Source organism: Arvicola amphibius, chromosome 13, assembly GCF_903992535.2.
Source record: "Arvicola amphibius chromosome 13, mArvAmp1.2, whole genome shotgun sequence".
Classification (NCBI taxonomy): Eukaryota; Metazoa; Chordata; class Mammalia; order Rodentia; family Cricetidae; genus Arvicola; species Arvicola amphibius.
Window position 1 is genome coordinate 47,324,693 of NC_052059.1, and position 246,866 is coordinate 47,571,558.

The 246,866-nt window shown below is 47.2% G+C and overlaps 2 protein-coding genes, 1 non-coding gene and 1 pseudogene across 4 annotated transcripts; 1 reads left to right on the forward strand and 3 right to left on the reverse strand.

The window, feature by feature from the left end:
- Positions 1-29,160: 29,160 nt before the first annotated feature.
- Positions 29,161-29,278, reverse strand: LOC119800568. The gene has a single exon (XR_005283058.1). It is a non-coding gene; the product is annotated as a small nucleolar RNA SNORA17 (small nucleolar RNA).
- A 33,090-nt stretch (positions 29,279-62,368) lies between these two features.
- On the reverse strand, positions 62,369-63,463 carry Pnma2 (PNMA family member 2). Its single transcript, XM_038309644.1, has one exon. The coding sequence runs from the start codon at positions 63,461-63,463 to the stop codon at positions 62,369-62,371; it is 1,095 nt and encodes a 364-aa protein (XP_038165572.1).
- Positions 63,464-68,807: 5,344 nt separating this feature from the next.
- Positions 68,808-172,054, forward strand: Dpysl2 (dihydropyrimidinase like 2). 2 transcript variants are annotated; one of them, XM_038309919.1, is made up of 14 exons: positions 68,808-69,149; positions 109,653-109,741; positions 112,116-112,300; positions 141,420-141,584; positions 145,256-145,317; positions 145,767-145,847; positions 146,507-146,575; positions 151,286-151,406; positions 160,081-160,237; positions 160,575-160,716; positions 162,379-162,549; positions 168,569-168,748; positions 169,657-169,822; positions 171,547-172,054. In XM_038309919.1, exons 1-14 carry the CDS (start codon positions 68,808-68,810, stop codon positions 171,636-171,638), a joined length of 2,022 nt encoding a protein of 673 aa, XP_038165847.1. In that variant the 3' UTR covers positions 171,639-172,054. The 2 variants fall into 2 exon arrangements, with proteins under 2 accessions (XP_038165847.1, XP_038165848.1); XM_038309920.1 differs by lacking the exon at positions 68,808-69,149 and adding an exon at positions 106,235-106,548.
- Positions 85,442-89,873, reverse strand: LOC119800285 (annotated as a pseudogene).
- Positions 172,055-246,866: the final 74,812 nt, after the last annotated feature.

A 246,866-nucleotide genomic window follows, 5' to 3' on the forward strand; every position in this document is an offset into this window, starting at 1 on the left:
GCCTACTTGAGCTATTTATTGCCCCCCCCCTTCCTGCCCTCTTCTGCCTTTCCTTCAGAACTGCCATAATCTCTCAGCTCCTCTAGGTTCTTTTTTCTTTTTCTTTTTTCTTTTTTTTTTTTTTTTTTTTTGGTTTTTCGAGACAGGGTTTCTCTGCAGCTTTTTTAGAGCCTGTCCTGGAACTAGCTCTTGTAGACCAGGCTGGCCTCGAACTCACAGAGATCCGCCTGCCTCTGCCTCCCGAGTGCTGGGATTAAAGGCGTGCGCCACCACCGCCTGGCACTCCTCTAGGTTCTTATGGCTTTTGGGACTCCATTCCCCAGTCCTTTGCTCCCTAGCTCGGTTTTTATTGTAGCCTCTGTCCTCTAGCAAGCCCTGGTACCAGGTGCTGAGTCTTCCCTCTGGCTTAGCCAGGCTAAGCCCCTGACTCATGTTGCATCTGGTGATGACCCATAAACAACTTGGTTCTCATTGGGTCCTTCTTGAGTCCTGGGGAGACCTTTGACTACAGGCTGCAGTGACATTTTTCTTCCCTCTCATCCATGGGAACGGTGTCGTCCGTGCCCTCCCATTTCCCCTTGGGATGCCTTTAGAAAACTTTCAGCCCCTCCACCTAGCACCCGACCTGAAGGGTCTTAAATTTATTCACCTTTCCAATCAAATTTAGCCTCAGTACACCTTAGGTAGTCAATCCAAATGGCCACCTAATGGCATACTAGATCCTAATATTATTTGGGACCTTTATAAGTACTGTGAACGATTGGAGAAATGGAAAGATTCCCCATTGCCTCCATACCAGCTTTCTCTTATCCCTGCTCCAAGCCCTCTCTCTCTCTGTTCTTTCTGTCCCCCCACCTAACTTCCTAGTTATGACATCCAAACTACTACTTCCAATCCAGCTAGTGAGCCTCCCTGCTATTGGCTTTAACCCGCAGCTTTCTCCTCTGGCTCCTCCAGTCTCCCTTTCTCCCTATTCAGTGACAGGCTACCCTAGTCAAATCTCCCAAACTCCAGCCCACTGGCAGCCCTTGGTCCTCCCACTACTCGTTCCCACTCCACCGTGGGATCTCCTCTTTACCTACCTCTTCCTCCTATGTGGCCTAATCCAGCCCAAGTTCTTTCTTTGTGGGAGATTATTGGCGTGGATGACTTGGTCAGGGTACCTATCCCTTTCTTATTAAGTGATCTGCTATCTCTCAGATCACTTTCATTAATGAGTCCCAGAATATCTCCCAATCTTATAATCTCATCTCACCTGCCATGACATTTACACGATTCTCAACAGTAACCTCCCTGAGAAGTGCCAGCGAGTCTGGGACCAGGCTAGGACACATGCAGATGAAATCCACCAGACTAATGCTGTCCTCCCAGTTGGGGCCGAGGTGGTCCTGACCAGGACCTTGAATGGAATTACAGTATTGCTGAGGGCATTCTAGCTAGAACCCAACTTATAATTTGCCTCCTGGACAGTCTCCACAAGGCTGCCCTTAAAGTGCTAATTATGAAAAAATCCAAGAGATAGGACAAACGTGAACGACCAACTCAGTTCCTAGATCGCCTTATGAAGGGCCTCTTAAAATATTCCAGTCTGGATCCCAAGACCCCAAATGGCTCATGACCTGCTACTTTTCCCAAAGTTTCCCTGGTATTATTGTCAAACCTAAATGTCTAAAGAAAGGACCCCTCACTCCACAGGTAGAAGTCTTAGCCATCGTCTTTGAAGTGTATAATAGGAGAAATTAAAAAGCCCTAAAGCAAAAATGTCTGAAGTTAGCGAGGGCCTTTCGACTGGCCATAGCAGCTGCCCAGGCTTCTTTTCCTTCCAAAACCCGAGAGCCTCTGGGTCCCTGTTTTGAATGGAGTCAGAGGGGTCACTGGCCCTGGGCCTATTCAGACCCCTGCAAATCACCTGAACCATGTCCAGGGTGCCATCAAGAAGGGCATTGGGGTGTTGACTGCCTCCGTCCCTTGTATGAAGATAGCAAGCCCAGATTGTCCTTCAGCTGACTTTCTTGGTCTGGCCACAGATGACAGGGTGCCTGGGTTCTCTTGGCCCAACCACAGCTGTCTGTGGAAGCCTCAGGTAAATACCACAGTATCAGGGGAATCTATCCCCTTCCTTCTGGACACTGGGGCCACCTGCTCGTCCTGACAGTTTTAGGGATGCACCTCTTCTTGTTCCCCTATTGTCAGGGTAGGGGGACAGCCTTACCAACCTCACTAAACCCTTCCACTTATTTGTATCTTTAGGGATATCTTACCTACTCCTTCCTAGTAGTGCCAACCTGTCCTGTCCCCTTGCTGGGAAGGGACCTCTTAGCCAAAGTGGGAGCTTCTATTTCTTTCACTCCCCATTCTACTTGACCCCAGGCTTGCTGACCCTTCTTCCCCTCCTCTTCCTCCAAGTCACACAACCCAACATACCTTTTCCTTTGCTGGTCTTCCAGGTGCATCCCTGAGTATGAGGTACCCAACTCCCCACCACCACCACCAATAGACACAAAGTCCTCATCATCCAACTACAAAATCTTTTCACTCCCATCCTGTACAAAAGCAGACACCACCCACCCACCTGGTCCTAGTTGTTTGGAAAGTTTTGTCTTTCTGTGTGTGCAAATAGTTTGTGTTTTCTAGTGTATCTGTAAGTCTTGCAGCAAACAGCAGAGATGGAAATGGGTCCCACTCAGCTGAATGCATGAGGATGGTGGCCACTGAATGTTTTCTGACTGGTCTCCTTTGAGTGTGTGGGCTTTCTATATTCTGTATATTATTGGTTTTGTTTTTGCTTTCTCTGACGCTGATAGCTGCTAGCCATCACTGCTAATGCTACTTGCCATGGCTGCTTTGAGGTTCAGGGCTTAGAATTTATCTCTGGGCTTTCTGGTCACTGGATTCAGTTTAGCAGGGATTCAAATGTCTTTTGAGTATAGGCAATATTAAAACTGTTCTGCTTTGTTGGAAAGTTAATTCTGGAGTTGGGGTATGACTCCCCCTCCTCTAGACCCAAGCAAGTTTGTTTAAAGGTTTCCTGCAAAATCTCTGTCTCGCGCCAAGTGGGCCACCTCACTGTGGCAGAGAGAGGAGAGCAAAACAAAAGAAAAGGGTTTACAGGAACTTGATTTACAATGAGTGTCCTCAGTAATAACTACTCATCTCTCAGGTAAATGGTTGGATGGAGAATGTGAAAACTTAAGTCAACCACGAGGGTTGAAAGTGATAGGAAGGTCTGAGACAGGGTTTCTCTGTAGCTTTGGAGCCTGTCCTAGAACTAGCTCTTGTAGACCAGGCTGGCCTGCCTCTGCCTCCTGAGTGCTCAGATTAAAGGCATGTACCTCCACTGCCCGGCTTGAAAACTAGTGTTTTAAGGTGTGCACATTGTAAAAGTCTCAGGAAGTCATCTAAGGTGATGAAAAATGTTTCAGATTTCTTTCCCCCTCTATGCTATTGTTATATTAATTTCAAAGGTTTAGGAAACCTATATTTAATGGCTCAACCAGACCACATGCATGGTAGGATCTGGAGTCTGCTCACCGGCAAGTTGCCAAAAGGAGATATTTGTCCCTATAACATCTACTTTAATTTCTAAAACACCTGTCCCCTATGCTTGCTTTCTCTATGATCCAACTAGAGATTACTGTTGACGTTGGCCAGTAGAGACTAATGGAGGCTTCCCTTATTAGTTCTGTAGGAGACATGATGCATATTCCAGAAGGCCTTCTACCATTTATGACGAATGGAGAGCTTTTTATAGCCTAATTAAGGTCCCATGAACACCGCAGACGGGAGATGGAGGTCTTTAATAAACTTTACTACAGCATTTATCTCGGCCGCCCATCAGGCATAACCAAAATACAGGGGATACACACCCCACTTTCAACCCCAAAGTATAGACACGGCAGAAGAAGTAGTGTAAAGCTCCTCGATGGTCCTTATACCCTTAACAGTATCCCTCTTAGACGATTTTGATCCCACCTCCCTGCTGCACCATCTCTTGCTTCAGACCTTAACCCATGAGTGTCACCTGTTGAATAGCACGCTGCCTGGTCATTTTGGAGAATGTTGGTTGTGTGTCTCTCCAGGGTCAAACTCAGAACCATTTGTGGCCTTGCCAAAAGTCTTTCTTACAACACATGTCTTATTAGACTCTGTCACCTCGGCACTCAGTCATTGTTGTCAGCCAACAAGCACTACCATCCCTTACCTCTCCCACATCTCTTTCTCCGGTATCACAGATATCCCCGACTGCTCTAACTCCTCAGGAACACGCTTACAGGGCACACTGGGTTCCACAGACTGCAGTAATACCGTAATGCTTCGGACCCAGCTCCTATGCCCAAACATTCACAATGCCTTGACTCTGTGGCACTCAGTTTACCACCACCTGCCCGCAGGGTGGTCTGGGACCTGTGCCCTGCTGTGTGCCCTGCTGTTCCTTTTTCCAAAACTAGGGGAGGTACCTGGTGAAGAACCCTTGCTGAATCCCATCAGGGTTTATAGCAGCACGGCGTGGACAAACGAGCGGCTCAGGTCGTACCCTTTCTAGTAGTTCTGGGTATGACTGCTGGTGTCGTTGCTGGAACTGACTAGTTCCCTAGCTATACTGTTAAATTTCCTCTCAGTTCATCCAGGTTCTCCAACGCGTGGCTCAGACCATCCTTACCCTCCAGGGCCAAGTAGACTCGCTGGCCGTAGAGCTATAAAGTCAATGAGGATTAAGTTTGCTTACAGCAGAAAGAGAGCATTGCTTCTGTGTTAACCAGTGGGGTGTAGTAAAGGGGAAGATCTGACGACTCCAGATGGAGCTCCGAAAAAATAAGAAACAGCTCGATGCCTCTGGCCAGTGGACCCATTGACAGTCAGCAGTCCAGTATGGGATTGGATGCTACTCTTCTTACCCCTCGCTTCTCCTTTTCCTAATCCTACCAGTCTCACCCTGCCCCGTAAGCTTCTTGTCTAAGTTTCTTTAACAACACATCCAAAATAGTTTTTCTTTTCTTTTTCCTTTCCTCCCCCCCCCCGTCTTTGTTTTTTTTTTTTGTTTGTTTTGTTTTTTTGTTTGTTTTTTTTTTTTGAGAGAAGGTTTTTCAGTGTAACTGCCCTTGTTGTCCTGGAAGCTTTGTAGACCAGTCTAGGCAGACTTTTCATCACTTACTATTAGGAGCCAGAGGCCTGCAATACCCTGTTATAACCTGATGGTGAAGACCAAGCTTGCTGACGGACTTCAATGCCCCCATTCAACAAGAGGTAGTCTAATGATAACATTGCCCCCTTTTCTGACCCCTGGCTGTTTATCAGTAGTAAACAGAAAAGCAGGGAATGCTGGTTGTTCACGGGATGGCTGGGACAGCCCTCCCTGCCAGAGGCCAGGCCTGACCTTCAAGGTACATGAGCAGTCACCCCCCCCCCCCACCTCCTGAGGAGTTCCAACAACCGGTCCTCGCGCCCTAGACTTCTCTAAGTGGGAGTGTGGCCAGGCCCTACCCTACAGGAAAAAAAAAATCCCACCAATCCCTGAGCTTGCCCTAAGATCAGGCCACATAATCTTTCCAAACCAGGCCACCCTAGAAAGCTCCACCCCATCCCCCAAGAAACCCTATGTAAAGCCTCTCTTCTGCTCAGTTCTCTGCTGCTTCTCAGCTAAGCAGAGGCAGCCACCCTCTTGGGTTTCCCTCTCCCAGTAAATCTCTGGTGTGAGGTCTGTTGTACGGTGTGACTCTGAAGTCCTTGGCTCCCAACTGCCAGGATACTGTTTCCAGCCCCCTTGCTGAGCCGTGACACTCATTCCGTTGCCGACTAGGAGGCTGGACACCAGTACACTAGAGCCTTCGAGCTTCAAGGTATTCGTTGGGGCGACATTAGGTTCATCATGAATAAATGTGGGGAGAAGCCAACATCATCTGTTTCTCCAGGTTGATCTTCATTTCCTTTGCTAAGTGATGTACTGTTTCTGCCAAAAGAGATAGCCTTCGGGGGAAGTCAAGGTAGGAAGTCAGAGGAAATGGCTCCTGGCTTCTTACACATTGACGCTAGGTGTTCGAGGGTACTGAGCTGGCTCCATTTTGAGAGAGGAGAGGGGCAGAGTAAGTTCAGAAACCAAGAGGGAGTGTTCACCGTGAGCCAGACACAGCTTTTCCTTCATGATTTACTAATTTAGGAGTACATATGTGTGAGACGTGAGCCTGGAGGGGAGACGGCGTAAGTGGCCTCTGTCACTCCACATAATCTTTTGGGGCAGGGTCTCTCCCTGAACCTAGAATGCATTTAATTGGCTAGGCCAGAAGCCAGCAAATACCCAGAAACCTTGCCTCTGCCTTTAGAGCTGTGCTGACAGACGTGTGCTAGACGCCTGGCTAGTTATATGGTGGCTGCGCGCTGAATTCTGGTCCTCACGATTGCACAGCAAGCTCGCCTCCCTTGAGCCATTTCTTCTGCCTCTTTCCATCTTTAACCACTACAATAGCCCAAAGTCATCTAACAGTTTTTCAGTAAAATTCAAATCAGCAACTCAGACAGCAGTTTTTTAAAAATCTAACATCCTGGGCTGGAGAAATGGCTCAGAGGTTAAGAGCATTGGTGCTTCTTCCGGAGGTCCTGAGTTCAATTCCCAGCAACCACATGGTGGCTCACACCCATCCATAATGAGATCTGGTGCCCTCTTCTGGCTTGCAGGCAGAACACTGTGTACATAATAAATAAATCAATTTTTTAAAAAAAATAAAACTAACATCCTAAAGCTGCAACAGAGGTAACACTAATTTGATACTAATGATAAGGAATGGTGGTAGGAGATTGTTGGAAGTCTTTGTTTCCATAGAGCACTTTGTATGTATAGTTAACCCCTTGCAGTTTATATCATACAGTAGTCTCGAGTCTGAGCTAAGTGCTTCAGGCAGCGTTTGCTGTCATGCAGCTGTGGCACAACACCACCGTGTGCACAATGCATGTGCTGTGCAGTCAGAACCACGGCTTAGCTGGAGTTGTACAAAGCAGCACAGGGGCACAGCCAGAGATGTCTCAGATTCATCGTATGTTTGATTTTGAATTAAGTTAATTCAGAAACCTGTTAGTGTTTACCAGATATTTTTCTTTGTTTGTGTTTTGTTTTTGTTTTTCAAGACAGAGTTTCTCTGTAGCTTTGAAACCTTTCCTGAAACTAGCTCTTGTAGACCTGGCTAGTCTCGAACTCACAGAGATCCCCCTGCCTCTGCCTCCCGAGTGCTGGGATTAAAGGTGTGCACCACTGCCGCCACCACTGCCCGGCAATGTTTACAAGATTTTGACAGCCCCCATGTTCAGTTTATACTCCCATGAGTGAATGGGTCTTCCTGACCGTCCACATCTCGACCAGCATTTGTGGTCATCTGTTTAGCCAATCTGACTTGGTGGAGATGGAGTCCAGGTAAATTTAATTTTGCTCTACTCCAGTGGTGAAGGATTTTGGCCACGTCTTCAAATGTTTCTTGGCTACCTGTGTTTCTTCCCTTAAAGACTGTCTGCTCAGCTCATTTGTTGGTTGGGTGGTGGGGTTAATTTTTTGGGTGTCCTTAATATATTTTTGACTTCAACCCCTCTTCCTGTGTATAGCTGGCGTAGGTTGTCTCCCATTCTGCCAGCCGTCTTCACTCTTCCAGACATTTTCTTTGCTGGGTAGAAGCTCTTTATTTTGTGCAGTCCCGTTTTTCAGTTCTTGAGATTCCTTCCTGTGTTGTTGGAGTCCTCTGTGGCACGTTCTTGCCTGTGCCTGTGTTTTACGTGTGCTTCCTCAAGCAGTTTTCACATCTCACAGTAAGGCCTTGCTCACCATTTGGACGTAATATTTGTGCTCTGTGAGAGATACATATTTAGTTTCATTTTTGCTTGTGTGAATATCTAGCTTTACCAGCACCGTTGGTTGAAGAGGCGCCCCACAACCCCCTGCTTGGCTTTCGACACCTTGCTAAAGATTAAGTGACTACAGTTAGGTGTGGTTGTGTGTTTGTTGAAACTTATATTGTGGACTGTTTTAGAATGTTCTGTAGACTGTTTGTGAATATGTATCCCAAATCTGTTGGATAGGACATAGGACATCTTGTGGCTCTGTTGAGTCCATGTGACCTGTGGTACAATTTAACTCTGAGGTCTTTGTTGATTTTTACTTTGCATGACCTATCCAGTAGGTGGACCTTGGTTTTCAATCCAGTCAGCGTCTGTGTCTCTTGGCAAGTTGAGCTATTTACACGTAAGGTTATTGTTGAGAAATGTTAACTAGTTGCTTGAATGTCCTTGTTTGTTTTTCTGGTTGGTTAGGCTTGCTTAGTTTGTTTGTTTGTCTTTCTCTCTCCCCTGGTAGTATTAGGGGTTTGCTGGTTTGCTGCGGTAGTCATGATGGATTCCTTATGTAGTGCTCCTCTGTGTATATTGTTCCTTTATGTATCCTCTGAAGTGTAGGCCTGGTGGCCGTGAACTGCCACCGTTTGTGCTTGCCTTGACATGTCCCTACTTTTCTGTCAGGGAAAAGATAATTGCCCTCTGGGCACAGTAGGCAGAGTGCCAGTCTCATGACGTTAAACAGTAGCTTTGCTGGACATTCAGCCGTGGTTGAGAGCTGCTGACTTCCCAGGCTTTTGTTTTTGAACCATTGTTGCGTGCTCTCCTGATTTATAGCATTGCTGATTAGAAATCTTAGATTATATTTTCTTTTGTCAGTGATTTGATGTTTTCCTCTTACAGCTTTTAATATTGTTGGAGCAGGTTTCTGGGCCCTCGGAAATTGGAGACTGCCAGTTAGATACTCAGGGAGGGGAAGGAAGTTGTATAGGCTCTGGCCTTTCCCCGATCTGTGTTAGTGCTGCACCTTCACTGGCCTGGCCTCTCATCAGACGCTAGAGCTGCCTTCACTGGCCTGGCATCTCATCAGACGCTAGAGCGGTCTTCACTTTGGTAGCTTCCTTTCTCTATCAGATTTTGTCCCGAAACTCTAGATCCTACTATCTGAGTTCTGATGTCACAACTGAAGGGTTCTTTCAAGGTTTTTAGAGGGAGGAAGTAGCCAGAATGTTGTAATGTGTACAAGTGGAGGGCCTCACTTCCTATATCCAAACGTCCTAAATGTCACCCTTCCTGCTGGAGGGGTCAGCTGCAGGTGCCAAGTGTTCCCCTGTGGCTTCCAAGTTGTCAGGCTCCAGAGGTTGATCCTGCTGGCCTTGGGTTCAGACCCCAGAGTTCTTCTCAGTTGACGGAGTCTGCTCCCAGGCACTAAGATCAAGGCCCCCTTTTCTTCCTTCTGGCCCGAGCTGAGTCTCCTGCCACCTGCACTGTTGACTTGCTGGTGTCTAGCCCTCCAATCTCCACACAGCTGCCTCCCGGGGCTGCTTGCCCCAAACACTCTAACCAGCTGTGACAGGTTAGAGTCCATCTGCCTGGCCTGTGGTGGTTCCTTGTTCCAGGCCCCCAGGATAGCTTGGTTTTAAATAGGCTCTCTCTCAAAGTGGCTGCTGCCCATAGGATGGGATCCATTAGCTCGAGGAATTACTGCCTCACCAAAGCTCACAGTAGGACCTGGGGTTTGTAGGGCTGGGCTGTCCCGAGGGTGGACTGCCAGCCTCTATCAGGGTTGCCTGGCTTTCCTTTTGAATGAGGTTTCTGCTTCTCCCCTGCCAGGGAGCCATGTCTGGAGTTGTGCGTGGCTGGCTTCCTATCGTTTGGTTTACCACCTTTCTTTCTTCTCTGCGCTTCTCAGCTGTGCTGGCACTGCCTGTGGGATTTTCCCCAAGTCCCACCTTTTGTTTTAACTCATTGTGACTTTCCCCTCGGCCCAGCCTGCTGTTTTACCTTTCTCTGTGGTGTGTGTGTGTGTGTGTGTGTGTGCGTGCGTGCGCGTGTGGAGGTCAGGGTCCTTCTACCATGTGGGTCTCAGCTAGAACTCAGGTTGTCGGGCTTGGTGGCAAGTGCCTCTCCCTGCTCAGCCATCTTACTGGCCATGTGTAGGGTTTCTGATCCAGATTGAAGATGTTCCATCAGTGAAATCCCTGAAAGTATTTCCAGATCCCAAACACTGCATCTGAGACATTCTTTGTCCTAGGTTTTGTGGATGAAGGGTAGTGAGCTCTTTATCTGGTAGTGACTTCAGTGTCCACTCTGGTTTTGCAGAGACTGTGGCTGTGCTGAGATCCTGCTTGTAGTTCCTCTGAGTATCCACTCAGCCACAGTATTCTTGGTCCTGGGTCATACAGCAGTTCTGCCTCACTTTCTCCCGACTGTTTGTCATAGTGGGTCCTCTGTTTTACTTTTTCCCTAGCAGTGCAGTGTATGGAGTTCAACTTCTGTGTATCCTCACTGCGATATCTCTCTCTCTCTCTCTCTCTCTCTCTCTCTCTCTCTCTCTCTCTCTCTCTCTCTCTCTCTCTCTCTGTGTGTGTGTGTGTGTGTGTGTGTGTGTGTGTGTGTGTGTGCGCAACCTGAGAGAGTCAGTTCGTTCCTTCTACCATGTGTTTTCTGGGAACTGGACTTGGGTCAGCAGGCCCAGCAGCAGTACCTGTACCTGTGGAGCCATCTTACCAGCCAGGGTGTGTGTTTAATAAAGAAAGTGCAAATGTAGCTGTTTCGGGTAGTACGCAGCAGGATCCCCATAGTGATGCTAAATGTAATTTTGTAATGTGATCGTTAGATATGTTTGCAGTTTCCAGAGTATTCTTTCTCTCGTCTCTCTCCCTGACTTCCTCCTCCTGTCCCTCGTACGGCTTCTTACTCCTCTCCAGAGTCACCCTGATGTGTCATAGGTGAGTACAGTAGGCTGGAGATCTGGCTCAGGATAGCGTCTGCTTAGCATGTGTGAGGCTAGGATCGATCCCTGATCCCACTGGGGCTGGGAGAAAAGAACAGATTAAGAAGGAAGAGAAAGAGGGAGAAAGATGTAAAGGTATTTATTGGGAGGGGAAGGAAGCATAGAGAAAACGAGCCGTGGGAGTAAATACTGGTCCCTCATTACGAGTCTTATAAAAACTGAACGTGTGTACACTCGCGCTAGACTTCCAGGGAGCACCAGGAGCAGGGCACTGCATGCTTCTGGGCCCTTCGTTTCCAAACCACTCTTCACAGCTGCCCCATGAGCTCCTGCAGCTGCTGGAGCTGAGCAGTGAAGATGGATGGATGGGTGGAGTGGTGTCCTGGGTGACAGGATAAGAAAGCCAAGTAGACAGATGTCCAAGTCTGAGTAGAGCCTGGCCCTGGTACCTAGGGTTGGGCATCAGTCCTTTTCAGGCTAGATCTGCAGCGAGACTGGAAGTTTCAACCTGGCAATACCTCAGAATTACTGGTTTTTTTTTTTTTTTTTTTTTTTTTAAGATTATTCTGGATTGAAGCTAGGGCCTCCTACAGGCTTGGCAAGCACCCGCTTGTAACTCTACAGAGCTCTGTTAGGGATGCTTCACCAAAAAAGAGGTTGTACTTAACAGTTGTAACAAAATGGACAGACTCACTTGGTGCTGTGCCTCTCAGGGAAATAAAACCATAGAATCCACAAACTTGTATTAGCAAGTCTGTTGCCTATAGGAAGTATCTGTCTGTCTTTTATGTCTGTCTGTCTATCTATCTGTCTGTCTATCTGTCTGTCTGTCTATCTGTCTGTCTGTCTGTCTGTCTATCTATCTATCTACCAGTCATTTGTCTGTCTGTTTGTGTGTCCGGAAGATTTAACCCTGGGTCTCACATCCTATGCAGGGACTCTAAACAATATCCCAGGTAACATCATATCCCTTGCTGTTTCTGTTTGTTGTTTTAGGAAAAGGCTGGCCTGTAACTTGATGTGTAGCCCTGGCTTGCCTGAACTCCAGATCCTCTTGCCTAAACTTGAATACTATAATTACAGCCCCGAACTACCACACTTAACTAGGATTCCAGCGTTATTGGCCTCATGATGCTGGGCTGCATTCAGGTAGGACCACAGCCGGAAACATTGGCTCTGGCTAGGCCCCGTATCCATGCACACAGCAGGGCCCAAAGGCACGAAGTTGTCTGTTGGATTTGGTGACACGTTGACTGCACTGAGTCACTGGAGCGTCGAGGATGCCTTGGTAAGTCAGCTCCTTGACTCAACCTCTCCACATGTAAATAAGGACATTGGCTGTTTGTCGTTCCTTAGGGCAGGTGCAGCCTAAAATAACTGCTCCCGAGTTGAAGAGTTGATAGGTGGGGGTGTTCTTCATTTCTGTGTCCTGTAAGGAGCACGCATCCCCACCCTGCCCCTAGGCACTGCGGAAATGACAGGAAGAACCAGGAAGCTGTCAGGGGACCAGGCACCCTCAAAGGGAGTGGAGGAGAAGAGCTGGGGAAACATAGCTTCCCAGAGAGCTTTCCTGACATGGATCTTCCCCAAGAGCAGCGTGACCTGGCAAGAACATTGGCCAAGTGATGCCTCATATGGGGCTGAGCATGAACTATGCACAGAAGCCAGTAAGTCACCTGCTTGATGGAACTGTCAGTACGAAGCCACGGTCTCCTAAACCAAGTGTCAGCAAAGCCCTTCTAGACCAGGCCCCACCTGATCCCTGCTTCTCGTGGGCCCTACTTTGGTAACAGACACATTTCCCTAGAGGTCCTGTGCTTTCTCTAGAGCTTTACCCAAGCAGGCCTTGCTAGTGTTGGCTCTGAGGTCACTGACCCGTCCCCAGGATGGGTGAGATAAGTGACGGTGGAGTCTCCCCACCCCGGTCCCACACTTCGTCCTCTCCACGACCACACTAAGGGACCCCCACCCTAATAATTCCTTCCCATTGTCAGTGTCCTGCTCCAGCCCTACTCCCATCTTATTCCTTCCCAAATACCCCAAGCATGTCTGCATGAGCCACAGAGCTTCCAGTCACCCCGTGACTTACACACGGTCTTGAGTGGGCCCTCATTGTTACAGATTTATGGATCTTATCTGGAGACTCTTGTTTCCTGGTGGCAGGGGTACCAAGTGCCATCTTCCTACTCCTGAAGTACCCCAAGTGATGTTAGGTAGGTCCATAACTTAGAACGATAATGATGGTGGGTGAGATTCATTCTCTTCCGCCACCTCTCCAAGTCTGGCTGAGGGTCTTCACCCCTTCCTCATGTCCTGGCCTCTGCCCTGTAAGGATCACAAGTCATTTTATGGGGTAGAAAAGGCTTGAGACACTAAGTAGAGGATACTGATAGCTCATTAGAGCTGGCTAGACAGAAGGATCAGTTTTAATAAATACTATCTTCAATCTGCTAACCCCACCCCCAAATCTGATGACTCCACCCCTTTTGGTCACATAGCTGGTGTCAGGGTCCTTTTGCTGCTACTCTGTCTGATGGGAACTCTGCAGGGGAAGACAGTAGATTCCGGTCCTCAACTGAAGCCCCCAGCACTCATCCACAGGTCCTCCTAATCCTCCTCAGATACCATCAGCTTCCCTCAGCATGACTGCAGAAAGCCAGACACCACGAGGCCTCTTATTGCCAGGGATTTACACAAGGTTCTGACTACTGCGTCCATTAAGTCAGTGGTCTCAGCCCACAGGTTGCAACCCCTTTGGGGCGTTGAACAACCCTTTTACAGGGGTCACTTAAGACTATCAGAAAACACAGATATTTACAATTCATAACAGTAGTGAAATTACAGTTACAAAGTAGCAATGAAAGTAATTTTATGGGGGTCACCACAACATGAGGAGCTGTATTAAAGGGTCACAGCATCAGCAAGGCTGAGAACCACTGTACTAAGTTAAACAAGCCACGGGACCAACCAAGACTTTATCTTGATGATATCCAGTCATTCTGAAAGAAGGTGTGTGGGTGGGAAGGGCTGCTGAGGTTGATTGTGAACCCGAGCTACTTCAAAAGAAATACACTGCTTAGGTATGTCCCTGTGGGTTTGACGATGCATCACAATGGCAGGACTTGGCTAGCATGGAGGAGGCCATGGGCTCCATCCTCAGCACTGGGGTGGTGGCGATGGTGGTGGCGAGGGTACCGCGGTGGGCTACTGGGGTTTTGTCCTGTTTACAGAGCCCTTGCAGAAGAGCTGCACTTAAAGTTGCAGAGGAAACAGCCTGTGTCTCTCTGTCCTGTGTCAACCACTGTGTGGGGTGGTCTTCCCCACTGTGACCCATTCTTCAGTGCCAGCCGGGCAACTTGTGATGGAAATCAGCTCTGTACTAGGGACAGTTGACACGGATCCCAACAGTCTGCCCCTAGCTTCACAGCTCAGTTTCACCTCCTGGCTGACTGGCTACAAATAAGAGGTTCCCAGAATGCCCCCAGAACTCAGAAAAGCCTGCCTCCCCCTCTCTGTGCTTCTTTCACCGCCTCTCTCTCTACCTCTTTCTCATACCCTATCTCGGGGAGGGGATGCCAGTGAGATTGCTTATCAGGGAAAGTGCCTGCTAACCAGCCTGAGTTTGGCCTGAGACCCATATGGTTGAAGGAGAGACCCAGCTCTCACGAGTTGTCTTCTGACTGCCACGAATATGTGTGTACACAATGGAAAACTGTTTTTCAGAAAGGTCCGGAAATTAGCATTTCAGCCATAAGATGATCACGTAGCATTTGAGGGACACAGCACTGCCTCTCCTCTGGGGTCCCATCTGTTCATCTCTGTGGAAGCTGAACCTCTCCTTTAGGGAGACTTAAGCCCTGGGCATGAGTCATGAGCTTCTGGGCCCCTGGAAGTTGACTCAAACGGCCTGCCTCCACCTCCCCAGTCATGGGTGGGGCTGGACCTTCCAGCCTTCTGGTCACACTTTGGTTCCCAGGACCCAGGTCCTTCCTCCTCAGAGTCAGCTCATTAGCATGCCCTGGGGTGGAAAGGGCTTATTAGGGGACAATTTAGAGAATTCCAAGCATGGATGAGCTCTGTGCTGGGAATGGCGTGGTGGATGTGTCACCGTAAATCACAGTATCACAGAGTGGCTGCTCAGGGTTCTCAGGAAGTGGCTGTCATTGTGATGCCCATCTCTGGGCCCTGCCGCTGATGCACACTCGGTCCTTCTCTGCTTGTGTCCTGATTCCGGGGATCTTCACACTGCCCTGTACTCGGCCTGGGTCCTGACACCCAGAAGGGAGCCGTGCCTTCTCTCTCTGTGTGTAAACATACTTTTTACCCTCTTGAGGTCAGGAGAGGCTTTGGCATCCACTCCAGAGCCCTCTGGATTCCTGCTTCTCTAGGACTTGGCCAGTGGCTTGGATGGAGACACTGAGGTCAGGTCAGAGAAGACTGACATCACATGGTGGCTTCACTGGAGGGCAGTGGCAGTGAGAACTGCACAAGTAATGTAGCGCTTCCTCAGTGTCCCCACTGCCACGACGAGTGGCATTCATATTCTTGGGATCAGGAGTATAGAAAAGACATGGATGTGGGCCAGGGCTGTAGGCAGATCAGAGGCAATGTCAGTCTCTCATTCTTTTTTTTTTTTTTTTTTTTTTTTTTTTTTAGAAAGGTCTCATGTAGCCCTGGCAGGCCTGGAACTCATGGTCCCCTTCCCTCGGCCTTCTCAGTACTAACAGTGTACACCACCCTTCTTCCCTCTCCTTTTCCTCCTCCTCCTCTTTGTTTTTGTTCTTGTTTGGGGACAGAGTCTCATTGTGTAGCTCAGGCTGGCCTAGAACCTATGATCCTCCTGCCTCAGCTTCTTGAATGTTGGGGGTCACATGATTCCTCCAGCATATCCATGATGGCTCTCAATTAAGAAAGCTGCCATCTGGCCTGTGGTGGTGGCGTACGCCTTTAGTCCCAGCACTCAAAACAGGCGAATCACTGGTTCAGGGCCAGCCTGGTCTACAGAGTGAGTTCCAGGCTGGCCAGGACTACATGGAGAAACCCTGTCTTAAAACAAAACAAGCAAACAAACAAACAAAAAAAGGAAACAGCTGTCTCTCACTGTACCAAGTTGAATATGTAAGGATGGAGCAGCAGCTGATGAAAGCGTTGTAGTTCTGGTAGCGTGGCTCTTCTGTGGGGATTGTGTGATGTGAAAGGCTTATCCAAGGCCACCCACTGTCATCTCAGCCCCAGGAGGCCGAAGGAGAGTCCAGAATTTGGGTCAGTCTGGGCTACACAGTGAGACCCTGTAGACGGAGACCACTTCTGTTTCCCGACAGCTCAGACCCAAATAATCACACAGAAACTATAGTAATTAAAACACTGCTTGGCCAATAGCTTGGGCTTCTTATTGGCTAGTTCTTATATCTTAAATAACCCATTTCTATTGTTCTGTGTATTGCCACGAGGCTGTGGCTTACTGGTTAAGGTCCCATCAACCGTTTCCTTTGGCAGCTACGTGGCGTCTATTTGACTCTGCCTACTCTATCTCTGTTCTGATTTCCCGTCTGGCTTTACTCTGCTAAGCCCAAACAGCTTTATTCATCAACCAATAAAAGCAGCACACATACGGGACATCCCACATCAAGGCCCCCCCCCAAAAGCAGATATTCACAAGCAGCAGACACGTCCCAATGCTGCTCAGGGGTTACCTGGCAGAGTCAGCTGACTGGCAGCTGATGGTGGCATTGCTGCAGGATGGTCTGGCATGCAATGAGTGGGCCTCACGTGTCCCTGAGGAAGGAATTCCTCAGCTACACCTCCCAGGGTTACTGTTTGGTTACTCACCCAGGAATGGCAGGGCCCGGCCTCCCATGATATAGCAGGCTGAGGCAAGGGTAGCAAACCCGTGTTAGGGGAGTGTCTGGTTTCCTCAGGTCCAGACAGATCAGCTCGTCCCCGACTCACCAGCCTGGCTAGGAGCCCAGCTTCCAGAGGACGGGTGTAGAGCTGTTGAGGTTGTGCCCGGGTGTGGGCTCACGCCTTCATTCATACAGTTCAGACCACTAATTTCACATGCGCTTTTTAAAAATTAAGTGCCTAATGTATGAGGTGCTGCTATATGCGATGAGATGTAGTCGCTAAAAGACAATTAATAAAAACCCTGACGCAGCCCAGTATGGCAGCCCATCCCTGCCTTCCTGCCAGACAGAAGCAGAGTATGATGTGATACAAGCTGAATTTGATGGATGTGAGGGGAGGAGACACCTCTGCTGTTCCGCATGGCTGTGCCTGCAGCTCAGGTCGGGTGGGGTTGCTTGCAGGTTGCTAGGTCAGAGTAGGGAATCTCCATGACCCAAACCAAGACCAAGGAGTCAAGGAGTCCCAGTCTGTTGAACATTCTCTGCACTTTTCTGACTTCCTTACTAACAGATTTTCTTTTTTAGGATTACTTTTTATTTGTGTGTGTGTGTGTGTGTGTGTGTGTGTGTGAGAGAGAGAGAGAGAGAGAGAGAGAGAGGAGAGAGAGAGAGAGAGAGAGAGAGAGAGAGAAAGAGCGAGCTTCTTAATCCATTCACTAGGCAGATTGGCTGAGTCCATTCGTCTTAGCTGTTAGGATGCACCAGAGATCAACATGGGTGTATGATCACTGTAGGAAAAATCTTGGAGTCCTTTGGGTATATGCCCAGGAGTGGTATAACTAGGTCGTATGTTTTGAATTTTTTTAAAGACCTTTCATGGTGGCCAGAGTAGTTTACCTTCCATCAGCATTTGTATATGGGTTCCTTCTGTATATCCTACCCTTGCTAGAATTTATCATTTGTTTATTTTTGTTGTTATGAGTTGTTTTAATCCAATGGGAAAGCTCTTGTTCCTGTGGTCTTTCCAGGCACTAGCAGGTGGGCCAGAGGCCATGACACAGTTGCTGAGGTGCTGGTGTCAAGACTTTGTATCTTGAGTCTCCCACCCCTGAGCCAACTACTCAGCGCAGTGAGAAGCTGTTCCATGATGCGCTGGTCAGCTTCTCCAGTTTCACTTTTTGTGCTGGTCATGTTGTCCATTCCTCGGCCCTGTGCTGTCCATAAACGTCTTCTGTAAGTCTGTGAGGACAGTGCCCAGCGCTGGAAGGAGGCACCCAGCGAGCCTGGTGCCAGCAGCCAGGATACAAATGAGGCTGTGGGAAGGAATATGTGTTAAAAGCACAGAGTTGACCGTGCCGACCTTTGATCCCAGCTCTAGGGATGCAGAAGCAGGCGGAGCTCACTGAGTTTGAAGACAGCCAGACCATGCTCAGAGAAACCCTGTCTCAAGAAACAGACAAACAAATCACCGGATTTCGGCAGGGACAGGAGTGGACATTCCAAACACAGGGAAAAGCTTTTGACTATCCCTGTAGTATCAATGGCCAGGGCATGGGCAGTCCACAGTCACCTAGTACAGGGACTTCTTTTGTTTTATGACAGTTAATCTGACTGGGTTAAACTGGAATCTTGGTGTAGTTTTGGCTTGCTTCTTCCTGTGAAAAGTTGGGGTCAAGGAGACCACAGAGACCAACACGAGGAACAGCAAAGAACTCAGCTTATTCTAGAAGTGGGGTGTGGAGTGTTTATTCTTAGCTATCTTACACTGCTGCAGCTTTAATTACAAAATGCATAGCATGTAAGAACCAGTCTGTAATGTTTGATCTTTTCTTACTGGAAAAAAGTCACCTTTTGTTTTGTTTTGTTTTATTTTTGAGACGGTTTCTCTGTAGCTTTGGAGCCTATTCTAGAACTAGCTCTTGTAGACCAGCCTGGCCTCCAACTCACAGAGATCCATCTGCCTCTGCATCCTGAGTGCTGGGATTAAAGGTGTGCGCCACCCCTGCCCGGCAAAAATCAGCTTTTTTATGTTACTAATTGAACTTTTTTTTTTTTCCAAAAAGATAAATGTGAAGCTACCTGACTAAGGAAATACATGGTGGAGTGTATTCTGCCATAACTCTCCAAACATCCTCTTGTTTTCAAGGGACATCTGGCACGTGCATTGTCCTGACCTCACAGCAGTTTAGCAAATCTTCATTTTTTAGTCGACTAAAAGTTGTGAGCATCCTTCTTTGTTTTGCATGTCTTCTGAAAAGTGGTCAGGCCATTGTCCATTTGTTGATTAGATTACTTGTTATTTTACTGTCTTTTTTAAACACTAAAAAATAGTAATAGGGGGTAGACAAGATGGCTCAGTGGTTAAGAGCACTGGCTACTTTTTCAGAGGACCTGGGTTGGGTTCCCAGCACCCAAATGGTGGCTCATGACCAGCTGTAACTCAAGTATACACTTATTCTTTTTTTCTTTTTTTTTCTTTTTTGTTGCAGTTCCAGATATTACCTAGGGCATCCTGAATGTAAGGCTAGCACTCCACCAACGAACTGCAGGCCCAGCCCCAGCCCCAACCCCAGCCCCAAGTGTATACTTTATATATATTAGTATATGCCTGTTATATACTAAATAAAGCCAAAATTAAAAGTATAATTTGAATACGTGTGCACACAAAGCTGCACTTAACAGGGAAGTGCATTCTGTTGAGTTGGGTCATAAAGGAGTGCTGTGTGCAGAATTGGCGTGGGCAGACAGTGTTTCAAGAGGGGACAAGTAGGCCTTGCAGCTGGAGGCTGGGTGTGGATGGTTCCTAAGGAGGAATGGATGCTGCACAGGTTAGCACACTGGAGAAAGCCCTGGATGAGACCTCCTGGGGCTGGACCAAAGCAGCCAGGAAGTAGTTCCCAGGGTGGATGGATCTTTGAAGGAGTATCCTGCCCTTTGCCTTCCTGCCCTCTGCTTCCTGTCTGCCCTGAGGCGAGCGGTTTTCCTCTGAAGTGTTTCTGCTCTGCCACAGGCTTAAAAGCAGTAGCGCCCAGGTGGCCTTGTTTATCCATCTCGAAACTCTTCAACAGACTGACCCATTGATGAAGTTACAGCCCTCTCAAAAGACACCAGTTAGCAACAATCCCTTAACAAACTAGACTTTGTAGACAATTCTTTTTTTTTTTTTTTTTTTGACTCAAATAGTAACAATACCTCTGATGGTTAATCTTGGCTGTCAGCTTGTTGGGTTTTAGAATCACCTAGGTGACTGATTGCTGACTGTGTCTCTGAGAGAGTTTCTAGTTAATGGAGGTGGGAAGACCCACCCTAAGTGTGGGCGGCATCATTCCCTAGGCTGGGGGCTCCCTGGACTGGATGAAAAGGAGAAAGGGAGCTGAGCCCCAGCATTCATCTCTACTTCCTGACTGTGGGTGTCATGTGACCAGCTGCCTCACACCCCGCTGCTATGATTTCTCCACAGTAAGGATGTGTATGCTCCAATTGTGAGCCAAAACAAGCCATTTCTTACATCGATGTGTATCAGGTGCCTTGTCCCAGCAATGAGAAAAGTGATATGACATCCCATAAACTTTATCAGCCAATGGGGTCTACTCCTTGTGTACTCTGTCTAGAAAGATGCTTGGATTGCAAGCTGGGAAATGAATTGGGGGAGAAATGGAATCCACTGGAACAGAGTGTCTGGAAAAACAGGGCAGGGATGTGATGTGGGGTGTGGCTGTAGGCTCCAGAGATGAGGGCCCTTCCCCTCCTCATTCCACCATCCTGGTGGCTTAGGAAATATGCCATCAGCCCACAGGGAAGAGAGAGCCACTCAGCTCTGTTACGTCACCTCCACAGCTGCTGAAGCCAGCTGGGTGACCTATCCTACGGGTTCTGAGTTCCAAGTCCATGCCCACGAGCTCCCTCTAGTCCAAACAAAGTCACCTGGACATGCCACCCTTGGCTGAAAGCCTCATCCTCACGGGTGTTTGTCCCATGACTGTCTTCCTTAGGGAGGAGGCTGCTACTCTGGAAAGTCAGGAAATGTGGGTGGAGCCCTGTTGGGGTACACGGAAATCTCCCCTTTATCCTCTGACAGTCTGAAGGAATGAATAAGGGGAGCAGCTGCGGAGGAGGAAAGGTGTACACGTTTATGAGTGTCAACCAGGGAGAGATGCCAGGCCCTGGGTTAGGTCCACAGCACCACAGGCAGAACAAAACAGACAAGAGTCGCCAAACACAGGAAAATCACAGAGGTGTATCGCATCCTCTAACCCAGCAGACTCCAAAGCTCACACCAGCCTTTTCTATAGGAGAGGGAAGAGTGCAGGTCCGGGCATGAGACCACAGGAAGCCAGTGAGCGCAGCACCTGAGCTGCAGAGTCACTGACCTGAGGAGACACAGAGGCCAGAGGCTGACACCAGGGTGACAACTTAGAGAGGAGAATGGGTGGGCGGGAGGCCAGTGTAGTGCAGTGACTCTGTTAGTTTGATGATGACATCCTGCCTGCCAGGCATGCAGTGGCCTGTTGCAGTTACCATGGAAACGGACTGCAGACCCAGAAGGCCCAAGTCTAACCAAAGGCCAAAGATTGCTGTCTTTGCTAACACCGCCTGAAAACCTTCCTTTTGGAATGTTGCAGTAGAGCATACAGAATATAATATTTCACGTTTGCATTTTAACTGTTTTATTTTCTTTAGTTTTTTTTTGTTTGGTTTGGTTTGGTTTTTAGTAGACTCTTGTGGGCTGGCTAGATGGCTCGACAGGTAAAGGCACTTGCTGCCAAAACTGCTGACCTGAGTTCAATTCCTGGGACCCACGTGGTAGAAGGAGAAGCCTCCAAAGTTGTTCTCTGACCTTCACACATGCACTGAACAGATAAGTGCCTTGCAAATCTAAAGGTAGGATGTCGTTATGTATCCCAGGCTAGGATCACAATGAGACCACACTCAGCCATTTTAACCATTTTAATCTAAAGGTAGGATGTCGTTATGTATCCCAGGCTAGGATCACAATGAGACCACACTCAGCCATTTTAACCATTTTAATCTAAAGGTAGGATGTTGTTATATAGCTCAGGCTAGGATCACAATGAGACCACACTCAGCCATTTTAACCATTTTAATCTAAAGGTAGGATGTCGTTATGTAGCCCAGGCTAGGATCACAATGAGACCACACTCAGCCATATTAACTATTTTAATCTAAAGGTAGGATGTTGTTATATAGCTCAGGCTAGGATCACAATGAGACCACACTCAGCCATTTTAACCATTTTAATCTAAAGGTAGGATGTTGTTATATAGCTCAGGCTAGGATCACAATGAGACCACACTCAGCCATTTTAACCATTTTAATCTAAAGGTAGGATGTCGTTATGTAGCCCAGGCTAGGATCACAATGAGACCACACTCAGCCATATTAACTATTTTAATCTAAAGGTAGGATGTTGTTATATAGCTCAGGCTAGGATCACAATGAGACCACACTCAGCCATTTTAACCATTTTAATCTAAAGGTAGGATTTGTTATATAGCCCAGGCTAGGATCACAGATGAGACCACACTCAGCCATATTAACTATTTTAATCTAAAGGTAGGATGTTATTATGTAGCCCAGGCTAGGATCACAGATGAGACCACACTCAGCCATTTTAACCATTTTTACAATCGCCCTCAGGTCGCTGTGTGAGCTTCCCTGCCATCCCTTCCCATCATTCAGAACTGATGCCTGACACCATTAAACAACTTTCGTTCAGGCCCGGCACCCTCCACTCTCCGTTCTGCTTAGGAATCTGACGCCTCAGGAGCCTGAGGGAGGCGGAGTTCTCCAGGGTCTGTTCATTGTGGCTCCCTCCTTTCAGTTAGCATAAAGTTCTCAGGGTCCACTCACGCGGCGGCAGGAAGCGATCCCCTTCCTGGCGAAGGCCGCCGGATGACCTGGGGGACAATATTTTCCTGAGCCGCTCACTGGCGGAGTTGCTTCCAGCGGTGCTGCTGTGAACCCGTGTGCTGGAAACGGCCTCCAAGCCACCATCTGCTAGTGCCCAGCGGAGGGGGAAGATCTCTGCTGACGCTCTTTCTTCATTGTCATGTATGTGCACATCTGTGCGAGCGTGCAGTGGAGGTCAGGTCTCTCCTGCCACCTTGTGGGATCCCAGGACAAGACTCAGGGTGTCAGGTTGGCGTGAGTACTCTCCACCAGCTGAGTCATCCCTCGGGCGGAGGAAGGAGGATGCTACCTCTGTCTTCGTACCCAGGGCTTTCAGGACTAACATGGTCCGGGGCCCATTTCCCTCTGCTCTGTTCTGACGAGGCTAAGACAGCTATGTTTCTAGCTGGAGCAGGCTCAGGCGGGTAGAGCAGATCCATGGCCTTTCTTATCTCTAACTGGATACCTGAGAGGAAGCAACTTAAGGGAAGAAGGGGGTATTTGGCTCACAGATTGAGGAGGGCTCCTGTCCATCATGCAGAGAAGGTGGTGGCAGAAGTGGGAGGCGGCTGGTCACACTGCCTCTGCAGCAGGGAAGCAGAGAGAGACCGAAGATGGAGGAGGGTTTAGGACCTCAAGGCTCGCCCCACCCCAGTGACCCAAGTTCGAAAGTTTCCACCATTTGGAGGACACGATAGTGAGGCACAGAACTACCCATGGTGCTTCTCCTGGAAGTCCTCGAGCTTCTGGAACCACTGACGCCCGCTCTGCCGGCCATTTATAGGAACCGGACCCCACGATGCTCCCATGGCGGTAGGAATGTCCCTCTCTAGTGGGTACTGCCTGCCACTGAGTAGAACTGTCATGTAGCCCAAGGCAGTTCTCATGTCGGGGTAAACCCCCTACTTCTCACCTCCTCACCAGGCTTTCCAGGCAACCTCACCCCTGGTCACTGTGACCAGATATTGTCCTCTCACCTCTGTATTTGTGCCCAACACCCTTTCTTTCCTCTTGGCCTATGCTAACTGCTGCCTCAAGCCCCAGCACCAGCCTCACCCTGCTCTGGTATCTGTAGACATTCTGTGCTTCCTGACCCGCCTCGGGTGCCACCTGTTATTTATTTCTGTCCTTAAGGCACAGCCTGCTCGAGGGGGAGTGTTTGTTTGCATTCCTTCCTGGGATCCCCACCGACCCGAGGGTGGAGACAGGGTATCTGATCCTGTAGCCCTCTGCAGCTTAGTCCAAGAATAAGCAAGCCATGGCTGCTTTGAGATGGGGTGTGGGGCCTCTACTGTTTCCCTCTGGGACTCATTCCTCTTCGTTGGGTCTTATGAGTGATCTTCTCGAAGGTCAAAGCCCAAGGTTTAATGTTTGCAAGTTGCAGGGTCCCTTGCCCCATGCTGGGCACGGGGGTGACCTGCAGTGATGGTTACAAAATGGCTTAGAACGCACATCCTCTCCAGAGTGTAGCCATCTTGGGAGGGATGAAGATATTCTAAAAAGAATGCTGTGCTGCTCCCCTTTGGCTATCAGATGATTGAACAATGAGCCCCAAGAAATTAGAATTTCACAAGAAATCTCCTGTGGGGAGAGGAATGCTGGCCAGAAGGGAGCTTGTCTCCAGGAAGGAGAGTTCACACCACCTGCTGGGGAGACAGGGCTGCACGGTGTGACAATGGGTGGGACCAAACCTTGACCAGGATTGCTTAATTATGCATACCTCTTGCCTTCTATTTAAACCTAAACCTCACGTCAGGGTCCCAAAGGTGGGCTTTTGTTTGGGTGTCACTGAGTCTTTGTTCATTTTGTTGATTTTAAAAAATATAAAAAAAATGTGTTTTCTCTAAAAAAGCTGCAGAGAAACCCTGTCTCGAAAAAACCAAAAAAAAAAAAATGTGTTTTTATTCATGTATGTGTGTGTGTCTATGTGAGCGTATGCAGTGTGTGTGTGTGTGTGTATGGTGTGTGCATGTGTTTGTGTGTGTATACTCACGTGAGGAAGCTGGGAGAGGAATTTGGATCCCCCGGAGCTGAAGTTAAGGTGGTTGTAGGCGGCCGATGTGGGTGCTGGGAAACTGGACCCCTCTGGAAGAGCAGCCCGCACTCTTGATCACTGAGCCATCTCTCCAGCCTCTTGCTGACTGGGTCATGTTGAATTCTTCTCATTTCTCTGCTTTTTACTGTTGACCTGTTGATGACAGATGGCAGAGCCTTGCTTGTTAGAGCTACCAGGCCCAGGCTCCAACCGTCATAACTCTGGCAACATGACAGGAAGCCCAGAAGGCATGAATGGTACCCTTCTTGCTCCTGCCCTCCATGAGTCTCTGCCGTCCTAGGCTTCAGAGTGTCTTCACACTGAAGTACAGCTGCCGAGAGGGAGGGACAGTGGCAGCTCAGGCATTCAGAAGATGCCACTTGTTGTTTTCAGTGAGGTCAGATGCTGGCTCTCAAACAGCCTTGGCTTCCTGTCACCGTGAACTCTGTTTAATGTCTCAGCTGGACTTGGCTGAGGAGGAGGCTGCAAGGGCCATGCTCTCTGCTGGCCTGTGTGTGGCCCTTCTGCAGGCCTGGCAGCCTCTTCTTTGCTTCTTCTGGAAGCTCTCAGCAGGGGGAGCTGGCTCAGTCAGCTGCAGAGTGAGAAGCGGGTGTGAGCGCATGGAGGAGCAGCCAGCTGGACTTTTCAGAACTAGCTCAGCTCTTTGTTATTTCCTTCGTCAAAATGGAGATGGGCTGCTAACTGTGACTGTTTCGTGGGATAGAAGTTGCCCATCTGTGTGAGGTTTTCCGTGTACATTCACTAGTTAGAAACACCTTCTGCAGACATTTGTTCTTGTCTGACTATGGCACACGACTTGGAAGCGGAGAGGCAGGGCAGCATCCCTGCTGGGATGTGGTTCTGGACAAAAGATGGCAGAGGGCAAGTTTGGTCCTTTGTGGGCTGTTGTGTGTGTGTGTGTGTGTGTGTGTGTGTGTGTGTGTGTGTGATGCATCTGTGTGTGGATGCCCCTCTATATGCGTGTGATCTGATAGGATGACCAAAGGTCAACCTCAGGGATCATAACTCAGAACTTATCCATTTTGTGTTTTAACAGGGTCTATCACTGGGTGGAGGCTCACTATTTAGCCCAGGTTGGCTGGCCAGTGACCATGGGGATCCAGTTGTCTTTGCTTCTCTGGAACTGGAATCTCTCTCTCTCTCTCTCTCTCTCTCTCTCTCTCTCTCTCTTTCTCTCTCTCTCTTTCACACACACACACACATGTGCACACACATATACATAAATAAAACCAAATCTTTTCTTAAAGATAATAGCCAACAGATAACAGAGAAAATTTTAATTCCAAAATGCAGGATGATCACAATAAAACGACAGCAAGAGTAAATAATAATAATAATGCAAATGTCAGAGTAATTTATGAATAAACCTATCGGCATCTGCAGTGATTACTTCTTGGAAAAAGAGTTGTAGATAAGCATGAAATTTTTATATTTCGCCACATGAATGAGATATTTGCTTGATTTTTTTATTGTTGAATATATAATTTTGAGTTGTTTAACAAGTATATAAAACAGCAAATAATATCAGATTAAGCTCCTTCCAGTTGTCAAGAAGAAAGCCCTAGAGCTGATTACTTAGAAATAAAGTCACAACAGTTGTTCCATATCAAGACCTCGGTTTAAGGCAAAGCAGTAGCCAGGGAACACGTGTAGCCTGGGATGCCCAGTGCAGGAAGCAGCCAAGCTGGCTAAAATGTAAAGAAAGGACGATCCTGAGCCAAGGTCCAAACAGCAGTGAAATTAAACGAAACTTGTTTGCTGCTGCCGCGAGCATCCAAAAGAACCTGCCGACCACCAATGATCCAGTCAGTAAGAATGAAGCAGGTTGATGTAAGCTTGCTCCGCATCCAGACAGGAGTTAGCGCCTCCTGCTGGTGGGGATGTTTGGGGGCAAGGCCTTTGCTTTACATTGTGGGGGAAGTAAACTGCTTCATCACAGAAAGCACCTGTCAGGTTAGACCTTTGTCCATGCACAAGGAGCCGCACCGACAGCTCCCCTAGAGCAAGATTTTCATAGATGCCTTGTTCTGAATCACAGCGTGCTGGAAGCCATCCCTGAGGGAGCTAGGTACGGGGAGGAGTTAGGCAGAGAAAGAACAGATGCTGCTCTAGCTGGGGAGATGTGTAAGTATGAAGACTTGAGTTTAGATCCCCAGCACACACATAAAGCAGGGCACCGTAGCGCAGTTCCAGAACCCCAAGACAGGATGGGAGGCAGCCACAAGAGAATCCCTGGAAGGGTGAGGGTTGTCTAGTCAGCAGCAAACAGGCATTGTGTCTCACACAATGTGGAAGGTGTGACCCAACTCCCGTGGCTGTTCTCTGACCTCCACGATGCACTGTAGCACATACGTGCACACCCACACATGAGCATGCGTGCACACATACACGTGTGCATACACAGATTAAAAAAAAATGAGACTCCATTCCAAAGGGAGAACAAGAAAGTGCTTTGGGAATTATCATAGGTAGTAAAGGAATAGCAGGGACGTGCTTTGGGAAATACATACAGAAGTTGATCAAGAAAAGGAGAGTGGGGTAACCCACTGAAAAGAAGCTAGGCCGAAAGCCTGGGGCCAGGAGGCACAGAGAAGATCTTAGTAAACGGAGAAAACTCTGTGCCTCCTGAGCCAGAAGTTAGCAGGTGGGTGAACCTCTGGAGCCACCCTTGTGCAATATAATACTCTACAGTACAGCTGCTCTCACCCCAGGGAGATCAGCACTTGGGGAGTTAGGCACTGTGAGAATCTCTGCCTACTTAAGCATAGCTCAGCACAGTGGTTGCTCTCCCGCTGTAGTGCACCTGGGAGACACCCCACAGCTAGGACGGTAGCCACCCCAGGGGCTGTAATCCAGGGAGTCTGGGAGCCCCGTGGCCTGCACAGCTCACACGCTGCAAAGCTAAGTGCAGCCAGCAGAGGCCGCTAGTACACAAAGAAGGGAAGCCATAAAGAGGAGGCGACTCCAGGAGCCATCAGGCACCTGCTGGGTAGAGCCTCGGTAGGAGCGTGGATTACAGGAAGGGCAGGCGCCAGTTCAACCCACACTCCTAACTCCTCCTCTTCTCCCATTTTGTTTTTACTATTTTTAGTAGCTGTCTCATTTTATTGTGGTAAGAACAATGAAAGGCTTTTATGTTTTTATTCTTTATGCCCTTTTCTAGATTATTTTTGTTACTGCATTTTCTCCTTTTTCTTTCTTTTTTTTTGACTTTTATTGAGCTCTACATTGTTTTTTCTGCTCCCCTTCCAGCTTCTCCCCTCCCCTTAAACCCCTCTCCCAAGGTCCCCAGGCTCCCAGTTTACTGAGGAGATCTTATCTTTTTATACTTCCCCTGTAGATTAGATCCATGTATGCCTCTCTTAGTGTCCTCATTGTTGTCTAGGTTCTCTGGGTTGTTTCCTTTGCTTTATGTTTAAAAACCATTTATGAGTGAGTACATGTGATAATTATCTTTCTGGGTCTGGATTACCTCACTCAAAATGATGTTTTCTAGCTCCATCCATTTGCCTGAAAAATTCAAGATGTTGTTATTTTTTTCTGCTGTGTAGTACTCAATTGTGTAAATGTACCACATTTTTCTTATCCATTCTTTGGTCAAGGGTCTCCTTTTTCACATTAAAAATATCCTTTTTATTTCATGTGTATGGATGTTTTGCTTGCATGTATGTCTGTGGACCACACCCAGGCCTGTTGACTCTGGAGGCCAGAGAGAATGTCAGATTTTCTGCAACTGGAGTTACAGACAGTTGTGAGCTGCCATGTTGTTCCTGGAAACCGAACCCAGGTCCTCTGGGAGAGCAGCAAGTGGTCTTAACCACCGAGCCATCTATCCAGTCCTCTTGCATTTTTTTCTTGTTATGGGTCAATTTTTTTCTTTTTTTCCTATCCCCTCAATTACTTCTTGAATAAAGAAGTTTATTTGGCTCCCTTGCTGCAACATCTGCAGTTGGCTTCTGCCTCTGACACGGTTCTCACTTCTGAGACCGCATGCACATGTTGAACGGAATCTTGGAGGGCCCATCAATCCCTTGGTACCTAAATGACACACATTCTGTTGGTTATTGAGGCCTCCTTACACTACTCTCGGATAGAACAGTCAAACCCAAGCCAGCTCAAATGTGCTTCACCTTTAGGACCCAGGCTGCGAGGATGAAAAGCGTGGTACAGCCCACAGTCTGGGCCTCCAAGGGAAGACTCTTGCGTGAATGGTTCAGCAGGTCTGTGGTAGGGTAACAGTAGCCCTTCCCGTGAGACCCATGGCCAGGGATTGGATCTGCAGCTGTCTGGGCCAGCCATGGGGCACAAGCTGGGCCCTGTTCTTCTGGCTTCTGGATCTCACCTGGGCTGTGGCTGGCCACACTGTGAGCAGCCTCAGTCACACCTCTTCCTGATGTCTCCTCTTCTATGTCCTGTTGAGTATGAGTAGGGCTCAGGTGGGCGGTGATGGCTCACATCTTTAGGAGGCAGAGGAAAGCGGGTGCCTGAGTTCGAGGCCAGCCTGGTCTACAGAGTCCGTGCAGGGCTGTTAAATGGCTTAGGCCAGACAGCAACTGTAAGAAGGGATACCCCGAAATTAGGCTTCAGGGAGTGTCAAGCTACTGATCATTCCGATGTTCACAGGGCAGGACACAGGCATACAGGCTCTCTTCTCCCTGCTGGCCGCTGCCACCCAGCAGCCACATCTGCAGTGCCGCTAAGGGCAATACTTTGTCAAAACATTTTGCTTCTTTTGTGTCTCTACTTTTGAAAAGTTTGTTTGCATTTGTTTTGTGTGTGTTGTTGCCTAAGTGTGGAGGTCAGAGGACTCCCTTCAGAAGACAAAGCTCTCCTCTATTCTGTGGGTTCCAGGAATTGAACTCACACCTTCTGGCCTTCCCACTGAGCCACCTTAATAGTCCTCCCTTTTACTCAGTTTTACTGCCATTTTGACTTACCTTATTAGTTTTAATTTTTAAAAGGAATCTAGCATTTTTACTTTTTTATAGACAGTTTTGAGCTCCCATGTGGGTGCTGGGAATTAAACCCAGATCCTCTGGAAGAATAGTCAGTGCTCCTAACCACCGAGCTATCTCTCCAGCCCCATTTTTACTTTTTATTTCCCTTCTTTACATTAATATAACTTTGTTTTTTAAACTTCTATTATTACTGAGAAATCTTTGTTGGTATTTGCTTTTTCTGTTTTTTTCTTTCTAATCTCTTGCTTTTTTCCCTTCCTTTTTATAGCATTTCTCTCCTTCTTCCCCTTCCCTCCTCCAACTTGCCTTTCCTGTTGTCCCCACTTCCTTCTCTCTGTGTCTTTTCTTCTGGTTTACTGTCTTCACATTTATTCTAAATTTCTAGATTTTCACATTCTGCATTCATTTGGACATTTCTGGCGTAGGTCAGTGTTGGCATGGGAGTGGCTTTCACTGGTTTTCAGTCAGTTCTCTATGTTGTAGGCTTTCTGCTGTTTTTGTTACAATGGTTTGCTTTCTTCTCTCTGAACTGTGTTGGGGATTGAGCCCTCTAGACTAGACTACTCACAGGAAGACCCTTCCCTCCCCAAAAATCCTGAAGAGAGGTTCCACTAACAAATGCCCAAACCGCAACACAGAAATGTGGAAGAGCCAGGCAACATGACCATGACCTAACTCACCAGATGGTGGTGGTGTGTGCTTTTAATTCCAGCACTCAGGAGTTAGAGGTCAGCCGGCTCTGCAGAGTGAGTTCCAGAGAGGGGGGGGGGGAAAGAGCCTAACTCCACAGCCACTGATTTTTGAAGACACCAAGGCAGGCAAGATACAGAAAGACTCAGAAGTTTACTAGTAAAGCTGATCAGTGACTCCAGATGATGATACAGTAATAGATGGATTTACTCCAGGACCCAGAGAAGATGGTCAGCCATACAGAGGAAAATGTCAGCAAAATGGATGAGACAGTCACCCGCATGGGTACAGACATCAACAGCATGACAGGAAAATTCAACAAGGAACTTGAGATTTTGAAAACAAAATAGAAACATCGGAAATGAAAAACTTAAAAAAAAAATAATAAAGCCAAAGCTCAAACAAAACAAACCCACTCATGGTAGGAAATATCTCCAACACACTGAACCAAGCAGAAGAAAGAGTACCAGGAATGGAAGACAAAGTTGAGGAAATACGGAATTCATGTGTCAATACAGAAAAGAAATTGAGACGCCATGAAGAAACCAAAGAAAGAAACCAGCTGACAGGAGCTGTGCTTAAATCCGAGACCAGAATCTGTTGGGTAAAGTTAGAACAGGTAACTTTCCAGGCTAGACAACAAGTGGATGCCCAAATAGAGGCGTTCAGAACCCAGATCTCACCAGAGAGCTGCTCCATGACACACCAGAGTCCAGATGCCAGAGTGCAGAGCAGTTACACTATGCAGAGTCGCAGAGGGAAACACCAGCTCCCCTGTAAAAGCCCGGAAGGCAGGCCAGTGCGAAGCTCAGTCCCTAGTACTTGCAGGAGGAGAGACCTGACATTGGAAAGCTATCCTCTGACCTCCCATTGTGTGCCATGGTATGGTGTGTACGCTACACACACGCACACACAATGACAACGAGAGAGAACGAATCCTTTCCCCCGCCTGGCACCGTTATCCACTGAGCTATCTTGCCGGACATTTTTTTTCTTTCTGTTAACAGAACAGAGTCTCACTCTGTTGCTCGGGCTCGATTTGAACTTCTGAGCACCACTGATCTTCCTGACTCCTCAGAGACTGGGAATCTGCACAAAAGTCCGTCTCCTTGGCCTTTCACTAACATCTTGTACCTTGTTTTCCATTTCTGGGCCAGTATCAACCTACTGTTATTTGAAGTGTGTGGTTTACATGAGATTCCCACTGTGCTGTGAAAGTTCTCTGGATCTTGACCAGCGTTACCCTTGCAGCGTCATACAGAGTTGTTCCACTGCCCCGAAAACCCTCCCATGCACTTGGCATGTCAGCCTCCCCAGCTCAAGGCCCTGCCAAGCACGCATTCTGTATTGTTCCATTATTTTGTCTTTCTGGAATGTCCTATGATGATGGGACTTGCACATTGTGGGGGTTTACCCATCTGCTTCCCACTTTCGTTGATTACAAACCTCTGTAAACATCTGTGTGCAACTTTTTGGCATGGACATGGTTTCCAGCAGACGTATCCGAGGGCAACCCCCGAGTCGTGCGGTCAGACCGGGTTTAGCTTTGCACGGAACTGTGGAACTGCAGAGCTGTTTGAGGCCATTCTTCATTCCTAGAGCTCCTGCAGCCCTCCCTCATTTGTGACCGTCAGATTCTTGGATGTCAGCCATTCTAAGGGGTGTGCCACGGTCCCTGCGGTGGCTTCCATCTGTGGCTCCTTAGTGACACATGATGTCTCACACCTGCTCCTGTACACGTTTGCCATCTGCCACTCTGCATAAGATGTGTAGCCCAGGTGACAGCTGGGGGCTTCTGGTCCCAGAAGTCAGATAAGATTCATTGAGCCCCCATTCCAAGCCCATGAACACACTAATGCCTCCTTGAGGTAAGCGGAGGCAAGATTAGACTAGGAGAAGCTTCTAGAGGTGGAGGCCTCCACCACACCTTCTGTTTCCACGAGGCCTCCCCAGCCCTCCCTCACGTGATCTCGGCAAGGGCCAATCTCCAGTGGGCGGGGCAGGTACTGTTGACTATTATACTTGAAGAACGAAAGTGCAGAGATAAATTGTTCCAACTTACAAGCTCAGGTGGCAGAGTAAGACATGAGCTCCGGCCACGCACAACTCAGCCCTAAGAGTCTTGTGGTGGCAGAATTTTTCTATTCCCTGAACTCTGGTGAAGCTGGTAAGCACCCTCACCACCTTTTTAAAATTTATTAAACATTTATTTGTTTATTTATCTTGTATGGGGGTGGGGTTGTGAGCGCTAATGGAGACCAGAGGGCAACTTTTGGGAGCCACCTCCCTCCTTCCGCCATGTGGCTTCTGGGGCCCAAACCCAGGTGATGAGCCTCGGTGGCAGCTGCCCTGACCTGCTGACCATTTTGTCCTCCCTTCCTCGTTTTTATTTTCTTTTGAGACAAGATCTTGCTGTGGGGCCCAGGTTCTCCTTACACTCTCTAGTCTCCTGCTGCAGCCTCCTGCATGTTGGTTTTACAGGCTCAGGCGCCATACCTGGTTGTATCGTGAAGGCCGTTAACATGTCTACGTCTCTATAGTCAGGAAATAGAAGCGGGGTTCCACTGTGTCTAGGAGCTTGGTCTCAGATGGAGCTAGAGTCTGGGATCTCACTAGTCTCTCCTGGTGGGACTCTGGAAACAGGAAGCTTCCCAGCAGTTATGGAAGGCCCATCATCCCTTGCGGGCTGTATGTGGGTGTCAGTCGCCGAGCCAGTGAATAAAGCAGACTTTAACTTTCGATGCTTTGACAACTTGCTTGGGTCCTTGGTGCCCTCTGTGTGCTGTCTAGCTGCCATAAGATAATAAAGAACCCCCTTAGGAGCGTGCCCTTCACATATGCTCCAGCCACACCTGCCATTTCCTTTGCAGGACTCTCACACTTGAGGCTGCTATTCTCCTAATCCCAGCCACTCACAAACAAGTGCTGAGCATGCCCATCTTGGCAGGCTTTATGCCTGCCTGTCTGCCTCTCTCCATGTTTCCCTTCTGCTCCCTTACCTACGTCATGGCTACTCTGCATGGCAGTGGGGTGCACCTTCCTGCTGGGGACTGCGAGTAGCAGCCAGAGCCACATCTGGCCAGTTCCTTTGTTTTTTTTTTAAGAGCTCATGTAGTCTAGGTTAGCCTCAAACTTGTGGTCTAGCAGAAGATGACTTTGAACTTCTGATCCTTCCGTTTCCACCTCCAAGTGCTTAGGATTATACGCATGCAATACCATGTCTATTTTATGTGCTGCTGGGGTTCAAACCCTGGGCCTTGTCTGCTAGGCAGTACCCTACCACTGAGCTGCATCCTAGCCCAAGCCGATGCATTTGAAAACGGTGAGTGTGGTGTATTGAACTCTACCCAGGAAAGCAATTTCCAGAAATATGACAAAGTGGCCTTTACTAGAGGCTGTGACCTGGAGCATGCCCTGGGCCACTGTGCAGGAGAGACAGGGTGGGAGTAGCAGAAGATGAGCATCCTGAAAGACAATTTTTGATGTGAAACTCCGTAGAGAATTCATACCACTTTGTGCGGTGCTTGGCAGTTGTGAAGATATCCCCGCAATTGACCTAAAACTGGGTCCAGACAGAGCTTGAATTCTGAACCAAAATTGCCCTTGGAGCAATCAATCTAGGAGCATCTAGGGAAGGGAATTAAGACAAAAAGATACCATCGTCTGCATGGTGGGAGGAGCTGAGGGTGCTCAGTTTCCCTGGCCTTGCAGGGAAGCGCTAGGGCAGTCCTCCAGTGGACGAGAGTTAGCCATGGAGTGTGGATAGAGAGCAGCCAGGTTTAGCTTGGCCTCCACAGTAAATTCATCGTTGACAATACAACCTTCTCCCTCCAAGCTTTTTTCCAACTGAGACCTCCAAGGACAGAATGTGGTGCTGTGTTAGCCTGTGTGTCTGTGTTTTCTTTGACAAATCTTTGGTCCTTTATTACCCTTTCATACCTCTTGCTTTTACGGGGTCCTTACATCTGGTCTGCTTAATGCTGCAAATGTAACGGTGTTTAGTCTCCTGACAGTACTAACACTGCAGCCCATGTCGGTTCCAGTCTCTATAGCAACAGTCTAGCTCTGCCACCCCAGCAGACACCACTGTGGACAACACATCTACACTAAGCAGCCCTGGTCCAATAAGACTTTATAAGGCACTGAAGTTTAGCTCAATGGTAGGGCACTTACCCAGCATAAGATAAGAAGACTCTCAAGTTCAGTGCTTAGTGCCACAAAATAAATAAGCAAAGCTTTGCTTATGGACATTGAAAGCCAAACTTCATAAAATTTCCACAGACCCCCCAAATGTTATCTTGATTGTGTTTTAGCAATTCAGAAATGTGGAAAGCATCCTTAGCTCATGGGACGGACAAGATGGACAGCAGGCTGGACTGGATCCCTGAGCTGCCTTGGACTGAGCACTGAGCCCTGGACTTCATGCCAACTCTGTGGTTTCTTTCCCCCTCCTTCTTTGCTCTCTTCTCCCCTCCCCTGCTCTTCAAGAGCTGATCTAGCTGAGGAGATAGATTCAAGCAACTCAGAAAGCCAGTGCTCCCATGGGGTGGGAGCTGCAGGTTCAATGAAGTCCAGTAGAACAAGACTTGAAGTAGAGGCCAGCAAGGGCGGTTCCACGTGCTGCAGTGGTGACAGGTGTCCTTGGTGTTCATGTGGCTGAGCTGGAGGGACCTGCAGGCCTCCACTTGTTCTGCTTTCCTTCTTAGGACCTGGCCTTTGCTTTCTGACTAGTTTTCCTGGAAGTGCTTTATAATAAATCACTTAAAAACATCCTTTGCCACATGATCTGTTTGTTCTACATGTGCAGTATTCCCGATAGGCTCGTGTGCTCGGATACTTGGTCCTTGGCTGGCTTTGGAAGGTTGCGGAACCTCACTGCAGGAAGTGGGGCACCTGCAGGCTTTAATAGCTGGGGCTCACTTTCTGTCCTGTTTTCTGATGGTGACAAGATGTGACCGGTTGCCTCAAGCTCTTGCCATCATGCCTTTCCTACAGTGTGTCTCTAATTTTTGAGCCAAGGTGCTGGAGAAAATGACTCGGTGGCCGTGACCATGTGCAGCTCTGGAAGAGGACTCAAGTTCAGTTCCCAGCACCGGCACTTGGCCGCTGCCAGCTGCCTGTAACTCTAGCTCCAGGGCGATCTGACACCTCTGACCTCGGTGGACACCTACATTTATGTGCACACATACACGATGAAAAATAAATCTATAAAAATCATTAAAGTAGATCTTGAAATAGTAAGCCAAGATATCCCCCTTTTAGCGTTTGTGCCGCAGCAACAAGAAAGGGAACTAATATAGTCCCCTGGTGGGGAGTCTAACATGACACAGATTTGGAGGAGTGACCCTGTCTCTGGAGCATGGCAGTTACAGTGTCCTTCTGGCACATGAGACACCCCTGGTTCCTGCTGGGGTGAAACGCTGGGACTTACCTATGTGAGTTAGGGTGGCAAGAGCAGTCTAAGAGGCTGCATTCGAGAATGGTCCTTTGGGAGGAGGCAGAGCGGGAACAGCCAATGCAAAGGTGCTGAAATAGTCAGGGTCCTTCAGAACCAACAAAGTATCTGAATATGGCATAAAAGGTGGCTTACTGGGTTGGCTTATGTCAGCAGCATTTCCAATCCTGTGCTGAAGGCCTGGAAGTTCTCTAGGGAGCTGGTGCTATGACTCTGTGGTGAAATGCTGGAGAAGCAGGAGGCGACTGTTGCTCCAGCAGTCATTCCTACGCTGGCTCGGAAGACAGGGCTGGCAGGCTCCATGTGGACACTGCCTGCCTCCCATCCTTCAGGATGCCAGCCTGCTGAAGGATGCCACTCACAACTGGGTGGGGGCTTTTCTTCCAGTCACTGTGCCACGTGTCAGTTCTCTCTGGAAACACCCCTGTAGACATACAGAGACAACTGACCATAGTTGTGGATATTTCTTAATCCAGTCAAGCTGTCAAACAAGACCAACCATCGCAGGCCCCAAGGAGCATCAGGGACAGAGTGGCGATGGAGAGGAAGAGCGGTCCCAGAGGCTCTGTCAGCAATTCCTGGGTGTTTGGGTGTCTGGGTGATGCGGGAGCCCCGGACCAGAGGAGTGTGAAACTGGATGGGGGCACGGAAGGCTTTCTTGACTACGGTAATGGGAACAAACATTGAGCAGAGGTAAAGCGGGGAGGAGACTGCCTGGATGGATACTGCAGTAATATATGTGAAAGGTGGTACGGCAGAGATGGACGTGTCTCAGGAAAGGGCATGGGAGGTGGGCAGATGCTGCACAGAAAGAGAAGGCAGGGGCTCCTGGAAGGGATAGGGAACATGAATGACAAAAGAGAGGAATCACGGGTGACAAAAATGACCTGTGTGGTGATGATTCATTTTATGTACAGATCTGACTGGGTTATAAGGCATTCAGGTAGCTGGTCAGACGCTATTTCTGGAAGCATCTGTGAAGTTATTTGAATCAGTAGGCCATAACGATTCAAGTCACCTGTGGCAGGTCCGCGAAGCTGAGGGACCTGAATAGAACGCAAATGTAAGGGAAGGATTTACTCCCTGCTGGTGTTGAGATACTCATTTCCTCTCGTCCTCTGACTTCTGGGGACCGACTTATGCCACTGGCTTTTCTGATTCTGTCTTGCAGGAGTCCTTCATGCCCCATAGGTTACATTTGGACGGTAGGACCTTGTCTCAGGGTTGGCATGTGTATCGCAGCTTCTGAATAAGGTGTCCCCCAAACAGCTCGTGCTGAGCCCCCCAGTGATGGTGCCGCTAAAAGGTGGTTGGATCGTGAAGAGCTAAGTTCAGAGCAAAATGGGCTCCTAGAAGGTTGAAAGAAAACGGCCCCCTAAGGGAGTGGCACTACTAGGAGGTGTGGCCTTATGGAGTAGGTGTGGTGTGGGAGATCCTTCTGTTTGTGTGTTGCTTTCATTGGTTAATGAATAAAGAAACTGCCTTGGCCTAGTTAATAGGGCAGAACTTAGGTAGGCGGAGAAAACAGAACTGAATGCTGGGAGGAAGAAGGGCAGAGTCAGAGAAGCCATGGATCCTCCACCTGAGATGGATTGGACACTGGCTAGAATCTCTGGTAAGCCACTGCCACGTGGGGATACACAGATTAATGGAGATGGGTTAAACTAATATGTAAGAGTTAGCCAATAAGAAGTTAGAGCTAATGGCCAAGCAGTGTTTTAATTAATACAGTTTCTGTGTGGTTATTCCAGGTGTAAGCTAGCCAGGTAGCCTGGACAAACAAGGGGCCCTCTCCTTACAACATAGGTGTGATCTCGTTGGAGGAAGTGTGTCACTGTAGAGGCAGGCTTTGAGGTCACATGTATGCGCAAGATATGGCCCAGTGTCTCAGAACCTTCCTGTTGCCTACAAAATGTAGGACTCCCAGCTACTTCTCCAGCACCATGTCTGTCTCCTTGTCTTAGTTAGGGTTTCTATTGCTGTGAAGAGACACCATGACCATGGCAATTCTTACAAAGGAAAACATTTAATTGGTGTTGGCTTACAGTTTCAGGGGTTTAGTTCATAATTGTCATGTCAGGAAGCATGGTGGCATGCAGGTGGACATGGTGCTGGAGAGGTAACTTGAGAGTTCTATGTCTGGATCAGCAGGCATTAGAGTGAGCCTTCCCCTTTCTTCTGTGTCCTGTAGAATGTCTGGAAGACTCTTTCATGAAGCAGGAGCCCTGAAGGACTATTTCACCTTCTTTAGGCAAGTTTAGCAGTCATTTTTCTGTGGGTTCTGCTTGTCCCGTTCATAAAGCATACCATCAAGTAGCCCAGGCAAGAGCAGATTCTTGCCCAAATGGCTAGTCTTGTCACATTGAAGGCAAATTCCATAATGAGTTTCTTTGAAGCCCATCAACCTCTCTGAAGTAATTGATGCTGCCAGAAGCAGACATGTCTCATTGTTAAGAAAAGTCTAAGTTTTTAAAACTTTTTTAAATGCCATATTTTATAGGTCTTTGAAATATTGAAGATTATCTATCTAATTCAAATATATTTCTGTATATCTAGAAAACCCCACCAACATGGCTACAAGTTTGACTTTTATAAATGACTATCTATGAATCTGTAATTTTTAATTATATAGCTTTAAATGAGCTGTATAAACATAATGCTCTATATAAGAGTATAAATATACATATAGAAAAATTGACCTTAAATTTGTATCAATAAACCAAAGTCCATACCAATATAAAATATTCATTTCTATATCACATCCCCTTTTTCTCTTTAGAAAGATTTTGACTGTGACAATTCATCATTTATAATCAACCCCCTTTAAATGAAAGCAAACATTTATAAACAATAATTTTGGAAATTTGGTCATTGTTTTCTCAAGACTGCTTCCTGCTGTTTGTTGGACGAAGTATTTTTAGGGTTCACAGAGACTTTTCAGGGGATCTTGTTCCATCAAACCACATTAGCCTGGAAGGAATCCACAGGTTCCCATCCTCTGTGGAAACAAAAACAGAACCTCTTTTCCAAAGTAACATATCCTTAAACTCAAATTTTGAAGTCAAAATACCTTTATGTTTGTTTAGCTTAGCAGCCCCCACAATCAAATGTCTCTCTGCAGCTAGCTCATTAACAGTCAAAAAATTCAAAGAAAACACAATAATATACATAATCCAGACTCTCTGTATTTCATCTTTATGTGGCTTTTTTACTCTATTATCTTTTAATATTTATTTTATTATTTTTACTCTTTTAACCTATGACTGCCTGCACTCATTTATATTACTTGTACTTTCCCTTTAAAGATTTGGTTTTATTTTTTAAAAACTATTTCTTTCTATAACTGCCTATACCCATTGTCTTTTTTTTTCTTAAACCTATGTACATTTTTTAAAAAACACACTGTAGCCCATTCAGAGGTTTATTTTTGTCTTAATCTGTCTTTATTGCGTATCTGTAATTCTTTCTTGATTACTGCTTTAAACTGTTAAGCAGGCATGGCTAAGATCAGCTGCTTTGGCTGTTGATCTCACCCTGCTTGACTTTCCAACATGGCAGAGGTCCGTTTACTGCCAGCTCTGGGAGCCATGTTTACCACCCCAGCTCTCTGAAGCAGTTGACCCAGGCTGCCACCAAGTAACTCGCAGCACACTGCCCACAATCCCCATTCAAGTGCTCCATAAGAGGACCTCACAAAAGAGCCAGAGCCATTTGTGCTGCCAGCATGAACCAGGAAGCTGTCTCTTAAAGGGGCTGTGCAGTTTTTGCTGCTAATGCTGAGTCAGGAAGCCTCGTTTCTTGCATGGCTACATGACATCTCTCTGACTCCACCATCTTTCCTCCCCTCTCTCTGCTTGAATTTTCTGCCCTGTTATATTCTGCCCTGCCATAGGCCAAAGTAGCTTCTTTATTAACCAATGGTAATAAAAACATATTCACAGCATACAGAGGGAAAGAACCTTATGTAGCAGATTTTATGATCTTCATTCACTAGATAAGGAAACAGCTCAGAGAGCTCCCACATCACTGACAGACAGGGGCTACAGTGGTGGCTGGGGCTACCTGTGGGGGCACAGATGACAGCTACACTGCCCCCTGCCTTCAAATCCTACCTGCAGACAATGGGTGGGCAACGGCAGTGATAGCCATTGTCTCCCTGGCCACGAAAGCAGCAGCAGCAGCAGCAGCAGCAGCAGCAGCAGCAGCAGCAGCAGCAGCAGCAGCAGCAGCAGCAGCAGCAGCAGCAGCATGTGTTCTGCCTGATCTAAGCCTGCTTACCATGTGTCCACACTGCAAAACGCATTAAAGATGTTGCCCACCCCTGTGGAAAATCCCTTCTGCGCCCTCAGCCCTGTCTCATTTCCTCCTGTGACATGACAGGGTAAAATTAACATTGTAACCTTCCTAGGTAGATGTCTATCTCACCCATCACCGAGGACAGGGAAGTCTATGCTCAGGGTGACAGGGGTGGGGTGGGGGGGCTGGCACATTTCCCAGGAAGGGGATGTGTCAGGCTAATGGAGTGCAGGGAGAAGGAAGGTGTATTTTTCTGGCTGTGAGGCAGCAGATGTTTTGTGCCCCTGCCCTTTCCTTATTTGCAGCCTCCTACTTTGGGTACCACATTGTCTCAGGAGCCACGGCTGGCGGATGGTGCTAGAAGCTGCCCTTCTGTATGCATAGCACACACATGGTTTCCATGGGAACATCTCAAAAGAAGGTTGCTGCATTTCCAGCTCTTGGTGGCCTTGGATAAACAATGGTGTCGGATGTTGCTGAGAAGTCCAGAACCTTCCTTCTGCCCCCTCTGATGCTATCTCTAAGCACCCCCTCAACCATGCAAAAATCAGATGAAATGAAAAATTGGGTCCATTAAGCTTTTACTCTGTAGGACAAAACTTCATGTTTATTTAATAAGTTCACCTCCCCTTTCCTCTGTGTGTGTGTGTGTGTGTGTGTGTAACCGTGTCTATCAAGCTGCCTTAGAAGTAGAAAGGATCTGAGGAGAGCATTCTGCTGAGGGACTGCTGAGGTTTCTGTAGATATCTGGGGGTCTTTTGCTGCAGCGCTGTTCATGCCAGAGCTTGAACAGTTTGGTCCTCAGATCGCTCGCTCACTCACTCACACACTCACTCACTACTTACTTGCTCACTCGCTCACTCACACTCGCTTGCTCACTCACTCATAGCCACTTAGAGTCACACACTCACTACTTGATCACTCGCTACTCGCTCTCAGTCGCTCACTCGCTCGCTCACTCACTCGCTCGCTCGCTCACGGTCACTCACACGGTCCCCCTATCCCTGAGGCACACCTGGTCTACGCGGGGTCCTTCTCCACCACCTGGGAACACAGAGGACACACATGGGCAAGTTATGTCTGCCCTGTCGTTCTGTGCGGTCAGCCCAGGACAGCCAGCTGAAAGCCTGGATCTGGAGGTCGAAGAGGGAGAAGGGAGGTTGTGGGTGCAGGATGGACGCGTTTCCAATGCAGGGAAACTATTTAGACCAGGTGAGACCCTTGGGGCCTCAGGCCGGGGTTAGTGGCCCATGCTCCATGGAAGCCGTTCACAAAGAACATGAGGCCAGGGCATTGCTTACTTCTCCTGGGACAAAGTTTCTGACAAGAGACTGCTTTGGCTCACAGTTCGAGGGGACACAATCCATCATGGAGGGGACATCATGGCAGCTGGGGTCGAGCAGCTGCTCACATTGTCTTGGTAGAGGAAGCAGACAGACAGATTACTGTTCAGTCTAACTGCTCAGCGTCACTCAGCAGTGGGGCTGCTGGATGAATTGTGCGCTTATTTGTTTTGATATTAGGGGTAGAACTCAGGCCTTGTGCATGCTAGGCAAGTTCTCCGCCAGTAAGCCGTGGAGTTCTGTTGTCAGTGTCTTGAGGACCCTCCAGTCTGTTCACCAGGACGACTATAGAAGTCTCCATTCCCACCCACAGTGTCCCGTTGGAATAAGTCATGGGTTTTCTCCACGTTCTTACCCTTACTGTCTTTTGGATGATAGCCACCCTAATAGCTATAAGCCAATAGTTCAATGTGGTTTCTCTTAGATTTATTTTTATTTTTCACTGTGTGTACAAGCGAGTGCAGGTGAACTTCTGGAGTTTGAAGAGGGCATCAGATCCCGGAGGGCTGGAGTTACAGGTGGCAGTGAGCTCCCCTGCACGGGTGCTGGGAAGTGGGCAAGGGTTCTCTGGAAGAGCAGGTCATGCTCTTAAGTGCCCAGCCAATTGTCAACCCTGGACCAGCCTAGTCCTTTCTCAAAGGGATGCATGAAGGATGGGTCCCCACATCTGTCTGTCCTAACCTGACCCCAGGTAAAGTCATGATGAACGCCTGGGGTCTCAGAGCCTGTTCATTTAGGGCACAGGCATACACCTCAGAGATCTTCCGTGTGGAGCCCAGCCAACACTGCAAGCTGCCTTCTGTGGTCTTTCATTTCCTGAGGACTGGCCCTGCTTCCCCACTCAGCTTGCTGGCCCTCCAAAGCTATAGACCTTGTCTGACTTCAGCATAGCAACAGAGCCTGGTGTGGGGCTGAGAACGGAGGCGGGTCTTGGGGACATTTTCTGATTTAGCCAGGAGGTTTCTCTCTGCCCTTTGATCCTGTGTGCTCTGTGTCCCCCCAATTCCCTGAGCACTGCAGTTGGAAGCCCCCAGCTCACTCTGGGCGGGGGGGTGAACTTCCAGCAGACGAGAGCCTTCCTCCCCTCCCCCGACACCATTCACTGTTCATGTCACCAACCGAAGACAAAGCCACGTTTAGCAAATCCCGCAGTCCCACTCTTGACACCTCCCGCACCGAAAAGCATTTGACAACTGGTTCCTATGGCAACGGATTTCCTTTGAAATAATTTCTTGTTCGCCCTGCCAGCCCCCTACCTTGCTCTCCTTGAGAGTAAATGGCCAGCGTTGAAAATGAGAGGAGGAAAGAGTATTCCGCCCGCAAAGCCCAGGGTGGGGGTGGAGGGGCTCTGACTGGCCTAGAGAGAGAGTTCGTACAGGTTATTGTCCTCAGAGCTGTACTGATGCTCAGCAGTGGGTTAAGTCTACCAAAAGTGAAGTCTCCAGAAAGCTGACAACAGCATTTACAGGCACTATTTAGAGCAACACGGAAGTGTGGTGCTCTCTAATTTTGGAAACAAGCCATCTTCGCACATTCTGAGCAACAGTGTCCTGGAAGCTGCAGGCTCCCTCTTCCTGTTCCTTGTGAGCCTGGACACATAGGCAAGGTTCTTTTCTTCAGAGGGGAGCTGACCTTGCCCCCTCATCTTTGTCCCCCATGGTGCCAAGCAGCAGAAAACCAATCCTAAATTCTGCTATGGACTGGTGGAGTTAACCCCAAATTCCTGTGTTCAAATCCTGGCCTCATAGTACAACTGCATATGACTGTAGATGGAAATAGGGAGTTTGAAGAGGTGATTAAAATATACAGACTCTTAGGGTGAGCCCCAATCTGGTGTGACTGAAGACCTCAGAAGCAAAGATCAGAACATCCAGAGACACTGGGGATATGTATGCACAGAGAACACCAAGTGTGTGCACAGGGGAAGACAGCTGTCTTAGGAGAGATGGTGGAACAGAGTGTTTCAGGCAGGGTTGCAGCTCAGTTGCTAGAGTGCTGATCTAGCATGCCCAAAGCAGGTGTGGGAGTGCTTGCCAGCAATCTCAGCCCTTGGAAGATACAGGCAGGAGGATCAGGGTTCAAGGTCATCCTAGGCTATATAGCAAGTTAGAGGCCAGTGTGGGCTGCAAGAGACGCTGTCTAAAAACATTTTTTAAGCTGGATGGTCACAAACCACAGGCATTGATTTCTCAAACTTACAGGCTTTAAAAGTCCAAGATCAAGGTGCTGACTGAGTCAGTGCTCAGTGAGGATCAGATGCACTTTCTGGCTCGCAGATGGCATCTTCTCACTGTGTTCCCAGATGGCAGAAGGGCTAAGAGTGCTGCTCTCTGGGGTTTCTTTTATAAAGGACACTAATCCAATTCATGATGGCTCTACCTTCATGACTTTGTCATCTCCCATGGGCCCCAAATGCAAATAAATGCCCTCACACTGAAGGTTAGAATGAATGAATGAGGAACGAATGAATGAATTTTCCTTCTTTCCCCCTCCTCTCCCTCCTCCTCTTCTTCTTTTGAGACATGGTCTCAAGTAGTGTAGGCTCTCCTTGAACTTGATACATATCTTAGGCTCATCTTGAATTCTTGATCCTTCTTCCTCCATCTCCCAGTGTTGAGATACCAGGCGTGTGCCACCATCCTGATCTTTAGAATTTCAACATGGGAGTCTGGGGACAGGTAAGGCGAGGAGAGCAGAAACCAGCCCTGTTGGCACTTTACCTTGGGCTGCCCACCTCCAGAATTGTGGGAAATAAATGCCTGATGTGGAAGCCCCTCTGTCTGCAGCGTTTTGTTACATCCGTCCAAACTCATGAATGTAACTTTCCCGGGAGCTAGTCTCCATTTGTCAGACCAGCGTTTGGGACCATTCTGTGCTCATTCTACTTTTGGGTCCTTCTCAGGAATGGGCGGTCCACCAGGCACTGGGAAAACGCACAGACTTCGCCTTCTGATGGATGATGCTCTGTGGCTTGATGTGCCCGAAGGTCTTGAGTCATGGAATCCTCATAGTGTTCAATGAAGCCACTGGCAGATGCCCAGCCAGCTGCCGGTACAACTGCATGATGCCTCTTAGTGACAAGGGACCATGTGCTTGAACTCCTGCCCACCCACCTCAACCATGTTCGTCACATTATCCCATGATGGGCTCCCCTGAGCCTGGGAGCCATCTTGGTTTTCTTTGTGTCTCAGCCATTGGCCAGATGCTGAATAAATATTTCTGGCTAAATCAACATATTTCAACTAAGGTTTCGGGGGACTTTTTGACTCAAAGAGAAGCTAGTTGGTCTTTTGTTCCTGAGGAGAAGACAAAGGCCAAGGCCAAGAGAGGTAAAAGCTGGGATGGGAGCCAGGCTCCATGATGCTACATAAGGGCTCCCTCCCTCCCTCCCTCCCTCCCTCCTTCCCTCCCTTCCTCCCTGCCTCCCTTCCTCTCTCCCTCCCTTCCTCCCTTTCTTTTTTCCTCCCTTTCTTTCTTCTTTCCTTCCTTTTTGGGTTTTTCGAGACAGGGTTTCTTTAGCTTTGGAGCCTGACCTGCAACTCTCTCTGTAGGTCAGAATGGCCTCAAACTCACAGAGATCCACCTGCCTCTGCCTCCTGGGTGCTGGGATTAAAGGTGTGCACCACCACCGCCCAGCTGCATGGAGTTTTATACTCCACCTTTCAACAAAAGAACTTACAAGCTGGGGTGTGTGAGCCCACGCTGGGAGAAAATTGCTAGCACCCACCTGTCGTCTAGGCACATTCTTTCGTGGACAGAAACCAAAGGTGAATTTCTTTGTGTTTCAGGGGATGTCACATCCCACAGCTAGCTCATTTACAAATATTTGCCTCTTTCATCCCTTCATTCTCTTGACGAGAGATTCTTGCGGCTCCCAATGTCTGCAGTTTTGAGCTCAGAGTCTACATATTCTCAGCGTTCAGCCCATTTTTAGAAGTGAATTAATGAATAAATGAAAGCAGAAGCCGGTCTTAATTCCCGCTTCTGGCACGCAAAGCCTTCCGCAATCTGGTCCCTCATCTCCACACTCTGAGATATAACCCTTTACTGCTCATCTCGAATGTGCTTGCAAAGACGCGCACAGTTTGGACTCAGATTGGGCTGTACCCGCCATTGTGTGTGTGCTGTTGATGAAGCCAGAGCCTCAAGCATACTGGGTGCCCACTCTGCCTCTGAGCCCCACTGCAGTCCATTCCTCTCCACCCTCCTCCCAACCCCACATTGCCCATCATCTTTGAGCCTAATCAAGCCCTCCCTCTTTTGAGGCTGGAAGCGGTAAGGAACAGAAGAGAGCGGACAGGGCCTCCCAGAATGGGCTTCTGTTAGGAAGAAAACCCAGAGGGGCAGGAGAGAGAGGTGCCGCCTTTGTCAAGCAGTGTGGCCACGACTTCAGACAAACCCTGCAGCTGAAATCCCTTCAGTTTTGTGCTGGGGGTTTAGAGTGGATGGTAAGTTGCTTTTCAAACCTCACTAACACGGAACATACATCAGCTCAAGGTCTGCTGGCAGTCTGTGTAGAATACTCAACCCCTCTTTGTTCCTTCTGGTGCAGAGAAGAGGGAAATCTTCCTGCCAAAGACCATGTGTGCTCAGAACCACAGTTCCCCCTTTGCACCTTCTGTTCTTCCTCTCCAACGTGTCTTACTCATCAGCATTTAATGTGCTGATTGATTGATTTAGAGGCAGGGTCTCATTTATCCCAGGCTGACCTTGAATTCACGGAGTAGCTAGGCTGACAGGGAGCTTCTGAGCTCCCTGCTTCTGTCTTCAAAGTCTTGGGGTCCCAGGCTTGTGCACTGCGATCAGTTTCTGTGTTGCTAGGGACCAAGCCCAGGGTTCCAGCATGCTAGGCAAGCTCTCAACCAGCAGAATGCCATCTCCAGCCCTGTGCTGATTTTGTATTTTCAAACCAGAAAGATGGACTTCCACATGGTCTATCATGGAATATCTCGAGCCAGAATCATCTTACTTCTTTAGACTGGACAAAAGGCAGGGGGAGACATTTTTTTCTGTCCCAAGACAGCAGGTGGTATTGGACTGTGACTTCTGACAGAAAGGACCATATGTCTCATCTGGGTTGTCACTGCTGCCTGGAGTCCCCTTCCTGACTATGGTGAAGCTGGCAGTATCTCGGTAGAGATGGTAGTGTTTCTGACTGGGGGAGGGGGCGCCTAGGATACTGGATTTCCCAGGAGAATGTAGGGGAACAGGAAACAGAGCTCTGAGTATCCACTCAGGGGCTGTTCACTTCTGCAAACTGTTGTTCCTGCATGGAATAGAACCCTCTTCACCGGTCAAAGGCAGCTAAGGAGGGCTCCCCTCTGAAAGATGAGCATGAGACTGGAGCTCACACGGACTGGATGTTTGAGCTATGACAGGGACACAAGAGCGAGGCCTCTTTGAACACCCTCATTGCTCAGTCGAGATGATACGAGGCTCATGTGTTAGTAGTAAGACTAAATTGATTCCTATTCGGCTCTTTCTGATTCACTTTAAAAAACAAAGCCAGGTGATGGTGGTGGTGGTGCACGCCTTTAATCCCAGCTCTTGAGTCAGAGGCAGGCAGATCTTTGCAAGTTCAAGGCCAGCCTGGTCTACAGAACAAGTTCTAGGACAGCCTGGGTTATACAAAGAAGCCCTGTCTCGAAAAACAAAAATCCCAAACCTCAAAAGGTTTAAACTGTTTCACCAGTAATGTAACTGCCTGCTCAAACTAACTTAAATATGCCTTAAAGGAAGAAAACAAAATCCAGACACTTAGTAACCTGGCATTTACAACAACCAAGGTCACTTCCAGGCCAGTCAGGGTTCAAACATAGAAGTACATATAAAACGAGAAATGGCTTATGTAAACTTGAGAAGTTCGTTAAACTTGAAGTCTGGAGGGCAAATAGCCATGACTAGGTCATGCATGTGCTGCAGAAGGAGATGTGAAAAGGAATTTCAAATGCACCTGCGCTTTGGAGTCTGAGCTCAGGAAAGGTCTGAGTTCTCTTTTTCCTTTTCCTTTCCTTTCCCTTCCTCCCTTCCTCCCCCTCCATCTCCTTCCCTTCCTCCCTTCCTCCCTCCCTCCCTCCCTCCCTTCCTCCCTCCCTCCCTCCCTCCATCTTTCTCTTTTCTTTTTTGTTTTTGTTTGTTTGTTTTTGAAACAGTATCTCACTATGTATCCCTGGCTGGCCCTGAACTCACAGATGTCCTGCTTCCCAAGTGCCAAATCCTCTTTTAAATACTTTCAGCTGGGGCTGGATAGATAGTAAGCCAAATGGCTAAGGGTGTGTACTGCTCTTCTAACTGACCCCAGTTCAGTTCCTAGCACCCATATGGGGCACTTCACAACAGCCTGTTACTCCAGATCTAGAGATCTGGTGCCCTCTTCTGGCCCCTGAGGTCATTGCACTCATGTGCATGTACCCATACATAAGCATTCATATACACATCATTAAAAATAAGCAATTAAAATCTCTGGAGAGACTGCCAGTTGATTAAGTCAGATATACTTTAAATAAATTTCATTTCAGAAACTTGAAAACTGACATGTATGAGGTTCTGGAATGATCCCAGCACTGTAAAAACAATCAAACTAGAATGAACCTAACTGAGAGCAATGAAATGTGGTCTTGAATTACACTTAAAAAGCTCTCTAAATCAACACATCAGCTCGCATTTGTTCAGTATTTGGAAGAATGCAGAATGGCTTCCACCTCCCTCTTGTATCTAACTCTCAGAGAGAGTATCTTTTGTACTTCACCCAAACCAGAAACAAACTAGATAGGGAATTATGGGCTGTGGTGGAGCTCAGTGGTACAGCAATTGCCTGGGCACACCTGAGGCCCCAGGTTTGACCCAAAGATTGTGTGGACAAAATAGAAAAGGAACTCTAGGTCCACGGTTAGTACATCGCCAAGTCAGTACATCCCATGTCTCATAGAAGAACATGGTGAGACACTAAACAGAGTGGATAGACCCAGATTTTAGAGAGACAACTGGGTTAGCAGGGAAGGACTTTAAAAGGGTATCAGAGTATGTTCTAAAATTCCAAGGAAAATTTGGAGATAATCAGGTGGTAAATGGGGGCACAAAGAGGAACTGAAAGGGATGTTGGAGCTGAAACAGAAAGCTGGACCAAAAATTTACTGAAAAGCTTAACTTCAGATTAGTTCCACATCATAACGATACCACCAACAAAGTCAGGACCCAGCAATACAACTCTCCAGGGTGACACATGAAGAGAAGGAAAGAAAGGAAAGAACATTGTCCCAAGGAAAGAGAACAACAAGAAGCTGCAGGAAATGTGCATGATGCAATCTCCCAGAAGGGTGGCGCTTGACAGTCACTTGAAGAGGAAAACACTGTCCAAATTGGATGAGAACTATAATTTTGATATTCAAGAAGCCAGTGAACAGCAAGCAGGATTTTTTAAAAATTACATCAAAGCCTTTCTAACTTGTTTTCAACAAGTTAGAAGAAGAAATTCTAAAAAAAAATTTCAACTAGATAAAGACACATGGTGTACTAAAGGACAGAAATTAGAACCACAAATATTTCTCAGAAATAGTACAAGCCAGAGGATGAAGCAATCTTTGATGTTCAGAATTTTTAAAATTTTTAATTGTATCTTTTATTAACTTATTATTTATTTTGTTGGAAGAGGCACGTGTTTGCCTTAGCATGTGTGTGGCAGCCAGAAGACGACTTGCAGGAATCGGTTCGCCAACCTGGAACTCTATATTTAAGGAAAATATCCTTAAACAATGGAGAGAAAAACCAAAGCATACTCCCTACAAACAGGCTGTGGTAATTCCTTGCCACAGTCTGTGAGAAGTTATTGAAAGAGTTTCCTGGCTGAGGGAATAGGAAAAATAAGAATAAATATGAAGCACATTTGCTCTCATTGTTCAGTCTCTTTGGAAAAAGTTGAAGCCAGAAGACTCCCATTCCCCGCTAAGATGGAGTACGATACATTGAATTTACAGACACACATATGAGTGTGTCTTAGCTAGGGTTTTTCTTGCTCTGAAGAGGCACCATGACCTTGGCAACTCCCATAAAGGAAAATATTTAATTGGGGTGGCTTGCTTACAGTTTCAGAGGTTCAGTTTATTAACATCATGGTGGGGAGCATGGTGGCATGCAAGCAACATGGCACTGGCTACATCTTGATCAGCAGGTAACACCAAGTGTCTGTCTCGATGGGTGTGACTTGAACATATATGAACCCTCAAAGCCCACGTCATTGTGACACACTTCTTCCAACAAAACCACACCTCCTAAAAGTGCCACTCTCTTTGGAGGCCATTTTCTTTCAAACCACCACAGGCTGAGTATAAGAAAAATATTTTAAATAACAGTTTGAAGATATTAAATAATAGGCAACAAGACTGGGCAATTAAGTCAAGTGCCCTCCACAATTACTCTGGATTACTGACTGGAAGGTACTGTAACCTCAGTGCAGGGATGTTAGCACATGCCACTAATCCCAGCTCTTGGGGGGTTGAGACAGGATAAGAAGAAAGTACATGGAGGGCAGAGTTGATTTTTCCAAAGCACTTAAGATATTTCTAAAAAATAAAACACTGAAATATTAATAATATTTCCACTTGGGGCTGGAGAGATGGCTCAGAGGTTAAGAGCATTGGCTGCTCTTCCAAACGTCCTGAGTTCAATTCCCAGCAACCACATGGTGGCTCACAGCCATCTGTAATGGGGTCTGGTGCCCTCTTCTGGTCTGCAAACATACACACAGACAGAATATTGTATACATAATAAATAAATAAATATGTAAAAATATATTTCCACTTGCCAGATCCTGTCTCAAAAAATAAAAGCATCCATTATATTGCAATTACTTAGAAATATCTTAAAACAAAAAGATGCTGATACTACTCTGTTCCTCCATCAAACAAATTATTGAATAAAAAAGACTAAAATATTTAATGGAGCCGGGCGGTGGTGGCGCACGCCTTTAATCCCAGCACTCGGGAGGCAGAGGCAGGCGGATCTCTGTGAGTTCGAGACCAGCCTGGTCTACAAGAGCTAGTTCCAGGACAGGCTCCAAAGCCCCAGAGAAACCCTGTCTCGAAAAACCAAAAAAAAAAAAAATATTTAATGGGCCAGAGTGATGGCTTAGTAGTCAAGAGGATTTGAAGCTTTTGCAAAGGACTCAAGTTCAGTTCCCAGCACCCACACTGAGAGACTCATAGCCATCTGTAGCTCCAGCTCCAGGTTGTCTGATGCTCTCTTTTGGTCTCTGTGGGCAATGAACTCATGTGCAGGTGCCTGCCACATAGACACAAACAGAAACAAAAACGAACAAGAATTTAAAAATGCAAACACACACCACACACACACATACAATGTACACATATATTTGCATACACACATACAATAGAGAGGCTAGGGCTGTAGCTCAGTGATACAGTACTTGCCTAGCATGTGTGTTGTCCTAGGATCAATCTCTAGTATTGCAAAAAAAAGTAAGATATAAAAAACCTGGTACTTGGACATACATTTTAATGCTTAAATACATTTGTGAAAGACAGATAACAAAGACCAGAAATGGGAGATAGCTCAGTGATGTGAAACCCTAGGTCTTTTATACCTAGCACTAGAAAAAAATAAAAAGATAAAAATCTCAGATGAAAGAAAAGACATGATAAAGCTAAGGTTGGAAGTTAATGCAATGAAGATGAAGATGGTAAGACAGAGCTGATTCTCCGCAAAGCATCATCAAAGTAGCTAAATTTATGAACACACATACACACACAGATAGATGATAGATAGATGGTAGATATTGCTTCTGTCTGTGTGTTGCTTTTATTGGTTAATGAATAAAGAGACTGGCTTGGTCTATAGCAAGGTAGAACTTGGTTAGGCAGGGAAAGCTAGGCTGAATGTTGGGAGAAAGAGGGTAAAATCAGAAAGAAGCCCTGTAGCACTGCCAGAGACAGACACTGGACAGAGCTTTACCTGGTAAACCACTGTGATATGGCATATACAGATTAATGGACATGGGTTAAATTAATATGCAAGAGTTAGCCAATAAGAAGCTAGAGCTAATGGGCCAAGCAGTAATTTAATTAATGCAGTTTCTGTGTGGTTATTTCAGGCTTGAGCTGTTGAGTGGCTGGAATGACCAAGTGGCCTTCCTATAACAAATTGGTGCCAATGTGGTCAACTAAAATCCACTTAAAACCTGAGAGAGTTTGGGAAGGAATTATAGGCAACCCCCCCCCAAAAAAACAAACAAACAACAACAACAAAAACAGAGTTAAGTACGGTTTAACATCATGTCATTTAAGAGAGACCTTACTGATTCAGGGGTGGCAAAAAAAAAAAGCTGCACAGTTTTGAAACTTCAGCTTTCTGGGCCTTGTTGCCAGCATAAACTCTGACTCTTTCAGGATACTGAGCATTTGAATGGGGTTTGTGGGTAGTGTGCTGCCACACATGCATGGGCCAACTGGTTATCAGAGTTGAGGTGGTGAGGACGGCTCCTACCTGGCAGTCTCAGAGGCATTGAACAGACTTTCACCATGTCAGACTGGGCAGAGCAAGCAGACAGCACCATATTTCCCTTAGCAATGTCACAGCTTAGGTTCTTAAGAAGCAGTTAGGTTTTTAAGAAGTTGTCCTGGTCATAAAAGGATTATAAATACACAATAAAGACAAATTTAGATGGAAAGGACCTCTAAATGGGTCACAGTGTTGGATAAATGTATGTAGGATTGGGAGAAAAAAGAAAAAGAATATGGACAGTTATAAACAGAAGTAAATGACTTAATAAAGGGTAAAGTCTTTAAAGAGATAGAGTAAGACAGTAATAGATTAAAAGAAGAAAGAATTAGCTACAAAAAGATGGAATAAATACAGTAAGTCTGAATTATTTATACTATTGTGTTTTTTTTTTAAAATTTTTGACTGTGAAGGAGCTAAGTACAGAGACATTTCATTATATAGGCTGCTAAGCTAAACCTATATAAATATTTTAAAAGTATCTTGATACCAAAATTTGGGTCTAAGGATTTGTTGCTTTGGAAAAGAGATTCTGCTTTTGTTTCCACAGAGAATGAGAACCTGTGGATTCATTCCAGGCTAATGTGGTTTGATGGACCAAGATCCTCTGAAAAGTCACCGTGAACACTCCCCAAAATACTTTGCCCAACAAAAAGCAGGAATAAGTTTGGAGAGAACTATGCGCAAATTTCCTAAATAATTGTTTATTAATGTTTGTTTTCATTTGAAGGGGGATATGCTATAAAGATTTGCTTTGGTATGGATCTTGGTTTATTGATGCAAATTTAAGGTCAATCTTGTTATATGTATATTTCTGCTCTTGATTAAGGTATTGTAACTGTATAGTTCATTTAAAAATGTAATGTATTATTAAGAAATACAGGTTAATAGATAGTCATCTTTAATTTCAAGCTTGTAGTCATGTTAGTTAGATTTTCTAGATGTACAAAGATGTATTTCAGATAGATAGGCATTCTTCAAACCTTTCAAAGACTACAGAATATGGCATCTAAAATGTTTAAAAACTTATGACTTTTATGACAGTTAGACACTTCTGCTCCCGGCAGCACCAGTCTAATTCAAAGAGGCTCCTTATGGAGTTTGCTTGCCATTTGGGCAAGAAACAGCTCTTGCCTGGACTGCTTGATGGTATGCTGTGTGAGTGGACATGCAGGACCTACAGAGAAATGACTGCTGAACTTGCCTAAAGGTGAGACTGTCCTTTGGGGTTCCTTCTTCATTAAAGAGTCTGTGAGACATTCTGCAGGACACAGAAAAAAGTGACTGACAAACTGCCAATAGAGGCAAAACAGTCCTTAAAATTTCTTGCTTCATGGAAAATCTGTTGAATACTATGGGCCTGTAGGCTAAAGATGGATGCCCCAACAGTACAGAAGGACTTTGGGTGACTGACTGTCCATGCAGTGAGACGTCTCTGTCAATTCTAGAGTTTTGGAAGTTGCATACAATGCACTTCCTGTTTACTTAGGTAATATATTCTTCTGGAGTCTTTGATGGAGTTGAAGAATTGATAGTTATAGTTTTTCTTAGTTATTATAAAAGATAAAGTAGGGCTGGAGAGATGGCTTAGAGGTTAAGAGCATTGCCTGCTCTTCCAAAGGTCCTGAGTTCAATTCCCAGCAACCACATGGTGGCTCACAGCCATCTGTAATGGGGTCTGGTGCCCTCTTCTGGCCTGCAGGCATACACACAGACAGAATAATGTATACATAATAAATAAATAAATATTTGAAAAAAGCCCTCATTTTAAAAAGAGATAAAGTAGATATAAATATTGTAACTATAATCCATGCTTGATACCTGTTTTGTTATATGTAATTTTACTATGTTGAAGTTAAAGCCTTCCTTTTTGTTTAAACAGAAAAGGGGAAATTGTGTGGGAGATCCTTCTGTCTATGTGTTGCTTTTATTGGTTAATGAATAAAGAAACTGGCTTGTCCTATAGCAAGATAGAACTTAGTTAGGCGGGGAAAGCTAAGCTGAATGCTGGGAGAAAGAAGGCAGAGTCAGAAGCCATGTAGCCCTGCCAGAGACAGACACTGGATGGAACTTTACCCAATAAGCCACTGCCATGTGGTGATACACAGATTAATGGAGATGGGTTAAATTAATATGTGAGAGTTAGCCAATAAGAAGCTAGAACTAATGGGCCAAGCAGTGATTTAATTAATACAGTTTCTGTGTGGTTAATTTGGGAGTTTGGGCAGCCAGGAAACAAATAAGCAGTCTCATACAACAAGACAGAGATAGGTAGATGATAGATAGATAGATAGATAGATAGATAGATAGATAGATAGATAGGCAGATAGGCAGATAGATAGGCAGATAGATGATAGATGGATAGATAGAGAGAAGATAAATGGATAGATAGATAGATTGACAGACAGACAGACAGACAGATAGAGATATATGGATAACTGATAGATTGATTCAGAAGGGAAAGGAAGCCATAACCACAAAATAATAATTTAAAGCAAGAAAGATTGACAAATTTGTGTTTTTTCATTCGAAAACCTGTAAAAATTGAAAAACAGAGAATCTTAATGATTAAAATTGATTCCAGAGGAACTTAGACATCCCGAGTGGCTCAATAGCCATTGAAGAAACCCATTCTGTAGGCAGGCTTCCTCTCATTGCCCAGGTCCCTTCTCTGGCAAGCACCTCCATGTCTCTCCCAGCTTCGAAGGACACTGGAGGCAGTTTGTACTGAACCCTGACTGAGCTTCTAGTCCTTATCTAGTGGCACAATAGCTTATTGTCTGTCTATCTTCATTTGTCTATGCAAGTATCATTTCCTTATAGCTCGTTCTTTATTTGTGTATGTGGGTGAATGGGTGAGGACAGATTTAAAAGAAATCCCACATTAGCTCAGAATTGAGTATAATAGAGCGTTATTTATTTAGGGGTAGACTTACACAGATTACAGTCCTCTGCACAAACGGGGAACAGGAACCGAATCATGCCACCCGAAGAGAGGCCAGATACACGCTTTACATTGGCATATATAGTGTAAGAGGCCACACCCAAGTGGGCGGGTAACTTAAAGGCTACTGGCAGCAGGAATTCCTACAGCAAATGGGTGAGTGCCACAGCATGCTCATGGACATTGGAAGGCAGCTTGCAGAAGTAAACTCTCTCCCTCTGCCATGTGGGTTCTGGGGATTGAACTCAGGTCATCTGGCTTGTTGGCAAGCCCGTTCCCTGCTGAACCATCTCACCAACCCCACCCTTACCTTTTATTGCCATCCATTTCTAAATCAGTCTTTTGTTTCTGATGTCAATGGCAAATACCAGGGGTACTCTGTGTGTTGGGGTGGGTGGTAGATGTGGTCTCTGCCTCTCTTCCTATAAGAAAAATTATTTTGATATGTTATTATGGCATGTGCATGATGTGTGTAGGGGTACTCACGCCACAGTGCATGTGTGGGGTTCAGAGGAAAACTCTGTGGAGTCGGTTCTCTTTCCATCATGAGTTCTAGAGATTGAGCTCAGCTTGTCAAGTTTGTAAGGTGGTCACTTGATCCACTGAGACATCTCAGTGGCCCCTGCTTTTCCTCTTATTCTCCACTGCATAGCAATTCCTATCACTGTCCATGGCCCTGGGTGCTTTTTCCATCTCAAGGTGCCCAGCCAAGGTATACACAACCTACTCACTCCAAAACAACAGTCGGTTGCCCTGTCCTGGTGAGGAGAAAACAGCTGTGCCAACTTTCCTCCTGGAATAGAAATGTCTAAATTGGACCAAAATACATCCAACAGAATACATTTTAATTTATTTTGAAATATTTATTTGTTTTTATTTTATATGTCTGGATACTTTCCTGCATGTGTGTGTATGTACCAGGTGTGTGTGTGCAGTGACCTCCAAGGCCAGAAGATGGCATCAGATCCCCTGGAGGTGGAGTTACAGGTGGTTGTGAGCCACCAAATGTGTGCTGAGTCCTCTGTAAGTATAGCCAGTCCTCTTGACTGCTGAACCATGTCTCCAACCCCTGACATACATTTTAGATTATACCGTCAATAACTTTGAAGTATAAAGGACTTGTGGACAGGCTGAAATCCTATGGTTCCTCAATCTGGTTTTCATTGTCTTTTGCTCTATAACAGTATAAAGCTGACTCTTGTGACAACTATTTGTTCTAGAAAGCTTTTGTTTTGGTAATTAAGTTTGTTGGGAAAGACTTATGGAGACTGGGAGAGACCTGCACAGGGCAGGCTGTGTGGAGGAGGGCCAGGTCTGGGCAGGACAGAGTGGGGGAACATCTTCCCTTTCTATGGAGCCTTTCACAGTGGCCCCCAGCACAGCTCACTGCACAGTTCTTAGTAACTGCCACCTCTCCTCTTTGGTAAGTGCTTCCTTTTAAGGAGAGGTGTAGACAGAAGTTTCTGTCCTGCCTGGTCTCACAGCCATTCAGTCCCAACAAAAAGCACAGAGGCTTATATTAATTATAAACTAGTTGGCCTATTGGCTCAGGCTTATTATTAACTAGCTCTTACAACTTAAATTAACCCATAATTCTTATCTATGTTTAGCTATGTCACTTGGTACCTTACTCAGTGAGGCATTCTCATCTTGCTTCCTCTGCATCTGGCTGGTGACTGCAGACTGAGCCTTTCCTCTTCCCAGAATTCTCTTAGTCCAGGTTGCTCCACCTATACTTCCTGTCTGGCTACTGGCCACTCAGCATTTTATTAAGCCAATATAAGTGACCAATCTTTACAAGATTTGTAAAGTACAAATAGTACAAGAGCATTATCCCATAGCAGGGAGGCAGGGTCTGGGAAAGCCTCAGCTGCTGCTGACAAAAGCCCTGACAACTAATGGGCAGTCCCAGCTGGTATCTTGAAAGCAAGATGGAAACCCCACACCTTTCCTTACAGGGACATTGATTGGGGTTTGTGCTCCTAGAGTTTCACTGATATTTATAAGGATGTTCTTATAGGATGTCAAGGAGCACATGGGCACAGAGAGAAGCAGTGTCAGGTCTGGACCAGGACAATTTCCTGCTTTGATAAGTGAGATGTCTGCTTTCTCTCTCTCTCTCTCTCTCTCTCTCTCTCTCTCTCTCTCTCTCTCTCTCTCTCTCTCTCTCTCTCTCTGTGTGTGTGTGTGTGTGTATGTGTGCGTGTATGTGTTTGTATGTGTGTGCCCACATGTATATGCCAGCCATGTCATACATATGGAGGTCAGAGGACAACTTGCAGGGGTAGGTTTTTTTCCTTCCACCATGTGCATTCTGGGGATTGAACATTCTGGGGGTTATCAGGCTTGTTGGAAAATTCCTTTAGCCATCTCTCCAAGCCCTGGCTCTAGGTCTTAGACTACCAAAGACTCTGCTGGCAGAAAGCAGTATTGCCTACCTGACAATATTTGTTTGTGTTGGATCCTCTTTCTTCACTCTGTCTCAGGCTCTGTCCCTTCTTGGCAGACCCTTGACTTCCGACCCTCCTGTCTTGGACACAGATTACAGTCCTTATTCTTTTTGCTATTTTTCCCTTTGGATAACACCCACCCTGATTAGTTTTAAGTGGACAGTGGGTGGTGGGGCAGAGGGATGAACACACACCAGAAAGAAATGGATGCCTTCTTGAGTGGAACCTAGGTGGTGCAGAGCCTGAAGGAACGCTACTTCCACTTCCCAGTCTTTTCTGGGGTAGAGGGGACACAGCAGCTTTTACTGAGGTGTTGAAAGCTGCAGAACCCTGGGAGCAAGACTAGTGTTCAGTTAAAGATATGGGTGACAGGCGTTCAATCAAGACTGTAGCCAGATTTTTTTAGGGACACCAGCTCACAAAAAAAACATCACAGAGATTTATTATTAATTATGAAAGCTCAACCTATAGCTTAGGCTTGTCCCACTAGCCCTTATAATTTTAATTAACCCATTTATATTAATCTACATTTTATATTAATCATGACTTTTTACCTGCCCTTCATCTTGCACCTCCTGTTTCCTCTCTTTGTCCTCTAGTGACTCCCCCCCTTCTTCTGAGAGCTCTCTCTGTCCGGGAGTCCCACCTCTACCTCTTGCCTAGATATTTATTAATTAGCTTTTTATTAAACCAATCACAGTGACACACCTTCACACAATGTAAAGGAATATTCCACAACACAAGACTCTGCTGGCTTTGGCCATTTGTCTAGCCAACCATGGGATGTCCAGAAGCTCTGCTGAATGTCATGGACATTTGGTAAAACTGATGACAACTGTGCATTTAGTTTGGGAAGCAGCAGTCTGTAGGATGCACAAGCCTGAGCAGCTGATGCAGTTGTGGACATCAGATGACATTAGTGCCCTGAAACATGCAAGATGCTGATGGCCTGGCTTGCAGTTTCCACCAGGGACACCTACTGAAAAGGAAAGTGATCTTCAGCAATGGTTCAGGAATCTTGAGATTTATTTTTTTCCTAAGGAGATGGGATATGAGGTGAGAGCCCTTCCTAGGGGGTTTTTGCTCACATGATGGGGATGTGGAGCAGGGCATCCCTTGGGGTGCTCACCCCTATTGGACTGGTCACAGTGTGTCTAGCACACTATGAAATGCTCTCCCAGTACACTCCAAAGAGATGAAACAAGTCCAAGGCTTCCGAAGGCAAGAGGCGATTCCCCCATCTAGATCTACACAGGAGAGCTGACATAAGCCCTGAGTTCAGAGTCCACCTCTGGTCCTCTCACCCTCGGCATAATCCAGGCTGGAGGACCGATCTGGGCTTTTATTTTCCTGAGCAAGTGAGTTGGTAATCTGCATTTAGCAGGAAAATTCATGATAGGTGTGCTAAGTGCTGTCTTGGCCTGGAAGACACCACCCAAGTAGTTATTGTAGTCCTCTGCTGACAGGTTTTCTTGCCTAGGAAAGTTCAAGGCCTTTGGCTCTAGTTCGACTTTCTTTTTCTTAAGTATTTATTTATTTATTTTTATTTATTATTTTTATGTGTGTGTGAATACGCTATGTGTGTTGGTACCCTCAGAGGCCAGAAGAGGGTGTTAGGTCCCCTGGAGCTGGAGCTACAGGCACCTATGAGCCACCAGATGTGGGTGCTGGAAATTGAACTCAGGTCCCCTGGAAGATCAGCAAGGGCTCTTAACCACTGAACTGTCTCTCCGGTGCCTTTAGTTTAGTTCTGTTTTTAGTAATGAAACTCCTTCAAGCAGTCACTCAGATTTATAGGAAACAGGAAACAACTCAGGAATTCACTAACTCTGAAACTTTATTTCACAACTTCACAGAGGTAACATTTAATTTTGCAGTCTGTTAATAATAATGGTGAGGCCATTCCCAGGAACAGAAAGCCACATGAAGTCAGGATACAATGGTCAGCTGTGACAATCACATCACTATGCTTGGGCACTGTTGAGATGCATATTTCAGAAAGAGAAATCGTCACAGATGATGACTTAAAAATGCTTTTCTTACTTCAGAAGAGCGGGTTATCACTTCGAAATCAAGTCAACTCACGGTCACCAACCAGTTCTGGAATATTAGCACAGATGTGGGAGACAGCCCATGTGAAAGAGCTAGAAACGCTTCCCGACGGCGGGAGCGTCATGACTGGAAGTGTGTCACATCTTTACTCCACACCGTTAGGACAGTCGGGAGAGCATGCATTGAGCTGACAACAACTATCACGAAAACACCAAGGTTCCTCAGTGTATCGAGGGGTTTCTAAGTTCCAAACGTCACTTGAAGCGCTTAAAAGGCATTGTGCCATTTGATCCTAATGGCCGCCCGTTTTTAGATAAAGAAACTGATGTGCAGAGAAACTAAGCAACTTGCTTACACTACACAAGGATCTACCACGAGGTTGTGCATGAACTGTGCCAGAGCTCCGCCGGGCTCGTAACTACGTGGTGTTTGTTTATGGTGTCCCAGTGCACTCAACCTGGCACACACACACACACACACACACACACACACACAAAGACGTCGCAGCTTCTGAGTCTATGTACAATCACAGAGAGTTTGAAGTATGTACACTGAAGCCCGCAAATGGGTCAGTCTGGAAACAAGAGCAGACTTGATGAACACTGATGTGCTAAGCCTTGGTCCTCAGCACACTTGAAACTCCCTGCCCTGTGTTTGAGATTTAAGGAGTTTAAAACACACTTGCCTAAAGTCAGTCTTCTACAGAACTAAGAAAACATGTTTGAGTGTCACATAGCTAGTGGAGGGGGGCGGTTCCCAAGATCCGTTCTGGGCTTCTGTCTAGGTATCTCTTCTGAGCATTTTGGTGCTGAGACCATTTAACCCATTAGACCTCTGCTTCTAAAGAGTAACACAGCCCCCACCCCACGAATGCACACAACACCCTACATGGAATAGACTGCTGCACACATGAAGTGGGATTTATGTGAAATCCCTCAGTAGGTTGTGAGGTCACTTCCGCCAGTTAAAGTCTTCATAGTTCAACAGATCGGAGTGATAGTCATAGCCATGCTGTACATATCCAGTTCTGTGCGTGTCTTTGAAAGTCCATCTTTTGCTCAAAAATATCTCTCTATAGCTGTGTACCTCTTGGTAACAGACCGGGTCAGTCATCCATAGGTTGAGAGACTGACCCTGCAGCTGGTTCTGAAACCATCCACATGAAGTAGAAGGAGGTGTGTGCAGAGGGAGACACACTTCCGGTGACATTAGAAACCTAAGGGCACGATAGTCCTAATTCATCTGGTGGAGGAAGGCCTGCCTCCCAGCTCCCCAGATCCCCAGCGCAAGGCCTGTGACTGCTCAGCTATAGAGGACAGCTGGAGGAAGGTTCCAGAGTCTCACAGAATTTGCTAATTTGAGACAGGAAATGTCCTGACAAGCCACTCCACCTCATCTTTCAAACCTGTTTTTTTTTTTTATAAGGTCAATTCATTCTTCTATGGTATGAGTCAACATTGTTCTACTTGGTGTGGTTTAAGACAGTACATGTATTTGCGTACATCTGTGAGTGCGCGTGTGCATGTGCATCGTGCGTGTGTGTGTGTTTGTGTGTGCGTGTGTGTGTGTGCGTATGTGTGATGATGATGATGGCTTGCAGGAGTTGCTTCTCTCCTTCCACCATGAGGGTTCTGGGGATCAAATCTTCCTGAAGAGGGACATAGAAGAGAAAGCCATGCTTTTTTTTTTTTTTTTTTTTTTTGAATTAGGTAGAGGTTTAGCATGGAAAGAGCAAAAAAAGCCCAAAGTACTAGAGAAAACTTACTTAGGCTTGGGCCCCAGGCAAAAGAACAAGTGGAAGTTACATTTTGTGGTGGCTCTGGAGTGACTGTGCAGATCCCAGGGATTCTGGGAAAGAAAAGCACATGATCTCATTAAGGGGATAATTATTCTTCCCATCTCTTTAGCATGGAGTTGGATGAATCTGCCTTCCTAATGGGTAGTCCATTAGTTAGGTGATGGGCCTGCCCAGCTGGATGAACTCTTACATTTTGGTTAGTTTGGAATGTTAGGTCTCCACTTAGGCAAAAGGTGCGTAGATTCCACTCTTCTGATCAGAAGGCAATGGTTTTCTCTTAATGAGACTCGGAAAAGCCCCGATCAAGGCCACTATAAAATTCCCTCCTCTGAAGAGATAACCCTAAAATCATTTAGGGGATGGGCTAAAATTGGGGAGCAGATATAAGTCGTTTTTATCATGAAAATCTAGAGATCCACTTCTAAAACTATTTACAAAGCGATTAGTGTCTGGCTGAGGTCCCAGTCCCACCCTAGAGTGTAACCTCCATGAAGCTGACAATAAGAAATCAGAGCTCCTTCGTGACATTCATGGATCAGAGAACCAGGGACACTCTTGGAATGCCCCTAAACTGCCTAGCCAGTTTCTTTTCTAAAGATTTATTTTACAGGTGTGCACTGCACATATGAATGTGTACTACATGTGTGCAGCGCCCACAGAGACCAGGAGAAGGTGTTGGAGACCCTGAAACTGGAGTTATGGATGGTTGTGAGTCACCATGTGGGTGCTGGGTTCTGAATTCCTCTGTAAGGGTAGCAAATGCGCTTTAACCACCGAGTCTTTTCTCCAGCTCCTGCCTGGCCAGTTTCTATTTCCTGTTCACATCATTACCCCCATCTGAAGAGGTTGCCTAGCAACCTTATCAACTGAGCTACCTGGCTGACCCTGGTGAGCTTAAAGGACACCGAAGTACAGAAGTTTTAGGTATTTTAGGAACTTAGTCTTGCATTTACTAACAATCTACTTGAGTCCACCAAACCACTCTACTCAGAGTCCAGGCGTTTTTGTTGTTGTTGTTGTTGTTGTTGTTGTTTTTCCTCAGAAAGAAAGATTGAAATGGGGCACTAATAGTGGTACACTCCTCTAATCCCAGAACTCAGCTTGGGAGGCTTTGATGCAGGAAGAGTGCAAACTCAAGGCCAGCCTGGGCTATAAAGTGAGACCCTGTCAATATATATACTTGCTTCTAATGCTTGACTTCAACCCTGTATATTAGAGAAAAACCCACTGTAATAAGATTAGCCTTGTCAAGCACTGTCCCTGTGTCCACCAGGTGGTGAAGGGGGGCGGGGAAGTCTCTCAGTTATTCCTTGCGTTGTCCCAGCGGCCATAGCCCTCTCTTTCCCCTGGCTCCTCCCTGCTCTCATGCTCAAAGTAGGCCTCTTCTTCTTCTTCCTCCCGGATCACCTTCATCAGCTCCAAAAAGGAGGGTAGTGGGCCCTCATCCTTCAGCTCCCGCAGCCGGCACCAGAGAACATTGTTAAGGTTGGCTCCGGCCATGACCTGCTCCAGACGTACCTGGTCAGCAATGTTCCGGGGAATAGCCCGTTTTTCCACAGCTCTCCGGAGCAGAGTTTCCAGCCGGAGCACGTAGGCTGAGATTTTCTCCCCTTCTCGCTGATACGTCTTTAGGTATTTTACCTGCGCGGACCTACGGCTCTCCAGGCTCCCAAACACCTGCTTAAAGGCCTCCAGACACTCTTCTACACTGATGGAAGCATTGTCTGCCTGGACAATGTGCATGAGGTCCAGGGCGGGGCCACGAAGACTCTCCATCACCCACCTTTTCTTTTCGGCCTCAGGGATGGGCCACTCTTTGGCTATCTCAGTGGCCTGTTCCAACCAGACCTCGAAAGACTCCTCCTCCGGGGCAGGGTCTGGGCTCCCAGAGAACACTCGGAGCTTACAGTACTTCACAGGCAGCAGGGGCCTTGGAGCGTGAACCATTGCCTGCCCCACCAAGTGGGCCAGTAACTCAGGGGATGTGCAGGCTGTGGTAGCCGGAGACACTCCCTGCTGCTTAAGGGCTCGGAACATCCCGGCTACCGTCTGCCCTTCTTTTTCTAGAAACAGGTTCAGTCTCTGGAGAAACTCAGTGTCCTGGTTAGGGGTCTTAAAGATCACTTTCCAGACGCCCCCCTTTCCCTGCACCTCACTGGGGACCACAGACATATCTGTGTCCTCCGTGAGTTCCAGTAAGACAGCGTTGGTGTTGTCTTGCTTCTGGAATAGCTTCCCTAGCAGGCGGTAGTTGCCCACACACTTTAGCGCCTCCTGCAGGACCGCCTGGATCTCTTGCTCATCACAGTCCACTGGTATGCCTGTCACCATCAATGCCTTCTGCTCATCTACACTCATGATCTCGCACCAACCCTCCAGCAGGGCCACTGCCATCGTCCCAGGCTATGCTTTTACACTTAGGCCTGGCCCGACTCACTCCCCCGAGCAGCTCAAAGCCTTGTGGATCAACGCTTTGTCCTTTGACTTAGTCTCAAGAACCAGGCGCTTCCGTGTGTCTTCAGACCCACGGCAAGTTTGATGGGCACTAACTACAGTTACCAGTCCTGTGGCTCTGCAGTGGGTTCGCTGCTTGTTCTTTCTGAGAGCCGGGGGCAGCTGAGTGGCGCTGATTCTTGTCACTGTGAGGCACCCGGAACAACTGCTTTTCTCATCATCTCCTGCTTACTGTCACTTTGGTTCTCTCCAGTCAGTGGGGAGGTGGCTTCCACTCTAGCTCAAACCTCTGGAGAGTCACACAGCAAGATGGTGAGGATGCCTAGGGAAACAGAGGTTCATTTTTACTACACAGACCTCTACTTCCCAGGACACACCCACATTCTAGTTTGGAATGGAACTAGGGTGGACTAAAGGCTATGACTCCCACTGCACCTGTGTCTACCCACTCTCTTGAACAGTCTTCTTTGCTTATGTACCCTTTCCCTGTGTGGACCAGGGTAGAACTTAAGTCCTGTCTCTCCATCCTAAAGCCCCATCAGTGGGTGGGATTCAAGACCTTTACCAGTTGAAAGATAAGATTATTAGGAGACATAGTTAAATACCTGTTTATGTTCCTCAAGAATCAAGGAGCCATGTATTCAGTTTCCAGCTCAGGAAAATGTCTCCCACTTCTATATAGTAGTCTGTATGTGTCTTCACTTCAGCCAAATCGAGCTGTCCTGTTATACACAAACATGAATAATGCGTTTTTAGGCCTAAAATCTAGTAATAATTATTAATGCATATATTAAAAATATAACAGTTCAGTAAAGCATGGAAAAACATGACAGACCTGCACAATTTGATGGAACATCCTAAATAAGACAGTTGCTATATTTTAGCGAAGAAAAACCCCATCTAGTTCTGGGGTTGCTCCTCAGTCCAAAGAGTACTTGCCTAGTGTACATGCAGGAAGCCGGGAGTTCAATTTCCAGCACCACGTAAACGGGGCTTGGTGGTACATGCCTGTAATCCCAGCACGTGAGAGGTGGAGGCAGGAGTATCGGGAATTTAAGATCATTCTTGACCACATATGGAGTTTGAGGCCAGCCTGGGCTACATGAGAACCATCTTTAAAAACAACTTCAACTGCACCGTGTGTGGTGGCACCCCCAGCATTTGCGGAGATGAGGCAGGAGGATTGCAAATTTGTAGTCAGTCTGGGCCTCATAGGGAAATCTTGGCTCAAAAGGAGAAGAAAAAGATATAAACAGAACTAAATGGAATCATTCAAACATTTAAAAATAATTTTTAATGGGTATAACAGAGAAAAGTCAAATCTCAGAAAAATAAGTGTACTTTGGAGTTAGGAATCAGTCCTCTTTTGCTGTGTCTAGCATGGCTTTTAAGTGTTACACTGGTAAGTTACCAACCCAAGTCTTCCTGTGGTGCTTTTAGTGAAAATGGGCCCCATAGCTCATGTCTTCAAATGCTTGGTCCTTAGTTGGTGTAAGTGTCTAGGAAGGAATTTGGAGATGTGTCACTGGGGGGTAGGAGCTGAAATTTCAAAATCCCACACCAATCCCACTGTCAATCTCTGCGCCTTGTGTTTGTGGATCAGATGCGAGCTCTCAGCCACTGCTCCAGCACGATGCCTGCATGCCCGCTGCCATGCTCCCAGCCATGGTGGCCATGATCTTGCTCTCTGAGGCTGTGAGCTCCCATTCAATGCTTTCTTCTATAAGTTGCCTTGGTCATGGTACTTTGCCACAGAGGTTGAAAAGTAACTAAGACACTTCCTGCATTTAAATTTGACTGGGTCATTGAGAGAAAGGCAAAAAGCAAAAAACATACCCACTACCAAGTGGAGTGTCCACAGGCAACTTGCTCTGCAGGGAAAGGGGGACCTATGGATGTAAAGGAGTGGTCCCTGTGACAGCATGGTCACTTACTCACGGGGATGCCTTCCCAACAGGCTGGACATCACAGAGTGCACTTATGCAAGCTAAGATATCCACAGTGTCACCAGACCACATGTATTCTTTTTTTAAAATAATTTTATGTGCATTGGTATTTTGCTTGCATATATGTCTGTGTGAGGGTGTTGAATCCTGTGGAAATGGAGTTACAGACAGTTAGGAGACGCCATGTGGGTGCTGGGGAAATGAACCTGGGACCTCTGGAAGAGCAGTCAGTGCTCTTAACCACTGAGCCATCTCTCCAGCCCCAGGCTGTGCATTCTTATGAAGTCACTGTGGCACGCCAGCTGCGGTATTGAAATGTGATCCTTGGTGGTGCCTCCTAGAGACCTTTGTGGAGTGTACATTAGGATACCACAGCCATTTCTCCCTTTAGCCTGAACGTTTCCCATCAGCCTGAGGGAGGCCCTATGCCGCAGATGCTGGCCATAACTAAGGCAGGAGCTGCCTCACTCAGAAGCAGCTTCAGTCTTTCTGGGAGGGGCTAAAAGTGCCAGAAGCCGGAGGACAAGATGCTGCCTTGCCCTGTGCCTGGGAGCATAGGGACCTGGAACTCCAGACCAACCCAGGCCTGAGATCTTCTTGTAAAATAGGGAGTGAACTTCCTTCTCTTGGTGTATTTGGAGGAATCAGAAGTGTAAAGGGCACCGGAGGGGCTAAGAGTGACACTCTAGTTGGTAGAGCGCTTGCCACCATGCATGAGACCTTGAGTTAGATAAGCCAGGCCAAGTGGCACGTGCCCATTATCCCAACACTTAAGAGCTGAAGGCAGGAGGACCAGAAGTTCAAGAGCATCCTTGGCTACTTAGGGAGTTTGAGGTCAACCTGGGGTTACATACAGGACCTTGTCTCAAAAACAACAAAAACAGCCAAACAAAGGCACCAAATGCCTAGGTCCCCAGAAAAATTGTCGTGCTAAAGTTGGCTAGCTTTTGAGGCCTTTTACCTACAAGAGATGGCCTTAAAACAAAAACAGAAAACCCCAAGTGTCTGGAGAGATTGCTCTGTGGTCAAAGCACAGGTTTGGTTCCTAGCACCCATATGGTGGCTCACAACCTCCTGCAACTTTAGTTCCAGGGGATCTGACACTTTCTTCTGGCCTACAAGGGCGCAGGCATGCATGTGATGCATGTACATATATTCAGGCAAAACACACACACACACACACAAATAATGAAAATTACCCCCCCCCCCCAATTTAAGACCCCCAAGTGAAACACCCTTGATGTACAAGGGCCATGAAGGAAATGTTTAGATGTGGAAGAACACAAGCTTTTTGTATTTTTCTCATACAAAGGGGTGCCACAAGAGCCAGGCTCCAGGGATCAAAGACCCTGCTTGAATCCAACCTGACATATGACCTTAGGCATAGCCCCTCGTCCTAACTTGGAAGGCCAGAAGGACCAAATGCTTTGGTGAAGCATTGGAAATTTTAGTGGAAGCTTTTGTTAAAATTCCAAATGCATCGGGTGCTAATGTTCAAAGGGTCACATATGGTGCTCTCAGCTCCTACATAAGTTCGGGGTGGGGTGTGTGTGTGTGTGTGTGTGTGTGTGTGTGTTTATGAACTGTGATTCTCCATCCATCAAGGTATCTCCGGCAACTGGGGGCGTTGGTATCCACATACAATCCTTCCCTAAGCAAAGGCTGACAATGGAACTGATTTCTTGGTCACACCACCCTGTGAGAATACACTGCAGCGAACTGTCTCTCATAGACCAAACCCTTTTTCCTTAGTGAGCATGCTCAGATCTCCCTCCAGGGTCCCTAAAGGATGGGCAACACTTCTGCTGGTTTCAACCACTCTGGAAAAACAGAGGGGGCTTAAATCCACCAGAAACAGGACCACAGGTTGGGAATAAGCGAGGAAGGACCCAAGATTAGAGTGCGGGCTGGAAAAGCCTCCAAGCTGGGGACCGTGACTGGACCGCGCGTGCACACACGCGCGCGCGCACACGCGCAAGCACACACACGTACACACATGCTCAAATCTTTACACACTTTGGCTGCGCATAATTCACAGCATGTGATCCTCCCCTAAACCGTGATCGAGCTCTACCCTTAGCGCAAAGCGCTGCCGCCCTAGAGAAACAGCATCTGGCAGCCGCGGGGCTCTGGCGCAGTGTGCAACAGGGGCGGGGGAGCTAGGCGGGACGCCCTGAAAACAAGATGTGTCTGGAGTGGGCTCAGTTTGCTCAGTTCCCAACCATTTTGGATGGTGGTGGTGGTAACTAGGTGTGTGTGTGTGTGTGTGTGTGTGTGTGTGTGTGTGTGTTGGGAGATGCCAAATCCGGACCCTCCTGGGCCTTTTCTGGGGCTTTCAGATAATGTTGAGGGTCCTCAGTCTCTATGTTGAGGCGCAGTGCTGCGATCCGCAACCTGCATTCTCCTCTAGGCCCCCAAGCACCACAGGCCTACATCTTTCTCCGGGTCATTCCTCCCTCTCGCTACGCCCCTCTGCTTTCTTCGTCCCCGCCATGTTGTGAGCCCCACCTTCTAACCGCAGCAGCTGCAAGCAGCAAGAATATCCTCCTTTTTCCTCTGCTCCTTGAAATCTTCCCCCTGACAACCCCCGCCCCCCATCCAGGTCGTGGGTAAACTGAAGCTTTGGTGTCAGGTACTTGCGTGTCTGGGACCAGCCCTTGCTGTTTCCAGGATCACCCCTCCCCAGGGCCTGCAGGCTTGACCCTAGGTTCCCCCAACCCTCAGCCCTCACCCAGGGACAGGGGAGCTCCAGAGCCACCTAAGCAATGCAGCGAGGCAGGTGGAGGAGAGGGACTCAGGGTTAGGTTCTGCACCCTCCAATCCTCGCCCAGCTGTAGCTGTTCGACACTCACCCTGGCGCCGAGAGCGGTCTGCCGGGCGGCCGCTGCGCATCCATTAGCGGGTGGAGTGACCGCTTCACTTCCGGAGCGCGGGCTCCGGGTGTCCCCCACCCCCTTGTACCCTCCCTTCTTCGTCCCCTCCTTCCCTCTCCCCTCCCTCCTGATCGCGCGTTCAGCCCGCCCCGCCCCGCCCCGCGTTGCCGGGAACTGGCATCCTCTGCCGCAGCGACCGCCCGCCCAGATCCAACTTTGCCGCTCGCTCGGAGGTGGCGCGGCGGCGCCGGGGGGCGTGGGCAGGGAGGGAGAAAGCAGGGTCAGGAGGAGGGACCGGGAGGGGTGGGTCGCCGGCTCGCCAGCCCTCCATCCTTTCTGTGCACCTTGCGGTAGGCAGGGAGCGGCAGCAGCGGCGGCGGCGACGAGGGGCTACTGCACACCCAGCCAGGGAGACTTAGGGAACCACGGACGGACGGAGAGGACCCTCCCCAGCGCCCCCGAGTCATGGCCGAGAGAAAGCAATCTGGGAAGGCTGCAGAGGACGAAGAGGTCCCTGCCTTTTTTAAAAACCTGGGCTCGGGCAGTCCCAAGCCCCGGCAGAAATTCTGCGGCATGTTCTGCCCGGTGGAAGGGTCCTCGGAGAACAAGACCATCGATTTCGATTCGCTTTCGGTGGGCCGGGGCTCGGGGCAGGTGGTGGCTCAGCAGCGGGATGTCGCCCACTTGGGCCCGGACCCGCACCGGCAGAGCCGGCGTGCCAGCGGGGAGCCATCTGTTGAATCGGGCCGGAAGGTGGAGATCCGGCGGGCCTCGGGCAAGGAAGCCCTGCAGAACATCTACGATCAGGTTGGTATGGGAGGGTGGGGACGGAAAGTGGGGCTGAACCCTGGCATCTCGCGGAGGACCGAGCATCCCCGCGTGGTGGCCGGCACGCGGCGCTTGGAGCTCTGCCTCCCGCATCTGCACGCGCACCGCGCCCTGCCCGCCCCTTCACCGCTCAGGGTGCGGCGAGGCACGGGTTCGCCGGTGGGCGTCTCAGCGCCCACAAAGGCTGCCCTCGCCTCCTTATGCCTGGGAGGTGGGGAACCCGCGTCAGGGACCAGCTGATCCCTGAGCTAGAGGCGACGAGTGGCGATTGGGGTGGACCACTGTGCTGTTCTTAAATCCTCCCGGGCGGCATCCGATTGCAGCTGTGGCTCAGTGCCCCACCCTTTTTTGATGCAGCTCAAAGAGCGCAGTGGAGGGCTGCAGTGAAGGCCAGAGGACTTCCCTGGTGTTGAAGGGGGAAGAGGCTCACAGGACTCCTCAGAGTGGCAAGGTCTCCGCCTTGGGAGCGCTTCTCACCAGGGTCCTGTGCTCTGAGGTCAGGACCACGGCCAGCGCCCTGAGCCTGTCACCAGTGCCTGGACTGGGTTCACAACCAGTAAAGAGTCAGGGAGGCCGTGATGTCACCAAGAAAAGCTAGATAGCCCATGTGCAGAACAAAGTTCTGCTAAGTGTCTCGGCAAGGGCTTCCCAGAGTGCTTCCCCAGCGCTGTTTGGGAGGCACTTTGGGAATGGGGAGAGACTACGTGGGTTATATTCAAAGAGCCAAAAAGGAAAGGGAAAAGAGGATGGGAGGGGAAGACTTGCATTTGAAGACAAGACTCCCTGATTGTGTTAGTGTTGAGACAAAGAAGGCTAGTTTGGTTAGTTATCCGCGGTCATAGAAAATGTTTAACATGGTCCAGTAAATTCCCGCAGTGCACATTTCAAATCCACCCGTCTTTCCACACACATTTTCCTTCGTTACAGGGCAACATTTATGCTCGTGTATTTTTTCACAGCTTTAATGTCTCAATTGATCATTTACAGTGCACAGTGCCTTAATACTCGATTGCTGTTTCTCTCCCATGCCCGCGGTGAAGATAAGAAACCAGCCTATGAATGACTTTATACTGAATTCCCACGTGCCTTCCCTTCCAGGGCGGAAGGTTAGTCCTAAAGGTGCTTCCATTCAGACAGCCACTGGAGAAATTGGGGGCAGTTTGTGACTCACTGCGGGGCTTGCCTAGAATTCTGGTTGTATGCTACAGAGAAAGCCTCAGAGAGCATCTCTGGGGGCAATGGTTGGGGTCCGTTTCCCAACACAGCAGAGTGTTCGAGTTTTTGACTTTCCTAGAATCACTTCTAGCAAAAAAAAAAAAAATTACTTAATTTACACTCACCCACCCATCCTCTGGTTGTTAAATTTATATTACACTAAGAGGCAACTGGAATCTAAATCCAAAAAGCTTGTTTTGTTCCAAGTGATCAATTGAACTAAAAAGTTTCTTCTTTCTTTTCTTTCCTTTTTGCTCTTTTTTTGCTCTTTCTTCTTTCCTTTTCCTTTCTTTCCTTCTTTTTTGAGACAGAATCTCTCTCTGTAGTTGAGACTGGACTTGTACTCAGACAATCCCAGTGCCTCCTGGGTGCTGGGATTACAGATGTGAGTCACCATGATCAACAGCTCCATCTATCTTCTATCTATCTATCTATCTATCTATCTATCTATCTATCTATCTATCTATCTATCCTTTCTTTCTTTTGTGGTGCTGGAGCCTGAACCCAGGGACTAGTGTGTGCTAAACAATTGTTCCATTACTGAGGTACATCCCTAACCCAAATGTTTCAATATTGTACCTTATGCTGAAAACAGGGTAAGTATAAAATGAGTCCTTATGGGAGTATGTTGGTGAAAGTCAAGACCACATAGCACAGGGGTTGAGCAAGCACTCTCAAGTCAGACATATTATAATGGGTCATTCCAACAGCCTGGAGGGAACAGAACCACATCTGGAGAGTCCATAAGCAAACACGTAAAGATGGCAGATGAGATGACCCCTGTGTAACAAAGGCAGCTTCACTGGCTGGGTGATCAGGGGTGATTGTGGGAACACACCCTAAATTGAACAGAAACTCTAAATTGCAAATCTAGGGAACATGATGGAGGAGGCAATTTGAAGATGAAAATTAGGGCCAAATCCCTAATTTTAACCCCTACAAACCCATCTCTGCCTCACTTTCCTGGTTGTTAGCTTTAGAGGTTCATTCTGGCTCAGCCTTTCTGCAGTCCTCTGTCGTTCATTTATCACAAAAGAGGCATTCCTGCGGGATTTTGTCATTTATAACTAGGGACAGTTACCCAGCTTGGTGCTTACAATGTATGAATTTTTCATGGTTCACAAGAGGATGTGCATATATGTATAACGATGGTGACAGAAAGCACAGTTAGTTGGCTCATTGTTTTGACAGAATCAGTGGTCATTATTTAGGGTCATTACACTCATGAGGGAGAGTGTCTCCAGGCTTTCAGGGAATTCTTCTAGAAGCTCTGGCACAGAGGAGGGTGGGTGGGTTGGGTTATGCTCCATTCTCCTCCCTTGAATCTTTGTTTGTAAGGGGTCTTAAGAATGGTCAGAGTTGCCAGGCATGACGGCACACACTAATCCAGCATTGTGGAGGCAGAGGAAGGTGGACCTCAGTGCATTCAAGGGCAGTCTGGGCTACATCGTGAGTTCTAGGTCAGCCAGGGCTGCTTAGCAAGGTCCTGGGGAGAGAGAGAGAGAGAGAGAGAGAGAGAGAGAGAGAGAGAGAGAGAGAGAGAGAGAGAGAGAAAGAGAGAGAGAGAGAGAGAATCTAATCTCTTTGAGGGCACACACACAATGACATTGGGAGTCCCTATCAAACCATACATCATAAAGATCTACCTCCCTGAGGATCCAGGCTTCACATACAAACCTTTGGAGGACACTCAGTGCTTAGCCATGGTGGTTGCCGACTTGCCAGTCTTCGAGCCCCACCGTTTCTCCTGGGATCCTTCTCTTCCACTGGAGATACGGTTAGGTCAGAAACGTTCTCTCATCCTGGGATGCTGGATGCTGAATCCTTTTCAAAGAACTTCCAGGCCCATTTGTGCAGACCTCAGAGGTAGGGAAGTAACTGTCCTCAGGTCCAGGGCAAATGCCAGTGAGTGGGCTCTGTAGACCTCTGCTAAGCTTGACTCAAACATATCCCCTGAGATACTTGCTGGAAACTTACTTCTCCGTGCAGTCCTATGCTGGGAAGTGAGGCCGGCGGGAGTAGCCTCCTCTTATGCTGTCAGCACTGATGACACAAGAGCCCGAGACTCTTTGAGTTGCGTCGCTTTTCCTCTTTTGCCAATGTGACGCTTTCTACCATGTCACATGGCAATGGTGTACAACCTCAGTCTTAGACTTCCCAGCTTCTAGATTCCATCACCAAATGGAATTCTTGTCTAGGACTGGGGAGATGGCTCAGTCAGTAAAGGGCTTGATGTACAAGCCTGAGGCCTGAGTGAATCCCCAGTGCCAGCATAGACACCTGGGTATGGGCTGGGCATGGTGAACTGCACTTGGGAGAGTCGGGCAAACCTCTGTGAGTTCAAGGCCAGGCTATTCTATGTAATATATTCCAGATCAGCCTTGGCTACACAGTAAGATGCTGTCACAAATCAAAGCAGTGTTTTGTGGCGGTGTGTGTTGGTAATCTCAGAACTGGGGAGAAACAGTTGGGAAGATCCCTGTGGCTTACAGCCAGCTGCCCCAGTCAAAGCAGCAAGCCCTAGGGCTCAGTAGGAGGCTTGTCTCAATAAACAATATAGATGCCTCCTGAAAGGATGCCTGAGGCCAACCTCTGGCTTCCACACACATGTGCATACACATACAGTCACAATATATGATCATGCATGCATATCTGAACACATACATGTAAATAAATACATAATAAGATAAAAATAAAGAACAAGGAAAATGTCTTTGTTATAAGTTACCCAATTCAGGCATTCTGTTACAGTAACACATAAAATGGATCCAGACAGTCACCACGTCTATACAATGCTTTCTCATATTTCTTTCCATCTTAGATCCATATCCCCTCTCCCCGAATTGACTATTCCCCAGCCCTAGGTTCCCAGTGTTCCACAACACCATCCCTACCCCATCCTCCTAGGGTGCCCCTTCTTCCTCCAAAGGGCACCATGTTCTAAATTCCCTCTCTTCCCCCTTGTCCTCCCCTCTTCCATTCAACCTTCCCAAATCTTACCTACAGAGAAATCCTGATGGTTACATTTTCCACACCTGTGTAAGTGGCGAATAACCAAGCTGTCCTTTGAGATTCTTGTGCGATGACAGATGTGTAGTGGAGGTTTGTCTGGGAACCTAGAACTAGGCCAATAACTTGATGCTCTTAGTGGTCCTCCTGCCTCAGCCTCCCCAGTGCTGGGATTTTGTCTCTACTTTCAGCTTTCACCTGGGTTCTGCGGGTCGGTTTGCAAGCTTCCATAAGCTAGCTGCCTTGCCATGGCGTCTCTTCACAACAACAAAACAGCAAATAAGAGAGTCACATGATCTCCAGCTCTTAGCCAACTGAGCCATCTCCCCAGTCTTCTTCCTAAAGGTTTTTATAATTCTTTAAATTATAACAAATCATTAGTAACTTAAAGATCCTTGTTCAGCTGGTAGAGGTGCAATGAACAAATTAATTGCAGGAGGCGGGGCAAAGGAGCGAAAGGTCGAGCTCAGATGAGACAAGATTCCCCAGCCTTTTGCCTAAGTTGAGTGAAAGTCTGCTGGCTAACAGGCTGTAGCCATCTCTACAGTAGCTCAAAAGGAAGGTAATGGCCATTGCTTTACCACAGGCAAGATCCACCCCCAACTGTTTGGAAGTTAAAGTCCATGGTTCCATGCTGGGCTGAACTACTGTTGTAGACCTGACAACAGCAGGCAGCTCTTCTTAGGTGGCCTTTGGTACCAGAGTCCCTTTCTACTTCCTTGAGAAAGGAGGGAGAGTCCAAATTGACCATGGCTTGAATGTTACCTGTGTTGTGTCTTTACCTTGATTGCCAGAGCTCAAAGGAGACCTTAGTCATTTGAGCCCCAAAGAAAGGACGCCACCCCTCGACCTAAGGTGGCAGTCCTGTGACTCAGGTTCCACTTCTCTTGATTCCCCTCTAACCCTAGCCTTGGTACTATCCAGGTATGTTGGCACATGCCTGCAATTCCAGGGCTGGGGAAGTAGAGGCAGGAGAATGAGGAGTTTGCGGTCAGCCTTGGCCATGTGGTATATAAGTCTAACTTGGAATTATGAGACCCTGTTTCAGACCAGCGAGATGTCTCAGTGGGGAATGGTACTTGCTGTCAAGCCTGACAGCCTCAGTTTGATCCCTAGAACCCACACGGTGGAAGAGAGAAGCAGCTCCTGCAAGTTGTCCTCTGGCTTCCATGTTTGCCATGGCTCACACATCTATTCATATACACAATAAATGAATGTAATTGAAAAAGTTTTGAAAAGAGACCCTATCTCTATGACTCACGATATTGTCGCATGTCCAACTAGGAATGTGCTCCAAATAGGGAAATGTATAACCTTCTAAAGAAAAGCTAACAAGCAAGCAAGCAAACCCAAACAGACCAAAAACTCATCCCATGACTTAGAAATCACCTCCTGACTCTCAGCTGCCACTTTCCATGCTAGAGTCTCCGTTGCAGGGCATGCAGCCGCCTCGCTTGGAAGCCTTCCCTTTGACAGATGTGCCGTCACCTTCCTGAAACCAAAGCCGTGGAGATCCACTGCTGTTTACTGACCTGACTGCGGAGGCCTTGTTAGTCTGGGAAGCTCATGGATGCGGCTTCGGATGGAGATGTCCTAATGTGCCCTGCGTTTCTTCTAAATTGTTTTGCAGCTCGGGGCCATAGTGTGTTGTGAACTTCAAGGTGTGATTCACTTCTGCTGGTGGAGTAACTTCCATCTCACCGAACACCATAGCTTTATGGGGCACGCCTGGCAGCAATGTTTGTGTGCTCTATTTTATTAATCCGACGTTGACTATGAAATCTATGCTACTGTGACCCTTACCTTGCTAAGGAAGTTAAAAGCAACGTTCTAACGAAGAGTCAAGGGTGGGGTTTGAACCCAGAACTAGGCAGCTGAGAACTTCTTAATCACTAAGATGTACTGAATTGCTCCCTGCCCCCAGTTATTTGAGACAGGGTCTCATTCTGTAGAAAGCTGGCCTGGGGCTCACTGCATAGACTAGGCTACTTTTGAACTCCTGGCAATCCTCCTGCCTCTACTTCAGAAGTACTAGGAGTAAGGCTGTATACCGTCAGGCGTGGCTCTGAGTTACTTTTCATATTCACCATTTCTTACCCATTTCTGAAAGAACAATGATTGCAAGCATGCTCTGAGTGACACGTATTTGTTACTATGCACGCTTCAATGTCATTCATCAAATGGACCATTGATTAGTCTTTATGAATGTGCCCATAACGAATGAAATCCTGTCCATTGATTTTTAAACACAGGAAGCATCTCCGGCTACCACCGGGACACAGGCCAAGCCTGAACAGCCTGGACGATGCCCTTCCTAAGATCAGAGCTCTGTGAAGACAGGGTATCCTTTCCGATCGCTGTCAGTCATTGTCTAAGGCAGCTGGGACAGCTGGGACAGATGACAATAGACTAAGCTGCTGGAACTCCAGGCTTTCGTTCTCACAGCCCTTATCTGGGGAGGAAGAAATGCTTCATACTCCTGCTGTGGTGGAGGGAGCAGGCTCTCTGTCACAAGGACACTCATCTCACCACGCAGTTCCCCCTTTACGATCTCGCGTCTTCCAGAAGTCTCACCTTGTGATGCAGTCTTGGGGATTAGGGTTTTTAACCTATGGATAGTTGAGAGGACACCTGCATGGAATCCTCAACAGTCACATTAGCAGAGAGGGAGGTCTTGTAAAAGCAGTGACAGGTGGCTGCCAGACACTTAAGCTGTTTGCAGGAAGAAGCTTGGTGGCCTAGGCCCCAAACCCCACACAGGTGGTTCCTTACACGGGTCAGAGCTTCTCAGTTGAGGGAGAGAACCTGACCTTGAAGAGCCAAAATCTGGCCTTAAGTAGAGGACTTTATCTTGAAGGTGCTTCTGGGTGTGCTTTTGAACAAACACATGGCACACGTGGGCTGGGATTCCTGGAGAACTGTCTGGTAGCGAGAAGGCTGCGGAAGGAGACAGGAAGACCTCAGGGCTGTGTGACCTGGGCAGCCCTTTGATCTTGAGCTGCCATTGAGTGAGCCCATCCCTCAAGGCTTCCTTCCTCATGTCCACTGAAGGATCAGAAAGGAAAGCCACCCTGCTCCTAGATGTTTTTTTTATAGCATAAAAGTTGCACTTTTTACAATTTGGTGCATGCCACCATATCTGCCTAATTCCAAACACTTTCATCACCCTCAGACTAAACCTTGTGCCCAGTAAGTAGACACTTCTGTTAGACCCTCTGCCAAACATGCATCTGTGTTTATGTCTGTGTGGATTTGCCTTTTCTGAACGTTTCTTGTCCAGAGTCAAACGATATGTGGCCATTTGTTTCTTCCTTATCTTAACGAGTGCGTATTGTTGAGATTCACACTGTAGTGTGTGCGCGCGCGCGCGCGTGTGTGTGTGTGTGTGTGTGTGTGTGTGTGTGTGTTCCTTTTACTGGCTGAGTAATATGCCCCATTTTGTATGCTTTTCCATTTGTCCCTTAATGGGCACTGGGGACATTTCCAGATTTTGGCAATTCGGAGTAATTTGGTGATTCACAGTCATCTCAAGAGAGAACCATGTTCTCCATTTTCTTGGATTCCACCTAGGAGTGGAGTTCCTGGGCTCTGTGGTAATTCTAGGTTCGGCCATTTTAGACCCAACCACACTCCTTTACATTTTCTGTCCTGCAGAGTGTAAGGGTCTCCACTTCTGCACAGTCTTTCCAAGACTGATTATCTCTCTTTCTGTGAGTTTGTGGGCTCTCTTGGTGGCTTTATCCCCATTCCCAGTAACATACCGCTGTGCTTGCTGGGTGTTCATGCATCTGTCTAAGCATCTGTCTGTTTTTAAGTTTGTTTCCTTGTCTTGTTGTTGAATGATAAGAATTCTTTATATAGCATTGATTCTGCCTCTTTATCGGATGGATAACGATTTTTTATTGCTAGTTCTGGGTATCAAACCTAGGACTTCGCATGACAGCCAATCTCTCCGTCCCTCAGCTGTCCTTTCAGCTCTGGTAGATGGTTTCCGATAATATTTTCTCCCTTTTTTTGGTTATTTCTCACTTTTTCAAAGATTTGGTTTTATTTTTATTTACGATCATGTGTGTGTGTCTGTGTCTCTCTGTATGCATCACCTGTGATGTGTCTGTGCCTCTCTGTGTGTGCATCACGTGTGCCTGTGACCTCAGAGCTCAGGAGAGGATGCCAGATCTCCTGGAACTGGCATTACAACTGCTGGTTATGAGCTGCCCTCATGGTTGCTGGGAACCAAACCTTGGTCCTCTGGAAGAGCAGCTGGTGTTCAAATAGGATGTAGAAATATAATAAGTTTATTTGCTTAGCCATCTTAACCTCAGAGCCATCTCTCCAGCCCCGTTTTTGTTTTTTTTTGTTTGTTTGTTTTTATGTTTTTAAAATAGTATTCTTGGAGGAACAAAGTTTCTAATTTTAATTAAGTTCAACTTACCTCTCCTTTTCTGCTTCTGTTTTTGTTGCACCATTCCTCACTGTGCTTAGGACTACAGAACTGTCTGAAATCTATGCTGGAGCTTAGGGCGCCCTCCTGTGGTTACAGTCATATTACCAAGTCCCCAGGGAGCCTTGAAATTCATTTACAATAGCTAGCTGGGTGGCCCCCAGAGTTTTTTTTTTGCTCAGAATAATGAGCCTTCCATTTTCTGATCCTGTTCATATAAAAAAGACTCATTCATTTTTCCTGCAATAAAGGCATATCTAATTATATAATTATGAAAATATTTAATATATACAGTAGATTTAATAGAATCGAAATTTTAACGTGTGCATATAAACTTCTACTTAAGAATGTGGAAAAGCTGCTTTCCAAGCAAACTGCTTTGGAATGCCAGGGGTGGCACTGAGGAACAGTGACCAACGAGTGGAATTTAAAACTATGGAATTTGGAAAACTGCATTCACTGATTTTTTTTTTCCCTGTTGGAGCAAAACACAAATAACACAAATTTCGCCATCTTAACGACGTAGGTGTGCAGTTCAGAGATAAGTGTAAACATCTGTTTGCTCGTTCATCCGAACTCTTTGCAGTTGGCAGAGCTGAAGCTTTGTCCTCACCACGCTACCGTTCTCCTGCACAACCCCGACCCCCAGGACTTGGCAGCCCTAGTTCTGGTCTCTAAAATCTCAGCACTGTAGGTGTGTCCTTTCTGCACTGTTTCTTTCCTGTGATGACCGGCTGCTTTCATTCACCGCGACAATTTCAGGGAACACCTATGTTACAGCATGGGCAGAACTGCCTTCTTTTGGCTGATGCTATTTCATTGCTAAAATACAATGCTTCTTCTCATGCTGCTGGGATCAAAGCCAGGCCCTTGCATGAGCTAGGTAAGCACCTTCCACAGAGCTATACCCCAGCCTCCACATTCTGTACGTCCGTTCATTCACCTGTGGACATGCTGAGTTGTTATGAATGTGGTATCGAAAATGCCTCTTTGAGCTCCTGATTTCAGTTCTTCTGAGTATCTACCCAGAGGTGGAGTTGCTGCTTTGATAACACTGCTTTACCTAAATTTTTTATTTCTTATAAGACAGGGTCTCGTATAGTCCATAGAGAGCTTTGAACTCACTATGTAGCTGAAGATGACCTTGAATTTTGGGACCCTCCTGCCTCTGCATCCTGAGTGCTAAAATCATGGACATTCAATGTATGCAGCTGGGGATGGAACCCAAGACTTCCTTTGGAAGAGCAGTCAATGCTCTGAATGGCTGAACCATCTCCGGGCCTTTGCTTTTTATGTGTATATCTCTGTGTGTCTCTGTATGTGTGTACTAGTGCATTGCCCAAGGAGAGCAGAGGCAAAGGATCCCCTGAGAGCTTGAGTTTCAGGTGGAGTCACTCAATGTCGGTGCTAGGGGATAGAATTTAGGTTCTCTGCAAAAGCAGTATGTGCTCTTAACTGTTGAACCATCTAATTAGCCCCTCCTTAATTTCTTGAGAGACCACACAATGGTTTCCACAGTAGGTATGCTGTTTTATCAGCAGAGCAAAAGGCTTCTATTTTCCCACTTCTTGTACCTTTTAAAATCTTCTCCCTCCCTCTCTCCCTCCCTCCCTCCCTCTGTCCCTCCCTCCCTCCCTCCCTCCCTCTGTCCCTTCCTCCCTCCCTCCTTCCCTCCCTCTCTTCTCCCTCCCTCCCTCCTTCCCTCCCTCCCTCCCTCTCTTCTTCCTCCCTTCCTCTCTTCTCCCTCCCTCCCTCCCTCCCTCCCTCCCTCCCTTCTTCCCTCCCTCTTCTTCTTCCTCACATCTCTTCTTCCTCCTGCTCCACCTCTTCATCCTCCTCATTTGAAATGAAGTCTCACTGTGTTGTAAACTCTGTCCCCAAACACTTGGGCCCAAGTGATTCTCTTGCCTCTGCCTCCCAAGCAGGAGGCAGTACAGGTGTATACCAATATGCCTTGCTGTTTTTGCTTTTGTTTTGATAGTTGCTGTCTTAGTGGGTGTGAAGTGGTATCTGGTTGTAGATTTGATTGGCATTTCCCTAATGGCATGCCTGGTGGGATTGTTATGTTCCTGCTTCCTGGCCCTTTGTATGTGTTCTCTAGAGAAATATCTGTTCTCACCCTTGACTGCTTTTTTTGAGTTGGATGGAACAATTACTGTGTGATAGGATATGTCCATGTACTGTTAGTAAGCACAGACACATGATTTACCAATATTTTCACCCTTCTATAGCTTTCTTCTTCACTGTATTGCTTATGTTCTTTGGTACAGGGAAGTTATAAAGTCAATTTTGGTTTTGGCAGCCACATGACAAGATGACCTTAGATGACTGATAGAGGCGACGTTTGGAGTAGAACGTGAACGTACCACCACCTAGAATCTCTGAGGAAGAGAGCCCTCACGGGGAATCATTTAGATGAGGCTGGCTTGTGAGCATGGCTGTGGGGGAGCGTCTTGACTGTTCATTGATGTTGGAAGATCCAGTCCATTAGGTGGCACCATTCCCTTTGCAGAGGGGTTCCCGTTCTCTTTTACTCCCACACTCCCTCCAAGGTCTCAAACAACCCAAGCTGGCCTCGAGCCAGCTATGTAGTTGAAGATAATCCTGAACTCCTGATCTTACTGCTTCCACTTCCCAAGCGCATCACCATGCCTGGCTTGTAGTTTTCATCTCAGCGTAGTGTTAAAACCAGGATTGGTGCAATGGATTCCATTCTCTGGTTTCTGTTTTAGAACAATCCTTTGTCTTTCTCTGTAAGTCACAGTCCATCCCATCCACCCTTCCTCATCTCCCGACCCATCTTTCTTCAAGGCCCAAATGAGATTTCCAGGCAGGATCTGCTTTACCTCCTGACCTTGGGCTTGTCCACCAGCAGAGAGCTCCACCATCAATGCACAGCCGCCACCACTGAGGATCAGTTGCAGCACACCAGCAAAGGTATCTTTATAATAGCAATAACTTACAATAACAATTCTCACAATAACCTCTAATTGCTCGGTGATATTTTTAGTTACATCCCAGTTGAGTATAGTCTGAGTTATCATGGAGCATTTAATCATCAATCGCCGAATGGAATTATTCAGGTTTAGAACCGTCCAGAGCAATATGGAACTATAAAGCTTCCTAGGCTGTCTTAGGGTTTCTAGTGCTATAATGAAACACCATAACCAAAAAGCAAGCTGTGGAGGAAGGGGTATTGGGCTTACACTTCCACACTGTGGTCCATCACTAAAGGAGGACAGGGCAGGAACCTGGAGGCAGGAGCTGGTGCAGAGCCATGGAGGGGTGCTGCTTACTGGCTTTCTCCACATGGCTTGCTCAGCCTGCTTTCTTAAAGGACCCAGGACCACCTGTCCGGGGATAGCACCACCCATAATGGTCTGGGACCTCTCCTATCAATCACTAATTAAGAAAATTATCTAGCCGGGTGATGGTGGCGCACGCCTTTAATCCCAGCAGAGGCAGAGGCAGAGGCAGGCAGATCTCTGTGAGTTCGAGACCAGCCTGGTCTACAAGAGCTAGTTCCAGGACAGGCTCTAAAGCCACAGAGAAACCCTGTCTCGAAAAACCAAAAAAAAAAAAAAAAAAAAAAAAAAGAAAGAAAGAAAGAAAGAAAGAAAGAAAGAAAATTATCTATAGGCAGACCCATAGCCCAGTATCATGGAGATATTTTCTCATTTGAGGTTTCCTCTTCTCAGATGACTATAGTTTGTGTCAAGTTGACATAATCTAACCAGCATACAGGACAAATAAGTTTCTGGGCACTCCTTCCCCAACTTTTTAAACTCAGTCTTTAACTAGTGGGTTCCTTCATGACATTGTCATTCATGTGTACCATTGCACCTTGCTTATATTTATATTTTCTCCCCCTCTTTCTGGTTTCTGGATGGTTTTAGGTTAGTTAGGATGTAAATAATATAACATTGTTTTTATTGGAAGTCGGTTGAATCCATAGGGTGGAACCTACTGAGTCAGAAAGCCACGCTCTGAGTCCCAGGACAAGGACATTTAACATTATTCTAGGTATTATCCGGGAGGCCCTCACATGTGACTGTGCATTTAAAACTTTTTATTCTCTATGTGAGCCCACGTGTATGATCACTTATACCAAGGCATATAAATATGAGGGTCAGAAACCAACTTGCTGGAGTTGGTTCTCTCCTCCTATTATGTGGGTCCTGGGTAGCTAGACTTGATGGAAGTCACTTTTAGCCTGCTGAACCATCTCATTGGCCCTAGGACCATTTATTTTAGACTCCCATCAGCTATTCCTGAGTGCATCCATTCCCATGACTTTACCATTGCCTGATAGTAAACTTTAAGTACCTGCCAGTAATGTGAGTTATGGAACTCCTGGAATTTTCTTTCCCCCATTGGGTTTTCAAGACAGGGTTTCTTTTGTGTAACAGCCCTAGCTGTCCTGGAACTAGTTCTGTAGAACAGGTTGGCCTCGAACTCAAGTAGATCCACCTGCCTCTGCCTTCCAAGTGCTGGAATTAAAGGCATGTGCCATCACCACCTGGCTCTTTCCTTGTATAAAAAAGACTTATTTTAGTGATGTGTGTGTGTGGCGTGTGTGTGTGTGTGTGTGTGTGTGTGTGTGTGTGTGTGTATGTGCGTGTATGTACAGAGATCCCTCGGAGCTGGAGTTATAGGTGTTTGTGAGACGGGAGTGCTGGGGTCTGAATTCAGATCCTCTGACAGAGCAGTATGCACTTCTAACTGCTGAACCAGGGCTCCAGGATCTCTCATAATTATTGTTTGCCTTTTCCCTGCTGCTTGGGAGTTGAGCATCTTTTCATATGGTGCCTGGTTATTCATGGCCTTTCTCTGGTGAACTGAGTATTTATAATCTGTTCCCATTTTCCTGTGGGGAGGAGGCTTGTCTTTTTACTGTTGCTCTGTGAGCGTTGTGTATGTATTTTGGATACCACGGCTCACTCTTCAGCCTACTCCGCTGTGGCTTGTGTCTCTGCCCTAACTTGTCAAGGTCACGGCACTCCCACGCGGTGAATTCAGCAGACCCACCCCACTGTTGTCACATTGGATAGCCCAGCATTGTGTGACCATGCTGTATCTGTTCATTTTCTCTTTGCCGTGACAAAAATCCCTGACAGAGCAATTTAAGGAAGGAAAGGCTTGTTTTGGCTCACAGTTTCAAGGGCACAGTCCGTGCTGGTGGGGCAGGCCCAGCAGCAGGAGCTTGTGGTAACTGGTCACTTTGTATCCACAGGCAGTAAGCAAAAAGAGTCTCCCTTTTACTCAGCCAGGGATCCCAGTGAATGGAAAACCCCACTCACATTCAGGAAGGGCCTTCCTTCCCCAGCTAAACCTTTGTGGAAATGCCCTCATAGACAGACCCCTTCTGCCATGGGGATGGGAAACAAAGAAACATTACTAAGACTTAATAGTAGCAATGGTGGGTTTTCTTTGGGGGGTATTTTGAGAAAATGCCTGAGATAGGAAGTTTCTCATACCTGGAGACTGGACAGAGAGAAGGGTGGTCCACCACCCCATAGAGGTTAGGGGACGTCATCTGGGGTGGGATGAAGACACATGTTTCTGAGTTAGAGAACTTTGAGAGAGTTTCTGAGTTAGCAAACTTTGGACGGTGACCGCAGCTGGGGTCGAGTATGGTGACTTGACTCATTCTGGATGGTGACAGCAGCAGGGACTTCTATGGCAGCTTGGCTTAGCCATCATTTAGCTCCAACCAGCAGATGCTGGGTGTGGTTTCGCAGAGGGAGACAGAGGCCTGGGATGCTTTAGGTTACTTATTGAGGTGATGTAAGGTGATTGGATGGGTAAAGTTTTGAGTTTGGTGCCTGCAAGTTTGGAGCCAGAAGTTCTAGTCTGTGTGAAGAGGAGGAGGACACAGGGACCAGTGTGCAGGTTCATCGACACTCATTTTATACCTTTAGGAAACATGTTCCAGGCTGGAGAAATGGCTCAGAGGTTAAGAACTCTGGCTGCTCTTCCAGAGGTACTGAGTTCAGTTCCCAGCAACCACATGGTGACTCACAACCAGAGGCAGAACACTGTGCACATCATAAATAAATCTTTTAAAAAATGTGAAAGAGAGAGACATGTTCTGACTTCCACCAAGCTACATACTTGGTCCTCTGCCAGCTCCATCTCTTCTGTTGCCTTGCCTGCTAGCCTTTCATACCTTCAGGTCTCAGGGTTTTTTTTTTTTTTATGTCTTTAAAAATTGCTGAGGGCTTGTCTACGTGGACTTGTGTCCACATTTCAGGTTAGAAAGTAAGGCTAGGAACTAAGAAAGCATTCTTATTAATTTATTAAAAATAATCATAGGCTTAATAAGAAGAGTAAATCCATTAAAATAAATAATAAGCCCAATAATAAATTGAATTATTTAAATAATAATTGAGACTATTTGAAAAACAAAAATAAGCTGGGCGGTGGTGGTGCACACTTTGATATCAGCACTTGGGAGGCAGAGGCAGATGGATCTTTGTGAGTTTGAGGCCAGCCTGGTCTACAAAACAAGTTCCAGGACTGTCAGGGCTACACAGAGAAATCTTGTCTTAAAAAACAAAGCAAAATAAACAAACAAAAAAGAGAAGAAAAAGAAACAAAAATAGCTACAAGCTCCTACCATTGAGGCAGAGCTTGCAGGCGTCTAGAGACAGATGTTGTAGCCATCATGGACAACAGATCGGTGGGTTCTCAAAACACCCACAATAGAACTACCAGAGGGAATGGGGTATGGTCTGGGAGGATCCCCCATCCAGAAGGTCCAAGTTGTAGGAAGACTTGGAGGAGTTGGCTAGGAGGCTCCAGAGAGGAGTTCTAGGCAGAAGACAATCTCAATGAAGGGTTATTTAGAACACGTGAGCTCAGACGGGTTGTATGTCTGCAGTACCGAGTCAGGGGGAATGGTTGCAGGAATGGCATGGTCTCAGCAGGGTTTTGTCAGCCGTCCTGAAATGCAGGCACTGAACTTCTGAAGGTGGAGACTCAGTGCAGGAGAGTAGCGTGGTAGACCTGAGCTTCTCAAAGGACCCCTGTGGACAATGGTGGAAGCGAAGACCTGCAGGAGGTTCTGTGACAAGTCACACATGAGATGGCAATGACCAGGGCCTGTGGGAGGGAGGGAGCGGGCTCCGAAGGCAGGAGCTGGTGGGAGATCCTGGTGGGGAAGGCTGTGAGAGAGAGTGGATGTGGCCGTCTCTCTGCTCCTCCTTTGGCTAAAGTGAGATTCCCAGCCTCAGGGAGCAGGAGGGGAGGGGTGGCCGGAAGAGAGCAGATGACTTTGCCACAGGCGTTCTGAGCACGTGGTACCTGAGGGACATTTATGTGGGTGTCACATACTGGCTTTGAGTGAGGGAAGGTGACTTTAAAGCCAAAGATAGCTCCAGATTGAGAGCAGTCAAATATCAAATTCAATGTGTCTGTCAAGAAATGAAGAAAAAGAAGTTTTCTGAGCACCAAGATTAAAATGCCAAGGCTGAGCGTAAGTAAAGGGGCTGTCAGAACCAGCTTCCAGGCCCATGTCAGGCTCCGTGTCGTTATAACAAAATAGCTGAGGCTGTTGGGAATATTTTTTTTCTTTTGACTGAACATGAGTCTTTATTGGCCACAGCTACTTGAGGGGGATGAAGCGGGAGGAGTGGGTGGCACCGATGCCAGGCGGGCCGTGCTTCACTGGCTTGTAGGTAATGGAGAACTCGCCCAGGTAGTGGCCAATCATCTCCGGCTTGATCTCCACCTGGTTAAAGGTCTTGCCGTCGTACACGCCCACCATGCTCCCCACCATCTCGGGCAGGATGAGCCTGTCCCGCAGGTGGGTCTTCACCACCTCGGGCTTCTCCATGGGCAGTGCCTCCTTCTTGGCCTTTCTCAGGCGCTTGAGCAGCGAGTGCTGCTTCCGCCACTGGCCGCAGTTGAGGCGCCGCCTCTGTGCCTCTGCCCGGCGCTGTAGAGCTGCATCAGCACTACTGTAGGACGCGTCCAGCAGCTGGTCCAGGTCCACGCCCCGTTAGGTGAACTTGCAGAAGGTCCGCTTCTTCTTCTGTTCCACTTCGTGCTCCACTTCGGCCATCTTGGCGGCGACTCAGAAAAGTTGTTGGGCATATTTTTAATTTTTCTGTTTGCTGTCTTGTTTGTTTGGTTAGTTAAGGTCGTCCTTGGATTCACTGTGTACCAGAGGTCTGCATTGCGCTTCTGAGTTCTTCCCCCCACCTCCCAAGTACTAGGACCACAGGCATGTGCTACCACATCTGACTTGAAGAGTTTATAAAAAGACACCTCCTTTCTCCTAGCTAGAGAAGCTGGAAGTTCAAGAGTTAGGCGTTGGCATCTGCTCAGGGCACTTCTGCTGTGTCCCCACAGAATGGGCAAAGTGGCAGTGACCTCTGTATGGTTAGCCCTGGCTGACAACCCAAAGAATTAACCATCACGGTGATATCAACCCATTTATGAATGTGGGACTCTCGTGACCCAACCACGCCCCGCCTCCCAGTTTTGCTGTGTTGGGGTTAATTCTCATCAACTTTGGGAGACCCATTCAGGCCACAACAGTGGCAGGAAGCCAGAAGGAAAAGGCAGAGGGAGCTGTGGAAGCAGGTGATGGGGCCTGAGAGAGAACATAGGGCTGGTTCAGCATAGTGGGAAGGAGCTCAAGGCTTAGAGATGCTTTTAAAAGGTCCTGATGCGACTTCCCCAGGCAGTGCAGGGACTGCCTTCTGATCTGCCAAAACCTGCAGGAGATAATCCCAGAAGCCATCTGGAGACCAAAACGGAGATGGGGTGCCATTGGTATGGAAGGGCTACTAGAAGCCTTGAACAGAAAAGACCACCCAGAGATAGCATGGGCTGGCTGAATAGAGTTAGCGGGACTGTGGGGGAATGCGCCATCCTTAGTTGGAGTGTGGGGGAGACAGTCCTGAAGACACGCAGGAGAATGGTCAACGCACAGGGAGTGACTCTGTGGTTGAAGGAGCACAGAGGTGCAGGATGGCTGACAGTATCCAAGGCAGAGGAAGATGAAGGAGGAGGAGACCGCAATCCTCCCTCCCCCACTGGCCGCTCCGTGTGGGTCTTAGCATGACTGTCTCCATAGAGCAGCATGGGTGGTGGAAACTCTCATGGACTGTGAGGTGGGAGGGGTCAGGCGGGAGAGTAGGGGCAGGTTAGGATTTTCAGGGCCATTCAAGGAAGGCAGGTGGGTCATTAGGGAAGGTCCCATGCATTCATATATCCCTCTGTTGTGGGACAGATGGGATCTTTGGCCACATTTTATAGTGAGGACTGGTCCTGGTCACATTGTATAGTAAGGAGAGGTCCCAGGGGTGGTCAGAACAATGGAGATGAGGATATAGCTCCCTGATAAGGAGGATTCTGGCTTTCGGTGCTGAGGCAGGCATGGCTTTGAGGATGAAGAAGGCATGGGGTTTGAGTTTGAGGGCAGAACTCTCAGGTTACATCTTTTTGGTGCCATTTATATAGAGAGGAGGAGGAGGGTAGGGTCTTCTCCAAGGGCAAGTTGGGCAGAATAACTTCTGGAGACAGCTGACTTTTGGTAAAAGCCTATTTTAATTGAGATACAATCCACATACCTTAAAAATATTCTAGAGTGTTTTTTAAATACATGCTTATTCCTTGAATATATAATTTTTCCTCTTAAAATCTGTCTGTCTATCATCTATCTCTGTCTGTCTGTCTATATAATCTATCTGTCTATTGAGATAGGATCTCTCTAAGCAGTCATAGCTATCCTGGAATTCTCAATGTAGACCAGGCTGGCCTCAAACTCACAGCGATCATCTGTCTCTTCCTCTTGGGTGCTTCAATTAAAGGCATGCACCACCATGCCTGGTCTTTCTTTTAAAAATGTAAATTAGCACACAAGGTCTTAGTTATGATTATGACATTTTCAAACAAAGTGCATCTTAGTGGGCATCCTCCCTACACTCTGAGCCCTGTCCTCCCACGCCCCCCTCACATCCTCCCCACCCTATGCCTTTCATGTCTCGCATGTTCCTTTCCACCCCACATTCTTCCTTATTTCCAGCTATCCTCTTCTCTTCGTGTCCTTCCTGGTTTTCTTAAGCTTCACCTGCATTTACACCCTTTTGTGCCTTATGGACTAGAAATTGTATATGACGTGCGGTTTTAATCTTTTTTGGGCTTGGGTCACCTCACTTAAAATTATACTTTCCAAATCTATCCATTTTCCTCTAAATTTCGTAATTTTATCATCTTTACAGCGGACCACAGTTTCATTGTGTGTGTGTGTGTGTGTGAATATATTTTCAGTAGCCCTTCACCAGCTGATGGGCACCTAGGCATTTTCCATTTCTTTGCTGTCATAGAGCAGCAATGAACACAGAGATGTGCAAGAATCAGGAATGGCGTCCTTTGGATATAAAGCGCTCATCTTGAATGTGTGTGGCTCAGTAGCGTTTACTGTCTTCATAGGCTGTGCACCACAATCAAATATTTACCAAACATTTTCGTCACTCCCCACCCTGACCAAAAGGCCCATCAGAAAGTCCCTCTTTCCTCCATTAGTGCCTCTGCCAGTTAGTAATTCTGTCTCTGCCGCTATGGATTTGTTCATTCTGGAGATTTTATTCATATGGAAAAAAAAGCATGATTCAGCCTTTGGCGATGGGCTTCTCTCCCTGTGCCTAGCATTTCAAGGGCAACCTGTGCAGCGTGTGTCAGTAGTCTGTTCCTTCCTACAGGGCTGCACAGTATTACGTTGTGTTGATGTGCACAGCTGTAACACTGCATGACAGAGCGCAGTCTGAGAACTGTGTTGCCGAGCGTGTGGAGGTTTGAATAAGAATGGCACCCATTGGTTCATCTATCTGAATGCTTAGTCACCCGGGAACGGCACCGTTTGAAAGGATTAGAAGGAGTAGCAGGTATAACCTTGTTGGAGTAGGTGTGGTTTTGTTGGAGGAAGTGTGTGGGGATGGGCTTTGAGGTTTCAAAAGCCCGTGTCAAGCCTCTCTCTGCCTGCTGCCTGCAGATCAGGACGTGGCTCTTAGCTACTGTTCTGTCACCGTGTGTGCACCATGTGTGCACTGTGCTCCCCACCATGGTGACAGCGAACTAAGCCTCCTTACTGAGACTGTGAGCAAGCCCCCAGTTAAACGCGTTCTTTTATAAGAATTGGCTTGGCTGTAGTGTTTCTTCACAGCAATAGAGCAGTGACCAAGACACCGTGTGGCCTTGTCGTTGTTGAAATATTGTAGAGCAGTGTTTCTGTGAGCAACCTTCCCCCATCACTTAGGATAAGGACAGTGTGTGAGATGCCCGATCTGTGCTGGTAGAACCAGTTATCACAGACTCATAACTTCAATAGTGAATATTTATTTCTCATGGATGTCTGAGACCAGATGCCATCGTGACTGGGTTCTGGTCAGGGTGCTCTTCCTGGCCACAGGCAGTCAGCTTCTAGCATCCTGACATGACAGAGTACATGCTAGCTCTATGTTCTTTTTTAAATGAAGGCACTCACTCCATTCATGAGGGCTCCATCCTCATGAAATAATGACCTCCCAAAGACTCTGCCTCTAGATATCATCACACAGGGACGAATTTCAACAAAGTAAGAATCTGAGGGACAAACATCAAGTCCACAATGTTGAAGTTGTTTTGAGGATTAAATGTATAATATATGAAGTTTTGGGGTAAAGAGCTGAAGTATAGTTTTTAAAAAAAAACTCCTATAGCCCCAGCACTGGGGGGCCTGAGGCAGGAGGATTATGAGTTGTTTGAAGCCAGCCTGGTTTATATTGTGAGACTTTTTGTCAAAAAAGAAAAAGCAACAATAAGAAAAAGTTAGCTTTTACCCCTTAAGGATCTTTATTGATTGATTGATTGATTGATTGATTGTGCAATGTGTATCTGTGTATGGGTACAGGCCATACACTGTCTGGAGGTCAGAGGTCAGCTTGTGGGACTCAGTCCTATCCTTTTGCTGTGTGGATACTGGGGGGGGGGTCAAACTCAGGTTATTGGGTAAGGGCCTTTACCTGCTGACCCATCTCATCGGCCCCCATGCTATGTTTTTGGTCTGTTTATGCAAAACATAATGTGATATTTGGATTTCCGTTTCAGATCATTTTTATGAATTGGATGTGCAGCATTAGTAAACGTTCCTAGTCACTTCCCCCCATCTGAATTATACATGTGGTGTATTTTTAAAAGTAAATTTTTAGGTGATTGGGCATAAACAGTGTGTGTGTGTGTGTGTGTGTGTGTGTGTGTGTGTGTGTGTGTGTGTGTGTGTAAATGATGTTTGAACAAATAGGAATTTGAAATTAAGCCCAGGGGGCTGGAGAGATGGCTCAGTGGTTAAGAGCATTGCCTGCCCTTCCAAAGGTCATGAGTTCAATTCCCGGCAACCACATGGTGGCTCACAACCATCTGTAATGAGGTCTGCTGCCCCCTTCTGGTCTGCAGACACACATAAACAGAATAATGTATACATAATAAATAAACAAATAAATAAATAAATAAATAAATATTTTTTTTAAAAAGGAAATTAAGCCCTGTAGAAGCAACAGAGAAGAAAGCTCCTGCACACACACAATAGAGACAAGCGATGGTGGTGACTCTGGATGTGGCCTTGTGGATGGACAAGGTGGAGGATGAGAGCTGGAGGGATGTGGCTGCCCCTTGACCTGGGTCACTGCAGGGTCCTGAGGATTGGTGGGAAGTGTCTGGTAAACTCGATTTCCTTCACAGCCGAACATCTGGAGGCTAGGATCTGTAATGAAGATCGTTTTGATTGGCTCTCGTTTATTTTTCTTTTTCCTTTTCTCTTTCTTTTCTTCTTTCTTTCTTTTGTTTTTCTGTTTTTTATTTCTTGGGACGAGGTTTCTCTGTGTAGCCCTGGCTGTCCTGGAATGCTCTGTGTAGATCAGGTTGACCTCAATCTCAGAGATCCACCTCTCTCTGCCTCCTGACTGCTGGAATTGAAAGTGTGCACCACCATGCCCAGCTGGTTCTCTTTTTTTAGTCAAGGCAGGGTTTGAACTCATGATCTTTCAGTCTCAGCTATCACCAACCTCACTGTTGAGATTGCATGTATGTACCATCGTGTCTGAGATTACATGCATCTTATATATACACGCATGCTTATAAGAATTTTGTGGGACCGGAACTGGGGTGATACCTCAGCATGTAGAATGCTTGCTGTCCAGGGATGAGGGCCTGAATTTGATCCGCAGGGTTCATGTTTTTTGTTTCTTTTTATAAACCCAGGCAGGGTGGGACATGCCTGTCATCCCGAGACAGGGCTCCCGGGCTCCCTGGACATGCATTGTACCCTATTTTGTGACCTCCAGGCCAGTGGGAGATCCAAGATGGAGCACTCCTGAAAAATGACAGCCAAGCTTGTCTTCTGGCCTTTACACACCTGTGCACACACATACACCTGTACATACATAACATGCACCTGCACACACATGAAAACATGCATATTAATAAAAATATATTTTGTGGAAAGCTTTTTTTTTAATGAAAGGTTTATTTTGGCTTCTATTTCTGGAAGGCAAGATTCTAAAGTGGTGGAGAAGGCATGCCATGCTGGCAGTAGCAGGAAGCGGCATGCATGGCAACATTTTCTTTATATGTGAGTACATATGTATACACACACACACATATGTATAGTTTAAAACATTTTTTAAATTTAAATATAATTTGATCATATTCTTCCCCTCCCCCAAGTTCATCCAGATCCTCTCCTCTTCTCTAACTTAAGTTCTTTATCAAAACTCACACCAAAAACCCAATGTAACAACAAAATGCCCCAAACCTAGAAAACAAAATACAACATCACCAAAAAAAGAAAAAATAAAAATAAGAAAACCAGGCCAGTGAGAGATCCCATCTCAAACACCAAGATGAATAGCTCCTGAAAAGTAATAGCCGAAATTATCTTCTGGCCTCTACACTGTGTGCACACACATACATGAGCATACATGAATACACACATATAACTGTAACCCCCACCAAGCTGTAATCAAATGAAAGCACACACACACCCTGTGGAGCCCATCATGTGTTGGTCAGCTGTTCTTCAACACGAGGCCTGCCGTGGAGTAGTTGATGTACCCAGTGTCGCTCCATTGGAGAAAATGGGGAGAAGGCTAACACTTTAGTTGTTAGCCTTTGCCCTAGTTACTTAGTATTCATTCATTCATTCATTCATTCATTCATTCATTTTTAAAATGTATTTAAATTCAATCATTTTAAGTGTCACAAATAAAATACAATAAGATAAAAACTAACACATTAGAGTTTGAGCGAACAGACAAACAGAAGGAGAAGAGGCAAGAGAAGGCACAGGAATCAGAGACCCTTGTTCGCTCACTCAGGAATCCCATCAAAACACTAAACCGGAAGCCACATACAAGTGCAGAGGACCTGGTGCAGGCCCTGTGCGTGCTGCTTCAGTCTCTGTGAGTTCATAGGAGCTTTTCTCACGCTTATTTAGAGGGCCTTGTTTTCTTGGTGCCCTCCATCCCCTGGCTCTCACAGTCTTTCTGTCTCATCTTCCTGACCTCTGGAGGGAGGGAGGGATTTGATGGAGACATTCCTTTTAGGGCTGAGAGTTCCAAGGTCTGGCTGTGGTCTCTATATCTGTTCCCATCTGCTGCAGGAGGAAGCTTCTCTGATGATGGTTGATTAAGACGCTGATATGAGTATGGCAGAATATATCATTAGGAATCGTTTTATGATTACATTCTTTTTCTTCTCTCTCTCTCTCTCTCTCTCTCTCTCTCTCTCTCTCTCTCGATCAGTATTATTTGGGTTTGCTCTAGGTCCCTGGGCTATCTAGTCTTGGGTTCCTGGTCACCCTAACAATGTCAGATAAAGATTCCATATCCTGGAATGTGCCTTAAGTCAGACCACTTATTGGTTAGTTCCTCCCACAGCTTTGTGCCACGGTTGCCTTGGCATGTCTTGCCGGTAGAACGCTGTTGTAGATAGGGGGCCTGTGGCTGGCTTGGTGTTTACATTTCTCTTGAGAGCATGCAGAGTACCTTTCTGAACCAGAGACATTGGAACACAGTGGTGAAGGTTCTGAGTAGACACCAGCTCGACATCTCCGTGTTCAGTGAGCTGTCTAGGTGTGGTCTTCAGCAATGGGACCTTGATGTCAGTTTGCAGAGAGCAACCTATAATTTTGCCAACAGCCTGGGTGGTTTGGGGGATTCCCACAGCGCCTGTGGGAAGCTTTTTAAGTTGATTTTTTAATGAGTGACTTAAATAAATATGTTCGTAGCTAAATTAAGGGCTATAGAAATCCCAGGTAATTCCCGTTGATCTCTTTATTGCTGTATAAGTACTTAGATAATTGGGAGAAGGTCTCAAGATCTGGGAGAAGCACCTTTACCTGCTTGCTGACCTATCTTGATGGCCCATATACTATTTTTTTTGTCTGTTTATACAAAAGAGAATGTGAGATTTTGACCTTGGTCGTTTTATAAGACATGGCCTTGGACCTCTATATTCCACTGTGGTAGAGCCAGGTCTGGGCAGGCTCCCCCAGAGGCTTCAAGGTCAAGGCACATTCAGAGCTTCAGGGTGAGGCATCTAGGGACCCCAAGTGCCAACATTTGTGAGGTCCCCCCCCCCACGGGGATGTAGTAGTTTGGCCATTTTTGTATATAACTTATAATAATATTGATATAAAATTTTGTAAAGTGACTTTGGGCCTTAACAGTGTTTTAAGGAAGCTTGCATTTTGAAGTCATTTAGTGTTTAGAGAATTTTGGAGGCCATGCACGACAATGCACAGGTGTAATGCAGAAGAGTGCTCGGGAACAGAGCAGAGGATTCATGCAAGTTCAAGGCTGTCAGAATCCACTCAGTGCGTTCCAGGTTGGCTGGGGAAACACAGTAAGAAAAAAACAGCGAGAAAGAGAATTTGGGCATGCTATAACTTTTGCTCAGCTCCCCTAATTGCTGACGTTTCACTACATCCCCTTTCTCTGTCACCCCTGCTTTCCCTAACGGCATGTTTTTTTTCTGCGTCATGAGAGGATAAGCTGTCATCTGTTGCTCTGTCAGCGCCTCACGCTCTCGGGTGCATTTCCTGACAATGCGAGAACGTCCCCCTCACGACCAAAGCAAACCATGAAAGTCAGACAGCCACGACGGGCACGGTCCCACTTTCTACTCCCCCCCAGACTCTGTTCGCATTACACTGTTGCTTACTGGTGTCCTCCGGTGGGTCCACTGTCCAAGGCAACACCTGCATTTAGTTCTCATGTTTCCCTGGTAGTTTCAGTCTGGAATAATCAATCTTTGCGTGACCTTTTCACCCTAGCACCTAATGGAGATTACAGATTCCTGAATTTGTAGCCTGTCTACTCGATTTCAGTGGACCCATTGCCTCTTTGTAATCTATGTGCTTTCTGCAAGCTGATCTTTAAAGCGATTCCAAATCTTCTCCAAAGAGGATACACATCATGGGGTACAAGATGTCAGTCTGTTCTGTGACTAGTCAGGTTAACGTTGATCACCGGCCACGGTGAGGTGGCCAGGCACAGCTGTAAAATTAACTAGCAAGCATACAATGCTTACTGGGGTAGCGTGTCATCCGCGACATTAGGATGTCTCAGCCGTCAGCACGCCAACACAAAAACAACAAGCAGACAAGGGTGTACAGGAGGCTCTGGGAGAGTTCTGGGCACAGCAAAGGAACAGGAAACTGAAGGGCACATCCTCACAAGCTGAGGACGACTGCAGAGAAAAGTGTGGCGAGCCAGTGCCATCCCCTCCTGACACACACTCTAGTTTTGTGGCTGCTCTGAGGGTCCCTGTGCCTTGGACGCTGGCATTACCATCGTAGTAAGTGTGACCGTTAATTAAACAGTCACAGGGGTCTTGTTGGCCATGACTCATTCACACCAGCAGAAAGGAAATCACAAGGACTCTACTGTCTCATGGCCATGGTGAACATCTCAACTCAAAGAGTTGAGGCCTTCTTAACCTCTTCCCCAAACCAAAAGACAGGGACACTATCTACTTCAGGTCATGACTCATAACAGTTTGCCTTGATTTCAAAACCAGACAAAGACACTATTAGAAATAAGAAGCCACAGGGCAGCATTCCTGATGAACAGATACGTATAAATACACCCAACCAAATTCAAACTCAGGTGGTTGCACAGCATGGCAGGGTGGGATTTGCCTGGGGGAAAAAAAAAGGATGTTTTAGCACAGGCAAACCAACCTACAACATGCAGACAAGATGAAATAAAAACCCTGCCATGCCACCTGTAGAAATGTAAAACAGCTTTTCACAGAGACTAACAGTTGTTGGTGGAGGCCGCTTGTTTGTTCCTGGCTGCCCAGACTGGAAGTTACCACACAGAAACTGTATTAATTAAATCACTGCTTGGCCAATCACTTAAGCATAGCTAGCTAGCTCTTACATCTAGAATTAACCCATTTCCATTACTTTTATATATTTTACCATGAGGCTTGTGGCCTACAGGCAAGGTTCCAGCTGACTGCTTGCATCTTTCCCCTCTGGCAGCTACATGGCGTCTCGCAACTCTGCCTTCTTTCTCCCAGCATTCAGTTTAGTTTTTCCTGCCTAGCTCTACTTTGTCCTATCTCAGGCCAAGGCAGATTTATTAACCAATAAAAGCAACACATAGACTTCCCACACTAGTTGGTTAATAAAAGTCTCAATCAAGCAGGTATAGAAGAAGTCTTAGTTACTGTTCTATTGCTGTGGCGTGACACCATGGGCAAGGCAGCTCTTATAAAAGAAAACATTTAATTGGGGCTTACATATAGTTTCAGAGGCCGAGTCCATTATCATGGAGGCAAATGGACAGGCATGGTGCTAGAGCAGTAGCTGAGAGCTTTACATTTTGATCCACACACAACAGGAAGAGAAAGAGAGAGACTGGGCCTGGCGTGGGCTTTTAAAGCTTCAAAGCTCACTCCTACTGACACACCTCCTCCAATGGGGCCACTCCTCCTAATCATTCTCAAACAGTTCAACTGCATGGGACTGAGAATTCAAATACATAAGGGTATGGGGGTTATTCTCATTCAAACTACCACAGAAGGATCCCATGTCACTGTAGCGAAGGCCGTCCGTATGTGCTCATAGCTGGGGCAGGGAGATGGCTGAGTGGGTACAGAACACTTGTTATGAAAGCCTGAGGACCTGAGTTTGAACCACTAACACCCATGTTATTAAAACCAGCCAGGCATGACCGTGTGTCTAACCCCAACATTGTGGGGAGTGGAAGCAAGAGGATTGGTGCAGTGTGCTGGCTGCCAGCTTAGCTCTAGGTTCAGTGGGAGACTCAGTCTTGAGGGAATAAGATAGGAAATGATACAGAAGGGAACCTGATTTTCTCCTCGAGCCTTCTTCTGCCTACGTGCATAAATGTTTACATCACAGTGTGTGGGATGGGTGGATACCAAAGCTGGTCCCATAACCAATTGCAAAACTCAAAAATTCTCTCAGTTTGGAGCAAAGCAAGAATGCACATGTCTTTTGAAGACAGTTAGACAAGGAAAAGAGAAAAAGCTGCCTGTATTAGTCAAGGTTCTCTAGAGAAACAGAACCAGTGGATAATCTATCTATCTATCTATCTATCTATCTATCTATCTATCTATCTATCTATCTATCTATCATCTATCTATTATCTATCTATCTATCTATCTATCTATCATCTATCTATCTATCTATCTATCTATCTATCTATCTATCTATCTATCTTTTTACCATATATATATATCATCTAAAGCCACATGAGTTTACTCACTGAGTCATCTTATGGCCCCTTTACCCTCACATCTTGATTTTTAAAAAATGTTGTTGTTTTGAGACAAAGTCTTCCTATGTAATCTGTTGTGGGACAATGACCTTGTACCGTTCAAAGACTTGTCAGGTGTACTGCTTTAATAAAATGCTGATTGGCCAGTAGCCAGACAGAAAGTATAGGCGGGGCAATGAGAACAAGAGAATTCTGGAAAGAGGAAAGACTCAGTCTGCAGTCATCACAGAGGAAGCAAGATGAGAATGCCTCACTAATAAAAGGTACCACGCTATGTGGCTAACACAGACAACAATTATGGGTTAATGTAGGATGTAAGAGTTAATAAGAATTCTGAGCTGATAGGTCAACCAGTTTATAATTAATGTAGACCTCTGTGTGTTTTTCTTTGGGACTGAATGGATGTGGGACTGGGTGTGACATAAACCTCTGGCAACAGTAGTCTAAGCTAGTCTCAAACTTGTGATCCTCCTGCCTCAGTCTCTCTAGCACTGGTATTACAAGCATAAATCACATGCCTGACTTCAATCTTGTTTTGATACACCATAAACTATCCTAAAAATGGAATTTAGGGGGCTGGAGAGATGGCTAAGTGGTTAAGAGCACTGGTTGCTTTTCTAGAGGTTCTGAGTTCAATTCCCAGCAACCACCTGTAATGAGATCTGGTACCCTCTTCTGTCCTGCAGGCAGACAGAACATTGAATACATAATAAATAAAAAATAAATCTTTTAAAAATAAAATTTAGAAAACCATTTCATTCATATGAGCAACCTAATAATAAAATGTGTGGGAATACATGTGACCAGAGAAGTGAAAGACTTGTACACTGTGTTGTGTTAAAAAGTATAAACTATTCACAAAGGAATTAAAGAAGAGAAAGATAAATGGAAAGGCATCCCGTAGTTCACATCAACTAGTGAATGACAGAACTGACACATTTCTGTCAGGTCCTGTTGGCACTTTTTACAGAAATAGAAACCAGTCTTAACTAATGCAGAACTACCAAGGAGCATGACTAATCGAAGCAGTTTTGAGGAAGAAGAACAAATCCAGAGGCATCAAAGTTCCTGATTTGAAAATATGTGAAAAGCTATGGTGATAAATCCAGGACAGTGATGGCGTAAGGACAGAGGCACAGATCAGTGTGGCTCGATATGAGGTACCGAAGCCAATCACGTCTCACAGAGGTGAAGACCACTGGGGGAGCACTTGCCTAGCAGCATGGAGGGCAATGTTCAATTCCAGCACTGTAGACAAACAAACAAAATCTTCCAAACCAACCGTCAATACCAGCAGCATTTACTCAAAAAAAAAAAAAATAAAAAAATAAAAGAGCCAGGTGGTGTGGTGCACACCTTTAGTCCCAGCACTCGAGAGGCAGAGGCAGGTAGATCTCTGAGTTCAAGGCCAGTCTGGTCTACAGAGTGAGCTCCAGGACAGCCAGGACTGCACAGGGAAACCTTGTCTCACAAACAAACAAACAACAATAATAACAACAAAACAAAGAAAAAAGATACAAAAATTCCCCAACACCCCATGTGGTCAGCTAATTCCGGAAGGTGCTAAGAACTCACATTGAAGGGAGGCCAGATGCCAATACAAGGCAAAATAGTAGTATCTCATGTATTTTACGGCAGGAATGAAAAGCAGAACAACCACGTTGGAAGACAGTTGAGCAATTTCTTAAAAGGCTAAATATGCTTTTGCTAGGTGATCCAGTGACTTTACACCTTGATGTGATGAAGCACATGTCCAGATAAAACTCTGTATGGAAAATTTTTACAGCAGCCAGGTCATAACTGCAAAACCTTGGGGGCCACCAAGTTGTCTTTCCCTTTTAAAGATTTGTTTAGTTATCTTTGTTATCTTAATGTATTTGTGCTTGCTCACATGAGTTTATGTGCACCATGTGTATGCAGTGCCCTCGGAGTACAGGAGAGGCCATCAGCTCCCCTGGGACAGGAGTTACTGATAGTGGTGAGCCACCATGTGGATGCTGGGAACTGAACCTGGGTCCTCTGCAAGAGTAGTAAGTGCTCTTAACCGCTGAGTGCTCTCCAGCCCCCAGGATGGATGTTTTTCAATAGAGAAGCAAATAAATGGTTTATCCACCTGATAGAATAGTAAGTGATAAACTAAATGAGCTACCAAACAGTGAAAAGACAGAGAGACTCTTAGCCATGTATTGATGAATGTAAGAAGCCAATTTTGAAAGGCTAAGCAGTGTATGACTCTGACAATATGATGTTCTTGAAGAAACAAAACAGCGGAGTCAGCAAGAAGACTGGTGTGTGTGTGTGTGTGTGTGTGTGTGTGTGTGATAATCTGGAGAATGCAGGGGATTTTTTAGGGCAGTGGAACAATTCTTTATGATACTGTAATGGTGTACATTACAGAGTTAAACCTGCTGGGCACAGTAGTGCATACCTGTAATGCATCCCAGAGCTTGAGAGGTGAAGGCAGAAGGATCCAGGGTTCAAATACATTCTCAGCTTCATAATGAGTTGGAGGTCAGTCTGTGCTATATGACATCCTGTCTAAGAAGAAAAAAACACAAATCACAGCAATGAAGTGTGAACTCTAATGTGAGTTATGTTCTTTAATTAATAATGTGTCAACGTTGGATATGATGGCTCATGCCTTTAATCCCATTCTCCAGCACTTGGAGGATGGAGGTAGGAAGATCACCAAGAGTTTGATACCAGCCTGAGTTACAGAATAAATTCCAGGTCAGCCGGCGCTCGAATGAGACCTTGCCTCAAATTATTTATATATATTATATATGTATAATATATATAATTTAAGACCAGCATATATATACACATATACAATTTATTATTATATAATAAGCTCATTACCACCAGTGAGCATGTTTATATACATATACATATATATACATATATATATATACATATACCACCAGTGAGCATGTATATATACATATGTATATATACGTATATATACATATACCACCAGTGAGCATGTATATATACATATGTATATATACGTATATATATGTATATGTATATAAACATGCTCACTGGTGGTAATAAACTTATTTCAAGACATAAGATACTAATGTGTTACTAATAAGAGAAACTGTGGTTTTGGGGTGGGTAGGACATATGGAATTCTTGTTACTTTCTGTTCATTTTTCCCCTTTGAACTTAAATGCCCTAAAATCAAGTTTACAAGTTTATTTTGAATAGGATCATATTATGTAATAATATACTGTAACTTATTTTTATTTATTTAATATTATGTGGTAGACATTAAACAGCTAATATTGTTGAAAGAAAGTAGGTAGAGGTAACAGGTCCTTTAGGGTAAAGTCTACAAAGTAGTCCTGAAGTTGACCAGTCTGTGTTAGATCTCTTTCCGTTAGAGCCGGGGGAAGAAGTCAGTAGTCACGGCTTGAGAAGCCAATGGGAATGGAAGCTGAGAAAATGAAGATCACGAGAATAGGCTACACTTTGCCGGAAGAGAGTTCTGGAAGAAGGGCAGTGGCAGGACAATAGCTGGTGAGGACACAGAGCCCGGGGTGGCGAAAGGACCAGGGCATTTCCCCAAGTTCAAGGAAGTAAAGAGCAGAGACACTCGATAGCATCCAGTCTAGAAAGAATACCACTGCTCTAACAAACAGACCTCAGGTTGTATGACCGGAGCACAGGAGTCATTTGTTAAGAGTCTCAGATGTGTATTTACATGAAAATCAGTTTTGTATGGGTGAAATAACCTAAAAAAAATCCCTCAGTCAACCTAGCTACATGACAGGGCACCCCAGCCACATGGGGTAAGACGTGACTTGGCTGGAGAGAAATCAGTGAAGACATGGTAGGATCACCCGTGCCTTTCTCTTGTGAAAGGCAAGGCCTGGGTTCTACAATCAAGTTCTTTATTATGGGAGAACACACCTATTGAACCATGGTGCTCTTGGATTTGAATATTTTCCTTGCTCCAGTGGGAAGCCGCCCTTGACTAGAGACCTCTTTGTACCTTACATCTCTATCTAGATAGGATACAAAGACACACCTTGCAGGGCTCAGGGGAAGGTGAAAGATACATATTGTTTTTTTAAAAAACGTATTGAATTTGAACTTTGGCAGGGCTGGGATGAAAGCCAGGGACGTGCGTATTCTAGGTAAACTCAACCACTGAGCCACACCTGGGTGGGGAATATGAGTTTAAACTCTCGCCGGGCGGTGGTGGCGCATGCCTTTAATCCCAGCACTCGGGAGGCAGAGGCAGGCGGATCTCTGTGAGTTCGAGACCAGCCTGGTCTACAAGAGCTAGTTCCAGGACAGGCTCCAAAGCCACAGAGAAACCCTGTCTCGAAAAACCAAAAAAAAAAAAAAATTTAAAAACTCTCGTGCTCCGTAAGCTCCGTTTCCTGCCTTTTTAGCTACACAGCAACATTGTAGCAAATTGGATTGTTAGTGGAAACCGGACACGTTGAAAGCTAATGGGAATATCTACCACTGTAGAATGAAGGATCAGGCCACATTTCTCTTTGGGGAGTAGAGGAAGTTCTGAGTAAGGGTAAAGCCTTCCTTTCAGCTCTTTCTTTTTTCTTTTCCTTTTTATTCTTTCTTTCTTTCTCTCTCTCTCTCTCTCTCTCTCTCTCTCTCTCTCTCTCTCTCTCTCTCTCTCTCTCTCCCTTCCTTCCTTCCTTCCTTCCTTCCTTCCTTCCTTCCTTCCTTCCTTCCTTCCTTCCTTCCTTTCTTTTTTTTGGTTCCTCCTTCTTTAGAAGGTCAGGATGCTAGGCTCAGTGCCCAGAGGAGAATAATCTTTCTGAACCTGGCCGTGGGAGACTGTATCCCTGAGGGTGGAGCCAGGGTTCAGATAACCCTGACGGGCAGAAAGGCTCAGAACACTAGGTCAAGTAACCTAAAGGCTCTTTCCCACTATGAAGCCCACAAGTCCAGGACAAAGGAGCGAACTATCTGCATACTCCTCATTGGCCACCAGGGGGAAGACCTGAGACAGGAAGGCCAGTATCAGGTGCCTGTGTCTAGCAGTCTGCATCCACACACATCGGGGTGCAAGCTGCGCAATGTGGGGTCCTTTGGGTGGTATCTGTGCTAACTGGAGACCGGGAGAAAAAATTTGATTTTGTTCGTTTCTGTGGCGTGCTTATTCATCCGTGCCCTAATCCCCTTCTAGGCTTCATGTAGCCAGGGGATCTTCAGGACCTTTGCAGAGCCTCAAAGGGGCAGTTCCTATCTGCTCAGTTCTGGTAAACGCAGTGTATGACTGCCGTGATGGCCCTCACGGGTCGCTACTCAAAGGACTCGCCCACTGAAGGTGGTAGTGGCCTGGCTGCATGTGTAGCAGTCCTTTGGCAATCTGTGCCCTTTGGGTTTTCACAGTCAAGAAAGCGATCACCATTGCGTGCACCCGTTGCAGCGGAGTACTCCAGCCAAAGCCCTTGGGTTTGGGCACTGTTTCTTCTGTTGAGAACTGTGCCACCTAACCTCTGCAGATCACACTGAAGGCTGAGCCCTGGGCAACGGGCTGCAGTGACGCAGGGCTCTGTGGCTCTTTCTTTCTGACCACATCTAGGTTTTGATCTTCCTGTCAGCGTTTTGTTTCCAAGTGGCCCTTCTCTGTGGCATTCTCAACGCTGTGCTTCCACAGTGCCCCTTGGGTGCTGCAGAAGCAGAAATGATTACTCCAGCTTCCCACACAGCGAGGGAAGATGAAACCAAGAGCCTGGGAGGGTTGGGCCAGGATAGAATTCATACTGGGTAGATCGTGGGGAACTGAAAGCAGCCAGTCATTCCAGACAGCCCTCAGCTCACTACCCCCATTTTCTGGTACAAAGATCTTATGAGTCTCCAGGGGGTGTTATCTCTACTCTACCCATCTGCACAGCCATCTTTCAAAGCCGGGAGTTCTCTTGCGGTAGTCTTTATAAGGCTGGATAATCATCAAGACTGTAATAAATTCTTAGTTCTGTGAGTTCAAACACCATTACCACACCTCAGGCTCGGTGCTGGGGCTCGCCATATAGTATAGGTGGCCTGATGGGACAAACTATCATACACACACAAGAGGGAATGATGGAGCGGAGGAAGGAACAGCTTCAGAGGACAAGGGTGTGGCTCCAGAATGGAGTAAAGGCCCTGGGCTAGCACCCTTCTTCCCTGACTCATTTCCAACATATAGCTTCAGAAATGAGTAACGGGGATGCTTTCCTAGGGACACCTCGTGTGGCTCTGAGGTTGATTTTAAGATTAAGGACACAGCCTGTTATCAGCCTTAGTGGAACGTGGTAGTTTTGTTAAGAGAAACATAACATATAAACATAGGCAGTTTTTCCCTCTCCTCTCCCACGGGAATAATTTTGCAAGCAAAATTCCATTGTGGTTCCAGGGACTTGAGGACGAGGGACTGTGTGGACAGAAGCAGACCCAGCACAATGACAGTGTCACAAGAAAGACTGAGGGTTTTTTTTTTGTTGTTGTTGTTTTGTTTTTTCCTTTTTTGGGGGCGGGCATATTGGTAATGGGGAAGAGCCTTTTGGTTTTACCTTAACAGTTAAAGTGGCAAAGCCTATTTAGTTATGGACCAATCACTAATGCCTGCTATGAGTCTGACTGCTGGGACTGCATCTTTCTTATAGGGTTTGAAAAAAACAGAGAAACAAAAACCGGAAGTGAAAGAAAAGAAAGCACAAAATGTACTTTCTTACCTCTTTTATTTTAAGATACAGTCTTGGTAAGTTGGCCAGGCTGGCACTGAACTTGTGTTCCTTCTGCCTCAGCTTCCTGAGTAGATACAGTTACAAGTCTATGCTAATAGACCCAGCTAAACACAACTGAGCTCTGGGCACGCTAGCCAAGCACTCTAGTACTGGATTGTATCTGCTTTCTCTCTCTCTCTCTCTCTCTCTCTCTCTCTCTCTCTCTCTCTCTCTCTCTCTCTCTCTCTCTCTGGTTTGATTTGAAGCTCTCACTGCTGAGCATGGTGACAGGATGGGAGTCCAGGAGGACGGGCAGGCAACTGGAGTGGTGGCTGACGTCAGTCTCTGACAGGGCACCTCCACCTCACCCCTCTGCTTATTGCCCCAGATGCCACCAGATGCCTGGGTGTTACCATAAAGACTGTCTCAGTAGGCACTGCTGCTTGCCCTCTTCTGCTGCTGGGAGAGGAACTGCAGGGAGGTGGGCTCTGGAAGAGACTGTGAATGCCGAAGAGAAAGATTCATCCTTGTCGTCATGCATTTAATTTTTAAACCACCAGAAGCCAGGCTGGAGACCGGCTTCGAATATCCTATCCCTGATAATGATTCCCTAGGAATTTTCCTTTGAGTGTCCTTAAAGAGAGTTAAATACAATTCGGGTTAACCCATCTGTCAGGGTAGACGCTTCTTTCCCACCCCCTGCATTAAACTGAGCAGTAAAGTTTATTTGCCTGAACTGAACTGAACAGGTAAAGTTTGCTAAGATAAGCAAACTACAATTATTTTCCTTCATTAATTAAAGTTGTTTTTTTTTTCTTCAGGGCTTTCCATGTGCCAAATATTCTCTTAAGCTTCAGTCAGAACAGATAAATCAATTTCAACCTTATTTCTCTGGACATTTATGGGGAGAAATGTCAATTATCATGGGTTAAGAACCTTGCATGTAAGGTTGAGGGAAGGAGACTGACACTAATAAGAGATGGAAGAGACAAAACAAAATATTCCATAGCAAACTGGTAAAATAGCAAGATGTATTTAAACCCATTAAAACCAAGACCAGGGAAATGCAACAAAAACAATGTAACTGGAGGCTATTTTGTTTAAATTAATTTGAATCTCATTATCCTTCCCTGACAAGTACTCATTTTTCCCGTGATTTAATAGTTGATTTCTAGCTGAACCTTACTGGTGACTTTCCGGGAGAGGAAAACATAGTTTTGTCTTTATTTTCTTATTCAATTATTTTTCAGTTCATGATATTGCCCGAGTGGATCTTGATCCTCCTGTCTCAGCATCCTGACTGCTGGGATTATAGGATCCACCTGCTAAATTTTGTGAGCCTGGATTCTTTAGCCATTCCTGGCTGACATCAGCCCTTAGGATCTCGGCTCGCCCTTTTAGTGCACATCATAAACGGTTGGAACAGGAAGCAGGGACTGGCTTCTATTTTTGTTTTTTGTTTTTTTTTTTTTTTTCAAGATGCACAGCTTAAATCGAACTTGAACTTGAATGAACTGACCAGGAGCCTCACAGTCCCCTCCCTAGTGGACTGCAGATTTTAAGGCAGGAATTGAAAGGGTGATTTTACACCTCCTAGACTGGAAAGACGGAAGACCCCTCCAGTGGCCAGGTGCAGAAAACAAAACAAAGCAGGGGAACAGAGCCCCAAGATAATTCTGTCTTCATCTGGCAGGTGTGAGCCAATTAAACAGATACCCTCCCTCCCCGAAAGGCTGCCCCACGACCTAGACTAAGCAGTACCCACAAGCATTCTTTGATCTCAAGGTGAGGAGGTCAAAGCCATGCCTCAGCAGAAGTTTTTTCATCTGCCTGGAGAACCTTCTCCCGGGGTCCTCTGCACCAGTTTTCCCCTTCCCCTGGTATTGTTAGAATAGCACAGCCTGGTTTGACAATCAAAGACTCGTAGGCCTATTGCATTACTAGGGTCATTAAGGAAGACCTGGAGTACACTTAGTGACTAGAGCTAGTGTTTCTCCATAACTCAGTTTCCCCTTTCTATGGGATATAACATCCCCTATCTCTTGTTCTTGCTCTTTCATAATTCATCAAGTTGCTTCTGGATGTGGGAGCCTTAGGACTCTCTGCAGCTTTCTCCCCAGATCTGCTGGCGCCACAATTACACAAAAGGAGTCAGTCTTGGCGTGCCACCTAAGAGGGCGACCAGGGGGCAAGACTGGCCCTTTTGGCCCCATAGGCGCCGGCCTTCATCTCTTGTTCTTGGTAGCCCGCAGTCACACACACAAAAACAAAACAAAACAACAACAACAACAAAAAGTTCTCGGGCGGGGCGTCCGCTGCCCAGCAGCCCACGACCTTCCCGGATGCTGTTCGCGTTCCTCCAGCCGTCAATCCCCTGTCGCAGCAGCCGCTGCAGGGCGGAGGCCGCGCCTGGCGAGCGGGGCGGGGGAGGCCGCGGTGCAGTCGCGCGCTCGCCGCCAGCGAGGCCATTGGCTCTGCGCAGTCACCCCACGCGGGGCTGCAGCGGCGGCCTCCGCGGATTGGCGCGCGGGCGGGCGTGTGCGTGCCGCCCGGGTCGAACTGAAGCCCCTCCGTCGCGGGCTTGCGCCCCCTCCTCACCCTCCCGGGACGACCACTCCTCCATTGTGCCCTGCATTGCAGATGCAGCATCTGGGGCTGCTGCCAGCCGCAGTCCCCACTCGCCCGCCCAGGCTCAGAGAAAGGGCGCGAAAGGCGCGCTCCCCGCTCGGGCGCACGCACCGCGCCCTGCGCGCACTGCAGCAGTCTCAGCCCGGGCGCTGCGCCCTGCCCCGCCTTTCTCATTTGCATATCCCACGATCCTGGCCAATCAGTGAGCGTCTCTCGCGAAGCGGATGGCTTTTGCCTGGGAGGAAAGGGAGTGGCTGGCAGCGCATGCGCGGTGGTGGCCGACTGGAACCAAGGCTTTTATTGCTGTAGTTTATTTCCACCCCCTTCCCTCCTGTTCTCTCTCCCTCTTTCTTTTTTTCCGCCCTAGCTGGATCTGTGTTGGAGGAGAGAAGAGACAGAGGATTGCATTTGTCTCTTATAGCTTTGAAATCCCCTAACAGCAAGACCAGCTAAGGAATTGTACTTTTTTCCTTCAAAAATATATATTTTAAACCAAATCTTCTTTTCCGGCTGTCTTTGCTTTAAAGCTGTCGTCTTGAAATTACCCCCCTCCCCCAGGAGAGATGTCTTATCAGGGGAAGAAAAATATTCCACGCATCACGGTAAGTTTGGTACTCGGGAAACGCAAACAACCTTTTGTGACATAGAATAGCTGAAGAATGTATTTTAAAGGCGGAGGGGAGAGACTCAACTTTTCCTTCTTGTTGCCAACGGTGGCGATGGTGGCGATGGTGGTGAAGGTGGGGGTGGGGGTTGGGAGATGTAATAACAGTTACAAGGCACGCAATTTGCAAGGCGTTGAAATAGGCGCGGGAGTGCATGGAGGTAGCGCGCCAGATCCGCTGTATCCTTCATTGTCAGTACGAGATGCTGCAGCGCTGCCCGCGGGGTGCAAGCAAATGGATGCCAGATTGAATATGTATGGTCGACGCTCGGATATTGTTCTCCGGCTGCGTGCTACAAGGCTAGGCTCCCGGAGCCTGGTGGTGGGGAGCCTGGAAAACGAATCCTCCCGTGTCTCCCGCCCTCTTCAGAAAGAGCTTTCTGGAGCCTTCTTCTTAAGAGAAGGAGCGAGTTCCAGCCCGGAGGCGTCATGACAGCAGAGGGATGCTGGAAAGGGCAGGGCGTACCGGGATGATGCGGAGGGAAGGAAGGATCGGGACTCGATGATGAACAGAGAAGGGCGGGAGCTTTTTGTGGACCCGGAGGACCAGGGGATCCCTGTGGTTTGGGGCTGGGGTCTTGGCAGGGCTCCCGGCTCCCTTTCTCCATCTTTCCTGCCCCTTCCGCCACCAGGGAGGCGGTTGTGGTGGCGCATACAAAGCGGGCTGGGCGGGTGGGCGCTGGGGACAGCAGCGAGCAAGCTCGCGGAGGTAATGGCGCTGGCTGCGACTCGCGCAGATGGCCCGGCCTGCCCTAGACAATGATCACCGTGGCTGAGGTGCTGGCCTCGTTCATCCCTGCCAAGCATCTCTGGGAGGAATTCGCGATGCTTCGGGGATGCAGCGGGTGGTGCCCCAACCCTCGTCCTCTTTGCGTTTTTTTACTGGAGAGAAAAAAAAAAATCTCACCGGTTCAGTTTTCTACATCCTCGAAGGAAATCCCGGGCAGGGAGAATCGCCAAGGAAATTCATTGTTATATAATGCTGTGCGATTGCACTGACCAGCGTGTGGCCGGCTATGACCCAGCGACACGCAGATTTGAAGTCATCTTCCAAATAGTGAAGATGGGTTTTAAGGCCGGATTTGAGGGCGAGCTTTTTCTTTCCTTGTCTCTGGGGCCCTGGGACCCCGGCCTCCTTTCCTTGGTGCACAAGGACACACCCATCTGCAGGAGTGGTGTAAGAACACTTGGCCAAAGGAGGGGGCGTGTGCCTGGGGTTTCTAGCTTGGGCTGGGTGGGTACTAACTAGCCTTTCTTGAAGCCCCTTCTCCCTCCAATACCCAGTACCAGATCCCAAAGGACTGACACACAGGATGCAACATACAATGTTCAGTGCCCCGAAGGACCGCATCTGGGAAGCTGGGCAGTGGGGGTGGGGAGAGTTCCTGCAAACCTCTTGTGATTAGCTGTCTTCCTGCACGAATAAGACAATTTCATTTTGACAGTATGGGGGGGGGGGGAAATTAGGCAACCACCAAGACCACTTTTTAAAAGAGCTCCCCCTCTGTCCTTGAAAAATATCTAGTCCTATGCCCTAGGACCTATTGGTTCTCTCTCCCTCTGTCACTGTGGTCCGCCTGTTATGTAAGAAGCCTTCTAGAAGGCTCTAGCTTGAACAGACTGATTCCCCCGCCCCCTCCAGCCCATTGACGAGGGGAGGGGTGTGGTTTTCTTAGTGATGGCACTGACAGGTACTTCTGTGAGGAAGGGGAGGTAGTGAAGGACAGGACTAACTGCTAGACTACAGACATTCTGCTCAGGGGAGAAAAGGAGGGGTCCCTGCAGGCTTAAGCCCGCTGAGCCTCAGTTCCCTCATGTGTCCCAGCAGCAGAATCTTGACCCATTCACTGCACAAAGGTTCCAAGGCTCTGATAGCTCTGCGTGCAGGGCAGGACTAGTAAAGATTTTCTTTTTTTAATTTACCCTCTCCATGATGATAAGGCTTTCCCAGTGCCTACATCTGGATAGAAGACCCTGCAGTGTAAAACGGAACGGACCTTGTGTTTCAATGTAACAGAAGCAATAAATACCTTCTAAGCCCAATAGCGTTTACATTTATGATCAACTGTATCTTGTTTTCTTTGTTCTGTAGCATCATGTGTCTGTTTTAAAGAAAATTTCCCTTTTCTAGGTAGTTGCAAAGCGCAGGTAGTATTTGCTGAGGTTTTCTTTTGTACTAGAGTTCTGGGCTGACTGTTCTCAAGATGAATGCTGTTCTTTGAAAGGCGTAGCATAAGAAAAGGGGAATGGCTCTGCAATAACAAACCTGTGCATCCTCCCAGGTTGATGACATCACATACACCCTATCCACAGTGTCTTGGATAGCAGTGAGTCAGAAGATAGCATTTCTTTTGCATGTTCTTGGCTTTTTCGGCTGGATTAGCCTTTAGTTTAGTTTTAGTATTGTTTTTTAACACTCAAGTGGGTCAACCATCTGTAGTGATATTAGACAAAAAATTCCCATGTCTAATTTATCATAAAACTCTGTTTCTTACTTGCTAGATGGGTGTCTGTTTTTATAGTTCCTCCTTTGCCCATGCACTCGTTGTGATTACCCCAAAGATAAATGAACACAGAGTGGACACACTAAGCTGAGAGCTTGTTATGGCTGAAGCCTCTGTGTTTGTGTAGCATATGCTATGACAACAGACTTTTGGTCAGTTTTCCCCTACAAAAAGTTTGCCAAGACATGACTTTCCTACACGTGGGTGGATTTTTTTTTTAAAGATGAGGCTTAGCCAAAAATCATTTCAAAAGCATTTCTTCTTTAGCTGGAATGTTCTGTAATGCCCCCCTTTTGTTTTCAGGCCTAAGATGTTCTTGAAAAGGTGGCTTGTTTATGTAGGCTGAGCTTACTCATCAGGTGATGAGCAGCCTGCCTAGCATAGGTTCATTTTGGTTAAGGTACCTCTCCAAATTCCCCGGCTTTGAGCATCACTCTTGAATGGTGAAAACATGCCTTTAGCCCCCGCACTCTCCTCGAGAATGGCGCTTCTCCTAGGTCAGTTATATGTTATGACCTTGTTCCTCTCTTTGTTACAGAGTGATCGCCTTCTGATCAAAGGTGGCAAGATTGTGAATGATGACCAGTCCTTTTATGCTGACATATACATGGAAGATGGGCTGATCAAGTAAGTATGATTCCGTGCTATGCATGTACATATGCATCACCCACACATACACATACACACGCATGCACACACCCAGACACCGTGTTCCTAAGCTTTAGCTTCTTTCATGTAAATAGTCTCAAGCTTTAATGACTCTAAGCTTGGGCTGGGAATGTCATAACATTGGTCAAATGTGCATCTGGCATTAGTCAGGCCCTGCTGAAAAACCCGAAGTGACCAATTTAGCATATTTTGAGCTCGTTTTTATTGGTGGTAATTAATGAATTTGGGGAATTCAGATTCAGGGAATTCGAAGTCACAGCACACATGAGCACCCATGTATTATGTAATCTGCTATTTTGAGCAGAGGTGACACAGCCCCCTCCTGTCACCAGCTCACACGCTCGGTTAGCGATAGGCTGCATACACTTCAGTTTTCCTAGACTGTCATCGTTTGGGATGGAGTGCTCAGTCATAGCACATGAAGGTGGACAGCAGCTTGTCCTGTTACGATATATACCTGCTTGCTTAATTAGGAAGGGCCACAGGATATTGAGTTAATTATCAGCAATTAGATAAATGACTGCCTAATGCTGGAGGGATTTTAGGGTTCATTCTTTTTCAATTTTTTTCTTTTAGATTCATTTTATGTATGTGAGTGTTTTGCCTCCACGTATGTATGGATACCACATCTGTGCCCTTGAAAGTCGGAAGAGGGCATTGGATCTCTGAAATTAGAATTATAGATGGTCGTTAGCTACCTGTGGGTGCTGGGAATTGAACTCCAGGACCTCTGGAAGAGCAGCAAGTGCTCGTAACCCCTGAGCCATCTCTCCATCCCCGTTGTATTCTTGAAGTAGTTTCTAGAATCAATGAGGCCACCCCGTGTTGCTTGTGTATTGGGTTCTGGGTTTGGGGATTCTGGGACTCTGGAGGGTTAACTGAGCAGAGTGTACAGCAGTGTCTTCATGTATTTCCTCTGGGGACAGCTCATGGGCTCTGGAGAGAGTGCACATCTGTTGAAAGGCAAACATCCCAGCGAACGACATCGTTTAAATAAGCAGTGCTCATCAGACTCCCTCAGCCAGTGAGTCTGGAGAGGGGCAAGCTGGACTGGTTGCGATCGCTTGGACGCTCACCCTGACCGGCGAAGCCAGAATGGGTCTTAATGTTTCCACAGTTAATGCTTTCTCCATGTGTGTTTGTCTGTAATAGTCTCAGCTCTAGGCAGTCACAGGCTATGACTTGCTTATTCCTTTTGCATCCCCAGTCATAGGCGAGCATGATGGGTCTGGCCGAAGGACAGTGGCCCGGAATGGGGCAGCCCGATGCTATTTTTAGTCATGTTTATTTGTCTTAGAAATTTAACTCCTCCTTGATGAATTTTCCCTTTTTTTTTAAAAAAAAAACTGGTAGAAAGATGTAGTAAAATTAAACAAATTAATTGAACGATGAGATCTTGTCTCAAAAATAAAACCCTACAGCTGGTTGGGATGCCATACACCTTTAAGCCTAGCACCTGGGAGATAGAGACAGGAGGATCTCTGTGAGTTTGAAGCCAGCTTGGACTACAGAGTGAGTTCCAGGATAATCAGGGCTTTGTAGAGAGGCACTGTCTCAAACAAAACACGAAACCCTCAAATACAAATCAAAAACACTGCCACAGCACCCGTCCCCCAATGGTCATGATATGTGTCTCAAACAGAATGGGTATTTGTTTTTCTAGCTTTATCTGACTCCATGGGCACCTGCTTCCATATTCTACGATTATTGGAATTACAGTGTTTACTTTTTACTTTTCTTTTTCCTTCCTTGTTTTGTTCTCTCTACACTTTTCCACCTCCGTTTTTCCTACATTGAAAAGGAAAACCGTGAAAACAAATGTTGGGAGATAGTCAGGTCTAGTGCAAACTGTCCTGGGAAACTAGCTGAATGGCGTGTCAGAAGAAGGCGGAGTGAACGTCATACAAGTGTTGGGGGCTTCGTCAGTATTCCAGCTTAGGGGTCTCTGATAACTAGTCATTGAATGAGGAGTTTGCTGCCTTGTGTACGTTGTGCTTTGAGACAGGGGCCTCGTTCTCCAGTGCTGGCGGTCCGGGAGCTCCCTCTGTAGCCAAGACTACAGAATTTGAACTAGAGGTAATCTCCGTGTCAGTCTCCCAAGTTGCTGGGGTCATGCGAGCTCCCGTGCCTGGTTTTTCCTCGTTGTTCCCCATCCGCTCATGTTTGGGCATGAGGAGTGGGTGGTGCTCCCATGAGGGATGATAGGAATGACTCCAAACAGAAGTGCTCACCACGTAGTGAAGGTCTGTTGATAGTGCCATGAGGACAGATGTCAGATTCGATTTGATTCCACCTCTCATTGGCGCCTCTCTCATCGACTGTGCTTTCTCAGGCAAATAGGAGAAAACCTGATTGTACCAGGGGGCGTGAAGACCATTGAAGCCCACTCCAGAATGGTGATCCCGGGAGGAATCGACGTGCACACTCGCTTCCAGATGCCTGACCAGGGGATGACGTCAGCAGATGACTTCTTCCAGGGAACCAAGGCAGCCCTGGCTGGGGGAACCACCATGATCAGTAAGGCTTGGGCACTGTCACCTTTGTGGCTCCAGCGCAGCAGCGCGAAAATGAGTCCTTGTTGCTAGATTGTAACGTTGGTGAGCTGAGCAGAGCTCTGAGCTAGACCACTGAGAAAGTAAACTGTCCTATTCCCTTAGCCTCATTTTCTGCTAACCTCTGTGTCTGCAGTTGAACTTGAGGATGGGTTTCCGGAGGAATCATGAAGGGTAAGAAGAGGGCTTGCTGCTCCATCTCCTCTGGTACTTTTGTCCTCCTTGACTTCCAGATGTGACTGGGTTATGAAAATATGGCATTTGAAGCCACAAATATTAGATTACAAAAATTCCAAGGATATTTCTCAGAGTGAAGATAGGATAGACAAAGCATTTTCTGTTTGTTTTTCAGACAGGGTCTTATGTAGCCCAGGCTGGCCTCAATCCCTGTGTATAGCAGAGGTTAGTTACTAGTTTTATTTCCCTGCCTCCCAAATGCTTAGATGATAGGCATATACCACCACACTTAGGAGCAAATGGAGTGAAACCTTCATTCCAACTATATGAAGCTCAATCGAGGGAATACTTTGTAACCTGGGCTGGACATTAACTGAGTTAGGCTACTATACTTGGAAGAAGACTTGCTGGTATCAGCTGTTTGTTAGACAGGAAAGCTGTAGGCACACATGGTGGTGCCCTTTCATGTGTCAGTCTTAGGGTTTTGTGTTCAGTCAATCAAATCTGAGGTGTGATCCCTGGGCATACATAGCAGCCGTGCTCCGGGTTTGCATGTGAACAGTTTGATTCTGGCATGCCTTTTGAAAAGGGGTCAGGGGAGGTGGGGATGCTGCACAGTGGCCTATCAGAGTCCTGTGTTAGAGGAGGGATTTTATCCAAGAGCAAAAATCAGTATACTGTGTCATGAAGGAAGAGTTAACAGTGGTGTTGGGAAGAGGGTTCGGATCAACACGGAAAGGACCACAGCTGATGCCTTTTGAAGCCTGTCTTCCCTGGAGGTTTCTCGGTGATGACTGTGGCTTTGGGAGTCTGTCTAGAAGATTTCCATCTGTCTTCCTGAAGCTAGAAGTGCATTGTCCCATGTCTCCTGCATTGTAAATCACACCTGACTCCCTGGTGTTTCCATCATCCTAGTCTTCAATCTGAAGCATTAGGGACAGCAGTCTGTTCCCTTGTCACACCTGTGAGGCACGTCCTCCAGGACCGTTCCTTGCTGCTCTGCCTTGTTCCAGTCTTTTGGGTGTCATTCCTGGGAGAGCCCTTCATGCAAACCCCACCTTAGTTTGCTGTTCTGTTGGCTGCTTGGGGCTCACTGGGCTGAATGGACCCTCCCTGATCCCCTTTCTGAGTAGCGCTTGTGGGCTTCCTTCCGTAGGTGAGGTATCTCAGTGTGTCTTGTGCTGATCCAGGGGATCTAAGATGGTCACTAGAGGGCCCTGAGGAGATTTCCAGGAAAGGGGAGTGGGCATCATGGCCAGCTCTGTCTATTGGGATGGAATTCGGTGGCGTTTTAGTGTGGGTTCAAGATGCAGGCAGTTTAGCTCAGCAGTAAGTGGGTTTGATGAAGAGATCTCCTAGAACAAAAGGGCCGAGCCTCTCTCTCAGCAGTAGAACTCTGAATGGGAGGTCCTGAGTTCGAACCACAGCAGTGTAAAGGGTGGAAAGAGAAAGTCTGTGGGTAAAACGGTGCTCAGGGTTGCCACACCCTACTTCCGTTGCTTTGGCAGTTTGTGAAAATTACTAATGACTCTTGCCAAAACCATGGTTGCTGATGCGGGCAGGATTCCCAGCAGCCTCACTGCTCTCCCCCCGGAGAGGGCTCTCATGATGCAGGTGAGGACTCGGGATTGGTTTTTTTCCTGTCTTCTGCTTGCTGGGTGCGCTTAGATTCTGCGTAAGTATGTGGCTGAAGCTTGCTCTGTGAAGCAGGGGCATAGCTTCGTGTAACTCAGTGCCTGCTTCTTTAACGGGGCCTTGGCTTCCTGAGTACACGTTGAAGCCAGAAAGAAAGGCTTTGGGTGTTTTCAAGTGCAAACTTGAAGGGCTTCTGGCTGTTGTAGAAACAAGCAGTTGGGTAAATTGGTACAAAGACTGCCCACACTTTTCTCCCTCTCGTCCCTCTTACCTCCTGTAATCCCTGTCACCTGCACTGGTGGGTGAATCTTTACCTCTCTCCTTCTGGCTGTGGGTTCCCTGGCCCTGGAGGCTCCGTTTCTGTCTGGCAAGGCCCTGATGCCTGCTGAAGAAAAGGCAGCCGAGTGTTCCAGTGTAGAAGAAGGTGACACATCACCAGCAGAATATCTCGTTAGCATCAAGCCAAGCAGCTGCTGAGCCTTACACAATGGGATCGTTGTGAGGGGACCAAGTATAGGGTGGCAGGATGCCCTTTGCCCTTTCCATCCAGGGATGGGTGGGCAGAGACACCAGACATAGGGCATCCAAACTGGCCCCATAGTTATAGCAGTGACTGGAGGTGGGTTGTGGGAGTGACTGGAATTTTGCATTGGGAAAATGGGAGTTGGTGCTAGCACCCCCCCACACACAAGGGTACCAAAATTTGAGTATGATATAGTAAGACTGGTGTAGTATTTGCATATTGTCTACCTACACCTTCCTGGAGACTTTGAATAACCTCTAGATTATTCATAACACCTAATGCGATGTAAATGTTGGGGGAAATTATTATCAATGCTGTCTTATTCATAACACCTAATGCAATGTAAATGTTGGGGGGGGGATTATTGCCATGCTGTCTTATTTCAGGGTGTGTTCTAGTTTGCTTCCTGTGGCTCTAAGAACCACCATGACTGGAAGCAGCTTGTGGAGGAGAGCATTTTTGCCAGCCTACACTTCCAGGTCACAGTCCGTCATTGAGAGAAGTCAAGACAGGAAGCAAGCAGGAGCTGTCGAGAAGCGCGGCTCACTGTTCACTCTGGCTCGTGCTTAGCTGGCTTTCTTACAGGGCCCAGGCCTAGGGCTGGGCCCTCTCACATCAACCATTGGCCACAGGCCGACCTGAGGGAGGCAGTTCTCTAGTTGAGGTTCTTCCCAGGTGATTCTAGGTTGACAAGTTAACAGCAGAAACTAACCAGCGCAGGACTTAATGACAATATAAGTCCACACAGGTTCAGTAAGATGCAATAAAAGAAAAAAAACAATGGATCTGGAGTGAGTTGAATTATCAGGTACTGAGCCTGTGAACACAGAGCAGGGCATCCCTCGGAAGCCTGTGCTGGCTCCACAGGCCGAAATCTCCAGGGGCAGAAGTTACGGCTGATGCTGCTGACCTAAGTCCAAGGCTTTTCCTAGGGGTGTGGGATGTGGGCACAGTGCCCCCAAATGGCTCCTCTGCTGTGTCTCCAGCACCCAGTTCCAGACCGTTGCTTCGCAGTCCCACTGGCTTGCTTCCCAGAGCCTCCCTGGGTCTTCAATCATGCTAGTACATTTTGCCTCTGTATCCATCCGATTCCTACCTTTGCTTCCTGCTCCTCTAGTTTGGCCCTGACCTTCTGTGGCTGAACTCTTTCTTTCCAAGCCCAGCTTGCTACCATGCCCTTCCTCTGACTCCGTCGGTGGTTCTCTCTTGCTCAGAGAACGCAACCCAAGCTGTCTGCTCTGTGAGGCAAACCTGCCGACTAGTCCCTATGCCTGTCGACTCCTTGACTGTCCTTCCTTCTGTCTATGAGACTCCTCACCGCCTTTGAGGTTCAGCATAGGTACCCCTCTCCCTGGAACCTGTAACTTCTCTGTACTTTGGCAAAAGATGGGCTTTTATCTCATACTTTGTGGCCCCTAGTTTCATGTAATGTATCCATTGAAGCCCTCTCTTTTGTTTTCAAGTTTTCCACCCAAGCAAGGTCAGTGCTAGGAGGGATGGATGATGCATGCATAGATGGGTGGATGATGGATGGATGGGTGAATGGATGATGGATGCATGGATGGATGATGCATGGATGCATGGATGGATGATGCATGGATGCATGGATGGATGATGCATGCATAGATGGATGGATGATGGATGCATGATGCATAAATGGATGAATGGATAGATGCATAATGCATGGATGGATGGATGGATGGATGCATGGATGGATGGATGAATGGATGCATGGGTGGATGGATGGATGGATAGATGGATAAATGGATGATGCATGGATGGATGGATGCATGGATGGATGGATGGATGCACAGATGGATGGATGCATGCATGGATGGATGAATGGATGATGCATGGATGGATGGATAGATGGATGCATGGATGGATGGATTTATGTATGTATGGATGCATGCATGCATGATGCATGGATGGATGGATGGATGCATGCATGAAGCAGGAATAGATGGATGGATGATGGATGGACGGATAAAAGAAAACTCCAAGGGCTCTTGATTTGAGTGATGTTGCATGACTGCTGGGTCATGTGGGTTTGTGAAGTCTGTGTCTTGTCCTCAGTATGATGGCAGTGACTGCTCCTTTAGTGCTCTGGCCACCCCCACCAACACCAGTGCTGTGGTCAGCTCTGCCAGAAGTTGGGGAGAGCCCAGAGCTCAGGTGTGTCAGCCTGTGGTTGTGGACGGGGCAGGCTCTCTCCCGGAATTGTCCCTGCATAGATGCTGGAGCTGGAGACACACAATGGTTTGCATAGCTAAGAGAACTTGCTGCCTGTGGACAGTAGCATGACAGAAGCCATGCGTCCCTAGGGACCCTGGTGGACTCAGAAGCCTTTCCCAGGACCCTTTGTACTTGTCCCAGCTTTTTCTGTGGGTGAAGGAAGATTGAGGGGACGTGGCTCAGGAGTACCACTGTGGTACATCCGTTGCTTGTCATTTGCTCATCCGCGTGGCATTGGGTTTGTGCCTTGCCTGTGGCAAGCCTGCGTGTGAACACAGGGAGAGCTGAATGTGTCTGTAACAGATACTTTGATTATTCCCTTCGCAGTGCTCACTTGACTCTGGTTAAAAAGTGTTTACCAAATACCCAACCACATCACACTGAAGTTTCCAAGTCTAGGACCAAAGTTGTCACCACAAAATCTGCCTGTGGTCATGATTAGAAAGCCTTGTTATCCCACATACTGTCCGCGTGGACGCGCCCCACCCCCCTTCAGCGTCTTATCTCTCCCAAACCCTAAATGATTTGCCTAAGGCCATGAAGGTCTTCTCTGGACTTGCTCAGGTGTCACTAGGTGGCTGTCTGTATTAGAAGGCTTTTGTTCATGACTGTGCCAATTGCTTGATACCTGTTGCTGAGGAGAATAAAGAGGAACATTCTGGAGAGCCGTAGAGCCCTTCCTGAAGGTCTCGCGCTCATGTCTCATGGGAATTTTCTCTCTGAGGAACAGTTCTATCCCACAGATTCATTTCAGGGCCATTGTGGGAGTTACCACGACCCACCAGGGTTTCTTTCTTGTATCCTGGTTCTGAGAGTTGGCAGTCACAGCCGTAGAGATCAAACCAGCTTAGGAAGGGATGGTCTTCATCCACGGAGACATTGCCCTTCTCCTAAATCTCTGTCTCCACTCTGGCCATGGGTATTACACACGGATCCAGGTGAGGCTGAGCTCCTGGATGCTTGCAGAGCCTCATCTCCGGTTTTTCCTAGGATGTCCAGACACATAGGAACTTTCCCCTCAGTCTGGTTAATGAGAATAATGGCTGAGGCCAGGAGGAGTTGGGGGGGGGGGCTGCAGAGAACATGTTGGGGCTACAGTCAGGTCTCTCCAACCCTCGTATGAATGAGTGACAGGCTTCCATGGCTCAGAGTCCCAGTTTCAGGGTTCCCGTTGGTAGATAACGATTCCATGACCCAGAGATCCCTGTTCTATATTCCAGCTGAGTAAACTAGGCAAAGACTTCCAGAGGGCAGGGCTGGAGCTTAGGCCATTTCTTTATGCCCATGGCTTGCTGAGTGCTGGCTACACTGGCTCCTTGGCGGGTTGCTTTACAGTGGTCCTGTACAGCCATTTGTTCCACACCCGACATAACTGTCAATGTAGGTCTAGGGGTGGGTGTTGGGCTGTGGAAGACCTGGGCCCTTGCCCCCATTTTCTCTCGTCTGCCTCCCGTTGGTAGCTGCCCCACCCTGTCAGATTCTGGAGCATCCGTGAATCTGGGGAAGGGCAGTGCGGAAACCAGCCCCTTTACCGCCTACCTTCCTTCCACGGTGTGGTGATGCTGCAGCCGTCCCTGGCCAGCTTCCGTACTGAGTCACAGGGCAGAAGGGGTTTAGTAAACAGAGGCAGCGTGCTTAGTCACTTCAGGAACTTCACTCTGCTTAGCGGCAAGCGAGCACCCCTCCTTCTGCTCAACACAGGAGCTGGGGAATCACTAAAGTGCTTCCCATGCAAGCTTGAGGACCTGAGTTCATTCCCCAGAACCTACGCAACAAAAGCTGGGCGTGGTAGGGAGATTCTTGTAATCTCAACACTCTGAGGAGCCTGGACAATTCCTGGGGTTTCCTGGCCAGTTAACCTAAGCTGCTTGGTCTGTCCCAGGCCAGTGAAAGACCCCCATCTCAAACACAAGGAAACACACACACACACATGCACGTACACACACATACACACACACACACACACACACACACACACACAAACAGTGGAGAGCACCATAGGACAAACATTAGAGGTTTCTTTCCTTTGACTTCTGTATAGGCTACCTTTCTATTGCTATAATAAAATACTGTGACCAAGGTAACTTAACGGAGAAGGAACTTATTTTGTTTTAGTGATCCAGAGTGATAAGAGTCCGTCATGGTGGTGAGGCATGGCAGTAGGAAGGCATGGTGGCCGGAGTCAGGAGGCTCCTCAGCCATCGGCACATAGCAAAGAGGGTGAACTAGAAGTAGCTCAAGGATTTAAACTCTGAAAGCCTGACCCCTTCTTTCTGCAAGTGTCTACCACCTAAACCTACCCAAACAGCACCAACAACAGGGAACCAAATATCCAAATCCCTGTGACAATGGGGGGCGTTTCTCATCCAGACTACTGCAAGTTGCACACATACGTGTTCATGCAGAACACACACACACACACACACACACACACCTGCTCATACAGTGTACACAATAAATAGTGTGCAATGATTTAAAAACCAAAACTGAGTGCCTTAGGGACTGATTGGCCAAGGATGTGTTATTTTTTCCTCATCATTGATAGCCCTGGCCCTAAGTTTCTCCCTTAAGGCTCCTTTCATGTCTTTCTTATCCTCTTTGAGTAACCACTTCCCCCATTTCTTCCCAAGCGATGATCCCTTATTTCTTAGGGTTTTGAGGGCTCTGCCTCAGACTCATTGCCATTGTTGGGTGAAGCCGGTTATTCAAATCCTTTGCCATTAGTCAGCCTCGCTGCTGTGGTTAATGGTGAAGGGGTTGCAGTGAGGAGAAATTAAGCCCTTCCTGGCTAACCCATTTGGGAGGCCGCCCCTTTAGAATGTGACTGAATTGCTCCCTTAATGATAGAGCAGATGTTGCCTGAAGTTGGGTTGTGGTGGCTCAGGCCCCTCTCCAGTAGAGGGAATTTTGTAGTGATCTCTGGCCAACATTAAAAAGTATAATCACACATTCGGTCCCCCTGGGGAGTTTTAAACAAACTACAGGCACAGAAACTTCTATTTCTAGATGGGTTTAGCCTTGCTAGTTTGGAAGCTTCCAGCGTCTAAGATCTTGTTTTAACAGTCGGGCTTCTGATAAAATGGAACGAGTGGATGTTCAGGAGGTCTCTAGAAGCCAGGGTGCCCTCTGGGCTCTTTTCCCTGCTCAGCTCTCTCCTCTCTGCCTCACTGCTAGGACCTGGTTGTGGGCGTGGCTTGCAAAGCCGCTTTTCCTCAAAAATCTTTGGAAACCAAGGGGGCTGAGCCTCCGGATTCTGTTGCTGTCCTTGGTGTCTAAAAGGTTTCACTTGGCTCCTTCCCCATTACTGGCTAGGACCTGGAGTGAGTGGGAGAGGCAGTGAGCAGGAGGAGGGGTGGGGGCTAGGTTGAGAGGAGTACAGGGCAGAGGTACACTAGGCAGGGTGACTGCCATCCCCAGGCCATGGGCCACCCGCTGTGCTGTGATTCTTCCAGAAGCCTACTGTCTTAGGGTTGCCTCAGTAGTGTCTATGACCTAGTCTCCCTCTAATGATAGATCAGGACTAAAGTCCTTCCTTGTGGGGAGCCTGCATGTAAGAAATCAAAAGATCTTGGTAATAACATAGAATCAGTGTATTCAGGACAGCCAATCAGATCCTCTATCCTGGCTCCTCTCTGTGGCTAGGTGCAACTCACTGGCCCACTTCAGAGGATGAGCTTCCCGTGACAGGAGAGCACCAAGACAGACTGAGCGTGGTTTCTCTGGTGGTGCTCGCTGTATGGAAGCCACCATCCTAATGCATTTCTAGGTAGCGATTTTACATCTGCGAGATTGACAAGGCTGTTTATTTCTTATGGTTATGTACGGAATCAGGGAGATTTGTGGACTTTTTTTGTACCATGATGTTTACAAAATGGCTATTGTGATAATTCTGGTGTGTGTGTGTGTGTGTGTGTGTGTGTGTGTGTGTGTGAATCTTACGCCATTTGCCCATCTTCATCTGCTAGTCTGGCCTGTATCGCTCATCTGTGTATTCATGTATCTATCTGTCTGTCTGTCTATCTGTCTGTCTGTCTGTCTGTCTGTCTATCTATCTATCTAATTTATAGATAAGATCCTTCTATCTCCCCACCTACCTACTTACCACCTTGAGCTACTGTGACAGAATACCATATGTGGGCCGTTTACAGACCACAGAAATGCATTTCTCACAGCTGTGGATGCTGGGAAGTCTGAGATCAAGGCGCTAGCAGGTTTGGTGTCTGGGAGGGCCCACCTTCTGAGTCACAGTTGCTTGTCTTCTCACTGAGTCTTGACACAGTGGAAATGATTGGGGGGGGTTCTCCTGGACCCCTTTAGTGAGAGCCATAGGCCCACTCATGGCGTCACCACCTCCTAAAGCCCCACCTCCTGGTGCTATCCTTCTGGGGGTTGGGATCTCAATTTACGAATTTTCTGGGGGATGCTACCATTCTTCAGGTCATAACTCACTCTTTGACCCATCCATCTACATCTGTCTGTCTGTCTGTCTGACATCCATTCATCTCTGTTATTTAATCTGTCAACATATACATCAATCTAATGTGTATGTTGGCATTTATCTAGCTAATCTATTACGTTATTAAATGTATCTATTCCTGGATATAATCTGTTGAGTTGTCCACTTATGTGTTGTGTGTCATTCATCAGTCATTTGTCTGTCTGTTCTGGGAGGATGCAGAAGGATGCAGCCACCTACCACCTGACCGTGTGTTTCATTTCATAGTACTTGATGGACCCAGCTCATCAGGAAGAGAGCTCAAAGTCTGTTTTATGTTCAAGCCTACATAAAGCAGTTCCTCTCTTTTGAACACAGCAAGAAAAACAAGGACAAATGAAAGTAAAAACTGTAGCTTTTACTTTTCTTCACTCTGGGGTCTGTATTTCCTTGGCAGCCCCTTTGGCCCTGTAGCTCTGAAGTTGTGCCCCTTGGACATTGTTCTTAGTGGGTGCCAGTTCTCAACTGTCTTTGGAATTCAAACAAGGCCGGGGCTGCACCTCTTCTGAACTACTGTGTACACTGAGCTCCGTGATTTTCATAGTGGCTCTGCTACAGTCTATATCCTGGTGTCCATCTCTCCCCGAGCCAGTACCCTTATCCCCCGCTCCACCATCTTGCCTTGTAGCTTGCTGAGGATCCCAGGCCACCACCCTGGGTGTTTCCTCTGCCAGCCTTGGTGACAGATCCTTTCCAGTGGGTATTTTGGCTAATGAACCATTTAGTCATGTAGTGCCCATGACTCAGGGAAGTGGGCCTAGGCAAGACCTGCCAGTAGGCAGAGCTCCTTTCCCTCTGGGTGGGACTGGGAGCCTCGGCTTCTTGTTTCATAGCATCACACCAAAGGACCACATCATGGCTCCCAACCTAAGCACTGATCTCCGTGCCGTGGGTGGCCTGTTCAGAAAGAGGCATATGGCGGCTACCTCTCCTGCTTCCCTTTAGCGGTGGTCATTACTCTCGTTGTTTATCTTGTGCTTTAGTTCCTATCAGCACAGATCCTAATAGGTTGAAGCCAGGCTGAATAGAGCCACTGTTAAACCCAGGAGTCCCCAAAGCCCTGACAAGTATTCAGGATTACTCTGAAACCTATTATGTGGGGGCACGGGTTGTGGCATTTAATATTTTGGAAGAAAAGAAACTTTTGTTTCAGAGTGGGAACTGACAGGAAGTCATAGCTTAAGAAGTTTTGCTTGTGTATTGGGTCATTTTGTGCAACTATGTGGAACTTCTCTGAGGACAGATATTTAAGGTCCTGTCCAGTGGATGCACTTCCGTCTATATCCTATTAATGCGACACTGGGACTGTCTCACAAGCAAGTCAGACACGTGTTGCTGGACCAGTAAGGCACTCTTTTGTTTTGTCTACTTGTCCTCTGATGAACTCTGATGAGAAATGACCTTATAGATGCCCTCTGGACTCCTCTGCAGACCCGGCAGGAATCACAGGCAGATTCTGCCCTTGTCACAAGACCTGAGAAGAAGGTTCATTTGCGAGTGCAGATAATCAATTCATTGCACTGGGATTCTGCATACCCTAGGCCTCCATTTCTGGCCCTGTCCTCTCTTTGACCTTGACGGTCAAGAGCTGATTATTAGGCTAGAACTGAAGGAATGGGAAGGGGCCCAGAGAAGCCACGGGACTTTGTTACTCTGGGCATAGATAAGGACTGCAGTTCTGATCCATCTGAGGATCTGTGCCAGAGAACTTGGTTGCATATGCGCATGCGTGTGCATGCGTGTGTAGGTGCGTACTTGCGTCTAACTTTTTTTTTTTTTTTTTTTTTTTTTTGAAACAAGGTCTGTCGCTGATCTGGAACTTGCTAAGGAAGCTAGGTTTCTCCACTGCTGGGATTATAAACAACCACCACCATGTCCAAATTTTTGTTTGTTTGTTATTTTTTTTTTTTTCCCCTGAGACAGGGTTTCTCGGTAGCTTTGGAGCCTGCCCTGGAACTAGGCTGGCCTTGAATTCCCAGAGATCCGCCTGCCTCTGCCTCCTGAGTACTGGGGTTGAAGACTGTGCGCCACCACCACCTGACCTCGTGGCCAAATTTTTTATGTGGAATCTGGTGATTGAACCTAGGCCTTCATGTTTGTAAGGCAAGCACTTAACCAACTAAGCTGTTTCCTCAGCAGAAAGTATTTGTGGCTTTATTTATTTGTTTATTCAATTATTATTATTATTAATTATTATTATTATTACAATGTCTGTGAATGCCACAGAAACCCTGGGCACAGCCCCTGCCTTGAGTTTGCCTGGAGGATTAGACCCTTGTCCAATCCCCCAGCAGCAGGAAGAGTCTGGTATTTAGGCTTTGTCCTGCATTTCCAACCAACCATCACTTCAAAGTGCCTTTCCCTTTTCTGTAGTAGAGAGGGAGAAAATGATCAGTTCTTGTGTACCTCTCCCGCTAAGAGGGCGGCTACACCCACGAGGAGAGGCTTGTCACCATGGTGGTCTACCCAGTGTCTCTGGTCTCTCCACAGAAGCCCTGCCTCCATGACCTAGAGTCCCCCTGCATCCCAGGGGGCTTTTTGGACTGCAGTCCTCCTAGAGACTGATACCATGAATTCCCTAGTCTAACTTGATTCCACTTGTGGGCGGTACAGCCCCTGTTCAGTGTAGGGCCAGCTTGAGCCAATTGCCTTCAGGCAGTCTGCCCCCCACCCCAAGGCTCCTTGACCTTGTCTGGGACCCCTCTTTCCCATGTCTCTGTGAGGTTCATCAGCTCAGCCCTCCCTATAGCTGACTGTGAGACAGTCCAGGAAGGAGGTGTTTTCAGAAACTGGGAGAGTTTGAGGACGGGGAGGGGAATTAACAGTCTGGGGTTGAGACTGCTGCTCTCAGTATTGTTTTTTCCTTTGTGTGACCATCCCAGGGATTCACTAAGGAAACATGAGGTGTAGTGGAAAGAATTTGAGGCCTCCCTTTCTCAAGGACACATCAAGGAGGCAACCAGGAGACCTTAGTTCTGGGATGGACTGCAGCTTATTAGCTCAGGCAAGCAGCTCCCTGTCTCCCTTGCTATTCTTGCTTGCCCGAAGCCTCTCTTGCCTCCTAGCGTTTCGATGAGATGTTCAGGGTGTTGTAGATTAGATAGAACTGGGGTGAGTTACAGAGGTGGGGGGAGGAGGTGGCCCACTGGCTTCCCTTCTGATAGCCCTGCTGGTTTTTAAGATTGTCTGACTCCCGGGAGATATGGGGATGAAATTTGTTTTGCCAAGTGACTTTGGCATTGGCCCTTGTTTTCTCGTCTGTCTCTCAGGCTTCCATCCTTTCAGTAAAGGGTTCCTCATTGCTCTGATGTGGCTTTTGCTCTGATCCAGAGGCATACTCTTATTGTCCCCTGATGTCTCTCTCTTGTTAAGAGTGTTCAGCTGTGGTTGCTGGAGACTTCTTGTCTTCAGCTGCTTTTTATGGCTCTAAGTAAATCCCACAGGTTGGGTGGTTTATGAAGAACAGAGGGTTTGGGGTTCATTAATGAGAGTCTAGAAGTCCACGAACATGGCGGTGGTTTTTGGAGAGGGCAGTGGGGCTGTGGCAGAGCAACAGGAGGGAGGTGCTACGTGGTGAGACGTGGCCAGACTTGGCCTTTCTTTCGCTTCATGTAAAGTCACCAATGCCGTCATGGGCTCCCCACCCTTATGACGTCCTCTAGCCCTAGACACCCCCTAAAGTCCCTGCCTCTGACACACCACTGACATAAGAATTTAGAGGTGAAATTTTAAACATCTTAGCTTTGGGGAGCGCTGTGAGCTGGGCAAACACATTCAGGCTTTAACAGTTCTCTCCCCTGAGGATGAGAATTTCCTTAGCTGAGCTCTATGCTTCATGGAAGGGCAGCCCGTGTACCACCTCTTTCCCCACTTGGGACATCTCTCCTGCCGGGCACAGCCTCCAGCTTAGGAAAGAGTCACATACCCTAGATCATGGGAGGAAGTCCTTCTAAGTCCTGGCTATACCACCATGTCGTTCTGTCTCTTGAGGGCGTAGTGGGGCTGGATACTGAACTGAGTTCTCCTTTGTTCTCGTCATTTCTTGGGTGGTGCACTGAAGAAAAGGGTTTGGCCTTGGGGCAAATTTGGGGTCTCCACTGTCTTTTTCCACATTCCACACTAGCGAAAACCATGAATCCATTTTCTGTCTGTATGGATCTGGTTGTTGTGGACAGCTCATGTAAGTAGAATCAGAACCTGTACGCTTTTGTGCTTGGCTTTCTTCCTTCAGTGCGTCATCCTCAGGGGTCACCTGTGCTGTGCTGTGCTGAGCATCAGTCCCTGCCCCCCCCCCCCCCCCCCAGTGCTAGCATTAAGGTCATGTGCGTACTTGTTGAGAACTTAGGTTTTAAACCTGCTTTGCTAACTCTGATGTGACCACTTCAAGGTGGTACATAGAAAACAAGAGGATTTCTGGATGTCAGGGCCACCACAGGAAAGTGGGACTCAGAACTACTGCCTGCGTGGACAAAGCAAATGAAATTATTGCAACATTTTTTTTTTCAGTGCATTCCTTAACTATTCGAGGGGACTGATGGAAGACAATATTTGCTATTTTTTTTAAAGAAAAGTTTATTAAGCTTATCAGCTTGAAAATATGTGCTAAAGTTAAACGCTCCTATATCTGTGATAAGCCATAAATAACCAAAGGAAAATTACAATTTACATATTCTTTCTACAGGAGCAACACAAAACTAAGGATTTTTAAGAATCTGATACCATATAGGCTACCTAAGAGAAAAGTTTAGTTAAATTTAAAAAAAAAAAAAGATTCTTTAGTTTTGCTGTAAAGAAAGATTCTTCAGTGATTACTTTTTGTAAACTCAAAAATCTCATAAGGTGTCCCTGGGGAGATGGCTCAGCAGGTGAGAACGTGTGTTACACTTGCAGAGGACCCGAGCTCAGTTTCCAGCACCTATGTTTTGTTCTCCACTGCGTGCCACTCCAGCTCCAGGGACCCAGCACCCTCTCGGTGTGCCTGCGTTCCTGTGCACGTGGATGCGTGTACTTCATGATGTGTGTGGAGGGCAGAGAAAAAGCTGAAGGAGTTGGTTCTTTCCTCCCACTATGTGGATCTGGGGACTGATCAGCCATTAGGGTTGGCAGTAAGTGCTGCATTTAGTTCATTCTTATTTATTTATTTATTTTGATATATGGTCTCTTTGTTGCCTAGAATGGTCCTAAACTCCTAGGCTTACGAGATCTTCCTGCCTCACCTTCTGAATTCTGGGACTATTAGGAAAACAACATTATGCTGAATGGACTCCGCCCCTTTTATTTTAAAGAGAGTGCTTTAGCGATGAATACTTTATACATGATACTATTTTAACGCCGTATTTAAAATACATTTGTGTATATAGATGAATAGAAGAATGGTATAGATATTCATAAAAACAAGCGACCATGAGCGTTTTCTTTGGCTGATTGGATGACTTGTGTTTATGGTTACCCATGAACTTTTCGGTTTTCAACTGCTTTTGCGTGTGGAGCTGCGCTTGGCACCCAGGTTGCCCTTCCTTAGCCCTGTTGTTCCTGGGAACAGGGAGAGCATATTGTGAGCCTGTGTCATTGGGAGCACACTGGTGGTGTGACGTGCATGCGACACCTGGATGCTAAGCACAGGTCACTTATCAGGCTTCAACAGCATTATCAGGCACCATCCAGATTGGCTTCTATTCAGTCTTTCTAATTAACTGGGGACAAAACAGGCCCATTGAGCCATCATTCCCAGTGGAAAAGGGAGGCACTGGTCAGTGTCGTGGCTGTGTCGGGCTCCAATGAGGCCGTGATATGGTTTGCCCTATGCTTTTGAATTCAGTCCAGATTCCTAGGAGGAAAACACCCATCATTTTTTTTTTGTTTGCTTTAAATTGAGCCCAGTCAACAGATGACCTCACCGAGTCTTCCTTCCCTGTGGGACTTCATTTGGAGGGGATGTAAGAGGCATTGTGCAATGTTGGAACAAACAACTGGAGGCCAGCTCCTTTGTTTTTGTTTCTTAGTTTAGCTCCAAGCCCAGAAAGCTGATCTATTCCCGACTGCACAGGGAACTGTCCTGGCAGCTTTTGTAACAAGGATGGGATGTTTGTCCATGTACTGACAGGGCCCTAAATACACTGTGGTTAGTGTTTGAACTAAGTGCTCCTTTCGGTATGTTAATCATTTATTATCTATAAACTGTGCCCTCAAATATAGGTGTGAACACTGTATTGTTTGTTTCAATCTGTGTTTTCACAGAAGGGTCATTGTCATCAGGTTGTAGTATTTCTATGTGGACAGCAAGAGAAATGTAAACACGACCCTTCTCGTGGATTGGCACAGTGTTCTTTCCTGTTATTGTCTGTGGCCTTTGGGCTTTTGGGAGTATTCTAACATAGCTTTGCACAAGTAAATGTGTGTGTTGCTGTTAGTCCCTGCTAGAGGGAAGACTAAGTCTTCGGGTTGTTTTCTGGACAAGGAACCTTCTGGAATTAAAACTGAATTGCTTGTATTCTTTGCACATGGAAGCCTTGTAGTATATGACCTTTTAAAACTTAATCTCTCAGGCTCCAAAGCCACAGAGAAACTTTGTCTCGAAAAAACAAAAAAAAAAAAAAAACAAAAAAAAAAACAAAAAAAACTTAATCTCTTCCCCCTCTCTCCTTCCTTCCTTCTTTCTTCTTTCTCTTCTGCTGTTCCACCCTGTCTCTTAATCTCTTATTTTTGGGAAGCCAGCACCAAATCTGTGGTCCTGTAGCCCAGGGCAACCGAAAGCCGAGACAAACAGAGGAAGTGTCATGAATGACATATTTCTCCAGCCACCTCATCTGGCAAGCCCAGCCAGTGGCCACCCCCCTCTCGAGGTGGTGCTCCCAGAGCTCAGCCTGGCCAGGGAGGGTTGACCTAACCCCTTGAGGAAAAGCTTTAGGTTGTCCTCCGTGGTCCCCCAGGCTCGTCACATCTCTTTACTCTTTCTGTAATTTGCTCATCGTCTGGAGTTTATTTCTGGCAGACTGTGGTGAAAATTGGGAAGTGTCTCTTCTATTTCCCTTAAAGGACCCAAAGGACCCAAGAAGTAGGATAGGGAGCTTGCCTCCACCCCACCCTTTTTTGTCACTTGTGTACAGGCCTGCATGCATGTATGAACTTCCATATGCATGCATGTACACCACCCATGTGCACATGAACACACACCACACGACACACACACACACACACACACATCTGTATGCATATATACACATGGGGATGGGAGGAAGCCAAGCATCCAGCCTGCCTGGGCTTCCAGTGTCCCTAGAGGATTTGAAAGCAAGCATGCCCTAGCACTTTGAAAGTTTGCTGTGGATGGGACTGGTGTTTGGGGAGATCTCTAGGAACCTCTAGGATCAGGTTGCTTTGCTCTTTATTGGAATGACAGAGAGCCCTGCTAATGAGGCCAGTTTGTTATCTGCCGTGATTGGCAGCTTTCCCCTTGTCTGAGTCCTCTTGACATTGGGAAGGGAATTTACCTGATCTTAACACTTTCCTGTTAGGAAGATTTTTGTTTTGTTTTGTTTTGTTTCGTATCCTGGTGTCCAGGCATGGGGTGGGGTGGTGGGGATAGTGCAAGGAATTTCCCCAGGAACTGAGGTGTCTCCTCAGCGGATCTCTGCGATTTACCCACTTGTCCTGTAAATAGGGCAGCTTCATCTTGTTCCTTGGGTTTTGGTCTGTTTCTGTAGAAGCCTGTTCCTCTGAGGGGATGACTCATAGTTCCAAGCCTTTCTTGTGGTGCGGTGGCCTTGGCCTTCTCTCCGCAGAGCCTTTATCCAGTTCCTCCCCACACCCAGTTCTTCACTGCTGAAACTCCCTGCTCGGGGGCCACCCTCATTCCCATCCCCCTCCCCTGCTTCTGGTGTATGTGGCTGGTCTCCCCAAGGGGAGCTTCACACTTTAGGGGCTACAGCACTGGCCAGGAATGGCACAAAATGGCTTCTATCCTCCTGTGTCAGCTAGCTGTTTGACGCAGGCTTGGCATGAGGACCTTCTGGTGTAAGGTCTTGACACATGCTGTATCACAACGGGTACTAGAATAATGTTAAGAAAACCGAGGCCCAGGGAGGCCAAGAAGCCCGACGTTCTACAACCAGTGAGAGAAATGTTACTCCGGTACAAGCTAGGCACTGTGGTTTCAGTTTTCCAATACTATGGGAAAGACACTGATGCTATACCTCTGTAGCCGATGGAGAAAATGAGGCACCGAGGAGTTAACTTGCCCAGCTTGCTAGACCTCATCCGGGGTGGTGCCTGGATTCAAGGCCAAACCTGCTGGCTGTCAAGTCCCCATTTCCTGCAAGCAGGAGTGGGCAGTTAGAGCGCTGGGGCCTGATCTCACCTCATGCGATTTTCCTGGCCCGCTGACGTTTCTTTGAATGTCATGTCTTTTCAGATGAGTGAATCCCCGTGGTCTTCACTGAGCACATGAAGGCTGGCAAGCATGGGGGCTTGTGCAGTGTTTCTGAGAGCAGGGTGTTGGCGGGGCTGGGCAAAGTCACTCTCAGGATGTCAGAGCTAGAGGAATTCCAGGCTTGACACCCCCGTCGGAATCAGAGTGTGTTTCTCTCTCTGGTGCGGGGACACGAGTTGCTGTCAATGTGGCGTCTGTTCAGAGTCTGACCCAGAGTGCATGTCTAATGACAGGAAACAGGAACCTCACCCCTCCCTCAGCCAGCGACTTCAGCATTGCTTGGAGAAACGCTGCGCAGCCTGGAGCCTGCCTGCTCCGTCGTGAGTGAAGGGTCTCGCTAGGGTGCTCACCTTTGCTTCTCCTTGTTGTCTTCCCCAGGCAACAGTTGCGTCATTCTGTGGCAGGGATGGTATTTCCTATGAACTGTCTGTGCCTGGAGATGAACATGGAGCAGAGGCGGGACATGGCTTTCCTCAGTGCTGGGAACTGGGGCCTGGGCTGCCCTGCCAACCCTGTCTCCACTGTGCATTCCTGATGGGTCAGTGTTAGCTGGGAATTGGCCTGGAAGCAGGTTGATAGCTGAAGAAGGGCTGAACAAGAGTTAGAACTTAAATGGCCAAGTGGCCCCTGGACCCAGCTCTCATGAGCTCGTGACTCATTCTGCACAGCTGGCCTGCTGAATCCTTTGTGTGTTCCCCGGGGCTCCTAAATGGGTCTTGGAAAGTGGCCAGTTTTTGAAAACAAAGGCAACCAAGAAGGGTGAAAGGGGTGTTGTGTTTGCCCCTTTAAATAGCAATCCTGTAAACTGGGCACCAGTACTATCTAGAGTGACGTCCCCTCGAATTGCTGGTGGCAGAGTGGAGCCATTCCACTTTGATCAACTGGATTGAGAACCACAGTCCATCCCTTTGTGTTGACCCCAGCATCCTGTCCTCGGGGAAGAAACTGAAGTAGGGGACCAGTTAGGAACATGAGTGTATTCATAAGAACATTATGCATCATTGGGGAATGTAGAAAACCCACAAGTTGGTCCTCAGGGAAACTGTGAAATTAATGGACACCCCCAAGGATAACTCATTAGAAGATTGGTCAAGAAGATGGTAAAACAACCATGCTCTTAGGATAAAATAAAGCCCTATGCCACTAAAAATGAGCATAGCTTGGGATTACACCCACATTAAATGTATGTACCTGTATGACAGATCTGGGGAATAATATGGATGACGAATAGTCATTAATAAGGCAGCGGGATTATGGGTAACATTTTTTTTTCTATTATAGTGAAAAGAAAAAAAATTAGAGATTTAGGGATTCAGACCTGAGTTAAATTCCATCTAATTATGCATCTTTAAATTTTTTAATAATTGCACACATGTATTTATTTAGTATGTGGGGTGTGCAAATACACGGTGAGGGAGTGGCATGGTGTGGAGGTTGGAGACAACCTATGGGGGTCAGTTCTCTTCTTCTGCCATGTGGTCACCAGGACTGAGCCGTCTTGACAGCCCTGATTACGTGACATTCATGACTTACCCAGAACCTGAATTCTTTGTCAGGAAAGTGGTAGGTTGTTCCGGCAAACTTCTGGTATCCTTTCAATTTCAGCTGCAAAATCTCTCCGGATAGAGGCTGCCCGGCTAGCTTATGTCAGCTGACTGTGTCGTCATATGGTTACAGCCTCATGTGCAAAGCCCTCTGAGGGCTTCTGCAAATCAATTGTCAATTGTCAGGTCTCAAGTTTTTTTTTTTTTGTTTGTTTGTTTGTTTTTGTGTTTTGAGACAGGATTCCTCTGTGTAACAGCCCTAGCTGTCCTGGAACTAACTCTTGTAGACCAGGCTAGCCTTAAACTCTCAGGGATCCTCCTACCTCTGCCTCCTGAGTGCTGGGATTAAAGGCGTGATCCACCACTGCCTGGCTAAGGTCTCAAGGCTTTTGATGTGTGTTTGTGTGTGTGTGTGTGTGTGTATTCACTTGTGTCTGTGTGTGGAGATCAGAGGTTAATATCAAATTTCTCCCCCCTTTGTTCTCTGCCTTGTTTTATGAAGTGGTGTCTTACTGTCTCTCACTGAAGTAAAACTCACTGTTTTGGCTAGACTAGCTGGTCAGCAAGTCCCAGGGACATGCTTGTTGCTGTCCCCAGTGCTGGGGTCACAGGTGCATGACTTTTATGTCATGCTGGGATCTGAACCCTAGTCCTCAGACTTGTACAGCAAACATTTTGACCACTATCTCCCCAGCCATGTGGCTTGTCTTAGTCACTGCTCTGTTCCTGAGAAGAGACACCGTGACCAAGGCAGCTTATAAAAGAAAGCATTTAACTGAGGGCTTGCTTACAGTTTTTCAAAGGGCTCGTCTTTTATCATCGTGGGGGAGCATGGCTTCAGGCAGGAAAGCATAGCATTGGAGCAGTAACTGAGAGCTTACATCTGATCCCCAACCGTGAGAGAGGGAGGGATCTCAAACACTAACTGGGGATGGTTTGGGCTTTTGAAACTCAAAACTACACTACCCCACCCAGTGACACACTCCCTCCAACAGGCTACACTTCCTCCAACAGGTGACACTTCCTAATCCTTCCCAAACAGTTCTACCAACTGCAGATCAGGTATTCAAATTTGTGAGCCTATATGGGAGCCGTTCTTATTCAAACCTCCACATGGCTCATGGGCCACCTTTATGAATGAATGAGCTTGAACCATCAAGCCCTCGAAATCAAGCAATACTGTCTGTGGTGGAGAGAGTCATTCTGGGCCTTCTCTTCTTCCAGAGCCTGGCCCATGCCCACTAGTTGAGTCTGGTCTGGTGGACCTTCCCTTGAGATCTTGACCTCCTGCTCTCTGCAAATGGCCTGAGGGCTCTCACCCCTCCACATCTGCTTTTGATGAGTCAGGGAATTCCTGCTTGTCATTTGGCTCATCTCTTATAGGGATTTGTGTGTTATAAATGACCCTCAGCGCCACAGGCAGATTTCATTAGCCTGGCCTTTGATCTGGGTTGCCAGGAGCCCATGTGTGAGCCGCACGGAAGAAAGGATTTTATGAGGTGCCAACGTGTTGACAAGCTCTCAACCTGATGCCCCCGATGAACATTCACCCACACTAAAGGGGGTGTTTGCTTTTTTTTGATCCTGGGGTTCCCTTTAGCGTGCCCTGCTTCAGGGAACCTGCATGTGTTTGGAATTCAGGCAAGGGTGTGGCAATGGAGGACCACTGTAACACAATGCCTGGAACATGGTTGGCGCTGGAGGTTGGGCAAAGTTCACATTCCTAGTTTGGATGGGTTCCTTTTCTGTTGCTGTAAGAAAACCTCATGACCAAAGCAACTTAGGAGAGAAAGGATTTATTTTGGCTTACAGTTCAGAGACTGAGTTGGTAATGGTGGGGAAGGCATGGCGACAGACTGAACAGGAAGCGGAGAGAGATGACATCTCCACCTACAAGCAGGAAGCAGAAAGGGTGAAGTAGAAACGGGGCGGGGTTGAGAACTATCAAAGGGACTCACTTCCCTCAGCACAGCCACTTCTCCTAAACATTCCAAACCTCCCCAGGCAGTGCCACCAACTGAGGACCAAGTGTACAAATACCTGAGCTCCTGAGAGGGGCATTTCTCATTAAATAACTACAGCAGATAGTCCATAGGGCCTCCATGCCCCCCAGCTATGACCAGAGGGACATCCACCCACCCTGCCCACCCACACTGAGACTCAAAGGAAGGTATATGACGTTACTTTAGGATGCTCTCAGACGCGATGCCCACGTGAGTTGACGGGATTGCTGCGAAATAAATACAAGCTGGAGCATGACACCTAACAGCTTCCGAGTCCCCTCCTCACCACTGGTGACAGCTGGAGAGGAGAGTGGGTGTTTCTTGAATTGGGTGCTGCAAACATGCAGGCTCATCTGGGGCAAGCAGCGAAGGCCAGAGGTGCTGTTCTAAGGGCTTTAGCGTCAGAAGACAACAGACCTTCTCTCTGCCAGTCACCTTCCTGAAGCCTGGAAGGAATGGGTCACTTCCTCCCACCAGGCACAACCCATGAGTAGGAAGTCTGGGTGGGTGGACTTCAGAGGCGGGCAGCTCCCTTAGTGTGACAGGTGCTATCACTGGTGTGCCCCACTTAAGGAGTTTATGGGGGATTTTTGCCTGATACTGAAGAGGGAGCCATCTCTCAACTCCAGTGTCTGGCAAGTGCTAGGACCAAGACTGGCTCTGAGGGAGACTGAGGTAGATGAAGGTCATGGGAGAGGAGGTAAGGGATCCTGTACCACCCAGCCAGGCAGAGGCCTGGTGTTCAGCTGTTCAGACCCCACCTGAGTACAAGTCAGGAATGGGAACGGAAGCCGGAGAACTGTGCCAACTGGGAAGAAGGGTAAAGGGTGTGAGACATCTTTCTGCACCATTTTTTAAAACTGCACGTGAGGGCTTGGGATGTGCTTGTCATGTAAGCGTCTGGGTTCCCAGCACTCAGGAGGTGGAAACCCCGGAGCAGACTGGCTAAGCTGTACTAGCCAAACTGGTGAGCGCTGGGTTCAGGTGAGAGACCCTGCCTCAGTGTAGAGTGACTGAGGAACGCATCTGATGGCAACCTCTGGCCTGTACATGCGTGTTCACAAGGATGGACCCTCACTCATACACACATGTAAAACACACACATACACATACCACACAGCGCACAAATAAAAACTGGATTTGAGCCTACAATGATCTCGAAAAATAAAAGGTTAGAATATTTGATTCTTTTGAAATACTATAAATTCCAAAGGGACTTTGTGTATAGGTTTTCCAAGTTCGCAGCTTACTTCCTCTTGTCTTAATATTTTGCTCACGTCCCAAAGGCATAAATATGGGCTACCAAAGCCATTACAGGCCATAAAGGGGAGTGATGTGCCAACGCATGCTGCAGTGCCCAGCCTTGGGAGCTTCGTGATAAGTGGAAGCACCAAAGGAGACACAGGAGACCGCACAGTGTACGCTTCCATGTTCTGTGAAGTGGCAGGGCTCAGATTAGTGATTGCTTTGGGCTGGGGTTCCTCAATCACTCTAATGGGGAGGAAGGTACGGGGAGGGGCTGCTGATGGGTACTGGACTTCCTTTATGGGTGTGTTTTAAAGTTATTTGGGATAATGCTTGTATGGAAATGTGAAAATAGTGAAAATACCGAGTTGGGCCCTGAACCGGGTGAATTGTGTCTTATGTTTAGTCAAGCTCTTCAAAAGAAGTAGGAGCCCTTGGCAGTTCTTGTAGAAATAGTGCAGGCAATGGCAAAGGTCTGGTACCCCTTATCTGAAGGGTTTGGGACGAGAAGAGTTTCAAATTTCAGAGTAAGATATTTACATATACATAATGAGTTATCGCGAAGATGGGTCTCAGGTCTAAGTGTGAAATTTCTATGTAAGGTTTACTACCAGCATGGTGGTGGTTGTGCATGCCTTTTATCCCGGTACTCAGGAAGCAGAGTCAGGCAGATCTGATTCGAGGCCAGCCTGGTTTACAGAGTGAGTTCCGGTATAGCTAGAGAAATCCTATCTTGAAAAACCAAGAGTCAAAACCAAAATCAAAACAAAACGGTTTATTACTGACCTTACATAATGTCCGAGGTTTCTTTTTTCTTTCCTTCTCGTGTATGCTAGGCTGGCCTCCATCTTGCTGTGATCCACCAGCCTCCTCTGCCTCCTGAACGCTGGGATTACAGTCCTGAGTTTGTTGGTACTGGGGACAGAGACTTGGGCATGCTAGGAAAGCCTCCCTACCAGCCAAGCCCCTCCCCTGGCCTATGTAAACAATTCTGTACACTTCAGTAACATGCCTGCAGTTTGGCTGGCACTTGTCATATGAGATCAGTGTGGAGCTTCCCACATATGTTATGATATTTCAGATTTTGGAGCATTTTGGAGGTACAACTTTCAGAACTAAGAACTGACAACTTGTAGTCAGTCACTCTTTGGATATTCTGAGATTTTCATGGAAAACATGTCCAGTTTCAGGCCATCATTCCAGGGCATGCTTTTGGCTTGTCAAATGGCAAGTGGACGGGTGTCTATAGACTCTATAGAGATGCTCCAAGGAGGGAATGCCAGCCAACGTGTGCAAAGCATTCCACAGATACTTTTCCCTGTGCCCACGTTTACCCTCCTCCACTCTGCATGGTTATAGATAAGTCCGGGAAATCTCAGTAAACAACCACAAGGAAGGCCACCAAAGGAAGCAGGCCCAACTCTTGGGGTGCTTTGACCCTAATGTTTACCCCTTGTCATTGCTGGCTGTTGGAGGGTGACTGCGCCTTTCTCACAGGGGCAGCTGACTCGGGAAGGTCACCAGAGAGCTGCTCTGTGAATGGATTTCTACTTTGGTTCCTCATCGAGGACCCCTGCTCCCTCCGGAAGTGGTCATGACCCTTTGCCGTGTTCCCGAGAAATGGCTCTTCCCAGGAGACCTTCTGTGGAAGGAGGACAGTGGGAAAGTTTGTGCAGGCATTTCAGGGACACGTTTGCAAGTGCCATTAGCTTAGGGGAAGCATGCCTGCTTCTCTGAAGTGCTGGGTATCACATGGCTCACTAATCAGATATTGGCACTGGCTCTGGAGGGAGGGCCTAGCCTCGTAGTCAGGGAACCTGGTTCTGTTTTTGAAAGTGGCATTGCCATTGTGTGGTGAACAGGGCCCTCAAAGGCCCGAGTGGGTGGAGATGGAAGGGGAGGCAAATGGAAAAACAGACTACACTCAGCTAGAATCAGAATGGCTGCTTCTCAAAAACTCACTTCCCCGGGTCGCCATCTCTACCTGTTGTCCCGGAACAGGGGCAAGGGGTGAGGGCACGAACCAGAGTTTACACTCAGGGTACGTCTCGTGTGCCTTGAGGATGGAGAAGCATGGCATCACAGTGTCTGAGTCCCTTTGTGGGTCCTGTTACTGATCTGAAGGTTTCCCTGGCCCCTCACTTTGTGGAAGGGTGAGTGGAGGCTGAGCCACAGGCAAGCTCCTTGCTTGAGCTGTCCCGGGAGCAGGCATCCTGCATGGAGCATCCTACACGGGGCTTTCTCGGGTTCCTTAGGTAGAGAAGGAAGCAGGCAGGCAGGTCTTGTGGAAAGAAGCGGGCCATTGAAAGACACCTTTTCTTTCATAAAAATGAGAGTTCTGACAGTGTAGCTCCATCATTCAGAGGTCTTACCTACCGTGCGCAAGACACTAGGTTTGATGCTCAGCACTGGGGGAGTGTGAATATGTTTGTGTTTAATGGCTTTAGGATCTTAGGTATCACGGAGGCTGGAGAGATGACTCAAGGTTAAAGAGGACTGACTGCTCTTCTAGAGGACCCAGATTTGGTTCCCAGGACCCACATGGTGACTCACAACAAACAACCTGGAACTCCAGTGCCAGGGGATCCGGTTGCCCATTCTGGCCTTTGTAGGCACCGGGCATGCACATGGCGCACAGACTTCTATGGCAGGCACAATTCCCCTACACATAAGATGAAATACATAAATCTCGAAGAGCATCCCAAAGCGGCCGTGTTTACTCCTGACAGGATAAATAGAATGAAAGAGACCCAGTCAAGGGACAGAACTTGGAGAACTTAGTATTTATTCTCTGCAATGAGCAAATCAAAGCATCCAGTGTGTAGATGTAAACTATTTTATCCAGTCCAATATTAAGATATTTAAAAGAATCATTATGCTCAGTGGGTTGAGCCTTATTCCCAGACTGAGCTTGCGGTTCCCAGTGTTCTCTTGAGAAATGTTCTCTTGTTGATCCCTCAGGAAGGACGGGTGTCAGGCTTTCTGGATGTGGGCCTGGGAGTCTGACAACATCTAGCAGAGGCGTGAGGTTATCCGAATGCTCTTTATCTATTGATGCATACACACGTAGGTGCAAACATGCATACATGCATGTATGCCTGTGCATAGGTGTGAACATGTATGGACAATAACAAAGCATTCATTCAGGTCTACACACATACACACAAATATGCGTGCATTTATTTATGTCTTCACACACACACACGTAAACATACAACTTACCACCACCTTGTTCTTGATTTCATTTTGTGTCCCCTGTTTTCTCCCTTCCTCCTTGTCATCTGTTTTTCCTGTTCTTGTTTGATGGCATCATCTTGCATTTTAAGGTTTTATTGTCGTTCACTTGTTTTTCTTAGACAGGATATCGCTAAGTGCCCATGACTGCCTTATTCACTAGGTAGCCCAAGCTGACCTCAGACTTGTCAAGCTCCTCCTGCCTCCAACTCCTGCATGCTGGGATTACAGGTGTGTCAGCCCCAGGACTGGCTTGGGTATCTCTTTCTAAAGCCACTTCCAAGCTTTTGGGGAGGAGAGAGGCTAGAGATAAGGAAATAGAATAAACTACAACATGTAGAAAAAAGACAAAGAGAAAATGTACCAAGTCGAGTGGGTTGATTTAAAGGAGGTTGGTGGTGATTGAATGGATGTAATGTTAATTTTTACCTAAAATTACCTTTATTTTAGAAAATCAGCTTTGAAGAAGGCAATTTTCCTTATGTCCCATGCTGTCTGGTGGAAGGAACATTCCTTGTCAAGCAGGGTGGGGCAGGAGGGTCTCCAGGTTTCAGCCTTATGGGTTAAATGGAAAAGCTGACCATGTTACCAGGAGAGTACAGTTGACCCATCAGATGATCCAAGGTTGCATCTGTGGATTCAATTAATTCTGGGTTCAGCCAAACCACAAATAAAAAAAAAAAAACTGTTTGGAAAAAGTTACAAAATGCGCAATTGAAATTTGTCATAATGCAAGCGCTAATACCAGGTCCACACAGGCAGAGTGCTGTGTGGTTCTGCATCAGGTCCTGCAAGCAAGCAATACAGCAAGCAATACAGAGAGGCTGTGAGGTATATGGAGAGGGTGTGGAGTGGAGCCCAGCTATAGCATGCTGGGATCTGGGGATCAATTCTCAGTCTCCCTGCAAAAGTATATAGATGGACGTAGCAGACTGTGTGCACACACTAATGCAAGGAACTTAGGTGTCTGTGAATTTTTGGCATCCTACGAGTGTCTTAGATTGATGCTCACAGACACTTGAGCCCCGTTTGCTTTTTCAACTGAGTGAAAAGTGTGAGTGCCAAGTAGTGAACCTGAACCCTGTCCATGCCCTGAGGAGCTTACGCTTTGTACTGTGTGTGTGTGTGTGGATATGTGTGAGTGTGTGGATATGTCTGTCTTTATGTGCATCTGTGTGAGTGAGTCTGGGTGTGTGTCTGTGTCTTTGTGTGTCCCTGTGAATGAGTGTATGTGTGTGTGTGTCTCTGAGTGTGTGTATATCTGTGTGTGTGTGTCTCTGTAAGTGTGTGTCTCTGTGAGTGTCTGAGTGTGTATGTGTCTCTGTGAGTGTGTGAGTGTGTGTCTCTGTATGAGTGTGTGTCTCTGAATGTGTGCATCTCTGTATGTGTGTGTCTCTGTGAGTGTTGAGTGTGTGGGTGAAGGTGTGTGTGTGTGTGTCTGTGTGAGTGAGGATATATGTGAGTGTGTGTGTCTGTCTCTGTGAGTGCACGTGTGAGTGTGTGTGAATATATGTGAGTATATGAGTATGTGTGATACTCAGAAGCTATTGCAGACGGCAGTGCAGATGGTGGCAGTCTCATGAACTTGATGGGGCGGTGCTGTCTGGTGAAGCGCAAAGGGAGAGGATTTCACTGAGGGGGCCCTGCGTGAGCAGGGAGCACAGAGTGGACAGGAACAGGGTGAATCCAAGGAGTAAGAAACCCACAGTGCAGCCGTGGGTGGTGACCATGTCGGGGACAGGGAGTGCAATGGAGACTAGAGTCAGATCTAGCCGGGCCCTGGGGAGATGCTTGAGTCTGCCCTTCCTGGCGGTGTGCATGGGACCTGCAGCTGCGGATAAAGGGGATGAAGGGTATCCCAAGGTCCGTCTGGATGCCTAGGAGCAGGGATGGAGGAGAGTGAGGGGTGAGGCAGGCTGTAGGCTGTAGACACAGACAGTCCAGAATGCTTGTTGCTAGCATATTTTTGTTGTTGGAGTTGTAGGGTGGAATAGGAAACACAGACGAGGGAGAGAAATTGGAATTGTCTTGCTGGAGATTCTAGGGTAGCATTTGTCAAAGCCCTCATCAGTTGACAGCATGTTCTAGATACTAGGTAGCTGTGGAACCCCGTCGTTACATAGACTGATTCTTTGTGCTGGTACTTGAGAACTCCCCAGTGAATTAGCACTGGAAAAAAAGAATTCTGTCAAAAGAATTTAGAAGTGTGTTTTAAAATACATTTATTTTAATTGCCATGTAGTAATGATATTGGCTTACAGGGTGCAGTGTGACATTCAATACATTTAGGTAATTTATAATGATCAGGCAGGGGTAACTGCTGTATCTGATGATCATCTCAACAAGTGTGAAGCCAAGTTAAACCAATCACAATGTACTTGCATCTGAAAGTTTTGATTCTGGGCATAGGAAATCTAATATTCCATTTTGGAAGAATAGTTTATTGCTTTAGGAGTCCAGAGTCTTGAGCCTTTTCCTTCTTGTTGCATGAATTTGGTTGAACTTTGAACAGCTAATTTCAGTTGGAATCTTAGTGCTTTGTTGTGTGTGTGTGTGTGTGTGTGTGTGTGCACAAAAGATGGGCCATAGCAGTTATCAAGGAAGCCTGGGCAAGAGCCCTCCAGGGATCCTACAAGAGATAATGGCATGTGCAGAGACCCTGGGATACGAAGAAGCAGCCCTATGTAGCAACTGAAAGATGGTCCTTGTAGCTGGAGACAGAGGGCAAGACAGAGCCATCACAGGGTCCTGTTGCAGAGGTCAGCCAGGCTCTGGGAGAGCTTGTTAGTGACTTTAAACTACATTTGCAGTTCAAGAAGAAGGCACTGGAGGGTTTAAATCAAGGAGCATTGTAAGGTTGATAGACATTCTGTCTGTGTGTGATCTTCATAACAAAGTCTGTAGGTAATACAATCCCCTTTAGAAGCAACCCTGAGACCTGGGGCAGCAGAGCAGTTTACCCAGGGGTACTTGCGAGCCAGCAGTGGAGCCAGGGTACAGACTGAGCAGCCTGAGTTCATCTTTGTCCTAAATATCGGCCTACCTTAGTAATAATATTACAGCAAGCTCAGCTTCAAAATGTTTTAAACTCTTAAGATGAAAGATTGTCCTTAAATTACGGAGTGGAATTACACCGAGGAAACCTGACTGGCCAGGAGCGAGCCGGGCTGCTGGCTGTTTTGGAAAGGCCCGTCATTCATGGCCCCATTCCAGTCTCAACGAGGCCTGGCTGTCTATTGGGGCATCTCAGCAACACAAAGAAGTGTTTGGCTCTTCTAGCTGGCCCTCCGACATTGCCATTGTCCACAAGGACTCCTTGTCCTCGGAATGTGCCCCAGGCCTCGGGGACTCGGATTTGATAGATCAGATCTGAGGTGTTCATGCACGGTTTCACTTGTCGGCAGTTTCTCCCCGTTGGGCACTCAGCAGACTTAAGTGCATTCCGAGACTTTGTTGGAGAGATCAGTGTCTCCAGCGGGAACCCAGGAGGCTCAGTTCAGGGTTCAATTGGGTAAGCACCCGCTCCTGACTCTCTAGTGATGACGACAAATGTCTGTCCTTTCCTCAGTTGACCATGTCGTTCCTGAGCCCGGGACCAGCCTGCTGGCGGCCTTTGATCAATGGAGGGAGTGGGCTGACAGCAAGTCCTGCTGTGATTACTCTCTGCACGTGGACATCACCGAGTGGCACAAGGGTGTCCAGGAGGAGATGGAAGCTCTGGTGAAGGACCACGGTAGGTCTCGCAACTCCACTGCAGGTGCTTCGTTCTAACCCAAAGCCTTCCTCGAAAGAGCAAGCCATGGGGGCTTTCGGCTCCAGCCCCAGTGTGGGTGCATCAGTTTATATCAGACAGTGTGACTTTCTCCTGGGATGCCTTCTTGTGTAACAGCTCACTGGCTTGAGAGATGTGAGCTCAAGGAGTAACTGGCCCTCCAAGGCCCAGCGGAGCAGTAGGCTTGTCTTTGGAGTTTTAGGGTGAACATGTCACACAAACCTGCAAGAAGAAACCCTGTCTCAAAAAACCAAAAAAAAAAAAAAAAAAAAAAAAAAAAAAAAAAAAAAAAAAAGAATGAGGCTGGCTGAGGAGGCGATGAGACTCTTCAAACCTGGAACAAGCTGAAGGGCCTTTTCTGCTTCAGAGAATCCCAGAAATTGAGAGGAAGGGTTCTCAGGAAGGCCAGGGGAGTCTTCATGTACCTTGAGGTGCCCCAGGACCCCTGTCCACAGGAGACCTGGGGGGCTCAGGCAGTAGAGCTGAACGACATGGTTTTCCTCAGCCCCTTTCAGCTTGGCTGTGGATTAGGCTGTAGGAGTCACTCTTTGATGTCACGAGGTCTTGGTTTGTGGGGAAACACTAATTGCTTTGTTCTTAGCGGTTCAGAGTCAGAAACACTGTATGCTCTGAGTGAAGAGATGGAAGCAAGTCTCTAGGCGTGGAGACTGACAGGAAAGGTGTGCACAGACCCCGTGTAAAAGGCTCTGGAGTGGGAAGCCAGCTTGAACACAGATTAGCTGTGTGACACTGGGCAATTCATGTAAACCTTGAATCTTAATAATTTCAATATTTGTCCTGAGGATATTGGACTAAGATGTCCTTTAAGTTTCTTCCTAGCGTGGAGGTTATCCCCCCAACCCCTCAACTCGGCGAATTCTTACTTTTTGTTTTTTTGACACTCAAGGACCATTTTAAGACAATTTAAAAAGAAAAAAAAAAAAAGCCCAAAGGTAGGTAAGTTGCCTGGAGGGCAGAGGGAGAAAGAAAAGAGAGAAAAGATCATTGCTGTTTGAGTTATGCTGGCATGAAGCCAGCTACATGGCAGACAAGCAGCCACCAGGAGGGGAGAGGAGCTGGAGAAGCAGCAGAGCTCAAAGTGGTCGAGAAAGCACACTTTGAAAAGGGATAGAAAGAGGACGTGGAAAAGTTACGTTTTTCTGAGTGATTCAGAAAATCAGGCAGACGTATGAAGTCTCACTACGCTAGAGAGCTGGAATTCTAGGAAGGAAAGCTCGTTACCTCATTTAAAGGAGTAATTATTCCTCCCATCTTTTTAGCATGGCTTCAGGTGAACCTGCCTTCCAGAGGGGAGGTCCCTTGACCAGGTATTTCCCTTTTAAGAGAGGAGGTAGTGTTTCATCTTCATCCAGAAGTAGATCTCTTTTTTTTTTTTTTTCCAGCTTGGAGGCAACAGCTTTCTCTTAACGGTCATTCAATGCTACTGTAACTTTCCCCCCTTCTAAAGAGGTAACCCTAAAATCATTTCAGAACCAGAGCCTGGCCAGAGCCTCCAAACACACTTCTGGCATTTCTGGCTTCTAGCGAGGACCATTTTCACTTCTTGAGAATACCCAGATGCTGCTGGATTTTTAACTTTCAGTTCCCAGGGTCAGTCTATCCCAGATCAGGCTAGGCAGGTTGCCTGGCAACTGTTGCCTGGCATGGAGTGAAAAACTGGGATACCCAGAGGCCTTTAGTGCAGGCAGCTTCCAGCATCCCCAGATGGCTTGGATTAAGCTCTGAGGCTCTGAGGTTGTCAAGACAATTGTTTAGAATCGTGATGGTTCTTGGACAGGGATGTTTGGTCTGATGCCTTGGGAGGCACGAACTCCAAGGTGCTATGATGGACAGCTGCTTGCCAAACTAATGGATTTTTTTTTCTAATTAAAAAAAAAGTCTTCTGAAAACCAGCATGGCTTGCCAAAGAAAAGACAATTTCCGTAGTCAGAAGTTTGTAATTAATTTTCTTGTTAAAGTCAGAATAGATGCTTGTTTTCAAAAAAGGTTTTTAAAGTGATAAATTATATATATATGTATATATAGGCTCTTTTTTTTCTTTTTTTATTAAATTATATAATTTTACAAATTTTCACCTCCTCCCCTATTCCCATTTCCCTTCCCCTCCCCCCATCCCATAGGCTCTTTTTAAAAATTCTTCATTTGTTTATTTTATATGTGTGAATGCTTTGCTTACATGTGTGTCTGTGTACCATGTGGATGCCTGGTGCCTGCAGAAGCCAGAAGAGTCCATTAGATCCCCTGGGACTGGAGTTACAGGCAGTTATGAGCCACCGTGTGGGTGCTGGGAACCAAACCTGGATCCTCTAGAAGAGCAGCCAGTGCTGTTAACCTCCGAGATATCTCTCCAGCCTGAGATGCACAGTTTGATTCACTTCTAAGTGCACAGTTGTGTGGGCTCCCCCTTCACCTTGGTTTGAGTCCGTCAGTGTGGGGCCTCTGGGGTGGGTCAGCAGGTAAAGGCACTTGCCGCCAAGCTTGAGGACCTGAATTTGATTCCCCCTGCACACATGGTGGAACGAGAGAAATGACTCCCCATGAGTTGTCCTGTGACCTCTGTGTGCATGCCGTGGCACAAGCACACACGCACGTATGCACACATACATGCACACACACATGCACACACGCAAATAAATGCAATAAACCACTCTCCAAGCTATCACCACTATCTACTTCTAGAATGCTTCATCTTACTGAAATGAAAATCTGTCTCCGTAATTCCGCCTCCTCTTCCTCCAGCCCAGGTATCCCCATCCTGCCTGCCTGTGTGACACTGACTGTTCTGTCCCTCCTACACACGGGCTTTGCAGCACCTGTCTTTCGTAACTGGTGTGTTTCACTCGGTGGGATGGCCTTCTGTGTCTGTGCCCATTGTCCCACGCAGCCAGAGTTCCTTTGTCAGGCTGACTGGTGTTCCTTTGTCTCGCACAGAGACCTCCTCTTGTGTGTCTGTTCATGCACTGACGGTCCCTGGGTGGTGGGATGGAGTGGTCCCACCTTCTGGTTGTTGTGAGTTATGCTGCGGTGTGAATGCATTCACAACACAGGCTTTAATTTTGCTGTACTTTTAAAGTTCCCAAGTAGGAAAATCCTAAGAACCCTGAAAACAGTTTCCGGAAATCCTCCTGTTCCTGGCTTCCCGTTTGCTTTGTCATTCTCTCTGTCTGTCTCTGTTGTGCTTTCTCTTTAACTCTGTTATGGTGAAGATGAAGCCCAGGGCTTCATCTATGCCAGTTGAGTACTCTGCTGCTAAGCTGTGCACCCAACCCTTTGTAGCTTTGATTTTTTGAGGCAGTCTCTCTAGGCTTCCTACACTGCTTTGAGCTCACTCTGAAGCTCAGCCAAGCCTAGGAAGTGTGCTCTTCCTGTTTTAGCTTCCCGAGCAGCTGGGATGACAGGCACAAGGCTGCACGGTTGCTTTGTCGTTCTCCCGGCATCTCCATCTCTTTTTCTCTTCTTTTGCTCCCCTACACCCCCTTCTTCCCACACAGATAGGCACAGGCGCACACCCAGGTGCAAACAGCGCTACCACTGTCTTACGTCTTGATTGTTCGGTTTGGGTTCGTCTACTACAGCTCACGTGTCTGCCTCTCTTCTTCCTCTGTCCCCAGGGGTGAACTCCTTCCTCGTGTACATGGCTTTCAAAGATCGATTCCAGCTGACGGATTCCCAGGTAAGAAAGCCAGCCTTTCCGAGCAGGCTCCTGCTGTTCTGTTTGGTCTGGTCACCACTGGCAGCTGGGGAAACATTCTTCCATGTGTGTAGAGCTCACTCATAGGTTAATGGGACATGGCTGACAGATTTGATTTTGATGGAGTCATGCTCCGTCTGACTCTGAAATCGGACCTTGTGACCTCAGGATACCCCTATGGCCTGGAGGTGGTACTGAGAGCCCCTCATCATACCTGGGCTGAGCTGTCATCCCCTGCTTCTCATACCTCACTCCTGTCCTTGTGGTTGGGCTGCTTCTGTGAATGACAGAGTGGTCAGAAGCCCCCTTGAGCATTGCTAAGTCTGGCCTACTAGCGCAGCCTGGCTGCTATTTTTTCCCTCACCAAGCGGGTTTCCTTTGACCTGGAAGATTCGGCTTCTGGTCTCTGAGTTCTCCCTCCTCTTCCTCAGATCTATGAAGTGCTGAGTGTGATCCGGGATATCGGTGCCATAGCTCAAGTCCATGCAGAGAATGGTGACATCATTGCTGAGGTATGGGACTCCTTTCACATATTCTACATCCCGAGGAAAGCGATATAGGATAACGTTGGGAGCGGAACACAGTGTGGGAATCCTGAGGGCCTGGTGTTCTGGTCCCGGACTCTGTTGGTAATCTCCTGCTAGTGTTCTCAGTGCATGTGGCTGGTTCCCGTTCTAGGCTCTTTCTCCTGGCACTGCAGCACAGATATTCTGGATGGAGTTGAATACCCAGCTCCCACCGGGGCATCATCGTATACTCAGATGTGGGCCAGGAGGGCCTCTACGTTCAGCATCCCCAGGGAAGGTTCACAACCTTCCTGATGTTAAGACCCTCCCTTTAATACAGTTCCTCGTGTTGTGGTGACCTACAACCTTAAAATTATTTCATTGCCCCTTTATAACTGTAATTTTGCTACCATTGTGAACCATACTGTAACTATCTGATATGCAGGATATCCGATGATCCCCCACAGGCTGAGACCCACTACTCTAGTGGATTGATCTTGCTCAAGTGGGACCGGGGCTAGTGTCGTGCCCTTCTCTTTCTGAGGTCTGGGATGACACCGTGAACAGGCCCCCTGTCCTTGCTGAGAGACTGTTAGCCCAGGTCTCTTAGCATCAGCCACCTGATACCCAGCTCATCTGATCAGTTTGCTTTTTATGCATTACAGGAACAGCAGAGGATCTTGGATCTGGGCATCACGGGCCCCGAGGGACACGTCCTGAGCCGACCAGAGGAGGTGAACATCTGGGAGTGGGGTGTGTGGCTTGAGGGCTCTTGGACTCTGCAGAGCACTATGCCCCCCAAGTACCTGTTGAAAATGGGGCCTTTTTGGATGCACACTGGTCTTTCGAAGAAATGATACCCACCAGCAATACCACCAGGCTCCAAAACACAGGCTGGAATCACAAAGCTCTTTTACATCTCTGCAACACACATGAGGAGCCTTCACCCAGAGCAGCACGCTCAGTGGAGCCTAGTGGACAGAACCATTGAAAACTGTGGGCAGGGGAGGGTTAGCCCCGGCTATGAAGCACACAGTTACCACACTAGACCATGAAGTCTGTTAAGTCAGAGGCTGCAAGCTTCATGTTGCAGGAGATGGAGTTTTGGTCACTAGATTTCTTACCTTACAGTACTTTACAGAAGGTCTTAGTCAGGGTTTTTATGGCTGTGAAGAGCCACCATGACCACGGCAACTCATAAAGAAAACTTTTAATTGGGGTGGCTCGCTTACAGTTTCAGAGGTTCAGTCTGTTATTATCATGAAGGGGAGCATGGCCGAGTGCAGGCAGACGTAGTGTTGGAGCTGAGAGTGCCACATCTTGCAGGCAACAGGAAGATGGCTGAAAGTCACACTGAGGGAAGCTTGAGCAAAAAAAAGACCGCAAAACCCGCCCCACAGTGACATGCTTCCTCCAACGAGGCCACACCTCCTAATAGTGCCCCTCGTTTTGAGGGACATTTATTTTAAACCCCCACACAGAGGCTAGTCCTTCAGTAAGAATAAAGGTCATTCTAACAGCTCTCTGAAAAGTCTGAGGGAAGAGGATGATGGGGGAGTTCTGTAAGGAATGTTCTAGATTATAAAGATGTGTTAGAGGTGAAGAGAAGTCTCTCAGGGACCTGTTGGATGGAGACTCAACATTTAAGGGTTCCCAGAACCAGATAAGAAGGGGGATGTTTGATACGTGGTCTGTGAAGGAGCTGGGGCCACCAGATCCCAGAGCTTGCCAGAACAAAGCACGGAAGCAGGAAGGATGCCCACGTGTCTACCAGAAGGAGATCTCTATCAGGGAGCCACTGTTGTGATTTAAACAGAAAACTTAAACCCATTTGTATGTGGCTCAGCACTGGGGGCTTCACTTTGGCCATTGTCATACAGAATTGCCAAGTGCCGAGGGGCCAGTTATGGACATCCCTGAGGGTCAGGCGGGGCTGGGCGGCGGGGGAGTAGGCTTGTCAGTTGATTTGGAGGTGCCCAACTTATGCCAGGCTCTAAGCTTGATGTTACCCTGACTGATTTTACCCTGTGACATTCCTGTGAGGTGAGGCCAGATATAGGGACTTCAGAGGAGCAGAGAAAGGGGATGAGAGGCAGGGAGACGGAGAGGGGCTGGCAGAATAGAGTTAGGACTCCAAGCCCTTCACTCTTGCTGTTCCTTCGGATGGTGACAGTTCAGTTTGCCAAGCTGAGTCTGTTTTGTGTGTGTGTGTGTGTGTGTGTGTGTGTGTGTTAAACTCTGAGGGGGCAACAGGGAGAATCAAACATGGAGCCATTTTGAGTGGACTTGCTGTACAGCCCACTTAGGAAGAAACCACCAACACATAGGACACAGCATTAACTAACGATTTAGCTTCTATGTGGCGTCAGGATCTCTCCCATCACTAGTGCCCTGGTGGCCAGCTTGTATTTGAACTTTACCGTATGCTCCTCTTTGCAGCCTGCCACATGGGCAGCTTGGTAGGATTTCGCCTTGTTTTTAGCTAAGGCAATGGGAAAAGGGAGACTGGCGAGGATGTAGGCAGGACTCTAGGGATGGCCTGTCTGAGGTGGTAACAGTGTGATCAGCATGTGTTCCGATCACGGCAGTGCCTGGCCCTGTGTGGCAGTGAGCTGAGAGGGGGCTGGGTCCTCTCTGAGAGGGACTGTCAGCGAGCTGGTGACAGAGAGGCAGACAGGAAGTATATGTGTAGGCTGGAATGTGACTGGCTGCCAGCAAGGGACAACTGTCAGAGCCTGGGGCCTGTGAAGAAAGTGGACTTTCAGATGTGCCCAGCAAAGCCATCATAGAGAGACTGTCCCTGGTGGGCCTCAGGATATATGACTGAGCTGTGCAAGTTGCTGGGGTGGAACGGGCTGTCCAGAGGCTACCGTATCCAGACTCTGCCCTGGGTCCCTGGATAGGTCATTTCCCCATGGTACTTGTGCTGCTCCATCTACGAAATCATGTCGATAACCTCCCAGATGTCCGAGATTCCCCATAATGAGAAGAGGTTTTATTTTAAGCTGTTATATTCTTTCCACAAGATTTAAAGGGATTTCTGTCAGGGCTCGGTGCACATATAACCGTATCTGTGGTGGATCAGCGACTGGAGTGTTCTGATTGGATGGCTGAGAGTGAGGTTTAAATACCCTCTTCTTCCAGAGAGCTAGCATTTTAGTCTGGCCTCTGTCCAAGTTCAGGCCACTCTGTGGGGCCAGATGGAGTCTGAATTCCATTCACAGTGTGTATGCAAATCCAGACAGACCCCTGGGACTAGGATTTTTCCTCACTAGTCTTAGTGGGAGCCGGTCCCATTGGGCCTCTTAATTAGAGCCATCGCACACCCCACTTTAACTGAGGGCAGCAGGCCTATAGCCCCAGCCATTATTTATAGTGAGTGTGTCTGTCCCTTTGTGAAGGGTCTGTGCGGGGACATCAATAGGGCTGTTTCTGGCATCCCTGCAAAGTGTTGAGCATCTTGAAGTCCCTTTCATTCACACTTCCCACTAGAGACATCTGAGCTGGCAGCCCAGCCGGAGGCTCCAGGGAGGGGAAGGAGGCCAGGGAGCAAGAGGGAGGCTCCCCTCAGCCATCCCTGGAATGGGAAACATTTGAGTGTTTGGTGAGTGTTTTTTGAAGCCATTTGCTTTCCTGTAGGTTTGTAGACTCCGTTCACATAACTGATGCCCAGAAGCTGAGTGTTACTGAGGCTTGGGTTCCCTTGCTGGAATGGGCACTTAGGGCAGCAGCGACAGACCCCGGCCCTGCCATGCTCGGGTGGAAACAGGCCTAGCAAAGCCAAGTCAATGAGGAGTGTGCAGCTCTCTCCTGTGAAAAGTGGCAGCCTGGCTTTTAAAGTGACATTAATAAGATGAAGCCATTTATTTGTACAGCAAGTTTTGAGCATCTGGCGAGTACCAGCTCTACTTTGAGGGTATTAGGAGTAGTAGGGCCTGGTGGGGAGAGAAAGAATGAGGACCCCCCCCCCACACCTGCCAGAGTTTACACTAGTGTCTCCTTAGCATTTGGCAGTGCCCTTTTGGGATCTGCTTTGTGTAGGTGTTGTCTGATAGAGTGAACAACGCCTTGTTGCATATAACATGGGCCTCCATACAAGGAGACTTTCCTGGTTGGGTGTTCGGCAGACCTGACGCGGGATCTGAAATTACATTCCCCGAGGATCAGATACAAAGAGCCAGCTGGTTGATTGGGGGTGGTTCTTCGTCTGTGCTGAAGGCGGTACCAGGCTGTGGCTGACCAGTCCCGCTCTTGGAGAACATGCTGCCGCCCTGTGAAGCTTGTTTTGTTTTGTGGGAGAGGCCGGCTGGGCTCACAAGTATCTGGCAGACTCTGCTCCAGAGTCACAAACAGTAAATGTCCTCACTCCGGATCATGAGAGCTGAATGAATGGCCACGCTGAGATCAGCCAGGGTCTGTGAATGTATGGTGCTTCTTGAACGGGAGCGAGTGAAATTGTTACCAGGGTTAGGGACAAAGCCTGGGCTCTGGCAGCCCTAACAAGCTTGGCTTCACTGTCCGTCCTCAATAGGTGACTTAGAGAAATAAGCCATTGGCAAACGGCAGAGAAAGGAGATGGTTCAGGGTAGTCACGATCCATAAGCTGATATTCAGGGGCTTGCCACGAAGTTTAGGGTTAAACAGGAGGCTGCTGGTCATGGGGCCACACTTTGGGGGCTATGATGAAGAGGCAAGGAGGCAGGACCAGGAGTTCCAGGCCAGCCGGGAGATACGGGTCAGCGACTGAGAACGCACAAGGACAGACACTGCTCTTGCAAAGGACCTGAATTTGGGTCTCAGCGCCCACATCACACAGCTCACTACTGCCTGTACTTTGGGTAGATCCAAAGCCTCCGGCCTCCACGGGCACCAGCCCTCAAGTGCAGAGATCCACACACAGATGGACACATCGTTAAAAAGAAGAAAATAATAACAGCTTTTAAAGAGAAGGCAAGCATGCACAGCCAGGCCGTTTCCAGGTCGTGGCGTGGACGCTCCCACCCATTGCTGTCTTGGCTGTGGCTGTCCTGAAAGAGGTTCTGTCAAGTCAGAACTGTGTGACCTGTCTTTCCTGGAGACAAGTTCCTCTTCTGGCAGGCACCCAGCTTCAGCCTTTTCCTTCTCCCATCGTGAAATTTCGCCTCAGGAAGTTCTAATTTCTTAGAGGCTATTGTTTCAACAGTGTGATAACTCAGGGGAGTGACCCAAGTATCTCTTCAGAAGATCTTGTTTCCTGCTAATAATCAGGCATAGTGGTTGCAACCCACTAGGCTAGGTTCTATTCCAGAGTTGCTAGTGTGGGTCTAGGTGGGGCCTGAGGACCTATGTACTGGGTACCCTTTGGGAAAGACTTTTGGGGGACCCATCTGTCTCTTGGTGAATGAGGACGGACGAAGATGGGCTTGAGGGTGGGCTGGGTTTTCATGCTTTCTGCTCTCCCATAGGTCGAGGCTGAAGCTGTGAACCGCTCCATCACCATTGCCAATCAGACCAACTGCCCCCTGTATGTCACCAAAGTGATGAGCAAGAGCGCAGCTGACGTCATCGCCCAGGCACGGAAGAAGGGTGAGCCGAGCCGTGCGGGGGCTGTTGGACCCACTGTGGGCAGGTGGAAGGAAGGAGCCTGCCCACTGGGGAGGCTCTTTTTCCGACCCTCGTGCCAACTGGGCCACTTTTATCATGTTCCAGCATTAACCTAATTGCACTCAAACAGAGCGGGCAGCTCTGGTTTCCTCCCTTTGTTCTGTGTCCATGGCCTTGTTTGTATCTATTTAAAGCCAAGGCCCTGTGGGCAGGTAGCTCTCTCTCTATATATATGTTGATTTATCAGCGTGATTCTGTGTAAACAAACTAGTCACCTACATAGGTTACATCACTTTTCACTGGCTAGAGAGCCTCTCTGGGAAATGCTATTGTGTGTTTTCCCTCCATCTTGGGTGGCTGCGGGACACATATGTTTACTGGCCTCAAGGGACTCCCTGCGAGTGTACTGTGGGTGCCTTCTGCCTGAAGCCGGTTCTCCCGAGACAGATCCTAGAAACTAATTCACTAAGTGTAGCTTCCAGCACTTTCCCTTGGGGATCTTCCATGGAGCACCTTATACATTATGAATAGGCAGCTCCACTGTCACCTGCGGAGGCTGGGAGTTTGGCTGGTCACAAGGCATGCTCTTTGCTTAGGAGTTAGCACAACCTGTAGAGCTGGGAAGAAGAGCACTGGCTGATGGGAACCTTAGCCTGACCCGAAGTGAGCATTGCGAAGGGATGCCCGTCTTCCTTCTTGTCTCCGCCACCCTCTGGTGGATCTTTCCAGCTTGTCTATCTCTGTTTATCTGGTTCTCCCTCTCTCTGGTGCTCCCTTCCCCTCACCTTTCTCTCTGACTCGGTCTCTGTCTAGTTTGGCCTGTACAGCTGTTCCTACTTCGCTGCGTGATCCACATGGATCAATAAGGACTGTAAGGATATTTTCACTGGTGGGTGACTTGGTACAGACTCCGGAAGAAATTGCTCAATGGCTACTCAGTTAGCCTGTCCCCAAAATGGCTTCCAGACCAACCTTGTGATTTATGGCCCCTACTCTTTGGGGCTTTCTGGGGTTCCATTTGACCAATTGCTAGGCTATTAATGTTTGAGAGCCTGCCCTCTCCTGGCTGTTTGAAGAAATTGCCTCTTATTTAGTAGTAGTAGAAACAGTATCACTTTGTTATTTTCAGACATGGTCTTCTTATAAAGCCCAGGCTGGCCTGGAGCTCACTGTATAGCATTGGATGACCATGACTTCCTGATCCTCCTGCCTCCACCTCCTGAGTCCTGGGATCACATGTGTGCACCTCTCTTCCCTGTTGGAAAAAGCATCCAGAATTTGTTCAGCGTTGGCCTTAAGTTATTTTTGGAGGAAACCATGTAGGTGGTGATTGAACCCGTGGTCCTTTATCACCCACGTCCACTTGTAAGGTGACTGAGTGTTCAGCTTCAATACCAAACACCCTTCCTGATGGCACTCCTTCCATGTAGCACGGGCACAGGTGGTACAGTGTCTGAAAAGGGAGGGCACGGTGGGCAGCTAATTTTGTGTGTTTTACTGATCATTCTTCATAATACGGAGCCGTAATAGGGAGTCAGGTAAGGCAAACATTCACATGACTTTGTATTGTGGCCTTCCTGTCCAAAGTGTGAAACATCAGACTCACCTTGGCAGAGGGAGGGGTCAGCCTTTTGACAGCTCACAGCTGGGGTGGCGTCACCAGCTGGCTCCCGAGCAGCACTGAAGCCTGTGGTACTGACTCAACGCTCATGAAGCACACGGTTTCACTCCGGCATTTTGCTTTGGGGACCAGAGCAGAATGTTGGTTTTGTTCACTTTTGAGCCTGGTCCCAAAAGGAAGAAATTCCGCCAGTTCTGTTCCAGAACCTTCCATGCATATATCCAGCTGTGCCCATACCGTTCTTCTCAGTGTAGCCTTTGCGTTCAAGCTGTTGCTCTCTGACAGACCCAAGTCACTGGGGAATTCCACAGCAGAAGGCTCTGGCCCTGTAGAGGCCTGGGAAGGCTCTTGGTGTCCTGTTGGAATTTCCTAACCTCCTCAGGAGGCAACCTGGGGCAGCAACCTTCATTTTTTCTTTTGTTCTGAAGGTCAGAGCTTGGGAAGAGCAGAGCTGGACTTGATGACCGAGTGTATAGCTTCAGGCTCCAAATCTCCATGTTAATGTTTGACCAGCTCACCTTTCCTCTTGGGGGATTGTTTTAGTAGATAAAATTCTTGTGGTTTATATGGGTTGGAACTTAGTTCAGGTGTAAACTCAAGCCTGACCCTTAGCATAGGCCTAGGTAATAAGAAACATATATACACACACACACACACACACATATACATATATATATATAATTTTTATTGAACTATATATTTTTCTTTGTTCCCCTTCCATCCTTTCCCCTCTCTTTAAACCCTCTCCCATAGTCCCCATGCTGCCAGTTTACTCAGGAGATCTTGTCTTTTTCTACTTTCCATGTAGATTAGATCCATGTATGTCTCTCTTAGGATCCTCATTGTTGTCTCGTTTCTCTGGGGTTGTGATTTGTAGGCTGGCTTTTGAAACAAATATTCTTGAACACCAAGAAGAAGGACACAGCAGCAGGCTGTTTGAGGGTTTGTTCCCTGGGATTAATAACACTGATCAGGACCAGACCCTACATGTGTTACAGCCATGTGACTTAGCATCTCTAGGTCTGTTTCTCACTTGCGAAGGGACAGCCGTGATTGTGACTCTCCCCACAGAGGGATGCTTGCATTTAAAGGAGATAATGAGAGGAGAGGTGTGTCCAGTAACTAGTCATGCTTGCCACTGAGGCATGAAATGATGGTTTAACCTGGAATGTGGTTCAACAAGCCCAGATGAAGATGTTCGTGTATTTTCCTCATGTGACACTTCAGGCCTCAGTGCCAGGAGCTAAAAGTGGTCTTGACCTCAAGCATCTGCCCTTGGAGGGAGGGTGAGGCAGGAGCAGAAAGACGGGAGGGGAGTGATCAGTGCCATTATGACCAGGCAGGACTAGAGGACAGGATAGGGAGCCTGTGAGGTTCAGGCTACGGGAAGGACTTAGAACATCAGTTATCACTCTTCATGTGCCATAGCCTCGCTACCCACAGACCCACTTGGTCCTATGTCCAAGCTGGAGACATTAGGGCAAATAAAGAAATGAGATAAATAGGAGACTATGGGATGAAATGCCAGTGGGGGCTGTAGCTGTATGCAAACTAGACCAAGCACAGTGGTGGCCTGCTTTTTCTGAGTGACCTTGTGGCCACCGTTATTCTGTGCCATGCATCAGAACACTCAATGTACATCCTTCTTGCCCCTCCTTACCCAAGGAGGTAAGGAGGTTCCTTAGAACCAAGGGACAGCCACATTCCAATAGTCATGGCTGTTGAGGGACACTAAACCCAAATCCAGGATAAGACTTCTCTTGACCTACAGGCCAACAGAGAAGACTATTGGACATCATGAAAACCCTGTGCTCACATGAGCTATGAAGTCTGCTTCACTTTGGGGAGGAGTCCTTTGGGTTAAACTAATTTACCATGTAGTAATCTTGAACCAGACTTGAGATTGAGGGTGGCATTTGGGTTGGATTGTGAGTGTCACGAATTCCTAGCAGAGTCCATTAGTCAGAGAAACAGCCCACTGGAGGATGCAGGAGGGGACAGGAAGACAGGTGGATTTATTTCAAGGCATTGGCTCATGCTGTAGCGGAGCTGGAATGTGAAATCTTCAGAGAAGGCCTGCGGGCCAAAGACCTAGGTGATAGACAAGGGTGCTGCTTACATCTGAAGGCTGTATGGAGACAGAAGCATCTCCTGGTCAATAAACAGCATGTGCCCCGGATGCTGGGAATTCAGACTGCATTGTAATTCAGCCAGGTAGAATAAGATCCTGCGTTTGACTTTCAGCCACTTGTGCTCTCTGTTGGTAAGGTATACGTGGGCTCTTCCAGGGTAGAGAGAAGAGTGGTTCCCTGTTGTAGGAGACTGTTTGTTCCCGGCTGCTCAGCCCTGAAATAACAACACAGAAACTGTATTACTTAAATCACTGCTTGGCCTATTAGCTCTAGCTTCTTATTGGCTAGCTCTTACATCTTAATCTAACCCATATTTATTCATCTGTGTATCACTACGTGGCCGTGGCTTACTGGCAAGGTTTTGGCTCGTCTCTTCCCAGCAGTGACTACACTGCTTTCTCCCAGCATTCAGTTTAGTACTCCCCTCCCCCCCCCCGCCTCCACTTACCTCTATTCTGCCCTGTGTAGGCTCAAGACAATTTCTTTATTCATTAACCAGTAAAAGCAACACATATACAGAAGGACCTCCCAAACCAGTTCTGGACCTGGGAATTTGAATCCATAAATTCATTCTTTTTTCTTTCCAACCTGTTTTGACCAGCACTAATAGAGGCAACCGACCAGTCTTTTAATTTTAAAAAAATGATCTATGGCATCAAATACAACATCCACAGCCTTGCCTTGTAGAAGCATTTGACTCAGGGTCCCCAGTGGTGTTTTCATCATTGCCATTGTGGTGTGGACTACATGTGTTTTCCTTACCATAAGAATAATCAGTAGTGCCCCCGATTACCTCAGATTAGATAACCAATTCTAGGAACTTATCCTGAATATTTTGTTTACTGTCCCAAGGGATGGTATATGCGCCTGTGATCCCAGCACAAGGATGGGGATTCAGCTCATGAGAAGTCCGTGATCGTGAGACTCTAAGGGATAGTCCTTAAAGCTGACCTAAAAGAGGCATAAGTAGGATTGTTAGTTGAATGTCAGCCTGGGCTATAGTTTAGCATGGTACTGACTCAAAAAATAAAAACAGGGCTAGTGAGATAGAGTCGGCAAACATGTACAGGAACCTGAATTTGTCTCCCAGAATTAATGTAAAGAAAACGGTGTGGAGGTTCATGACTGTAATGTGTTGGGGAGGCAGATCTCAGGCTCGTTGACCAGGTAGGCTAGCTCTCTTAGAGAGCTCCAGGCTAACAAGATACACTGTCTTCTATATGTGCAACTCCCTGTCCCATGTGCATTTCCCACACTACACACACACACACACACACACACACACACAAAATTTGCTGCTTTAGAACCGAACCATCTTTGCTATCAGAATCTTACTGCATAGTCCACAGGCAGTTGAGGCTGTGGCCCGAGCACTCCCAGAGAAAGGCAGAGTAACATGGGTCTGTGTGTCTTTCACAGTTGAAAGTCTCTTTTCCCTGGGCTTCCATGGCTGAGCTTTAAGGCTCCCTACACGTGGTTTTCCATTGTTCTTGCTTTGGATTTGTCCTGCTTCTCGTTCATGGGAAATGACAAACTGTTGGAGCCCAGAGCTGTCAAACATTTTCAAACCCCAGCTTGCAGTTATTCTTCATGAATGTGTTCAGCCCGGGGCTGGTTGTGAATAAACATCACCCGCCCGGCCCCTGCATTCCTGGCCTGACTAGTGCGTCTGCCAGAGTCTGGCTTGGGGTCATATCCTTCAGTTTAGACTTTCCCTGGAGAAGAGAATCAGAAACTACAAACAGCTGCCAAGAAAGCATCAGCAGTGTATTTAGAGGAGCATAAAAAAGGCCAATTAAGCTGTTCGAGGTTTATTATTATTAGTGGTAATGATGGCTGGCACACGGCAGCTCACTGGTGTCTGTGGTCTGACTGAGCCCTGGAAGCCAGTCCATGGCTTCCTCCAGGACATGGTTTATAGGGCAAGGAGAGGAGCATATGGCAAGACTCTGGGCCACTGAGGTGGGGCTGTGTGTGTTGGGACAGGTAGAGAGCAGTGTGTGAACCACACTCCCCTGAAGGTGGAAGTCTTGGATATGATGGGTCCTGTCCTAATTTATGGAGCTAAAAAGTAGAAATGAAGACTGATAAGGACCTCGGACTCCCTCGGGAGGTTTGATTGGAGCAGAGCGGGAGCTGGAGACGTGGCTCGTCGGTGAAGAATTCTTGCTTTCCCAGAAGACCAGGCAGTTGGGTTCCAAGCACCCACCCTAGACCCCTCAGAACCACTTATAACCCCACTTCCCAGGAAGCTAAGATTTTCTTCTAGTCTCTGCTGGCTCACACACTCACATCTGCATATTCATACACAGGCACACATACACATAAATAAAAAAAAATCTGTGGCTTCCTCTCCCCAGGTCTCTTCATGGCTCCATCTTGGGTTGGCCAGGAGTCCCCAGTCTCTTATGGTCTAAGGAAGAAATTATGTGTCTCTAGTGACCTTGGAGGCTCTGACCCACCCTGTGTTTTCCAGCAGCTAACGGCTGAGTTCATTGTCACATAAGGGCTTATGCTAAGGGGGTGGGAGGCAGAGGGCAGAGGGCAGAGGGCAGAGGGCAGAGGGCAGGGGATCCAGTCCCACAACACTCACACCCCAGTCTTGGACGAAGCCTGTCTGTTTCTAGTAGCGGGCTCACCCAGTTAGATTTCCAGGGCCAGGATGGAGATGCAGACTCAGTAACAGGACAGAGGAAGACAAATTCCAGGGCATCCTGGGGATATATATTTCCCAGACAGATGAGATGTTGTTTTCTCCTCTGAGCACCTTTGCTGTTCTGACTTTTTATGGTGACAACACCTACATACCCCGAGGGCTGTGGGGACATGGGCAGCAGGGTTCACAGACCTGGCTGTGGGTCCTTTGTACAGAGGTGGGGCAGTGGATGGCAGGGCTTGTTGGATTGGGAGTTAGATTTCATCAGATCTGTTGAAGTTCCTCTAAGAGCCAATGCTGCCCCGCTCAGCTGCTGTACTTTACGAGGGGCCTGAAGAACAGCTAACAGTTGGCACTGGCTTTAGGAGGTCTTTTTCCATTTGGGGGCATGTGCCCAGTGTGCTTGTACAAGCTTCTATTGGGAGAGCTTCCCATAGGTCAGGATTGCTGGGTTCCTCTCCTGGCTCCTTCTTCCAGGGGTCTTCTGGGCATGCTTGTACTTGGTTCTAGAAACCTCCCTCCTGCCTGGAGGCTGTTAGCGAGTGTGGGCGGGAGGCAGCTAGTGGCCTCCCAACACCGTCTAACTAAACAGCCACTTCTTTGTGACATTCCTGAGGCAGGAGGGGGCAGCTCCCTGGAGCCAGTTTTGAGTGTCTGGGCAAAGAGGGTGTTGTGGCCTATTATCCAGTGATAAGCCTTTGCAAGGACTGTGGAGAGGAAGGGAGACACATTCCTGACTGAGAAGGATTTGGCCTTGAGGGTGGGTCGCGTGTTTAGAGAAAAGAAGCAAGCTTGGCTTGGTGCTGGCCGGAGAGGCAGATGGATTTGGGTAACCTGAGAGCGAGTTCCAGCTTTCAGGCCTTGAATTAGTGAATCATTAGAGCACCGGGTTGGCTCGACACACATTCGTTAAGCACCTACTGTATGCAGGCAGCAAGATGATCTTTACGTATGTTGAATGCCTACTGTGTGCAGGCAGAAAAGTGATCCAGGTGTCACTGTGGAGAATTCAACACTTTGAAAGTGGGTGATAATGTGGGTGTAGGATTCAGAGCTTAGGGGAATGGTGGGGCCTGAGCCATGAAAGGAAAGGCTGAAAAGCCAGGCATGGTGGCACCCTCCTGTAATCTCAGCTCTCCAGAGCCTGGACAGGAAGATAAGAAGTTCAAGTCCATCCTCTGCCACAGACATAGTGGGTTCAAGGCCAGACTCAGCTAGGAAAAAAAAAAAAAGAGCTTGGCATTGAATCATGAGGGAATAGGTAAAGTTTGGGGAAAAGGCAGCTTTTTTGTTTTGTTTTTGTTTTTGTTTAAACATGGAAGGCATGACTTGAGAGGTTTGTAGAGGGTTGGTGTGGAAGAGAATAGTATGCAGAGACTGTTCTGTGAAGATGGAGGGTCTACACAGGCCCCAGGTGTCACAGTGTCACAGAGCCTGCATGGGGAACTGGGCGAGCAAACCCAAACCTAAAATCTGCTGGAACGGGCTAAGAAAGGGATGAGGCCTCTCAAGGGTAGAGTGTATTTAAGACATGCAAAATGGACATTAGGCAATGTACATGGCCCCAGTTGTCTGGCCTCCTCTGGAGGGACAGAGAAGGCACCATTTGGACATCTAGGGAGCTGACATTCTTTTTTGGACATCATATGAAGTTAGACCAGGTTTCTAGAGCTCTGTAGATTCTCATGAAGTCAGCTGTGGCGCTGATGGCTGCTATTGATGGCTCCCCTTGTGTGGCCACTTAGGCATCCAGGCGTCTCTAGAAGATTCTGACACTGTTTGCTCTCTGATACCTCAGCCTTGTGATTTCATTTATGATTTCTGCTCTATAGCTAGGATTAAACATGGTAGAGGGTGTGGGGGAGAGGGCTGTCAGGTATGAGCAAGGAGGACCACTTCTGCATAGTAAAGATAATCCACTCATCAGCCGAAAAAAAGGAGATTCTAGGTGGTTCCTGGGTGTTGGAAACCATCTGAGTTGGACATCAGTGGTATGTAGCATGTATTGTCTCAGGAGAGAGCATTGACTCCACAGAGCAGGGCATCTTAGTGTGTGCTAACTTGGTGGCCTTGGCTGCCTAGGGTGCTGGACTTCCAGCCATGGGTGTCATCAACTGTGAGATGAGGTTATATCCCCAGGGAGGGAACACTAAGAGCATCCTACAGTGCCAAGCACGTAGTAATGTCTGCTAAGAGTAGTCTCTTTCTCTTTGGGCGTTGGACTGAGCCTTCTCGTCTGTTTCTCAGGAACTGTGGTGTATGGTGAGCCCATCACTGCCAGCTTGGGGACTGATGGCTCTCATTACTGGAGTAAGAACTGGGCCAAGGCCGCTGCCTTTGTCACCTCCCCACCCTTGAGCCCCGACCCAACCACTCCAGACTTTCTCAACTCCTTGCTGTCCTGGTGAGTATTGGTGACTTGTTCCTAGCTACACTCTAGATCTCCTCAGTCCAAAATGACCCAGCAGGTGACAGCATGGTGGTTGGGAACAGGTTTCAAAATAGACCCTTGTTGACCAAAGTTGGGTTTAATAATTGAGAATAAGGAATTATTGTGTCACCATCCTGGGTAGAAATTCCTGATAGGAACCTGGGTCGTTCTGACAGCCAACTAAAGGGTCTGAAGAGGTATCAGAAGGACTCCAGCATGGTTGGTGGGTCATCACTTAGGAAATATCTCACCAGACAGATTGAGGAACCCTGAGCTGTTAGGAAGCCTCGTGTCGTATGTTTCCTTCCAGTGGAGATCTCCAGGTCACTGGCAGCGCCCACTGTACCTTCAACACTGCTCAGAAGGCCGTGGGGAAGGACAACTTCACCTTGATTCCCGAGGGCACCAACGGCACAGAGGAGCGGATGTCCGTCATCTGGGACAAAGCTGTGGTAAGGCGATGATTCCCCTCTTGACTGGTCCAGGCAAGCGCCTGTCTCCGTGGGCATGGGGCTAATGTTGGCCAGATGAGAACATTCTAGAAACTCAAACTAGTGAGATGGTATTTCTCCAAGGCAGTTCCTAAGAGTGCATTTCCTTCTAAATTTGACATCTAAGTCCTATGTCAATGAGGAGATAGCTTCCTCAGTCCCTGCTGACCCGCCCAGTCAACAGTCTTTGACTTCACTCCTTTGGGAGTGTGTTGGAGAACTTCCAGGCTTCGATATTTGTACTCACCACAGGCTTCTGTTTGACCTGTTTTGGGTGGATATTGACCTAGGGAATTCGGAAGCTTTTTCACCTTATGTTTTAAAATATAGTAACAGGTTTTCTGATTCTTAATGAATTCTTTAGATTATGTGAGTGAAAATCACCTTGTGTCAGAGTTAGTCGACGGCGAGCGTTTTGGGGCATGTCTTCAGTTTTTATCAGCACAGGTGTGCACAGTATGTGTCGGCCTTCAGGTAACATTAGCATCACACACACCACCTCATGGCCCTTTAAAAGGATTCTTAATATGTCATGAAACTGTCATCGTTCTTAAACCCACATGAAGTACAGGAAACATACTTTTAATCTTCTTGTTTGTTTCCCTGAGACAGGGTCTCATTGGGAGGCCTTGGTTGGCCCTAAACTAGCAATGTAGACCAGGCTGACCTCTACCTCAGAGATCCACCTTCCTCTGCCTCTCTAGTGCTGGGGTGAAAGGTGTGGCCACTACACCCAGTGGAAAGCTTGACTTTTAATGGTAGATAAGGGTCTCTTTTTCTCCTGACACCAAATGGTCAATTTTCTATAATTCTTTGACTAAAACTTTGTGTTGTTTCTATTTTTTTTTTTTTTTAAACTGAGATGAGTCTCCATGTAGACATATCCTTGGGTACATCTTTAACTATGAGAAGTTTCCAGAAGTAACATCGCCAGGTCAAAGGGAGTCTGTTAAAGACTATAAATCATATTGTTAAACTTCTTCCTGCAAAGATTATGACACTTGGCATGGCATATGACACTCCTCAGTGGGTATGAAGAGCAGAAGCTCAAAACACAACTAACTTAGTAAATTGCATCTTTCCTATTTGATATTCAGTTTCTTTGCTGAGTAGAATGAATTTTTTTTTTTTTTTTTTGGTTTTTCGAGACAGGGTTTCTCTGCAGCTTTTTTAGAGCCTGTCCTGGAGCTAGCTCTTGTAGACCAGGCTGGCCTCGAACTCACAGAGATCCACCTGCCTCTGCCTCCCGAGTGCTGGGATTAAAGGCGTGCGCCACCACCGCCCGGCTAGAACGAATTTTTTGATATACCTTTTTGGTCGTTTAAAATTTTTTCTTCCTCGTTCTCCAGTGTTTAGAGCAGGTTTGGAAGGGAAGGACTTCAGGAAATGATCGGCCCTTACTATATATTTCGGAAAGCCAGGCTGGCCTGAGACTCATTGACTAGAAGCCCAGACCTGTGTCTGTCTTTGTTGAAAGGGAAATCCCAGAGTGCATTGCTTGTCAACACGTGTTTCTTTATTGCCGAACGTGTTCCACCTTCAGCTTTCTGACCTCCACCCTCCCTGTGTGTGTGTGCATGTGTGTGCATGTGTGCACACACGCATGTGTCCTGTGCCCCACAGGTCACTGGGAAGATGGACGAGAACCAGTTTGTGGCTGTGACCAGCACCAACGCAGCCAAGGTCTTCAACCTTTACCCCCGGAAAGGTCGTATTGCAGTGGGATCTGACGCGGACTTGGTCATCTGGGACCCCGACAGTGTGAAGACCATCTCTGCCAAGACGCACAACAGTGTAAGGCTTGCCCATCGTGGGTAGACCTGTGTGCTGCAGGTACCGAGAGACAGGGCCAGTCCAGGGATTCGGGCAGGACCTCAGCTAGATGGGAGTGAAGCTTCTCCAGGATGTGCGGTGACATCAGTCTTCCCGGGGCTGGACCAACACTCTTGCTTTCTTTACTGAGGTCCGCGAGACTGCAGCTCTTGGCCATGTGTCAGAGTAATGTCTGTCCTTAGACATTTGGAGTCCCTAGAGTGACATTAGAACCCCCAGAAGCTTCTAAACGTCAGGCACCATTCCATTGCTGTGGTTTGGGTAGTACCTCTTGTGGTGGGCTTACTGAAAGGGACCTAGCTAGAGAGCAGTTAAGTGTCCACTCCCGAGGTGGCCACTGGCCACTGTCATTTTCGTGCCCCCCTTCCCTCAGACCTGAGGTCTGATTGATAGCTATGCCTCTTGTCCTAAAGGAATTTTGACTTCTCCTTTCATAGAAGAAATCATCCAGACATGGGGTCACAGTTTAATAACTGTAAAAATGGGGGAAGCTCTTGGTCACAGAGCTTGGGCGGGGATGCGCCGTTAGCATCCTGGTGTTTCAGCTGAGAACCAGGGGCTCAGTGAGGTTTGGGTGTTCCGAGAGTTTACGAATTCAGTGAGCAGGAAGCTGAGGTATCAGATACCAGCAGTTCCTCGGATAGTGCTAAATATACCGAACACCAAGTGGGTAAGGGGAGGGCCTTGGACGGGTGTTTTCCTTTCTGTTTTTGGAGACAGGGTCTCATGCTATATACTACACTGACCTCAAACTCACTATCCACCCATCTCAACCTCCCTGTTGCTGGGGCTACATGTATATTCCACCAAGCATATAGAGTATTCTATGCCCGCTCATTACTCAAATCTTATTTTCTCTCCATCTTGATATTTTATTTAGCTGTAGCCATATGAGCAAGAGACAGTTCTTACAATGCTGAGATGTAAAGGAGCATGGAAGTTACTTATTTAAATTTTAATATGAACTCTTTAGAAATAGCCAAAGGGTAGAGAACCACTGGGAGTGGGGGGTGCAGCAGGTATCCTGAAAGTGTGTCTGCAAGTTATCCACATGCAGTGCCTGCAGAGGCCAGAAGAGGGTGCCAGATCCCTGGACGGGGAGTTAAATGTGCTCATGAACTGCCCCGTGTGGGTGCTGGGAACTGAACTTTGGATCTCTTGTGATAACAGCAAGTGCTCTTAACCTCTGACCCCGCTCCCCAGTCCCTAGAACCATCATTTGTTGGGATTCTGTTCAACTTGTTCCCTAAGAAGGCAGATAAAGAATAGAGTTTCAGTAGCGCTTACCCAAAATGCTTGGAAATCAGAGGCATTTGGATTTCAGAAATTTTCAGGTTCTCGTATGTTTGCATGAATGTTGGTAGCTGGGCATCTCTAGTCTGAAACCCTCCAATCCATAATTCTCTAAAGTCCAGCTCACTGGAATCTTGACATGAGTTGTTTCCCCCCTTCTTACAGGCACTGTTTGTGTGTATAGTCTTTGTTGTTTAAGGGCTTGATGCATTAGTACTGTTTTCTTGCCACACCCCCCCCCTCAAACTCACGTCCTCCTCTTCTGTAGTTAAATATGTGTATACACACACCAGTAATACAGAGTCTAGTTAGTGTTGTCCATGTGTGCATGCATTTCGAGCTAACCGCTTAGACTTGGGTAACTCCCCAGAAGCTAAAAGGATGTCTCTCCCTCCCCGTCTCAGCGGTCACTGAATGCCTATAGCTCTCTGGGAACCTTTCCTCCATCCGGAAGAGCAGTGTGATCTAGGGCAGACAACCTTATTGTGTAATGGCTACAATCTTTCTGTCAGCAAATACTGTCTCACAGCAGTGCCCCCTGATCCTCTGGCTCTTACACTGTCCCCTCTTCCATGCATTCCCCTAGCTTTAGGTGTAGGGGTTGTGTCATTGTGTCCCATCTGGAGTCAGGTGTGGAAGTAAGTTTGTTTTTTGTTTTTGTTTTGTTTTTTAAGACTGGTTTCTCTGTAGCTTTGGAGCCTGTCCTGGAACTTGCTTTGTAGACCAGGCTGGCCTCGAACTCACAGAGATCCGCCTGCCTCTGCCTCCCGAGTGCTGGGATCAAAGGTGTGCCACCACCGCCTGCCTGGAAGTGAGTTCTTAATGAGTGGAGTGGATCTCTGAGTGTGATCTAAGTGACCAGCAGGTGTCACAGGGAACACAATTCCTGCTGCTCCTTTTGGTGGGCCCGAAACCATAAGGACGGTCGGCCCCAAGTGCCGTAACGGCGTAGGGCAGGTCCAGGCATTTCTGAGACAGGTCTGGGCTTTCCGCCAGTCTAAATCCTCTCTCTTGGACTGAAGGGTTTGGCTGGGCTCAGTGCCAGCTTCTGTGGCCCCTGTGGATACTGAGATGGTGGGCGCTTCACGGGCAGACAGCTGGACTGCATGTTTATGGCTGGTCTTGCCTTGCTGGTTCGGCATTAGCCTTGGTGCCACGCCTGCTTAAACTTGTATCATCCATCTTGGGATGCTCAGTGACGTCCTCAGGGTGAACCTTTCGTACGCCTGTGTATCATTTCTCATGCCCACTCTTTTCATTTGACCCTCTCACTACAGGGTCTGGTGTGATTATCCCAAGTGGGGAGATAAATCAGCGAGAGGTGCAGAGAGCTTCAGTGACTGGTCTAATGTTACATAGCGATCTTGCGGTCGAGCCAGAGTTAGAAGCCTTCATTTTTTTGGCACCCTTCCCCCACCAGACTGCGTGTGCCGCGTCATGGCGGGGTGGGGTGGAGAAAGTGCTGTCCTCTTTAGTGGAGTGCCCTCTCCAGAGGGAATAAAAGGGACGGCCAAGGCTCATTAAAGACACATGAGATTGGGCAGGTAGTTGGCATCAGGACCTCTCTGCTTAGACAGAAAACAGGGAGGCATGAAGGTTCGGGAAGACAGTTGCTACCGACTGACGCTTTTATCTAAGCCTTTAGGGCAGTATCCTTGCCCTGATGTTTCTGAAGAGATGTGGCCCTTCCCGAATGCCTCATTGCCTGCTCCTGCTTCAGGGGCTGGCATTAAGCATGCCTGTGTGGCATTGCTCATCTGGTAAAACACAAACTACAGACTCCAGGTCTGGCTTCAGTGTGGAAAATCTAACTTATCCATAACCCTATTTATTGCTAAGCCTCCATTAGATTTTCCAAGATTCCAATGTGCTCTGTAATTTTTGGGAAATCCTGTGACGTTAAAAATGCCCACGCTTAGTGGTGGCACAGCCTCCCATCTCAAAGGATGACAAGAGGTCTGGGGTCCCATCCTTGAACATGCCAGGCTTAAATCACTCAGAGCAGTGGGTTCTTAACCTGTGGGTCTCAACCCCATTGGGGGGATCAAACGGCCCTTTCACAAGGGTCCCCTAAGACCATTGGAAAACACAGATATTTACATTATGATTCATAACAGTAGTAACATTACAGTTATGAAGTAGCAATAAAATAATTTTATGGTCGGGGATCATCATAACGTGAAGAATTGTATTAAAGGATCGCAGCATCAGGAAGGATGAGAACCATTGATATAGTAGAGTCATGGTTCTGCTTCCCTCGGTATTTTAAAGGGGGGGGATGGCTATAGAAGCCTTTACACCAGCTCCTTCCTAGGCCACTAGCCCCAGTGCGTACATTGTTCATGGTTCGGGTACCAGGGACCTGTGCGTGTGGAGACCGAGTGCAGGACAGCCAGCCGTGGACAGGAGACTGGGGCTTTTGTGTCATCTCTCCTTTCATAGGTGAGGTGTGGCAGAGAAACAGCTAAGGTCACTTCACTGGCGGATGGCCAGGTCTTGAATAAAAGGGTCCACGGCCGAGGCTGTGTCTGTCTGGAGATGGATCACAAATTAGGAAGTGATGGGAGCAAGGGAGACGTCACCTTGATCTTAAGACAGCCCTCACAACCTCCCCAAAGTCATGTCAGAGGAGACAGGATTCTTTCACCTTGCTCTACACGCAAATATCCCTTATTGTGTCATTGTCGTCATATAAGCCTTGGGAGGGTGGCGTGTGAGGAAACCTAAAAGTTCTAAGGCAGGGCGTAAGTGACATGGACCAGTGTCATCCAGTGCCTGCCTTTTGCCATGCACAAAACAAATACCGATGGTGAGATATATCTTTAGTTTCTGTACCACGATGCAGGAAAACACCCAAGATGAGGGCGCTAGTTGGGACTGGCATGGCCTTTGTCTGGGATCAGGAAGATGCCGGTCAGTCCTTGGGGAGGTGGTGTGGAAAAGCCCACCATGCTTCTGCCACACCCTTGAGGATTGGGGTAGGGAAGAAGGTCCCGCCTGAGGTTCTGAACTGGAAGCTGGCACTCATGCAGGCTAGGGTTTAAATCTCCCTGCCTGTGTGGGTCAGACAGCCTTGAGCTGAGAATGCCGTGCGTGGCACTTCCGTGGTGCTAAACCGCAGGACCTAGGGTACCCCCTGGAGGATCTGGCTTCCCCTGGGCTACTGCGCCCACACAGCCAACTCTGATTTCAACGACAAGCATCCTCTTCAGGGGGTTGCTCTGAGCCATGGTGTCCCCCGGAATCACGGAATCGATCTGTAAAGCCTCTTGCCTGCAGCCCTGCCCCTCCACTTTTGTTTAGGGCAACACCCCACGTTTCTCTGTGGAGCCTCTGCACAGTGCTCAGAGCGGTCACTGGCCCTACGGAGCAGTGTGGCTTTGCCACATGGGACACATGCTGCCATGTCTTTGTGGCCTTTTTCTGTATTCCGCGGCCGCTGCTCCAGCCTATGACCTGGGTGGTGCGGCTCCGCCCTCAACACTAGCGTTTTTTCTCTTGGCCTGAGTTTTCCCAGAAGCACATCTGCTCTGTGACACACGCTAACCTCCAGCTGCAGCCATTTGTTCCCGCAGACAGCCGTGTGGAAAGAGCTGTAGGCCTCCTGCCGGCGCTGAGCCAGAACTTCCCAGAACTTCGAGAACCGTGGGCATGGCTCTCAGCCCAAAGCCTCTTGTTTTCGGGGCTTCGCTGGCAAACACATAGGAAAGCCTCCCACCCGTTTCCCAGGAGGGGGCGCCAGACTGCCTGTTTTTACCCTCCAGGACTTGAGCCCCCAAACACCTGTGGGTCATTGAGGACTCTAAACCCTCCAGGAAAGCCTCCCACCCGTTTCCCAGGAGGGGGCGCCAGACTGCCTGTTTTCACCCTCCAGGACTTGAACCCCCAAACACCTGTGGGTCATTGAGGACTCTAAATCTCAATCCTCACAGGCGTGCTGTCTTTTACCTGCCACCAGTCTATACTGTTGAGGACTGTGATGGAACCTTAAGCTCCTTATAGGCTTGACATCCAGGCAAGGCTGTTGGAAACTCGCTCATTTCGCAGTTCAGCTGGACCTTGTTTAGAGGCGAGCCTTGGGAAGTCTGCCTGCACTGGGAAGAGTTGGTGGACACAGTCTCTGCTAATGAAGAGCCCCTTTCTTCCCTCCCCATTCTGTTTCTCTTTTCCCTTCTTTTTTTTTTATTGTACTGGGGACTGGACCCAGGGTCCTGTGCATTCCAAGGGTTCTACCACTAAGTTCATTCTGTCACTAAGCTACCTCTCCACTCTGTTAAAACAGCCTTGAACACACTGTCGCTCAGGCAGGGCCTTGACTTGTGTGTGAACTTGCTGCCCCAGAATCCTGAGCATCTGGTTCATAGGTCTGCCCCACAAGACACAGCTGGAATAATTTAATTTGCAAAGCGTCTACAAACACATGTGCACGCACGTGCACACACACACACCCAGAGGCATGTGTGTACTACCCATGTTGTTACATGTTTATTTTTCTCTCAGATTTGGAGGTGGAAGTGAGATGAATCTATGTTATAGACAGAAAGTGAGTGTTCCTGGGGTGGCTAGTGGGGACAGGCTTCATCTCTGGGGTATACCAGTAAGCTTCATCAGCCTAATTCAGTCCAGGACAGGGACAGGGACAGAGACAGGGATTTCTCTGATGGTAGCCGTCCTCCTCTACCCCTAGGCTCTTGAGTACAACATTTTTGAAGGCATGGAGTGTCGTGGTTCCCCACTGGTAGTCATCAGCCAGGGCAAGATCGTCTTGGAGGATGGCACGCTCCATGTTACTGAAGGCTCAGGACGCTACATCCCCCGGAAGCCCTTCCCTGACTTCGTCTACAAGCGCATCAAGGCAAGGAGCAGGGTGAGTGACTTGGCTAACTTTTAAACATCATGGGTTGAGTTTAATGCTGCAGGCATTCACTAAGTACCGTGAGTCAGAGTACTGAGACGGGGGGCCAGAAAGTTAAAGACAACCTGACGTTTTCATCCCGAAACTGAACCTGCTGGTGGAGGAGACAAGGACTCTGACGATGAGTGTGGGGTAAGAACTCAGAGGAGGGAACCACTTGCTGCAGAATCATGGAGGAGGATGCTATGGAAGAATACATTTGGGGTTTGAAGTTTACATAAGAGTTTCTCGAGCCAAAGGACACTAGGAAGATGGGATGCCATGGGTGGAAATCCGACAGGGTGTTCAGGGCGTGGTGAGCAGCCCGTGGATGGCGCTTCGGAACGGAGGTGGGGAAGGGGTGGAGCTTTAAGGGAAGTAAAAGAAGAGTGAGATTAGAGAGATGGTTTGACCTTGAAAATGACCCCAGACCCTCTTCACAGTATGATCAAGGGTTTCTTGGAGGGCTCAAAGATGATGTGACCTAGTGGGAAGGAATCGTAAGAAACCAGCAGAGTAACCCGTTTTTGGGAACCCACCTTGGGAGGGAGGGCTTTGGCCTGGAACTTCAGGGGCTGGTTGCATATCTGTGCCTATTGTACTTGTCCATGGGGTGAGGGGCTAGTCCTCAGGCATCCCTGGCCTGTCTCCTAGTCCCCAGGCATCCCTGGCCTGTCTCCTAGTCCCCAGGCATCCCTGGTCTGTCTCCTAGTCCCCAGGCATCCCTGGTCTGTCTCCTAGTCCCCAGGCATCCCTGGTCTGTCTCCTAATCCCCAGGTATCCCTGGCCTGTCTCAGCTGCTGTTCCATCGCACTGGAAGGGTTCAGGGAAGATGTCCTCTGTGAGTGTGACACAGGTTGTGGGGTGATTGTGTGTTTCAGCTGGCCGAGCTGAGAGGGGTCCCTCGTGGCCTGTATGACGGACCAGTGTGCGAGGTGTCTGTGACCCCCAAGACGGTCACTCCTGCCTCATCGGCTAAGACGTCCCCTGCCAAGCAGCAGGCACCACCTGTTCGGAACCTGCACCAGTCTGGATTCAGCTTGTCTGGTACGGCCAGGGCTGGGCGGTTCTGGGTAGGTTCTGTAGAACCAGTAGGTCTTTGTAGTAGGTTCTGTAGAGCCAGTCTGAGGCTTCGCAGAAAATGCAAGGTAACAACAGTCTCGTTCTTTCCCCAATGGGGAGCACTGCAGCCACCAGAAATGAATCTGTCAATGACAAACTGGGCTTCAGAATCTTCAGATCAGATTTTGTGCCAAGGGATGCTGAGATGCCATGGGATGCTGAGACACCCACCCTTGTGTGACCCCTTTGAGACCGAAGGGACATTTTCTGGTCTGTCACGTCCATTGTTAAAGAGGGACTGTGGCAGATGAGTGTGGAGCCTGGACTCTCTGCAGCCCGCCTTACTCTGGCCTTCTGTGCCTCAGCCCTCACCTGTGCGGTGAGTCTCAGCACTGGCTCCCCGTGGGCCTGCTGTGACATCCACTGAATTAATGCATGTTAGTTGCCCACGACAAAGCCACTGGACATGTGTGAACCATCTGCAGGAGTAAGACCTGTGACAATTCTCTCGGTGACAGAAAAGTAGACTTTCTGTCTTGGAAACTTCCTTCCCCTCTTTCTTCTGGCCCACTATGGGGCCTTGCGTTCTCCCAGCTTCCCAAGCTTAGACAGACATCCATGTCCTGTGGCCTGTCAACAGCATGGTTTATTACACAGACTCCCTTTTCTTGCCACATCTGCTGGGTTTTAGAACATACCTTACATGCCCATGATGGATGAGGAATTTCCCACTTTCAGGACTCTGCGAGGTGTTTTGGTTTGGGAGACAGGCCCTTAAACCACAGTTTTGTCCCTAAGGTATGAGATCCGTCACAACGCCTGTCACCATGTTATTTACATAGATGGCGCAGGTTGCCAGTCCTTTCTGTGAAAGAAATGCTTGGAACTGGAAGCCAGCCTGCATTTTTAAAATTAGAAAAATATCATGTAGATAATGAAATATTTTGTGACTAAGACCCAAATCTAAACATAAAATATGGGCAGGACACATGGCTCAGCAGTTAAGAGTGAACTCTGATCTTGTGGGGGATCCAAGTTTGTTTCTAGCGACCATGCCAGGTAACTTGTAACTCCAGCTCCAGGAGATCCAGTACCCTCTTCTGGCCTCCTCAGGCACTGCACTTCTGTGCATGAACTGCACCCCTTCATTCATATATATATATATATATATATATATATATATATATATATATGTATATATATGTATATGTATATATACATATATATGTATATTTATGTATATACACACACACACAGCACACACACACACACAGTGCATCTGTGTTTCATATACATGTGACAGGGTCTTGAAGGGGATTTCATACAGTATTTTTAGTATGCCAGGTCTGACTACTGTTCGTCCTAGCAGGTCAAGTGTGGAATTTTCCACTGCCACATCATGTCAGCTCTCAAGTAGTTTTAGAGTTTAGGGCAGTTTGGGTTTGGGAGCTTCAGACCCAGCATTCTTTACCCGGACCGTTCGTACCCCTCCTGAGTGAAGAGCCGTACTCACTAGGACCTTGAATCTAACGGCTTTCCTGGGAAGAGATGGCTTGTACCATTCTACTTCCTGTAGTTTGAACCTTTAGTGAGGTTTGGGAGAAGGAGTAAGGTTGTGTGTGCTTGGTTCAGTTTTTCCCCCCAGGAGTGTACCTGAGCATACCTCAGGAGTCTGATTTGATTTCACCTTTGTTTTAACTTTTTCCTAGGTGCTCAGATTGACGACAACATTCCCCGCCGCACCACCCAGCGCATTGTGGCGCCCCCTGGTGGCCGTGCCAACATCACCAGCCTGGGCTAAAGCTCCTAGGCCTGCAGGCCACATGGGGATGGGGGATGGTACACCTGAGGACATTCTGAGACTTCCTTCCTTCCATTTTTTTTTTTTTTAATTTTAAAGAGCCTGTGATAGTTGCTGTGGGCAGCCAGTTCCTGGGGCTTCCTCTTGGGCCCCCCGCACTCGGTCTCCCCTTGGAATTTCTGAATTCGCTCACCCAAGCCCCTACACAGTTGTGAACACCACACCCAAGCCTAGCCACCCACCCCACACGGAGCTGCATCTCACACGCAGACACACACCACCAAGCAGATCCCAGCGAGGGTGCCCCACCACACCCTCGGCTGTGTGGTTAGCACCTTCCTGTCCTGGGAAGACATAATGAATTGCCCTGAGCTGCCTTCTTTTCTTTTAAAATGTTTTTTAAAAAGGGGTTTTCTTTGTGGGGCTGGGGAGGGATGGGCTGGGGAGGGATAAGGGAGGTTTTTTTTTTTTTTAATACTAAATTGAAAGCCTGATTCAATATTAATCCACGGGTCTTGAACTGGACATCCTAATGATGCAATTATGTAACCATAACGCAGATCCGAGGCTGGCAGGCTGCTGCTGCCCCTCTGGAGAAGCTCCCCGCATCTCCATCGCCATCCCTTACTCTTCAGGGTCAGCTGTTGTGAAGAGGCGGGTTTTCTTCGTTGACCTAGATTTTGCGGCAGATTAGACCTTTTGAGGGTTCTCCTCCCCCTTTCCCCACATCTTCTGTCTGTTCTGGCTTTTTCTCCTGCACTCACGGCGAGATTTTGATGCTGATTTGTGTTTCCCCCACAGTGTTCTTTTCTCCTTACCCTGCAGCCTGTCCTTAAAGCCGGGCATTCCGATTTGGCCGCAGGCACAGCCTGAGAGGACCCTACCTAGTTTTGTACCCACGGCCATAGTTTTGTGCAGTCCAGGTTTCTGTTAAGATTGGTGCTATCGAGTTCCCATCACTAGGAGGTGTCTGAGTTTGAGGCTTGCCAGACACAGGGGTGACCCGGATTATGACACCAATATTGTCATGTGTGGGCCCAGAATAGAGTCACATGTGCAGAAACACAAAGAAGAATTAGGCCGCAGAAGTAACAGAGGTCCTGGTCAAATCTGTAAATCCAGTTCTCAAGCTCAAATGACCCTACCAAGCTGGGGCCAGTGTCTCTGTGGAGGAGCCCTTCCCAGCCTTTCCCAGGAAAAGCTGAGAATTCTCGAACACTAGGGTCTTCTCCGTGTATGTATGTATGTGTGTGTGCAGGAGGGAACATTTCTTTTTCTGTCCAGTTATTTCAAAAAGTCTAACATGATGTGGGAAGCCCTTCTAAGGGTGGAAATCTTGGGGGGGGGATAATTAGACTTCAAGCCTGTTTTACAGGAGGAAAAACCCTGTCTTAGGAAACAGTATCTCATGGGAAGAAAACTGTACAGATTGAATGCATGGCCCACTTAGAGATCCTGTCACCACTTAGAGACCATGTCACCTCATGTCTGTCACCCTTCCTCTTCCTGCTGTAGTGACAGATTTTCACTAGCGGGCTTCTTTCTCTATTTGCCGACTTCTGTCGTACTTCCTTCCAAATGTGTTTCCAGGTCCATGTGAGCAGTGTTAGGTCCACAGGCCCTTTATGAACCCAGTCTGTTGTGTAAAGCAGGGCCTCAGAACACAGTGACGCTTTGAGTGGCCACACATTTTGCCTTTGGGGTTAACGGTTGGGGTTTTGGTTTGTTGTTAATTTTTGTTGTTTTTTAAAGGTAAATGGCACTTTTAAACATTGGTTGACTTAATATATTTGCTTCCCCCCCCCACCACCTGCGCTTAGAGAGGAAATTTGAACAAGTTGGGAACCACCTTTCCGTTCGTTTGTTTGGGTTCTGAGAAAGCTCGCAGCTCTTCAATTCTCACCGTCTTCCTGCCGTTTCTTGTTTGGGGCCGTGGTCCTGTCGGTTGTTTTAGATCATTTTCTTAAAAACACCAAACCAAACGGAACAGTTTCAAACCCGGAGATTCCCGCAGTCCGTGTAAGCATGTTTGCCCGTCGGCTCGCTTTCTGTGTCTGTTAAATGAATGTCCCGTGTCAGTGCTAAGATAAGTCAGCACAGTGTCTCAGAACTGAATAACCTCAGTGACTTGATGCTCTCAATCAATGTAGGATTTACTGCTAGATGGATTTTAACCCTTGAACTTGTGATTGTGACCCATGAGGGGGGGGGACCTTTCAGTGCTAAAGCTGATCGTGTGTGTAGCCAGGAAGGTACTTTTGGTTTTTGTTTTGTTTTGTTTTTTTTTCAAAAAATTTTTTTGTTTTATTTTTTTGTAACCGCTGTCTTAATGGCAAAATAATTATGGTAAAATACAAGTCTCGTGTTTATTATTCCTTAAGAAGAAGTCTGTGTTATATTACCACTGAACACCCAATAAAAGCAGAATGTGGTTGTTTCAAAGGCGTTGTCTGTATTGAGACCCTTACGGTGTATCAACTTCCACTCTGAAGTTACTCATGGGGAAGCCCAGGGAGTGGCTTAGATTCAGGCCGTGGACCAGCTCCTGAGTGCTTACCTCCATGCCACAGGTTGCTATGGAAACCCTGGTGACAGGATGAGTTCTCATCCCAGACAGTGCCACATCCAGGGGCCGAGGGCCACGGAGGCTGAGGATCAGTGTCTGAAACCTCATCCTAGAGAGGAGGCTCTGAGCCTCCAGGAGTGCCAAGCCAAATGTGAGCCTGGGATCCAAGTGGGTCCACACAAGCTGAGGTGGGTGTTCTGGGTAGGCGCTGGGCTTTCTTCTGATGTTTTTTATGGGAAATCTTCCAATTAGTTGGGGGGGGGGAGGAGAGAAAGAAGACCGCCTAGTGTCCTGACACCTCAGCAGAGGCGATGTCAAAACCAAGAGCGAGACCTAGTCTTCCAGCCTCAGCCCAGGGTGGAGGATGCTGGTAAGGGTGAGAGGCATGCTGGGCTCTCAGTTCCATGCTCCAGGTCACATTGGTCTGGCTGAAGAAGGAGCATGCTTTGGGCACCCTGGGCCATCCTATGATAGGGCTGGTTTACCCCTGGGTCCCATAACACCTTATACTATCATCATCATCTAAACTGGATATAAGGTAAAATTCAGAATTATACAAGCCCAGCCTGATGGTTTGCTGGGGTAAATGTCAAACACTCAGGAGGCTGAGGCAAGACTGGGTGACGTAATGAGGTCCTCCCTTAAAGGAAATATCAATGAAAAGAAAAAGACAATGTTATTATTACAAGCGAAGCGATGGGAAAGTAATAGGAAAAACAAGGCCCCATGTGACTTCGAGCAAGGCACCTGCTTGGATCCTTTCAACCCTCACAGTGACCTACAACGACCAGTCACAACATTGACTGTAGTTAAGGGTGAAATGGTCTTTAATTGAGATGGTGGTTCCAGAACAAAAGGCTTGGGTTCTCCTGGGAGCCAGTGTCGAGTGTGTGGGGGCTGTCTTTGTGACCGAGTAAGTCAAACAAATGTGAGAACGGGGAGCGGGAAGTCTTCAACACGAGGAACCTGTGTGGGGATAATGAAGAGCCCAGCTCCATCCCGCCATCTCCCAGACTCCACTCTCACCAAGAAGGGCCTGTGGACTCTAGCTCATAAGTCCACATTCCACTCAGCCCCTCAGGAGACTGCTCTTTGCAGGAGAGGCCCCACAGAGGCCCCTTCAGGCACTAAGAGGTGCGGATATACTTGGACAGGGGCTGAAAGTGATCCAGATACTGAGCTGTGCTCCAGGCTGGGGCTGGGAGCGTCTCATCCACTGTCGGCCACTCTTACATGGCGCGAGGCATGCTGGAGGAGGCTGGTCTAGAGATGGGCCAGGTACTAGTGGCATGGTTAAGTCCAGGCAACTGTGTTCCTGTTGGTAGATTTCACTCTACACTAGTGGTTCTCCATCTCCCTAATGCTGTGACCCTTTAATAGTTCTTCATGTTGGGCTGACTGCCCCCCCACATAACCATAAAATTATTTTGTTGCTACATCGTGACTGTAATTCTGCTACTGTTATGAATTGTAATGTAAATATTTGATACGCAGTCCCCATGGGGTCGTGACTCACTGGTTGAGAACAGCTGTTTTAGACACATGCATAAAAGCTCAAGGAGGCCAGAAGAAAATATGAGGGGCAAGCTAGGAAGTCTGGGACATGCCTCGTCTAGAGCTTGTGGTTAAGCCTCACACTGCTCCGAGCCATGGCCCCATCCGCAGGCAAGGTTCTGTAGCTTGCATTCTTTTAGGAGAGGCGGAACTGGCTCTTCTCCCATCAGCTGTGATGGGGTTCAGCCCCCATCTTGTTCCTGAGCAGGAGTGTATGTAGAAAACCTGGCTCTCAGTACAGGACCTGGGAGTCGTCTCACCTGCTCAGTCTCCAGCTTTCCCTGCCCTTTGGTGAACGGCAAGCCAGGGATGGAGTATGGGTAGGGCAGGGAAGTGCAAAGGGACGCCAGGACACTGCCAGAAACAGTGTCCTCTGTGTCCCTTCTAAGAATCTAAATACCAAGAAATGATTGATAACCACCCAAGGTTCGTTCTTGGGTGACCGCAAAGACTATGGGAGACGGAGGGGATGTTGGAGATGGTCTCCATTGTTTCCAAGCAATCTGTTGGTTAAAGTCATGCAGCTGACAGCTAGCATTCATTATGACACTGTGTGCTATGAGCCGCGTGCCCGTGAACAGAGCTAATCTTTGTGAAAAGTCATGAAGAAGAGGCCATTGTGCTGCTGAAGTAATAAGGAGACGGAGCTCAGAGAGTCAAGGCAGTTTTCTTAGAAGCAGCTTTGAGACTACAATCCTGGGACCAGGAAACACACACACCACACACACACACACACACACACACACACACACATGAATATATATTTGAATGTGCTCTGAATGCACTCGAAATCTTATCCTCTTATACTTTTTCTAAGCATGGACTCAGATACAGTCTCTCTGTCTCTCTCTCTCTCTCTCTCTCTCTCTCTCTCTCTCTCTCTCTCTCTCTCTCTCTCTCTCTCTCTCTCTCTCTCTCTCTCTCTCTCTCCCCACATGTGCTGCAAGCCAGATGTCACCCTCAGGTAACAATCCTCTGGATGTCATCTACTTTTTTCTTTCCCCTTTGAGACAGGATCTCCCATTGTCTTGGACTCACTGAGTATGCTGTTTGCTGGTTGACCAGTAAGCCTGGAGGATCCTCCCCTCTCTGTCTCCTCAAGCACCAAAATCACAAGGCTTTTTACATGGGTTCTGGGCACTGAATTCAAGCCCTCATGCTTACACAACAAACACTTAGTGACTGAGCCATCTTCCTAGCTTTCCTGTTCTGATGGTCCTCTTGCTTGGGTCTCCCCCTCGCTCCAAAGATGCCTTTATCACACATGTGCAGATGTCTGGGGAGAAAGCGCAGCTGCTCTCTCCCATTTCTCTGTGATGTTGTGCGCCCTCTGCTGGGAGGAGATGCATCCTTCCTCTCATGTGCTTAAGCAGGAAAGAGGAAGCTGGCAATGCAGTCCTAGATGGCCTCAGCGGAAGTGGGAACAGGAAGAGAGGTCAGACTCTCCGCTGAGCACAGAGCACCATCTCAATGGAGGAAAGGAAGATGGATCCACAGCCTTATCTCTCCCACCACGTGCACCCCTCTACTCATCCTTCCCACCCTATGGTCTCCAGCTGTATTAGCCACCGCCTAGCTTCCCCTCTGTACCCCCAGGATCAAGTGGTAGGCACTTTAGCTCTCTATATAGGTTTCATAATTTCCTCCAACCCATGCCTCCCACTCGGACCTGAAGAACAGCCCCAACTATAGTCTCCTGGCCAACCAGCCCGTGTCCACAGTCTGAATCCAGAGGCTGACTCCACAGGGGGTAGTTGACCTGTCCGTGGCTTGAGTGTTCCCTGGTAATCCATGCCAGTGCCAGCCAGTAAAGTCTGAGTGGGAATCATGGCTCAGCCATGGGTGCCTAGCTTCTCTCCAGGTACTACCCTGCGCGAATGTGCTGTGGAAACCCAGCGGCCCACACTAGTTTTCTTTCCCCCACCATTGGAATCCACGCTTCCCTCTGAGCACCTGCCTTCCTCCGCTTTTTCTCAGGTGAACCTCTCACATCCAACTCTATACATGTGTTCACGATCATCGGCCATTAATCCCCCTTTGCCACTGCACAGTACCGCCTTTCTCCAGGAAGCTCCCTCCTCGTCTCGGTCTGCACATTCTTCAGGATGGCTGCAGGCTAATTGTTGCTTCTGTCTCAGTTCCTCTTCCTTCTTTAGGGGGTAACAGCATTGTAGTATAGCAACCAAACACCAAAGGCAGGCGACTCATTTAAAGGTCTATTTAAATGAGAGGTCTGGAGATTTCAAGTTCACAGTCCAGTGGCTGTGTTTGTTTTATTTCCGGTGAGGCTGACAGATCGCAATGCTCCATAGCGAGCGTGTGTGTGAGCTCAAGGTCCAATCTCAACCTGGAAGGTGTGTGTGTGTGTTTGTGTGTGTGTGTTTGTGTGTGTGTATGTGCGCATGCTCACTAGATCTTACCTTCAGTGAACTACGGACCTTCTAACAGGTCATGAGATGGTTAATTTTCATTGCCAACTTGACAGGATTTGAAATCACCCGGGAGACACACCTCTAGGGCTCTTTATGTAGGAATTTTCCCGGAGATCTATCTGAAGTGAGAAGGCCCATGCTCAACACGACACAATCCCATGAGCTGGGGAAACAGACTGGGAAAGGATGGGGGGAGGAGGAAGGCAGCTGGGCACTAGAACTCATTGTTCTCTGCCTTCTGGCTGCAGGCACCATGTGACCAGCTGCCTCATGCTCTGTCCCCATGCCCTCCCTGACACCACAGACTGTACCCTCAAACTACAGGCCCAAATAGGCCCTCCTTTCCTTATGTTGATTTTATCAGACGTATCAGATGTCCCGTCATAGTAACAAGAAAAGTTCCTGATAAAGGCTGTTCCCAGTACTGCCACCTTTGTGACTGCAGGGGACACCATCACAACATGGTAATACTTAGTCACATTGCTCTCACGGAATGAGCTCCCTGCTACTAAATCCAAGGGCTTCCATCTTCCTCCTGACTGGCTTTCGACTGGGCTTCATTTTCAAGTCACTTGTCATTCTCTTACGGTGTCTTCTCTGTTATTCAAAGTCCGCAGCAGCCTTCTCCAGGTTTTGGTATTCAGAACCCATGGAGGATCTGTCATGTGTCATACCACTGCACCCTGTGACCCTAGACAAGCTCCTCTGCATTCACTTCCTGTATGCTGCATACACTCAAGAAGGCACTGTCCGGAAAAAAATGACCACTTCAAGGTCAAATTTGGGTAACCATCCCTTGAACTTCACTTCATAGCTTATGGTTACCACGGATGTTACTCTCCCTCCCTCCCTTTCTCATATCTGCCTCAGCTCTGAGTGTTTCATAACCCTGAACCCACAGGGCCCTTAGTTATTGCAAACCAAGAATCTGGTGGTCACCAACTCCCCGCTGCCCTGCTCTGCATAAATGGTCCCCTCTGTTAGTTCTGCAACACCAGTGGCTTGCAACTCTCCAGCGTCTTCTCCACTCTATGGTTAATTTCATCTCTCCTTTGCTTTTTCATGTCCCCCCCCCCCCCACTTCCATGTTCTTCACAATGACTCATTTCCTCCAGGGAGGATCCACTTCCTAAAGGTTTTCTGATCAACACAAGAGACCAGCTGTCACACGCTCAGCAGAAGCACCGAGCTGCCACACGTAAAACACAAGTGACCAGCTGTCACACACTCAACACAAGCACCGAGCTGCCACACGTTCAACACAAGTGACCAGCTGTCACATGCTCAATACAAGAGACCAGCTGTCACACGCTCAACCCAAGTGACCAGCTGTCACACGTTCAATACAAGTGACCAGCTGTCACATGCTCAATACAAGAGACCAGCTGTCACACGCTCAACCCAAGTGACCAGCTGTCACACGTTCAACACAAGAGACCAGCTGTCACACATTCAATACAAGAGACCAGCTGTCACACGTTCAACACAAGTGACCAGCTGGCACACACTCCTGTCACCATGCCTCTCCCACCATGGTGGACTGTACCCTTGACCTGTGAGCAGAAATATAATCATCTCCCCTGTAAGTTGCTTATTGTCATGCAACAAGAAAAGTTACTAAACTGAGGAGAACTCCTTAAGCCCAAACAGTACCTCTTAGGTCTTCGCTTATACTAACCAACCTCAGAGGGGTGTTCATGCCTAAAATAACCATGGCAACCGGTTACATGCTTTTATCCACATATTCTTCCATAGGACCAAGGTAGCCAGCTTCTCTGGTTGGAGGAAACCAGTCAGAATAGAAGTTAAGTTCAGGGAAAGGAGTATGAAAAAAAACAATTGAATGTTTGTGGGATAACTCTGCTTGCTGTCTTCCCTTCTCTTCCCAGTCTCCAAGTTCATCTTGCTAATTCTTATAAGAGGCAGCCACAAGAAGATACTTATCTCGAATAAAATGATGTCTTTTATCTCAATTGAGCCCAGAAAACTTTTGGGGTAGCTCTTGCTATCAGATGGAGTCTATAACAAAGAAGATATGGTCTCCAAGAGCTCAGTAAAAAGTAGACAAAGATTCGGATATAAACATCTCACAATGATTTCATGTAACCCTTAGATGTATCATAGGCCTTTTTTTCTCATTGCGTGGATACTGTATTCTCCCATGCCCCACCTCAATGGGTATAGTCTTTTTTTTTTTATTCTTTGGGGGCCCACTACCCAGTTCGCAAATAAATACACAGACACTTATTCTTATTTATAAATGCCCAGCCTTAGTTTGGCTTGTTTCCAGCCAGCTTTTCTAACTAAAATTATCCAGTTTCTCTTTAACTACATTTTGCCTTTGGGCTTTTTACCTTTCTTTATTCTATATTCTTCTTTCCTTCTTAGTCCATGGCTGGTAGTGTGTCTGGGTGACTGGCCCCTGGCTTCCTCCTCTCCTCCTCCTCCTTTTCTTGCTCCTAGCTCTTCCTATTCTTCTCTTCTCTTTTCCTCAAGCCTAGATTTCTCCTCTTCATGCTCTCTGATGGCAGCCCTGCCTATCCCTCTCCTGCCTTGTTATTGGCTGTTCAGTTCTTGATTAGACCAATCAGGTGTTTTAGGCAGGCAAAGTAACACAGCTTTACAGAGTTACACAAATGCAACATAAGAATACAATGCAGGCTGGGCGGTGGTGGCGCACGCCTTTAATCCCAGCACTCGGGAGGCAGAGGCAGGCGGATCTCTGTGAGTTTGAGACCAGCCTGGTCTACAAGAGCTAGCTCCAGGACAGGCTCTAGAAACTACAGGGAAACCCTGTCTCAAAAAACCAAAAAAAAAAAAAAAAAAGAAGAAGAATACAATGCATCTCTGCCTCATTAAACAAATGTTCCACAGGGGGGAAAATGTAACAATCTTAAACTAATACTCCATAACAAATGGGTTTCATTAGGGTTGTTTATAGGAACATGGGTTGGTTAGACCACTGACATCTTTTGGTTGGCAAGATGGCTCAGGGGTTAAGGGCACTTGTACAAGCCTGGCACCGTGAGTTTCATCACCTGAACACACATAAAGGTGGAAAGAGAGAACTGACTCCACAGAGTTGTCCTCTGACCTGCACACTCGTGTTTTGTGGAAGTTTCCCCTTTCCCTCAAATAAATAAAGAACCAAATTAAAGAAAAAGAAAGCTCCTCTCCTTACCCAGGTAACCACTAATTGCCAGTAGATTCTCAGGGAAGCGTGGGACTTTATGAGCCCCCCCTTTCCATAATGGAATGTTGTTTGGCTCAATCTTGTGCAGCTTTTGTGTAGATAATCATGGCTGCTGATTGTTCAAGAGTGCAAAAGCCGTGTTAATCCTGGAGGACAGGATTTCACAATTCTGCCCCTTCTCCCAGATGTTATACTCTTTCTGCCCTTTTCCCCACAGTTTTGCTGAGTCATGGAGCAAGACTTGATGTTCCATTTGTTGCTGAGTATTCAGCCATCTACTTGATTTAGTACTTTGACCAGTTATGGGTCTCGGCAAGAGCCACCTCCCACTGCCAAAGCAGGCAGTGGCACTCATCTATGGGCTTAAACATAAATGTTAGGAAGGAAATTTGACAGGTACATGATGTTCATTTAGCAATAAACCGCAGTAGTTTCTGCATTAAGGTCAGTCCTCCCCCTAGTTACAGGCTTGAGATGGCTCAGCAGTTAAGAGCACTGCTTGTTCTTCTAAAGGTCCTGAGTTCAATTCCCAGCAACCACATGGTGGCTCACAACCATCTGTAATGAGATCTGGTGCCCTCTTGAGGAAGAGACCTGATCAGTCGTCCTCATCAACTTAGACCATGAAAGCCAATATGAACAAGTTCAACAGAACCACCACATAGGGCTGCCCATGCATGCTTCAGCATTGCCAGGACATAGATCTCATTCATTTTCATAGTACCACATACGAATTCCTGGGAATGGAACACAGTCCAATTGGAAAGTAAACTGGTTTCTCTCACACAGCCATGCTGCTGCTGCACTAGCAGGCTCCTCTTGCCTGCAGGCCCATAGTATAGCATCCCAAATCTGTAGTGGAGAAAGATTGTTAGGGACAGATCTATCACAGTGGCCTCCATTGAACCTTCTGGTAGCTTTGAAAGTAGGTGGCTCACTTCCCAATGTCCTGTAACCAAAGAGTGCCCTTCACTTGCCTTGTTCTTTTTCATCTGTGGTTTGTAGTATTGATTACCAACTCCCCAGAATCTAGAATTATCCTGTAGATTCTGGTCTTCTGGCCATGCCTACAAAGGGTTATCTTTATTATGTTAAAAAAAATACAGTCTAAAAGTGGGCAGCACCAATCCCTGAGCTTGGGATCTTATGTGTAATAAAAAGAGACATCTAGCCGAGATGAGTACATGCCTTCCGGCTCTTTGCTTTCCGGTTGGGGCCACAGTGTGACCAGCTGCTGCAAGTTTCTGCCTTAAACCCCCACCTGGATGGATTGTGCCTTAACTTGTGAGTCTGGAAACATCCGCTTCTCCTCAGGTGCTTTTGTCAGGGTATTTATCACAGGCAAAGAAGCTAGGACACCATCTTCTTCCCGGGTAGAGGCTCGCTCTTGGCAAACTAATGCTTCGATTTATCCCACGGGAAGCGACTCCCCCAGGAGATGACACATGGAGTCTCTCCGTGGTCTGTAAGTGTTTTTCTCGGAAGAAAAGAGCGTGCCATCTCAAACGACGGGCAAAGGTTATGTTCAACGTGGCTTGCTAGCTCAAGCATACAGAACTTGGCAGAACAAAGTCAATGCCCTGGAGTTAGAAGGTGGGGAGGGGGGAGAATTTCAAGTTAGGGACTTCAGGAGAAAGACAGGGGAAAAAAGACCTCCACTGATGGAAACACACCTGAGAAAATGATCACGAAACCTTTGTAACGGGATGCTAACGTTTGCTGACTTGGTAAGGAGTTGCTCCTTGCAGCAGGATAAGAGTTCTGAGCACTTTGGGGGCCAGTGACACCTTTCTATGTGTACTTCTACCCTTGAGTGCCTGCTTGAAATGCTCTCCTCTGTTCTTCTGCTGCCCCAGTAGTAGCTAATGGCTGTACTAGCAATAACACCAGCACTGGGAAGAAAGGGGAGAGTGTGAGCTCCATAACTACATAAGAGTCAAGTGTTTCAAAAATGGTTTCCTCTTATTTGTTTTTATTTTGTGGATATGTGAGAGTTTCTGCAGGTACATATGCACACTCTGTGGGTGTCAGTGACCAGAGAGGTTGGAGTACGGTGCCAGAATTGGAGCTGCAGAGGGGTATAAACCATCCAATGTGAGTGCTGGCAGCAGAACCCAGGTCCTCTGCAAGGGCAGAGAATGCTATTGACTGTGGAGCCGTCTGTCCAACTCAAGTCTTCTGTTCTCAGTGAATGACAAAATTTGAAATGCACGTGTCCTGTCTTGAACTATCTTTGGTAGTCATGAGGAGATGAGGTTCGTGCGGATGAGTGTGGGCTCTGGGACCATGCACAGACGTGTATTTGTAACTGAAATTTTAGGACAAAAGCTGGGTCCCGGCAGCTTCAAGAAGGTGCCCCTCAAGGGCCATCTGCTGTAACACACCAATTAAAGAGACGTATAGTTGTAACCAGTCTTTCTCTATCCCACCTGCCAGCTCCCAAATAACCTCATGGAGACTTCTTATTAATGATGAAAACTCAGTCTTACCTTAGGCTTGTTTCTAACTAGCTCTTATAACTTAAATAAACCCATGTTTTAAAATCTACAGTCTCTTACATGACCCTATTACATTTACTCTGTTCTGCCCATCTTGCCTCCTTCATGTCTGGCTGGTGACTCCCTCTTTCTTTCCCCAGTTCTCTCTCTGTCTCACAGTTCCCCCCCCCCCCTATACCTCCTTATACCTCCTGCCTTGCTATTGGCCATTTAGCTTTCTATTAAACCAATCGCAGTGACACATCTTCACCCAGCATAAAGGAATATTCCACAATGTGGAATGGTGGAAGCCAGGGAGGGAGGACTATTCCTGTGGCCACTGTGGGAAGAGGAACAGAGAGAGGAGTTCGGTGTCACCCCAAGTCTCTCCTCAAGGTTCTGACATGAAGTTTAGTCTTAAATAGAAGAGAAACTGGGGCAGGGAGCACAAGGCGTGCATAGCTAATGGTCTTTTCCAAGGCATGGTGTACCTGACCCCAATTCAGGTTCTTCAGAATGGTTGGAGGAAGTCCTGATATTTATCATCACTTAGGGGACCAATCTGGTGCTCGGGAGATGCTTATTCCAGGATGCTGTCCCATCATGGGTGGCTGTCCTCTGGGAAGTCAGAAAGGGAAGGGGTAGTCTGTCTTGAAAGACTCAATGTGACAGAAGGCTTAGGATGGTAATTCTTCTGTTTTCAGATTTGAAGTGGGGGTGAAATGTGGTCCGACAGGCACTCCTTGAGTGACTCACACATCCGTGTGCAGAGCTCAGCAGGTGGCCCAAAGTAAAGGAGACAGGCACAGACTGAAGATGGAGAGAGATGCTGGCTTGCATCCTGCATGTGACTGCCTGGTGTGTCCGAGTGGGGAGTCTGAGTACTTGCTCTCTGCATGCCTCGTTCTGAGCTGGGTGTGCAAGCTGCTTGTGGAAACTCTCAGCTTCTGCCTTTGAAGGATGGTCATGTGAGGTCCAGATGAGCTGGTGTGTAAAAATGCACCAGGACCCATGCCAAAAACACCCCTCTCATGGCGCATGTGCGCACGCGCGAATAGGGGGTGCATTAGCCTTTGCTTTCCAGGTCTCATGGATGTCAGAAGTAGCATAAATCCGTTTTATTTTATATGCGGTTATCAGAGCCTTAAGGACAGAGACATGTTTTATTCGATGCCCATAGCACTTAACAATTTCTTCCACACACAGGTGCTAAATATCCCTGGTCCTGTCTTATAAAACAGCGTGGTATCAAAACCCAGAAACTCTGGGGCTTCCGGCATTTCCAGAATGAGCGTCCTAGCCCTCGGAGGTCATTCTGAGAACAGCAGTCCTTTGCCTGGTGGCCTTAACTTTACTGTCACAGAGACCTGGTGGACAGAAAGGAAAGCCTGTTCATCAGGGAATTGAGAATGAACGACTCTTGCTTGTGCAGTGCGCGCAGTTGGCCCCTAGATGGCGGCAGTGCACGAGCCTGAGAATGACCGGGACCGCCGGAGCTCTCAGAGATGAGCTTTCTGTGGCTCTGGAGTCTGGAGTCTCCCGATGTGGGATCAAAACTGACCCGGGAGTTTAGAGACCGGGTGTGATCTGGAAGTGGTTTGTATAGCTAGGAAGTCACAAATTAAGTCGAGCCATTGGGCCAAGAGTCTCAGATGATCTTCCGGTGATAGCCCGTTCTGTAACAGCATGCTTGCAATGTAACTAAGAATTAAGTGTAGGCAGGTGGGGAGGGAAATTCAGGGCCAAAATATACGAAAAAAATTAAATAAAAATTATTAAATGTAAAAAAGCCCCTTAAGTGTTAAGCACTGGTTATGTCCTGTAGTCAGATACTCTCTTTTCCCTCCTCCCTCCTCCCTCCATCCCTCTCTCCCTCCCCCCCTCCCGCCCTCCTTTCACTCCTCCTTCCCTCCTTATTCTTCTCTATCCCCGCACCACCCCCCCGCACCCCGCACCCCTTTCCTCCTCTCCCCTCCCATTTTTTTCCGGTTCTGTGGATCTGAAGTGGGTCCTCATGCTGGCGTGGCAAATAGTTAACCAACGAACCATCTCTTCAGTCTCGGAACGAACTTCACTGTTTATCTTGGTCACTGTTTATCTTGGTCACGGAGTTGAGAATGTGTTTTTTCAGATGTATTTATACAATTACGGTTTCTCATTTCTTTAAACAACATGCTTCGTAAAATGAGGGTAGGTAGGGCTTTATGTCTTTGAGAGTCGAGCATATACATTTTAATGTACTGATCCTGAGCGTCGTTTTGGATTTATCCACATTTCATATTTTAATTGTTCCAAATTGGGCTGTATACAGTATACATACTCTTATGGCGTAGTGTTTAGAACATAGTGATACTTAATTTTTAAAGTTTGTTTGCATTTTATTTTTTTTACTTCTCTCTCTCTCTCTCTCTCTCTCTCTCTTTCTCTCTCTCTCTCTCTCTCTCTCTCTCTCTGTGTGTGTGTGAATGTTTTGCCTGCATTTACGTATGTGCAACCATGCATTAGTGACTGTGGAAGGCAGAAGAGGGAGTCGGTCCCCCTGAACTGACGTTAAGGCAGCTGTGAGCCGCCATTTGGGAACTAGGAACTAAATCCAGGTCCTCTGTAAGAGAAGCAAATGTTCTTAACCAGGTCTCCTCAGCATTTTGGTTTGTTTGTTTTGTGTGTGTCTGGGTGTGCACTTGTGGAGGTCAGAGGGCAACCCTCACAGCTGGATTTCTCCTTCCACTGTGTGGTTTCCAGGAGTGGAATTCAGGTCCTCAAGCCCGATGGCAGCGCCTTTACTGCTGAGCCACCGCTCCAGCCCCATGGATCACCTCTGTACCTCGATCTTACAGTGCTGCTAGGCTTCCATTAGCTTTTTACAAGCCTTTCTGGATTTGCCTGTAGACAAACAGTTGGTCTGCAAAGGAAGACATGTCTTCTTTTTTTTTCAGACGAAGGTGCCGTTTTCATGCCTTATCACACTGACTGCATTCCCCAGAACAGCGATGCTCAGTAACGGACTGAGAACTTGCGTAAAAAACCATCCAGGCCTCCAGCAGTGCAGTGCGTAAGGTTCAACGTATCTTTTGTAGACTATTCTTTGCAAAGATGAGAGTTTCCTCGCATTCATTGTTTCCTAAGAATTAAAAAAAAATTGGTAATAGACTTAGGATTTTTATCCAATACTTTTTATTTTTCTATTGAGATGAATTTTTTTAATTAAAAATTTGTTAATATAGTAACTGTACAGATTGAGTTTTCAAATGATAAATCAGTTTTGCATGACTGACTGAACCAGTCTTGCATAGTGTATTATCCTTCTGCCACGTTGTTCGGTTCAATTGCTAGGCTTATTTTTAGAATTGTTTTCACCTGTTCATAAGGAGCACCGATTTCAGTTGGGATGTCTTTGGCTTTGTGTCAATGTGGTGTTGAATATACAGCGTATTTGGGTGCCAGCCTTTCTTTCTCAGTGTTTGAAGAGCATGTGCAAAGTTGGTGGGATTTCCTCTTTATTGTGGTTGCCACCAAGCAGCTGTTCAGACCTGGGCTTCCATTTGTGGGAAGGCCTGTTAGGAAGACTCTTCTTCCAAAGAGCCGATAGGGAATTTTACAAATAAAAGTTATGTATATATTTATGTTTGTATATATGTACGTATGTATTGTGTGTATGTATGCATGCATGCATGCATATGTGTATGTGTGTTTATATGTGCATATATTTGAGAATATATGTGTGTGTATATGTGTGTATCTATGTATGTGTTTATCTATGTATATGTATGTATGTGTGCATGCATGCATGATTGTGAGTCATAGCTCTACTTTCTTTTTTATATTTATTTATTTATTATGTATACAATATTCTGTCTGTGTGTATGCCCGCTGGCCAGAAGAGGGCACCAGATCTCATCACAGATGGTTGTGAGCCACCATGTGGTTGCTGGGAATTGAACTCAGGACCTTTGGAAGAGCAGGCAATACTCTTAACCTCTGAGCCATCTCTCCAGCCCCTAGCTCTACTTTCTTAATATAGATTCTGTGATATTTTCCTTGTCTAGAGATAGTATTTCATACTATCAATTTCACCCTGGTTTCTTCCTGTTTTCTTCACTCCGAGGCTGTCCGAAGGGTGCTTCTCATCTCCTAATGAGGAGAAAGAATGCAGACCTTTCTGGGAAGGACCCCAGTGTGATTTCTACACAGCTAGAGAGTGTGCTTACTCTGACTTAAACCCCCGTTTATTGAGACTTGTTTTATGGCCCTAAGGGTGGGCCATCTTGGATCACGTTCCCAGCGCTCCTGGGAAGAGCTGTCTGTCTTGTCTGTTTGGTGGATGGAATGCTGTGTGGGCTATGGAAGGTCAAGCTGTCAGTGGTTCATGTTGTACCCAAATCTGCAAAGTCCCCCAAAAGCCAACAAGGAGACCAAGTCCCGGACATAAAAGCAAAGAGCCTTTATCTTATGCAAGTTTGCAAACTCAGTCTCTCCGCATGTCCAATGTATTGGAATAAACGGAGAGCCCTGAGCTCAATTAGAGTTGGGTTTTTATAGTAGTAAAGGTGGGGGTGAGGGGTTTCTGAGGTTCAGGACCCCTGATTGGCTGACATTTGTCTAGGGGTGTCCTGGTGAGTGTGTGTTGGCAGGAGGTCCTATCTACAGTGGTTGGAATGTTAGGCATTTCCTTTGGAAGGTCTGTTCTTGAGTGGCGCTCGGGTAATCTCAGTTTGTGGTTCTTCCTGCATCCAGGTATTGCTTCAGGGTAAACTACTGAGACTCAGGCCTCTATTAAATTTATTGATGGTTGAGTCCTACACTGGCAGGTGATAATGGTTGGAAGTAAAGAACTTCCTTTGGGTGATCTGTTCATATTTAACTTATCATGGCTGGCTCCTACAGTTCAAACCTCCTAAGATCCGCGGTGAGCACCTGATAATGTCCAGCTAGTCTCCGGTGTTAGCTGAGAACTATTTAGTCTGAGCTGTAAGGACCATAAAGGGGCCTGCAGCGGTTTTCTCTTCTTTTCTCCATTGTTAGGAGTCCATCACTACAACATTCCTTAAAGTAGATTTCAATAAAGTGCTTTCCGGTGAGCCAGTCTATGGAAATGTTGTCCTGTGGTGTACGTTTTAAATGTCCCATCATTTAAAAGTTAACTCAGCTCACATCAGTTTCTAGTCAGGAGTGGCTGGGGGTGGGTGGGTGGGTATCCAAAAGTTGATCTCAGTTTGTTTTCAGCGGGCTGCTTCAGACTTGGGTTCTAAAGCGGAGTAACCCACTGTTAATAGTCAATCCTTAAGCTGCTGAGAAAGCTGCTGACAGCCTGCTCTCATTCTGCTAGGTTTGTGAGTTTATATTTCTTTATTTACACATTCTTATTTCTGGAATCTACATTTCTATATTCTTATTCTTGGGCTCTTCAACTTGATTGACACGTCTACCCAAATTTCTACATGTGTTCATTGCTCATGTCTCTTCATCTGGCTGAATTTTTATAAAATCAATAAACTTTACTCTCAAGCAGTTTTCAGAGAGAGAAATGAACAAGGAGCGCAGAACATATCTCCTACCGCCTCCCGTTTCCCGTTGTTCACGTCCCGTGTTAGCACGGCTGGCGCGTTTGCCACAGTGATAACTCCATTCCAATGGATTATTGTCCCTGGATGCCGCCTGTCAATCAGATGGCCCCGCTTTGTATGCTCTGTGAGTTCCAAACGTAGGATGTTAGGATGTCACCAATCTCTTCTCCACCCCCGCCCCCTCCCCCCTGCCCGTGACAGCCCATTTTAACCTGAAAGCCCCTCTGCTCGTCTCCATCCCTCCCTCCTTCTCCTGGGCCACCACTTGTCCTTCGGTCGCCTTTGTGGGTGTGTTTGTGTTTCTCCTGGCGGTTTGCTCTTCTTCTTCTGCAGTAAATCTACATGTCCTCAGAGTTCCCATTTTAACCATTTCGAAGTGTCCAGTTCGGGGCATTTAGTGCAGTGGCAATGTTGAACAAGCAAAGCCACTCCCCACTTCCCAAACCAACTCCGCTCACACAGTTTGGGCCTGTGAGGGGCAGTCTTAGCATGAGGGGCTGTGGTCACAGTACTCGGACTAGGTTAGAGAACGGAGAATCGGACCAATGAGGTGGCTTAGTGGGTAACAACGCTTGTTCCCAGGCCTGACGACCTGAGTTTGAACCCCAGGATCCATCCACACGGTAGAATTAGAGGACCGACTTTTTCCTCTGACCTCCACATGTGGCACACTGCCCTTCCTACATAAATACGCAAAAATGGACCGAACACCCACAGGACATTATTTTTTCATATCTTCAGAGGGGCCCGTCTGAAACTGAGTCTCTAGCTGGGTCCCCCTGCCTGTGGATGGCTGTCTCCCTGTGTCTACGTAGTCTTTCCTCCGTCTACGCCTGTTACCTGATTGCTTCGTTGTCTAGGGACACTAGTCATATTAGATTAGAGCCCATCCCAAAGATCTCATTTTAGCTTAATGCAACCACGGTGGGAGGGACTGGGGAGTGGTACAGAAAATTTGGGTGGTTCAAGTTACTGCTGTTTAGAATAGTCTGCATTTTTTTTTTTTTTTTTTTGATTTTTCGAGACAGGCTGCATTGTCCTCTACTCCATGACCAGCAGAGGGCGCTGATGCCTGCCGCAAGCTGCAGAGAATAAGTCCGACCAGCATGCCTGTCTTGCAGAACGCTTCTGGAAAGCCAGCTTGCTTCTCTTCCGTATACCCAGGTTTCCTTGTGTGCCCCACTTCTTTATAAATAATAAGAAAGAAAAATTCAGGATATTCACGTATGTGTGGGCAGGCATGCGGAAACCCGTGCATACAGGTTTATGCTGTGTATCTTTAATGGTGCTACCTTACGTTTGAGGCCTGGTCCCTCACAGAAGCTGTACCTCACAGAGGAGGCTGGGCTGGCTAGCCAGAGGTTTCTGGGGGTCCACCTGTCTCTCTCTCTCTCAATTCAAGCATGGGGGTTACAGATAGGTGCTATACCAATCCTTTACATGGGCGCTGGGGATTCCAGACCCAGGTTCTCCTGTTTGTTTGGTGAGTACTTGACTGAGCTTTCTATGAGCGGGATCTTTTACTGTAGTAAGCGGTGGCTGCTGTCTTTAAACCCTGCAAAGGCCTTTTCTGCTTTCAGAAAACATTCCCTCCTAGATCCTATCTCCGTCAACGTTCTGTTTACTCTCTCTCAGCAGTTCACACTCTGTCCCCACCCACCTGGCAATTACCAATGCGCTTCATAAATTGGTCTCCTTACCTATCATTCGCTTGTGGGAGGTAGTTTACCCAGGGTACATACTGTCCTCTGTAAAGGACAGAGACTTATGACATCGCATCATGGCAGGACTTCAGAAGGACTAGGAGGCAGATAAGCCCCCCTATCCCAGCCTGCCCCACCAAAACAACTGCTTTCATTTTGCAGAGGGCCTGTCATTTCTTAGTTGCACGCGTATATATTTTCCTTCTATATCTGTGAGGACCCAGGCAAGAAAACACAGACAGTGCGTGTGGACAACGATTTCATGTGGAGATCCGGCCGCTTATGGAACTGTAAAAGCAAGGGGCCTTGGAGAGAAGTGGGTGAGGGCATCAGAAGCCGGGAGCTTGGGTAAGGCCCTCTGTGAAGCTGGGGCAGACACTGTCTGCTGCCGCTGCTGTCTCTGACTGAGATCACATGCAATGCTGGCTCTGAACGTTTGGAAAGAGGTTAGAAACTGAAGTAACGGGCTGCCACTCTGGTGAAGGGTCATTGCTGCCCCGGCTGGCCAGAACCCAAGCAAGCAGGAGGTAGCTGACTCCTTCTCCAGCCAGCTGGCCTCCCTCTACTGCCCCCTACTGGCAGAAGCTAGCAGCAAGTCCACTGACAGGAGACATAGGATTTGTAGGAGTCTAGTCCTTAGCCTGCAGAGCCCGAGAGAAGCAAGGCTTTGGAGATGACAGAAAATAGCTTGATGTCATAGGTCACCTTTTACTCAGCATCCACATACACGTGTGAGCATTCAGTGACCACAGTAGTAACTTGAGCCACCATCTTCATATAAATAAGGAGCCTCAGAGGCTCTCCCCATAAAAGACAAAGAAGCCAAGGTAGCTCTCAGTGGACAAAATAGAACAATTTGAAATGCAAGTACAGTTTGAATTCGCTAATAGATACTTAATTGCTTTTCCTTTTGCGACAATGCCTCACTATGTAGCATGGGCTAGCCTGAACAGGTGGGCTGGCCTGGAACTCACAGAGATCCACTCGTCTCTGTCTCTCAAGTGCTGGGACTAAAGGTGATGCCACGTGACTACTCTTGTCCCCTGTGATAAGGATGTGACAAGAAGGACCCTTTACCTTGGTTGCAATCTTTCCTAAGTCCCTTGATTCAGGAGACAACATCTGTGTTTAATCAAGAAAAAAAAAAAGCCAGAAAAATCTTTACCTGAGGTATATCTTTCAAGATCTATGATTAGTACTCTTCATGATTGTCAAGGTCATGGAAACCAAGCAAAGCTGAGAGACTAAGGAGACAACAAAAGCCGCATTCTGGATTGAGTCCCAGAAGAGAAAAACAATGTTACTGAAGGAACCCTGAAACCCCAGTCAAGCTTGAGGTTTTGTTCCTAGCAATGGACCAACACGAGGTTCTTGATTTGGAAAATGTCCTTCAGCAATCAAAGATGGTGACATTAGGGGACACCGGGTGAAAGACACAGGCGTACAGGCTCTTCCTACTGTATTATATCCTAACATATTTGCCCAAACAGAGCCTTTCCCCCCCAGCTTATTCTCTCTTCCCTTTCTCAGTCAAGGACTGGTTGGGATGTGGATTATCTGGTAGTTTGCCGCAAATTGCGATTCCTGATGGATTCAAATTCTTAGTGGTTACACCTGAATTACTGTTAATAGGGAAGTAGTAAGAGACTAGAGAATCCACAGAGCTACGGGCTCCAGGAAGCAGCCCCTCCTCTTTAAGGAGCAGTAATCCCGTTACTTGGAGTCAATCATCAGAGCTAGTACAGAAGAAACCTTCCTCACTGGTTCAGAGGCATGAGGACCCCAACAGGACCAAGGGCGGTTGTAAGATAACTGTTTTATTTGTCCCCTGTAGAAGCAGCCCTTCCCTGAGAACTCGCATCTCCAATTCAGCACAGCTTAGCTAGACAGTGGTAGAAACCTGGAATTTCTGCACCAGCTCCAATAGTGAAGGGGGTTCACTTCATCTCACCCCGTTCTTCTCGGATTCGGGCCTGAGCACAATGAAAGGACTCAGTAGTCTACCAGTTGCTGGCTCAAAATATATGATGCTTCCTATGAGGAAGAACGTTTTAAGATGTCTTCTTGAGTGACATCATACCTGAGCCTCCAGGAAGCCATTCTACCGGGCTGTTCGGTTCTCATGGGCCTGCTGCTACTAGGGATGGGCTCTTCATTAGACGGAAGTGTATCACCAAAGGCGTGAGCCCATCATGGCGCTTCTGTTGCATTATGCAAACACGGATAGTCATACTAGTGAAGTACTTGCCTACAGAGAGGGTGGAACATTTCTGTATCGGGAGGCTAAATTCATGCCTTCTTTTTATGGGAGAAATCAAGACTAGTTATCAACAACCAGATAGCTGCTGGTCTTCCCAGGGAAAAGTTTCATGATTCATGTCCAACGTTAGTCTTTACACTCAGAGATAAACAACATGGTAGCTAGACCAGCTTTAGTGGAGATAAGCCCCCGTTTGTGAATATAGTACCTCTACCACCAGTGCCAAGGCCTCTTGCACATGCTAGGCAGCTGGGCAAGTGACTGCTCACACCTACCTAACCACCCAGAGCCTCTGCCGTGGAGGAAACCCCGTCAGATGCACTCTTGTGTCTCCACACCTATCAGACCGGTATTCTCGTATCCATCCATACGCAGTTGCTAATCTCCCTATCTTCTTTATAGGGATAAGAATATAAATAAGGATAGGGGATATAAGAAGTCCCCGACCAACTTGTGTGATATCAACTCCATCAAAGTCAGCTGAAGTCTGGGCCCCTGACAGTCTCTCCCCAGAAGACAGACAATGTGCTGATCAAAGTTCTCCTCTGTCTCTCAGGGTGCCATGGAGTGGGCTATTAATAGCTCATTTCCTGTTCCTGTATTGTTTGGAATCAATCAGGAGCAAGGCCAGACAGAGTCTTTTTCTTCTTTTAGCCAATGAGTGGGAAGGAAATCCCCACTAGGTGGTTGAGCTGGTTCATAACTGTCAACTTGAAGCAAGCTAAGGACACGGAGCAAGAGGGAGCCTCAAGTAAGAAGGCGTCTCCATCAGACCGGCCTGTAGGCAAGCCTGAGGGAGGGTGTTTTTTTTGGTTAGTGATTGATGTGGAGGGGCCAAGACCACTGCAGTCAGTGCTACATTTGGGCAGGTGGTCCCGGGTTGTATAAAACAATGAAACTCAACAACCAAGAGTAAGCTAGTGAGCAGCCCTCCTCCACGGCCTGTGCTTTAGTTCCTGTCCCCAGGTTACTGTTCATGCCCCGATTTCCCCCAGTGATGGGCTGTAAGCACTAAGACAAAATATACCCATGGCATTTCTTAGGACAATAGAAAGCAGGCTAGGCTGGTTGTGCGAGTTGACTCGAGGGAGGGAATGCAAAGATAAGGGCTGCGTATTGCCCCCCCCCCCCACATCTTCATGGGTGTGGCACTTGTGTCTTTGAAACTGCTCAGGTTGGATTCATTATATCACCAGCACCCATAAATTCACACCTCAGACCTTGCAATTGCTAGCCCGGGGGGGGGGGTCACTGTGTCCTACCACACCCTGTTTAAAATGGCAGCTCAGGCCACACAGCCCCCGGATGCCCCAGTCGGGAGCTCAATATTGAGCGGGGAGGGGGGGCAGCTGTAAGCTGGGAGGCATTTCTGCAGTGGAGAATGTTTGGCTGACAGTGGAGACCACTCTCTGTTCTGAAACCTCTCTGCCCTGCGGGATGCTGCTTCCACTGAAGCTTGTCAGAGGCTTCACACAGCCCTGCTGGTTTCCATGGAGATTTCATGCATCATAGATATTCTGGGTTATAAGGCCCAAGTGACAGAGCAGTTTGCTTTGGGGCCCTAGCTCACCATTAGTCACCTTTTCATCCCCAGTCCCCACTTAGATGAGTAAATGAGTCAGAGCTGCATATTTTATCTTATTTTGGTTACTTGAGACAGAATCTCATGCAGCTCAGTATACAGGCCTTGAATAAACTATGAAGCTGAGGCTGGCTTCTGCATTGCTCCATTTGGGATACAGGAGAGTTTGAGGTTTACTGTCGTAGCAAAGAAAGGATGTTTTGGGGACTGGGCTCAGCTCAATCCTTTCTACAACAGTAGCTCTTGCCCTGTGTGTCAGAGAGCCAGTGTGGAATGCTGTCATTGATGAGTGGGAACATTCTAATTGTTCATTCAATTAGATGGGTAGCATGTAGACACGATTCTTGGACCTGTTGAGTTCTCCTCATTTGAGAGCTGAAACTCCATTTGTTAGTTGACGGACACAGCCCCCTCCCCTGTGTTGACCAGATCACAAAGATGATTTGAGTTTTTTTAAAATTGATACTTATTGAGCTCTACATTTTTCTCTGCTCCCCTCACTGCCTCTCCCCTCCCCCGTTCAACCTTCCCCAAAGGTCCCCATGCTCCCAATTTACTCAGGAGATCTTGTCTTTTTCTATTTCCCATGTAGATTAGATCCATGTATGTCTCTCTTAGTGTCCTCATTGTTGTCTAAGTTCTCTGGGATTGTGGTTTGTAGGCTGACTTTCTTTGCTTTATGTTAAAAAACCACTATAAGTGAGTACATGTGATAATTGTCTTTCTGTGTGTGGGTTACCTCACTCAAAATAATGTTTTCTAGCTCCATCCATTTTCCTGCAAAATTCAAGCTGTCGTTATTTTTTTTCTGTTGTGTAGTACTCCATTGTGTAAATGTACCACATTTTTCTTATCATTCTTCAACTGAGGGGCATTTAGGTTGTTTTCAGGTTCTGGCGATGACAAACAAAGATGCTAATGATTTGAGTTCTTAAGAATCAGATTAATTCTGAGAGAGTATCTCATAACCCCCCCCCAAAAAAGGTCCAGGCATTCTTGTTTCCCAGGAGTGATGATTGGTCTCCATTCCGAAGTTGATGCTATTTGACATCGATTAAGAGACACGCCTCTGGGTGAGTCTGTGAGGTTATTTTCAGAGTGGGTGGCACTTTCTGGCAGCAGCCCAGCTATCCAGAAACTCAAGGGAAAAGCTTTGCTGCGTTGCCTGCTTAAGTTCCCTTCTTGCTATTGGCTCATCTACCCTGTTGTTGTTGCTGCCACCACTGCCACCCTTTGCTGACGCTGGAATCAAGATTTCTTGGTCTTCTAAAGGTATGCATGTATACCACGAGCATGCAGTGCCTGGAGAGGCCAGAAGAGGGCGTTGTATCCCCTGGAACCGGAGTTGGCGGTGTTTGCACTCCAACTTTCCATGGTTGTTACTCCACATGCTCCCTGTTGTTCCAGGCAATCCTCTGAGCCTGGCAATCATCCACATAGCTCATCGTCGATTCTCTCCCAAGAACGGAGCATGGCTAATATTTATTACGAATTCTAGTAATTCTGCGTGTCTGCCATGGAAAGTAGTAGGGGCTTGTGGGTATTTAGATATTCCTGAGTGGTAAGCATTTGAATATAAAATCTATCCTTTGGTGGAGATAGCAGTGCTGGGTGCCTTAGCTGATATCTGCCAGTCTTGTGGCTGGCAGTTAATCAGATGCCATGCACACACTTCTATTTAACCACAGAAGGTACTTGGCTTTGCCAGCAGTAGCCTTCTGGGAAGGGGAGTCCTTCCTATGATGACCTTTGAGGGCTACTGGGCAACCTCCTTTGCTCTCTCTCTTGTCTAGGTGTGCAATATATGAGGTTTTCTGGGACTCACTTTGGTTAAGATTGATGGGCAAACAAAGCAAAACAAATAGACAAGCAAAAAAAAAATGCCAATGTCATCTTCTGAGAAGTCACAGAAATTGGAATCTCTCTCCTCTCTCTCTCTCTCTCTCTCTCTCTCTCTCTCTCTCTCTTTCTCTCTCTCTCTCTCTCTCTCTCTCTCTCTCTCTCTCTCTCTGTGTGTGTGTGTATGTGTGCATGAGTATGCCATGACATGCATGTGGTGGTCAGAACACAAACACTGGGGTGTTTAAGACAGGGTCTCTTGTTCACAGATGTGTACGCCAAGCTGATTGGTCTGTAAACTTACAGGCTTGCTCCTGACTCTACTTCCCACCTTGCTCTAGGAGCCCTGGGATTGTGGGTACATGCAATCAAGCCTGTCTTTGTGTGGGCTCTGGGAACCAGAACTTGAGTCCTCACGTTTCTGTGTCAAGTGCTTTAGCTACTGAACCGTCTTCTCAGTCCTGGAAGGCCTGATGCTTTTAAAGGGTTTTGAATAAAGTAGCTGAAGGTTCCTTTCCAGGGCTGGAAAGATAACTCAGAGCTTTGAAGCTGGCTCTGTGAAATGCCAGACAACATACGGCAATGCCTTTGGATGCTGATTCCAGCACTGTGACTGGCTTCTTGATATTGGCCATGGGATCAAAATAAAAGCAGAAAATGCCTCTCGGCTCATGGGAAGCAAAATGACAGCAACTGGCTGAAAAACAGAGCCACTAACGCTAATATTTTGAGTGCCATCCTTAGACAATGATGGTGACCGTTGCAAATCCCCATCTATGATTTTAATCCCCTCAATGATGTGAGTACATTTTTTTTTTTTGCTATAAACTCATACACAGAGCTGCTTCCTGTCTGTTAGTGGAAATAGACTCCCTGTGCTGAAGGTCAGGTCCTCTGCAGTGTAGAGGTGAGCAGAGACATCCCGCGTCTCACGGCACTGTTGCATGAAGGCTTGGGGATCCTCTTGCAAACCCCAGATGGTTTATGAGACTCGGTTTCAGTGACTATCTGGGCTGAGTTCCTTGATCTCTAGAGAATCAAATTGTATAAGCTCTACATGTCACACCCTAGAAGTTTCTAAATGCTTGTTGGAGAATGTAGTTAGGCAGTAATCTATCTCCTTTCATTCAATACTCCATATACTTAACACAAGTTGCTCACAGAACACGCAGAGCGTGCCCATTTAGGTTGGATGCTATCTCATGAAGACATTCCCAATACTGTGTGCAGTCAGTCAGCTGATTTTTTATTTTTCTGTCAGAAAGCAGGTAGCCTTGTCACTTCCTTTGGAGACTTTAAACGCACAGAGTTATGTGGTTACCTAAGCATCAGGAGAGGAGAGCAAAAGGTTTATGCTTTGGTCCTTGTCTTAGTTAGGATTTTACTGCCATAAAGAGGCACCATGACCACGGCAACTCTTACAATGGAAAGCGTTTCATTGGAACCGGCTTACAGTTCAGAAGTTTAGTCTGTTGTCATGGTGGGAAGCATGGTGCTGGAGAAGGAGCTCAGAGTTTTACACCTGGATCTGTAGGCAGCGGGAAGAGACTTCACTACTGGGTGTGGCTTGAGCATCTGAGACCTCAAAGCCTGCCCCCAGTGATGCAGCTCCTTCACCAACACAGCCCTTACTCCAGCAAGGCCACACCTCCTAACAGTGCCACTCCCTGTGGGCCCATGGAGTCCATTTTTATTCAAACCACCACAGTACTGTTCCTGGGTGATGCAACTTCTTATCTGGATGCTTCTTTGAAGGTTTATCAACCCAACTTTGTGTGCACCGAGTCCGTTTGTCTAATGGCTACTGTTGGGGTACTGGAGAGGCCAGCTACAGGTCGTTCTAATGGCTATTGTTGGGGAACTGGAGAGGCCAGCTACAGGTAGTTCTAATGGTTACTGTGGGGTACTGGAGAGGCCAGCTACAGGTTGTTCTAATGGTTACTGTTGGGGTACTGGAGAGGCCAGCTACAGGTAGTTCTAATGGTTACTGTGGGGTGCTGGAGAGGCCAGCTACAGGTCGTTCTAATGGTTACTGTTGGGGTACTGGAGAGGCCAGCTACAGGTAGTTGTTTGCATTTGTGAATTCTCAGTTGGGATTTAATGTCCAGTTCTAGGAACCAGCATTCCCTGTAAGCTCTTGTAAGGACCTGTGTGAGCCAGGGCGTGTGTCCAAGTCAGAGTGCCTCCAGTTTGGACACATAACCACCTCCCCTCTCTGAACAGCAAGCCTCCACCTTTACTCATCCTCACAATTGAAAGGTCTGTGGCACCAGCATTTGCAAATGAAGGTACTCGGTGATACGAGGTAGAGGGGTGCATGAGCCCCCATCTCACTCTTGGACACCCGTGCTTCTGGGAAGAGTTGGAACCAGCTTCGATGCCCTTCAGTGGGTGGCTGGATGAAGGAGGAACCGTGCAAGTACACCACGGGGCTTACAGAGCTGGGAATTAGGGTGAAATGATGTCATCTGTAGGAAGATGGGAGAAACTGGAGAACATCCTATCAAGGGAATAAAGCAAATTCAGTTAGACAGATTGTCTTACTTAAGGTTTTTATTGCTGTGAAGAGACACCACAACCCTGGCAATATTTTAAAGACTTATTATTATGTATACAGTGTTCCGCCTGCATGCCAGAAAAGGGCACCAGATCTCACTATGGGCTGTGTTGAGTCACCATGTAGTTGCTGGGAATTGAACTCAGGACCTCTGGAAGAGCAGCCAGTGCTCTTAACCGCTGAGCTATCTCTCCAGCCCCACCATCGCAATTCTTACAAAGAAAACATTTAATTGGGGTGGCTCTCTTGCAGTTTAGAGGTTCAGTCCTTCATTATCATGGTGGAGGGCACTGAGGCATAAAGGCAGACATGGCGCTGGAGCTGAGTCCTACATTTTGCAGGCAACAGGAGGTCAACTGACTTATTGGGTATTCTGAGCAAAGGAAACCTCAGAGCCCATCCTCACAGTGGCACACTTCCTCCAACAATGCCACACCTCCTAATAGTGCCACTTTCTACGAGATTATGGGGGTTGCATTCAAAGTACCACACAAGTATTTTATACTTTCTCTTACATGCATCAGAATGTACACTTGTGTATACACACATACCACACACACACACACACACACACACACACACACACACAACATAAAAGTAGGAAGAAGAAAGGGGTCTAAGAGGAGGTAGAGAACAGGAGAGGATAATGGAGGGAAGAAATGTCTGAATATCACATTTATTTTATATGTGGAATCTACACATACATATTTCAATATAACTCAATATATCTCAATCTTTCCCTCTCCATTTTTTTTCTCATGGAAGTGTAAAGGGAGCTGTTCAGAGACAGGAAGGGAACCAGCAGGTAGGAGCGAAGAGACAAGAAGAGGTAGCATGAGGGTGAATTTAAGCACTGTACAACGATGTCTATATATGATGATGTCATGATGGAACCCATCTATTATTTTGTATGCTAACAAAGATTAATACAAAAAGATTAAAACTTGTCTTTGTGCTTTTCACCCAAATTAAGATTGATTAGTGTCAAGTGCATAGAGTGACCCATATTGGCTCTTGGTCTGTGTTGGGTGGGGTTTCCAAAGATGTAAAGAGGTAGTTGTTCAGCTCAGAGGGAGAGGGCACTGACGGAGCAAAAGATTCCGTTCAACCTGCTGAACCAATGAGTCTATTGGCGTTAGTCAGAGGAACATGGGTGACTAACAGGGGTCTATACCACCAGGAAGTCCCTGGCTAGTTTACAGGCATCTACACCTTGAGAAGTCCCCCCATAGGCTGTTGTTTGCCTCTTGTGTCTAGGAAATTGGACTCTTTTAAAAATTGTTTTTATGAAGCTATTCCTTTTTCTCCACTCCCCTCCCTTCCTCCCCTCTCTCCTTCTATCCTCTTCCATGACCCCCACACTCACCCAATTTTCTCAGGAGATCTTGTCTTTTTCACCTTCCTGTGTAGATCCATGTATGTCTCTGTTAGGGTCTTCTTTGTTGCCTAGGTTCTCTGGGGTTGTGGACTGTAGGCTAACATCAAAGGAACAAATAATCCAATAAAAATGGGGATTGGACTCTTGGGAAGGGGAAGGTCCCAAGACTCATCGCCTGCCCTCTTCCCTCTCTGGGAGCACAGTCCATAGGCCCAATGTCGTGAGGTTCTGGCCTGGGTCCTCACAGCTTTTTGATTCTAGATGGTGATGGTGATGGTCATACCCAACCCAGAGGAAACAGCTACATTACAGATTGCTTCTTTAGAGCATACAAGGAGGGTTTGGTGTGGATCCTGTGGCATTTACATTCAAAAGTATGGAACACTGTGTTTCAAGACATCGAGGGAGACGTCTAAGACCTTTCTCTAGCATAGATGCACAGACACAAGGGACATTTAGCCAGGCTTTATTAATTTTTTATGTTTTGAAATGATTTTTGCATGTCTTTATGTATGGCATATGTACATATTTCTGCGAGTGTATCCATGTGTAGGTAGGTGCACGTATGTATCCGCACGTGTGTATGGAGTTCAGAGGTCAGTATTCAGTGTCCTTGCTAGTTGAACTCCATCTTTTCCTTTCCTTTCCTTTCCTTTCCTTTCCTTTCCTTTCCTTTCCTTTCCTTTCCTTTCCTTTCCTTTCCTTTCCTTTCCTTTCCTTTCCTTTGACAGGGTCTCACATATCTCAGACTAGCTTGGAAGTCACTATGTAGCCAGTGAGGGACTTGACGTCCACCTTCTGGAGGGTTGGGATCGTAGCTGCGCTGGGCGGCATCATGCCACGTTTCCCACCGTCTCTTTGAAGGCAGGGTCTCTCACTGGCCATGGAGTTCATCCCCTCGTTGGGCTGGCTGCACAGTGAACTCCTTGTCTCCCCATTCCCACCACCTCAGCTAGGGTCACAGATGTGTCTCACCGCACCTGCTTCACGTGGGTTCTGGACATCTGAACTCAGGGCCTTGGGTTTGTACAGTAGACAGTTTGCTAACTGAGCCGCCATCCCAGGCCTTAGCCAAGTTTTCTACTGACTTCAGCATGCCCCTCGCTGCACACAACCATCTCATGTCCCGAAAGCGAGAGCCAGTGGCTCTCAACTGCAGGTTTCTCTGATGGAGGTGGCGTGCAGCGTGCAGATGGCGATTCTGTGTTCAAGATTCGAGCTGGGAACCTGAAGACAGTTTTGGCTTTTTCCCTTCTGAGAACTTGTTCAGAGAGATTCGAGTCTACTTCCTGTAAACAAATTAGAATCCCGACTGCAAGCTTTGCAGATGCCCCCAAAGAAGTAGTTGTCATTCGGTGGCAAGCAATTTGGCTGCAGCTGTCCCAAGCCCAGCAGGGACCTCTGAAGCGTCCAGTACTACACTCTAAGAGTTTGCCTGTAGTGGTTTCCTGTAATATGTCAAGGGATCATCCTAGCTACACACTTCAAGGATCTAGGAGAAGGAGACCATTTCTCTGAGCTGGGGGAAGAGAAAGAAACCCGAAGGGTCAGTAGAATGACATTTCCCAGCTTTGTACAAATAGCGGCTTTTGATAGCCAGGCCCAGCCCTTGCTGTCAATACCTACTACGCGTGTTTAGTCTCACGGATGTGGTCACAGATGTGGTTGGTCTCGGCTGCTCTGAAAAATTAGAGGACTCCACTCACCTCTCCTCCATGTCCTCTCTGGAGACTGAGGCTGTTGGAGCCAGAGAGCCAAGGACAAGGGAAAGGAAGGCTTTTCCCGGGGTGCTAGTCAGTCATTTTTCTGATCTTTAGGCCAAAATAATCAATGGAAGCAACTTAGGGGAAGGATACATTTCCCCCACACTGTCAGGGCAGTGGAGGCATGGCAGCTGGGGCTCACTGGGGTTGGTGTGACCCGCAGCCTCTTGAAAGCAGAGAGAGCCATTTTGTTTTGAAACTAGGAATGTTCTAACCCTCTATCTATGTCCCCTAAGCTCACATCTTCCAATGAGATGCCATGTCAGAAAGGTCTATAACCTCCCAAGACAGTACCACAAGTACTCAAACACTTGAGCCTGGGGAGGGTACTTTACGCTGGGACCATAATTCATGTAGCAGCTTTAGTATCAGTAACTACAAGGAACCATGGGCACAAGCGAACGTGGTTCTTGTCTTCTAAAGAGTTCTGAATAAAGGGTAGTGCTGGCGCGCACCTTTAATTCCAGCACTCTGGAGGCAGAGGCAGGTGGATCTCTGTGAGTTCAGGGCCAGCCTGGTCTGCAGAACGAGTTCCAGGACAGTCAGGCTACACAGAGAAACCCTGTCTCTAAAAAACATAAACAAACAAATGAGCAAAAGAGTCCTGAATAAGAACATTTACTTCCCCCCCCCCCCCAAAGCTTCAAAGCAGGAGCAGCATCCATTCAGTGCCAATGTGGCCCTTACAAACATCTGGTACATAGCACCCTGATGGTAGTGGGTGACAGGCACCTAGGCGTGAAGCACCTCAGACGCCTGCCAGTGCAGGGATTGCAAAGGGTGGTAGGCTAGCTAAACCCTGAAAGCACAGTCCAGGGGATGGAAGATGGTTCAAGAGCGACAGCGCCTGCTACACAAGCAGGAGAGCAGGAGTTTGGATCCTCAGAACCCTTTTAGGTACAGTGGTCCACCTAACAAAATGGAGGCAGAGACAGGAAACCCCCAGGGCAAGAGGATTGGGTAGACTAATAGATTAGCCTGACATCCAGATTTGGGTTCCAGTGAGGGACCCTGCCTCAATGTATAAAGTGGACAATGACCTAGGAAAACACTGGCTTCCACATGCTCATAGGTATCAGCATACACATGCATGCTGTCTAGTAAGTGACCCACTTCTTCCATCAATGTTCCGTCTGTGAAAGTTCCATGACTTCTCAAAACAGAACTGCCAGCTGGGGACCAAATATTCATACACATGAGCCTGCAGTGTGCATGCCCCATTCAGACCATGACACCAGCTCCAGTCTCTTTCTCCAACCAGGGCGCCAATTCCGTGCTGAGGGCTCCAGCCGTATTAAAGTCTCATACCCCCAATACCATTGCACTGGGGGTATGGCTTTAATAAGCTGATGCTGGGGACACAGACATCGGGTTCATCGCAACTCTTTCACATATAAGGTGTTGGAAAGATGTAGGGGAACAAATTATGGCTGATTATTTATTTGCAGTAGGACAGAAGGTATATTTTCTTTGGTCTACTTGTATTTTGTTTTCAAAGGAAAATTTGCTTTGAAGTCTAAGAACACTTGCCACTAAACAAAAACAGCTTGCAAAGCTGGATAATTACTTCCAAATGTGCGTTCTGTAGCGAGGTATGAAGCATCCGCTGCGAAATCCAGGACAGAGAGTTTACCAAACACAGCATCCTTTAGAGAGATGAAGAGATGCTGCATTTAAAGTCACACGCAGGAGCGCTGCCTCTGGCCGTTGTGGGGACTGGGAGTCAGCTGAGCTTAGCTTTCAGTGTAGGCCAGGGAAGCTGCCTTCACACGCGCAGAACATAATTATCAAGTGGCCGGGCCATCTATCACCCCAAGTTCATCCCAGGTCGAAGCATAGATCTTCTCGCCCACTAAAAAACAAGCAGAAGAGGCCACTGGGAATTAGCAATTAAGCGAAGCATGAACCAAATCCTCGCTCCGACAGGCTCTCTGTTTCTCTTTCCTCTGCTTTTTCTTAACTGCATCATTTTAAAAATTAGATTCAGTTCTGGAGGGATGCTTTATACTTTCTTTATAAATGTAAGGAACTTAATTCAATAAAAGCTAGAGAATAACTGGACGCGGTACAAAGCACTCATAATCCAGCACTTGGGAGGTTGAGGCATGCTGAGTTTAAGGTCAGTTTGAGTGACACTATATTCATATACATCTTGGATAGTGGTAATAGTTTATCTATAAAAGCAGAAGTTTAAAAAAAGTCTACAGAGGGAAGTTGCCTAAAGAAAAAGAGAAGAAACTGGGAAATGACTGAGCGAGGGGTCAACATATTCCCTGTGGACTGGCAATTTCTGCGGTGTGATTGGCATTTCCATAGAGGTCATAAATTTCCCTAGACACTAAGGCGCATGAACTCGGAGCAGAAAGCCACAGTATAACTTATTAATGGTCAAAGATAGAGATGTAAATCACTGGATGATGTAACCCAACTCTGTGGACTAAACTGAATCTAAACATTGCTGGGGTCTCAGCCTTTTATATGCCGTGTTAAAGACTGAATTCTGTGTCAGAACTTGGCTTCGATGATGCTTTCTGGATGGGAATCAAAGGCATTTTTTCTAAGAGGATCATCCCCATGTCACGGCAAAGAGTGAAGACCTTGGTGACAACCGAGCTTCTCTCTGGCTAGAACATCAAAGACCATGGGGGCCTGAGACCACTCCTTAGTCAGCAGCTTGGGTATGGTTCTGTGTGAAGCTTGGTTTCCAGGCACGAAGAGTCCTACTCCAGAAAAAAACGGAGCCCGCAGGTCTCCCTTCCGGGAAGTAAGTCTTACAAGAGGATCAGGTTCCTGTGTTTTGTGGAAGCTGAATCCATTCACCTTTTCCTTTATTCAGCTGGCTTGGCTGTTTCCCCCTGCTCTGGAGCTGTGTCCGCGGTCCTACGATCCTTTTCTCCCCACAGCTTCCACACTCGAAGCTATAGGCCTTCTTACCAAAATTCTCTCCCTCAGGTCTAAGACAAGCCTCATTTTCCTCTCGATACTGTCGGTTCAGTCACTGTGATCTCCTCGTGACCGTTTTGTCTTGAGCCGTGACAGGTCACAGCTGGAGGATTGTTCTTCGGAAAGCGAGCTTTTCTCACTTATTTCTGGCTTGTTAACTGAGACACCCTTTCTAGGCTCCAGCTGTATGTTGTGTGCTCAGAGGTGGATGCACAGATGAAAGAGATACAGCCTTTTCTCAGGGGGAGCTCAGGGTCTAACCGAGGGCATGAGAAAGTAAAACTAGCCATCAACAAAGTGTCCACAAGGAGCCAAACTTCTAGAGAGTGTGAGGAGCCCGTGATAAATCATTGGAAAAAGATGTGACAGACAGAATGACATTTTGACTATTTTGAGTATTTTGTCAGGACTTTCCAGGGTCCAGTTCAAGACACCTCATTTGAATTTTATTTGTGAATATCTTAGGGCTAGTTAGAAGGGAGTCATTTTGTAATGAATACAATACACATAGAGATTAGTGCATAGAAACTAGATCATATCTGGATGAAATTGTGTACACAAATGTCCCTGTAACTACCATGGAGGACAAGTAATTTGACTAGTGATCTAAATGCCCTTCTAGATTGTACTAGAGTCCGCCATAAAAAGTCTATAGGTAGGACACCCCCTGACCACCATGTGTAAGAGTAAAGGAGGGAGGGTGGGTGGAAGACAGACAAGATGGAGAGAGAGAGAGAGAGAGAGAGAGAGAGAGAGAGAGAGAGAGAGAGAGAGAGAGAGAGAGACTCCACTTCCTCTTTACACAGTGGTACCCAAGCCATCATGGTTCCCGTCGTGGCTCATCTTCAGTTCATTTTTGTGGCTTACTGTCTGTGAACTTTGACCTATACTAACGAATCTGATGAGCAACTTGTGTTACTGTAGTTTAACTGCTTTGTTGGAGGCAGAGAAGTCCGTAGCTACCATGGCTTCAAGGGAAATGGGTTCAAGAGATGCTCACGTCCCTCCCTTGGAGTGGAACCTGACTCCCAGGGTACATGTTAAGGGCCTTATGGCTTTCAGTCTAGATTCACACAGGCATCTGAGAAATCTGCAAACCGTCAATGTTCCCCAGTACTCGAGATCACCTGGCTTTTCTAGACTTTCTTCCTGCCTGGTCCAAAAGGACAGCTTATGGCAATATGGCTTCACATGTCCCCGAACACAATGATGTTGAGTGTCCCTTCCGCCCCCTCACCCCCCCAATTCATTGGTTCTGGGGATGCTCATCTCTCCACAGAAGGGAACCCAGAGAGGTCAGTGACTTTGTCTGAGGTCATGTGAGTATCATGTGGCATCCTGGGCTTCAGTCTCAGGTCTGTTTGAACACAAAATATTTCTCTACCACAGGATCCTACTTCTGGAAGTGTGAGCCTTAAAGGAAACGTGACACACTGGGGATCACCGACTCATCATGTGTGCCTTGGCAAGGGTTCATCTGGGACACGACTTTATTCCAAAGCTGAGGTCTCTTCTGAACAATTCGTGGTTGCCCCTCGCAGTCCCTACTATTTGTGTGTGGTATTCATGTAACACGAAGCAATCATGTTCAATTTTCTCACCGTGTTTTCGGGTTCTAAATGCAGATCCCCAATGGTTCACTTACGTTAGAAATCAGACCTATTCTGAGAGACAGTAGCTGGTGTCCAGAAACCAAACCCACTCTCAAAGTCTGACTATTTACGACCACTAAAATGTTGAAAGCAGTGTGAGCCTTGGGCTCCTGCGAGCTGTTTCCTGCCTGTGTTCCACACAGCCCTAGGTTCTGGGATCTGAGGGTTCCCCTGGAGAAGCTGAATGCCCCATTGAAACTACACCTCTGTTTCACACATTGGACTCATAAGTCTTATTTGTTTGGTAGGAAACAAATTTATCAGATTTTATGCTAAAATTTATCAGATGCCTCCCCTAGATGATTCAGCTCTTCCCATTTTCGATGACTCTTCTTAGCGATTACACTTGAACACTTCATCCCCACAGCTTCTCATGAACTCTCTATCTGGCAGCACGGAGAAGGCACACACAGAGCAGATAGACGTCTCAGAGGTACTCAGTGCAAGATCCCGCAGCACTGAGCAGCCAAGGCAGCAGGCTTTCTGCCGTGGCTAGGGCTGATTTTCCCTCTCCTGCCACCTGTATCTGGCTTCCGTCTCTGTCCGTGGATCGATAAAGAAGAGGGAGGTGTTGGCCAGGGCACATTTCATGGGGAGCCATTTAACCCATCTCTGCCATGGACCTCCTGAATTATACACTCTCTGCGGAGGCTCAGAGACTAAGGGCAGTGGCAGCACATTTTGTGGATTGGATTTTGTGTGTCTTTCATTTATTCCAAGTAGCACAGCTCCAGGTCCTGGAAACAAAAATTGATTTCATTTTCAGCTTCACAGAATCACACCAGACAAAAGCTTTCTAGACATGGAAATTGATCCTGGGGCTGAATGCACTAGCTCCTCTCCAGCTGCAAGTTAAGAACAGAAATTCAGCCAGCCCCTTAGCTGGAAGCTTTCAGGGGCAAGGACAGTCATACACCTTGAATTTTAGTAAACAAGGAATCTAGATGGGTATCTTCTCTTTATTGAATCAGTCAACAGAAAGCGTTTCACTCTGGGGCTTATCCAGAACCATCCCATCAACGGTGACAGGCAACCCCAGCGGGGTCAGCTGGAGGACACACCAGCCCAGGGCAGATGGAGGCAGAAGCACAGAGAAGGGGTCACTGGCATAGCATTGCCTTTCAATTGCAGAGGGGCAGCAAATGACAAGGCGTGAAGGCAGTGCATTAAAGGAAGAGGACGGGAATTAAGGAAGCGTCACAACAAAGCAGTCACGGATGCAGCAGCTCCAGTGTAGAAAAGGGACCACGGGAGGGAGGCTAATGAGAGATGTGTGATGTGAAAGCAGAAAGAAGGACACTAGCCATCAGAGGGGACCAGCAAGAGGGTGACAGGAGAATGGGGAAGCCAGAGAGCCAGGAGAAGTAACAAAGTACGTTGATACATATGTACAAAGCAGAGAAAAGTAACAAGGTATATCGGCACATATGTAAAAACCAGACTCATTGTATAAGTTACAGAGCAATTAACAAACTGCTGTGGCCCCTGCAGGCAGTGACGTGCTGGGTGGGAAGGAAAACAGTGGACACCCTGAGGTGGGGCTCATGCTCCATCCCTCTTGGGATGTGGAGAAGTCCAGAGTCTGAGCCCAGAAGAGGCGGGGGAGTGGGTCAACCCAGGAGAGGGAGGAGAGCCTGGCACACTTTCCCATTGACTCAAGCAAGGCTGGATAACAGATATGGAGTCGTGGTAAAACTGATTGAGTTTGAATGGGCTCCCAAGTTTGTTCTAGGGAGGATGTGATCATCGAATTCTAGGAAAAAAGGGATGGGAGAGCCTCTTTCCCTCTCCTGATTGCTGACTGCTGGAATGCATGGGGGTGGGGTGGGGCGGAGGTGGACGTGACGCTGCTGGGAAGAAAGGTGTGTCTTGGAGCAGAAATCCAAGTCAGGAAGCGCTGCGAGCCTAACCATGGTCTTTCTAGTTCTAGAAAGGTCCAGGAAAGTGGCTTTGGGTTATTTTCTTTTAAATGGTTTAACTTGGTGGTCAAAAAAGTAGGCTCTGTGTGATGTCATCTATGCAAATTTTAAAATGACCAAATTATAGAAATGGACGACATACAGCTGGGAGTTAAGGAAGAGGCAGGGGAGTGAGGGAAGTAACCATGATGGAGTTTTCCTCGACTGGATCAGTATTCATATTCTGCCTGTAACTGTATTAGTTTCTCAAGACTGCTGGAACAGATGGAAGAACACAGAAGAGTCTGGTGGCTCATCAAGTGAGGGCACTTGCCACCAAGGCTGTTGACTTGAACTGGTTCCTGCAACTTGTTACACGAATACCTTGGGGCATGCACATACACACACACACACACACACCACAGACACACATTCACACACACCACACACATACACACACTCACACACAACACACATACACATATCACACACACACCACAGACACATACCACACCACACACACACAACCACACCACACACACACACACACACACCACACCACACACACACACACACACACACACACCGCAAAAAGTTTTCTAAAAAAGAAAAATGTATGTTATTAGTCAGAAATCACCAAAGAAACAGAGAGGTGGGGAAGGGTTGAGTTTATTTTCTTCAGGGAATTAGTTCAAGCAACACCCTGAAGGCCGAGGATCCCCAAATCTGCATGATTAAGTTTGCAAGTCTTTGTAGATCCATTCACACAAGTTCTAGCTGAAGATGCGGCCCCCAGACCCTTGAAGTGAATGGCTGATTTGAGGCTGCAGACAGGAAAAAGCCAAGGTTCCAATCTCAAACCACATGGGTAAGAGAAGTATCAATAGTTGTTTTGTCTGTTTAGGTCTTCAGCTCGTGGGGTGAGACCCACTCGTGGGACCCTCTCCCCAAACACCTTGACCCAAAGTGACGCTCGGGCACAATGTGGACAGGTCAGATTGGCACACAACATTATTATTTGCCCTTGTCTGTCCTGACCTTTCGTGCCCATTCGTCTCTATTTTTAAATAGGCTTGTTAAACAATTCAGCCTCCAAATTCACGGTAGTCTCCTGCCTCAGCCTCCTGAGTGCTATGATTAAAAGCGCGAGTCACTAGACCAGGAAGGCTTCCTGTACCTTTAAAACAATGGGTTTCTATTTGTTGTTTAGTCATCCGTGGTGACTGGGGTGGGGCGGGCGGAACCCACAATGAATTGGGAAAACATGGGAATCCTAGTCTATTCTGTGTCTCCTGGGACTACTTCTGGGTTCCAGATTGGGGCCTCAGTGACAGAAACCACAGTCTCTAAGGAAGTCATTTGGGGAAGCCAGTCACAAAGCCAGTCCCTTGCCCACGCTGGGACAGGTGCATCCTGATGGACAGAATCTGCCTCTGGGAAATGGACGCTGAGCTGCTGACAAGACAGCTTTTCCCGTGAGACAGACATTACTCACAGTCGGCTCCTGACCTTGACTGCACTCTGGAAACCTTGGGAGCCTGGAGGAAACACAGATGCGTGGTGTCCATCCCAGAAATTATGGATTGATTGATTCCGATGTGACACGGGCTCTGGAATTTGAAGCAAAATATCTCATGCATTGCTTCCAGTTTCACATGTCTGTTATTGTATCAGGCTCTTCTTTGCCCTCCCCTTGCCGCTCTCCCGGCTTCCTCTTCTGCTGGCCTTTCCCTCTCCTACAATTAGTGCCCCCCTCTACTTTTGTCCCATGCCATGCCATCCCATGCTATTCTGTTCCATATCATTACCATAACCACATTACACACACACACACACACACACACACACACGCACGCACGCACGCACGTGCACACACACATGCACACGTGCACATGCACACATACATGCACAATATGGGGTCCACATAAGACAGTCCATGCAAGATTCATCCTTCTCCCTCACTGTTGTTGGCTCTCACTTCCTCCTCTCTTTAGACTCATGCAATACCCATCGCAGACAAGATACGGAATGGTTCCTGCACAGCTACACCCCAAAGGTTTCTTTGGAACTGACCGTTGGAGTCATTGTGTTTTATACCTCAGAAGGCGTGAGGACTGGCGCCTTCTTCCCTAAGTGAGAGGGGACATTGGAGAGCAACGCAAGGACATCGATTGCAGCAGGCGATCCAGAGGCACCCAATGTGGAAAGAGGATAAATCATCTCTTAAAAAAAAAGCACGTGTTGCAAATTGTTGCAGGGCCGGTCCACATAGAAGATACCCTAAAATGGGATTGTTCTAGGAGCTTAAAAACAAGGAACAAGACTTTCTTGGCAAAACACAACATCCGATGACACACGAGAGCCTCTAATGGCCATACTTGAGGCTCTGTGCAGAGGGAGGAAATAAGACACCCTTCATTCAGGGCAAATGAGTGAAATGATTGTTGCCAGATGTCCCTAGGCAGAAGGAGGACTGCAGGCAGGAGAGAAGGCTCTTGGATGGTGAGGTCATTTCTGAGACTGGACTCTCTCAATGGTGAGATGCTGAGTAAGGTGCCATCACCACGGAACCAGTCCACCATGAGGGAACCTCAGGAAGTTCCGAGGACAAACATTGAGGGTCTTTAGAGCATTCCTCTGCATCAGGGGGTTTGGGAAGATTTTCCTGGAAAGCAACAGCCTTATCCCCTTTTATGAGCTGCTTTTGAAGGCAGGATTGTCATTCTGATCTCCCATGTTTGCTCTTCCTCTTCTTAATGACTTCCCCTTCATAATGTCCTGCTTCTCCCACCAGGAAGAGCACTGAGACTCAGATACGGGTCAGTAACTGTGCTACAGGTTCCAGAATGCATCCAGGCCACATGGCAATGGAAAGAGCTGTGGGGATGGAGACCAGAGGACCAGAAATGCATCCGTGTCCACAGGGCCATGAAAGGAGCTCTGGGGATGAGCTTCATAGTGGGTGCTTTCTGATAGAAGCAGGAGTTCTCACAGGTAGTGCCAGGAGGCCGGAAATGGAAAAACCAAACTCTAGTTCTTAATTTAACTGTCTCTTTCCGGTTTGTTGACTACATCTGGGAATTTAGCAATGCTACAGTTTTGGGTTCTCTTAAAAATAGCCCGACTGAAGACCTGAGGCTTCAGCAGCATCCTTCCTGCCCTGGGGATGCTAGCTTATGAATGGGAGTGGATAGAATCCCATTGAAAATTTGGGAGTGATATTTTCCTTTCCAGGACTCTGGAATGGTCCTGACTTCCTGTCCTGAGACTCTCTATTTGGGGTCAAAGTGGGTTGCTTCACTAAAAATTCAAATTTCTTTTTTTTCTTTTATTTTTTCCTCCCTCCCTCTCTCCTTCCCTCCCTTCCTCTGTGTGTGTTTCTTCTGAACAGAGCTCAGACTCCATGACTTTCAATCTATTTACTTTACCTTCTAGGTTTCATCATAGAAAGCACTGGACCCTGGAATGATAATCGGAATCTGCAATCCACTGGGTTGATTTTGCAGAGCCCAGGCACATGCTTCAGCCAAACCAGATACCTTCTTTGTGGCTCAGCTCCCCAACCTCCCAGCACAGAACCTGGTCAATTGCAGGCTTAGTTCAGCTGCCTGCCTTTTGGTGTTGCTCATGTTCTGAGGTCTGAGCCCAGGCATATGAAGAAGCAGGAGCTGTTGTAGACCTGCGTGCGTGACCATGGTGGCTGTGGCTTAGGACAGAGAAAACACCAGCAGGAAGGAATAGATCGAGGGTTCTGGACAGGATTTGAAACTTATTAGGGACTCTCTCTCTGTGTCTCTCTTTCTGTCTGTTTGTCTGTCTCATGCACACAGGTTCATGTGCACCCATGTTTGGGCATTTGTGTGGAGCCAAGGCCGACCTCAGGCATTATTCCTTAGGAGTTTGCTGAGAGCCTTGTCTGGCTGACCAGCTAGCCCCAGGGGTCCTTCTGTCTCTCCTTCCCCAGAACCACCACACTTGCTTGTTTTGTTTTCTCATATGGGTGCTGGGGATTGGGATCAGGTCCTCATACTTGATCATGCTCAGTTAATGAGTGCCTTCCCCAGCATGTTCAGTGAAACTGAGCATGGGTCCTAGAGCATATGTTTGAAATATTAAAGTGATGGACAGGGTTACCTCTGGGCATGCTCAGTCTGCACCCATGAGGTTTTAGTTAAAAAAAAGGAAACTTTGAAGGTATAGTGATATGAATTTGCCCCTGAAGTTGCTTTGCTTAATGGCTAGTAAGACCTACTCCTTAATTCCCATCTCAGATTAATAGTTCCTTACTTTGTAATGTGTTCAATATTTTCACCATCTATAAGGACTAGGTTATAATTCTTTTTTCTTTTCTTTTCTAACTTTATTTTTATTTATTCTTTGTGTCTTTCGCATCCTGGATCTCGATCCCATTCATTTTCCTGTCCCTTCATAACCACCCTCTGCCCTTGCAACCTCCCCTGCTTCCCAATAAAATAAAATTTAAGAGGAAAAAAAGAAAAGAAAAAATGAAGAAAGGAAAAATCTCATTATGGAAGCTGTAGTGTGACACAGTAAGTCATGCATTAAACCCTCTTATCCATATATTTTACGTGCAAGTGTTCATCGCAAAGAGTCATTGCTCTGGTTTGAGGTGCTGATTTCTACTACACTATTGGTGCTGGGCTACCACTCGGCTACCACTGGGCTACCACTGGGCTACTACTGGGCTACCACTGGAATGCCTCTTGGGTATCCTGTTGTTGCCCTGTTTTGTGGAGACTCTGCAGCCTTGGGTCTGCAGGACCGGCCCCTTTACATGCTCCAGATCACAGATGGGGTGGATGTTGGGGTGGGTCAGCTCATAACACTGGTTCTGGGCCTGGGTAATGGTAGGGTTGGTCAACCCACCAGCTTTCTCTTGTCCTCATCACCAGGGTGAGCTCTCCAGCAGTGCCCCCACCGGCCCTGTCCAATTCACCCCTTGCAGTGATGAGTAAGGGGTGGGGTCCTGTAATGAGCAGGAGTGGGGCCCATTCTCCTGTGTTCATGCCCTCAGGGCATGCTCTCCCACACCTATGCCTTCAGGGCCAGCTCTACTGAGTTGCCCAGGTAAGGTACAGGGGCTATTCTCCCGAGTGCTGCATGCGGAGAGGGAACATGGACAGCTCTCCTACTCTCCTGACCTGAGGGTCAGCTCTCCCACCTGCCACAGGTGGCAAAGGGCAGGTGGGGGGAGGAGATCTCTCCCACCCACACCATCATATGACAGACGAGGGGAATGTGGCCAACCATTCCACTCTTACATCCTCAGGACCAGCTTACCCACCCATGCCTCTGCCAACAGGGTCAGCTCTACTGTGTATGTGCATGCGTGTGTACACACATGTGTGTGCAGTGCCTACAGAGCCCAGAAGAGGACATCAGCCCCTTCTCCAGCTGGAGTGACAGGCACTGTTAGCTGCCTGATATAGGTACAATTGATGGAACGTAGGTCCTCTGGGTGAGCAGCAAGTACTCTCAATAACTGACTCCTCTCTCCTACCTGGCAATTCTTTTCATTGTTATGTGTGCTTGAGCTAAATTGCTCTAGAGAAGGATTCACATCACGCTTTTAATGAATTTCTCTTTATAGTGACTATTTGTTGTATTTACTACTCAGTAACCGGATGGATTCCCCCTTTATTTTGGGGGAAACTCCATTATATGAGCGTTGGCAGAGGATGAGCCCTCGCTAGTGGAAGGGAAAGACTCAGGGCCTAGCCTCTGTGTCTTCAAGCCTGAGGATAGATGTGTTCATTACCTAAGCTTAGTCATCCTGGAACACCGAATTTGCAGAGTGAGCCAGGGTGATGCTCAGGGTGATGGTTGTTCAGTTGCTGGGCTGGCTGCAGAGGGCTCAGGTTTAGAAATGGTGTCCTCATTTGATGGACAGGGCATGGCTTCAGCTGTGCTCCTTCCCAGGTCTTCTTGGCAGACCCTACTGTTACCCTTCACTCGGTTGCCAGCTTTCTGCGCTTGCTGATGGACTCTTAATACTTTTCAGGTTAACAAGATGTGGCTTCTGTTCCTTCAAATAATAATAATAATAACAATAATAATAATAATAATAATAATAATAATAATAATAATAAAAACCTTGTCAGCTGCATTTCACTTCATCTAGCATTTGCTGAGCGCAATTAAGATCTATCGAGCGTCCTTGGACCTGCAGTAAATGACCAACTCACGACTGTGATCTCGAGCGAGCGGCCAGACCGTCTGAACCGGGACACAGCCACCATATCAGCGGTTCAGACCAAACCAACCACTCGAGGTTTCTGTACATTTGAGGTGTTGTTCTTCTGAGGTTGACAACGAGTCTAGATCTGTTCAGGTGTATGCTGTGTGTGAGCTTCTGGGCCGGGCTCCTCATTATAAGAGAACTAGGTGGCGGGGGATCAGGAGGTTGCTGGTTGTTTAATTTTAGAAGTTTTTGATGATTGCCTATCTATCAAAATCATATTTGGGGGGCAAGAGTGGTCTGGAGCTTTGGGCTGTCTAAGTGTGGGATCTGATTGATTCCCTTCTGTAAGCTAACTATGTCGTACCCCCTAGCTTGGGATGTTTTGTGGCATGTGGCATGGAATTTGGCAAAAAGATATAGGACTCCCGAGTTAGAGACCCAGCTCAGCAAAGAGAGCCTCACATCATCTGAGAGAAGAGCCCAACAGAGGAGATGTCCAGATCAAATTGGCCCGTGGGCATGTCTGTGAGAGGTTATACTGATTGCCAGTTGATGCAGGAGAGTCCAGCCCACCATGGATGGCGCCACCCCCAAGCAGGTGGTCCTGAAGTGTTTGAGAAAGGGAGCTGAGGATGAGAGAGCCCAAGAGTCAGCCAGAGAGCAGCATCCTCTGTGGTTCTTGCTGTATCCATCAGCTGTGAAGTGAGCGCCTTGGTTGAATGTAATAGCATATGGAACAGCAAGTGGAGATGCCTTCAATTCCTGCTTTGATGTCTTGTCCTGATGTCCCTTAATAGGGGTGGGGCAGGCACAGGACTAAACCTGGAATTCTAAGCTCACCAGGAGCCCAGTCAATTTGTCCAGAATGATCAAGAGGCCAGGCAACAAAAAAATAGGAGAAACAAAATACCCAGTGTGTAGGGCAGATCCTTAAGGACTCATTCAAGAAGGAAGTAGCCTCATTAAATTTGATTAGATACAACAGTTACAAATGCTGAATTACAATTTTTTAATGTTTAAACTTTTCCACTGGGATTTAGAATTCATGATGCCTAAAATTCAGACCCATTTAATTTTTTTCTGCAACCAGTAATATTCATCGTAGCCCATTTTTCTGTTGCTGTATCCAGATACCAGAGACTGGGTCACTTCTAAAGAATAAAGGTTTCGTCAGCTCCTAGTTCAGCAGGCTGGGAGATCAAGGTCAAGAGGCTTTTTTTTTTTTTTTTTTTTTTTTTTTTTTTTTTTTTTTTTTTTTTTTTTGCTGGTGCCGTAAGGGATCAGGTGGTGAGAGAGGTAAAAACAAGCGACAGAATCAAATTGACTTTTGTTCCGGTGTACCCTCCAGACAGTGCATTAACTCATTAGCCCACCAACCTAGGAAGGGTTGGCTTATTAATAAGGCTCTGTCTCATGACCTCGTTACCTCTAAAGGGCTCACTTCTTTTCTTAAGTAATCTTTGATCTATTCTTTAAGAATTTCTATAGGTGCATAGAATATGCAGGTACACAATGTACTTGGATCGTATTCTCACCCCATTCCCTGTCATCCCCCCCAACCCTTTTTTGTCCCAACACATGCTCCCTATCTGTTTTATGACTCAGAGAGTTTAATTAGGATTGTTTGCAAGTACATGGGGGAGGTGCCCTTTCCTTGGCTGTGAGCAACTCACCCCCCCCCCCAGGGTCGTCACCTCCTCAGCTAGGGGTGAGGCCTGGTGAGCCCCGCCCCATCCGCGCTGATGGGCTAGGCCATCTGCAGGCAGCCACAGGTGTTCTGAGCTGTGAGCGCAATGGCCACGCCTTTGCAAGCCGACAGCCTCAGTCCTCCTAGCCCCTCGCTCTTACACTTTGTTCCACCCCCTCTACCGTGATTTTCCTTGAGCGTGGAAAGGAGTGGATGATAAATATGTCCCACTGAGCGCAGGGTTTCTCGTCTTAGTACTTGACAATGGAAATTAAACTTCAAGGTAAGTTTTGATGGGGGTGTTGAAGGGATAATAATAGCATCGAGATCATGTAGACCAGCGGTTCTCAGTCTTCCTTATGCCTGGGACCCTTTAATACAGTTCCTTATGTTGTGGTGACCCCCAACTATACAGTTATTTCATTTCTATTTCCTAACTGTAATTTTGCTACTGTTGTGAATCGTAATGTAAATATCTGTGTTTTCCGATGGCCTATAAAAGGGCCATTTGACCCTCAAAGGGGTCTCAACCCAACCTCTGATGTCCATGGAGCTTATAAGAAATCAACACAGGGAAATGCTCCACTCCTTGCTTGATAAAGTAGAACTCACAGAATCCAGAGAACCAATGGGAGGGGGAGAAATAACCTGGATTGTCGTCAAAACATCCCACAATGAACTCACTGCCGCATCTCTAGACTCATTGCCCTAAATAATCTACGTGCATGCCCCAATATGTTAGTTCCCTAAGTCTTCTGTGAGAGAAACCTGAATCAATGGGCATATGTACTGCCAGGGTTTCAGAGACCTGATGGCGGAGATCAAGGTGTGAGCAGAGCTGCCCTTCTGAATCCGCAGCAGCTGTGGAAGCCTGGATTCCACCTGCGCGAGACTCTGCGGTCGGCATTTCACGATGAGTGGGGGAGGTGCCCTGAGGGGAAGGCCGTCCCTTCTGTGCCCCCTGCTATATTCCACCTCCTGCCAGCAATCCTGGTATTCCTTGGCTTGCAGCTGCACCGTGCCAACCTCGTTTCTGTCTCCTATGACTTTCTTCTCTGTTTCCCTTTGTGTCTTTTTTCATTTTTCTTACAAGGACTCAGGATCCATCCTAATTTAGGATAAACTCTACTCTAGATCCTACCAACCACAAAGGCTCGTCTTCTAAATATGGTCATATTCTGGAGTGCTGAGCACACACGTCTCTGAGGGAGAAATACCCATGAGCCCTCTCTACTCGCCGTTTGATTTATCCTTCTCATCCATGTAATGAAATAGCACAGAAAAGCAATTCAATGGAGGAGAACTTACTTTGGTCACAGCTTCAGTCCACCACATCGTGAGGAGGTTGGGTGCATAGTGGTAGAAACGGGTGGCAGAGACGCCTCATGTCTTGGTGGATCCGGAAGTGGAGACAAGACTAAAAGCAGGACAGGCTGTACCCTGAAAACACCTCCTCCCATGATGCTCCTCATGATGATATTTTGTTTGTGCTCTAACAAAGTTTGCCTGAAGATCAGAGGGCAGAGCTAGCCACTAGTTAACCATAGAGGTCTGGAGGTCTGTACAGACAGACCGGAAGTGATATGGCTGGGCAGAGAGAAGAATATAAGGCGGGAGGAGACAGGCGCTCAACCCTTTTTCAGCTGAGGAGTTAGCAAGGTAAGAGGTGGCTGTGGCTTGCTCCTTTGTCTCTTTCATAGTTCCGCATTTACCCCCGATATCTGGCTCTGGGTATTTATTATTAAAGACCAATTAGAACTCACGCAACTCCTCCTTTTCCAGTGAGGTCCTATAACCTTCCCAAGCAGAACCACCAGTTGGAGACCAACTGTGAAAGCTCACAAGCCCGTGAGTAACGCTTCACAGGCAAACCCTAGCACACACTTATTTAATTTTCCCCAAGTATTTGGAAACAACTTTCCATTTGCTAACTCTGGAAACTCCCGCACTGCATTCTCCAGCACTTCAACATGTTTGCGCTGGTTTTAGTCAGGGTCTTGTGTGAAGCCATCTTGATGAGACTTAGAATTGCCCGCAGAAGCAAATATCTGGGCAGGTTCCACATCTGACATAGAGCCTCTAAGAATTATCGCAGGCTCTTTACCCTGTTCTTTGTGTGTGTGTGTGTGCGCGCGTGTTTGTACTTGTGTGTGTGTGTGTGTCCATCCCTCGCAGTCTGACCTCAGCCACATTTCAAGCTTCAGACCCTGCTTCTTCTTTTTCCCCCCACATGAGTCAATACTCCTGCTGGAATGGTCAACACCCCGCCAACGTAGCATGGCAAGCTTCTCTCCCGTGTCTTCCTTTAGAATTTTTTCTCTTTTGTGATATTAATTCAATCACAACCTCTCCAGAAAGGCTTTCTTAATGATATCTGGATGAAGAATAAACATCTTGTGCCTTCTCTTTGAGGGACACTTTTCCTACCCACCCAGTCTAAGACCTCCCACTCACACATACCCCGAGGTTTGCTTCTGCAGCTGAAATCTTATCAAGGTGACTTCATACAAGGCCCTGACTAAAAGCTAACACAATATGTTGAGGTTCTCGCAGAAGGCAGTGCAGGAATGTTCCAGAGTTAGTGAATTAATGTACAAAATACACAGCTGCATTTTGTTTCCAGATAAGCAAATTTGTCATTGAAGTATGTACAAAGAATCGTAGAACCCTAGAGTCCTTTGCTAAAAAAGAAAATAACCACAACAAAAAATTGACCAAGAGCAACAGAGGGGATGGAAGGAAAGACTTTGTCCACCTTAGAATGTGGCCTGCCCCACCCCTATTGAGGGACATCAGGATAGGAACTCAAAGCAGGAATTGAAGGCCTCTCCACTTGCTGTTCCATATGCTATTACATTCAACCAAGGCGCTCACTTCACAGCTGATGGATACAGCAAGAACCACAGAGGATGCTGCTCTCTGGCTGACTCTTGGGCTCTCTCATCCTCAGCTCCCTTTCTCAAACACTTCAGGACCACCTGCTTGGGGGTGGCGCCGTCCATGGTGGGCTGGACTCTCCTGCATCAACTGGCAATCAATATAATTTCTCACAGACATGCCGACAGGCCAATTTGATTTGGACAACTCCTCAGTTGGACTCTTCTCTCAGATGATGTGAGGCTCTGTGGAGCTGGCAGTCAAGCTGATTAGGGTCTCCAACTCAGGGGTCCTATAGTTGGTAAACAAGACTCCCAGAATAGGAATCCAAGTTGAACTCTCTATCCTTAGCTAAATCTCGATGCTGCCTCATCCTCTCTCCCCATAACCAGGTAGTCAGAACCATGGAATGTAATGTCAGAAGTGCTACCCCCAGTTTGGGTGTGCTTACATTACACACAAGCCCACGCAGTGTGGTCATAACTGAGACCAAGATCCAGAGTGCGACAAGGAAGATTTGTTCTAACACACTGATGATGCAGAAGAAAAGATGGGCCAGCACAGAGTGTTTAATAGCTTTCATTTTTCTCGTAAGAGCAGAGTTTTCTAGGAAAAAATGGCATTTCAAAGGTTGAGGCTGACAGCTCCCGGGAAGAGAGAGAGAGCTTGATTTGTGGGGCGAGAGGGACAGAAACCACAGTACCTGAATGACAATGAGGACCTGAAGTAATGAGGCTTGTTTGACTGTACTCAGTGTTTGTTAGTATGAACCCTGGCCAGGCGTGGCAGAAGAGTGTTGTTAAGTCACGTAGGAAGAATGAGACTGACATTTGCAAGAAGGATAAAAAAGCGCAAAGCCAGGGTGGGCAGGAAATTGCGAGTTCTTTTGTTAGTATTTGATCCCTCTCAACTTATTTACACGACCGATAGACAGTTTTGCGCTCTTGCTATGCACTCGTCATTGTATTAGACGAGAAGACAAGCAGACATCCTAACAGACATGGTTCCCAATGGGCCAAATGAAGTTCATGCTCTGTCTAGACACCTTGGCTAAGTCTTGCCAGCCCTCAAGAGCTATGGGTCCTACACGTGGTTCTGACCAACTGTGGATCAGACATATTTGGTGAAGGGCTCAGGAGGTGGCTCGGTAGGTGAAGGGCTTGCTGCACAAGCATAAGGATCCAAGTTCAAATCCCCAGTACCTATGCAAAAGGCAGATGCTTTGGCATATGTCTGTAACCGCAGGGCTGGTAGGGCAGCACCCTTAAATCACAGGGGCTTGATAGCAAGCCAGCCTAGCCAAAATGGCGAACTCCAGGTTCAGTGGGAGACCCTGTCTTAACAAATAAGGTAGAGAATGACGGGGGAGGACACTCAGCATATACTCATATGCTTCTGGTCTCTGCAGGCATACGCATGGGTGAGTACACCACACCACACCACACACACACACACACACACACACACAAGCTTTTCACATGCATGCACACACACTAAACAAGCGGGGAAGCATGTATCAGTCCTGAACATGTATAGACCTTTTCCTTGTTGCTGGGCTTTCAACAATAGCACATAAGTGATTTATGTTACATTGCATCGTGCTTGGTGTTGTAAGTCATACAGAGCCCATCTGATGTATGTGAGAAGATGCGCATAACTAATATGTAAATGCTATGCTATTTTAGAGAAGGGACGTGGGCATCACCTCTCTCCGCAGGATCTTGTAAGTGCAGCAGGGACAGTGGGGGATGCTGTCAGAATGCCCGCACAGAAGGGCTGGCCTAGTCTTGACATCTGGGAGGGGCTGATGATGTTTCAGATGAGACTTGAGGATGAGTAGAAAGAGGCTGGGGAGATAAGGGATTTCCTGGCAGGTAGGAGGCACAGTTCAAGAAGCAGGGGCAGAGGTTGGAGAAGGCAGAGGGGATCCAGACGGGGGGCTTGATAAGGATGGGATTGTAGGGTTCAGGGAAATGCTGACAGAAGACCCCCAGACTTAAATAGTATGGAAGAGCAAAGAACATTTATTATACCAACATATGTGGGGTCATTCACCTGTACAAAATGGTGACAGCCTCAAGAGAATCATGCAGTCTTCTTTTAAGCACAGTTAAGGAGAAGTTTCCCAGTTAGGTCAAATGTGATTGGTTAAGCAAGCAGCAGTTACATTGGCATATTTCTAATTGCCTGAGGTTTCGTCTTTATCATTTTTGGACATACTTGCACAAGGTTGGGCAAGTCCAAAAGTGACCCAGAGGGGGCTGCTGGATTTGTCCTTGAGACACTGGAGGCTGGCTTGAGCCTTGTATTTGTTCCCTCCCTCGACCCGGAATGTAAGGACGTTGTGCATAAATCACCCTTGGTCGGGCGAGATGTTGGTTTAGCCCTTCTCAGAGAACTGAAACCTAAGCTCAGTTGTGAGGGTGGGAGAGCTGAACCCCTTCAGGACTGCACGTAGAGAACATGAAGAAGCCACCGCAGAGCATCAAGCAGCGAGGAACATGATTGACTTCCCAAAGATCGGGGAGCACTTGGGGGCCAGTCCTCACCTGCAAGTATTATTTATCAGTTTCTCGGGTTTGTCCTTTCTGTTTAAATGGCTTAGAGATCCAGCAGGGACATCTGTGAACAAAATAGAAGATAAGGTTTCTAGATGCTGACCTTCCCCTCCCCCCGAAGCACAGTTGACACCCACACTGCTGGATGTAAGACATACCTACCCAGGGGTCTGCAGTGTGTGCTTCAGAGTTCCTTTAATCCCCACCAGCAAGTGACTGAAAGCTTTGGTGCTTGGCAAATTTCCATCAGAAGAGAAGAGACACTAGCGGTGGAAAGATGCTCCTAAAGAAAGAGCAGGTGCCACGAGAGACGGGGGCCTGAGCCTCGGCAGTCTGGCAAACGGCTTATCTGTATGCCCTCTCCCCAGAGAAGCTGGCAGTGTTGGTTTCAAACTGAAGAGAAATCCGATTCAAGGGCTCGACCGGATGTGGCTCAACTAAAGAGCCCTGTGGTATTTATCACTGTCTCTTTATTCCCCTTTAATCCTGCTCCTTAACCCAGTGGACAGATGGTGCTCCACAAGTGTAGGTTTAAGTGGCCGGATGGTTTATCTTGAATGTCAACTTGATTGGATTAAGGAATGCCTTAGGAGATTTGTAAGGCATACTTCTGCGTGTGCCTGCGAGGGCTTTCTAAGAATGATTAGATCACAAGGGTGCTCACATAACTTGCATTTTAATCCACTGATGGCTAAAATGTTTGTACAGACTATAGGCTGGGAGCAGATGTGGTTAATTGCCTGGTGATCTTTGTGCTGTCTATGTGGCCAAGAGCATATAGATCAGATCCTCCCAAGACCCTTATCGTGAGCTTGACTATAGAACCTCTTTTTATGGAGGGTGTCACTGTACTTTACAAAGAATTATGATGTAATCATATCAGATCTTTATTTAGCTTACTTTGCTCCTCAAAGAGATTATGTTTGCTTTATTGTGCACAAGGGATTAAGCTAATTATCACCAGGAAAGTTTTCACCAAACTGTGGTTAAATATGCCTAAAATAAACTACTTAAGGTCAGACTCCTGAAGTTTGAATCAACAGGGGCTACTAAGACATGTTGAATGGAAGTACCTTCTTGCCTCTCATGGATCCTTTCTCTCTTGGTCAAGGTAGCTGTGGGGAGCCTGGCAGCAAACAGGTATGGCGGCAGGAACAGCAGAGAGCTTATATATCCAATCATAAGTAGCAGAGAAGAGAGAGAGAGAGAGAGAGAGAGAGAGAGAGAGAGAGAGAGAGAGAGAGAGAGAGAGAGAGAGAGAGAGAGAGAGAGAGAGAGAGAGACAAAGAGAGACTAGCAAGGTCAAAACTCCTAACTCCCAGGCCTCACCAGACAGCACCACCAACTGGGGACCAAGTGTTCAAATGCCTAAAAACGGGGAGGGAGCATCACATTCAAACCAGCACATGGTATGGCTCTCTGGAGACTCGTTTTGTAGCCCTCATTTTACCTAGGAGACCAGAGCACTGCATTGTTGGGAAGGGGAGTTTAGACGTGAAATTCTGGGACAGAGCAGAGATGGCTTTAGTGGACAGAATGCCTCTGTGCAAGCTTGAAGACCTGAGTTCAGATCCCCCGCCTCCATGTAAAAGCTAGCGTGGTGATGCATGCCTGCAATCCCAGAACTAGTGCGTAGAGACGGGCAGATCCTGGCTTGTTAGTCACCCAGTCTCGCTCAGATGGTGAGCTGCAGGCTCAGTGAGGGACTCTGTCTTGAAAAACAAAGTGAAAAATGGTAGAGGAAGGACACCCACCTCCAGCCTCCTCACGGACACGGGTTGGGAGCATCCTTACACACATATGTATACCCATCCCCCCCCCCAAAAGGAAAAACTCATGAAATTTCATGTGACAAGGAACTATTTTATATTTGGAATGCACTGAATTTGTTTATCGGTTGAGCGTAGATGGAGGAGTCAACTGAGCATCATCAGAAATGGGAAATGAATGAAGCTTCTCCATTTGGTATTTATAGTGACGTCGAGATAGATTTAATTTAAGGATCTCTGTGGGTGATGGAAAAGGCATCTACAAGAGTTCTGAAGACTGAACGCCTACCTCATTTGCTCCATGGGAATTTATAGAAGCAGGGACAAGGAAGTTGTTGGCTAAAATTGCTGGAATAATCAGATGTTTAACAAAAAAGGAAACAGGGCTTTAACCTTACAACATATGCGAAAATTAACTCCAGACTGAAAGTAAGGAAGGGTGCGGTAGCCTGACTAGCTCCCCTCAGAGGCTCACATGTCCAGCCAAGCTGAGCATTAACTACTTGTCTTGTATTTTCTGCATCAGTCCCTTGTCTGATGCTGTGATAAAATTCCTTGACGAAAGCAACTTACTGGAGAAGGGGCTTATTCTGGCTCACAGTTCAAAGATACAGTCCATCATGGTGGGGAAGTCATAGTAACAGGAACTCTTGAGGTTGGCTGGTCAAGTGTCCACTGTCAAAAGCAAAGAGCCATGAAAGACGATGATCGGGTAACTTTTTCCTTCTAAAAGTTGTTATTATTATTATTATTATTATTATGAGTGCATGCATATGTGCCACGGTGTGCACATGGAAGTCAGAGGACAGCTTTTAGGAGTCACTTCTCACCTTCCTCCTTTTGAGGCAGGATCTCTCTTGTTTCTGCCAAGGTGCTGGATACTCCAGGCTAGCTGTCCCCAAAGCTTCTAAATGATTCTCCTGGCTTCACCTCCCATGTTGCCACTGGAGTGCTGGGGTTACAGATATATACCACTGCACCTGGATGCTCATGTGAACACTGAGGGTTGGACTTTTATCATCAAGTAAGTCCTTATTAACCCGACATAGGTTATAGGGCATGCCTAAAATATAACCTAAGTCAATAAAATCTTTCACAGGTGTGCCTGGGTGATTCCAGACCTGTCAAGTTGTCAGTCAATTTTAGCCATCATAGTGACAGTCTGTCTTCAGTAAACAAGTGTCCTTTATACGATCTATGGAATGCCACAATTTTTTTTTGATGGAGATTTTGCTGCTCACGGTGTCATTGTCACCTCCCCCACCCCCAGGCAGAGCCTTAGTTCTGTTTGAGCTTTCCAAGTGTAGGTTTCTGCCGACCCCACACGTGTCGAGTAGGCTTCGTTCAGATTGAGGTGTTGTGACCATGGTGGTGGGTCTGATGTGAATGAATCAGCAATGCATATCGAAAAAGCAGTATCTAAACAAAAATGCTTGAGGCAGTGTTATTGCTAGGGCTGGAAAGTACATAGGGCATCCGTGCTCAGACTCTCTGGTAAGCACTGTCCCTTCGTCCTCATATTAAATATTTATTAGAATGTGACAGAATCCCCTTGACCCTTTGTTTGGGGAACAAGTGAGGATTAAAGGGGACGTTTCAATTATCTACCAGCCAGCTGTGGCGAGCAGGGCGAGGAACTCTGGTGCTTACTTTGCCGCAACTGAAGAGAGACACCCTGAGCTGAGTTCTGAGAAGAGATTTTTTTTTTTTCTTCTGGAAGAAATATTTGCTATCTGGTAGGTTTCAACACTGAGTTTCCAGTTGGAAGTCTGGACACGGGCTAGGTGTCTCCCCAGCTTTCTCATCAAATAGTGAGGAAGTTAGATGGAACCAACTCACTCCTGGGACCCCGGAATTAGCCTGGAGGCTACTTAATATAGCTGAGTGTCAGAGAGCATTTTCCTGAAGAGGCTTGCTTTGGGAACTGGGGACCTGCACAGTGATGACAACCATCAATCTGGGGGTGCCCCAGCTCCAACTATCCTGTCTTGTTCTAAAACCATACACCCTCATTTCAAATATCATCACGTGTGGGGAATGACAGTACTTCAGAGAGAAATAACATTAAATATTTTATTAAGAACTTCGTTATATGTATGTAGGGAATTTAAAGGGTTGAAGGGCGTCATTCATTGCTCAGCAAGGTTCTTTTCTTCTTTGCTAAGAACTTAGGCTCTACGGCAGGGAGAGGAGAGACTGGACTCCGACAAATGGCAGCACTTTCTGAACTGGATTCAGATCCCAGCAAGGCTATGTGTTGGTATGTTATGTTAATTTTCTAAACTCCCAATTCTTGCTGAACCCCAGTTTCTCTTCTTTAAAGAAGAAAAAGTTTAACAGAACCTATTCCAAAATTCTAATGAAAACATTAGCTGAATTAACACATTGAAAGCGTTTCAAACACCTGCTCCCAGACTGCAAATTGAGGGCAACTAAGTGCTTACCATTTTCTCAGCCAGTGCCAAGGGGAGGTGGATGATGGAGCCTGGGCCCTGCACGACTCATTTCTGGGCTCTGTTCTGCCTCTGGTCACTTTGTCTGTGGAACTCTTTGGACTGCTCTACCAGCCCTGAGTATACTTCCCATGAACACTTTCTCAGTGTACATGTGTTACCAGGCTAATTTTAAAGATTTTCTTAATTATGTGTATGTGTTTGTACGTGTGCATAAGTGCCAGTACTCGAGGAGGCCAGACAAGGGTGCCAGCTGGAGTTAAGGTGGTTGTGCGCCACCCGATGTGGGTGCTGGGAGCCGAGCTCTGGTTTTACGCAAGAGCAACTTTCTTTGCTGTGGAAGAAGGGAACAAACTGAGTCCTGAGTGCCTGTCACCTTCTCTGTCACGAGCTCTTATTCCTCACGTCCTGAGGCTGAGAGCAGTCCCTCTGCTCCCACCAAGTCTTATTAAGTCCAGGCTGCTCTTGATTTCAGCCTGCCAGGAAGAGTCCTTGCAGACGCAGGGCCTGTGTGGTGACCGGCTTTGACCGTTCTCTTCTTTTGATGGTGGTAGGCTTCTATAAAGACAAAACCTTCAGTGACCATGCTCCAACCCCAGTAGTCAGACACTCCCTCCCTGGTTTGGGGAGCGCTCTGTGATTGATGGCTGCGGGCAATGAGTCTATGAGAAAGCAAGGTGGCTGCCGCTCCGGAAGACTGGGCGGTTCTGCTCAATTTCAGTCCTACTTCTGTGGTTCTTATGGAGGATGGAGAGAGAGAGAGAGAGAGAGAGAGAGAGAGAGAGAGAGAGAGAGAGAGAGAGAGAGAGGATAGGATAGGATATGCGTATGAGTAACTAAGCAGCTGGGGTTTGCTCTCTTCCTCACAACAGTCCGTGCCTCCTTCATTTTCCTTCTTTGTGCATGGTAGGCATCAGAGTAAAATTTTTTTTGATGAAACAATGGTGCTGATTAGAAATATTTGGGGGTTGAAGAGATGTCTCAGTTGGTAAAGTTCATGTCATAACTCGTGTAAAAAACAGACAAACAAAAAATCAGAGCTGTTCACAGTGGCTGTACTTGTAATCGCAGTCCTGGGGAGATAGAGTTGAGTAGATTCTGGGGCTCTTTGGCTAATCCTCCCAGTACGATAGGAGAGTTCCAGGCCACTGAGAGACACTGTCTCATAACAGCAAGGAGGAATGGCACCTGAGGAATGATGCTTTAAGCTAACTCCTGGTCTCCACACAACACATACACACACACACACACACACACACACACACACACACAAACACACACACACAAACACACACACGTGTGAAGGAAAAAAGGGAAAATTTAAGATGGAAAGAAAGGATAAAGGGGAAAAAAGAGAGAAAAATCTGTGAAAAGCATTGACCTAATTTTTCCCAGTGACTACTCAGAACAGCTTTTTATAGTGGTCTGACCTCTGTGACTTGCATCTGGCTAAAAGGATGACAGAGTCATCTGGCCAATGCATTGGCAATGGCCACTTGAGGACCCCAATAGCAGGGGTCCAAGCAGCTTCCCCTGAGCCTAGACGACTCACACTTCTCATCTGAGAAAGGAATTCGCTTGCCACGGCTAGTATTATCTGCGGTCATAAGTACATACATGGCTTTCAGGGGGCGGTGCCATACATAAATTGAATCCAAAGGCAATCTCAGAAGAGTTCCAGAAATATTTTGGGCCACGACACACTGTTGAAACAAGCTTATGGCCCTTCAAAATGCTAGAAACTCTAAAATAAGCTCTCCTAGTCGGTCTGCAAGACTCCCGATATTAAACTGCTGTTTTCCAAAGGGCAGGAGACCGCACTTGGCGTTAACTCGGTGACGTGTTTGTCAAGTCAGAAGCACAAGAGCTAAGATAACCAAGAACCTCCATTTACTCAGTTGCCGGCCTATGAAATACACCAAAGTCAACCAATCAGAAGCTCCGGCTCACTCTGCTTTTATTAGGCGAGTAAAAAGAGCTGCGTATTTGAATGTGTGTAGACCATTTCTGGAAGATGTCTAGCATGCGAACATCATGGCCCACATCTTTTCCCCGTTACAGTTTCCTCTAACATATGTTGACATGATGTCTGGTATATAGGAAATGCCCAGTAGAAATGTGTTGTATGAATCAGTTAATAAGAAGTGGTGGTCGCCTCCCGGGAGCAGGGCTGAAGGTTGCTAGATTGGGGCCTTCACAATTTAAACCTCATCCAGCATTTATATGGAGACTGAGAAAAGAGGCCTCTTTGCTCCATGTACCTGTACCTTAGTGCAGAGCGGAAGGAGCTCACGGCCCTGACTTTCCTGAAACCCCTGGCCCTTCCAGCTTCCCATCCCCTGTACCAAGGAGGAATGTGCAGTCTGGATGTCTGTCTTTGAACCTCATAGTCTTAGTGGAGGAATGCCACCCTCCCTTGTCCATGTTCCTTCTCTGTCACTCTGTGCTCAGGGGCTTGCTTGTGTAGTAGGTGTGGCTTAAACTTTGCAGCGTTTCTGCCTTTGTCTTGCATGTGGAGCTGGGTGGATGAGGACATTACTGTATTCTCTTGTCTTAGTCTGGGTTTATATATATATATATATATATGTATATATATGTATATATATATAACCTGGTGGCTTCCACTCAGTAAAAATTTGTGGAGGCCAAGGTACCCAGAAGCACAGTGTCCGAGGCCCATTCTCTGGTTTGTAGATGGTCTTCTGGGTGTAATTTCTCAAGGCAGAAGGGGTGAGGCAGTTTTCTGAGGTCATTACTTGGGGTGTCGTCTTGCCATTTTGCTATGTTATTTACTATAGTTATCAAGGCAGACCAGTTGTGTTAGTTATTTTACATGTTATCCCCACAAAGTACTTGATGCATGTAGCTTATGGGAGGGAAGGTTTATTCTGTCTCCCAGCTCAAGAGCACAGTCCCGCAGGGTGGGGAAGAGGTGGCAGAGGCAGGAGGCAGCTGGCCACATTGCATCCACAGTCAGGAGGCAGAGAGAGATGAATCTTAGCCCATGGAATTGTACTACCCACATTCAGGGTAGAGATTCCTGTCTCAATTAACCCACCCAATATGGATATAGACATCCCTAGAAGTTTGTGTTTATGGTGGTTCTAGATTGTATCAAGCTGACAATCAAGATAATCTTGTACAAGTTAATAAACTTCACTGGGACATTTCCACACGCACACACACCATACTCTGAGCACACCGGGACATTCCCACATGCACATACACTATGGTGTGAGCACACCGGGACATTCCCATATGCGCACACACCATGCTCTGAGCATACCAGGACATTCCTACATGCACACACACCATGCCTTGAGTGAGCTGGCCCATTCTTCTATGCCCTCTAACCGTCTTTTCTCTTTGATCTTCCCCAGTTACCTTCCCTTTCCCTAATACCCAGGGTTTGGGGAGGTCACAAGCCTATGAAGGAAGGTTCTTCCCTTTATTTAATTTTTCATCCCCAAATACGTTTACAATGGAAATTAGATTCCCATGTGGAGATTTTGGAAAGATCTGAACAATCAACCTACAGCATTCTTCAACCCTGGCCATTTCAGATTCAAAAAAAGGGATGGAAAGCCTGAAGGAGTCAGAATGGCTCAGTAATGGCACCCAGCATGTGGGACCTCTCCTGGGGATTATTAAATCTGAGCGTCACTTCCATCTGACTCGGGCCCTTCTGTGTTTGATTCTTGCAGGAGGGAGTGGCACAGAGGTGGTGTGTGGTAGCATTCAGACCCCAGTGCTCCCCTCGACCTCAACGTGATTAGCATCCTGTGTACATAAATTTTGTTCATGCACATAAACTAGGGGTGTGTGCTTCAGAGCAGAGCAGCAGCGAGGAGTGAGAACAGAGACTGGTTTCCCATTTACATAACACTAATTCTTTTTCTGCAAATTCTGCTAGAAGCAATTAACATTTATAAACAGGACTGATGATAATTGGCCAGCAGAATGACTTCGTGTTCAGTCTCTGTCTGGGGAAACTGGTTCATAGAGTCATTAAATACCTTGGCTAACATCAGAATGGAAAGGGGCAGAATTATCATCACTCAACCTCTTGGGTCTGATAGAGATGAACAAAGTTCAGTATAGGTGGGAGTGTGGAGCCTGGGTTATATAATGCCTGAAACATATACCCCAGAAGAAGCACTACTTAGGATCTGAGTGCAGAAAGAAGACTTGCTATTGTCTAAATTTTTATTGGCGAGTGTTTATTGTATGTGGTGCTGAGCTTCATAAAGAATTCTTTCAAGTGCACTTTGTACTTTGACCACATTTAACCCACATCCTTCCCCTTTCCTTCTTTCCCTTTCTCCCTATCCTGACAGTTTCCTCTCCCGCAGCCCCCAGTCTCTCCTCTGCTTTCCTGTCATACACATGACAATATAAGTGGGTTTATATACCTCTATAAAATCTAGGATCTACAGATGAGAGAAAGCAGGTGATATTTGTTTTCCTGAGTCTAGCTTATTTTGCCCATATGATGATCTCAAACCAAACCTATTCCCTGGCAAACAACGTATTTCCGTTCTTTATGGTTGAATAAAACCTCGCTGTATATGTATGCACATAAGTATCTCTATGGTATTTCTATATTCGTTCACTGTTGATGGACACCGCGGCTGACCCGTTACTTGGCTGTTAGGAAGAGCGCTGCAGTGAGCGAGTGTGCCCAGGTATCTCTGGAAGGATGAGTACGCATGCTTCAGGTACGTACCCAGAGGCGGCATGGCAGAGCCAAATGGTAGTCTGTCTTCAGCTTTGTGAAGAACCTCTATGTTGACCATCATGGCTTGGCTAGCTTACACTGCCTTTAGCAGTATGTAAGGGTCCCCCTCCCCCCCACCTGTGCCAGCATTGCCTTTATAGTTCTCTTGACCAAGGACGGAACCTCAGTGCAGCTGTGAGTTTCCATAATTGCTAAGGCTGTTGAGAAACTTTTGCATATGTTTGTTTTTTTTTTTAAAGATTTATTTATTTTACGTGTATGGGTATTTTGCCCTCATGTGTATCTGCACCTTATGTGTGTAGTCCCCACAGAAGCCAAAGGAGGGAGTTGGATTCCTTGGAACTGGAGTTACAGACAGTTGTGAGTTGCCATGTAGGTGCTGGGAATACTCAGGTTCGTTATAGAACTAGACAGGGCTCTTTTTTTTTTAAAGGTTTATTTATTCATTATGTACACAGTGTTCTGCCTGCGTACCAGAAGAGGGCACCAAATATCATTGCAGATGATTGTGAGTCACGATGTTGTTGCTGGGAATTGAACTCAGGACCTCTGAAAGACTAGCCAGTGCTCTTAATTTCTGAACCATCTCTCCAGCATCCAGTGCAACAAGCTACTTGACTTTGTAGTTCATCTTTTGAGGTCTGTTTATTGGCTTGTCTATTAATTAGCGTCTTTGTTTTTCTTGATATTGAGCCTTTTGAGTTCTTTATATACTAGATATTAATGTTGTGATGAATGTATTGCTAATAAAGATTTTCTCCCATCCTATAGTCTGTCTCTTTGCTTGATATTTGTTCCCCTGCTGGAAAGTTTTAGTTTCATGCAATCCCATATGTCCATCGTTGGCATTAATTCTTTAATTACTGGAGTCCTTTTCTTCCCTACATCTATGTGTTGAATGTTTTCTTCTAACAGTTTGAGAGGTTCAGGTCTTAGTCAAGGTCTTTGATACATTTAGAATCTCTTTTTTTGCAGGGTATGAGATAGGGATCTAGTTAGTTTCTCTACACATGGACAGTCATTGCCCACTAGCTACCAGTTGAAGAGGCTGCCTTTTGCTGAATGTATATTTTGGCATTCTTGTAAAAAGTCAGGTGACCGTACTTGCATGGGTTTAGTGCTGGGTCCTCTGCTTGGCTGATTTGTGTGTCTGCTTTTGTCCAACACCATGCTGCATCTGGAAGGATGGCTCTGAAAGTATAATCTGAAAGTGGATCTGGTTTTGTTTTCTTCTTAGAATTGCATTGTTACTACAGGGTCTTTTGTGTTTTTATATGAATTTTAGGATTTGTTGTATCCCAAATATATATGTATCACATATATAACATATTCATATATATGTATATGAGTATTGTCATTAGCATTTTGATGGGGGTTACATTGAATCAGCACATTGCTTTTGGCAATGTAGACATTTTCACTGTATTAATCCTGACTATTCTTGAGTGTGGGAAGTCTTTTTAGGTGTCTTCTTCAATTTCTTTAGTATTTTAAAGTTTCTATTATAGAGGTCTTTCACTGCCTTAGTAAGACTTTTCCCTAGATATTTTATTTTCTGGATATTATTTTGAGTGGAATTATTTGCAGTTAGTATATAGGAAAGCTGGTGGTTTCTGTATGCTGATTTTATATCCTGGTATTTTATAACAGTGGTTATCATGCCTAGGAGTTTTCTAGAGAGATCTTTAGGTCTCTTACGTATAGGAACCTATCATCTGTATATATTTGTATGTATTTGACTTCTTTATTTCCTCTTTGTGGTCCTTTCATTTCTTCTTCTTGTCTTATTTCTCTAACCAAGACTTCAAATACTGTACAGAATGAGAGGAGAGAAGATGGACACCCTGCTCTTGCTCTGACTTTAGTAGAATTACTTTGTGTTTTCCCACTTAGTATCCTGTTGGTTATAGGTTTGGCATATAAAGCCAATATTTTACTGAGGTATATCCCATCCATCCATCCATCCATCCATCCATCCATCCATCCATCCCTCTCTCCCTCCCTCCCTCCCTCCATCCATCCCTTTGTTTCAGTTCTAGTTCTGTGGGGCGTTTATCCTGAAAGGAAGTTAGACTTCACTGAAGGCCTTTTTGCATCTGTTGAGATGATCACGTGATTTCTGCCCTTACATCTATTAGTCTGATGTATTACATGTATTGATCTGTGCATGTTGAACCCCTCCCTGCACCCCTGGACTAAAGCTCACTTGGTCATAGTGAAAAATCTCTGGGAGGGAATGGGGCTCAATTGAAACCCTGGGGTTCCGAGGTTCTGCCACTGCGGTCAGAAACTGGTCTCTACTGGAGAGTTCTCCTTGCCCACACCCCTTTCTGACCACTGGCTGCTCCACTCTTTGCCTTGGCTTTGGGCCACTCAATACATTCTTCCCAGAACACATTTAACATCTCCATGTCGGATTTCTATGACTTCCTTCTCTGGCTTCTTTCCTCTAAGCCTGATGACCCGGTCATCTGGCCTGTGTCCTGAATGCCACTGTCCTGTGTATTGCAAGTCCATTCTCCCATATGCCTCCCAGCAGAGCTTTCCTCTTCTCGGCCACCCGCTCCCTTTGTCCCCCGCCGTGTCCCCAGCATGTCACAACTGAGCAATGAGGGCGTTATGCATTTAGAGAAAGAGGTTTAAAATATTTTATTAGGGAGCACTCATCAATATGGAACAAAGCTTAAATACATGGCATCAATATGCATAAGGGACATATAAATTTTCATCACCGGGACGGTCACATTATGAAACAAATTAAATAAATTTACTCTTAACAGTGGGCACAATCATAAAGCCCATATTTTAATAATTTATTCATTTGCTTAGTATTATGTACATTTATTTTCTTGAGAAACAAAAAGAACATAAAACCAACACGATTATTTACCATGTCACATCATAAACAAATGGCCCTGTAAAAATGGTGTGTAAAAAAAAAAATCATAAACACTTAAGTAGCACATTCCGAGGGTATGGAGTCCATTTAAATGAAACTAAATGCTTCAAAGCCTTTGTAGATTTCTGGGTGTTGCCTAAATGCATCAATACACAACAGTGCACACAATTCAAGTACAGCAATGCACACACATGAATATATTATTTTCACATGGTAGAGAATTCCCCCTTATAGAGCACAGAGCACATACCAGGTTCCCAACGGAAGAGAATGTGATCGTCAAGTCCACTGACCAAAGACGAACCCTGGAGCTGGTGGGCAAAGCTCTCAAGCACTGGGCGCTTAGGAACTCTACCTCCTGGGACTCTTACGTATCACAGTCGTCAAGGTTATAGGAGAGTCAGGGCAGCTAAAACCAGCCAGGCAGCCCACATCTGCTTCTCCAGCAGCCTGGCAATGATGTGTTTGTATTTTTTCAGCAGCTCCGAGGAAGAGACAGGCAGAAAAGCTGCAGCAGGCCAGCAAATGTCAGGGTTCGTGTCTGAATAGCAGCAGCCTTATTTACTAAGATACGCTTTTCCCGCGCCCTAGCAAGTCAAGTCAGTCAGCGCTGGCCGATGGCAAAAGTGTAGTTCAGGTCCTTTGCTTTTTCTGCTCTTTCCTCCACCTCCCGGGCTGTGTTTAGTTTATAATCATCACCAAACACCGTTGGCCGAACACGTGTCCTGGCAGAACCAGCTGCTGCCTCTTTGGCATGGAAGGCAGCCATCGTGGTATTGTAGCGATGCAGTTCACCGCGTACTTGTGCAGGACAAAGCTCCTTCTTGCCAAGCGTGTTGTGCAATGTTTCCTTCCTGCGGCAGTTTCTCTGCTTTCAATAGCACTGAATCGCCTTCCCTACAATTCCCTTGCTGAGTCTTCCCAAGCCTTTGGTTACTTTTTAGATTAAACACCTTATATTTGAGAAAATGTATAATGAAAAAGGAATTATATATATATATATATATATATATATATATATATATATATATTTTTCTGTTCAGGCATCTCATTGTAACGTAGGAAGCTTTGAGAACAAATTTGGGCTACTGAATAATTGATGCTTTTCAATTTTCAGCCAGGCCAAACCTGGTGGCCCTGCCGGGAAAGAGCCCCTACACTCTCTCTGTCCGGGTTCGTCCCGTGAGTTTTCCGTTGTCTTAAAGAAAGGAGTGAAGAGGAAAACAGGTGCAGGTCACCTGCAGGACTAGGGGGATGAGGTTTGCTGAGCCGAGGGACCAGCATGTTTAAAGAAGCTGTTCCTCCTTGTGCCTGGAAAACTGAAGGAGGGGCAACCCTAGCCCATACTTGGGCTGTGCATGCGCGTGTTCCTTCCTTTCTGGGAGCTACTTCCCTCCTTCCCCACTGTCCTTTTCTCTCGGTTCCAGAAGGAAGTTAGTATTTTTTTGAGAAGCCTAATTTTGTGGTTAGTGGGCACTTCCTTCCAAGTTCCCACCCTGGATCCTGGAGCGCTCATTCCCTCCATGGACTGCAAACATATACTATGAAGATGAAGACCATGTCTCGGTCATTGCATTTTCTATCCCTTGGGTCCCAGGAGGCCCATACTACATACTGGATTGGTGATGGAGCCCACAACTAGATGCAGTGGCAGCTTCCTCAGGAAGAGGGGAGGATTTATTTTATATACTGACTTTTCCTCTGCCTCTTTGGATATATCAGAGTTTGAGGAACACGACAGGAACATCGTTGTGAGGGCTCAACTGGTTTTTGTGTGTAGTGCAGGGGATCAACCCTACAGCCGTATTCACTCTAAGCAGGTGATCTACCACCGAGCCACACCTCCAGCCTTGGTGGTTAATTTGTTAGGATCCAATGGGGGAAATTGTCTCAGCTTGCTATATAGACATGAACAGCTTTTGTTCCCATAGTGACAGCAGTGATAGGTTAGATGTGTATCCCTGTCAGAGGAAGCTTAGACAAGGGACAAGTTTCCCTGCCAGGCAGGACGCAGAGTTTCCTACAGTGATCCCAAAAGGACAAAGGATGATTTGGGGAGGACAGAAGTCACAGACAGGGATCTGGCTTGCTATAATAGGCATATGTTTTGATAAAAAGCAGGACCTTTGGGGAACCATATTATAATTTTTAAAAATGAGCTTAGGTGTTTGTTTTGCATTTTAAAATTTGTTTTGTGTGTAGACCAGAGCACATGTGTGCAGGGCAGAGGACAACTTTCAGGGGTTGGTTCTTTTCTACCACCACGTGGATCCCAGGGACTGATCCCAAATCCTCAGGCTTGGTGGCAAGGGTGTAGCCATCCCGATGGCCCTCATATTCAGAATACTAGGCATTGAGGCAATAAAATTCTATCTTTTCATAGAGTAGCAATTTTACTCCAGTTCCCAAATATTCATATTTTTTTAAGAGCACCAAACCTAGGCAGAGATGTCTCCTAGAACTGACACACATGTGCCCTGTCAGTGGGATAACCCGTCTGCCCTTCTGCCATCCGAGAGGTCATGCGTCAGCTTCCTCTCTCCCAGCACTCAGAGAACCAGTCATTTGGGCCAAGGCCCTTCCCTTGGCTCTTGTCATAGCCTTCCAGCTGCTCCCTAAAATCCAGAACTGAAATAGTCATGGGCTATGTTTATATGAAGCACAGTTGGGCCAAGAACCTAAGCTCGGAAACTGACTTTTCCCCCCTGCTTAGAGCAAGTTTGAGATTTTGACTGTTGGCAGGGAGATGGTAGCCAACCTCTGCCAGAGACGGACTCTGAATGTACTTATGTTCCCATCCAGTCATGCCCTGCTGAGCTTGGGGTGGGGATCTTCCCATCTAGTCACCTGTCCAGAGGTCCCCAGAGGTCCTTTCAAGGGCCCATGATAATATCTGAGGACAATAGGTTGTGACCTACAGCTCACATGATAGGCACTCAACTCCACGCAAACTCAAACGGCTCCTGTTAGTGATTGGGAATGGCTGTTCATCTCATAAACATTTACTTCTGACAGTTGCCAGGCGCTGCTGAGCCCTGCTCCCTTAGACAAATTTAAACCGGACTTTTGTGTCGAATCCGGTTCCTCACTCACCCCGCAGTCAGAATGACTCTCCTTTCTCATGGCATCAGCTTTATAAACACACATGCACCTTGCATGTAGTGACCTTCACAGGACAGCTGAGATAATATAAATCACTTCCCAGCACCATGCCGGGAGCGGGAAAAGTGTAAAGCACCATTTTTGCCTGGACAGTCCTGAGCCCCATGGAAATCCTTGAAACAGTTCAGGGAGCCTGACTTAAAAAACAGTACAGTGAAATTTCCAGGTAAAGGTGTCTCCAATCCAAAAGAAACAGCATGATGCAGGGGGTGCAGCTAACTAAGAGCCTGCAGCTGAGTTTTGGAAGGGCAATGCCCAGCATGGCACAGCTTGTTTCTGATTTTCTTTATAATCATACAGAAATGACCTGTGGATGCTGGCGAGTTCTGCAGGTGAGCCTGAGGCAGGATAAAGGGTAAAGGAAAACCTTACCCTCTCAATTGTTGTTTGTAGAGTGTGCGGGTTTACGGATGCCCCGCAGGTCTTTAATATACTCACCCCAAGTAGAGAGGAGCTGGGAGGGGAGATGAGCTAGGGAGGATGCTGGCAAGTGGTGGAGGCCCACCGAGACAAACTGCTTATGTCATCTCGTGAGGCATCTTCCTGAACTCACATCTCACTTGCTCCCCATTTCACAGAGGAAGACATGGGGCCAGAGGGGTCAAGGGGCTCGCTCAGAGCCACTGTGAGACAGGGGCCTGCACTGAAGCCCAGGACTGTGACGGCCCTGCCTACGGCTCTTTCTATACCAATCTCAACATCCCTCCAGCTTCCCTCTTGTGCTGCGGTCTGGGTGGATCCGAGTAGGCCAAGGCTCAGCTAGTTGAGTCTGGTTTAGGTTCCCACAAGAGCGCTCCAGAAGAAATGGGAGGGGTCAAGGCTCAGGTTTCTCTTTCCCAAAGTCCCTGCAGACCTTTCCCTTTCTCTGCTTTGATGCCCAGATCTTTGTGCCCGCTCTCTATGAAAATCTCTGTCTACTATGAGGGCTTGGATAGATTATGAAGCAGAAATAGAATTTCGTAAGAGAAGTGATCTAGACAGGACAAGATGCTTCACCGCCCTGTAGAGAAGAAAGCATATCACTATGGTTTCGGGAGGCTCTGGCAGTAATGATGGGAAGGCATCCTCAGAGGCCTTAATTGAAATCCCTTTCACCAGGAGGTGAAATCGCTTTTACCTCATGGCCTTTGGTCGGGTTATTTCAGTACATGGAACCTAGGGTGATCACAGTGTTCCCAAGATGCCCTAGTGACCCATTTCTCAGGACGAAGGCTGTCACTTGTCTTTAATTCCACCTTCTGTCTCACTCCAACCATGTAGTCGAGGATCTGTCCCGGTCAGCACTGGGGTTCTGCTTTTCTGGATGCTGATGTCTCGGAGCGGGGGGACACCAAATGCTCACCCGACCCAGGACACATGTTAGCTTGGGATTCTCCACAGTCAGTACATAATCAACGTTATTAAATTTCTAGAAACTCCAGGTCTCTGATTGTTACCCTGGCCTTTCAAGTTCCTGTTGGTTTGTCCCCCCAGCTACTCCTCCTCCTCTTCCTTCTTGCCTGGCAGGGGGTTGAGGGGCTTTCCTCCCTTGGGAGTAGAGTGTTGCTGTGTGTGTACCGAATGACACAACTGTCCCTGCCCTTCGGAACGTCTGTCTGGTTGAGAAGTCAGAAACCATGTCTGGGCAACGTATACGAGGTACCTTTCAAAATGCTTTAAGTATTACAGTTTTAAGAAGCATCGGGGAGATCACAAGCAAGTGCATAATTTGTTGACAAATCCATTTTACAGACAATTGGCATAAAAACTCAGGGAGGAATAAACAGAAAGTGCTGAATTTGAACTTCCTAGCTAGGTAATGGAGTATGGATTTTTTGGGGGGGTGTGGGAAGAAAGGAGAGAGTGTATGGGGTCGTATGAGTTGAACTGAATGACCCCGAAATTCTCATTTCAGTTTGATCTCTTGTGTCCTCACAATGTGGCTGTATTCAGAAATCGTCTTTACAGAGGTATTTAAAGTGCAGTGAGATCACGGGGACAGACCATCCAGTGTTCTTGTAAGAAGTAGAAGACAACCCAGAAATTCAGGGGGAGGTCAACATCAGCTGAAGAAGACACAACCAACTAACACCTTGATTTGGGATGTCTAGCATTTAGGATCATAACGACCCCGGCGGATGTTGTTGAAGCCATACAAGACTGCGTTACTGAGCAAAAATGTGCCCGAGAATTGAACATGGGGATACAAATGCTGAAGCTACAAGCAAGAACTGGAACACTCATGTGGAAGAAGAGTCTTCAGGGCAGACATTTTCCTAGTTCAAGGGTGGGGTAGGCAAGAAGGGGAATCCTAAGTTTTGGGAACATGCAGCATGGCGTGTGGGAGAGGAACAAGGAACAGAGCCTTGGAGGAAGCAGCATCCCATGGACAGTCTAGCTGAGCTGTGCCTCCTGATGGATTAGCCATTGCTCAATGGGAAGGGGGAACTGAGTTTACTCTATGGGTTCATCAAGGCCTTAAGAGCCTGGTGACCTCCTAAGAGGGAGAGTTCACAAGAAAGAAAGAACAAAAGCAAGGGCCGAGAGGTGATCATGGAGAATGATGTTGACTTTGAGTGCATGGCAAAAATGTCTAGATTGTGAGAGGTTGGTTAGAAGTACTCCGGAAACCATTCCAAGCCGCAACACCCCTGAAATGTGGCCTCACGGTGTGCCTGTGCCCTTCATGAGGGATGGATCACCTAAGAACAAAAAGGCAAAAATCCAAGGTGAGGCTCAAGGTCCTGAAAGGACCATGGGCCCGAGGATGCTCTTGCCTTGCTGGCTTCATTGTCTGGCCCAGGCTCGTGGATAAAGTTACTGTGGTTGCTTTGGGAACTCATCCTTTTACTCACAGCATGGAGCATGTTTCCCACAGACAAGGGCCTAATGAAACACCGTTCATCGTCTGCAAAACTGGCAGGAGTGGAGGATTGATTTATGGGGTTAGGATGGAATCAGCATAAGATAGAAAGGACAAAGGGTATAGACACAGCACGAGGGCAGAGAAAGTGTGTGGAAGGGAGGCTGCCATTCAGCACCTCCCAGGCCTTCCCTTCCAGGCTCAGCCAATAGTTCTGGGTCTTTACAGATTATGTCTGCCTCCACTGTCCTACTCATGGCCCAGCCTTGGAGTCTCCCTTCTCAATATTCAGATGCTGCACTAAGACACATGATCTGAGTCTTAGTTGCATCTGGAACCCCCCTGCTCCTCACTGTCCCTTCAGGACCAGAGAGGAAAGGAAGGGGTCCTCCATTGAAGCATTAGCTCAGGGAAACATGGATTTGCATTTCTCAGGGAGTGCTAAGTAAATTTTCTGATATTGAAGCCATTTCTATTTCACTCATTAATGATTTCAATTTAACAAAAAACAGAGAACTATGAAAAGAAGGGAGACATAGGAGGAGGGAGACACGAGAGAAAATCTATTCCTAGTTTTCTTCTGGAAGATGCTCTCTGTGTCCTGTCACTTTTCCTAATGAGTTCCAAGTAGCTTCCAAATTCCCTAACACAGGGGACTGTGGTCATAGGGCCTCTCCAAGAAGCCTCACAGGTTTCTAGGGATCTCCACTTCGATGAGTTCTGAGGACCTGAGAGAAATTTTAGGACAGCCTTGGTCAAGTGGCTGCTCTGAATTGGACAGATGTCATAGGGGGAGACTGCCTTCTAAGCCTAGAAGACCCCTGGACTAACTGTGGCTTCTGTGGACCTGCCTGCCCCATAGGGCACAATGTGGGGAGTGGTAAATGTTTCCCTCTGCTCCTATCACCTGCCTGGAATCCTGGGATGTCAGTGTGAATTTGCCGCTGTATGTAACAACTCACACAGTTTGGGAACATTGACTTCATCCAGAGGTGACCCATCAGTGACCTATTTTTTTTTTTTATAAGCATGCCAATCACTCCCAGCCACAGTTCAGTAGTATTGGCTCTATACGCAAGCTAGTGGTGGCGTGGAGCGTGGATGGAAAATTGTGGCCCATGGGCTAAATTTGGTCCAAATCTTGCTGTCTTGAGCTACAAATGGGTCTACATTTTTAAAGGACTGTCCATAGCCTCTCACTAAGGAGCCAAAACAGAGAACTTAAGCCACCATGCCTGAAATGTTTACCATCTAGCCATTTATAGAAAAAGCTTACCAACTCCTGGTATACATTAAACAAATGTTTATTTATTTTTGGTTCCGCTAGGAGAACCTCCCCATTTGTAACAATGCCTCTTGGAGAAATACATACTTGACTTCTGAACACACCATCAGAACCCTGCCAGCTCGCACACTGGGGACTGTCTGTGCCTCGCGTTGCTTTCATGTCAGGGTGGTGCTGTGGAGAGCAGCCATGGGGGACTGCTGATCAGAGTATGCCCAATGACCCACAGGTTCCCTTTGGGACCTTTGTATTCCTGAGGACCTTAGGGTGACAGTCACAGCTGACTTTGCCTGACATGTCACCTTACTTAGCAGAGCAATTGCCTTCTGCCCCTAGCTATTTCCCTGGATCGGTAGCAGCTTATCTGTGGAGAAAGGACAGAATGCCAGGTGCCTGTATGTCAGCCAAGGGAACAAGAACGGGTGACCATGTACTACAAGTTCTTCCTAACCATTGGCCAGGACAAGCAGGGAGGAGGTGCGGTCAGAGTTAGAGCTCTGACCCGGAACTCAAGAAGGGAGCTATGGAAGTCAGAAAATAAAATACATGGTGGACCTGTGGACACAGAAGCTTCGTGGAGAAAGGTTGGATATGAGGGTGTTCAGAGAAGTCCTTAAGTCCTGACTTCTATTTTTTCACATTCCAAATATAGATAAAAGCTCCTTCCCTTTCCTTCTCCCACACTGGAATGACCTGAGAAACGTTTGATAAGTATGTGGTAATACACATATCCATATATCCGTGTGTGTGTGTGTGTGTGTGTGTGTGAACTCTAAGTTCATGTTGGAATTTCTGTCTTAGCTGCTTCTCTATGACCTTTAGATACATTTATTTTATTCAGCCTGATTCATAAACCCAGGTTGTTCATCTTTTTGTTTTTTCTCTAAATGCAATGCTAAGTTGTGCTGAGATTTTTTTTTTCCCTACCCAATTAAGTCTGTATTTTTCATGGCTCAACAATCCTCAAACCCAGCTTATAATGTGACTGCACTGAGTGTGCGACAGGGATCGCATGATAATAACTCCCAAGCCACACGAAAGAAAAGGTCATTATTTGCCCTTTGTGAATAAGCCACCAGTTTCAGGACGGTTTCTTTCGTGTCAGTTGCGGCAAAGCATGACTAACCTTTCCTGTTTTGAGTCCCGGCTGTGGTCAGTCTCCTCCTTCAATGATCCCTGCCACCCCTACAGCCTTTGGAGGTTCAGCAGTGGTAGTTTGAAACATGACATTCTCCCGCAGAGAGCAGGTAAGGCTCTTTCTCAGCTCGCTCATGTGCCCTAGGGCCCGAGAAACATGAATGAGAGCCCATCCATGGCACCGTTGGCCAGGGACTGGCTTCATATGCTAAAATCCTAACTCGCTTCCCGGCCCAGCCCCCACAATAGTCATGTCCACTCATGCATCTTGCAGGGAACTTGGAGGGCCAGAGGCCACTGTTGTCACGGCTTTTGGAAGATGTGACCTCAGCTCAGCTCCTCAGCATAGTTTGGAGGCCCAGAGCAGGTGCTGTGTTCCAACTGGGCTCTTTCGGAGCTGTGTACGTACAGGTGGTTTCACGGTTAAAAGCCCTGGTAGTGTGAAAAAGAGACCAGCGTGACCGATGAGCGCCTCCGATGCCTGCACATCTGCTACCTCTGTCTCCTCTTGTTGCCCTGGTTTGCACTCGCCTCTCATCTGTCGCCTTCCACCTGTCCGCCTTTCCCTTTGCCGATGAGCCATCTCTTCCCCTAATTAAGACAGCAAGCATTCATCGGAGAGGCAGCGTCATGTTTTGGCAAGAGGATGGGGACAGAGCTATGCCCAGAAGCAGCCAGGAATGTTTGTTAGCGGTGATTAAGGAGCGGTGACTAACACAGGAAGAACAATTACCTGCTCAAGAAAATGCTTCCTAAAATAGTTTAGCTCCCAGGCTTTCACCCCCAAACCTATTGTGCTAAAAGGTCTTCGTGGTGGCTCATACAGAAAAGGAAGCAAGCTAAGATGCACAGCTGTCGACCGATGGCCCATCTTCAAAAACTGCCAGTCGCTGGCTTACCCGGAGATCAGCGTTCTGAGTGGCACCCAGGGAAGTCACGTGCCCAGCACAGGCTCTGTACTTCCTGGTAGGATGCCTCTGGCCTCTTCCCTTTTTGCTATCTTGTAAAATAAAGGTTGGAATTTAGGTGAATGGGAACTAGTGTTGCAGCTGTTTGTATATATTTTTGAAAAGGCATACTTCCTAAGTGCCCATGTTGACTTCCACACACCACTCGGTACGTGTCCCAGCTGTCATTGGGCCTTTCCATTCTTGACTAATTCTTCCATGTTCGGGTATATGCTCATCTTGTCCTGGTTTAGTATAACCTATCTTCCTTGTAAGGTTTTAGCCATATCTGGGAGCACTATGTCCTGGAGATGGGAACGCTCTCTAATAGTTGGAATTATAGATACAAGGTTTGATGGTGTATTTGCTAAGATTAATTTGTAGAAAAAACCCCAAGGGAATAAATTCCATTAAAGTTGGGGTGTGGAATAGTCTCCTGAGAATCTCCAATTCAAACTCTCCTGTCCCAGTGTGCGAAGCAGAGGTACTGCAGAGAGTGTGAACAGCTAGAGGGAAGCTCAGGCTTGAGCCACAGTTCCTTCTTGACCATGGGCAAGTCCTTAGCCCTTCTCAACCACCGGAGTTCATTTTAAAACTGGCAATGGAAGAGTTTCTAGAGGATCAGAGTCATTGATCCCTGACATGTGACAGAGCTAACAGAAGCACCGTAAGGGAGGGCTTATAGCTGAGCTATCACTCTCTGTCTTGAATGGGCCAGTCCGAGTCAGTGCTGAGAGCTGGAAGCTTCAGTGCTTTGCAAAGGGTGTCACATGCAGAGTAATTCCGTGCAGAAGCAGTCTGGGAGAGACTATGCCAAGGAAGAGCTTTTCTTGCAGTGGTATAGCCTGGAGTTTTTTCTTAATAGGGTCTCATGTAGTCTAGGTTTGCTCAAACTTACTATGTATTCAAGGCTAACCTTGGACTCTTGATTCCCCTCTTTGTACCTCCTGAATGTTGAGCTTACAATCGTGAGCCCCAACTCCTGGTTTTAGGTGCTGCTGCGGTGTGTATGTCAGACAAGCACCCCACCAACTGAGCTGCATCTCTGATGCCCTGGAGAAACTTTTAAGTGAAGAGAGCCAAGGTCCCTCTTCATACACATGGTCTGAATCTCACACTAGTCTCAAAGTCGCCTACCATAACGCCCCCTTGATTTCGTGACAGAGAGACAATCCCAAAGCGATCGTTTTCTTAGAACATGCAAGAGAGGACATTTTAACTGGGGTTACTCTGGGTAAATTCCTAAAACTCCAAATAGAAGCAGTAAACACGTGAATATAAATATGACAATCATTCGTTTGGCTGTAACCATTTTAGATAGTTTTTGGCACACTTAAAGGTACAGACTTTTTTTTTTTTTGGTCGATGATTAAAAAGACATTCCACTTTTATGCTGTTTACCCCATTTTTGTCGCCATGTTATTTTGGTGGCATTATCAATTTCTTATCAAGTTGCTGTGTTTCCAGTCAGCACCCTGCTGTGGGAATAGGAAAAAGCTGTTAGATACTTGTTTGCTTAAGAGGGAGGGATGCCAGCGGGGTGTGCGGGTAGTTGTTTACGGATAACGCTACATGCATACTATTGGTTTTTATCTGAGGACCTAAACTGGCATGAATGGCAGCTTTTTAGTGTGCCTAAGTTTTCCGCTTTTAACATTTGTGTTTTTTCACCCAGGGATTTAAAGATCATCCGTGGCACGGGATGGTACTCTGCTGAAGAAAGGCTCTGCTCCATCCCCGTGAGGATGTTCTTCTATGGGGGGGGGGGGGATGACAAGAACAAGGGTCAGTTTTAGAGTGCAGATGTAGAAGGAAGTTAATTGGAACAAGGAAGCTTATATTGAGAAGATCAGCCAGGCTTGCACTCCTGGGTTCTTCCTGGGCACTCTGACACTCACATCTGGTAGAGTTGTTAGGAGCTATGCAGAGAGCCCAAGAAAAGCCTAAAATCCCAGCCAATTTCTCAGTAGCAGAAGCCAATTTCAGAAGAACACAAGGCCAAGAAACTCTCTTGCTGGCCAACAAGAAGACACGGCCCAGGAAAAGGTGGAGGAAGCAGGTCCGGTTCAAAGCCCCAAGACAACCGATCACAAAACCCACAGCCACACGCATGCATTTCCTTCATTGCAATGTGGATAAAGAATTGCCCTTAGAAAGACTTATGGCAGAGTTCAGTTTGATGTAAGGGAGGAAAGGAAAGATGCAAGGACCAGGAGTCTCCCTGCGGAGGCTTCATAGTAACTTCAACCTGCTCAGATGCTCTTAGGGGAAGAAGTTATGAAAACTGTTGGCAGTTGTGATTCTTATTAGGGTTGGTGTCACAAACATTAAACTTTATTTTACAATTCTTATGGAGGAATGACAGGCATGTTTTAATTTTTATGTGTGATTGTCATAATCACCATTCCTAATAATGTGAATTATTAAGGATACAAAACATATACATATATATGTTTTGAAAAAAAGTAGGAATCAATTTTGGGCAGTTATTTGGCAATCAATTGAAATGTTTGAGGGTGAGCATCAGTATGTTTGGAAGCTTAAGAGGGGTGTGCCTGGACCCTGAGACTCACTCTATGTGCCACCAGTGAGCCCCATTTACTACACAGCAAGGAAGCGGGTGAGAGGAAATGGAAGCCAGTATTCTGCCATTCCTGAGTTTCCATTATGGAGTTCTGGAAAGGGCGAGTGGTTTGTCCTATCAAAGAGGCTGCAGAACAACAGGGCATTAGCCTGATGTTACATCCTCCACTTTCCAGCTTCTTGGTCTTTAAGGGGGTAAAAGAAGAAAGCCTTCCTTCACCAGGTCTTGCAACTGCTGCCCTGGCCACACCCTCTGCTCTTGAGAAAAGCATGCTGTCCCTGGCGAGTCCTGGTCATACTCCTTGGGTCCAAGGATGGAGAATGCATACTAATCTCAAGTGGGGATGAGGAACCCATCAAAAAGCAACCTCTGGGAAGACCCCTGTCCAGGTTCGCCCAAGCTGAGAATCTGGTGGTGTTTCCAAGCTCACTTTAAAGCATGTTGGCCACTACCTTATACTCCTTTCTGTCTAGGCCCCCTCTCCATAAATGTCAAATGTGGTTGCCAGTGGGTTCAGCCTGAAAATAAAATACCCTCCCTTCCATCAAGAAATAGCTCCAAACTTAGAGTGCGTGCTCAAAATATTCACAATGAAATCATCATCCTGTATTTATAGTCTTTTGGATTGTGTATGAAATTTTCTTTCCCATGGTATTTCTTGTTGAAAGGGTCAGTTGTGGAAAGCAGGATCAGAGAGTGGCTGAGGGTTTGAGCTGAAGGGGAATGG

Excerpts from the sequence above, each read along its gene's own strand:
- Pnma2 (XM_038309644.1), bottom strand. The coding sequence starts at position 63,463 with ATGGCAGTGGCCCTGCTGGAGGGTTGGTGCGAGATCATGAGTGTAGAT.
- Dpysl2 (XM_038309919.1), top strand. The coding sequence starts at position 68,808 with ATGGCCGAGAGAAAGCAATCTGGGAAGGCTGCAGAGGACGAAGAGGTC. Across the intron at positions 141,585-145,255 it reads AGCTCTGGTGAAGGACCACG|GGGTGAACTCCTTCCTCGTG; the intron begins GTAGGTCTCGCA and ends CTCTGTCCCCAG. Across the intron at positions 145,318-145,766 it reads TCCAGCTGACGGATTCCCAG|ATCTATGAAGTGCTGAGTGT; the intron begins GTAAGAAAGCCA and ends CCTCTTCCTCAG.